This window comes from Lutra lutra, chromosome 1 (assembly GCF_902655055.1).
Source record: "Lutra lutra chromosome 1, mLutLut1.2, whole genome shotgun sequence".
NCBI classification, from domain to species: domain Eukaryota; kingdom Metazoa; phylum Chordata; class Mammalia; order Carnivora; family Mustelidae; genus Lutra; species Lutra lutra.
Genome location: NC_062278.1, coordinates 103,722,467 through 104,010,824, shown reverse-complemented (window position 1 = coordinate 104,010,824; position 288,358 = coordinate 103,722,467). Strand labels below are relative to the sequence as shown.

Here is a 288,358-nt window from a genome sequence, read left to right as displayed (position 1 = left end):
TCTGGAAGTTTATTATAAAGAACCAATTAAGAATGCATGGAAAGAGGGACACCTGAGTGGTGCAGTTGGTTAAGCATCCAACCCTGCTCAGGTCCTGATGCAGGGGTCATGAGATCAAGCCCCAAGTGGGGCTCTGCACTGAGTGCAGAGCCTGCTTAGGATTCTCTCCCTCTGTCCCTCCCTGCCGGCTCATGCTCTCTAAAAAAGAAGAAAGAAGAATGCACGGAAAAATTTAATTATGATATTAGAAGCAATACGGATGTCCAAAAATAGGGGATTATTAAATAAGTTTTACTTAATTAAATATTATTTATTTATTTATTTATTTATTTATTATTATTTATAAATTTATTTATTATTTATTATTAATTAAATTTAATAATTTCCCACATCCAAGGGAAAGAAGGAGACTGGACACTTAGAACAGATAGGTTAAACGAAAGTCAGTTTGCAATGTACCAAAGCTGAGTCCTGCTGAGACTGGTTTGCTTTTATTTATTTATTTTTAATTCCTTTTGAAAAATCTGGTACAACTTTTATTTGATGCAGCCTTAGGCTACTTACTTTTTTTTTTTAAAGATTTTATTTATTTATTTGACAGAGATCACAAGTAGGCAGAGAAGCAGGCAGAGAGAGATAGGAGGAAACAGACTCTGCTGAGCAGAGAGCCTGATGCGGGGCTCGATCCCAGGACCCTGGGATCATGACCTGAGCCGAAGGCAGAGGCTTTAACCCACTGAGCCACCCAGGCGCCCCTAGGCTACTTACTTTATTTAACCTTTTGGGGCCTCAGTTTTCTTATTTAAGAGAGAATAGTCAAATCTACACTGCAACGTTATTGTAAGAAATAAATAGGATTAAATAGACAAAGTGTTTAATTAGTGTTTGCTATGTATTGGACTCAATAAGGGGTAGCTACTTCTAATTCATTAAAAAAGAAATGTGAAAAACAGTAACACTGCATCACAAGAAGTTGGATATTTGAGGAGAATAATAATTCCTCCACCTTAAGTCAACCATTTTATCTTTTTTGTTTCACTTTTAGGAATTTTTCACATTTGCAATTATGGTGGACATATACTTACTTTTTAGACATTATTTTTAAAACTTTTCAACTTGGAAGTAATAATAAAGCTGTATAATAAAATAGTACAAGGAACACTCACATACTCTTCACTCAGATTATCTGTAATCCTTATGCTTCATTTGCTTGAATTTGTTGTCATTCCTGTGTGTATATAAGGGTGTATATGTGAGTGAAATACACACACGTACATACACACACATATAGATACATAGATACACAATATATTGCATTAGTCCACAAGGGCTGCCAGAACAAAGTACACAGACTGGGGGACTGAAACAACAAAAAATTATTTTCTCACAACTCAGAAGGCCAGCAGTCTATATTCGAGGTGCCAGCAGGTTTGGATTCTCCCGAGGTCTCCCTCCTTGGCGTGAGGATGACCATCATTTCCCTGCATCTTCCCATGATCCTTCCTCTGTATATGTGTGTGTTCTAATCTGCTTCTCTTAGAAGACCAGTCATGTTGGGTTAGGGCTTACCCAATGACCTCGTTTTAACTGAATTACCTCTTTAAAGACCCTACCTTCAATATAGTCATAGTCTGAGGTATTGGGAGTTAGGACTTCAACATATGAATTGTGGGGGAAACACAGTTCAGCCCATAACACACACACAGATCTAAAGCTATATAGATACACATACATAATACATTTACGCATGTGACACACACATACATAATACATGTATGTGTATGTATATTCATATCATGTATATATACAGTTTCCTATTGATATGCATAGACACATATGTATCTATGTATATACACACATTGATAAATATAAATGATATTTTTTCTGAACCATTTGAGATAAGTCACACACATACCACACATATCACCTTCACCCTAAATATTTCTTTCTACCTTTAAATATGTCTATTTCCTAAGAATGGGGATAGTCTCTCATACAACCACAGAGTGTTATCGACTTCTTATATTCACCCTGTTGTAATAATTTCACCTGATCCACCTTTCGTACTACGATTTTGCCAGTTGATCTGACGATATCCTTTATAACATTTCCTCTTGCTGAAGTACAGTGCGGTATCAAGCATTGCATTTACTTGCATGTCTCTCCATCTGCTTTTTATTTTTTTAATTTTTTTAAGATTTTATTTATTTATTTGACAGAGAGAGATCACAAGTAGACGGAGAGGCAGGCAGAGAGAGAGAGAGAGAGAGAGGCAAGCAGGCTCCCTGCTGAGCAGAGAGCCCGATGCGGGACTCGATCCCAGGACCCTGAGATCATGACCTGAGCCGAAGGCAGCGGCTTAACCCACTGAGCCACCCAGGCACCCACTCCATCTGCTTTTTATGTGCAAGATTTCCACAGCCTTACCTTGTGTTTTATGACATTCATATTTTTAATAAATACACTTCAGGGTTTTCTTTAAATGAAATACTTTATCATTCTTGTTAGGCTGATATTTCCTTACAATTAGATTGAATTACACTGAGATTACACATTTGTGGGTGGCATACTGCTTGGGTCATGTTCCTCGCAGGGTACATCCCTATGTCCCTCAGATCTGATGTTAACTTTTGTGTATGTGATGTCAATTTTGCTCCTCAGGTCAAGGTGTTGCCTGACTTCTCCACTGCATAATTACTGTTTAGCAGGCAGTTACTCTTCCATCTTGTTGTTTTCACTTAGCATTATAGAAGATTGAAAAGAGCGGCGTCTGAGTGGCTCAGTCACTTAAGTCACTGAGCTTAAGCTCAGTCACTAAGCTTAAGCATCGTTAAGCTTCTGCCTTTGGCTCAAGTCATGATCCCCAGGTCCTGGAAGCCCGCTTCTGGCTCCCTGCTCAGTGGGAAGCCTGCTTCTCCCACTCCCCTGCTTGTATTCCCTCTCTCGCTGTGTCTCTCTCTCTCTCTGTCAAATAAATAAAATTTTTAAATCTTTTAAAAAATTGAAAAGAGGGTGCCTGGGTGGCTCAGTGGGTTGAGCCGCTGCCTTCGGCTCAGGTCATGATCTCAGGGTCCTGGGATCGAGTCCCGCATAGGGTTCTCTGCTCAGCAGAGATCCTGCTTCCCTCTCTCTCTCTGCCTGCCTCTCTATCTACTTGTGATCTCTCTCTGTCAAATAAATAAATAAAATCTTTTAAAAAAAATTGAAAAGAAAAAAAAACATCAAAGATTGGCAGAGACTCTACTTTCCCTTCAACATCCATTCTCCAAAATTTTTAGCTGGTTATAATCATGTGACTTGAAACTAGTTATAATCACATGACTAAGTACTGTCCAGCAATGTGGGAACAGAAGTGACACGTGATTTCCAAGCATATGTTTTAGAGGGAAAGAACATTTCTGTTACACTTTTCTATTTCCCTCTTCCCATTGGCTGGGATTTAATCATGAGAGCTAAGGCTAGATTAGTCATCTTGGACTGTGCAATGGAAGCCGCATGTGTAGAACAGTAGAGCAACAAGTTAGAAGGAGCCTAGAATCCTGGGAATTTCATGGAGGAGAGCCACCATACCAGTTGACACTTCTACAAAGAGAGAGAAGTAAACTTCCACTGCATTTGTGATATATTTGGGGGTTTTCTAACAGCTTCAGTACCTGTAACTTAACTAACATAGGTGTTTCCCCTCATTGCCACAGTTTTTACAATTGTTAATTGCTTCATAATATTCCATCATAATATATATAATATATATATTACTTCATATTTCATCAAGTGATGTGTTAATAAATTAACAACTGTTCTATTAAGTACTTATTGCTTATGTTTTTCCACTATTATATATATAACTATATTCTACTATATTATATATATAGCATTATATATAATCTAGCATTACATATGATCTTACATTATATATACTATATATATATCTAGCTATATATAGTGCTATATAACATAGCACTATATATAAAATATATAGCATTATATATAATCTAGCATTGTTATAATTAGGAGTTATATATGTTATATATGTATGTTATATATGTCATATATAATTAGGAGTTTAGTGTATATAACTTTTTCATTTTTGTGGATTATTTCCTTAAGATAAATTCCTAAATATGTGATTAGGCTAGAATTAGAAAAGAGATCACGGCTCTAGGTAGATTTTGTTCAAATGCTTTCCAAAAAGAAATTCTGTGGTTGGATTCTGATGTGCAGTACTGAACAACTTATGCTTCTAGATAATTAACTGAATGTGATGCTAAGTGATATGCTTTAGCAATTAATATATAACTTAAAAAAATAAAAATGTGAATTAAGGTTAATTATAATTGATATGTTAGAGGATATTTATTTACATATTTTTCAATGTCAATAGTAGTGCCATCTTAATAAAATATGTAAAAATTTATAAAATGTGGGCATATGTAGAACTACCATACAATCTAGCAATTCCACTTCTAGGTATTTATTAAAAAAAAAGTGAAAACACTAATTTGAAAAGATATATGCATTACTATGTTCATCACAGCATCATTTACAATAGCCAAAATATGAAAGCAACCTAAATGTCCATCCATGATGAATGGATAAAGCAGATGTGACACTTATATATAATGAAATATTACTCAGCCATTAAAAAAAAGGATGAATTCTTGCCATTTGGGACAATACAGACAGACCTGGATGGTATTGTGCTAAATGAAATAAGTCAGACGGAAAAAGAGAAGTACCATGACTTCACTTTTGTGTGGAATCTAAAAAACAAAACAGAAACTGACTCATAGATACAGAAAACAAAGTGATGGAAGAGGAAAGGGTGCTGGGTGGTGGTGGTGGACGAAATAGGTGAAAGGGATTAAAAAATACTAATTTACAGTTGTAATAAGACACAGGATTATAATGTACAGCATAGGGAATAGTCAATAATACTGCAACCACTTTAAATGGTGTCAGATGATAATGAGACTTATTGCAGTGACCATTTCATAATGTATATAAATATTGAATTACTGTTATACACCTGTAACTAGTACAATATTGCATGCCAATTATTCTTCAATAAAAAATGAGAAAATACAAAACCACTATGATGTGGGCATATACATAGAGGATATAATTCATCACTTCATAACTAAGTTATTGCTTTTTCAATTCTCTATTTGATTATATCAAGGAAAGCCTCCATTTGGTACTGGCATGTTTTTAACAACACTAATTTTCTTCTTAAATTCTCCATTTTCAACAAAAAGAGAGCCAGGCCTTAGGCCCACAGCTTTGGGTGGGCAACAGAATCTAGGGGGAAGAGAATAGTTATATCTGCGATTACTTCTTAATTATGACAAGGGGCTGATTTCCTATTCATCATCACGATGTAACATTTCTTTTTTCAACTTAAAGTTTAAAAAGGTCAATTTAAAGAGAATATTAAGTATATACCATACCTGGAAGCAAAATAGAAAGTTAAAATCAAGGACTGAAACTTGAAAAATAGTGACATAAGGAAAGAGACTGAACCTAGGAATTTACTACAAACTCTTTTTTGATCTCCAGCAGAGTGTATTTGTTTCCTTTTTTCTTTTTTAAGATTTTATTTATTATTTATTTGACAGACAGAGATCACAAGTAGGCAGAGAGGCAGGCACAGAGAGAGGAAGGGAAGCAGGCTCGCTGCTGAGCAGAGAGCCGGATGCGGGACTCGATGCAGGGCTTGATCCCAGAACCCTGGGATTATGACCTGAGCCAAAGGCAGGGGCTTAACCCACTGAGCCACCCAGGCGCCCCGAGTGTATTTGTTTTTAATGAGGATAGTCTGGCTAACTTAATAGAATTTAGGCTTTTTCCATGGTTTGAAAGTAGTGTCAAAAACATTACCCATTGGCTCTAGTCTACTTGTAACTCTACCAGTCTTTGAAATGAAGCGGAGACAATATGGAGTGTTTAGTAATTTTTTTGAAATTTCCATCTATAGTTGGCAAAGAGAAGTCTTCATCACCTATTATTTACTAGTGTAGTAGGCACTTTACATACGTTGTCCCAGTAATCTTTACAACACTACTGGGATACGAAGATCATCATTTCTTTTAGAGATAGGGCTCAAAGCAGTGATGGCAATTTCCCAATATAAGATAGAAAGGAAGATTAAAGTTTCTAGTGTAGTGTCTGGCACATTAGCAGATACCAAGTAGACGGTAATCATCATTACTATCCTAGCAATTAGCAAGCTCAGGATTTAGTCTGAGGTCTGCTGAATTCCAGCAAGCCCATGCCTTTTTATAACACCATGCTGGGCTCTGTAGAATCCCAGAAGAAAAAAAAAATAAAGATAACTCAAAACAATGTTAAATCCATGTACCATCCACTCACCAGATCTTCACTCAGTGTCTAGTACAGTCCAGTTGCTATGAAATGAGCATATAATCATTCCATGTTGCCTTAAGCTAGCTTGGGATCTCACAGGATCCTATAGTGTCATTCTTCCTGTCAAACCCAATGCATGTAACTTCTGCTTTAACATCTACCATTTATTCTAAAGATAAAACTTTTTGGAGGAAATATGTCTACTGTGATGACCTCTTTATCCCTTGCCTGTATCATACTAATATATAATAAGCTTAAATATTTGAATTACAAAAGAATTACATAAAAAAATATATATATGTATATATATATGTATACACACACACACACACACACACACACACACACACATTAAAATTTCCCTTCAAGGGGCGCCTGGGTGGCTCAGTGGGTTAAGCCACTGCCTTCGGCTCAGGTCATGATCCTAGGTCCTGGGTTCGAGCCCCATATCGGGCTTTCTGCTCAGCAGGCAGCCTGCTTCCTCCTCTCTCTCTGCCTGCCTCTCTGCTTACTTGTGATTTCTCTCTGTCAAATAAATAAATAAAATCTTTAAAAAAAAAAAATTTCCCTTCAAGAAACACTTTCAAACGTAAAAAGAAATTCATATGATCCCAGCTATGTTAAAAGTAGGAAGACTGAAAGGAATTTCTCAAATTTCTTTATGGATGGTGGTATTAACAGTATTTGCCATACTTTCGATATTTCTATGTTCTGTTTTCTTACATCTATATTAGTAGAAAGGAGAAAATAAAGAAAAACCTAATAATGCCATAAAATAACCTGTAAACTCTTAAAAGTGTTAACATAAATGTACATAGATGTAGCATCATCTACAATTACCATTCTCAAGACCTATCTGCTTCCATTCTCCTTACCGCTCATGTAAACAGAGATTCATGTAACAGACGCTTAGGGACAGCATGCCCTTCCCTCAAATCCTTTGTTAGAATTATGAGGTGGTAATTAGATTGCATGGGGAAACTTCCGAATGAAATCCGGAAGTAGTTGGGTGAGGCAGCCCTCTTCTGGGGAAATAAGAAAATGCACCTACTCCAAAGGATCTCGACTGACTGACTGTCACGAAGTGCCTCCAGGGCATGAGGAAACCGAAATATATTTCCTGAAAACAATGGATTTTTTAAGCTAAAGGTCATTGTGAAAGTTGAAGTGCAAATATTTATTTCTGTAAATATTGATTACGTGTTTAAAATCTCTGAACTTCAATTTCTTATCCATAAAACATAAGTAATAGTACCTCATAAGATAACTCTGAAATTACTGTGAAAAAATACGATCATTTAACACAGTGCTCAGGAAGGCAGACAGGAAACGCTTAATAAATGATAGCCATTGTTTTAGCTGTTACTCACATTTTATAATCTTTGCAGTAATCATTTTACCTTGTGCAGCTTTTCCAGTATTTACAAAAAAAGGAATCTAGGAATCTTAAGAGATTGCATCTAAGAAAACAGGTGCAAGTCTGTATGCATTTAAAAAGCATAATATACTGGGACACCTGGGTGGCTCAGTTGGTTAAGCAGCTGCCTTCGGCTCAGGTCATGATCCCAGCGTCCTGGGATCGAGTCCCACATCGGGCTCCTTGCTTGGCGGGGAGCCTGCTTCTCCCTCTGCCTCTGCCTGCCATTCTGTCTGCCTGTGCTCGCTCGCTCTCCTCTCTCTCTGACAAATAAATAAAAAAAATCTTTAAAAAAAAAAAAAGCATAATATACTACACTACATCTGAAACTAATATAACATTGTATGTCTATTATACTTCAGTAAAAATCACTTTAGTGACAGACAAAAGTTTTAAGGCAGAAAGCATGAAAATAGTTAACTGAGATTTGTACACTGAAAAATTGTTTATTAAGATGTTAATGTTTTATATAGTTAGTTCAGTAATTATATAATTTAAAATTCTGAATCACCTCTGGATAATCTAGACATGTATGTAAACTACTGTATTTCCTGATATTTAACATCATTAGACTTCTCTAACTTTCAATTATCAGACAAAATATTAAACTTTCAAAGTCACATCCTTAGGAGTTCATAAATTCCTATTTGCCCCAGTTTTTTAAATATATGATAAACCTTAAAGGAGGAAGCCAAAATCCACAAATCAAGTCTTATTCTGCCTTTCACAATGTATATCAAATCAACACAATGTACACTTTAAATATCTTCATTTTGTCAATTATGCCTCAATAAAGCTAAAAAAAAAAATGAAATCCCACACAAAAGTCTTAATCTGCACCAATGCTGAGAAATAGTGCAATGAAAGATATTTTATTCATCATGTGAGCAAAAATACAGAATATATTTACTGATTAATTTTCCCCTAAAGAGAATATACTTTGTATGTAGAGAAGTAAATGGTTAATTGTCGGGAGTTGCTTTTGGAGAATAATCTATCAGTACTTTATCAACAGTCGGATACTGATACCAGGGACCATCACCTCTCGCACGCATTAACCTTCGCACTTCCAGCTCCTGTAACCTGTAACAAACAGGATAGCAATATTGTGAGTCCAGTATTTCCAACTGCAAAGTTATCTCCATAAAGAATAACCACTAGAGAGTCTTTTGCTTTTATGTAAAGTATTATCTAAAGAATTTATGTATTCATGTACCTCAAAAGATCCATGTGTATGCATATATCTGATATGCACCTATGAGCAAAATTTGGGACTTATTTTTGACTTTCATTATCTTGCTTAGGTAGTTAGCCAACAAATCCTGTTTTTAATCTCCAGAACACCACCTGAGTTGATAATCTATTCTCTCCTCTTGTCCGTGCTCTTTATCTGGACAGATCACTTTTACATAAATAATGGTAATGTGTTTCCTGTCTTCCTGCCTTTTAGAAAACCTCTTGGAGACCACATACTCCTGAAATAGTCCCTCTCTAAAGTAAACCATAAGAGACTCTTAACTATAGAGAACAAAAAGGGTTGCAGGAGGCGGAGGTGAGTGGGGGATGGGCTAAATGGGTGATGGGTACTAAGGAGTGCACTTGTGTTGAGCACTAGGTGTTGTATCTAAGTGATGAATCACTAAATCCTACTCCTGAAACCAATATTACACTATATGTTAACTAGAATTTAGATAAAACTTCAAAAATAAATTTAAAAATGAAAGTCTCTTCTCCATCAAACCTTTTCCCTTCCATTTTTACAGATTATATATTAAATTTTTCATATGGCTGAAAATTTATCACAGTTAAATAATTCACTTTATTAACCTTAACCAGCTCACTAACCCTATCTCCTGTCTATGAGAAATTACAAACCTTTGTGATTGTTATCTAAGAGAGTACACATCTTTCTTTTTTCCTTTTTTTTTTTTTTTTAGGATTATGTATCTTCATATTATCCTTTTTCTTTTCTATTCTTTAGAATGTAATTATCCAAGGGGCACCTGGGTGGCACAGCCATTAAGCAGCTGCCTTCATCTCAGGTCATGATCCCAGGGTCCTGGGATTGAGCCCCGAGTCTGGCTCCCTCCTCGGTGGGAAGCCTACTTCTCCATCTCCATCTCCCCCTGCTTGTGTTCCCACTCTTGCTGTCTCTCTCTTTGCTAAATAAATAAATAATTAATCTTTTAAAAAATCAGAATGTAATTATCCAAAATCAAATATTAAAATACTCATCAAAAGGACTGGTTAAATGACTAATGTTTCCCCCTTGTAAGAGACTACTAGGCACCTGTTAAAAAGAATGAGGAAAACCTATATATAGTAAATATAGATGCTACATATATGGTTAAATTAAAAATGCAGGGTCTATAGTAGCAACATTCACAATAGCCAAACTGTGGGAAGAGCAGAAATGCCCTTCAACAGACCAATGGATAAATAAGATGGGGCACAGATTGCATGGATCACTACACCAAACAATAAATCATGGAACACTACACCAAAACTAATGATGTACTGTATGGTGACTAACATAATAAAAAAAAATGCAAGGTATAAATTGAGGATGTGTAGCATCTTCTCATTTCATTAAAAAATAGAAAGTAATCATCTGTGACTATGTAGATGTACACATGCAGAGAGTTTAAAAAACCTGGAGGGTCATAATTAATAGTTATCTCTAGGGAGAGCCATTATGGGAGAAAGTCCCTTTCTATTTTGTATCTTTCTTTTATGCTTAAGTTTTCCAAATACCTAAATACACTTTTTAAAAAATGTAGGTACTAAAAAAAAAAAAAAAATGTAGGTACTCTCATTCCATCCTCACAATGGCATCTTTTCTTTGGGGATAGAAGGCAGGGTTTTGTTTTTGTTTTTACTTTGTTTTGTCTGGAAATTTTATCTAAGGGATTCTGGGACTTTTTTTTTTTTTTTTTTTTTTAAGATTTTATATATTTGACAGAGAGCTCACAAGTAGGCAGAAAGGCAGGCAGAGAGAGAGAGGAGGAAGCAGACTCCCTGCAGGGCAGAGAGCCCGATTCGGGGCTCTATGCCAGTACCCTGGGACCATGATCTGAGCTGAAGGCAGAGTCTCAATCCACTGAACCACCCAGGTGCCCCTAAAACATTATTTTTTAAAAAAAGATTTTATTTGGGGCACCTGGGTGGCTCAGTGGGTTAAAGCCTCTGCCTTCAGCTCGGGTCATGGTCCCAGGGTACTGGGATCGAGTCCCGCATCGGGGCTCTCTGCTCAGCAGGGAGCCTGCTTCCCTTCCTCTCTCTCTGCCTGCCTCTCTGCCTACTTGTGATCTCTGTCTGTCAAATAAATAAATAAAATCTTAAAAAAAAAATTTAAAACATATAACATTTGGCTTATCAGTGCCACTGCTAGGAATTTATATTTCAGATACACTAAATAAATATGCAGAAATCTACGTATGAGGATATTCACCATAGCACTATGTATATTATCAAAAAACTTGGAAAAACCTAAGTACCAACAACACGGGACTGGTCAAAAAAATTAAGGCACATCCATCCAGCGAAATATATGACCAGCCATTGAAACGAATGGGGTATATACTATTATAGAAAGATCACCAAGATATATTTAAGAGAAATGAAGACAGGATGCAGAACAGTGTTTATAAGAGGATTCTATTTGTGTTAATATATTTTTATTTTTTAATTTAAATTCAATTAGCCAACGTACAGTACATCATTACTTTCAGATGTAGTGTTCAATAATTCATCAGTTGCATATAACACCCAAGCCTCATCAAATCACATGCCCTCCTTAATGCACATCACCCAATTACCCCATCCTCCCACCCACCTCCCCTCCAGCAGCCCCCAGTTTGTTCCCTATAGTTAAGTGTCTCTCATGGTTCTTCTCCCTCTCTGATGACTTCCCATTCAGTTTTCCCTCCCTTCACTTATGGTTCTCTGCACTGTTTCTTATATTCCATATATGAGTGAAACTGTGTGATAATTGACTTTCTCTGATTGACTTATTTCCCTCAGCATAATACCCTCCAGTTCCACCCATATTGATAAATGATAAGTATTAGTATTAATACTTATAAATAAAAATACTAGTGTATTTTTAATGCACAGGTTTTTTTTAGCAACAGATGAAAGAAATAACTAAATAGTAGTCACTTTCAAATATGAGACTAGGTAGAAGAGGAAAGGAAACTGAGGGATGGGGCAGAGGGAGGGGAGGGCTGTCGTGCACTTAAAAGTGGGATATTTTTAAAAAGAATTTCTTTTATTCTGACAGATATTATCAACTAATAGTCTCTCAGTCTCCAATTTATAAACTCCACTCCAAACAAGCTATTCCCTATCTTTATCTTTTACATGGAGCATCCTGTGCTGATCTAGTTTATTAAATTTTTTCTCATGGCTTGCAACAGTAAAAAAGGATTTTCTTCCTTGCTCCCTTTCCTTCCTTCCTTCCTTCCTTATTTATTTATTTATTTATTTACCGTAAATCAGACTTCTCAGCTTCAACCTGAAGGATAGCCATTGTTTTTTCATAATTCTTTTCAGGACTATCAAAGAAAGTTCGGGCAATCCATCTTGATATAGGATGCTACAAGAGAAAATTTGTTTATTATTGTGAACAGTACTTTGCTCTTCTAGTTTCCTATTCTTTAAAATGGCCATCTCAGTTAAACCGATAATACTTACTAAATGCCAACTACTTCATATGTACTTTAAATAATTTTAATCCATTACATGGATACTATTTTTGTCCCCATTTTATAGACAAGCAACTTGCACAATGTTATACAGTTACTAAGTGCCAGCATCTAGACTCAAACCAGGTCTAACTCCAAAACCTGTGCTTTTGCCATTGTACTACACGGAGTACCTTAAGTGGCAGATTTAGGAACCAAACCCAGAGTTTGGTGATCAAAAACTGAAGCTCCTTCTCTCAGCACTCCTTCTCTCTGTATGGCCTGCCTTAAGTTGCGATAATGATACATTTCTTTTCTGAAATACAGTTCATTCAGATAATAAAACACTATAGTATCTAATCAAGGCCATCTCACTACAATACTTATAAAGACAAGTAACAGACTTAACTTCAGGTTTTAGTAGCAGTGATAGCATAGTAAAATGCCTAACAGTATGGGCTGTCGGGCCATGCCTACCTAGGTTCCAATACTGGCCCTACTTCTTGGACAGGTCACTTATCCTCTTTTAAGCCTCAATCTCTTCATCTCTGAATTGGGAATAATAATAGCACAATTCACATGGAATCAGAGAGTATTTGCAAAATACTACCATAGTGCCTGCTACACAGCTGATGCTCAATAAAGAACAGCTAGCATTAGCACAGGTAACATCTTTCCTCGGGCATTGAACTGAGGATAAATGCTGTTACTCTGCTAGATACGAACACACTACAGAGTCATTCTTTAAAAAAAAAAAAACCATGAAGATTAAAGTAATAAAACAGAAAATTACCAAAAGAAGTTGCTTGTAAAAAGTTAGGACAAAATGCATCATCTACTTGTTATCGAAAACTGAATATAAAACAGTATTGTAATTGCTAAATTAAGACATTAATCAGTGCACCGACAAGATACCCAACAGAAAATAACTTTCAATGGCCCATACCCACCTTGAAATATTCCCAGTGTTCTGGGATGTAGCCTTCTGGAATCTCTGCTAACTCAGCTTCACCTAATAAGAGAAAACAGTGATGTCCAATTTTAGCATCAGGAGTTTATAATATTAATTCTTCCCCATTTAAGTAAGAAACCAACTTCTTGTGATTTTAAAGGAACTTCTGTTTGTACCAATGAAGATTAAAACACAGCTGACCCTTGAACAACATGAGTTTGAATGGCATGGGTCTACTTACACATGGAGTTTTCTACTGTATAGTACTGTAAATGTATTTTCTCTTCCTTAAGATTTTCTTAGTAACATTTGTTCTCTAGCTTACTTTATTTTTTCATTTAATTTTATTTATCTGAGAGATAGAACATACGCATAGGTGGGGAGGGGCAGAGAAAGAGGGAGAAGGAGAGAAGCAGACTCTCTGCTGGGGAGTGGCCGAGCCTGATGTGGGGCTGGATCTTACAACCATGAAATCATGACCTGATCTGAAACCAAGAGGTGGACACTTAACCAACTGAGCCACCTAGGCACCCCTCTCTAACTTACTTTATTAATAAGAATACACTATATAATTAAAAAAACATTCAAAGTATGTGTTAATCCACTTTTTTTTTAAAAGATTTTATTTATTTATTTGACAGATAGAGATCACAAGTAGGCAGAGAGGCAGGCAGAGAGAGAGAGAGAGGAAGAGAAGCAGGCCTCCTGCTGAGCAGAGAGCCTGACGTGGGGCTCGATCCCAGGACCCTGGGATCATGACCCGAGAGGAAAGCAGTGGCTTTAACCCACTGAGTCACCCAGGCGCCCCTGTGTTAATCCACTCTTTATGTTATTGATAAGGCTTCTGGTCAACAAGAGGCTATTAGTAAAATTTTGCGGGGAGTCAAAAATTACATGTGATTTTTGACTGAGCAGGGGGTTGACACCCCAACACTATTCAAGGATCAAGGAGCAACTGTATTTTAATCACTTTAATGTGGTTGAAAATCATTTCATTCATTAGATATTTTTAGATGTCTTCTATGTGTAAGGCATTGCCTATAGACGTTATGTAAGAGTTTCAAACTTTGTTTTTATATAGTATAACAAAATATAATAAAGAACACATTCCTTTTGGTTTTTCCTATCACTGCCAGACAAAGCATTTTAGAATTCAAGATGTTAGAAGTACTTTGGGCAGAATTTCCCATGGAAACCTAATGTTAGCTGTCTTTCACAGTTTCATTCTTTTTTATTTAGAAGATTATAATTTTATGTGTTCCAAGAAGGATAAAAAAAATTCTTCCATCACTCAGCCTCTCTTCCACCTCTCTTTCTATTTTCCTTATTCAGATTTGTCCAAGCTGGTTTGGAGAAATGAGGAGGAGGAAAACAAGGCTTTCTGAAGCCTTCTGTAGCCTCTACAGAGTTGATGACCTTAAAGGTTTTTGGAGGGAAAAAAAAATTTTAAAAAAACATTGCATACTATTGCAGATTGTTATTTGGTTACTGTAAAATAAAATCTCATGCCTATGTTTATTATTTAAATAATTTTTCTCAGGGCACCTGGGTGGCTCAGTTAGTTAAGCATCTGCCTTTGGCTCAGGTCATGATGCCAGGGTCCTGGGATCAAGTCCTGCATCAGGCTCCCTGTTCAGCAGTGCCTGCCATGCCCCCGTTTGTGTTCCCTCTCGGTCAAATAAATAAATAAAATCTTAAAAAAAAAGATTAAAAAACAAATAACTTTCTTTATAATATCCATAACTTCTGTTATTAATGTAGAGGTCTTAAAATTTTACCAATTCAGTCAGAGAGGTACTTACCAATGAATATATTCACCAGAGTTATGCCAATGGCTACTGGAATCCCAGTCAACAAAATGTAGAATTTCTGTTGAGATTAAAAAATGGTTTTCAAATAACCATTTTCTAACTCTCTTTCCCCACTCTCAAACTGTCTACCACTTTTTAATTCCTTACATTTCCTATAAAATAAACTGGCCAAATTGGAGATGTGGTACCAAATTACTTCTGAGATTTTCTTTCACTCTAACTTCTAGATGCCTATGTTTGGCACTAAAAATGAAAGAAAAAAGTAAGGATGAATTAATTATATAATACCATATCTAAGTGGTTTTTCATTTTTTGGTTGACACAATGTAATAATAGTTGAGAAGTTTTTGTAGTAAGATGAAAATGGTAAAAACATCTGAGTGACTTCAACCACTACAGAGTTTGAGTTGGTGATGACAAGAAATGTGGGAGCTCAACCATGAGGATGAAGAGGGACATTAAGCACAAAGGGCAAGCAAGAGGTCTAGAGGGCAGCCATTGCTCAAACGGTCACAGCTGAAGGAAGTGTGGCAGAGTCCAGAAACTCTTCCATCTTCCAAGACTCTACTTTTCCTTATAGAACCTTGATATACAAATATACAGCCAGTAGCCCACTTGATCCTCTGAAATCAATGTTCCTGAACAATACAGAAATAAAAAATTATAACCCAAAATAATGGAGTTATTTATTTAAAGAAGTCTTTCAATGAGTTCCCTGGTAATTTAAAGAATATTTAAGTAATACAGATAACTATCCCCAAGCAAATACATTTTCAAAGTCCTATAATTTATAGATTTTGGTGTGTGTGTGTGTGTGTGTGTGGGTGTGCATGTGCAAGGGAACACAGATTATATTTCAAAACCCCACAATCTTAAGAATAAGGGAATGGCTCGAATTTTACCTCTAATGCATATGAGTCCTTTTTATAAAGAAGTAAAGGTTCACTAATTTAAAAAGAAATTCAGGAACAAATCAGACATTACTCAAAATCTCAGTATCAATTGAGAAAAGAAATATGAATTTACAAAATAATATCTTTTTAAAATGAAAGATGTTCTCTAAATAGACAAAAAAAAAACCACATTCCTATTTGTATGTAAAGAGTTTAGTTCAGCAAAATTTTTAACTCACCATTAACCTCAAAAAACGCTTGTCATAGAATGCAGATGGTTTGATGATAAATAGTCTTTTCCCATGGTCTCCACTATGTCGCACAGGAGCTGGAAATATTAAACTACCCTGTTATATGCAAGGCTCAAGTTATACTGTTATATTCTGAGATCAAAGCAGGTTATAAGAAAATATACACGCATAAATGTTTAATGTGAATTAAGATAAAAATACATATTTTTATTTGAGTACTAAAGGCAGAGTAGATATCTTTAAACAGAGACTGGTATACTGTTGTAAACTATAGTTCTCTCCATTTTTCAACATTAAAGAAATATCTAAATCATGTTTGAATTTGTTTCCATTGCAGGCAAGAAGGTCAGATACTCTCGGCAGGCTACTTATCTTTGTTTACCTCTACAATAAATATTTGCTACAGTTATTAAGTAAACAAACTTAAATTGTGTCATTTCACATGATAAGGCAATATACATTAGGAGCTCACAGCAAACTAGATAGAAAAACATTTATTTAACATATCTCCAGCAGGAATTTGAACTTGTTCAAAAGTAAACACTCTAACATACCTCTATAAAATCATTTGGTAATACGTTTCTGATAGTGAGTATCATCCTCTTCATATTCTCACTCAGATGGTATGTAATCAATTCTCACTGGAGATAAACTGAGGCAAAATTTCACTCTTGATCTTTTTTCTACATGATTTCCCTTTCTTGGATGTCTGGAAGGACCACTGCAAACACTGTAAGCCCTTTCTGCTGAAAGCAGGAAAGGATCTTACTGTTACCGGGAAACTGAAGTTACGGTTTCTGCTGAGTGTAACTGTATTCAAGGAAATTTCACGTGAGAGTCACTGTGGGATAAAAACTACTTCCCATTAAAGGAATTTCAGTCATCACAGAGCTCATAAAGATTTGTATCCTTTGTTTAAGCTTAAATGTCTGGAATGCCCTCCGCTCTCCTGAAATCTATTCTTTAGGCCCAGATGACATTTTATCCTCCAAGAAACCAACCCTCTTTCCAAGCATGTGAGATCTCCACCTTTCAACTGCTGTATATTCTAGTGATATTCATACTTGTTTTCACTGTTCCCACTGAAACATAAACGTCCCACTGAAATATAAATGTCTTGAAGTTAAGAATACAGGAACTGTATTCTTAATTTTGGCATCACCTACAGCAGCTTGTAATGAATTTAGAAGGTTAATTCATAAAAGAATTAGAAGCTGGCATGAATTTACTGGGTACAATTCATACTATTAAGGCTTCTAAAATAACAAGAGAATGTGACAAAGTAATTATGTATTTCAGAAAACAATTTGAAAGATACAATGGAATTCTCTATGGACAGGTGGGGAAAAAAGGGCTGGATAACAGTATAAACCACTCATTAATTAAATAAATATCTAAGTGCCTACTATGTAGAGGTCCTATGCTAGGCCTACAGTCTCAAAGGGATATAGATCCTGCTGGGAGAAACAAATAAACATAATTAGACATCTGTAAGGACAAAACAGAGAAGAAACAGGATGCAATGTCAGAGAAAAAACAGGCCCAGGAGTTCCTATTTACACAGGATGGTGAGGATGGGAGAGTAGGAAGAAGGTGCATTATAAGCTGAGCGAAATAGCAATTTAGGTGAATTTGTAAGGGGTAACTGATTGATTGATTACACCCAAAGGTGCTGGTTACTTAATTCAGTAACCTGCCAAAAGGCTCTCTCCACAGCCCTGAAAGGTCAAGACTTCTATACATGGCCTGGATGAGGTGAAAATGACATTCCTGATGACACAAAGCTACTACTACCAGAGTGACTACTACAGTGATGATGAAGTGGGATCCCAAAAGTCTTCATATTCATTTTTTAAAAATTTTATTAACATATAATGTATTATTTGCTTCCAGACTACAGGTCTGTGAATCATCAGTCTTACACAATTCACAACACTCACCATAGCACATATCGTCCTCAATTTCCATAACCTAGCCACCCCAACCCTCCCACCTCCCACCCCCCACCCCCTGCAATCCTCAGTTTATTTCCTGAGATTAAGAGTGTCTTATGGTGTCTCCCTCCCCAGTCCCATCTTGCTTCTTCATACACATTTACAAAAGGCTGATTCTAAAAGGATTAAATAGAGTTAAGTGGAAGTTCCTGACTGCATCCTCTGAAAGCTGCTCACAGGTTTAAGAAGAATCACATTGGTGTGATGTGGTTACCAAGAATGCCAAAGACAGTTCAATCTTAATCTTATGTACTAGAAGCATAGGGTCAAAATAGGAGAAGCACCCACCCCCATCTCCTAACCACACCTGCTGAAGTGGATCCATCCCAGAGCACACTGTTTTAGAGAAATAATCTGGAGGACACTCCAATTTTAGCAACCAGGATGGCAAACAACCTGGAAACTGATACAGTGAACCTTAAAGAACTGAAACTGATTGGCCTACAAAAAAGAAGTCTGGGTAGAAACCAGATAAATGTCTTTAAATAGCTAAAGGGCAAAAAAAAAAAAAAAAAAAAGGCAAGCTAAAGGGCTGTCCCATGACAAAGGGCTTATACTAGTCTGTCTTGGCCTGAAAGGAAGAACCAGGATCAATGTGTGAAAGAAAAATTTTCAGCTTAATACAAGGAACAAATTTCTAACAATTTTACTGGTTCAAAATAAAATTGGAGTATATCTCCAGTTCCCCTTTATGGAGTTATTCAATATCAACAATGGGAGGTAACAAGGATACTCTGGGGGTTGGCCTAGAGGATTTCTAAGGTCCTTTTCCTCAAAGAATCTGAACATATGGCCTATCTTAGAACAAAAGGGCATACCATTGGACTTTATCAGTCTGAATGATTCCCTTCCAACTCCAAGAACTCTTTTTTTGAACTTACTTTCCTCTTTTCCGAAAGGTTTTCCCCAGGCTCTTTGAATAGTTATCTCCACACCTCATGCTTCAGGGTCAAGATCAAATGTAACCTCCTCGAAGAGGTCTTCTCTGGCTACCCTATTTAAAGCTGGCCTCCCACTATCCTCCTTAACATCATTTGGTTAGTTCCCTTAGAACAATACACACTAGGCCTGATTTTTTTTTCCCCAAGGCCTGATTTTTTTTTAAGCCTGATTATTTTGCTGAAGTCCATTAGGTGAAGGACTAGATTATTCAGTACTTTATCTCTAGTACCTTTAGCGTCTGCAACATGGAAGGTGCCCCATAAATATTGTTGAATTTACATTTCTTAAGTAAATTAAATGTTAGTCAGGATCCCTCCTTGCCTTCTGAAAGTACTCAGAAGAGATAGTGTCCTCCCAATTTTCCTTTTCAATCTGGCAGACAGGCAGACAGAAAGACACATACACAAACATACATACTCCACAGAAAGTGAGATGGATGACACTCTGCACGTTTTAAGGACAACTGATTATGAAAAACACTATTCATAGATATGGAAAATGTAACAAAAAACTATGGGAGAATGCTTGGTCTGATTGCATTCTAGCAATATTAATGCAGTTAGGAAAGTGAATTGCTTGCTTTCTTTACATATAATTACCCTAATGTTAAACAATAATTATTTTTGTCATTAAATGTGATAAATAACTATTATTATTATTAGCTGTTCTAAAGTATACTTCATAGCACTAAACTCTTTTCAAATATTTTAAACTTTCATGATTTGTTGTTGATGTAGTAAGGCCATCTGCTTACAATCTAAAAATATTAGGGTGAACATTGCTTACAACCAGGTGACTGCCAGGATTTCTGGAACTCGATTCTCCTTCCACCAAAATACACATCTTCTACCATTCTCTAAAGCCTGAAATTTCTCAACTAGGTTTTCATTTAGCTTTATGAAACTAATTTAGCTTTATGAAACTAATTTTTTTTTTTAAAGATTTTATTTATTTGACAGACGGAGATCACAAGTAGGCAGAGAAGCAGGTAGAGAGAGAGGAGGAAGCAGGCTCCATGCTGAGCAGAGCCCGACGCAGGGCTTGATCCCAGGACCCTGGGATCATGACCTGAGCCAAAGGCAGAGGCTTTAACCCACTGAGCCACCCAGGCGCCCCTCAATAACTAATTTTTTTAAATGCAAATAACCTCAGGAAAGTTATGTTTTTGACAACTGTGGTATTTGTGAGTTAACAAATAAGATAAGGTAGATTTTGTGTCTTCATGACAACAATAGAAAATTGGCCATTTTCTTTTTCTCATTCTCAGACTATTCCCAGTTAATGACTCCACCAACTCAATTACCCAGGATAAAAATCTCACTCATCTTCCTTGCACCTACTCCACGTTCATCAGCTGACAAGGCCTCTTGATTCTAAGATTCAAATTTTGTATTTCTTTCCATGCCGTCTTCACCTCACTCACTGGCTAAAGTAATCAACACCCCCTTAGAAGTCAACCAATATTCAGAAGCATCTTCGCAAAACACTACTGATGTTGCTCTCCTGCTAAAACATTCTCTCTCTGTAGCCTACAAAAGAGTTAAGATACTTTGGTTTCATATTCAGTGCTTCCACTCCTCCAATTTAACCCCCAACTTCCCGTTGTTAAGCCTTTTCTCTCAACACTTACCTATCCCGAGAGTCCCACATTCAGATCTATCAGAAAATACATCCTTGGGGCACCTGGGTGGCTCGTGGGTTGGGCCTCTGCCTTCAGCCCAGGTCATGATCTCGATGTCCTGGGACTGAGCCCCACACTGGGCTCTCTGCTTAGCGGGGAGCCTCCTTCCCCCTCTCTGCCTGCCTCTCTGCTTACTTGTGATCTCTCTCTTTGTGTCAAACAAATAAAATCTTAAAAAAAAAAAAAGAAAGAAAATACTTCCTCTACTTTTCTGCCAATTGCATTTTTAAAACTATCCAGAATCTAGTTAAAATGTCTCACCTTTTATGTCTGAATTAACTCCATACTCTTTTGTTTATATAATCATTTAAATACTCTTCTCAGTTTTTTTAAACCATAATATGCACACATCAGTCTTCAAGTTAAAGCTCCTGCAGCTGAGGGAAGAACTTAAGCTTATTTCTCGAATCCTTTGATATAAGACAATAAATAATTTAATAAAATAGAATACTTGCATCTCCTTACCTCCTGATTAAGGTTTTCAATGACAGTGAATGAAGATGTACCAGATGTTTAAGAAAGGGGTGGCCACAGGGCTCTGTAGAAGGCTAATGCTTCTAAATCCAGGTGCTGTAGATTTTCCCACTCACTCTCACAACTTTTCTTATGAGGTAGGTTAAAAATCACCCTCTTTTTTTTTTTTTAAGCAGTTCTTATGGTAAAATAAGTACCTTTCAAAACGACACTCTAAAAAGATGCAAACTTTTGCAGAAACGTATAAATTCTTGTCAGTTATAAATTCTTGTCAGTAGGAAAGAGTTTAGATTTATTTTATTTCTCTTGTCAATAGAATATAAGCATAGTTGTAATAAACATCCTCTTTTTTTTTAAAGATGAAGAAACGTAGGCTCCAAGTAATTGCCTTCCACTTGGCTTCCAAGATATGATGACCCCAAACCACATAGCTACTAAACTCTGAAGGCAGGATTTGAACATAGGCAGTCTAGCTCCAGGCAAAACAAAACAAGGCAAGGTTCTCTTCACTGCTGGATCTTACAGTCTCATAGGAGCAGACCTAAGCAGTAATAGATTAAAACCTTTTATTCCATGGTGAGAGATGAGACCACCTGCAAAATACCTTGGAAAGCAGGTATAAGGCTGCAACACAGTAACTCTAGCATAGCTATTAGATCCTTTCCTGCTCCCAGGTGTAGATTATAGATCCTTCCAGAATTCCATGAATGGGGAATAATGTATAAAGAGGATTTGGGAATGAGATTTTACCTGAGTTTATCTCCAGCAAGGCATGATTAAATACTATCCCCAGCAAGTATTTGAAGAGGATATTTGTAATCAGAAATGGCTTACAAACAGGATTTATCAAAAAATGTTTGCACATGGAGTTTTTTAACAGGTTCAAATTTCTGCTGGAAATTTATTCAATACCACTGGTTCTTCCCATCATTTTTGCAACAAGTCTCTCTATAATGCTTCATCATGTGAAGTGACATAACTCAAATTAAACTGGAAGAAGAAAAAGGGTAAACAGATATTTTGAGGGTGGAGACCTTTTTGGCTTCACTTCCTCTCTACCTGCTTGTATTGCATAGAGCAGATAGCTTATGGTATTTTTTTTACCAAGAGCATTAAATGAATTAATACATTTAAAATCTTAGGATGGTATATGGCACATAGATGTTCAATAAATGTTAGCTACTGTTACTATTATTAAATTTGATGCAGTACTGCATTATTTTTGTAATAACGAAATCACAGTTCCTTCATTAGTAAAATGGGGATAATAACATTATACGTACTTTGCAGAGTCTTTGAAAGAATTAGATTGAATACAAGGCATCTGAGGCTTTGCTATTACGATTATTCATTCTCCTATAAGTCAATACACAGTCTCCAAGAAGCTCCAACTAGCCTTACCATGACCTTCCTGGGCCTAGCGACTTTTCCTGCATGAGCCCCTTCCTTTCTAAGAAGTTATTATTTTATGACTCTGTTGATATCAAACGAATATAATCCAGGCTAGATTCATTACCACATATCATTTACATTAACCCTAAAAACATAGTTTTTTTTTTCCCTTTGGTTTTAAAAGAAATATAAATTAAAACATTCTCATGGACCCTAAAAATATCGTGAAGGTACTGTGTCTACTTAAATGAGTGAGCCCTGAGCCTCTCCACCTCGGTTATCTATTACTTAGCATCGGTGGACTCCTGGGCAACGTGACTTCCAATTTTGTGGAAATAGTACGTGGTGTGAGTGGAATATACAAAGAATCTGGTGCCTGAGAAACATAGGTCTCAGCTCTATGCCCTTTTAACCCCTACTTCATCCGCAAATTAGCACCAAGTGGAATGGCTGAGAGGCAAAGAGCTTCACAAATGCTAACTAACAACTGAAACGCGAACGCTCTAATTACTTCAGGAAAACCCTTGTCTTCTCACAAAGACCACGCTCCGTCTCTTCTCTCAAGCCTCAGGCCCTCAATTTCTCCCAGATCTCACCAAGGTCACCCGGGAAGAGTTCTCCATCTCTCACCCCACATCCCCTGAGCGCGCTTTCTCCCAAAGCTAGCACCCACCGACAGTCTTCGGAAAGCCACGGGTGAGGAAGCCCCCGAATCCGAGCCGAGTACCAAGCGGGCGGCCGGAGAGAGCAGCCACTGCAGTGACCGAAACCCGCCGCAATAAGCTCATGGCCGCCATGGCTACTACGGGCAGTTGACAAACTGGGGGGAGTAACGGGAGCCGAAAGAGCCAATTTACGAACCAGGACGAAGGCGGAAGGTGACCATGTTGAGTGAGGGCAAAGCCTATTTCTGTTTTCTCCATCCGGTCGGCGTAAAACACCGGAAGTGACGTCATGGGAAAACGCAGTGCGCTTGCGTCTGTGGAAATATGGCTGCGGCCAGTTTCGGTGTTCTTTGCCGGAACGTCTTAACTAGCCTGAAGGTTTCCAGGTCGCTTGTAAGTCCTCAGGCTCTAGCTAGCACAGGGTAAGTGATGTGAGGAGTAGGCTTGTTCTCCTCTCCGGTATTAGATCTTGTTTGGCCGCCGAGATGTTGAAAACCGCTGAGAGGTCGTGCGGATGGATGAGACCGAAAACATTAGCGTGAGGAGGGAATGACCTTAGAAAAGTCTCCCACCTCCGACATTTCCGTTCCTTTCTCAAACATTTTGTTGTCATTTACTGAAGACCACGCAGTCCATGGGGTCTGTGGATACCCAGTATTTGTTGAATTAAACCTAAAGGTGCAGGCGCATCCCGTTTGGCTGGGTGAGTTGCACTGAAGAGTTTTTGGTTATGGAACGGAGCCAGGTTTGGATGGATGAAAAAGAAGGGGGCCTTTGTAATTCCATAATCTATCATAAAGAGACTGTTTAATAATGTTCAGTGGATAAATGAAACTCAGATGAACGGAAAGTAGCCCTGCAGGTGTGAAAAAGGAACATCCTACATATGTTCATTATTTCTGGCAAGAGTTTGTTTTCTAGACAGACGAACTAGAGTTTATGGTGTATGGTTTCCTCATTTATTTTGGCTTTTATGTGTAATGAGTTGAATTTTATACATAGTTGGGTATGTCGGATTTTTTAAAATTATTTTATTTATTTATTTTAAGTAGGCTCCAGACCCTATGGTGATAGGACAATAATGAGTGTCTGTTATGTGCTACAATATTATTGCTTACGCTTTCCTTAGAGATAATATTTTTTTTTTCATTTCGTAGAGGCTCAAAGGTTGTAACTTGATAAAGGTAACGATCAATTGTCTCTTCCTCATCATCCTTTTTTCTTCAAAATAAACTAAGATTTTTATTAATGAATACCTGTTCATTTGCAGACACTTTGGAAAATAAGACAAAGTGTTTTGAAGAAAGTAATAATTTTTGCCACTCATACATAAAGATTTCCGTCCATTCTTTTTAATTTTGCATATATACACATACAATGTGTATATACACATACACATGTAATTTTAGAATAAGGCCAAAATCGTATTTACATATATGCAGTTTTGTGCTTTATTCTTGTTTCCCCAACTTTTTATTTTTAAAAATTTCAAACCGACAGAAAAGTTGTAAGAATAGACAAAAAATAACCATATGCTCTTCATCTTTATTAAGCAATCCTTAGCAATTTTGTCACATTTTCTATGTCTCTGTATATCCATGCCTTTATAATTTTTTTTGAGCTATTTGAGGCATGTCAGAATTGCAAACATCATGACACTTCAGCATATATCTCCTAAGAACAAGAGCACTATCTTAACTACATACAGTACTACAGTGATCACGCTGGATAATGTAGTATCAATATACTACAATTACTGTTCTTTTATCTAGCATACAGTCCAAATTGAAATCTTGTCAATATCTTGCTAATTTCTTTTTCTTTCTTTCTTAATTTTTTTATTCAGGGTCCAATCAGCAATCACTGATGGCATTAGTTGTTATGTCTCCTTCGTTATCTTTAATCCAGAACATTTTTTATAAAATCAGCCTTTTTAGATTATCCCTCCATTTGAATTTGTCTGATTGCATCCTTGGTTTAGATACAGGTTAACTTTTTTGGGAAGGAATACAACACTTGTGATGTAATTTGCTATTGTGTTTTCAGTGATTTCACCAGGTTATTAAATATTCTTTAAAAATATGATTTTTAGGGACATCTGGGTGCCTCAGTCAGTTAAGTATCTGCCATCAGCTCAGGTCTTGATCCCGGGGTTTTGGGATTGATTCCGTTGGGCTCCTTGCTCAGTGAGGAGCCTGCTTCTCCCTCTGCCTACCGTTCCCCCTGCATGTGCTCTGTGTGTGTGTGTGTGTCTCTCTCTCTGACAAATAAATCTTAAAAAAAAAAAATGATTCTTAAATTACTTCACAATAATGTCATAGACATGAACAGTAATTGAGGCACTTAGGTGGCTCAGTCTGTTGAGTGTCCCAACTCTTGATTTCTGCTCAGGTCATGATCTTAGGGTTGTGGGATTGAGCTGCCTCTCCCCACACGCAGGCTCCACACTTAGTATGGAGTCATCTTGAGATTCTCTCTCCCTCTGCCTCTCCCCCTGCACAATTACATATGTGCATGCACACACTCTCTCTCTCAAATAAATAAATTAAAAAAAAAAAAAAACCCAAACGCACAATTTTTTAACCATTTCCTGGTTGCATACCTGCATTATTATCTACTTTTGGATATCACATATAATGCTTTAATAGACATTTTTACTTATCAGTTTCCAGCTATAGTATTTTTAGTTGATATTTCTAGATGAGGAATTATTGGATTGAAGGGGGAAGCATGGAAGCTTGTGATATATGTTGCAAAATTAACCTTCAGAATGTCTTTATCTGCTCATAGAACTACTATCAGTTTATGAAAGGCCTAAAAATGTTACTTTGAAATATAATTGTATCAGTCGGGGGGGGCTGACTGTCTTAGTCTTTAGAGCATGAGTTTAAGCCCCATGTTGGAGCCTATTTAAAAAATAAAAAATACGGGGCACCAGGGTGGCTCAGTTGTTAAGCGTCTGCCTTCGGCTCAGGTCATGATCCCAGGGTCCTGGGATTGAGCCCCACATCGGGCTCCCTGCTTGGTGGGAAGTCTGCTTCTCCCTCTCCCACTCTCCCTGCTTGTGCCCCTCTCTTGCTGTCTCTCTGTCCAATGAATAAATAAAATCTTTATAAAAAACAAAAATACAGGGATGCCTGGGTGGCTCAGTTGGTTAAGCAGCTGCCTTCGGCTCAGGTCATGATCCCAGCGTCCTGGGATCGAGTCCCACATCGGGCTCCTTGCTCATCGGGGAGCCTGCTTCTCCCTCTGCCTCTGCCTGCCATTCTGTCTGCCTGTGCTTGCTCTCTCTCCCTCTCTCTCTCTGACAAATAAATAAATAAAATCTTTAAAAAAACAAAACAAAAAAAAACAAAAATAGTTTTATCAGTATATTACCTCCAAATCATGTGAATATATTAACCTGTGAAATTAAAGGGTAGCAACATCTGTAATGCAGTGTTAAAAATAATTTCTAAAACATTTTATGTTTTTTGTGCAGAAACATGAGTGATTTTCTTAAAATTACAGGTGAGGAAATGATTCCAGTTAGTGCTTATAAAATCCAAATGTTGTAAAACTTTAATCACTGTTTATATATGTTCAGTTGCAGGTTTTCTCTTAGTCTTTTGTCTAAGAACATACCAAATATCACATCTTTTCACCAGTGTAGATTACTTCATACCACATTGTCAAGGAAAGGACTGGAAGAATTTTTTGATGACCCAAAGAATTGGGGGGAAGAAAAAGTGAAATCTGGTAAGATATTTGGGTTGATCAATGTTAAATATATTTATTGAACCCTTTATTATTTTGGGATTATTCATGCACCTTGGAAATCATTTAGGTGTTTCGTTTTTTTTTTTTCCTTTGGGAATGTCAAAGAAAATTAAAAGGATAATGTAATATAGAGTTAATTGTTGATTGGCAGGTGGCAAGAGGTTTAGAAGAGCAATATGTTGAAATTATTAACTGAGGGGCACCTGGGTGTCTCAGTTTCTTGAGCATCCAACTCCCAATTTTTGCTCAAATTATGATCTCAGGGTCAAGAGAGTGAGCCCCATGTCCAGGCTTCCTGCTCTTCAGCTGGGACTGTCTTTAGATTCTCTTCTCCCTTTGCCCGTCCCTTCACTTGCATGCACACATGTGTTCTCTCTCTAAACAAATAAATAAAATATTTAAAAAAGAAAAATTGTTAATTGAAGTGAGATAAGGTTTGTTTTAGATTTTATTTTTTAGAGATAGTTGCATATTAATTTATGATGACATAAGATATTTTGGCATTAAGTTTTGGAAATATATTCTTTATTAATACAACATTTTTTAAATGTTATTGCCAGTCACATTACTAATATTTTCATGCGTTACCTAATTTAATGCCAATTTAATCCTAATTATGTTTTACATATAATGTGATAAAACTATTATATTTTATAGATTAGCAAATAGGTTTAGAGAGGTTAAGTAATTTGCCACAGGGCACATAGCTAGAAAATTATTTCATGTTGTGAATTTCATAATTTTAATAGGAGCTTCATGGACCTGTCAGCAGTTAAGGAATAAAAGTAATGAAGATTTACATAAACTTTGGTAAGTATACTGAGTACATTAATATGTAGGTGTTCAAGGAGTGCCGGAGTGGCTCAGTAGAGCATGTAACTCTTGATCTTGGGGTTTTAAGTTCAAGCCCCACATTGGGTATAGAGATTACTTAAAATCTTAGGAAATATATATGTGTAAGTGTTTGAAGCAGTTAAAGTATAACAGTGAGGTATAAACATTATATATTTGATGTAAGAAATACAGTAACGTAATTTGTCTTATAATACTATGGATGATGTATAAAATCATTATAGATTTTATAAATATGACAGGTTAAGTTACATTAAGACAAATGTAATAGTGTTCTTAAGTATTTGGGGATTTAGAAATTTTACTGTTACTTCTACTAATCATACTAGCATATTTATACTAACAATTTTAGTAAACTAATGAAATAGAGTTTGTTACATTTAGGCCTTCCTCCTTTTTATTACCTTATGCATGGTCTTTAATCTTTAGCTTATTTACTCTGGGGAGTATGTTGGAGAGTGCATTTAATTGGGAATTTAGCTAGATACTTCTGGCAGATTTTCCTGATGAATTAGAGAGGGTTGAGAGAATTTAAGATAGAGTTGCATTTTTAATGGATTATTTACTTATTTACATATTTGTATTTATTTTTATTAAGGAGCAATTGACATAACATTGTATTAGTTTCAGGGGTACAACTTAGTGATTTGAGACTTGTATGCATTGTAAAATGATCACCTTAAGTACAGTTCAAATATGTCACTGCACATAGAAATTTTTTTTTCCTTGTGATGAGAACTTTCAAGATCTGCTTTCCTAGGTATTTTCAAATGTACAGTACAATATTAACTAATCACTATGCTGTACATTACATCCCCTTGACTTACTCATTTTATAACTGGAAATTTGTACTTTTTCACTCCTCTCACCCATTTCACTATTAACCTTAAAAATAGTTATTTTACCAGCAAAATGGGTTTATTCAGGAATAATGGAATTGAAGTTAAGGATAAGCAAGCTATCAGAGAAATTACTGCCTATGCTCTCTTGAATTAAAACCATAGGCCAGTCTAACAAAGGAATATTATTTTATGGAGAAAGTTGGGCCAGGTCGTTTTGAGTGAAAGTCCATTGGAGAAAAGCAAAGAGTTCAGGGTGATGGTTTCTCATTGGCTGAGCTGCTGACATGGTCAGTTTCTTATAGGAGATGGCAGTGTATGTCTTTCCCTGTTGGAGTCTGTAATTGATTCTTTCCTGTTGAAGATTCTTCTATTAGGGATCTGTAATTGACATTTTTTCTTATAATTGACATGGCATGTTATGGCTCCCTGTTTCAGCAACCCCTTCCATCATCTCCAGTCCACTTTAGTTAGGTTTCCTTTTATTAATTCACACTTTCCGCCTTTTGGTCAAGATCTTTCCTTGAAAGCAGTGGTGTTCAAGACTCAGTTTTTCTATATTTAGTGGTATTGTCCTTCAATGCCAGAAAGGATCTTTCCTGGTTGTCATGTCCTACCTTGGAGGGAAAGTGCCTAACAGTTGGGAACGTCAAAAGGCCACTTTTGAGTAACAAGGAAGGTTAAGAGAGAATTCTCTGGCAGTTCCCATCTAAAGTTTATACTTCTCAAGGCCTAACTATTAGAGATCATCTCCTTATTAGGTGCATCATTTTTTTAAAATTTAAATTTCAGTGTAATTAAAGTGTTATATTAGTTTCAGTTGTACGATATAGTGATTGAACAATTCTATATATTACATAGTGCTTGTCACTGTAAGTGTACTCTTAATCTCCTTCACCTATTTCCCTATCCCCCACCTCCCTTCTGGGAACCATCAGTTTGTTCTGTATAGTTAAGACTTTTTTTGTTTGTCTCTTTTTTCTTTACTTTGTTTTGTTTCTTAAGTTCCACGTATGAATGAAATCATATGGTATTTGTCTTTCTCAGACTTATTTCACACTTAGCATTATATTCTCTAGATCCATCCTCATTGCAAATGGCAAGATTTCATTCTTTTTTTTTAATTTTTTTATTTTTTTTTTTTCTTTAAAGATTTTATTTATTTATTTGACAGATAGAGATCACAGGCAGGCAGAGAGGCAGGCAGAGAGAGAGAGAGAGAGAGAGGAGGAAGCAGGCTCCCCGCTGAGCAGAGAGCCCGATGCAGGGCTCGATCCCAGGACCCTGGGATCATGACCTGAGCCGAAGGCAGAGGCTTTAACCCACTGAGCCACCCAGGCGCCCCGATTTCATTCTTTTTTATAGCTGAGTAATGTCTATTGTACATATATATACACCACATTTTCTTTATTCATCTATCAGTGGATAGTTGGGGTGCTTCCATACTTCGGCTGTTGTAAATAATGCCTCAGTAAACATATAGGTGCATATATCTTTTTTGATTTGTTTCAGTGGGTTTTGGTTAAATACCCAGTAGTGAAATTACTGGATCATATAGTAATTCTAGTTTTAATTTTTTGAGGAACCTTCATGCTGTTTTCCACGGTGGCTGCACCAGATTGTATCCCCATGAACATTAGACAAGAGTTCCTTTTTCTCCATATCCTTGTTGGTACTTACTTCTTGTGGTTTTTATTTTAGCCATTCTCACAGGTATGAAATGCTATCTCATTGTGGTTTTGATCTGCATTTCCCTGATGATGAGTGATGTTGAGCATCTTTTCATGTATCTGTTGGCCATCTGTGTGTGTTCTGTGGGGAAATGTCTGTTCATGTCTTCTGTCCATTTTTAAATTTGATTATTTGTGGTTTTTTGGTGTTGAGTTCTATAAATAATTTGTGTATTCTAGATACTAAACACTTTATCGGGTATATCATTTGCAAATATCCTCTCCCATTCTCTGTGTTGTCTTTTTGTTTTTTTTTTGATTATTCCCTTTGCCGTGCAGAAGCTTTGTATTTGAATCGTCCCAATACTTTATTTATTTATTTTTTAAAAAGTAGACCACACCCAATGTGGAGCCCATCATGGGGCTTGAACTCACGACCCTGAGATTAAGACCTGAGCTGAGATCAAGAGTCAGATATTTAAAAAAAAAAGAGGCAGATATTTAACTGACTGAGCCACCCAGGCACCCCCCAATGGTTTATTTTTGCTTTTGTATCCCTTGCCTGGGGAGACCAATCTAGAAAAATGTTGGAATGGTTGATATCAGAGGAAATTATTGCCTATGCGCTCTTGAAGGATTTTTTTGGTTTCAGGTCTCACATTTAGGTCTTTAATCCACTTTGAATTTATTTTTATGTATGGTATAAGAAAGTGGTCCAATTTCATTCTTTTGCTTGTGGCTGTCTGGTTTTCCCAACACCATTTGTTGAAGAGACTGTCTTTTTCCCATTGTATAATCTTGCCTCCTTTCTTGAAGATTAACTGACCACATAATTGTGGTTTGTTTTTTTTTTTTAAGGTTTTTTGTATTTATTTGAGAGAGAGATAGTGAAAGAGCAGGTATGTGAGGCAGAGAGGAGCAGAGTGGGAGGGAGAGGGCGGGATAAAGAATCTTAAGCAGACTCCCTACTGAGCACAGAGCAGAACCCTGAGATCAGGACCTGAACCGAACCAAGAGTTAGAGGCTTAACTGACTGAGCCACCCAGGTGCCCTTCCTGTGTTTATTTTTGAGCTCTCTGTTCTGTTGCATTGATCTAGGTGCCTGTTTTTGTGCCAGTACCATACTCTTTTTTTTTTTTTTTTAAGATTTTATTTATTTATTTGACAGAGAGAAATCACAAGTAGGCAGAGAGGCAGGCAGAGAGAGAGGAGGAAGCAGGCTCCCTGCTGAGCAGAAAGCCCGATGCGGGGCTTGAACCCAGGACCTGGGATCATGACCTGAGCCAAAGGCAGCGGCTTAACCCACTGAGCCACCCAGGCGCCCCAACCAGTACCATACTCTTTTGATTACTACAGCTTTGTAGTATAACTTGAAGCCTGGAATTCTGATACCTCTGGTTTTGTTCTTTTTCAAGATTGCTTTGGGTGTTCAGGGTCTTTTGTGGTTCCATGCAAATTTTAGGATTGCTTATTTCTAGTGCTGTGAACTATTGGTATTTTGATAGGGATTGTGTTAAATCTGTAGATTGCTTTGGGTGGTATGGCCAGTTGAGCAGTATTTGTTCTCCAAATCCCATGAGCGTGGAATATCTTTCTCTATGTTGTCTTCAACTTCTTTCATTGGTGTTTTATGGTTTTCATAATACATATCTTTCACCTCCCGGGTTAAGTTTATTCCTAAGTACCTTATTATTTTTGGTGCAATTGTAAATGGGATTGTTTTCTTAATTTCTTTTTCTCCTGCTTCATTATTAGCATACAGAAATGCAGCAGATTTCTGTAGATTGATTTTGTATCCTGTGACCTTACTAAATTCATTTATTCTAGTAGTTTTTTGGTAGAGTTTAGGGTTTTCTACATATAGTATGTCATCTGCAACTAGTGAAAGTTTTATTTCTTCCTTACCAATTTGGATGCCTTTTATTTCTTTTTGTTTTCTCCTGTGGCTAGGACTTACTGTACTGTGTTGAATAAAAGTGGTGACAGTGGACATCCTCTTCTTATTTATGACCTTAGGGGAAAAGCTCTCAGTTTTCCCCCATTAAGTATGATGTTTGCTGTGGATTTTTCATAGATGGTCTTTATTATGTTGAGGTATATCCTCTAAATCCACTTTGTTGAGGGTTTTTATCATAAACAAATGCTGTATTTGTCAAATGATTTTTCTGCAGCTGTTGAAATGATCATATGGTTTTTATCTTCTCTCTTGTTGATGTGATGTATCATGTTGATTGATTTGCGAACATTGAGCGACCCTCTCATCCCAGTAATAAATCCCACTTGATTATGGTGAATTATTTTTTTAATGTATTGTTGGATTCTTCTTGCTAATATTTCATTGAGGATTTTTGCATGTATATTCAGCAGAATATTGGCCTGGAGTTCTCTTTTTTTGTAGTCTTTATCTGGTTTTGCTATGAGGATAATTCTGGCATCATAGAATGAATTTGGAAGCTTTCCTTTCTCTTCTATAAAAGAATAAGTATTATTCTATAAAAGAATTATTTTATAATAATAGAATAAGTATTCTATGAAAGAATTCTTTTTCTATATTCTTTTTTAAAATTTTTATTTATTTATTTATTTATTTATTTATTTTTAAATAGAAATCATATTGACTTATGAGTTTGTTTGGTTTTTTTTCCAAGATTTTTATTTATTTATTTGACAGGCAGAGATCACAAGTAGGTAGAGAGGCAGGCAGAGAGAGAGGAGGAAGCAGGCTCCCTGCGGGGCAGGGAGCCTGACGTGGGGCTCGATCCCAGGACCCTAAGACCATGACCTGAGCTGAAGGCAGAGGCTTTAACCCACTGAGCCACCCAGGCGCCCCTTAAATTTTTATTTATTTTGACAGAGATCACAAGTAGGCAGAGAGGCAGGCAGAGAGAGAGGGAGAAGCAGGCTCCCTGCTGAGCAAAGAGCCCGATGTGGGGCTCAATCCCAGGACCTGAGATCATGACCTGAGCCGAAGGCAGAGGCTTAACCCACTGAGCCACCCAGGTGCCCCTTTTTCTATATTCTTATTCTGTAAAAGAATAAGTATTATTCTATAAAAGAATAAGTATCAACTCTTCTTTAAAAGATAGAATTCTTGGGGCACCTTAGTGGCCCAGTCAGTTAAGCATCTGTCTCGATTCCAGCTCAGGTCATGAGATCAAACCCCATATCAGGCTTCTCACTCAACAGAGCGTCTACTTGAGATTCTCTTTCTCTCCCTCTGCACCTCCCACCTGCGTACATGCGTGTGGTGTCTCTCTCAAATAAATAAGTAAATCTTTTAAAAAATAAGTAAATAAAAAAAAAAAAAAGGTAGAATTCCCCTGTGAAGTGCTCTGGTCCTGGACTTTTGTTTTTTGGAAATTTTTTATTATTGCTTCAGTTTCTTTGCTGGTAATCAGTCTGTTCAAATTTCCTATTTCTTCCTGATACCGTTTTGGGAGGTTATATGTTTCTAGGAATTTATCTATTTCTTCTAGGTTGTTCAGTTTGTTGACATATAATTTTTCATAATCTCTGATAGTCCTAGTCCCTTCTTTGTCATCAGGTGTTATTTATGATTTTGTTTGGGTTCTATCTTTTTTTTTTTTTTTTAAATGAGTCTAGCTAAAGGTATATTTGCTGATCTTTTCAAAGAATTAGCTTCTGGTTTCATTGATCTGTTCTCTCTTTTGTTTTAATTTCTATTTCATTTATCTCTGCTCTAATCTTTATTATTTCCTTTCTCCTGCTGGTTTTGGGTTTTGTTTGTTGTTCGTTTTTTGCTTCTTTAGGTGTAAGGTTAGATTGTTTATTTGAGATTTTTTTCTTGCTTCTTAATATAGGTCTGTATTGCTGTAAATTTCCTTCTTAGAAATGCTTTTGCTGCATCCCAAAGATTTTGGACCTGCTGTTTTCATTTTCATTTGTCTTCATGTATTTTTTTAATTTCCTCTTTGATTTCTTGGTTGACCCATTTCAGTTTTTAGTAGCATGTTATTTTAACCTCCATGTATTTGTGGGTTTTTTTCCAGATTTTTCTTGTAGTTGACTTCTGGTTTCATGGCATTTGTGGTCCGAAAAGATGCATAATATGACTTTGATTTTTAAAAATTTGTTAAGACTTCTTTTGTGGACTCATGTGATCTGCTCTAGAGAATGTTCTGTGTGCACTTGAAAAAAGAATGTGTATTCTACCATTTTAGTATGGAATGTTCTGAATATATCTGTTAGATCCATTTGGTCCAATGTGTCATTCAAAGCCACTCTTTCCTTGTTGATTTTCTGTTTGGATGATCTCTCCATTGATGGAAGTGGGGTATTAAAGTTCTCTGCTAGTATCGTATCAGTTCCTTCTTTTATGTTAGTAGCTGCTTTATATGTTTAGGTGCTCCCTTTTTGAGTGCGTGAGTAATCACAATTGTTATGTCTTCTTGTTGGATTGTTCCTTTTGTGATTATATAGTGTCTTTCCTTGTCTCCTGTTCTAGACTTAAATGTTTTAAAGTCTATTTTGTCCAATATAAGTATTGCTGCCCATTTTCCTTTTGTTCCATTCGCATACTTTTCCATCCCTCCACTTTCAGTCTGCATGTGCCTTTAGGTCTGAAACGAGTTTCATGTAGGCAACAGATAGATAGGTCTTGCTTTTTTATCCATTCCAGAACCCTTTGTCTTTTAATTGCAGTGTTTACTCCATCTACATTTGAAGTAGTTATTGATAGCTAGCCATTTTATCACTGTTTTATGATTGTTTTTGTCCTCTGTTCCTTTTTTCTCTTGCTCTCTTACAGTTTGCTGGCTTTCTTTCGGGATATATTTGGATTCCTTTCTTGTTATTTTTTATATATTGATTATTGGTTTTTGATTTGTGATTTACTCTTAGGTTTATATATAACCTCTTGTGCATATAGCAATCTAATTAGGTTGATGGTCACTTAAGTTTGGAACCCATCCTAAAAGCACTACATTTTTACTCCTCTGCTTCTCGTGTTTTATGTATATTGTGTCATACTTTACATCCTTCTATTCTGTGAATTTCTTAACTGATTTTTGTAGATATACTTACTGCTTTTGGGCTTCTTACTTTTATTCCTGCTTATGGTCTTTCTACTCAGAGTCCCCTTTAACATTTCTTATAAGGCTATTTTAGTGATGAATTCCTTTAACTTTTGTTTGGGAAATTCTTTATCTCTTCTTCTATTCTGAATAACTTTGCTGGATGATACAATATTGTTAGTTGCAGGTTTTTTTTCTTTCAGCACTTAAAATATATCATGCACTCTCTCTGACCTGCAAATTTTCTGCTGAAATCAGCTAATAGCCTTATGGGGTTTCCCTTGTATGTAATTGTTTTCTTTAGCTTCTTTTAAAATTCTTTCTTGATCACTATCTTTTGCCATTTTAATTACTGTGTGTCTTGGTGTGGACCTCCTTAAGTTGATTTTATTGGGTGCTCTCTGTGCCTCCTGGATCTGAGTTTCTGTTTACTTTCCCATGTTCAGGAAGTTTTCAGCTATTATTTCTTCAGATAAATTTTCTGACCCCTTTACTCTGTCTTCCCCTTCTAGGATCCCTGTAATACGAATATTATTATGCTTGATGGTGCTTCTGAGTTCCCTAAGTCTATTTTCATTTTTTTCCCCCCCTCTCACATTCAGCATGATTGCTTTCCATTAGTCTGTCCTCCCGGTCACTGATCTGTTTTTCTGTTTCCTATAGTCTACTATTTATTCTCTCTAGGGTATTTTTAATTTCAGTTATTGAGTTGTTCATCTCTGATTAGTTCTTTTTTATACTGAGGTCCTCCATTTTTTTCTCAAGTCCAATGATTATCTTTATGACCATTATTTTAAATTCTCTATCAGGGCACCTGAGTGGCTCCATTGTTTAAGAGTCTGCCTTCAGCTCAGGTCGTCATCCCAGGGTCCTGGGATCAAGCCCTGCATCAGCCTCTCTGCTCAGCAGGAAGCCTGCCTCTGCCTCTCCCTCTGCTTGTATTTCTTCTTTCACCATCTCTCTCTTTCTGTGTCAAGTAAATAAATAAAATCTTTAAAATAAGTAAATAAAATAAATTCTCTATCAAGAAGATTACTTAACATCTGTTTTGTTTGGGTCTCTTGCTGTGATTTTTATCCTTTTCTTTCATCCTTGCCCCTCCAGCATAGGTCCCAAGATTAAGAAACAAATCTCCCTCCTGTACACCCTAGGATTCTTTCCGACTGGTGCTGTTTTGTATCTCAGTGGAACTGTTTGTTGTACTGTCTCTTTAAGAATGGGGACTCCATTTCCTCTCTTGGACCCAAGCCTGCTGCTTTTTGAAGTTTAAAGTGTTAAACCCCAGTGATTGTAAGAATTTGAGAAATTAAGCCCCTCTGCTTTTCAAAAGCAGATGTTACATGGATTCATCTTCCCAGTGCGGGTCTTCCATGCTTGGGGTGCCTGGCACAGGATGCAAGAGTATGCAAGCCTCGTCTGGGCATGTTGAGAAAGCTGTCTCATCGCATATCTGCTTCAGTTCCAGGAAATTCATACCTTCAGGTCACTGGATTTTGTGCAGGTCCAGTCAGGGTTTTGTGCTTTCCCTAGATGTGTCATGTGAATGCAGGATCCTGTTCCTTGGAGTTCGGTGGCACAAGGTTGAAGAGAGTCTTTCTGGAGGTGTCTTTTTCAATAGATGAAATCTTTAGGTTACAAAATATGATGCTTAAGGTTGCCGTCTCCAGGGAGTGCACTGTGAAAAGCATTTTTTTAAAGATTTTATTTATTTATTTGACAGAGAGAGAGACAACACAAGCAGCAGAGACAGACAGAGAGAGGGAACACAAGCAGGGAGAGTCGGAGAGGGAGAAGCAGGCTGAACAGGGATCCCGACGCAGGGCTCAATCCCAGGACCCTGGGATCATGACCTGAGCCAAAGATAGACACTTAACCGCCTGAACCATCTAGGTGCCCCTCCATTACTATGTCTTCAGTGGCCTTAATTAAAGGGATGGTGGCAGGAGTGGCTCTGAGACAAGGGGAATCCCCATGCCACAGGGTCTAGCTGTTAGCTGTAATACCCTGTAGGTTGTTGATGGTCCCCATGTTTTGGCGTGAGTACTCCCAGGGGCATTCCCTTCTCTTTTACAAAGAGGAGAAAAGAAAGTTGATGATTAGGATGTCCAAGGGCAGGGTACATAACTAGGCTTTTTTAAAGTTCCAAAGGTTACGTTTTCCTGACCTTCCCAAATAATAAAGTCAAATTTGTCATCTTTTAGTAAAGCATATAGAGTTTGAGTCTTAAGAGAGAATTTTGGGATGCCATTTCCAACAGTAGCCAGCAAGTCCAAGAAAGCCTCATAGTAGATGCTTAGTTTTAGGTTTGGGGAAGTTCAGGATGTCTTAAAGTCTGCCTGGATCCAAAAGTCCTTGTTCTAAGATCAGGTGCCCTAAGTATCAAACCTAAGTTTGAGCAAACTGCAGTTTATTTTGGAGAGCTTATGTCCCTTTAAGGCCAAAAGTTGCAACAGTTAGTTGTTTTCGTCCTGTGAAGAGTTTTGAGAAAGGGAGCAAAGAGGGAAATCATCTACATATTATAACAACATAGATCTTACAGAAAACTATATGATCTAAATCAGTTTTTAAGGTTTGTGAGAGTAAGAAGGACTCTCTGTAGGCCTGGGGCATTTCTGGCCTGGTATATTTCCCATTCTTCCCAAGTGAAAGCAAAAAGATTAACTGTCCTTATCAGCTAGAATACTAAATATGTACTGCAGAGGTCAGTTACAGTGGACAATCTGCTTTCAGTGGAAATGAATGTCAGTAGCAGATGGGGGGCGGGGAGCCCTTAGGAACAAGGTGCCAAGGGATAACAATGTTATTTATTGCTTGGGCTAACCTCCATCCTTGGCCATTGGGTTTTCTTACAGGTAAAATAAGGGTATTACAGGGACTAGTGTAGGGATTAATGCACCCGAGAGCCTGGTTATCTTTTATTATGGGCTTCTTTATTTACAGGCTATTCGTTAATTCCAGGGACAGATTTTGAGGGATCTGTTTGAATCTTGATGGGAGATGCACTGTGGATTCTGCCAATAACAGTTGAAGATCTTACTCATAAAGAGGATGGTAGGGGTGCCTGGGTGGCTAAGTGGGTTAAAGCCTCTGTCTTCGGCTCAGGTCATGATCCCGGGGTCCTGGGATCGAGCCCCACATCGGGCTCTCTGCTCAGCGGGGAGCCTGCTTCCTTTCCTCTCTCTGCCTGCCTCTCTGCCTACTTGTGATCTCTGTCTGTCAAATAAATAAATAAAATCTTAAAAAAAAAAAAAAGGATGGTAGCTGATCCAGTAGGGACAAATGATCAGTGTCCACAGACTCAGCTATAGTGCTGTCAGAGATGGAGCAAATAATAGATGTCAGAGGGCCATTTAATTTACCTAGTTGGCAATTTTGATTACTACCTTCAAATTCCAGAATTATTTCCCTGTTTTGGAAGAAAGGAATTCTGGTATGGTATTTTTCTAAGAAATATTGGCCCAGTGGGGGCATAGGAACTAAGGAGAAGATTGTTTCTTCTCCTAGACAAATGGGGATCGGTTCAGAGATAGGAACCTGTTAAGGTGTATTAGCCATCCCTACTATTTGAGCTGTTTTAGCTCTGAGGCGGAGACTGCTTTATAGCGGTGGGGTTGAGCACCTAGAGTGTAGCTCTCACATCAGTAGAGACAGATTCATTCCCAATCTGGAGAATGGTTTCTCTGAGCTGATTAAGAGGATTGGGAAAGCTGTTGTTCCTCAGAGCTCTGTCATTGGGAATTAGGAAGACATTGGAAAGGCCGGCTAGGGGGCTGAAGGCTCCTGGAGCATTTCAGTTGGTTATGGTCTTTTTTGTTGTTATTGTTGTTGTTGTTTTTAAATGTCCTGGCTCTTTGCAATAATGAAAGTAGGAGGGTTTTTGTTTTGTTTAGGGCCCTTATTTGCAGGAGTTGAAAAGTAAGAATTTTAGTGGTCTTATGGGTGTTTCCTCCAAGGATGCAAATAAGGTTACTTACCAGATTAACTAAATCTGAATAGTTTCCCTTTCCATCCTCGTCCTTGTAACTAAACCAGAAGTATCTTGGTTCATTCCATTAGTACATATATTGTTAAATGTTACTCAAGTGGATTCAGTATATTAAAGGAAGACCAAATTGTCTTTAAATTTGCTTTAATTTAGAAATTATAAATTAGAAATAATAAATTACTATTATAATTGACTCCAAATTGTCTCAAAGAAAATTTAAAGACAATTTGGAGTTGGTTATAATAGTAATTTAATGACAAATTCACCAAAATTTTGCATATAATTCATTCATTTCATTCATTCTAGTCAAGGGGCTTAGAAAAAAGTACCATATTGCTTGGTGGAGAGTTCCAGTGAGGGTTCTAGCATCTTGCCAAAAGTTAGGGATCTGTTTCTCTAAATACTTTTAGGATGTTTCCATCAAGTTTCATCTAGTGTTTGGTCTACCCCTCAGCAACAAGGATATAGACTAATTATCAATCTGAGACACCAGGTTGATGAGTTTGAATAACTGTGCTGAATTCTTCAGCAGATCTCTTGGTGTCCTCAGTCACTTTAGGGAGCTCTTTAACTATGGCCGCAATTCAGCCTTAGTTCAGTGACCATATAGATAGGTAGGGTTTATTTAGACCCTCAGAAGACTTAATTTTAAAGGGGCAGGTTTTAATAGGTTCAGGAAAGGAAAGAACAGAGTAGGAAAGGTTTAGAGGAAAAGGGAAGTTTGGTGAGAATCAGCATGGGGGAGCAGGGGGTGTGGAGGGTGAGGCAGTGCAAAAGGGAAGGAGGGTGATGGCACCGGATGTGCGGCCTGAACACAGGTGGCTGCTGTGCATCCTGAGACAAAGATAGGAGGGGAAAAGACCTTATAAGCCTTTTTGTCTTTTTAATTGTTTGCCTGTTAGTCTAGAAATTATATTTTGCAGAGAGGCAGTTTTAGATTCCTAATAATGTGTGGCAGTTTCTAAATACCAGTCAATCCCATTCCATCTTGGTGGTTTTAGAGCCTTGGCTGTCCAGTTCAGTTTTGAAAGAAGTAAGTTTAGGCAGATTGAAAGATCTCCCAAACGGCCACTGAAATCCCAGTTTATAGTTGTTGGATATCTCGGGGGCCTGGAACTTGCTATTGGTCTGTAAAGTGGGGGACAGTTTTCGGGGACTGGAAGCCTTAAATCTGTACAATCTGGCTCTACTGGGAGTGTCAAAGTGGTGGAGAAGTGGTGTTAGAAAAGTCAACACGTATTTGGCCTCAGGATGGAAAAAACCTTTCATTTGGCATCAGAAGTGTTATGTATAGAACAGCACAGCTTCATTATAGAGCAATTAGTTGTATGAAAGCACTGTTACTTAGGTTATTGGTAAAGGGCTAGGCAGGGCTGTTAGTGTTCATCTTGGCTAAAACCAAACAATTTCTCTTCTGCAAAATCATCATCTTCCACAGCTTAAGATACCCCAATGCCTTTGTGTTGTTTTCAGTGCCCTCCACATTTACTACCTTTCCTTTCTTCCAGCTGTAAATCTCAAACAGATTTATTCATAAAACCTACACCCACACTTCAGCTCTGCCACTTCAGTACGTTTGGTCATATTTGCTCTGCTTTCCTTTCTAGCCTAACAAATCCCATCTCTCTGAGGCTTTTCTTATCATCCTAGTGAGAAGAGATGTGTCCCCTCTCTCTCACTTAATTCTTTTGGTATTTGTCTATACCACTTAATATACACATTACATTCCAATTTCTGAGGCAGCATAGTAGAATGAAAACAAAAAGAATTAATGCACACAAGGAGTCCAGAATTTGAATCTTGAATTAGCTGTGTGCCCAGAATAGCTTACTTCTGTCAGCCTTACTTTTTTCTTTCAGAAAGTGTTAATAGTACCAACTCAAAGGGTTGTTGTGAGAATTAAATGAGGTAATATATGTAAAATGCTTAGCGCATTGCCTGTCATATAATAGGCACCAAATGTTATCTTTCATCTTTTCTTTCTACTTGGAATATAAGGAATTTTTCTTATGCTTTTTTATAAACTCTCTTGGTACTTAATACAGTTTATGGCGGAAAATTTATTAAACAAATGAATGAGTAAGAATCAATTACAGCTTTGTTTAAAGGATAATTTTTTTTTTTTAAGATTTTACTGATTTGACAGAGAGAGATCACAAGTAGACAGACAGAGAGAAGGGGGGAAGAAGGCTCCCTGCTGAGCAGAAAGTCCAATGCAGGACTTGATCCCAGGATCCTGAGATCATGACTTGAGCCAAAGGCAGAGGCTTAACCCACTGAGCCACCTAGGTGCCCCTAAAGGATAATTATCTGTAATGATACTCTATAAATCAGCATTTCTAAAGGACTTTTGAATACAGATCATCAGTTTTGATGTCAAAAATTACAATCTTAGGGGCACCCAGGTGGCTCAGTTAGTTTAACATCCAGCTCTTGGTTTCGCATCAGGTCATGATCTCATGGCTCCTGGGATCAAGCCCCAGGAGGTACTCTGCACGCAGCAGGAGTCTGCTTGAGATTCTCTTCCTCTGCCCCTCCCCCTATTCTCTCACTCTCCCTGTGTCTCTCTAAAATAAATCTTTTAAAAAATTTACAACCTTAATGTAACCATAGACTAGCATCACAAGCTTTGTATTCTTTGCTATAGGTATGTCCTACTGAAAGAAAGAAACATGCTCTTAACTCTAGAACAGGAGGCCAAGCGGCAGAAATTGCCAATGCCAAGTCCGGAGCGGTTAGAAAAGGTAACATTTATGGGAGGCTGAAGACTCTTGGGTGGGATAAAAGCCAAAAGATATAAGTGTATGGTTCTTATTTTTCTTGGCAAGTGGATTTCTTTTTTTTAATTTGTTTGATCTTTAGTAAATGTACAGAGCTGTGCAACCTTCACTATTTTAGAATATCTCCATCACCCCAGAGTGAAGTGTCATGCCTATCTGTAGTTACTCCCCATTCCCACCTGCAAACCTCATTAGATAAGTGGACATGTGTTTTTATTTCTCTTGGGTAGATACCTAGGAGTGAAATTGCTGGGTTGTATGGTAAATCTATGTTTAATGTTTTAAGAAACGGTCCAGCTGTTCTCTAAAGTAGCTGCGCCATTTTACATTTCTAATTCCAATTTAACTACTTCCTTATGAACGAGGTCAAAGTTTTAATACTTTTTTTAAATTGTGGTAAACAGATACCATAGCACTTACCTTTTTAGTCATTTTTAAATGTATAGTCCAGTGGTGTTAAGAATATTCACATTGTGGGGCACCTGGGTGGCTCAGTGGGTTGAAGCCTCAGCCTTCAGCTCAGGTCATGATCCCAGGGTCCTGGGATCGAGCCCCACATCGGGCTCTCTGCTCAACAGAGAGCTGTTTCCTCCTTTCTCTCTCTCTGCCTGCCTCTCTGCCTACTTGTGATCTCTGTCAAATTTAAAAAAAAAAAAAGAATATTCACATTGTTGTGAAAAGGTCAACTATTGTTCAAATTAGGTTTTCTTCATTAAAAAAAAAAATTCCCAGGGCGCCTGGGTTGCTCAGCCAATTGAGCAACGGACTCTTGATCTCAACTCAGGTCTTGATCTCAAAGTTGTGAGTTCAAGCCCCACAATGGGCTTCATGCTGGGCATGGAGTCTGCTTTAAAAAAAAAAAAAAAAAAAATGCCCTGGGTTCATTATTTCCACTCCGAGGGGTAATCATTATACATATATCCCATTTATCCATCAGAATTTTTCTCTGCCTGTAGAAGTGTGCCTATTTTTATTTACATTAGATAATTCCTCTAATTTGGTTATACTGTATAAACTTTTCTGACATTGGCATTTTCCCCTTACCTAGTATATGCTGGCTATCTTTTCCTATCAGTATATGCAGATCTGCCTTTTCTTTTTCGTGGCTGTACACATGTAAGCTGGTTCTTCCATGTGGAAGTTTTTTGTTTTATCTAGTTAGATCTCTCAGGGTTTTTTGCCTGGATTGCTTGCAAGTCAGCTCTTTGTTGATGTGTCTGTGCCAGAGTAGATAGTCAGTGAGAACAGAGCTACCAAGGAAAATTTTTTTTAAACCTCAAATGTATGTGACATACTACCAAGGAAAATTTATCAAGAAAAATATTTAAAAAGAATTATTCTCAATTTAAGATATAAACTGAAGATTTGGAAGTATGTGTAAGGACACTCTTGGCTTGGAATAGTTAAACTAGAAAGAAAGTTCTTTGAGGTTGGCTTGTTTTAAATAAGATGTATCTAATTGATACTTCCGATTTTCCTTCTTATCTGGTGGCATGAACATGAGTAGTCAGATGTTAACTCTGTGGACTGGGTAACCATTTAACTTTCTTCGTGAGCTAACATTCGATTTCAGTTAGGCGCCTCAGAAGAAACCTTGCATGGAGGAACTCTAATGTAGTCGGTTCACAGCCAGGCTTACTAAGTTCCTAAGGGCTGCACAGCTTCGTATTAGGCTCTAACCAGTCTGGTTTCTTCACTCTTCTAAGTTTGGGTGTCTTCGAAATAGGATTCACCGTTCACATCCATCTTTTATTTCTCAGAGATTTTGTAGAAATTCATATAGTTAAGAGGAAGTACATGTGGATTCAGCTGCTCAGTGTGGCTTTGATTGAAGAAGGGAGAATAGAAGCACTGAGTGTGAGCTGAGTGTATGGATTATGAGGTAGTCTATCTAAATTTGTGACTTTCATATCTCTTTTGGGTCCCGCAGCTACCTGGAAGACCTTTTTTTTTTTTTTAAGAGTGCACGCACCTGTTCATGTTAGGGAAGGGCACAGAGAAAGAGGAAGAGAGAATATTAAGTAGGCTCCATACCCAGCATGGAGCCCAGTGTGGAGCTCAGTCTTATGATCATGAGATCATGACCTGAGCCAAAGTCAAGAGTCAGACACTTAACCAACGGAGCCAGTCAGATGTCCCTAGAAGATTATAATCTAATCTGTCATCTCTTCACCCCCACACACACACCCCCATTTTTGAGAGCTCTTTTAAGAAACAAATGTTTATATGCAATATTTCTATTTGTTATGATGGCTCACAGATAATACATAGAACCAGCTAAAAATGCCTCTCTGGTATTTAGAGCTATGAAAAAATTCAGCTTGTCATTATAGTCCCCAAATATGAATATTTATTTATAAAGATATATGTATTGCCTTACCAGTATATTATCATATGCATTGTAAAACTCAATAGAAATGTTAAAAGAAAAAGATAAAAATAGAGGTTCTAATAGGATCTTCTTGCTTCATAATGGATCTTCTAGGATCAGGGTAGACTGATATTCTGTTCTTGTAATAGTAGCAGCTGCCAATTAGGTCAAAACATCAGTGTCTGTGTTGGGCACACTGATTAGTTGAGGCCAAAACATGGGTTTTAATATTAAAAAGTAGTAAACTGTTATCACTTAATAGTTCATTGAGTTTTGAAATAACAGGAGTCAGATGGGGTCTCTGTAAGGAATCTCTACAAGTGTAGCCCACTCCAAACAAAACTAATACCTACATATATATATGGAAATCTAAGTAGATCTTCATTTAAATGAAACTAAACTTTTGGGGCACTTAGGTGGCTTAGTCAGTTGAGCATCTGGCTCTTGGTTTCAGCTCAGGTCATGATCTCAAGGGTTGTGAGATCAATCCCCGAGTCAAGCTCATCCTCAGTGGTAGTCAAGAATCTCTCCCTCTGCCTCTCCTCCAACTTGTATGCACTCGAAGGTTCTCTCAAATAAATGAATCTTTTAAAAAATCAGTGAAACTAAACTTTTTTAAAAATTACAAAAAGTGATATTATAAACACTCATGTATGCCTACCTGTGCCAAAAAGACTCTTAGGAAATATTTGACAGAATGTTTGGGTTTTTTTTTTTTTTCCTTAAAGATTTTATTTATTTACTCGAGAGAGAGAGAGCACAAGCAGGGGGAGAAGCAGGGCTCCTGCTGAGCAGAGAGCCCATTGTGGGGGTTGATCCTGGGATCCTGAGATCATGACCTGAGCTGAAGGCAGACGCTTAACTGATTGAGCTGCCCAGGTGCCCCCAGAATGGTTCTTTGACAAAAATACTCATTAAGATTTTCTGTAGCATTGGGGCGCCTGGGTGGCTCAGTGGGTTAAAGCCTCTGCCTTCGGCTCGGGTCATGATACCAGGGTCCTGGGATTGAGCCCCGCATCGGGCTCTCTGCTCGGCAGATAGCCTGCTTCCCTCTCTCTCTCTCTCTGCCTGCCTCTCTGCCTACTTGTGATCTCTGTCTGTGAAATAAAGAAATAAATAATCTTAAAAAAAAAAAAAAAGATTTTCTGTAGCATTGTCTTTGTATGTTCTCTCTTCTTTTTTTGGCGGGGGCGGGGGGGAGTAATTTGTTGTAGGTGATTGTTCAAATTCTGTCTTCTTATTCTCTTACCAGGTAGTAGATTCCATGGATGCATTAGATAAGGTTGTCCAGGAAAGAGAAGATGCCCTAAGACTTCTTCAGACTGGTCAAGAAAAAGGCAGACCTGGTGCTTGGAGAAGAGACATCTTTGGAAGAATCATCTGGTACATAGTTTCCACTGTGGTTTTTCTAAGATGAGAGTGGCAGTCTCATGCCTTATTCTCCTGTCCAGTATCTTTTATAAAAACTCTCACCATATGAAATATATTATAGATGTATCTAATGTAAACAGAGGTCCCCAGGCCCCTTTGGGGCCCCAGAATATGAATGAAGGTAGCATTATCTGGTAGGCCAAGCACCTCATTCTCATGATTCAGTTATTTGTAGGTTCTTTTTAACAGTAGTTCCTAATCTTATGTCAATCATATGACTTTTTGAGAATTTAATTAAAGTTACAGATCCTTTCCCTAGCAAAATGTACGTGTGCACATACAATTTCAAAGGGTTGTAAATACGAATACCATGAAGCTAATTTTAGGACACATACCTGCCCATTAAGAACCTGAGATTTTTGGGACGCCTGGGTGGCTCGGTTGGACGACTGCCTTCGGCTCAGGTCATGATCCTGGAGTCCTGGGATCGAGTCCCACATCGGGCTCCCAGCTCCATGGGAAGTCTGCTTCTCCCTCTGACCTTCTCCTCGCTCATGCTCTCTCTCACTGTCTCTCTCTCAAATAAATAAATAAAAATCTTAAAAAAAAAAAAGAACCTGAGATTTTAAAAATTCTAAAAACAAACAAAAACAAAAAGAAGTTCTTAAGGAATGAAACATTGAAACCATTTCATATGAAACCATTTCAGTGTTTGCTCACATTGCCATCAGGATAAGCCCTAGTCCAAATTATGAAATAATTTATTTTCATTACATCTTTCCACCTTTTGTCCCTCTAGTTGCCAAAGTTATGTCAGACCTTGGGAGAGGATATGATAATAAACATTCAAACTGTATAAATAATTGAGAAGACGACCCAGTGTAGTCTGTCTCTTCCAGGGCTTTATTGACATTTGGACTGAGCTGCTAAAAGAAAGCATACTTAGTAGAATTTTAAACATCAGTCAACAAAATGAAGAAGGCATTGTGTGTGGTTGGAGACTTTCCCGGTACTCTTAAAATTAAATAAAATAATAATGCTTACTCAGTAGATAGGATCTTTTAATGGAGTTTGCAGTAATGGGGCTGCTTGTAGCCAAATGTAGGGGAGTAGCAGTATGTCTAACTGTGTAATCCAATACAGGAAAGAGAGAAATTACCAAAAGTAGAAACTTTATTTTTTACTAATATTATTTGGATTAATCCAGTTGAGATCAATTAGGAAAGGGTGAGGATAAAGGAGAGAATCTCTGTTGATACTAGAATTAAATGAGTGCTCATCTCCAGATTTTTTTTAAATTTTGCTTTTCATCTTTTCCAGAGCTAAACAAAGTAGTGAACAAAGCAATTATATCATCTTTCTGATGTAACTTATTAATTCAAACATTATAATTCCTGTGCCTTCTCCCTAATTTTCTGTTGCATGTTAAAATAGTTAAGATAGCCTTTTAAATGCAGAGCTCCTTCTTTTTTTTTTTTTTTTTTTAAGATTTTATTTATTTATTTGACAGAGAGAAATCACAAGTAAGCAGAGAGGCAGGCAGAGAGAGAGGAGGAAGCAGGCTCCCTGCTGAGCAGAAAGCCCGATGCGGGGCTCGAACCCAGGACCTGGGATCATGACCTGAGCCGAAGGCAGCGGCCCAACCCACTGAGCCACCCAGGCGCCCCGCAGAGCTCCTTCTTAAAAACATTTCATCTAAGGTTTTTTCTTCTGTCAAAAAGAACATGTGGCGGGGCGCCTGGGTGGCTCAGTGGGTTAAGCCTCTGCCTTCGGTTCAGGTCATGATCCCAGGGTTCTGGGATTGAGCCCCACATCAGGCTCTCTGCTCCACAGGGAGCCTGCTTCCCCCTCTCTCTGCCTGCCTCTCTGCCTACTTGTGATCTCTGTCAAATAAATAGATAAAAATCTTAAAAAAAAAAAAAAGAACATGTGGCATATTGTATTAATTATATTAACATTGCAGTGGGGAGCAGCAGAGGGAAAGAGAATCCTAAGCAGGCTCTGGGCTGAGCATGGAACCCAGTGCAGGGCTTAATCTCATGACCCTCAGATCATGATCTGAGGTGAAATAGTCGGATGTTAACCAACTGAGCCACGCAGGTGCCCTGTAAAATCTTTTAAAAGCCAGTTACATCTCATTTTATTGAAAACATATTTAGCTCAAAGATGGCTAAAACTGTTCATAAAAAGTGAAAAATATATTAAATATTTTCTGTTAAGGCAGTATCTTTTTGTTTTCTTGGCAGGCACAAATTCAAGCAGTGGCCTATACCTTGGTACCTAAATAAAAGATACAATAGGAAACGATTCTTTGCAATGCCCTATGTGGAACGTTTTGTCAGGTGAGCACAAATACCTTTAATAATGAATATTTAGAGGACACAAGTTAACTTTTATAGAAGTAGTATATGCACAGTGTGGGGGAAAAAAATAGAAGAAAAAATAGAAGAATCGGGTAGAAAAGATGAAATTAAAGTCATCCATAATCTTACCATCCAGCAATAGCTGCTTTTGACATTCTAGTGTGTATCCTTTCAAAAATTTGTATTGCCTTTCTATTCATCAGTCTGTATGTAAGTACATGGTTAAATCCCTCTCTAGTGTGAAAAGAAAGTCCAAATACTTCAACTGCATAACTTATGAGTTCATGTTATTGCATGAAAAGGGGCGGGGGTGTCTTTTGTTAGGTTAATGGTGTAACTTTTGGAGAGCACCTAATGACGGGGACTGGTTGTTGTAGGAGCCAACTTTGAATAGGTGGTTGAAACTTTCAGTCCCACTCTCTGATTTCTGGAGAGGGGAAAGGGGCTGGTGGTGAATCAGTTGCCAGTGGCCAGTGATTTAATCAGCTTGTGCCTATGTAATGAATCCTACATAAAAACTGAAGAGGCCAGGGTTCAGGGAGCTTCCCCGTTGGTGAGCAGCACCTGGAGACTGGAGGAGAGTGGGACACCCCACTCTTTGCCCTGTGCACCTCTTCTGTCTGGTTGCTCCTGAGTTTATATCCTTTTATAATAAATCAGTAATGTAGTGAGTAAAGGGGTTTCCTGAATTCTGTGGGCAACTCCAGCTAATTAATCAAACCTAAGGAGGGTTATAGCCTGTCAGAAGTACAGATAAGAACCTGGACTTTAACTGGCATCTGAAGTTCAAGGAGGAAGTTGTGGGAACTTCCAGTCTGTAGCAGATTCTTGAGCACAGATGATAGTCTCTGATGCAATTTCCATGTAGGTAGTATCAGAAGTAAGTTGAAGTCTCAGACATTCTGCTGGTGTCTGAGAATTGCTTGGTAAGAGGGTGCTGTTGGGGGGACCATCACGAGTGGAATTAGGTCCAGAACCCTTTTATATAGTATGTCCATTCTGCATCGGCATTAAGCAGCACTTTTCTTTTTTATCATCAGTGCTCTAGATGCAGTCAATCCTTGATTTAATTCTTCCTGCAGAAGGTCTCCAGAATCTGTCCTTTGTACTCCATCTCTACCCTAGTGCATTCCCCCTTCATCAAAATGAATTATTGAACTTCTTCCTCACTCCAGTCCATTCAAATACAGCTTCCTGGCTCATTTTCCTCAAACCTTTTATCACACCAGTGCTGTTCTGAAATCTGCAGGAGCTTCGTGTCTACAGAACAAATCCAACTCCTTCCCACCCAGTGTTTCCACAACTTAGTGTTACTGCATATCCTTCATAAAACTCAGACCCTTCTCCTTATTTCCTGAACAGTCTTGCTTATTTTCCTTTTGTTGCTTCTTTATCTACATGTCTGCAATCTCTCCACCATTCACATTTTAAGGCCCAGGTCAGATGCTAAGCAACTGAAGAAATTCAACTGCACTATTGTTTTTTTTTTCCTCCATAGCTTCTCAAAACCTAAAGTGCCATTTGGTTCTTCTGTCCCTTAGTCATGTAAGGTGAAGCTATAATTGACTTCTAAAATAACATATGAGAATTTATAAATCCAGTGTCACTCTTACAGGCTTTATACATGTTATAATTATTGTTTTTGAACCTTTTTTAGCCTTACCTTCAGAGCACGAAGCATAATTGTTCTGTTCTTAAGAATAGCAAACCTTTATTCTTTCATATGGGTTTATGGATTTTTTTCTTTAATGGCTAAAATTTAGTTGGAGCAAAGACTGATGAATAGAATGGGTAATCTGGTTTCAGCTTTGCTTAGTCTTTATACTGAATTTGCAAAACACCTTATATTTTTAAACATCTATACCTATTTTGTTCTTCACCCAGATAGAACTCTCATCTCAAATTTCTATGACCTCTCCCACAGCACTGGCATATTAAGTTATTCACTACATATCTCTTAATTCTTGTTATATTTTATATAAACTTATGCCTAGTGACCAATAAAATATCCTGGAAAATATCAACTTAAATACAGTAAAGGGTTGGCATCCATGTATTTATCATTTGTAATTTTGATTCATAAGTGACCCTAGAGAGCACAGTAATTTAGCTGAGGCACAAATGCTTCATGCTCCAGGATGCTAATGGGTATCCACAAACTCACATAGAGAATGGTAAGTCTAACTAGCACCCAAGTAGCATCTCCTCGTATAAGTTTGATTCTCTCCATTATAGGGAAAATGATATGGTAGACTGAGTGCTATTTGGAATCAGGGAATTCCTAGAAGCCTCATGATAGATCTCAGGTACAAAAATCTGTTTAATAAAACTAGTGCTTTTAAAATAAACTATAAAAGGTAGTCCAGTCTGTTACAGGCTCACAAGATCTATTCATTCTTTTCAGATAGGAAATAGAAGAATTGCTGTAGGGTAACAGATGGTTTTGATTTCAAGTTTATCTTTGACTTGTGTCAGTTTACAGTGATTATTCAAGTTTTATAGTTTATATGACATACCTAAGATGGAGGCTGGCATGATTGAGGCTTTTAAGTAACTGATTTGGACATACCTTGATAGTATTGAATAACAGGGGAGTAGTTTTATATAAATTGTTATGCTTTTATATTCTAGATTGAGACTTGAGAAACAAGCCCGGATTGAAGCAAGAAAGAAAAGCTTAGAGAAAAAGAAAGAAAAATTTCTTCAGAAAAAGTTTCCACATCTTTCTGAAGCCCAGAAGTCAAGTCTTGTCTAAATGTCTGAATTCTTAAGTTGGCATTTTGTTTTCCTTTGATAAGTCTATATACAAACGTAAATGTGTATTACGTAATTTTACAAAGAAATTGTGTTTTTAATCAAATAAATGTCAGCTCTTTCAAGGGTTAACGTGGCATGCTAACTCTGGAAGTGGTCATGCTTCTGCCAAAACTTTTTTAAAAATCAGGTATAAAGTTCAGACACCCACTTTAGAAATTCTGACATCTAAGCAGAGTTTAATTAACATCACCTGTACCTTAAGGTGGGAAAGTGATGTCAACTGCTATAGCAAAGGCAAGTAAGGTCATTTTGGAATTCAGGTAACATTTTTACTGTTATGTTAATAGCATATGAAGGGGGTGTGAATATTACTGTTAATGAAGAGTACTTTCACTCAGAATCATGACAAATACATTTAGTCCTTAAAGTAGTTGTCATAACAACAATAATCCAAAAAAGTATTTCTGGAATGGCTAATAATTTTTATTTAATTTTGCAAGCCTAAGGTAAAAAGCATAGGCAATAAGTTTTACTAGTCAATAAAAACCAATTCTACTAATCACTGGTAATTAACATACTAAACAGTTGGAAAGCATTTTACTGAAAGCAAAATATTTAGAGAAAATAGACATTTATACAAAATTATAAAATGCTTGTAATAAGAATAAGTGCATTTCAAGGAAAGCACAAACTTATCTTAATTTATAGAGCCAGTTAAAGCCTTAAAAAATTTAAGTGGAAATTGAAATATGCAAAAATGTATAAACATTCTACAAAAGATGGTCATTCTTTTCCTGAGTATACTAAAGCTATGAAACTTAAGGTGACAACAGGAAGGTAGAGCTCTGGGAACTCTTTTCAAGGGCATTTCCTTTCTACACACTGTTTCCCTCCTTCTTCATATTCTTGTTTGGAAATCCACATCTGTTGAAAAGTACCCTGTAAAATGGAAAGAAAGGTTACACATTGTGCCTTTTTTTTAGAAAATACTTTTTTTTTTTTAAGATTGTATTTATTTATTTGACAGAGAGACACAGTCAGAGAGGGAACACAAGCAGGGGGAGTGTGAGAAGGAGAAGTAGGCTTCCTGCTGAGCAGGGAGCCTGACATGGGCTCTATCCCAGGACCCTGGGATTATGACCTGAGCCGAAGGCAGATGCTTAACAACTGAGCCACCCAGGAGCCTCTAGAAGATACTTTTTAAATATCTTTTCACAACTCTTAATCTTTAAAGAACCTCTAAGCCCCTCCCCCAAGTAGTTTTCCATTACTCCCCTATTACAGCCCTCCTCCAGAACACCCAAAGACACTATTTAGAATGAATATTAAGTCTTCCTATTCACATTTGTCATGAGGCTTTAGAAAATGGCTGTGACAGGAAGACTAGAGGTTTAGCTATGATGGCTTGCTGCCAACCTATGACAACAATAGAAACTGTTGCTGAAGCCTTGATCCCAGTACAGAATTGAAGAGCTATCCTAGCATTTCACTAATGGTAGCATTTAGATCTTCAAAGTGCTCATCCATCAGGACTAGGATAAAGTTTTGCAAGTACACACATGATAGTACACAGGCACTACAGAAGGAGGAAAGGAGGAAAATAACCCAAGGAGAAAGCCTATGCTACATTAGTAAAAAAAAAAAAAAACATGTTAGTAGGACAAATTCATTCCTTAAGACTGACTCTATTCAAGTGGATTCATACATGGTATTCCATTTTGATCTAAGATTTTTTTTTTTTCTTTTAAACTGAGACACAGCAAGAAAGGGAACACAGCAGGAGGAGTTGGAGAGGGAGAAGCAGGCTTCCCACTGAGCAGAGAGCCCAATGCGGAGCTCAATCCCAGGACTCCAGGATCATGACTTGGGCCAAAGGCAGAAGCTTAATGACTGAGCCACCCACGTGCCCCAATCTAAGATCTATTAAAAGACTGCGAATAGAACAAATACATAAGTAGACACTTACTACCTTTAAAATGTCAGTATTAAGTACTTCATGACATTTACTTTGGCAGCTCTGAGGTGAAAGGGAAGTTCTGAGTCTAGGGTTGCAGAAAGTACAAGGACTTTTTCTCTTGATTCAAAGTAATCACCTGTCTAAGCAAATCCCAGCACCATGACTTCACATCTCCCCCAAGAGCCAACTCCTGATTTCCTCCACTTCAGCAAGAGGTGATGATTTAATTTTAAGTGCTACAGAGAAGTCTTGACCAGTGCCAGTGGGAGTATGAGAAGAGGCTTAAGTTAGTAAATTCCCACCTTTGTTTGAGAAGGGAAATTGAAATTAGCTGACAAATAGCCACTGATAAGGCACTGAAGCATTTTGTTAAATTAGAACATGTGAAACTGGTATTATTAGGTCCTCTACTCATTCATTTGATAGTTATAAAATACAAAGATAAAGGATGCACTAGAATTATTTTTAGTGTTTTTACTAAATTTACTATATTCACTGGTACATTTAAGTTAAATCATTCAATAAGACTATTTTTCAAAGTAGTTTAATTACTAACCAAAGATGCTAGAATTGAGCCACCAATCCATGAACTAAACCTCCGTTCTACTGTTGTATTATTTGCAATCAATTTCAACCGCATACTCTAAAACAGAGGGAAAAATAAATATTAGTATAATCAAAACAGATGACTCCACTCAGAAAATTCAGTTTTGATGACTGCCTAATGACTCTTTAAAACACCAATTATACATGATTATTTTTGCAACACCTAGACTAATAGTATGCATGGGCTGAATTATTATATAAAGTACTTTGACTAAACTACTCTTATTGTGGCTTTTAATGTATAGTATTTAATAATAAATTATATAAACCTTGGAAACTGCATATAAAAAGTATAGCATTTAAAATTTATATTCTCGAATAGCAAACACATATTAAATACTCACCTATAAATCATGTACTATGCTAAGTGCTTCATAAATTTTATTTCTTCCAACACCAAATCTAATTATCATCCCAACCTACTACCACCCTTTCTATAATCCTCCTCAACTTGCTTGCTACTACTTTTTTAGGCCTTCACACTGTCCCTCCTACCTAAGGTAACTCCACACCTCCGCCCCCGCAACTTCCAAACCAAAATGCAAACATCAGATTTCAGGTTAAATTTTCAGTATATGTGCTGCCAAAGCGAGCACTCAGGCTGTTTTTAATTCATACTGATTTCCTCCAAATCAGTGTTTATTTTTGAAATCTTAATAAACACAGTTTATGGCTCATTATTGTCCCTATCTCCCTATATTCAGAGTTTTCCTCTACCTAGGACTTTGTTTCTGGGGATAGTTCTCAAATTGTTGATACTTCCCTATTATTTTATATGAACACATAGCTTGAGTCTTTCTCACCGTGAATAAGTATGTATGTTTTGGGAGTAGAGTATGTACTACAGAAGAGGGTGGGTGCTGGGAGTAGGAGGGATGAACATGCATTTTTTTACGTGAGGAACTGGTTGATATTTATTGCAATGAATTTTTTTTTTCCTGTTGTTGCACTGATTTTTAATTGCCTCCTAAATGACAAGGATAATACCTAACTGCTCTTGACCAGACCTTGGAGAGCCCAGGTCTACATATTCATTATTTTGGGACTTCGTATAACATCTAATGATTAGTACTATAGTTAAGGTCTTTTCCAGATCAGACTATATGTTCAAGAATGTAGTAAATACAAGTCAGGTGTCAATCCTATGCCTGTATCAATATTTAAATAACAATATAACAAATGAAATAACAATTCTAAAAATGTGCCGTAAGTAAAATGTTCCTTTATATGAGAAACAAATAAGATTACCAAATATACAAATTCTATAGATACAATTAGGGCCTATGTAACCCTTAATAAGTTTTTTTTAATGAAATAACTAGTACAGAGTAACATACAAAAACTACTTGAGAAAGTTTTAAAATCTAAAATTAGGACTACTACTCTGTTATCAATGTGTACCAGACCTTCTCCCCAAACTTTGTTCTTCTAATCCTTTTAAAATCCTTTTTAAAGTTGTCACAATGTACCCAGTGATCTTTTTAAAACAAACACAGGAGCTCTGTAGTCCTCTGCTGGATTTTATCCCAGAAGTTCACTACTTAATAAGCAACAAGACCTGGTACCTATCTGTGTGGGTGGAATTGTGTCCCCCAAAGAGAGATGTTGAAGTAGAATTCTAACCTCTGGTACCTGTGAATGTTATCTAATTTAGAAATAGGTTCTTTGCAAGTGTAACTAGGATGCAAATTAAGATAAGGTCATATTAGAACAGAGTGGGCCCTTAATCCAACAGGACAAGAGTTTGTTTTTTTTTTTAATTAATTTTTTATAAACATATATTTTTATCCCCAGGGGTACAGGTCTGTGAATCACCAGGTTTACACACTTCACAGCACTCACCATAGCACATACCCTCCCCAGTGTCCATAATCCCACCCCCCTCCCCCCATCAATCATGCTTAGCGAAATAAGTCAATCGGAGAAAGACAACTATCATATGATCTCCCTGATATGAGGGATAGGAGATGCAACATGGGGGGTTAAGGGGGTAGGAGGACAAGAGTTTTTATAATGAAGAGAACAGACCCATAAGAGAGGATTGCTCTATGACAATGGAGACAGACTGAAGTGTTGGAGCTGCAACCAGTGATCCCCAAAGGATTCCTGACAAACCGTCAGATGCTAAGAAGAAGGAAAAGAAGAATTCTCTTCTGTACATTTCAGAGAGAGCAGGGCCTGCTGATATGTTGATTTGAGCTTCCAGAAGAGAGAAGAAATTCCTGTTGTGATAAGCCACCAAGTTTAGTTTGTGGTACTTTGTTATGGCAGCTCAAGGAAATTAATATACCATCCATCTTCCCAGCCACATCACTCTTCCCACTTCTGCACAGACTAAGCCAACTATGTTGAAATACTGGAATATGCCATCTTCCCTTCAATAGTTTGCACATCACATTCCCTCAACCTAGACGTCCTTCCATAAATTACCAACCAGATGAACTCCATTCAGTTTATTCATAAGGGACTTAAGTGCCTGCTCTACAGTGTTCCCCAGAGTGCCTGGTTCATGACCTACTAAAACCTCTTAGCATGTTACAGTCTTTATGCATGTCTACTCCTGCTAGCAGACTGAGCCCTTAGAGGGTAGGAACTATAGTTTATATCCCCAGTGCCTAGCAGACTATAGATATTTAAATGTGGAATCAATGAATAAAAGATTCAAGTACAAGAGTCATCTAGGAAAAGATTTCACCTATGAAAATTTCATTAACAAGGGCTATTAACCTTTTTTAGGTAATACTATATTAGGCACACACAAAAATATCAATCTACTACTGAAAAACCTTATCTATAAGATTACAGCAGTGCTGAGGACACACATGACTGAAGAATACCACTAAAGAACAAACAAAACTTACTGGTGGAGTTTTCTGAGAGAGCTCTCTATTCAACCTGTCAGTAAAGCTCTGTATTAGCGTGTTTCCTCCTGCCACTATAACACTTCCATAGAGACCCTAGGATAAAAAAAATAAATTAGTTCCAAATGTTTCCAACAGTTTGTTTTTTTAAAGATTTTATTTATTTTATTTAAGAGAGAGAGCACAGAGGGAGAGGGAGAAGCAGGCTCCCCGCTGAGCGAGAGCCCAACATGGGGCTCAATCCCAGGACCCTGGGATCACGACCTGAGCCTAAGGCAGATGCTTAACTGACTGAGCCACCCAGATGCCCCCTTTTTCAACAGTTTTAAATACAACTACAACTAAAACTGCATCATCCTCTACAATTTTCCCTTTCTTTTTAAATTTTTTTACTTCTATATACACCTAGTACCTTAATCCAGTGGTTCTCAATCCTCACTGCACATTCAGTTCATTTAGGAATTTATAAAACACAAGGCCAGAAGCAATTAAATAAAAATCTGGGGATGGGGCACAGGCAAAGGTTTTGTTAGTTTGCTTAGAACTCCAGATGACTTTGGGGGCGCTTGGGTGGCTAAGTCAGTTGAGTGTCCAACTCTTAGTTTTGGCTCCTGTCATGACCTCATGGCTTATGGGATCAAATCCTTCATCGGGGGCTCTACACTCAGTGGGAAGTCTGCTCGAAGATTCTCTCCCACTGCCCCTGCTCCCACTCGTGTGCTCCCGCTCTCTCAAAAAAAAAGAAAAAAAGATCCAGATGATTTAATGTGCATTTAAAGTTTAAGAACCACTAACTTCAAGCAATTATTCTAAAACTAAAACCCAAACATAATTTTTTGGCAGAAAGCTGCCAGTATTTAAAGGTTTATTTTATACCTTCATCTTAGAATGCTCAACTAGAAGTTACAGTATTTAAAATTAAACAATAAAGATTTAATGATTATGATGGACAATGCATAATCATAACATCCCTGGCCAAAATGACTGCTACCTTTCTCTTGCAGGGGTATTGCATGAGAACCACATGGGGAACTTTTTCAAAATCGACATGCTGATTCCTCCCTCAAATAAAAACAAGTCCCTACTTACATGGAGTATACTTACCTCTAATTTGCCTGTATGTACCAGAAAGCTAAATGTCAGCCTGCCTTTTTTTTTTGAAGTTTTCATTTGAATTCCATTAGTTTACATACATGTCAGCCTGTATGCTTTTTTAGTGGCTAAATTCTTACTTTAAAAATTCATTCCAAATATCTAAATCATCTAACTTTTAAAAGATAAAATGGAATATAGAAGAATTATGTCCTCTGTAATCAACATTAACTAAGGGAGGTTTCTCACTAAAAACAAAAAGTTATCACACTCTTATAGTAAGTACAATTCAACTCAATTGCCTTCTCCTAAAGTGGCCTTGAGTTTGTGCTAAAAAATTCCATTCTTACATCACTTTTGTCCTAGAAGCAGCAAATGCCTGCTACATGGATAGCTGAAATAAAGAATGTTTTTCATAGCCACCCAAAAGTCTCTTTTGAGCATGTTTTTTATACATCCCTAGCTATCAGCACTATGATCTAAGCAAATGAGTTAACTCAAACAATTTTTAAGGCAGTAATCTAGGGGTTTTGTGTTTTGTTTTGAAGATTTTATTTATTTATTTGAGAGGGAGAGCACATGAGCGAGCATGAGCAGGGGGTGGGGCAAGGCAGAAGGAGCAGCAGACTCCTGCTAAGCTGAAGGCAGCTATGTAACTGACTGAGCCACCCAGGCACTCCTGAATCTAGGATTTAAATAAGATATAATCAATCTCATAATTAGTATATATATAATATGTAGTTATTATTTAAAACTTGGCAAAGCACAAAAAATATGAAGGTTCATTCTAAACTAAACTCCATGTAAAAGTTATATACTTTAAACCCATACCTTCCTGAACAATAAAAGTAGCAAAATTATGTAAGAAAAATCACCAATAATATATATTTTGGTTTGTCACATTTTAGGAAATCTCTAGAAGAGCAATGTCCAAAAGAACTTTCAAGGGGCACTTGGCTGGCTCAGTCGGTAGAACAAAGGAACTTTCAGTGATGACAGGAACATTCCCTATCTGCACTGTCAAACGTAGCCATTAGCTATATTTACAATGTGGCTAATGCAACTAAAAAACGGAATTTTAAATTTTTACTTATTTTAATTTAAATTGTCACATGTGGCTGGTAGCTTCCACACTGGACACCACAGCTCTAGAGTTTTGCATTTTTCCTTTTCTAGTATTTCACAATTTTACATATTCTAAAATGGATTTCAAAGTCAATGGCCAATGTTGACAACTTAAATACTGAACTAGGGGGTACTTCCTTAACCTAAAAAATACTTTTATACCATAAGCAGAAGGCTGACACTTACTGGTCTGATATCAATATCACACATTCCAACACTTGTAGTGACAACGTGACTGACTCCCAACATTGTATTTCCTGATAAGCCCTACAATAAAACAAAAATGAGTAGTCAACAGAAGAACTTCAAACAACGCACCCAAAAATATCTAGTCAGTCTTATTTAGGTTTTATAATTAAACAAGATCTTCACGTATATGGGACAAGCCAAGCTAATTATGAAAAAAGCTTTCATACCTTTACATTGGAAGGGTCAAATAATCCTTCAGGAATCTTTAACCGTTCTGCTCCAAAGTCACAATTGTACCCATTGGGGAATTCATAATGAACAGTTGGCATCTGTGCAGCTACTCTGAAAACATAGTAAACAACATTAAACAAAAGAAAAAAAAAATCCTGCCCAAAATTATAAACTAAGAAATTATCAACTTCTAAGAACGTAGAGTGAGTATAAAATTTCTTTTATAATGTTAGTCAGTGTTTCTTAATATAACTTTTTACCTTTAGACCAGTTATGCATATTCTGCAATTCTTTAACTAAACAAATCAATTTCTTTCCTCATTTATGAAGTATTCAGTGTTTAGAAGATTAAGATGAAGGTTTTAATGAGCTATTATAAATCTTGTAGATAAGAAAACATACTGTTCATCGTAAGTTGAATCTGATACTTGAAGTACTGAAGCTTGAAAGTCCTGGATAACACACTATGGATTAAAAAAAAAAAAAAGTTTTTAAGAAACAAGGTTATGGAGATTTGTCTCTGCAATTTATACTTTTGTAATATTGTATTTAAAATACTTTTCTTAATGAAACCAGACCATGATCCTAGATGGCAAAGTCATTTCAGGGGTATAAGTCTATCCAGCAAAGATTCAAGAGTATCAAGAAACCCAATTCTAGGGGCGCCTGGGTGGCTCAGTGGGTTAAAGCCTCTGCCTTCGGCTCAGGTCATGATCCCACCAGAGTCCTGGGATCGAGCCCCGCATAGGGCTCTCTGCTCAGCAGGGAGCCTGCTTCCTCCTCTCTCTCTGCCTACTTGTGATCTGTCTGTCAAATAAATAAAATCTTTAAAAAAAAAAAAAGAAACCCAATTCTAAACATTTGCATTATAAACTATATAACTATATATATAAGCTATATATAGTTATATATATATATAACTATATAGTTAATATACAAACTATATTATACCACATTTAAATTAACAATAATTTAAAAAAATTAATAATTATGGAAAAATTATGAAATAAAAACAATTAGGAACCTGTTCTGCATAACAAAACTGGTTTCAGAACACTGTTTTTTCCTTAAAAATAAGCCTAGACTTAGAAGCAAGATTTCGTTATCTGAATAAGTACACATGTGCCCATATGTGGCATCTTATATAATTTCTAATGACTGCACATAGTACAAAAACATTTTAAAATTTTGCTACAAAATACATACAACCTCTAGGCTGCTAAGGAAAAATCTAGTATCTATGCAAAATTGTTAATCATCTCCACAATTTTCCCTTCTACTGAACACCCACAGAAATCTTTATCGTTAGGTACAAAAAATATCAGAGACGAGACATCCCTGGCATAGTAAATTATTACTTTCATATCCTTTTATGTTAGGAATGAATATACGTCTGTGGTATGAGAGGTTTTACTAACCTCTTTTCCTTTAAGTTATATGTTCAGAGAGGGGTTTTTGGTAAAGAGAATTTTACTGGCTCCTTACTAGAATAATGACACATTTTTTTAATATGGCTGACTGATGTTAAATAAGAGAACATTACTGAGCCATACTCAGTTCTCTACAGACTGAAACAATTATCTTAGATTAAAAAAAGGTACAGAATAGCATAATATTTGTTTTTACTCCAAAACCAAAGTTCCTTTCAGGTCTTAATGTAATCCAAATGAATACAGTAGTTTGTTGAGATAATTTGTTTGACAAATGTGAAAAGCACCCCTTCCCTCTCAAAATAAGCTATTATTTTTGTTTGTAAAATACCATTAAAACTATAAAGTGCTCAGGGTGCCTGGGTGGTTCAGTCAGTTAAGCATCCAACTTCGGCTCAGGTCATGATCCCAGGGTCCTGGGAGTGAGCCCCGCATTGGGCCCTGCACTCATCAGGGAGCCTGCTTCTCCCTCTCCCTCTGCCCCTACCCCCACTCATGCTGTCTCTCTCTCAAATAAAATCTTGAAAAAATATAAAATATTTTTCTAAATAGTTAATATATACAAACTGCTCAAAAACTATTCTATCAAAAACTTATAGCCTACAAAAGTTTTAAAAAGAGAATAAGGGTACTTACATTACACATATAATTGTGCCAAGACCTTGTAACCTGTGGCAACTTCTCTTTTCTTTTCCAGTTTGCTGGAGATCCTTCACGAACAGCTTCCTGAGTACCAAGAACATGTGCTAGAGTTCATTCACAACATAGGAGGTAGGGAGTTAGAGATAAATTCCAAAGAGAAAATTCAAGCATCCCTTACTTTTGATGCAATCATATACGGAGGAATCAGTTCTATATTCATTTCTTGGAAGAGTTCTCTGCATTGCATAGTAATGAAGTCTCCAGCAAGAGGGGATTTCACAATGCCTATGAAAACAGATTAAACAAGGCTAAGACAGTAGTAAATCCAAGCTCCTTGGGACAAATTCTTCTGTGTATTTATATATGAATAATTTTTTCAAGTAGAATTAACTGAATCAACCCTTTAAGCATGAATGAAGCCATGCATCAGTTTTAAATACATATTATAAAGATTTTTTAAAAACTCTTAACAAAGACACATTTTTTGGACACTGATATGACTTGATAGTCCAACTCACTGCTCTGTTATCCACGTCTTCATGACAGCTAACATCATCTCAGCATACCCACATTAAATCCACTTACCCTGCTGAAGAACATAGCCATCGTGAACTGGAATTGCAGTGGTATGAGTGGCTCCACTGTCCAAAATAAGCCCAGTAGAACGACCATTAGCAAATCTAGTTTAAAGCATTAAGGAAAAGAAAATATCAAGGCTCCTAAGATATGTTTAATTGTAAATGCTTATTGTAAAGGGAAAGTTTTATTAAGGCATTCTTAAACATGTATATTAGCTTAAAATGTGTTGAAGTTAATCCAGGGATGAAAACTAGTGTCAAATATCTGGCTTAAAGAGAAATGACATCAGGCAGGACTTCCAAAATGATGGTGAGAGGAAGCCAGGGAAACCTTTATCCCAGAGAGACACCTATTGAACAGGTCAAAATTAGCACAACCATTCAAAGTCTCTGGAGACAGATGAAAGGAGTTATATTTAACAAAATCTACAGAAATTCAGTAAAACGGTAGGAGGCTTTGGCATTTGAGCTAGGAACTAAAACTGTTCTCCACACAGGTTAAAGAAAAACCATTGTAGCAGTGTGGCAGCTGAGTGGCAGTTCCCACAACTCAATGGGAAAGCTATTCCAGGTGGATTCAACAGCCAACAAATATTGGCAGATCCCATCTTCCACAGCTCTGTGCTGCAGAGGGCCTGTGTCACATCAACCTCGTACACCAACATGTAGGAGCAGGGCCATTCACTTGGTCATCAAATATTTACTGAGCACCTATTATATGCCTAGTGTTAAGTCTGGTACTGAGTAAGGAACCATAGTTAGTCTGGTCCTGGCATTCCCAAGCCCAGAAGGCACAAGAAGGTGCTCCGAAACGGACTCTGCCCTGAATATCCTGTTTAGTAGAGATCAGTAATGCTGTGAAAAGAACAGCTTGGGGTGCACTTGGGGTATAATGGAGAGACCACCTAACCAACCCTGGGGAAATCCAAATGTAAGCTAGCAAGGAAAACACAGGGAAGATATAGGAATATGTGGAAAAGGCAAGCGGCAAGAGGAAACGGTGAGGCCAGGGTGCAAAGTAGTTCAGCAGAGCCTGCAAGAATGTGGAAGATGATTCTAGCTTAAAGCAGCGTGGCAATTAAAGATTATTAGAGGGGCAGTGAGAAGAGTGGGCAAGGTAAGAGGAAGGGTTGCAGTAATCCCAGAAATAGCTTGCACCAAAAGCAATGGCAGTGGAGAAAGAGCAATCAATGGATCTGAGAGGTCGCGGGGAAGAAAAAACAAAGGTCTTGATGACTAACTAAATTTGAAGGGTTAGAGAGAAAGATTTTGGGATGCCTGGGTGGCTCAGTCAGTTAAGCGGATGTTTTTGACTCCGGTCATGATCCCAGCGTCCAGGGATGGAGTCCCGCATCTGGGTCCTTGCTCAGGGGGGAGCCCGCTTCTCCCTCTGTCTGCTCTGCCTGATGCTCCCCATGTTTGTGTTCTCTCTCTTGACGAATAATAAATAAAATCTTAAAAAAAAAAAAAAAAAGAGAGAGAAAGAGAGAGAAAGAGAAAGATTTCCAGTTTGGACAACTGGGAGTAAGAAGATATAAAAAAAGAGAAGGAATAAATTTGAGGGGAGAGAAGATTAATTCAGTTCTGGACAGAATTTAAAGTGCTTCAACAGATAATTAATACAAAAAGTTCTAGTAGGGCAGGTGGATGTCGGCCTGGGGCTCACAAGAAAGATCTGGGATACAAAACAGATAAGTATTTGGAACTTGTTAGTGTAGAACTGGTATCTGAAGTCAAGGAAATGGATAATTTAAACCAGAAAGAGCATGTCAAGAGAAATGAAGGGCCAAGGGCAAAAAACCAAGGAATGCGTAAGAATGATCAGAATCAATGAGGATCAATGGCCAGAAAGACAGGTTGGTGATTTATCTTTGCTAATTCTGGTACTCTATTGACCTCTGGTCAACTATATACACAAACATTAATTTGATGCTCTGTTAGTAGAAAACAACAGATGCAGTAATACCAAACTAAAAAGTGGCATAAAGGTACATGGATCTTCCTATAAATAACAAAATCTGGACAAATTATCTTAAATGACCATTTTAAGATACTGGAAAGTGTTTAAATGCAGTCAAAATTCAGCCAAAATTTATTCTCATAAAACTGCAACTGGAAGGGGTAAGAAGTTGAAGTTTGTAGCTTCCTTGCCTGAAAGTGTTCCCCAGCTCCATAGCTACAACTGGGAAAGCAATGATGGAAAACTGCAAGTTTACCACCTTGAATGAACAGAGAAAGGAGTTCAGGGCCAGAAGAAAAGCTGGACAGGTAAGGTAGAAACCCTAGAAGTCAGAGAATTACAGAAGGGATCAAACCCAAAATCAGAGTATAAAACATACCCACATCTCTGACTCACTGCTAAACTCTTCAGGGGCAGAACTTCAGTGGGCCCAACAAAAACAGAGAGAACAAAAGAGTAATCCACTCTTCAAAGAGCAGCACCTAGGAGTTCTGTGATTTTCCTACATTTTTAGCTAATTGCATTCTCCAACAGTGTGCAACTTGGACAGAAGGCCCTCTTTACTAGCTTGAGGTGTCAAGAGGGCAGAGCCTGAGGTTGGCAGATATGAGAATCCAGCTATCAATTAAATCAGATAAAATAATGTTACCCTTCTAATATTTTTGTTTTGGAAAATATATTTTTTCTTAAAATGTTATTTATGTTAACCTAAATGGGTCTTTTTGGGTCATTTTTAAGTTAATAAATAAATGCTAAAACAATTTTCAGTTGTGGTGCCTGGGTGGCTCAGTCAGTTGAGCATCTGACTCTTGGTTTTTGCTAAGGTCATGATCTGGGGTTCATAAGATAGAGCCCCACACACATCAGGCTCGGAGCTCAGCTGGCAATTTGCTTTTCCCACTCCCCCTGCCACTCCCCCACCTCACACATATGCTCATTCTCACAAATAAAAATGTTTTAAAAAACAGAACAATTCTTAGTTTTTTTCTTTTTCTTTTAATCTAACACCTATTTTTTTTTTAAGATTTTTATTTATTTATTTGACAGACAGAGATCACAAGTAGGCAGAGAGGCAGGGGCGGGGGGTGCAGGGAGCTCGATCCCAGGACCCTGGGATCATGATCTGAGCCGAAGGCAGAGGCTTTAACCCACTGAGCCACCCAGGAGCCGCAGAAAAATTCTTAGTTTTAATTTCTCACAGTAATCCTGACATACAACCCACATAAACAAAATCTTTATAGTTCTCAGAAATTCTTTAAAGTGTAAAGGAGTCCTAAAGCCATACATAATCTTTGAGGTCAAAACAATTTTTAGAATAATACTAAGATGTTATTTGCCCTTTTCACTGTCATTCTCTCATGAGTGTATATGTGACTTTTCCAGAGACCACGTCATGTATGACAGAGAACAGACTGAACGCAAAAGACAGATATGAGAATCCAACATCTGTTATTAAGCCTGATATTAAAGAGATTTGAAAAGATGTAAAATAATTCCACTCTTCTCAATTTTTTTGGTTTTAGAAATCAGTTGATTTTCATTAAAATATTTTATATTATGACTTATTACTAATTTACTTGGACTAAGAAATCTAATTTTTTTGGTTTCTATTTTAATTTCCAATATGGTAAACACCACCAAATACAATCTACCACTAAGTAAAAGTTCTGGATGTAAAAGGTTGAGATCCACTGGCTGGAAGAACATAGTAAAAGGACACCAATCATCTAAATCCAGAAATGTAGGAAATTCTACATGACAATCTACTTCCTTAACAGACAAATTACAAGGGAAAAAAAGGGTCAGGGGAGTAGAACCTACAGATTAAAAGAGACCTAAGAGACATACCAAAGAAATACAATGTATGACCTTGTTCAGGTCCTGACTTATATACACCACACTGTTTTGTTTTGATTTTTAAAGATTTTATTGATTTATTTGACAGAGAGAGAGAACACAAGTAGGTAGAGAAGCAGGCAGGAGGGGTGGGAAGCAGGATCCCTGCTGAGCAGAGAGCCCGATGCGGGGCTCGATCCCAGGACCCTGAGGTCATGACCTGAGCCGAAGGCAGAGGTTTTAACCCACTGAGCCACCCAGGTGCCCCTACATTATACTGTTTTTTTAAAAAGTTGTGATTACTTCCTTTTTTTGTCTTAAGACACAGGGTAAAATCTTTTAGAGACACATGCTAAAGTTTCTATGGATAAAATTATATCAAATCTGGGATTTACTTCAAAATCATAGTGCGAGGGGGAGAGGGAAGGGTTTTAACTACTATAAGTTAGCTATGTTTTGAAAATTGAACTGTGCGATAGGCACATGGAGGTTCAATATGACATTCTATATTCTTCTGTATTAGAAATTTTGCATAATAAAAAGTTAAAAAATATACAATGCCTGATTCTGTTTACATACTCCTTGCAAGGAAGCAGCCAAACAGACCTAAGTTCAAATTCAGTAAAGCCACTTTCAAACTATGGACTTGAACTAGTTTGCTTACTTCGGCCACATTCCTGAGAGAGTTATTATGAGTATTAAGTGAGATAATGCACACAGTGCTAGCTAGCATTCTCTATGTTCTACTCAAAAACCTGCAATGGTACACTAGAGTCTCAAGTTCAAATTTTTAAAATCTGACAGGCAAGGTATGTACAGTTTGACCCAAACCTATTTCCACAACTCCTTCTGAAGTCTAACAGAAATTCAACTATAAACTAAGTCACTGGAAAGAACACTTAGACTTCCTCCCTCCACACTTTTGCTAAAATCATCTCCAAAACACACCATTACAGACAACGTTAGATTACCACAGTGATTCTCATATATATGTAAAATTTACTTGAATATTACAGCAATCCAGGGAGGTATACAGCATAAGTGAGTAAAAAGTAAAGCTAGGTTTTAAGTACTTAATTCAAAATCACACAGTCTGTAAGCATGTCAACTTAAACCCTAAATACAGGGCTCCTTCCCCCACATCATACAAATAAATTCTATTTTCTTTATAAAGATTTTTTTTTTAAAGATTTTTATTTATTTATTTGACAGAGAGGGAGCACAAGCAGGCAGAGCAGCAGGCAGACTCCCCACAGAGCAGGAAGCTTGACTTAAGGCTCAATCCCAGGACCCCGAGGTCAGAACCTGAGCTGAAGGCAGATACTTAACTGACTGAGCCACCCAGGAACCCCTTCAAATATCTTCATAAAGATTTGTCAGGCTATTATTTTCCTCTGATAAACTTCCACCATTATTATGCAAAAAATTCAAATTAATATGTACTTCTTCATGACTTTTGCCAGTTATTTTGAAGTACTTTTTTTTTTTTTTTAGATTTTATTTATTTGTAAGAGAGCAAGAGCACATGTGCACAAAGAGGGGGAGTGGCAGGCAGCTCAGGGAGCTGCTGAGCAAGGAACCTACCCAGGGACTCGATCCCAGGATCCTGCCATCATGACCCAAGCTGAAGGCAGACACTTTACCAACTGAGCCACCCAGGCATCCCTTAAAATACTATATAAATCTATTACTTACCTTTTCTATTACTTAGCAACAAGTATATTACTTAGTAACAAGAATATTACTTAGTAACAAGAATATTACATTACAAATTCTTTGAGATAAGGACATAATATTTCCTGGTCTGTCTCTTAACATGTCTACAATAAATATTTGGTGATTTTTTTTAAATTGATGATTAAATCTTAATCATAAGTGAACTTACAGCTAATTTCCACTTTTCTATGGTAATGGAAGAAGAGAAAGAAAATGGCAATCTTTTTAAACTTGTTTAATCCAACTGGCTTAAACACTACCCTCTATTCACATTCCCCTTCTAAAAACAAATGTTTTAAAAACCTTGATAACAAGTAGGATTTGAGCATTTCTTTCTTATTTCCCTCTAATAACTTCTGTCATATCTATTCCAATAAGAAATACTAAAAGACAGCCAAAAATTAAGGAGAGAGGAAAAAAACCCAAACTTTTGAACAAGCAAGAACTGGCTCATGTCTTCCTGCTGGGGGCATTCTCTTTAAGGGCACCACATTTACTTTGAAAGAAAAGCTGAGTATTACTCTTTAAAGGATACGCTGTCAAAACTGCAGTTTTGCAAAGGAAGAATGCAGGGATATTGTAGTGTTCAAACATTAATTCTGTCAGTTTCTCTCTCTTTGCTCTAGTATTCCACTTGAGAAGAAAAAGAAATGCAAGTTATTTACTGTTTAAAAACTAAAAAGTTGATTTCAAGATTCAATGTAGCACTATATTAACAAAGATATAAATATTAAAAATAAAATAGAGTACCACAGAAAATAATCCTCATAAGAATATATATTTTTTTGTTTATAAATAAATTTAGTAAAAATAAATTAAAATTTACCATTTAATAAAAAGTAAAATTGTTCCTATGAATTCTACAAGTTATACAGACTTTTCAAAGTACAAGAAAAACATGATTCTTATAAAGTATTATTAAATCTTAAGAGTGAATCTAGTAATTTTAAACCACCAAATCTTCCTACTTAGAGCTGGTACTCCTAAACGAAACTAGGTTAAAAACAGTAACAAAATGTTGATAATTTATGATTGTTAGCTAGCCTGGTAGGCTCTTTGGACTCTGTACCAAATTTATTTCACAAGAGACTTCAGTCTGGTAATTTCCAGCCCTAGTTCCACATTGGACTTCTCACTTGGAGAGCAGAGTATACAAGCAGATACACCCTGCCTCTGGGGCACAGGGGTAACTCATAAACCCAAAGGGAAGTAGCCCAAGGAAATCAAATGTTAAATAAATCCCTGGAAAATAAGGAGGGCACAGACTGCATGGAGCACTGGGTATTATATGCAAACAATGAATCATGGAACACTACATCAAAAACTAATGATGTACTGTACGGTGACCAACACAGCACAATAAAAACAACAACAACAAAAATCCCTGGTGGGGAGGGGGGACCAAACCCCATTTAGTGTGCTTTGTTATTGTTCTTTGAATATTTTACTTATTGAAATAATAAAAATTATAATAGTATGTAAAAATTAATCCCCTTTCCCTAATTTTCAAAATTCAAAATACGAACTTCTATGTCTCTTTAAAGAAAAAGAAAACATTCTTCAAATGAGTTTAAAAAACAACAACTACAGAAACTCACAAAACAAAGTCTGTCTTACCGGTGCTTCTGACATGAGAACAGGATGCAAGCTGGCTTCTGATTTGACATGCATTTTGTAGGTATGATCCAAAATAGCCTGGAAACTATCCCAGTCTTCAACTACAATATAAGATTAACACCCTGAAAACAATGCTTAGTTGAAGATGAATACAGAATCTTTTAAGAGACTGTTTCTACAGTTTAGCATTAACAACAGAACCTACTTATTTCATAGATTTACTTCATAATATAGTACTTTAGTGCTCACTTTGGCAGCTCATAGACTAAAATTAGAACCACAATACAGTATTTATATAGACATAATCTTTGTTTTCTATGAATATGGAAACTCTGTTTCCTTCAGCCCCCACAGTATCACAATCTGTAGACCTGTCCCAAATGTAATTAGTGTATCTAATAGACCTAAAATACCAAAAAAAATATTATTCAGTAAGTACTTACTAGAGGCATAGTATGCAATTTAAATGGTAAGAGAACATACAAAAGAATGGTATGATCTAGATCTGATATTCAAAAAGCTTACAATCTACTTGAAAAAACATTAAAAGATACAAAAAAAGAACCCTCAGGGAATTTAATATGCCTTAACTTGGCTTTTACCTAAACGTTCCATCAAAACTACTTGCATAAGTCACTAATGACCTTCTAACGGACAATTCCAGAGGAAACTTCCCATTTGTACTATCACTTGACCTCTTTTAACATTATCTGACACTACTGACTGCTCAACGGTTTAAAAACTTGTTTTGCCACTGTCCAAAGAAGAATGTCATGACTTGTATAACATACTCCCACAGGTGTAGGAGGACTTTGTTTGTTTTGGTAAATGAACTTTGTTAGTCACTCTAACTTTTCTCTTCCCTTCTTAGTGTAAATCTCAATGTCATAGCTGAGAACAACGAGAATTAATCACTTCCATGCTTCCAGAACTTGTTCTTCCCTTGGCCTTCTGCTGAATATTAATTCTCCTACATCCCTAACTATTCCTCCTTCAGGAGCACCTTTTCTTCTCTTCTGTTAAATACAGAACAAACTCTGACAAGGAACCCCATCTTCAATCCGTGTCTCAAATTTCACATTCTTTCTGGCTAATATAATGCAACTCCATGTCTTAACATTTTCCTCACCCACTTGCTCTAACAGCACCTATATTCAAATACTTTGAACGCAATAACAAACTCATTTACACTCTGTACATAAAAACACCTGTTTGCAAGGCTGACCCCAGCTGGTATCTGGGAACTTGACTGACAACCAGTTCCCTACACTGATATAAAATTTCCCCTAAATAATAAGAGTAGTTCACTGTGCCTAAACTGTTTGTACAATGTGGTTTATGCTGAACACCTTCTTTCCCTCTGGGAGCCTTGGATTTTAGTACATGCAAGGCGCAGGGTCTCTATGTGACCACCACAGTAAAAATCGTCTCCAATGAGCTCCTCTGGTAGACAACACACATGTTACATCTCATCACTAGAGGAATTAAGTACATCCTGCCTGACTCCACTGTGAGAAGACTTGAGAAGTTTGCACTGGTTTCCTCTGGACTTCACTTGATGTCCTTTTTTCCTATCTATTTTGCTTTGTATCCTCTCAGTGTAATAAATCTTAGCCATGAATACAACTATATGCTGAGTCCTGTGAGTCCTTCTCTTGAATAACTGAACCTAAAAGTGATCTCATGTAATATACTTGTCTGTTAAGACCGTAAAACTTGCTCCTTCCCATTCTATCCTACTTCAACGAATGGTACCCAATCACCCCAATCAAAAATCGAAGAAACTTTTTCAACTCATCTCTTTTTACCTCTTTGATATCTCTCAAAGCCACCTCAGGATCTCCACCATCAGTGATAAAATTTCAACCCTCTTCACTTTTCATCTGAATTCTCGCCTCCCTACCTGATCCTCCTGTTTCTATTAACACCTTCCAATCTAGCCTACATACTGCTTTTAGAATCTCTCCAGCTGGCAGGTATGAATATTTCACACCTCTGTTTAAACTCCTTTGGGGTTACCATTCAGAGCTGCCAGCTTAATACACCCTTGGCATGGTTTACAAGCCTTTTTATTACTGCTCCATGCTCACCTTTCCTGCAACTGGTCCTAATGCATCCACTGTTACAGCTATACTTAATTGATGATCTTTCTAAACAGGTAGGCTTCTTCCACAGCCCCACCTCTTCACATATGCCAGCCTTCCAGTCAGGCTAATCTTTATTTATTGATCAAGATCCAATACAAAAGTTACCTCCTTTATGAAAACCATCACTGACCCCCAATGACAGAGTTAAATATCCCTCCTTTCTAATCCCACTGCTTATCAAACATAACTATACAAATATGCAAATATTTGTATATTTATTGTATATTTATATCTATCTACCCTACGAGTCTCTTAAGGAAGAGGAACATGCTCGATGCCTCTTTGTATTCTTAGTGCCTGGAACATCACTTTGTGGAATAAAAATAATAAAATACCCGATAGTCAACTTACAAGTTTTATGTCTAAAACACAGCATGTATATTCTATAAATCAAATCCACAGAAGCAAATATCGTACCCATCCCATTTTTTAGTGGTGAAATGGCCTCCGTATTCTCCCTGGGAACACGCAGGGCATTAGTATCTATATAATAGGTGGGGCCACCCTGTTTGCCTTTATCGCCGTCGATTTCCATCAGTGTGCTTCCATCATCTCTTTCTACCACCATACCAATAGCTGTGGGGAAATCCACCTGGAAGAGTCAAGAACATGATAATACAAGTTTTACCTGCTTTTATCAAGTAGTCATTTTTTTTCCAACTAAAGTCTTTTACTGTAATTGAATCAGAATTTCTGCATGAATTTAATTCTACATAAATGGCCTTTTCATATCCAATTAACTAATACTACACTTACTTTGGGACAGTCTTCACCAGCATAACCAGCTCTCACAGTGTAGGATCCAATATCAAAAACAAGAGCTCCAACTTCATCTGAAAAGATGAAAGGATAATTAACATTAACAACCTACAGGTATCATATGAAAATTAAGAGCACTTAATGTGCTTAAAATGAGAAAGCATATGAAACCTCTATTACAAATTAAAGCAGATATTACATTCATATTATTACTAGCTTGAACCTAGTTTCAAATACATCTTAAAGATTCATTTAGTTAAAATATAACAAGTCATAATTGTATCAGTATAAGTTCAATCAGCAATAAGACAGTACACTAAAATTGGGTAATTTGCAAGACCTTACTTCTCAAAAGGGCTATTTACAAAGATGTGGGGATAATACAGGAAAACCAAAAGGGATAGTATGGTACCCTAGCACTAATAATACCACCCTTAGAACTGAAGAAACATGGAGAAGAACTGTTACCAGAACCCAGACAGAGTTGTGTTTGGAGGGCTACCTGACAAGGAGCTGTGACTTCAGCTGAGGGATGCAGTGAGCCATGGCTAACCCTGAGGGGATGGAACCAGGCTAATAAATATGCCAACCTCTCTCTCCCCCAACTCTCCATCCGCTCACGTGATCTCACAGTTTATCACCCAAACTGGGCCACTTCTGAGTGCGAAAAGGGCTCCCTATTAATAGTTCTACCAGAACAAGAGGCACAGAGTAGGAAATATGGTTACCCTATCATGGGTCAAACCAGAGGTTAAGAGACCCACTGAGGCAGTCTACGAAGATCAGCCTTTCCAGGCACAAAGAGGATGTAAATGGGTGGAAAGTAGATCTGGAGGGGCAAAGGGAAGATATGCAGTATACTTAGGTACCATTTTTTCAGATATTAAGGGAAATTATATCCCATGCAATTAGAGAAGAAACTTATCAAAACTCCAAGAAAAAGAGGGACTCCGAAGAATAAGAGTTTAAGATGTAATTGTACAGACCAAGTAAAAATCATCAAAATGATGTTATCAAAGTTCGCACATTTCAAAGATTTTTAATAAAGTTTAATGCTGAGGAAGAAAGCTGGTAATTTTTTTTTCACATTCGTATTCAGAGAATAGCCTTTAATTATACTTTAAAATATTTCACCCAAAACAGCATGCCTCCAAAAACAAAACACTTGGGTTTTCCAGACACTAATTGTTCAAGTAAGAATTTTTTTCAATCCTTAAAAAGAATAAAGAACTATTATTTACCTCCATTAAATTGGCAAAATCCACCTGATAAGATCAAGTGTTGTCAAAGATGTAGGCAAAGAAGAGCTCCTACACATTTGCTTATAAAAGCCGTAAACTGGTAAGACCACAACGTACAATTCAGTCATATGCATTAAAGTTTAAAATGTGCATACACATTACACTTTTATCTTCTCTAGAGAAACTCTCGCACACATACCAAAAGGAGACACATTTTAGAATGTTTACTAGCTATGTGACCTTGGGTGATTTCTAACTTCTCTGCCTCAATTTCCTCATATGTAAATGTGCATAATAATAGTTCCTATCTCACAGGATGCTCGAATAATTAAACATGTTAAATGCTATAATGCATGTAATCACCTGGAACAGTACTTGTACATAATAATCACAGCAGGTGGTAGCTACTATTACCATTATCATCATCACTCTGCTCGTCACAGGAAAAAAATAGAAATAATCTAATAGTCTCTCAGTATGGAGACAGATAAACTATAATTTATTCACACCATGAAATATTATACAGCAGGTAAAATGAATGGTCTAGATCTACATGTATTAATATGGATAAATCTCCAAAAAATGATTAGTTTGAAGAGCTAGTTAATACACACATACACACACACACACACACACGTTATGATACTATTTAATTCATTATGGACACACAAACTGAGTAAAAGCATGAAATCTGTATGGGGTCTGGGAATGTTGCCTACAACTTCAGTTCTGCGGCTTCTTCTATGGAGGGAGAGGAGGGGACTCTGTATCAATAACATTCTACTTCTTAAAATATTTCAGGCAAATACAGTAAAATACTACATCTATTTATCACACATAAACTTACACATTTTTAGTATGTCCGAAGTACTTAAAATTAAGTTTTAAAGAAAAATCAGTGGTTATACAGATATTCGTAGTTTAGAGATGGTGTCCTTATAGAATAATGATCTCATTTTTATTCAAATAAACTGAAGAGCTACTTATTTTTACTTCTAATTTGAAAGGAAGTTTCTGCACTTACTACATTTCACGAAATAATTATCCATTCTCTATAAAACCCTCTGATCCAAATAATTTTGTCTGAAAGTAGGGGTGCATTTGTTATCACCATAGCTGTACATTCAGGAACAAAGAGTAAAGTTACCCAATGAATATGAATTAATAAACGTTAACACTGACTAATCAGAATACTGGCTAAAGAAATATCCTAACTAAACAAATGGATTACCTTTCTCAAGGATCAATCTTTTGTACTACGCCAGGGCTCTTAACCTTTTCTGTATCATGGACCTCTTTCACAAAGCTCTGGGCTGAACTGTTTCCCCCTAAAATTCCTATGTTGAAGTCTTAACTCCTATTATCTTAGAACATGACTCTATTTAGAGATCAAGGTCTTAATTTAAAGAGGCAATTAAATTAAAATGAGATAGTTAGAATGGCCCCTAACCCACTATGACTGGTGTTTTGGCATGAAGAGGACAATTGGATACAGATACGCAGAGGAAGGACCATGTGAAGACACAGGGAGAAGAGAGTGCTGATAAGCCAAGGAGAAAGACCTCCAAAGAAAACGACTCTGCCAAATTTGATACCAAATTTCTTGCTTCCAGAATAGAGAGAAAATTAATTTCTGTTATTTAAGCCACACAGTCTGTGGTACTTTGTTACAGCAGCCCTAGCAAACAAATACAGACACATCAGGACACTTATGACTCCCTTCTTATAATGTTTTAAAATAGATCACAGGGGCACTTGGGTGGCTCAGTGGGTTAAAGCCTCTGCCTTCGGCTCAGGTCATGATCTCAGGGGCCTGGGACTGAACCCCGCGTCAGGCTCTCTGCTCAGCAGGGAGCCTGCTTTCCTTCCTCTCTCTGCCTGCCTCTCTGCCTACTTGTGATCTCTCTCTGTCAAATAAATAAATAAAATCTTTAAAAATAAATAAATAAATAAAATAAAATTCCATCTCAAATCTCTCAAGCCCTCACCTTCATCTATATCCATATCTCAAACTTTTTAAAAAATGTTACAAATAAGATTTTTTGTTACCATTAAATGTCCAATTTTTAAACAGATTCTTGGACTGGTGGCTCATATCCAACCAACTTCATCAGGGGCACCTGCATGGTGCAGAGGGTTAAGCACCAGGCTCTTGGTTTCTGCTCAGGTTGTGGTGGAGTCCCCAAGCCCCCTATGCCGCCCATGCTCCATGCTGAGTGCAAAGTCTGCTTAAGACTCTCTCTGCCCTACCCTACACCACTCCCCCCTGCAAAGCGCACACACTCTCAAATAAATAAATCTTTAAAAAATAAACAGTAAAAATAAATGCAAGTTTGTCATTCTGTAGATCAGCAAGGCTCACTTCAAAAACATGATACTTAGGCCTTCAGATGCGATTTTGGCTCCATTAAGTTCTCTTGCCTAGTGTTTTTCCCGTACTTCTTAACACTGAACACAGGTGGTACTTTCACATAATACCAATTTTTCTTAGAAAACAGATCAACTGCTTTCTTCTCGGGTCCCCTTCTAGACCCTTTACTAAGGCACTTGTTCTTACCAACTGCCGTGGTGCTACTCAGAGAACCAAAAGGTCGCATCTCAAACTTCTTAGTGTACAACATCAATTCCTCCTGATGTCCCACTGGTACCTCAAATTCAACATATCTGAAACACTGTCTTCTGTTCCCCATCCTACCTAACCTAGTCTCAGCCATGCTATCATAATTTGTGGCCTAGTCAGCAGAGGCAAAACACTGATAACTGTGAATGTCTTCACATTTTTCATACCCCTCAACAAGTTTTGCAAAACATTTCTGCTAAATATTTCTCAATTACCTTCTTCTTTACTATCATTGCCACTGTCTTGGGTCAAGCTCTTCTTTTAAAAAATTTGAGAGTGCAAGTGCACAGGAGACAGACGGACACACACACACACACACACACACGTAGGGGAGGGACAGAGAGAGAGGGAGAGAATCTCAAGCAGACTCCCTGAGAGCGAAGAGTCCAAGGTGGGGCTTGATAGAACGATCCCAGGATCATGACCTGAGCAGAAACCAAGAGTTGGATGCTCAACCAACTAAGCCACCCAGGAGCCCCCTGAATCAAACTTTATCTCAACAGGGAATTATTATGATTCCCTATAAGTACTGTTTCCCATCTCTTCACCGTCTCCATCCCCAATCAATCTGCTGCACCGTTATCTTTCAAAATTGTAACTCTGAACATATGGGTACATAAATCCTTCAATGAAAAGAGCATCACTCAGTGGTTTCCCATCATCTACAAAATAAAATTCAAATCATTCCACTGAGTTCATATTCAAGGCTTAGCAAAATCTGACAGTAGTCTTATATCCCACCTCACATACTAGCATTACCACCATTGCACTCACTAAGCTACCTTTGCATATGTGGTCCTTCTCTACTCTTCTTCTACCATCCCCATAACCTCTCTTATGAAGTTCTCTGACTTCCCCACACTGAGTTAATAACTTTCTTGTCTGTTCTACCTTTGTAACTTCTACATATTGTCATTACTGAACACACTATGTTGAATTAGTTACCCTTTCTCATCATGTCACCCAATTCTCATCATATGGTATAAATGATAAAATGCACCATTATTTCATGCATCACAAAGAAAAAAAAAAAGCGTGCTGCCAATTAAACTCTGCCAAACCATCAAGAAATGTTCCATGTTGGGGCACCTGTGTGGCTCAGTGGATTAAGCCGCTGCCTTCGGCTCAGGTCATGATCCCAGGTCCTGGGTTCGAGCCCCACATCGGGCTTTCTGCTCAGCAGGGAGCCTGCTTCCTCCTCTCTCTCTGCCTGCCTCTCTGCCTACTTGTGATTTCTCTCTGTCAAATAAATAAATAAAATCTTTAAAAAAAAAAAAAAAAAAGAAATGTTCCATGTTAATTAGACTGGAATTAAAATTTTTTAAATTTTAAATATGTAAAGTAGAAAAACCCACAAAAGGAGAGAGAAATATTCCAACTTCAGCTCTTTAAAATTGGGGGGGGGGGATATACAACTAAAAACAGATAAAATATGGTGTCTATTTATTTGACTGACTCATCTATAAGGCTAAGTGTCTTGGTAGAGGCTATACCTGCCTGGCACATAATTAGCACTCAAAAACTGTTTTTTTAATGAAATGAAAAAATCTAACAAATCTATTATGCTCCTGTCCTAATTAGATGGCAAACTATTTTTGGGTGGGGGGGGCAAACTAGACAGAGTAGAATTTTTTTTTTTTTAAGATTTTATTTATTTGACAGAGAGAGATCACAAGCGGGCAGAGAGGCAAGCAGAGAGAGAGAGAGAGGAGGAAGCAGGCTCCCTGCAGAGCAGAGAGCCCGATGCAGGACTCGATCCCAGGACCCCGAGATCACGACCCGAGCTGAAGGCAGAGGCCTAACCACTGAGCCACCCAGGTGCCCTGACAGAGTAGAATTTTAATCTGAGTGACGCTCCTGATTCTTGGAATTTTGCATCTGCCTATTTTCCTTTTTCAAAGGATGGGAAATAGATCTATTTCCTGTATCTTGTTTTGTTAAAAAACTAAGTGCCAACAAACCCAAAATAGGAGAATGGCAAAGGGAGATAGGGGACTTAAACCATAACCATGCAGGTCTGGATATTTAAAAACCGGGATACAATTTCTAACAGAAAAAAATCCACTGGATCCCTTTGCTTCAAAAAACACTGTTTTCACTTCTCTGAGGATACTGATGTTTTTCCACAGAGTAAATGGCTTTCATATTTAGAAGTGTGGTGATTTTTCTGGGAAAACATGAATCAATGGTGGCAATTTTCTAACCTGGTCTTAAAACATTCCAATATAATACTGAAGGCAAACGACTTTGGAAGAAAGCATTTTATTTTTTGTTTCTGTTTGGAAAAGGATGCCCCAACTCATGGGGATGATGGTCTTGAGAAATTTTTAAGATTAGAGATTTGGGGGTGAGAGGGTACAGGAATGATGAAACACAATTTATCAAGTGGACTGCTTATTTTTATAATGCGAGTTTGAAGAAAAGAAGAACCATGAAAAATGGTCACAGGAGCAATGAGTAGGCCCAGAAATCAGTTAAAAAGTATGGAAATCTGCATTTCCATATTTTTTCCAAAGTATGAATTATGCATTATACCCAAGCTAAAGATCAATGTCAGATCTAGTCAGAAATCATTATTAGAATAAGATAGCTGTAAATTTTATTATTTAAACTGCTAAGATCTTTTAAATAAGCAAGCAAGTTAAAAATACAGACTATTTGGGGGCCTGGGTGGCTCAGTTGGTTAAGCCTCTGCCTTCAGCTCAAGTCATGATCTCAGGGTCCTAGGATCAAGACCCGCATCAGGTTCCCTGCTCAGCGGGGAGCCTACTTCTCCCTCTCTCTCTGCCTGCCTCTCTGCCTACCTGTGATTTCTCTATCGAATAAATGAATAAAATATTTTTTAAAAAATACAGGTTACTAAGTTAATTACACAAAACCTGGGTGGGAGGTTTGGTTTCTTTTCACAGTACACCCTTCGGAAATGGTGACCTACTACAAATACCAGCCATACCCGGGTAACTGAAACACAAAATCATACACTTATTTTTGTGAGTTTGAAGTATTTTATATATGAAATAGGCTTTAAGACATATTCCTCTCCATAAGCCAATAAGACAGAGGACGTTTATTCTGAAGACCTAAAACATACATGAATATGCTGTGGCTATATAACTGAAAAATGACCTATGGAGAAACAACCAAAAAAATTTTTTTAAATAGGAAAGGGTTTTTTTGAAATGCCTTTTTCTTCATCCCAGAGATTCCTGTTCACCACTTATTCGGAAGTTATGTAGCTCTGGGCCAGTTACTTTATCTTTTCCATACCTTATTTTCTTATTCCATTATATGAGAATAGCAGTATCATTTCCTAGGGCTACTGCAGATTGAGTTAATGCACATATTAAACGCAACACATGAAAAGTCTCTGGAAGAGCTCTTAGTACAAAGTATGCACTCAAAAAACGTTTGCTACTAGCATTTATTGGTATCCATTTTTACCTCAGTCAAATTAAACAATGCCTTCTAAGGAAAAACTCATGAACAGCTTCTAGGTCTTTGGATCAGTGAACCTAAAGGTCAAAACAAAGTTAACAGCCTCCAAGAGGCAAAGGCATAAACACCCAGTTTTTTTGGTCAGGATGGCATCTTCAGATGGGAAAGAAGTAAATCATGAAGACCCATCAGGCTTTCTCCAAAGCAAAAATGGGAAACTACTGACTCACATTTGAGAAATCAAAACCAAGAACATAAACGGGGAAGAAAAGGATGAGGATCAGCATACTACCGCAAAGAAACTCAAGCTACATTTCAAAAACTACTAAGAACTTTGAAAACCTCATTTCTATCCCTTACCTGTAAAACGCCATCCTCTTCAGAAACAATAACCTTAATAGACACAATAACAAAAGCAACGCTCTAGATTTGTCTTGTTTTCTAAACTCCTCAAACACAGCAAAACCCAGAATCCTATACATCAGTGCTTCCTACCCATCTAGCAAGAATGAAAGCTCTGATTCAGTGCATTTCAAGTGGGGCTCGAGATGCTGCATTTCTAAAACGCTTGCAGGTGACGCGGACACTGCTGATCGATCCATGGACCACACTTGGTGTAGCAAGTGTATCGTTATCTCACTTAACCTTCACAACCAACCCCACTGGGTAGGAATTACCATTCCCAGAATGAGGAGCCTCAAGTTGGGAAAGGCTGAAGAACTCGCCGAACGTCAAAGGGCTCCAAAAATGGTGAGACTGAAAGTACAAGCCAGGTCTGTGTAACTCCCAGGCCCGTGCTTATCTTTCCACTACACCACAGCCGACCCAAGGACATCTTTACAGGTTACAGGTGTTCCCACGAGTAACTCCGGAGAACCCACAGTCAGCAAACAGGCAGAAGTTACTGAAAGGTGTGAGGCAGTAGAGCACGCAACGAGAAGAGGCTGCGTCCTGAGTGGCCGCCACTCCTCCAATCAGTGGTACCTCTCGCAGCTCGCGCTACCCTCCACAGGACGATGCGGAAACCCTCCGTCCACGCTTACACACTGCTGGGACCTCCCAAGTTTAAACGCGCGCGCGCGCCCCGAAGTAACCGAGTTATGGAGACGCCGGGGAAGATGCGACTCTACGCCCGGCCTCTCAAGCCGGGGCTCCGGGCCCGACCCCTCAGGATGGGAGTGCCCGCCCAGGCGGAGACCGGCACGCACCCCCAAAACCCTGCTCCTACGGGGGCCGAGGCTGGAAGGAACCGCAGGAGGCGGCGACTCCCGGCGCCCGAGGCTCTAGCCGAGCCGGGTGGGCTCCGGGGGCGGGCAGAGCACGGGGCGGGGATGGGGCGGAGAGGCTGGGGTCCTGCGCGGGGGAGACCGGAAGGGGCCGCCGGGGAGAGGAGGGCTGGGGGCTGCGGTTAGAAATCCCACACGCTAAAAAGGCGCGCTCTCTCGTCCGGCCGCACTCACTCACCTCCCCCGTACACCCCGCCGCTCATGGCTGTTGTCCGCGCGACTCCTACGCTAAAGGCTACCGGGCGAAGTGACTGCGACGGCCGCGAGTGCGGGTCCTGAGAAGCACTAGCCCCCTACCCCCTTAACTTCCACCGCCACCCCCCTCAGGCAACAAAGCGGCGTCCACACACCCCGCAGCTCAGTCACACTTGCTGTCTGGTCTTATCGGCCAATCATGAGAGGCCCGGATACCCTTTAGCCAGTCAGAACGAGTCTCTGCTGCATCCCTGCCGCTGCATAGCCAGTTTAGCCAATCGGAGGTAGCCAGGGAGGCGGGGAAAAGGGAAAGCGACGGAAGGAGGGTAGGAGTTGGGTTGCGGAACCGGCCGCAGGCTGGCGGCGTGGGAGGCGGTGGGGGGAGGCTGGGGCGGAGCTTCCCGGGTGGGCGGGAGAGTAAGCCCGAGGGAGCCGGAGAGGGAGGAGCCAGACAGGAGGGAAGTGTCGGGGTGGGTCCAGGGGTGTGGCTGGTCGCTGAATACCGGAGGGAGTCTGGTAACCTAAAGTAAACCTCTGGAAAACAGTCTAGAAATAGAAAGTGTCTCCACGCAGCAATTCCTAATTGGACTGTGGAGAATGCAGAATTTTTTTTTTCCCCAGGAAATGTACTTTCAGCTAACCTTTATGTTAAAAAACTTAAAATATTATGCTCAACTCTAGGGTAGGGAATAGTAAATCAGACAAACCAATAGGATCCCGCAATTTTTGAAATGGTTATTAATAATTAAAAGAAGAGGGGCGCCTGGGTGGCTCAGTCATTGAGTGTCTGCCTTCGACTCAGGTCATGATCCCAGGGTTCTGGGATGGAGTCCGGCATTGGGCTCCCTGCTCGGTGGGAAGACGGCTTCTTCCTCTCCCACTCTGTTCCCTCTCTCTCTGTGTCTCTCTGTCAAAAAAAATAAATAAAATCTTTTTTAAAAAATAATTAAAAGAAGAAAGAGATGATATACTATACACTTACCCAACTAAATTTAGGTAGCACTTTAAAAATTATTTTTAGAGGTATCAGCAATTTCTTTTATCTTGTGAGACAAGTATGAAACAATCCTCATCCAAGCAAGTACCTAACACTAAATACATACTCAGTCCGTCTACTGTTCTTACTCTCCTATTTTTACCAGACCAGTCCAGGTCACTATCATCTTTCCCCTGAATTACTGGAATAACTTAATTGCCTTGCCTGTTGGCCACATTGTAAGCAGCTCAACCTATAAAAACGCCCAAATGGGGTCATGTTACTCCAACTCAAACCCTTAAGAAGGATTGTATATTCTTGTAGTTGAAAGCAGTTCTTCGGTTGGTTTGTCTGGAGTCTAGACATAGAGGCTGCTCTTAACCTTAGGAACAATGGAATAAAGCCTGGTAAGTCTTAGTGCCAGCAGCGGGCAGAAAGTGATAGTAGGGTGAGGAACAACGCTAGTGAGGAACTTTCCCATTCACTTCACAGTATAATCTCAGTATATCTGATCATTTAGGAAACACCCATTAACCCAAAGAGGTAATGCAGAGGTCTACAAATCATTGCCCATGGCCACAACTAACCTACTTTCTGTTTTCCTGTAGCCTGTGAGGGAAGAAAGATTATTCCACTTTTAAATGGTTTTTTGGAGGGGCACTTCGGTGGCATAGTTAAGTGTCTGACTCTTGTTTAGGCTCAGGTCCTGATCTCCGGGTCAGGAAATGGAACCCTGCCTGGGGCTCTGCTCTGAGTGCTGAGTTGGCTGGAGTTTCTCTCTCCCTTTCCCTCTGCCCCTCAGGCTTGTGCGCGCATGCTCTCTCTCTCTAAAACAAATAAATCTTATAAAATAAACACTTAAAAAAAAAAAAGAAATTATTTGTTTGTCAGAGAAAGAGAGAGCACAAGCAGGGGGAGCATTAGGCAAAGGGAGAAGCAGGCTCCCCACTGAGCCTGGAGCCCGATACAGAACTTGATTCCAGGACTCTGGATTGTGACCTGAGCGGAAGGCAGATCCTTAACTGATGAGCCAAACAAGTGTCCCTAAGATATTTATTTTAGAGAGAGAGAGTGGGCACTTGCAAGTAAGGTTGGGGTGGGGGAAGGGGCAGAGGGAGAGAATTTTAAACAGACCCCAAGCAGGCTCCATCTGAGGACCCTGAGATCAGGACCTGAGTGGAAACCAAGAGTCTGACCTTCAACCAACTGAGCCACCCAGGCGCCCCCACTTTTAAATGGTTTTTTAAAATATTTTTATGAATAATATTTTGTGACATGTGAAAATTATATGAAATTTGCATTTCAATGACCATAAACTAAGCTTTACTAGAACATAGCCTGGCTTATTGGTTATTCACTTATGGCTGCTTTTGCTCTGTAGAGCCAAGTTGAGTAGTTATGACAGAGACTGTGTGACACTAAGCTGGAGAGCATGTTTACTATTAGACCCCTTGTAGAGTTACCAACCCCTAAGATAGTTCATTTAACACATCTAGCACAGTGCACTAAATACTCTATGTTAACTGTTGTCCCATCGTTATAGCTCTCACTATATAGATACATATCAAATCCTAAACCACATTTCCATTTCCACTCTGTGGTTTTATGTTGTGTTTGACTAGTAAAGCTGATGAGCTATAAAATATGTGATACTTTGGTAATAATTAAACATTGAAGCAATACTATTTGTGTTCGTAATACAGTAATTCATTTAAATCTGTTCACAATTTAAAAGCATAAGAATTTATATATACCAGCTTAAGTAGATTATATGTATTGCTATCTCTCTTCAATGCTATCTCCAATCTCTTCCATACATGTAGAGTTGGGTTGAAAAAGTAATATATTTGTCCTACTATTTCACAGTTCGTCAAAAAACAGAACAGTTCATGGGACGCCTGGATGGCTCAGTTGGTTAAGCAGCTGCCTTCGGCTCAGGTCATGATCCCAGCGTCCTGGGATCGAGTCCCACATCGGGCTCCTTGCTCATCGGGGAGCCTGCTTCTCCCTCTACCTCTGCCTGCCATTCTGTCTGCCTGTGCTTGCTCTCTCTCCCTCTCTCTCTCTGACAAATAAATAAATAAAATCTTAAAAAAAAAAAACTCTAAAAAAAACACAAAAAAACAGAACAGTTCAGTAAGGTGAATAAGAACCATACTTCTAGCCTTCAGGGAGGCCTGAGATACTGTGAATGTCTCCACCCATAAAGAACACAGTGGAGTGCAGGGGATCGTCAGTATAACAACACATAGAAGACAGCTTGAGAAAATACTGGAAAGTTATTCTTGGCTGTTTTCGTTTAAAATAAGGGTTTTGCTTCATTTGATAATTTGAAAAGATATTATAAAACAGATCATTCATTCATAATTTTAGGTCAGCTTATTCTCTTGATATATCACTGGACATGTTACTTTATATGATAATAAACCATCGTAATGAACTTCAGATGAACTGAACTTCAGAGTTATTTGATATGTCTTAACTAATGCATGTTAATGCAGATAAAAGTATACACTTAAGTCTTTCATAATTTTAATTTTTTTAAAGATTTTATTTATTTATTTTACAGAGAGATCACAAGTAGGCAGAGAGGCAGGCAGAGAGAGCAAGGGAGAAGCAGGCTCCCTGCTGAGCAGAGAGCATGATGTGGGGCTCGATCCCAGGACCCTGAGATCATGATCTGAGCCGAAGGCAGAGGCCCAACCCACTGAGCCACCCAGGCACCCCAAGTCTTTCATAATTTTAATCAGCAAAATTGTTACAGGGCACTAAGATTGTTGGCCTTAATGTATTGAATTGTCAGAGGAAGAGACTGTTGAAAGAGGAAACCTATTTAGTATCCCAAGAGAACAATGTCAGGGAACTGCGCATCCTCAGTAATAATGACATTGTTTCCTTTGTGGCAAGACTTACACTGTGGCAGCTTGTCTTCCATTCTTCATAATTAGGAAAATTGGTAGAAAATTTATTAAAAGAAAAACACTGACCCTGCAGAATCTACTTTGTAAAATATAAAATATGTGAGGGTTTTGGTTTTGCTTTTGGTTTTGGTTATTTTGGTGTTAATATTTCTCCTCTGTAGACTAACATGTTTTCCCTTAAGTCTTGATTCAGCCTACATTAACATTACTGATAGCTAGTCGGGTTAAAAAAAAAACAACAAAAACAACAGCAACTCAAGGTTATTGTCTGTTTGCCAGTTCTCAAGGGCATAACATACCCAAGCAATCAATGCTTGCAATTTTCCCGCCTAAGCCAGCTTTCTCCTCCTGTCTATCAACCTAAAAATAAAAGATATTGAATTAACATATATGTAAACTTATTGAGCCCTTAGTAGATGCTCAGTGGTTGCCTCTGAATCCAGATCAATAAAAATAAATGCCCTTTCAGAAATCTTTTGTCATCTCCAAGCTGCAAGAATTTTCTGCGTAGCCGCTGCAATACTTGGTTTTTCCTCACTGGGTCGCTGGTCTTCCATTCTTGTAATGCTGCACCGGCCGGCAAGAGATGCCGCACCTCTCTTCCGTATTCACCAGCTCTGTCAGATTTCAGATGATGGAATCACAGCAGGTGTTACAAAATATTATCCATCTTGTTCTGTCTCAGGCTTTATCAGTCTCAGAGTTGAAAAAAGGTTGCAACTTACTAATGTAAGTTAGGAAACACATTCAGGAGATTATCATTTGTTAAAAAGAAGGACACAACAAATCCTGTACATTTAGAATTACTTTGTTTCATGCAGCAAAATACGTGATATTAGCAATTACCAAAAACTAATTTCAATGTAAGCAGTTTTGTGGAGATATGTTTGTGAATAAGGAGTCATTGTAAGTACCAGTCTGTTCAGTGAAATTCCAAAAAAATATAAGCACTACTGGGATAAAGAATAAATATCTGGAGTTTTTCACCAATAGAAATATGATTGATCAGATTTATACGTCTGTTTGCCATTAGAGTAATAAGAGCTCTGCTAACCATTCAAATAATACGACATAGAGAGGCAAATGAAAAATACGTGGTTATAGCTGGTACCTTTATAACAGGCAAATAGATTTGTCATAGTATTAACAATGTGATCCTGAAAAGACAAATAAGGAAAGAAGAGAAGATGAAAGTGCTAGATGTTCTGTGGATTTTATGTCTTTGTTGCTTTTTTCATAATCTCTTTAAAAATCTTTTTGCTCATTTGATAGTGCTCTTTTCAGAAATCACAGCACAAGCAAATACTGTCAACATTTAATCAACCAGTGCTATGAAGTGGCACCATGCCACCTGGGGTCACTTCAGGGTCAATGCTGGGCTTCCCACTGATCTAGGTCAATGCCAGTGCCACGTTATGGGACTTTTACACACCCCACATAGCAACACTGAACCGAGTCCAAGGTTCTTATTCAGTATTGCTTCCTTAAAACCCTTGAAACTGTTCTTTGGAATACGAAGTTCATCGGCCATATAATAATGACTACAAATTACTGACCTCCTAATAAATGCTGTCATAGGAAATGCCACTTTATATGTAGTATTTTCTAGGTAATCCACACAACATTCCTGTGAGGCTTTTTTCACAAGAGGCCTAGAGATTGCAGCAAATTGCCCAATATCACACAGCTATTGAAAGAGTCAGAATTTTAGGATGCCTGGGTGGCTCAGTCGGTTAAGCGGCTGCCTTTGGCTCAGGTCATGATCCTAGGGTCCTGGGAGCCTGCTTCTCCCTCTGCCTCTGTCTGCCTGTGCTCTCTCTCTCCCTCTAACAAATAAATAAATAAAATCTTAAGGAAAAAAAAAAAAGGAAGAAAGAGTCAGAATTTGAAACTAGGGCTTTCTGACCCCAGCAAACCTGCTGTTCCTATTTTCCAAGATACCTTTCCTTTCTACTTCCTCTATACCTCTCATAAATTTTATCTTTTTTTTTTAAGATTTATTTATTTATTTATTTATTTGAGAGAGAGAGAGTACATAGGGGAGGGGCAGAGGGAAAGGAAGAGAGAGAAAGAAAGAACCTGAAGCAGATTCTGCATTGAGCAGGGAACCTGACACAGGGCTAGATCTCACAGCCCATGAGATCCTGACCTGAGCCAAAACCAAGAGTCTGACGTTTAACCAACTAAGACATCCAGGTGCCCCACTTCTTGTAAACTTTAAAAACAAAAACTACACACACACACACACACACACACACACACACACACATTTTTTTAAATCAAAAGGTACAAAAAGACATACAGAAATTCTCCTCTACCTGTGTCCCCAGCTGCCCCATTCTCCTCTTCAGCTCTTCAGAGATGTTCTATGCTTCTATGAGTAATTATGTAGATATATCACTCCCCCCCCTCGCAACTTTCCTGATATAAATGGTAACTCTCACTATGGTAAGTGAGTTTTAAAAAGCATTCTCTTTGGAAACTAATTTTAAGATGTTTACTTTTGAGCATTTTTATTTAAAATATCTTAGCAGCTAGTTTATACACACAGCTAGAAACTGAAATAATACAGAAGGGTGAAAAAAGCAAAGTGCCTGGGTGGCTCAGTCAAGAGTCTACCTTCAGCTCAGGTCATGATCTCAGGGTTCTGGGATTGAGCCCTGTGTTGAGCTCCCTGCTTGGGGGGGAGTCTGCTTCTCCCTCTCCCTCTGCCCCATCCCATGCTCGCTTGCTCTCCCTCTTTCTCAAATAAAATCTTAAAAAAAAAAAAAAAGAGTGAAGAAAGCAAGTTTCCCTCCCTCCACTCCTTGAAATTCTATGGTTTCTCCACCGAGATTCACCCACTCTTACCAGTTTCCTTTTTAACCTTCCAGAGATAGTTTTTTCCAGTGAAGACATACATGTGCATCCTTTCTCCTACCTTTTTGTTTATTTACACTAAGCAGTAGCATACTGAACATGCTGTTTTGCACCTGACTTTTTTCACTCAACCATGTTATCTTGGAGATCATTCCATGTCAGTATGTGTAATTCTGTCTTACTCATTTTAACATCAGACAGAATTCCATTATATGTATATACCATAATTTACTTTACCAATTCTCTGTATGCAGATATTAAGTTGTTTCTAGTCTTTTGCTGGTATAAAGAATGTTGCGATTACTATTCTCTTCTGTATGTATATGGGAGCGAGTTCTTATGCAGGATGAATTCCCAGAAGTGGAATTGCTGGATCACAGGTTATATGCATTTCTTTCACTGGTCATTGCCAAATTACTCAGAGGTTGTACAATTTACATTCATCCCTTAACATGTTCGGGAGTATACTTTTTCCTTCAAATCTCACCGGCATAGAACTGTATCAAACTTCTGTCAAGATGGAGTTTTTATATAAGATGTTTCATTCATTCATTAGCTGTTTAGGCAGAGCCCCTGATTATACTAACTGATTATACCAATGGCATACCAGAATCAGGAATACATTTTGCAGGCTCTAGCCTCTGGATGACAAAAGCAAGCTGAATCTTTGATCACCTAATTTACTGAACACCCAGTGCCTCTAGAGCAGGCACTGAGAATACAAGGAGAAAGGAGCTGTGGTTCCACTCAAGGCCTGTAATAGCTCTCACATCCTATGAAAATGGCTGCGAACACATTCCAATTGCTACTTGGAGAATGGATTCCAAATGTTTACTTAGGCTTCGGCTTCCACCAAAGCTTGCAAAGATGTGGGTGGTGGTTGTGCAATCCTTTCATTTAAAGTCTTTTATCTCCACCCTGGCATATGAATAAGACAGTCTTAAAGAAAAGGGAAAGCACTCGGCACACCCAGCCGGTGGTCCTCCCGTTGTAATTGCAGGAGGCACTCCGGCTCTAGCCAGGGAACAGTTTCTAAATGTTTGTTTTGTTGGTAGGTATGAGAAGGTATTTCTTTTGTTCTGGTTCTTTGACAGGTAGGGGGAGATCCAGGTTTTTTAAAAGAAGTGTATCAGAAACGGAGGAATCATTAATTACAAAACCATCAGTCTTTAATGATAATTCAAATAACTGCCATCTTCCAGCGCTACCTAAACAGACTCTAAGAAAACCTGTATTTAAAATTACCATTATGTTTGTTGATTTCTGATAAAAATGTCAAAAGTGCCCATATCCAGAGGGAAAAAACCAAACATTGAAGAATTTGAGCATGAAACTGGGTCATAATTAGCCTATGTACATAATCAGTACAATGAGATGTGATTCTGAGTCCAGCCTCTCCTTCCCACCCTCCCTTTACCTCATATAGCTAATATGGAATCACATTATGCTACTCTAAGATTACTCACTTTATCAACTGTCAGACTTTGATAAATTCACACAGGGATTAATAAGCCCCCTGATTTTACTCCTTTTACTCCTTTACCATCTGTGGTGCACCAAATCCGGGAATACATTTTCAGGGCTCTAGACTCTGAATGACAAAAGCAAGCAGAATAATTCACAAGCTAAACCTTTGATCATTTCATATCGTTCTGTCAGCTCTTAGAAGCATCAAAGTCATTCCCACTGTGTCAACTGGGCTAAAGTAAGAAACAGAGAGATAGCAATGCTCTGGGAAACTTTTTAGTGTCTATCCCCTGGAACATCTGAACAAAGAGATTAGGAAGGATTTTATCCCTTCGGAAAGGTTCCTGAGTAACATTTGACAGTAACCTTTGTGAATGCAATTGCTAGTTTTTCCCAAGAAGCCTTGTTAAAAAAACTTTACCTAAATTGCTCTACTTCACATCATTATCACTATGATCATAATCACAGCTGTTAACTAATATTTATTGAACTGTGGTTATTGCAAACTGCTGACTCTGAGGATACAATAGGAATAAGGCAAAGAAAATCAGGAAAAAATACACTTTGACAAACATATAATGCAGATAAGGATTGAAAGAGAACACAGAAATGAAAACGGTTATATATAACTAGTAGAGTCATGTGTACATTTTTTAATGTTTAGTTTTGTATCATAAATTTGTTTAACCATTATTATTTTTAAAAAATCATTTAAATTTTTACACTAGGAAAATAATTTTACAATCCTAAATTGGGATATCATTCTCCAAGTTAAAATTGGTACATTATTATTTTAGGCTTTTTTCCTTTGCTTGAACTATCTCTTTATCAACATAAGGATATAAATATAATTTTAGGGATGCCTGGGTGGCTCAGTTGGTTAAGCGGCTGCCTTCAGCTCAGGTCGTGATCCCAGCATCCTGGGATGGAGTCCCACATCGGGCTCCTTGCTCTGCAGGGAGCCTGCTTCTCCCTCTGCCTCTGCCTGCCATTCTGTCTGCCTGTGCTTGCTCTCTCTCTCTCTCTCTGATAAATAAATAAATAAATCTATCTATCTTTAAAAAAAAATAAATATAATTTTATATATTGTTGGGCTGGCAGAAAGAAAGGGCTACTGAAGATGGCGAAAGTTCTCGCCACAAAACCTGAGCTCAGACAGGAGAACAAAGACCTAAGCAGGAATCTGAAAACCCCCCACCGGGGGCTCCCGTGGACCAATGGGACCCTAACAAGCGGGAATCTGAGACCCCCGCCCCGGGCTCCAGTGGACCAATGGGACCCCGACGAGCAGGCGAAATATCCAAATAAGGGAAACTTGCCAAAAGACCCCTGAACTCCCCTCGAGGCCCCTTAAAAACCCCCTTCTCCCTGCCTTGAGCGCGACTTCCGCCACTCTGCTTTCCAGAGTCTCGAAACCTCGCCCAAGGGTGCCCACCTCCTCCCGGGGTTACTTTCCTGGCTCCCCTTCTCCTGAGCCCTGAAACTTCACCGGAGAGTGCCTTTAATAAATCTTGCCTTGCACCCACTTTGCCTGGTGTTGTGTTTATCTCGCCAGAAAAACTTTACATATATAACTATAATACTTTAATATATAATCATATAGTCACACATAATTTTATTAATATAATTTGATGTATAATATATTTAATAAAATAACATACTATGTAAGTACACATTCTGTTCTAAATTACGCATTTTTTGCTTAATATAATTTAAACAGGTTTCCATAGTATTATATACAGATTTATCTAGTTTTTATAAAAATTATTATTTAGAACAGGAATCAGCAAACTATAACCTGTGGGTAAGCTGCATATTTTTGTGAATAAAGTTTTATTGGAACATCTTATGGTTTTTTGTTTCTTGATTGTCTATGATGGGTTTTGTGCTACAATTGCAGAATTGAGTAGTTGTAAAAGGGACTTCATGGCCCACAAGCCTAAAATATTTATTATCCGGCATTTTAAGAAAAAGAAAGCCTTCAAATTTCACTGTCAGGATATTTCATAGTTTCAGCAATTGTCTTTTGATCAACGTTTCAGTCATGTCTGATTTTCTGCAGTTATAAATATTCATATAGATTAAACGATAGTTTTATCTTGAGTTATAAATATTTTGTGTGCTTATGTCTTTGCGTCTTTGTGAATATTGACATATAGAACTTTAAACTTTCTTATATTGACATTGATATGACTACATCAGTCTTTTCTTTTATGATTTTTGCCTTTAGTATCTAGCACAGAAAGGTGGGTCATTCACTTTTGTTAAAATATCCAACCCAGAGCTACTAGGGGCTAGCAGGTTTTGTGGGGTTTTTTGTTTGTTTGCTTGTTTGTTTCAGAATATCTAACCCTCAGCTGTATTCCTCAATACTTGGATAAGTCTGCTTACCCTCTTTCCATTGACATCAGGAAAACCGCTCAAAACCAAAGCAAGGCAAAGCCACTGCCAACCAATAGCTCAGTGGTCCTGTCCTGGTTGTGCTCCCAGCTGGTGACTGAGTTGATCTTCCCAGGCTCTGGCTGAACTCCTTTCTTTATCTTCCTGCTAACTCCGAGTTCTGACTGGCACACCCGACTTGGGGCCCACCTGGCCTGGCTTTCCCCCTGGACCTCCCTGTGACTCTACCTGTGCCCCTGATTAGCCAGACACAGCTGAATTCTCCGAGTGCTAACCTCTAGGACTCCATACTTGCCCATGCCTTCCAAACCTGTCTCACACCCTTACCTGCAACTTTTTAACTCTGCTAGCCTTATTTGTTGTGTGGTCACCAGCCTGGAAAGGTGAACAGAATCATTGCCCAATTAAACTGCTCTTCAGATAGTTCTCAGTGCATGGAGTTTGTATATATGCATATTTATTACTCAAGAAAAAAAAAATCCATCATGTAAGAAAAATCCAATTAGCCCTCTGGAGTACCACCTCTCAGGTACTTGAATGAAATCCCAGCGAGCCTCAATACCATCCAAGAAAAGATCTGGGAGCACCGGGGAAAGAGGTGAGAAGGACACATCTATATTAATAAAATTAACTCTTAAAATTTGCTGTTTTTCTTTAAATAATCTCTATACCCAATGTGGGGCTCAAACTCATCACCCCAAGACCCAGAGTCACATGCTCTACTGACTCAGCTAGTCAGGAACACCTACAATTAGCTATTTTTTAATGATTCAGAAGACCTAGAGGTTGACACTACAGTATAACAATTTATAGGACAAAGTGGAATCTTCCTTAAATTTTTAAAAAATACTCTTTCTTGAAGTTTATGAGAATTTACCATCACAAGTTTTATTGGTGCTAAGAATTCATTTCCTGGGGCACCTGGGTGGCTCAGTGAGTTAAAGCCTCTACCTTCAGCTCAGGTCATGATCCCAAGGTCTTGGGATCGAGCCCTGCATAGGGCTCTCTGCTCACTGGGAGCCTGTTTCCCTTTCTCTCTCTCTCTCTGCCTGCCTCGCTGCCTACCTGTGATCTCTGTCTGTCAAATAAATAAAATCTTTTTTAAAAAATGAAGTTAATATTAAAAAAAAGAATTCATTTCCTCATAACTGTACAGAATTACCTTACAAAACATAAATGCATGGAATAACTCTGTTGTTGTTGTTTTTAGGATAGCTATTTCTATTAAAGATTTTATTTATTTATTTGACAGACAGAGATCACAAGCAGGCAGAGAGACATGCAGAGAGAAAAGGAAGCAGGCCCCCTGCTGAGCAGAGAGCCCGATTCAGGGCTTGATCCCAGGACCCCGAGATCATGACCTGAGCTGAAGGCAGAGGCTTTAACCCACTGAGCCACCCAGGCACCCCTAGAATAGCTATTTCTAAAATGCAATATTTATTTTCTTTTAAATTCTTTTTCATCATTTACAACTCTCTTTCACTGAATCTTTCCAGGAGGAATTTCCAATTCTCTTCGCAAACTAACAAACATAACTTCAAAACATCCTGGAATTTGTGTAGAAGCATAGAGCGATTGCATTTTTTCCTGAGAAAATTTAGCTATTACTTCTATTGGATTTTTTTTTTTTTAAGATTTATTTACTTACTTGAGAGAGAGAGAGAGCGAGTGGGAGGAGGGGCAGAGAGAGAGAGAGAGAGAGAATCTCAAGCAGACTCTCTGATGAGTGTGGAGCCTGACCTAGGGCTCAATCTTACAACCCTGAGATCATGATCAGAGCCGAAATCAAGAGCCAGATGTTCAACCAAGTGAGCCACCCAGGCACCCCTACTTCTATTGAATTTTAAAGATGAGGAATAGCAAATAACAATTCCTCATTATTTTCCCACCTAACTCCAGCCATTCTTTTCTTGCCTTTTCCTAACATTGTGAAGTCAAAGTCTGGATTCTCTTCAATAATCTCATTAGATATCGTATTAATTTTCTATTACTACTATAACAAAGTATCACAAAATTAGTAGCTTAAAACAGCACATTTTTTTTTCTCTTACATTTCTGAAGGTCAGAAGTCCAAAATCAGGTCTTAGGGGGAACAGATCAAGGTGCCTATAGGTCTGTGTTTGTTCTGGAGGTTCAAGGGCAGAATCCATTCCTTGTCTAGAGGTTGCCTGCATCCCTTGGTTCATGGTTCCACATCACTGTGCTCTGTTTCTCTCAACATAGCTCCTTTTCTAACTCTAACCCCCCTGCGTATCTTGAAAGGACTCTTGTGTTCACCCAGGTAAACCAGGATAATGTCCCAATCTTAACCTTAATCACATCTGCAAAGTCTGTTTTGCCACGAAAGTTAATACATTCCCAGACTTTAAGGATTAAGTCACGGACATCTTTGGGAGGACCATTATTCTATCCACTACGGATGGCGTTCTAATCTAGTCATCCACTTGATCTGCTTTATAATTTTGTCTAGATTAACACACTAACAGAAAAACACCATTAATATTCTCTGCCTTAAAACTAAAGTATAGGGGTGCCTGGGTGACTCACTTGGTTAACTGTCCAGCTCATAATTTCAGCTCAGGTCAGGATCTCATGGGTCAGGGGATCAAGCAAGCCCTGTGCTGGGCTCTGTGCTCAGCGGGAAGTCTGCTTGAGAATCTCTCCCTCTACCCCTTCCCCCACTCTCTCTCTCTCTAAGATAAATAACTTAAAAAAAAAAAAAAACTAAGGTATAAAGACAACAGCTATTCCCATGAAAAGAGAGAAAATCAGAGATTAGGGCAAACTAATCTTACAGAAGATTAGTTTCTTCCATAACCTCCTGTAGTGATCTATTTCCATAATTATATAACCACATATCCTCTCTGCTAGTCCCCTGCTTTCATATGTTGGCTCTGTTCATTCTCATATCTCCCATGCCTGGCCTTTAAATAGGATCTCCTTTTGGACAGTAGGAACTCCCTGTTCTAGGGTCAACAAGCTTCCCTACATCCTTGAACACAGTTTCTCTTAAATATAGTTCATGTCTCATCATGATTAAACATTGGTTTTCCCTGGGCACCTGGTGGCACAGTAGGTCAAGTATACGACTCTTGATTTCTGCTCAGGTCGATCTTAGGGTTGTGGGATCAAGCCACCCTCCACCTCTGGGCTGCACAATGGACGTGGAGCCTGCCCAAGATTCTCTTTCTCTCTCCTTCTGCCCCTCCCCACCAGACACACACACACACACACACACACACACACACACACTCATTCATTCTCTCTCTCTCTCTTTCTTTCTAAAATAAATAAAAAAAATCTAGGGTACCTGTGTGGCTTAGAGGGTTAAGCTTCTGCCTTGGGCTCCAGTCATGGTCTCAGGGTCCTGGGATCCAGCCCCACATTGGGCTCTCTGCTCAGCGGGGAGCCTGCTTCCCCCTCTCTATGCCTGCCTCTCTGCCTACTTGTGATCTCTCTGTGTGTGTGTCCAATAAATAAATGAAATCTTTTAAATAAATAAGTAAATAAATAAATCTTTTTTAAAAATTTACTGAAGAATAAAAATATTTTTCAACTCTTCCCTTGTGTGTTAATCCCTGGGACAATGTTCTGACCCTGTAGACCTCCATGGGTTCTAACCTATCTCCTTTATTTATTTTTTAAGTTTATTTTTATTTTTTGTTAGTAAACTCTATACCGAGGATGGTGCCTGAGATCAAGAGTTGCATGTTCGTCCAACTAAGCGAGCCAGGTATTCCTCCCACTTTTTAAAAGTTTATTAATTTTTTTTGGTAATAATTGACCTCTCTCCTTTAAAACTTCAATCCAAGGCTGGGCCTTTATCTGTGACCAACTTTCCTGGCACTGAAAACCTCTTTTGTATTGCTTCAACTCTCTGAATGTTACCTGTGTCTAGATCCCGGCACTGCGTTCACCCTGTGGCTGACCATTCACTGGGAACCTGAATTATATAGGTTCACATAGTGCCTGACTACTGTATTCTGCCAGCTTGACTGGACATTCTTCCAGTACCAACAGCTGGATTTCTATCCCTGGCACCTGTCCACAAAAGTAGTCTGGCCCAGCTTCAGTTTAGTCTAGCTCACCAAGCTGCAGTGAACTTCTCTGTGACCAGCTATGAAATGAGATACAGTAATATCTCACTCCCCTAGCTTTCGACCACTCTCTCACCCTTTTCAAACTAGATCTTCCATCTCCCTTTGTTCTCCAGTCCCTTAATATCTACTGGGCTGCACAGATGCTCTCCTTCTTCCTTGCATCACTCCAGAACATTCCAACCACTTTAGATTCTCTTATGTCTTGGTTTCTTTGCCATATTCTCTCTGCCAATATTCCAAACTTGGTGGGTCCCCAGGGTAATCATTCAGACCATTTATAAAATTTTCAGTTCTCTTCCTTCCAGGTACCTGGTAGGATCATACTTCTCCATTCCCCTACTTTGGCCAATGAAATGTGAGTAATTTTTTTTTAATTTTATTATTTATTTGACAGACAGAGATCACAAATAGGCAAAGAGGCAGGCAGAGAGAGAGAGGGATAAGCAGGCTCCCTGCTGAGCAGAGAGCCCAATGTGGGGCTCGATCCCAGGGCCCTGGTATCATGACCTGAGCTGAAGGCAGAGGTTTAACCCCCTGGGCCACCCAGGTGCCCCAAAATGTGAGTAATTTTGAGGACTCATACATCCAGGTAGAAACTTTAAGAGATAATGCTTCCTTTGTCATGTTCTCTTTCCTTTTGCCTATGTGACAAATAACACTCTCTGAAGTGGGGAAAGTGGCCCCAGACTGACCTACAGTGGATGTAACAACAGGAGAAATAAATGTTTGTTTTTTGAAGCCTTTGAGATTATAGGTTTGTTGTTGTAGCATAACCTAACATATCCTGAAAGAAACTGGCCCTACTATTTATTTTCTCTACTGCTGTTCTCAGTCTGTAATGGACCTGGTTGTTTTGCCTGACTGGCATTCCTCTGAAAACCCACCCCTTCCCCACTTTGGGTCCATGTGACTCACGGTTTTAGGAGTGAATTTATGATTAAGATTCAGGCAATCAAACTGTCCCAGCCCCTAAGCCCCCGTGACTGGTCCAGCATGGGGCACCTTATCCAAACTGGGCCAATTATAGTCTATACCAGGATTTGGCTGGAAAAATTGGGAAAGGAGGGCTCTTTTTGTGTGGGCTTACTAAAACAGGTAGACTATGTTCTTGGGGCTGCCCTTGGCTATCTAGGAAAGCAGAGCCAAACAACAGAGAGAAACATACTTTTGATGACAATTGTTTGAGGCCCTGGATTCAGCTGTCTTAAGAATCTCTAGACATTCTTCGGGCTTTGCTGTTATTTAAGCCAATCGATTATCTTTAGACTCTAATCTAGTTTGAGCTGGGATTTCCATCAATTACTACTAAAAAAGCACTGACTAACATAGCTTGAAGTGTTAATGGAAATATAACAAAACTGCAGAATTTTTCCTTCCACTTTTATGCTATTGAGTATCTACTGAATTCTCACTGGGCTCAGCAGTCTTTTGTTCAGCTTTATTTACTTCCTATTACATTCCTCATGGTGCTTATTTACCAAACACTTTCTATTTTCCTTAATTCCTTTCTTGGTCTCCAAGATGAGCTGGCCTTTCACTCCTCTGAAATCAATTTCATCTGTCTTGACCACCTCCACTTTAACCCCATTCCTACATATTTTCATTTATCCATCTCTTTCTAAAGATACCCACATCCCTCATTCCTCCTGGTGGCTTCTGTGTCGTGGCTCTCCTCTCCTACCTCTGACCTCTCCCGTGCCTTCACTTCCTTGTACTGCAGCCTGGGAACGGTTATTCATAGCCTCTACCTTTCTTTTCTCACAGTACACATCCCTGATACCTTTGACTGTATCTGCCAAATAGCTCTCAAATCTGCATATTCCAGTCTTGGCCTGCTAGACGTTGGCATTCACACATCCCAGTTGGGAATGTTCTTCAAACCTGACATGTTCAAAAGTGAACTTATTCTGCTTTCCCAAAACTCAAGCTCTGAGTTATTCCCAGCCATCCCAGTGACTGCCTGGTACCCTCAGACCCAGTGAGTTGCTATGTCCTGTCCGTATCGCCTTACAGCGCCTCTCTAAACTATACCCTCCTTAAAGACAAACACAGCTACTAGTTCTGACTTTTATTACCTGGTTTTCCCTTCCAGGATCAGACTTCAAAGGGCCAGAAACAAAATGATGTAGAAAAAGACACATTAAAGTAAGTTTTAGGTTGCTTCTTCTTGTCCAGGTGCCTACATCAGTTCAGGACTCTCAGTTGAATGCCTGCTAGAGATCTCTTGTAATTCATGAATTGGGTCTCAGTATTTCCTATCCCTGATGATATTCTTGGCACACTTGGAATTAGCACATCTCATGCTCAGTGAACATTGCTGCAAAATTCTTTTGTCATCCTCAGGGCTCCACTGAAAATGTCCAACATGCTATTGTGAAAGGTTTCCAGAACTCATGCAACATCACTTTTCTTAGAGCATTTCTTAGAGCATTCTCCCAGCCTTGTCCCAGACTCTGATCTTCTTGTTCCACTACCATCCTCTTGTATCAGAGCCTAAAAATATGCAACATTATATAAGCCTCAAATATAAAGACATAAACCTGGAAGAATCAGCCCCAACAGCAGTAATCTACCCAGCATCCCTCCTGCCTTCTTTTTAGCTCACTCTCTTCAGAAGATGCTTCCAGTTCCTTTCCTGAAGGGCAGCAAGGATCACATCACCCCCTTTAAAAAGTTTAGTTGCTCACACTAACTACAGAATCCAACCCAAATTCATTTGCCTGGTGTCTTAGACCCATTTGAGCTGTTAGCGCAAAATGCCATCAACGGGGCAGCTTATAAACAACAGAGAGTCTGGGAAGTTTAAGATCAATAGGGTCAGTTTCTTCTGAGGCTTCTCTCCTTGGTTTGTAGATAGCCATCTTCTACCTCTGTGTTCACATGGTCTGTCCTCTGTGTGTATACGTGTCTGGGTCCAAACTTCCTCTTCTTGTAAGGACATGAATCATTGGATCAGGGCTCACCTTCAAGACCTCATTTTCATCTAATTATCTCTTTGATGAGTACTTACCAATATGCTAGTCTTTGAAAGGTAGATTTCACTTGAATAGGCAAAAATAGGGGATGCTGTAAGGATGTCATCTTGTGAGCAAAGCCCAGGGGCAAGGAAACTTCAGGGAATGCCGTGTGGCCAGTTTGGCTGACTGGAGAACCTGGTCATGGATGGATAGGCTGTGCTATGGATTATATTGGGTCCCCCCCAAACTTATATGCTGAAGTCCTAATCCATGGTTCCTCAGAATATAACTGTAGTTGGAGATAAGTTCTTTTTTTATTTTATTTATTTATTTGAGAGAGAGAGAGAATGCCTGTGCAATGAGGAGGAGCTGAGGGAGAGGGAGACGCAGACTCCCCGTTGAGCAGGGAGGCAGGTAACCTGGCGCAGGGCTGGGTCACAGGACCCTGGGATCGTGACCTGTGCCCAAGGCAGATGCTTAACAACTGAGTCACCCAGGTGCCCTGGAGATAAGTTCTTTAAAGCGGTAATCCGCAGACAGCCCCTCCTCTGCTATCCTACCTACCCCTCCCTTGCAGTGTATTCAGTAAACTTCTATCCCCTTAAAAAAAATAACTAACTAAATAAGGATGTACTTAAATTAAAGCGAGGTTTTTAAGGTGGGCCGCCATCCTAATCCTAGCTATCTTTCATGAAGTCTTTGCAGACACTGGATTAGTTAATACTGAACAATTGCTACTAAAGAAAATACAGGGTTACGTTCTCGTGAGCCTCTGGTCACAACATTTTCGTCAATCAATTAATATATAATCTTGTTTTTATGTGTGTTTCTGTTTAAAGGTGTTTTATTTAATATATATAGTTGATTCATTAACATTGACCTCAGAGCCAACAGCGCTATAACACGTGCCTGAATGAAGATCATGGAACGCACAGGTCTGTTTCTGTAGAGCACATGGCAGCCTTCTCGTGCTTGAGAACACCAGGTAGCACCTCACCGCTACGCTTGGGGGTCATGTTAAATGGCAAAGTCACCAAGAGAAATCACAAAAATGCAAAACCGTGGCCCAAAATAGACCTAAAGACTCCTTGTTTACAACATGGTCTGAAGCCAGAAGGCAAAGTATCACCGTGTTTAAACTTGGCTGGGAACATGCCTGTCAGGTGACTCAGATTGTTCATTGCACCGCACAGGTTCACAAATGCCTCCAAAAGGGCTGTGAGTATTCATTCGGGGATTACAAACAAATCCTTGCAAGCAGATGAATTTGCACATATGGGATCTGTAAATATTGAGGATCAACTGTGCTAACTAATTTCATTTTATAGGTAAAGAAACTAAGACTCAAAGCCGTGGAAAACTTACACAAAGTTACAGTTGGCACCGCCAGGATTCAAATTCCATTTTGTAGAAGAGGGAGATGTTTTTCACCTCTCCTGAGTCAGGATAGGATGAAGAGACTTGAAGAAATAGTCAAGCACATTAACACGGAGGCAGCAAATAGCTAAAAGCCTTTATCAAAACTTGCCAATTACCGGAAGCACGCTTTCTGGGAATGGCAAGATATTAGTGGTGAGCAGTTTCATACTTTAAACAAGAGGATGGTTGTTAAAAGTACAGTGTTATACCCGAGTTTTCACATCTGAGAGACCACCAAGGAGCCAACACCAATGCAATCACACAGAGTTTAGTCAACAAGCTTAAGCTTGGGCCCAAGGATACCTGACACAGCGGAGTAGGGACTTGGACCCCGAGCTTAGTTAAGTCAGGTGTATTTATGGGTTCCTGTTACTAAAGCAGGGTGGGGGTTTCTGTAACCAAAGCAGGGTGGGTCTTCCTGTTACTGAAGCAAGGTGGGGGTTTCTGGAACTAAAGTAAAGTTGGGGAAAGTTCAGCCCTTGGGCACAGGGGTCTGAGATGGCTGTCGGAGCTAAGATGGCTGTACTTATGCTAAGGCTAAACCTGAGGTGGGATGGCCTTAATTTTTTTTGCCTCCACATACAGTACTAATATATTTGTGTGATGGCCCTAGAGCCCAACGTCTACAGAAGTTATGTTGTCATCTTCTCAATACAATTCTGCTTAAAAAAATAAAAGAAGGGGCGCCTGGGTGGCTCAGTGGGTTAAGCCGCTGCCTTCGGCTCGGGTCATGAGTTCGGGGTCCTGGGATCGAGTCCCGCATCGGGCTCTCTGCTCAGCGGGGAGCCTGCTTCCCTTCCTCTCTCTCTGCCTGCCTCTCTGCCTACTTGTGATCTCTCTCTGTCAAATAAATAAATAAAATCTTAAAAAAAAAATAAAAAAAATAAAAGAACATTCACACCAAGGCATTATGGGATATATAAAAGCATAATTGGGGCCATATTATAATAGAGCAATTCAAGGAATTCATTGTCAAGTCTATAAAGGAGGTTTCATGCACCAAAAACTTACCATATCACAATAAGCCATTTTTTTAAAAAAAGCATTTATTTGTAAAAAATAAAAAAAAATCTGTTGAGGGACGCCTGGGTGGCTCGGTCTGTTAAGCAACTGCCTTCAGCTTGGGTCATGATCCCAGGGTGCTGAAATCGAGTCCCACATCAGGCTCCTTGCTCAGCTGGGAACCTGCTTCTCCCTCTGCCTGCTGCTCCCTCTGCTTGAGCACTCTCTCTGACAAATAAATAAATAAAATCTTAAAAAAAAAAATCTGTCACGTTGCCGCCATGTACTGAATGTTAGGTTAGGTACTAACATCAGTGGTCCATATGAAACCGCTTCTATTTTGGCCATATTCACAGCATAGTACCTGAGATACATGTAGAATAATTGTGTGTACCCTTGTGTGTGAACTCCTTGGCAGCTCCTATCCACTTCCCTCTCCCTCTGCACTTAAAGCATCTATAGATTTGTGCAGCTGAGAGCCTCCCAGGAAAACTCAAACCACCTCCCTTAGGGCTGAGATACATACAACAAATGGGTTGATCTGGGGATATCAGAAGTCAAAGTACAAAGCAATTTCAAGATACCGGAGAGGCAAAAAAGAGTCAGGAATGATAAGTGAAGGCAACAAGAGATTCTGGGAGTCCCAGGAAAACGGTGCCTTGGGCCTCTTCAGAAGGACTCTTTCTTGAACCTGTCTTCACTGAGCCACCACATGTTACTGATTTTCTTCCCCTGTCAATGACCTCCCCCTTGTGGAACTCACCTCCTCTTTCCAGCCCCTATGTAAGAGTCAGTCCTCAAGTCTCTTTTCTATCTCTTCTTACTCCCTAAGTGATCTCATCCAATCTCTGATTTTAAATTCAGTCAAGGCACCGACAGGAAACAGATGGGACACTCAAATTAAGGTAATTCAAGCAGGGTCCACTAAAGGACTGTTTATAAAAGTGTAAGGATGGGGTACCTGGTGGCTCATTTGGCTAAACCTCTGCCTTCTGCTCAGGTCACGATCCCAGGGTCCTGGGAGTGAGCCCTGCCTCCAGCTCCCTGCTCAGCGGGCTGCATCTCTTGCAGCCCATCTGCCTCCCACCCCGCCCCTGGCCCTGTGCTCTCTGCTCTCTCTAGTTCTCTCAATCTGTATCTCAAATAAATAAAAATTTTTTAGAAAGTGTAAAGATATCATTACTTTGAAGCTAGTGAGGGGAGGAGCTGTCCCAACCATAGTCCTGCAGGGGTGAAGGGAGGGAGTACTTACTGCATGGGAGAGAGACAGTTGTGTGACCTGCCTGACAGGTCATGTATTTTCATGGAGGGACTCAGGCAATTGAGGGAAAAGTGCAGGGAGGGTGCTGGGAGAATGAACTACCCCATCTTACTCTCCTCCCTTCTGATCTGAATCCAGCCCAAACCAGAAGTTTGGAGTCTATCCACCTAATCCATACTGGTTAGTCAGTATGGAGACAGAAAGAAGGATGGACAGGCAAGGAGAGAGAATTTGGAAGGCCTATAAAGATATCCAGCACACTGTTATATTGTAAACCCCAAGTTTGTAAGCTCTGATCCTAACTTTTCGAGCTGAGTCACAGTAGCCTACTTGGACATCTCCACCACCTGAACTTTAACTTAATTTTTCCCTGCTGCAGCCTGGTCCCCTCCTAACAGGTTCCTTTCCCACTCCCCTCCAGTTTTACCACCATTCACTCGGTTGCTCAGGCCCCAACCTAGCTTTCATCCCTGAATCGTTTATTTCTCTTACAGCCAGTCCATGAGCAAGTTCTGTCAGCTCTACTTTGAACAAGTGTCCAGAATCTGGATAACTCTCATTACCTCCACAGCTACCATCACAGATCGTGCCTGTCTCTTGCCTGTATGACTCCAATAGACTGCTAATTGTTTTCCTCACCCCCCTCCTACCCCTACTAGGGTCTATTCTACTTTTGGCCCCAGGAGGTCTCCACAGTCAGTGTCCAACCTGGTACCCTGTTTACATTTCCTCCCAGCAGCTATCTCAACTTAAATGCCTGTTACATGTTTATTCCTTTATCTCTTTCTCATTTTCTCTGTTCAAGTGTAGGCTTCATGAAGGCAGGGGTCTTCTTTACTACTGAGTCATCCCCTAAGTTGAATAGGGTATTTCTTGTTTTGTTTTATGATTTTACTTATTTACTTGTCAGAGAGAGAGATCGAGTGCGCATTTGTGCACCAGCTGGGAGGGGCAGGCAGAGGGAAAAGTGGGCTTCCTGCTCCCCAACACAGGACCTGATCCCAGGACCTTGGGATCATGACCTGAGTGGAAGGCAGACACTTAACCAACTGAGCCACCCAGGCATCCCAAATAGGCTGTTTTTTGAATGAAAAAAAATGGATAATGCTTCTGTGGAAGATGTTGTGAAGAGAATGAGAAGACACACTGCAGACTGGGAGAAATTTTTTGTAAAAGACAAATTTGATTAAAAAAAAACTCTATTATCCAAAATATACATAGAATCTTTAAATTCCAATAATAAGAGGGATGCCTGGGTGGCTCAGTGGGTTAGGCCTCTGCCTTCAGCTCAGGTCATGATATCAGGGTCCTGGGATCAAGCCCAGATCTGGCTCTCTGCTCAGCAGGGAGCCTGCTCCCCCATCCCTCCACCTGCCTCTCTGCCTACTTGTGATCTCCGGCTGTCAAATAAATAAATAAATAAATAAATCTTTTTTAAAAAAGAGAGAAAAAAAGAAAAAAGAAACACAAACAACTTGATTTTTAAAAAATGGGCAAAAGTCCTGAGCAGCCCATATCACCAAAGAAGGTATACAGACATTTACCCCATTCTCCATCACGGCACAGGATCAGGTTGAAAAAAGAGAACCCCATGTGGGAACCCTGCATGCCACAATGTCTGTGTTGAGAGAGTGGAGACAGACTGATCCTGGCAGCCATAGCGCTAGAGCAGTGGTAGAGCCCTGTGTTCTCCAAAGCTAGATATACCATCAGACGCTTGGGGATCAGGACAAATGAAAAGATTGCACAGTCCGTGGGGCCAATGTGGAAGAAATTCCAAAGGAAAGTCTAAAGGCATGAGTGTATGAGTCAAGAAAAATAACTTCTCAGATGCTAGAAACTTTGGTTTTGGGATCCAAGAACACATTGATCTCGGAATCAAGTGTGCCGTAAGCTTTGGTATCCATGGCCTGGACCCCTACGTGGTGCTGAGTAGGCCAGGTTTCATCACCACAGACAACAAGCGCAGGGATGAAACAGAATTAGCAAAGAAGAGGCTCTGTGTTGATTCCAGTAGAAGTATGAGGGGATCATCCTTCTTGGCAAATAAATGCCTATTCCTATCCAAAAGGCCCATGACATTTTTTCAAAGAAAAAAAAAAAGATATACAGATGGCAAACAAGCATATGAAGAGATGCTGAACATCATATGTCATTAGGGAATTACAAATTAAAACAAGATATCATGGGGCATCTTGATGGCTCAGTCAGCTAAAGAGTTAAACTGTTGGTTTCGGTTCAGGTCATGATCTCAGAATTGTGAGATCCAGCCCTGTGTCAGGCTCTGCATTTGGCGGAGTGTCTGCTCGAGATTCTCTCTCCCTCCCCTCCTGTCCCTCCCCTCCCTCTAAAATAAAAAAACATCAACAACAACAAAATAAGAAATTACTACATACTCATCAGAATGGCCAAACTCCAAAACACAGCCAACAGCAAATGTTGAGAGGGCTATGGAGCAAAAGGGACTCTCACGGCTGCTGGTAAGAATGCAAAATGGTGCAGCCACTTTGGGAGACAATTTCATTGTTTCTAACAAAACTGAGTATATACTTACCATATGACCCAGCCATTGTGCTCTTTCAAATTCACCCAAATGAGTTGAAACTTAAGTCTACACAAAACTTGCACACAGATGTTTATAGCAGTTTTAGTCATAATTGTCAAAACCTGGAAGTAACCAAAATGTCCTTCAGTAGGTAAATGCATAAATCAACTGTGGTACGTTTAGACAATGGAATTTACTCAGCACTAAGAAGAAATGAGCTATCAAGCCATGAAAAAATATAGAAGAATCTTAAATGCATATTGCTAAGTGAAAAAAGCCAATTTGAAAAGATAACATCCTGTATGATCCCAGCTGTATGACTTTCTGGCTATGGTTAAACTATGGAGATAATGAAAGGATTGGTGGTTGCCAGGGGTGGGAGGGAGGGACGAATAGGTAGGACATAGAAGATTTTTAGGTTAGTGAAACTATTTTGTACAATACTGTAATGGTGGGTATGTGCCAATAGACATTTGTCAACACTCAAGAGAATGTACAACACCAAGTGTGAACCTTCATGTAAACTATGGACTTTAGGTCAAAATGGACTTAGGTCATAATGTGGGTTCAATGATGGCAATAAATTTATCCTTCCAGTTTGTGATATTGTGGGGGTGACTATGCATATGTTGGAGGAGGAGGTATATGGGAATTCTCCGTACTTTCTGCTCCATTTTGCTGAGAACCTAAAACTGCTCTAAAAATAAAGTCTAATCATGCCTGGGTGGCTGAGTTGGTTAAGCCTCTGCCTTTGACTCAGGTCACAATCTCAGGGTCCTGGGACTGATCCCTATATCAGGCTCCCTGCTCAGCTGGAGCCTGCTTGTCCCTCTGCCTCTCTCTCAACTTATGCTCTCTCTCTCTCTCTCTCTCTCATTCTCTCTCCCTCTCAAATAAATAAATAAAATCTTAAGAAAAATAAAAATAAAATCTATTTAAGAAAATAAGAAGAGTGTGTATAGAGATCCCGAAGAAAGTAATCAGTACCATGAAAAATCCTGGTTTGGTACTCTTGTAAGAATGCACTACATAGTGGGAACCTGGAAGGGGGAGATGGGAACGTACTGTTTCTGCAGCTCCAAATAAAAAACTCATAGTCCAGCTTGGGTTAAAACCTCCTTCATGACTTACTCAGGGGCATGGCCTGCAAGAAAAGCTGTCAGATTCACTTACTAGGGCCTGGGCTGATCAATCAGTGGACACCAGTGGGGCCATCCCCAAAGGCTGAAATCCTGATACATCCTTATATATTTGTTATATAACCACTGCTGGAATCCCCTAGTACCTGTCTGCTGCCCATTACCTTGGCCCATGCCACACCCCCTGAATCTCCCCTTTTCGTCCAGCTACTAAAAGAAAAACTCTACAACCTGCTATGGCTGCTCTACAATTTGATCAACTGGGCTACCTCTTAGCAGTTGTTAAGTATTTTGATCAAGGCCAGCTTCATGAGTGTACAACATGTGCAATTTGGTTTAATGCCCGATTGTCACCATCTTGAAATTTTTTTTTTAAGATTTATTTATTTATTTATTCGAGAGAAAATGGAGGGGAGAGGCAGAGGGAGAGGGAGAGAGAGTTTTAAGCAGACAGTGCAGAGTGCAGAGCTGGACACAGGGCTAGATCTCACAACCTTGAGATCACAATGTGAGCCAAAACCAAGAGTCAGATGCTCAACCGACTGTGCCACCCAGGCACCCCACCATCTTGGAATTCTTAATATTGAACAAGAGTCTTGCATTTTCATTTTCACTGGGCCTCGAGAATTATGCAGCCTGTTTTGATTATGCCTTTGTCCCTGGAAATGGGGCATTATGATTACATGGTTGGAGTAGGGGGAAAGCTAGAACAGAGCAGAAGTAAATGCTGGACACACTACTATTAAATGTCACTGAACATGTACACTTACAATTTGAGGGATAAATGAAGTCCTTGGGACAGTGCAAGGGAGGAGACTCTTAGAAGTAATAAGCTCTTAGGGTGCCTGGGTGCTATAGTCAGTTAAGCAACTGACTCTTGGTCTTGGCTCAGGTCCTGATCTCAGGGTTGATCTCAGGACCATGATCTCAGAGGCGTGAGATCAAGCTCCACATCCCGCTCAGCATGGAGTCTACTTGGAGCTCCCTCTCCCTCCCCCTCTGCTCCTCACCTCCTTGCTTGCGGGCTAAATAAATAAATCAATCTCTAAAAAAGAAGAAGTTAAAAGAAGAAGAAGAAGAAGAAGAAGAAGAAGAAGAAGAAGAAGAAGAAGAAGAAGAAGAAGAAGAAGAAGAAGAAGAAGAAGAAGAAGAAGAAGAAGTAATAAGCCCTGAAAGAAAGCTCTAAAAAATACTTTCAGAAATAGGGAGGATGGTTGGGCTGGGATTGAATGGGAAGAGGCATATGGGAACTGAATCGGTTGATAGTGGTGTTTTACGTCTTGGCAGAAATTTATATGCATTTTTTATTTTTTTATATGCATTTTTTAAAACTCAGCAAATGTACATTTAAAATTTGTGCATTTCATAGTTTGTAAATGTTAAATCAAAAGAAATATTGAACTATAGTTAATGATATGTATGATGAACTATTTAGGAAGTATACTCATGCCTGCAATTTTGATGTTTATATCAAAAAACAGATGGCTTAAGGTAGGACAAAAGGACCACTATATGGATGGATGGATGGATGGATGGATGGATGGATGGATGGATGGATAGAGAGTAGATGAATATGTATGTAATAGGGCCAGTAGAGTAGAATGGTAATGGCTCTGGGTGATGAATGTACAGGTGTCCACTGTAAAATTCTTTCAACTTCCTATGTTTGAAATTTTTCATATTAAAATACTGGGGAAAAATACTTTCAGAAGAAATGGGCAGCTACCATTTGTTTTTGAGACTTGCTAGGCCCCCACTTTTTTATGGATTTGACAGCTACTGTGAGACACAACACCCAAGTGAGTAACTGAATTGTATTTTGCTTAAATTAAAAACTGAAAGATGCTCTTTTCAGATCTCACAATCTTAATAAGTTTATGAAGAATGTTTGTAAATGGAAGATTGCTTGTGCTCCTCTTTTTTTTTTTTAAAGATTTTATTTATTTATTTGACAGAGAGAAATCACAAGTAAGCAGAGAGGCAGGCAGAGAGAGAGGAGGAAGCAGGCTCCCTGCTGAGCAGAAAGCCCGATGTGGGGCTCGAACCCAGGACCTGGGATCATGACCTGAGCCGAAGGCAGCGGCTTAACCCACTGAGCCACCCAGGCGCCCCACTTGTGCTCCTCTTAAAGCCATTTAGTGCCTATATGAGCCTAAGAATTCGAAGTCCTCAGAATTATCTCTAATGTATGGAGTGTATGCTCTCAGCAGTGTTTTTCCTCTTTTCTTGACGTCAGTTGCCGTTTGTAAGGGTTGCCAAGGTAATGACCAGACACAGCTAAAGACAAGCCTACAAGAAAGGACAGCATACTTATTTTTTCCCTTTTAGCAACAAATATATTTAAATTCATAACACATTCAGTTTGATGAAATTCTATTTCACAGAGAACCAAACTTCACAGTACGGAAAAGAACTCTCCCCTCCCTTTAATTGCAGCTCTGCCTTAAAAGACAGGATTTGTTCAAAAACTGCACATAGACATTTATATATGCCACAGGTTTTTTTTTTCCCCCCTGGGAAAAAATGTGAGGTGTGGTTGTATTTCATAAAATCATCTTGGTAAAGTCAATAGAAAAATCTAGTTTGGCTCAAAGGCAGGCATGCGAAAATCTGGCATCTATTCAAAAAAGGAATATTTCATGTACCTTGTAAAGCGGTTGATTTTTTAAAATGTCTTAAGAAATAATACTTGAGGTTATCTATCCACATGTTTAATTAATATGTTTCAAATGCGATAGACCTGTCACATCACGCTAATTCTAAGTTTTCTATCCATACAAGTGTAAGTTTTACAACTTTATACATTAACAAATACGTTTTCATTTTGTGGTAGCAATAAGTAAATCATTCTGGGTTGAGGAGAAACCCCATCATAGTTAAACTGAATTTCATTCTGTTTTGAAAAGCACTCAATCTAATATTAGAAAATCAAGCTCTCCCCTGCGCTTCAATATTCTATTTCTGTTGGTGGCTCTTTCATTTCAAAATAAGTTCTTACTGTTGTATACTCTTAAGTATGTATGTTTTGGTGTCATTGAAATTCATTTATTTACATTTCAGATGAAATTAAGAAACTGAGCAAAAGTTGTTTTCTAAGGAAATCCTTTGCAAAATGCTGAAGTCGTTTTATGTCTGAGCAAATACTGAAAACATGTTTATATTAGATACAGGGACTTTTTGTTCTTGAGCATGCTTGCCTTGAGGATGCCAACCATAGAGGATCAGAAATATATCTTGTCATCAAACACCCTTAGATTCTCTTAAAAGCCCATTGTGAATTTGATGATCAAATATATTTACCTCTTTGGGGAGACACATTCTATTTTCAGCCTGAACCACTTCTTGAGCAGAAGATACCATAAACTTGTACCAAGTGTGTCAGATTGTAGCATACTTCTTTTCAAGCTTCAAATCGTGTGCCCTTTTGGTATGGAGTCTGATGGAAAATTCTGTCTCCATTCACATGGTGCACTCCTTTCCCCACTTCAAGGGCCTGAGTCATACCACTTTCCTGAGTCTCCACCACAGGCCCATGACTCCACCCAGTCCACACCCCTGGAGGTCGTTCTCTCGCCTTTGGTCATTTTGGAATTTCTGCTTTGGAACTTCCCCAGCTCTGTTATGTTCTCCTTGAAAGCAAACACCATTTCATGGAGTGTGCAAATGGATTTCAGTTTGATTCTCTCTCTCTCCTTTTTTTAAAGATTTTATTTATTTATTTGACGCAGAGAGAGAGATCACAAGCAGGCAGAGATGGGGGGAAGCAGGTTCCCTGCTGAGCAGATATCCCGATGCGGTGCCCCTTCAGTTTGATTCTTAAAAACAAATGAGTGCCTAGGGGCATCTGGGTGGCTCAGTGGGTTAAAGCCTCTGCCTTCAGCTAAGGTCATGGTCTCAGGGTCCTGGGATCGAGCCCCGCATCGGGCATCTCTCTCTCTCTGCCTGCCGCTCTGCCTACTTGTGATCTCTGTCTGTCAAATAAATAAATAAAATCTTTTAAAAAACAACAACAACAAATGAGTGGATAAATAAATGTTGAATGGTTAATGTCTTCATGGAGTGGGGACTGCTGGTGTGGGAAATGGGGAAGGAGGAGGAAAAAATACATTTCAAAATATCCACTGGGTTGTGTTAGTGTTCTCAAATTCTCTGAACCTTTGTTTTGCTTGAATTTTTTTGGTCAAGATTTTATTTACTTATTTGAAAGATTTTATTTATTTATTTATTTATTTGAGAGAGACAGGGAGAGAGAATGCACACAAGCAGAGGGGAGGGCAGAGGGAGAGGCAGACTCCATACTGAGCAGGAGCCCTATGCGGGATTTGATCCCAGGACCCTTAGATCATGACCAGAGCTAAAGGCAGATGCTTAATGACTGAGCCACCCAGGTATCCCTTATTTACTTATTTGAGAGAGAGAGAGAGGGAGAGAGAGAGAATGCAAGTGTTTGAGTAGGAGGGAGGGACAGAGAGGGTGATGGAGACACAGACTCCCCAGGGAGGCTGATGAGAGACTTGATCCCAGGACCCTGGGATCATGACCTGAGGGGAAGGCACATGCTTAACAGACTGAGCCACCCAGGCATCCTGTTTTGCTTGAATTTTAAGGGTAAGAAACATCCATAAGTGAATCCCTTATGGTCACATCTGTGACAGTTAATTGGTCAATGACTATCAATGGAGCCCTGCTTTGGCACCTGGCACCACCCTGGGATATTATAGTATTTGTGCCTTCCTGGGATTTCCCCAAGTATTAAGCTTCAGAGTCCATGCAAAGAGAACCTGTATGACTCTGATGCCTACACAATCCTCCCCTCCCTAAGTTCCCATCCCTCACACATTCTTTCTGGCTTTGAGCTTTGGGTTCTTCATTCTAGCTCTTCTGGCAGCGAACCTGCTCAGACCACCCGTTTTGCTCCACGGACACCAGCGCTGCACCTCCACAACCCAGTTGCCTGGTTTGCTCCATTCTGGCAGGCTTTCCTACTCAGAGAGCCTTTCCCCACATGCCCCAGACCTCCTGCTTTTCCCTCTGCTCCTCACCCTGCTCATGCTCTCTCTCTTGCTCTCTCTCTCTCAAATAAATAAATAAAATCTTTTAAAAAAGAGTAGAGTGGGAGCTGCTGAGCAGAACTCAGAGCATGAATACTAGAGGCAATGGAGTTGAGAGCTGTGTGAACTAGGGCAATTTACTTAACAATTCTGAATCTGTTTTCTCATCAGTAAAATAGAGGTGATAGTGTTAACTTCCTTGGGTTACTGGAGGGATTAAATAAGATAATATACAGAAAGAACCTTTTACATAATGTGCTTTTAAAAAAATGGTAGCCTTTTTTTTTTTTTTTTAAAGATTTTATTTATTTGTGAGAGAGAGAGAGAGCACACAAGCAGGGGGAGTGGCAGGCAGAGGGAGAAGCAGGCTCCGGACTGAGCAGGACTCAGGACATAGCAGGACTATGGAGGAATCAGTTCCAGGACCCTGGAATCATGACTTGAGCCCAAGGCAGATGCTTAACCAACTGAGCCACCGAAGATGGTAGCCATTATTATTTTGAGATTATTTCTGAATTACTGTGTGTAATACTTGTGTGGAAGCCTGAGCCTAGGTTTAAAAACAGAACAGGGCGCCTGGGTGGCTCAGTGGGTTGGGCCTCTGCTTCAGCTCAGGTCATGGTCTTGGGAGTCCTGGGATCAAGGCCCGCATCAGGCTCTCTGCTCGGCGGGGAGCCTGCTTCCCCCATCTCTCTGCCTGCCTCTCTGCTACTTGTGACCTCTCTCTCTCTCTGTGAAATAAATAAATAAGATCTTTAAAACAAAACAAAACAGAACAACAATAAGGAAATGAATCCCTTTGGCCCACAGAAGTTTAAAATGAAAATGAAGAAATGGCCCATAGCAACTCTGTCTTAAGCTTCTCATTTTTATGCATACTCATTCAGCAACAAGTACGAAATGCTTTCTATTTGCTAGGCGTTGTGCTGGCAGTAGATAGGTGAGTAGATGTCCCTCTCCTCCAGGGACTAGCAATCTAGCCAAAAAGAGAAACATGTAAATAACCATTTAGTGATATGTGACAAATACTGAAAGGGTCATATTGCTGTGAGAAACCCTTGACTCTGCCTAGAAAGGTCTGGAAAGACCAAATCCCTGTTTTCAGTTCCCTGTAGAAGCAGTGTGGTGAAAAGAAGAAAACTTTTTACATTGTTGATCTAACCAGGGTTGAAAAATGGTGGTTTACGGCCCATCTTAGGACCACAAATTTGTTTTTGTGTTGGTCCATACAGGTTTTTGGTTTGTGTTTTTCAGATTTATTAATTTATTTATAGAGAGACAGTGTGCATGCCTGTGGTGGGGAGGGGCAGAGGGAGAGGGAGAATCCCGAGTAGACTCCCCATTGAGCAAGGAGCCCAGTGCAGGCCCCCTCTCAAGACCCTGAGATCATGACCTGAGCAGAAATCGAAAGTTGGATGCTTAACTGACTGAGCTCCCCAGGCACCCTGGTCCATACGAGGTTTTAAAAATCAAGATTGGGGCACCTGGGTGGCTCAGTGGGTTAAAGCCTCTGCCTTCGGCTCAGGTCATGGTCCCAGGGTCCTGGGATCGAGGACCGCATCGGGCTCTCTGCTTGGCAGGGAGCCTGCTTCCTCCTCTCTCTCTGACTGCCTCACTACCTACTTGTGATCTCTCTCTCTGTCAAATAAATAAATAAAATCTTTAAAAAAAATAAAAATAAAAATCAAGATTGTCTCACGTAAAAGTCCAGAACTATGGATTTTCTGAAAATTTACAAGATCTGGAAATTCTGGACCCAAATCAACTGGATCTTGACTAGTTGCTTTCAGTTTGCTTTATAACCAAACCACTAGACCCCTCTGTTTGACCTACTCAGCCTCTGTAGGCATTTGAGATTTCAGCCTTTCAACCAGGCACACTTGGACCAGAATCCCACTTTCACCACTGACTAACTGTATTGCAGTCAGCAGTTGACTGAATATTACCTGTCCCTTAAATGGGATCTATACCACCACCTTTTCCTCTTACAGAAAGTGGTTTCTAGAAGGGCATGTATTTGAACAGCATTTTTCAATGTGGGCAGCAAACACTGTTTGTCTGTATCACCAATAACAGTGCTTCTAAAAATTTACCGGCACTTAAGTCACCCAGGGACTCTGTAAACTGCTCTAAGTCTTCGAGCTGTGTCACCTAGCACAATCCAGTACACTAGTCACTAATCATGTGTGACTCTCAATTTAAATTAATTAAAATTTAGTTCCTCAGTCACACTAGTCACATTTCCAGTCCTTCATAGCCATATGTGGCTTGTGGCAACTTGACTGGACACTGCAACTATAAGAATATTTTCAACACCATGGAAAGTTCTATTAGGTACTGCTGTAGACAACCTTGTCTAATGAGTCCACCTGAGATCACCTGATTACCTCAGGGATGTAATTTTGTTTGATCTGTTATGTTTTATTAATTAGGGCTCCAAGTCTTTAAAAATAGATGTTAGTGGAGAACAAACTGATGGTCGCCAGAGGGGAGTGGGGTGGGGTATGAGCAAAATGGGTGAGGGGGTGTGGGAGATACAGGCTTCCAGTTATAAGATGAGTAAATCCCAGAGATAAAAGGTACAACATGGGAAATACAGTGAATAGTTTTGAAACAGGGTTGTATGGTGACAGATGGTAGCCACACTTGTGAGCCCAGCATAACATACAGACTTGTTAAATCACTATGCTGTACACTTGAAACTAATGTAACATTATGTACCAACTATATTTTGGAAAAACCCTCAAGAAAGTAGATAATGTCTAGAAGATTGTTACATTGCAACTTATTTTTGTCCTATAGAGATAAAAATGATTTATGTCCCATAGAAAATAACCCTGGATGTTTGGTTTTATTGCTCTGTGGAACATTAGTCAGTTTTCTATTCCATATCTTTTGCAATCTTGTCCGGCATCCTTTTTTTCCACTGGTGAGACATGAACACACACACACACACACACAATCTTATATCCTCTCCTTTGAAACAGCTGGTTCTCTCATAAATGAGGTAAGTAAATCTTCCACATTATACGTTTGTATAGAGATCACGTAAAAATCTGTACTTTGACAGGGTCAAGCTTTAAATTTATAACCTCGGGCAAATTATTTAACCTACAAAGCCTCAGTTTGCTCATTTATAAAATGAGGAATAATTTCGAAAACAGGCACATTCCTCATTGGGCTCTTGAGACATAAATGGGATAACAAATATGAGACAATACAGTTCTCCGCATGTAAAAATGGCTAAATAAATGTTAGGTATTATGACTATTACTTAAGACGGCTTTATCAACATTATTTCTAGATGTCTAGGCATCTCAGTTCCTACTCTCATGTAGTTCCATTCAGATGCTGGAAGTTCCAAATGTATTCTGGTCACAATGCCTGTATCTCCCGACTTTGGCTTCACTCCATGCGCAGTCAGCACCTTTTCATCCTTTTTGCAGCCATGGGAGTAGTTTTCTGGCCTATATCTGGTTCCAAATTGTGCAAGAAAGTCTTCCAGGCTGAGAACAACTAAAAATCCGGTGCCCTGCTCTGTTCTCCCTCCGCCTTCTCTACTCCTTCCTGCCAGCAGAAGTCACTGACTCCCCGCTTCCTGCCTCACACTATGAACACTTCTTCCAGCTGCTGCCTGCATTCACTCAAGGTTTAACTATTTAATTGCTAAACGACCCTTTCTCCAGAGCAATGCACACATAACAGTCTTACACTCTATGTTAGGGAATTGTTCACAGAACTTCCCTCCCCTTTCCCTTAAACCTACTTGTGGATTCTACCATGACCATTTGTACCAGTCCTATATAAAAGTAAATTTTGTGGTTAATTCTGGGAATGATGCCAAAAATAATTTTCCTATAGCTCAGTTTATTGAGGATCTTCAATGTGTGTAACACTGTAATTTATCTATCCTGTAAGGGACTATGCAACAAGGAAAAGAGAAGATTTTTGTTCTCTATTTTTCAAAGTTTATGCAAGCAGATGAAGAAAACTCAATCTAGAGTATAACTTGACAGGGTCTTGGCCCAGAAGCAGAGTTCAGATTTGCAATAAAAATAATAAAGACAGTGTTGAGTTAGAGAATAAAATAGAGATGTCCAGGAAAGATCAGCAGACAGCTCAGACAGAGCTTTAAAGAGTGGCCCTCCAGGGACCAAAGGGTAGCTCTCAGCTTTGTAGGGTCAAGAAACTCCATTTTTGGTTCAGATATTAGAATCTTATGAGAAAATTTGCTCAGATATCTGCAAATTTTAGTGTAGTATGTTTTCTCTTCGGTGATAATGGAGTGGAGAGAGGTAAGGAAAGCTCGAGTTTAGTTTGAAGCCAAATACAACCTGCCCTTGACTCACACAGCACCTGGTGTTAACAGTCAGTTTCATCACAGAACTTATATTCTACTTACATTTTGAGTTGCATCTGAAAATAAACAAATTGTCCTCAATGCATTGTCAAATGGCAATACTTCCTATTAGAATGTTAACATATGGATCGATATCGAGGTATTACATCAATTCCAGTTTATCAACCTCAGTTCATAGCTATAAAACCCCTGGGGGCAGCTTACTTAGCCTTCCTGTGCTTGGTTTCCTCCTCTGTGAAATGGGCATAAAAATAGTAACTACTTGATGTGATTGTTTGAGGGTAAATGAATCAATACATGAGGAGCACTTAGAGTGGTGTCTGCTACATTGTAAGTACTCGGTGTTAATGATGTTACTGTTGTATTAATTTTATTGTTATTATGTTTATTATTAGGTCATTTTACCTGAAATCACTCAGTGTGACTTCTGAATATTTATATGGAAGTTAGATACTCTTATATGATCCTGGGTGGCTCTTCGGGGAAACTGCTTCTCCCTCTCCCTCTGCCTCTCCCTCTGCTTGTGCTCTCTCTCTCTCTGTCAAATACATAAATAAAATCTAAAATTAAAAAAAAAAAGAAGCATACTGTAAATATGAATGGAGGTGTTCAATATCAGGTTATCATACTAAGTAACAGCAATGGAGTTGCTGTTTAAATGCAGAAGCAAAGCTTGAAGGGGTAAGAACAATTCCATTATTTTAAGATAGGACTATTCTGAAGTCCATTCTTTAGTAAGAACCAAGAAATATTTGGGGTGCCTGGGTGGTGCAGTTGGTTAAGCATCTGCCTTAGGCTCAGGTCATCCCCCAGGGTCCAAGGATTGAGCAGCACGTAGGGCTCCTGCTCAGCAGGGAGTCTGCTTCTCCTCTTTCCCTCTGCTCGTCCCCCTGTTCAGGCGCACGCATTCTCTCTCTCTCTCAAATAAATAAAATCTTGAAGGAAAAAAAAAAGAACCAAGAAATGCCCTAAACCAAATGTTAAACTCTATGTCTTCGTCTGCTAGGACTGTCTCAACAAAATACCACAGACTGGGGAGCTTCAACAACAGAAACTTTATTTTTTTTTTTCCACAGTTCTGAAGCGTGGAAGTCAAAGACCAAGACGCTGGCAGCGCCGTTTCTGGTGAGACCGCTTGCTGGCTTACAGATGGCCACCCCTTTGCTGCTTCCTCATCTGACCTTTTCCCAGAGCACACACACTCCGTGTCTCTTTACCTGACTCCAGTCCTATTGGATTAGGACCCCACCCTCATGACCTCAGTTAGCCTTAATTACGTCCTTAAAGGTCCTATCTCCAAACATTGTCTCACTAGGTTAGAGCTTCAACATATGAATGGGAGGAGAGGGGTTTCACAATTCCCTCTGGCAACACTCTGCCTTGGGCCCTTACTTTGAAACTTTAAAGGTCTCCTCACTGGCTTCAGAGATGATCCAACCTAAATGATGATGCCTGAGGTTTGCTTCCCACCCTGCTTCCCCATAAGCTCCTTCAATGTTTTAAGCTAAATGCTTCAGGTTTTGCTTGAGGCATATTCCTTTTTGTCTGTATTTGTGTAGCTCCCAGCATCTGAGTGCCAGTCTCCATCTTGGTCCACGTCATACCTACATCTCACAACTCAGCCTAGATGCAGCTTCTGCCTGGAAGCCTGTCCCCGTCCTCCCTGAGGGAATTCTCTTTTCTCAGCTGAGCTTGCAAAGCAGGGGTTCTCTCTTTCATAATTTTACATATTCTCCATTTTCTCTCAGTCCATGGCTCAGCGCCTCTGAGTTCCGTGGAGGCCAGATAGTTCTTATTCATCTACCATCATCCTTTTCCAGTACAGAGCCTATTCTACATAGATCCTACCCAAAAAACATGTTGAATTTAAAATGTTGGTTTCATGCCAGTGACAACCAGGAAGGGGTTGACAGAGCATGAAGGATCAGGAAGGAAAACACCAAACTTGAGCTGTGGTTATCCATAAGAGAGTGGAATTTCAGATGTCCTCAAACTTTTTTAAAAGAGGTAGTGGGAAGAACAGACTGATGCTGGGAAACATAGCTATACACCTAAAGTGCATTGTCTCATGGCCAAAGTAAGTGAAGAAGGAGGACTTTGGCGGCAACTGCACAGGTATGGACATTTGCAGAATTGTCCTTCCTAAGAAATAATTCATAAGATTTGCAGAATCATTTGATTACTTAAAATATGTGCATGTAGAGCTGATGACAAATGCCTTATACCTACTTTATATGGTATTGAAAAAATAATTAAGTATGTATTAATGCAATCCATTTTAAATATATATATAATTTTTTATTTTTATTTTATTTTTTAGTTATTTTATTTTTATTTTTTACCACAAATTGAGCCTGCAACTTGCCATTTCTTATTTTTCTCTTCTGGTCTTCACCATCCAATTCTGGTCTTCTCCAGAATGCCAAGAGAAAAAAAAGAGTTGTATTTTTTTTTTTAAGAATTTATTTATTTATTTGAGAGAGAGAGAGAGAGAGAGTGTGTGTGTGTGTGTGTGTATGTGTGTTTAGGGATTGGGGGAGTAGAGGGAGAGGGAAAAGCTGACTCCCTGCTAAGCAGGGAGCCTGACACAGGGCTCCATCCCAGGAGTCTGGGATCAAGACCTGAGTCCAAGTCAGACACAACCAACGGAGCCACACAGGCTCCCTGAAAACAGAGATTGTTTTTGCAATTAAAAAGAATAAAGTCTTTTCAGTGATAAATGGAGATGATACATTTTAGTAAAGTAAACAGTAATATGTTTGGGGAAGAAAAGAAAGTAAAATATATTTCAGAACATACCTTCAGGCTCTTATGCATACCTTTAGGATTACCTACACAAAGCTGAATTACATACACACATAGATATTTATGCTCATTATACATAACAATGCATATGTACGGAACTTAGAACGATGGTTGGTTACTTTTACTCTGCTTTGAACACAACACAGAAATGAGTCCAGAGAAAACATAAAGTGTGCTTTCCCAGAGTCCAGTCCTGCGATCAGACACAGTGAATGCTGTCCTCTGGGAGAGAAGCAAGCCATTTAAATTCAGAGGACAGATCCTCAACACTGGCAAGCTATTTTTAGCTCAAGCTGTAGCTTAATTTGGAATCCAACCAGTTGAGGTCTTGCCTTTTCCTTGGATTGATTTTTTTTTTTTTAATGGCAGGAGATATCTATACATATGGAAGAGAAGTTCTCCAAAAGTAGCATTCTAAATGTTCTTGAAGAATATGTATTCTAAAACTGGTTTAAAAAATGTTCACATTAGACCTTTGAAAGTTTTTGTTTATTCATATATTGTTGTTGTTTTTAAATTCATGGTGTATGGCCTTAGAGAAAAAGAAAAAGGCTCTTAATTGGTTTACTCTACCACAGTTCTGGGGGGTGTGCCAACCTGCCCAGCTACCTTGATAGAGGGGAAACACTGCCTTGATGCCAGGTGTCTGGCCTAGGAGACCTGACCAAAATAAAGATGTGGGGGAGGAGTTTACTGGCTTCTAGGAGACTGTGCTGCTCGTGCTCAGAAGGACGTTGCTGGGCTTAACAGGCAGCCAGACTCTGTCAGCCATGATGACTTGGCCACTGTAAGAATTCCTGCTCCTGGGGCGCCTGGGTGGCTCAGTGGGTTGAGCCTCTGCCTTCGGCTCAGGTCATGATCTCAGGGTCCTGGGATCGAGTCCCGCATCGGGCTCTCTGCTCGGCGGGGAGCCTGCTTCCCTCTCTCTCTCTCTCTGCCTGCCTCTCCGTCTAGTTGTGATCTCTCTCTGTCAAATAAATAAATAAAATCTTTAAAAAAAAAAAAAAAGAATTCCTGCTCCTGACTGGCTGTCAGAGTAGTCCAAATTCAAGTTCTAATTAATTAAAATTAAACTAAATTAAAAATTAATTTCCTCCATCATGCTAGCCACATTTCAAGGGCACAGCAGCCCCATATGGCCAGTGGGCTATCGGATTGAACAGTGTGGAGCCTTTCCATCATGACAGAAAATTCTATTGGATAGCACTGGTCCGATGACAGAGTAACATTAATCAATTTTGGGAAAAACACTGGATAGGGAATCAAGAGACCCAGAATTTGGTCCTATTCCAGCTTCTAACCAACAGGGTATGTATAATGCTTACTATGTACTGAGTATTTGAAGCCCTTTATAAATATTATTTAATCCCTATAATAACTCTGTGGGATGGTACAACGATCCCTATTTTCCAGATGAGGAGATTGAGGCACAGAGACATTAAGTTAATGTAGACACTCCTGAGCCAGTTAAGTGGTAGAGCCTGGATTGAACCCAGGCATTCTGCCTTCAGAGTCTATGGGCTTAACCCCTGCTTAATGCTGCCTTTCTGAACGTCCATGTGATTTTGAGAAATTGCTTCACCTCCCTCATCAAATAAGGAAAGCAGCGTGGCTATCTTCTAAGGTTCTCCCCACTGGCAAATTGTCTGGGATCCACTCACGCAGTTGAGTACCTCCTCTGGCTGGGGAGTATATTAGGTGCTGGATGTGCATTGGCAGACAAAGTACACATGGTCCCTGCCCTCTGAGTGAAAGAAGCAGACACGAATCCAACACATCAGTACGTGGACAACTGCAATGGGGAGCAGTGTGACACAGGCTTGGCTTGGGGGCTGAGAGTGCTTAATGAGATGTGACCAGTCAGAGGCCAGATCTGGCTCTGTTGAGCAGGTGGGATGTGAGCACTGCAGCCCACCTGCAGAGAAGGGAGTCTCACCGTGCTGTCCACTGCCACCCAATGAGGGCCAGCTCTGCCCACCATTCCCCCAGGGGGGTGTGCTCATCTGTGGTCGGGGGATGGGAGTGAGAGGGTAAGAATGGAGGCTGTGGGCAAGCAGGACCACAAAGAAACAAAATTTGCCCTCCCTCAGGGCACTTCTCTCCAGGGTTTGCCCAGATTCTTGTCTCCTGGGCAACCAGTGCATGTGCCTACGTCAGAGTTAAAAATGGAACACAGGCTAACATCTGTAATGGGGACCAAAAATAATTCGGGTTTCAGCCTATGCACAGCTCACACACAGGGGATAGTCCGAGTTTCATGCGTATGTCAGTAATGTCAGTGTGTGCAAACCGACTCAGCCACAGACAGGAAACTTCTGTTAGAGATTCACTTCAGGGCTTCTGGTTACAGGGTTTTGCTTCAGAGAGTGTACTGATTCTAAACTCCCTAAGTGGACAATGTTGTCAAAGGAAAAAAGTGAAAAAGAAAGGAGCAAATAGGAACCCCCTTCTGAAGAGACTACTTCTCTACCTCTCACTTTTCTACTGTGGGGTACCCCCCACCCTGACCACTTAGGCTTGGGCCTCAGTCGCCTTCTCTTTTGGCAAATTAATTCTATTGCATGGCAGTAACCACCTCATCGGTAGCTGACGGGAGGTCACAAGAAGTAACCTGTTCTGGCCTTGAACCTGGATCCTAGGAATAAAGATTGCCTTCTGAGAGTTAATGACCCCGCAGGGGCAGTGGCTCAGGAGAGTGAGTGATCCTACAGAGGCAGCTTAATATCGTGGTTGCAAACTCAGTACCTACGCTGTTTAGAGCACAAGAATCCTCTTCAAGTAATAGGTGCATGTCGAGTCACTTGTGCAGAGATGGATGCCTCAGATGATCCTGCCTTGACGGTATCAGCCACTGGGATTGCCCAGTTACCTCTGTTCACTCTGGCTTGTTGCTCCTCATACTACTTTTGCATAATTTGCTCTCCTAAGATCTGTCTACAGATAGAGAATGCAAATATAAATAGCCAGTTTATTTGATAGTTTTACTTCGCCTTCTAAAATATTAGTCATTCTGATTTTACAAATTAACCTCTTTTGGTTAAATCAAGTGCATTCCCCCACGACCTTATCACCTAAGACATGCTAGGTAATTAAATGACTATATGATGAATTTTATAACACACCACACACACCACACACACACACACACACGTATCTCAGGTCCTAGATCTGGAATCACTCATTTCTGCAAGGAGCCTTGGCTTCTTGAGTGGGAAATGGTATTTAAAGGCCACAATCTGTGCTGTCATTACATCTAGGCCTTTTCAGTGGTCAGAGCTGTAAAATACGTATTTCTGGAAATTAAAAAAATCACAGGCTCCTACTGATATTTCCAATTCAAATTTAACATTATAAGGGAGATATATATACTACTGTGGGAAATCTTGATTCCTAACAACATTAACATAGTTAACATTTGCTTTATCCTGAAATGTAAAAAACAGTTTCAAAATAATACTAATGTGACTGTTAACAATTAAACTATTCAATGCATGAAGTTCATGCTTTCTTTGCAGCTCTGTTTGTCCCTAGAATACATTCCACTGAGCATATATAGTAAAAATACAGTGTTAATAACTTGAAATCATTATTTTTTCTGTGCAGTTCTAGCACCAACTTGATATGGAGCTAAAAATAATGAAACATGCATTTCATTTTAAAAAACTTACTAGGGATTGCTTTTTCCATTATCTTTTGGATGTGTAAGATATTGATAAGATACAAACCCTGAGACTGTGTATCTTTGCAGTGTTTATCTTTATGATATTTCTTTTTACAATTATAAGCAGGTAGGTATCTATTTTAACCCAGTCCCCTCACATGATACTGAAGGGCGGAGCCTCACATCACTCTGGATCCTGCCACTCCATGGTGGGTCAGCGGTATCCACATGTGCCCCCATGGCGATGTGTTTGCCATGGGTCTGTACGCGTGAGAGTACTGTGGTCATATCAGAAAATGTCTTTAAGCAATCTGATTTAAAAATGGGCAAAGGACTTGAATAGATGTTCTTTTCCAAAGAAGACAGACAAATGACCAACAGGCACATGAAAAGATGCTCACCATCAGTCATCATCAAGAAAACGCACATCAAAACCCCAGTGAGATGTCACCTCACACCCGTCAGACTAGCTACTATCAAAAAGACAAGAAATAACAAGTATTGATGACGATGTGGAGAAAAGGCAAACCTCATGTACTACCCACGGGAAAGCAAAGTGGTGCAGCCACTATGGAAAACAGTATGGAGGTTTCTGAAAAAATGAAAAATAGAGCTATCATATAGTTCAGCAATTCACTTCTGGATATTTACTTGAAAATGAAAACAGATTTGAAGAGATATATGGACCCTTATGTTCATCGCAGCATTATTTACAATAGCCAAGATATGGAAGCAACTTAAGTGTCCATTGACAGGTAAACAGATTTAAAAAAAAAAAAAGGCATGGTATATATACACTGTGAAATACTGTTCAGCCATTAAAATGAATGAAATCCTGCCATTTGCAACAACATAAACGGGACTAGAGGGCATTATGTGAAGTGAAATAAGTCAGACAGGGAAAGACAAATACCATGTGATTTCACTTATATCTGGAATCTAACAAAACAAAACAAGTGAACAGAAACAGACTCATAGATACAGGAAAGAAATTGTTGGTTACCAGAGTAGGGAGAAGATGCGGGTGAGGGGCAAAATAGGTGAAGGGGAGTAATAGGTGAAAACTTCTAGTTATAAAATAAATAAGTCATGAGGATACATGAGGATATAACGTACAGCATTGGGAATACATAGTCAACAATATTGTTATAACTTTGTGTGGTGACAGATGGTGACTAGACTCATCATGGGGATCCTCTCATAATGTATAAAAATATCAAATCACAATGATGACCACCTGAAAAAAAGAGAAAATGCCCATCTTTCTCTTTTCCATTAAGATACTGTCAGTGAAAATTCAGTATGTATAAAGTCAAAGCATTGGCCCTTTCCTCAAACTAGCTCGGCCTCCACACTTCCCTGCATCTGTTCTCAGCTCCTAATCACCCATATCAAAACTGTGGTTAACCTGGACATCTCCATTCTGTTTAGTCATCATCTTCTATCAATCACCAAGACATTTGATATCCACATTTTTTGAGCATCAACCCTATGCCCTGCATGTGATGAATCAGACATACTGGTGATTCCAGGAGCTTACACTGCAGTGGGAAGACACAGAGTAACTACTGATCCCAGTATAGGAAATGCTATAATTAAAACGGCAGGAAATGGTTTGGCAGGGCAAAGGGAGTACAGAAATCTCAAACTAAGGAAGACTTCACAGAGGAGGTGATGCCTGAGCTGAGTTTTGAGAGAAAGTGGAAATGGGATTTAATCATAAGAAAGGGATGAAGATGGGAGAAAGAACATTCTGGCAGAGAGAGCTCAGAGGTAAATTAGAGTAGACATGTCCCAAGAACTACAGATTTTTTTCAAAATGTGTGGAGTGTCATAGTTTGGTGGAAGAAGAAAGATAATTAGTGACCTGATGGTGAAGATTTTTGTCCACTCACCATGTTACAGATTTTGCTGTTTTTATCTGAACTCTCAGTTTAAATTGTATGGTTATATAATCAGAATTACATTTTTAAAAAATCACCATGGACGCAGGACAGAGAATGAAAACAGAATGAAAGAGGGAAAGTCTAAGGGCAGGACTAACACAATAATTCAGGGCAGAAATGATAAGGGCCTGAACTAAGGGCAGTGGTGGAAAAGATGGTGGGAAGTAAACTAACTGGGAGACATGAAGGAGAACTGGTAAGACGTGAAGTGGATGGTGACTCTAGGACACTCTCAGACTTCTGGTTTGGCCACTTTCATGAATAGTGGCCCCATTGACTTAGAATACAACACAAGAGAAGCCACAGATTAGAGGATGGGGAAAAATCATGAGGGTATCCACCTCATTGGAGTAACACTATGAAAAACGTATTCATTTAACAAATATCTATTAAGCATCTACAACATGAAAGATACCATGTTTTCTGGGGTGTGAGCAACAGATTGTAAGATAAGGACAAAGATGTGCAGGTGTTTACTTAAAAGAGGGACAGGATTAGAGAGGGTGTCCTAAGGAAAAAGGAGACAGAAAAGAACAGAGGGATGAGTGGTATTAGGAATGAGAGTACGAGCTTGCATTTGAGAAGCGTAAAGGAAGTAACTGATCTCGAGGACCCAGACAGTGTGCTGACCTAAAATTGCTTCCATAGGAATGAATGCTGATGCCCAGGAGAGTTTCAGAGGCTGGACAGCTGGTTCCTCTCAATTCTGTTTTTATTTTTTATTTTATTTTTTTTAAAAGATTTTATTTATTTATTTGACAGAGAGAAAATCACAAGTAAGCAGAGAGGCAGGCAGAGAGAGAGGAGGAAGCAGGCTCCCTGCTGAGCAGAAAGCCCGATGCGGGGGCTCGAACCCAGGACCTGGGATCATGACCCGAGCCGAAGGCAGCGGCCTAACCCACTGAGCCACCCAGGCGCCCCTCAATTCTGTTTTTATAAAGCTTCTTGCATCTTCCTTTCCCTTCTCATTGCTGTCATCAGAGCTCAGACACTTTCCTCCTATTGCTTTACTTTGTACATTTCTCCTAATTTTTGTTTGTATTTTTCATTTTGATTGAAAGTATTTTATATCACTCCAACTCATATTTGATTGGCCAAAGCAAGCAATATGGTCAAGCCTGATGTCAGTAAGTGGTGGAGTATCACCCTCTTACATAGAGAGACAATCACTGGAAACAACAATAAAATCCAACTCAGCTCTAAATTCCAATGATACATGTATTTTGCTCATTCTTGATGTATCATCTTTATGAACTAGCTGGATTTGTGGAACAAAATTTTAAATAGCTTTTTTTTTTTTTCCACCATCTGAAAAAAATATGCCGTAATGACATCTCCTTCTCCAGCTATAGCGATTATCTGAAGGAGATCCGGAAGATTTTCTTAACACTTTGAGGTATTAGCACACAGTCTTTGTAACTTAAAAGCTCAATTTGATCAAAATAAAAACTGTGATTCTGCATTTGGTGTAAAGCTCCTTCTCTCTTCCAGAACTCTATTTTTTAAAATATTTTATTTATTTATTTGACAGAGAGAGAGACAGTGAGAGCAGGAACACAAGCAGGGGGAGTGAGAGAAGGAAATAGGCTTCCTGCAGAGGAGCAAGCCCGATGTGGGGCTCCCTGTGGGGCTCAATCCCAGGACCCTGTGATCATGACCTGAGCCGAAGGCAGATGCTTGACCAACTGAACCACCCAGGTACTCCTCTCTTCCATGACTCTTAATCAGACCCAGGTTTGGACATGTGTAATGAGAGGGTCTGCCTTTCTCTACTCGTTCTACCTCTCCCCCTAACCGTTTAGCTTGGCTGGTGTCACAATGGTATAGAATCTCTGTCCAACAGATGCAGAATTGCTGGCTGTTTCTCCCAGGGGATGTTGTGTGGGTTGTTTAAAAACTCCCTGCTGGAGCAACCAGCTGCCCTGCTCTTTGATGTGGGCAAGCATCTTCCTGCCGAACCTGAACCTGCTCCCATAGTGCTTACTTCTGCTTTACATCCCAGGACCATTCTTTCTCAGAAGGCCATCTTTTTAGACAGACAGACCTCTGGAATGAAGATGCTTTAAGACAACTCATGCTGGCCTTCTACTGCCAGTGAACTGCATGTCCACTCTGGTTCATGGCAATACTCACATTTTTGCTCCACCAAATTCTGAAGGTGCTGGCTATTCTCACTAATTCTGACAATGCCAGAGTGAAAGCCTACACTCACTGTCATCAGGGGCAGCTCTAGTTAGTCCTTGTCTTTAGATTTTTCGGGTGAAAGTCAGCATCTAGATCTTCCAAACACCTGAGGACACATGGCAAGCTCTCTGAGATGTTCTCCTACTTTTCCTTATCTCAGCAAAGGTGGGGAGGGGATGGGAAGTCTGCAAAGCACAGCACTCCAATAACTGTTTCCAAAAGTGATTCTCACCTCCAATGGTCCTCATCTCATCACTAGGCTGGAGGTGGGAGATGGACTTAGACTCACAAAGTGAATTTTACAACCTCCTAGCAGGTCTTAAACGTTAAGGCAGCACCTCCTTTGGTTTACTACTTGGGGCAATAGCCAAAGCTAAGACAAAATGATATCATATATATTCAGAAAGCATATTTTCCACCTGTCACATACTTTATGCCTAAAATGATTAGCATCAGGCCTGATGGAGAGATGGGAGAAGATGATATATAAAACTCTACCTCTTTCTCATATCTAAGGTAGCTGCATAAGGGAATTTCACCATTTTTTTTTCTTTTTTTAAGCAGAGAGAGAGAGAGGAGGAAGCAGGCTCCCTGCTGAGCAGAGAGCCCGATGCGGGGCTCGATCCCGGGACCCTGGAATCATGACCTGAGCCAAAGGCAGAGGCTTTAACCCACTGAGCCACCCAGGCGCCCCTCACCATTTTTTTTTTAAAGCAGAGATTTGTGAAACCTCAGGGAAGACTAGAAAGTTCAGAATCATGATTAATACAAATGGAAGGGATTATAATACCAGAGGGAAGCTTACCCGTTCCCATTTATCCCTGGAAACTGTGATGAAATGGAGGAAAAAAGTACACTTAGAAAGATCTGGGAATTTAGAACTCAGAACCATTCCCCAGTTTAATTCAATGTAGCTTTATCTGTTATTAGTCTTACACACAAAAGAAAGCAATTTGAAGACTTAAAGTAATATTTCAAATCTTTGCTGCTAGCAAATTAAAAACAGATTGAACACGTTTGGCTTGTGATTCATCCCACAACTGAAAGCCGTTGCCCTTTAATTTGATCTTTTGAATGCAACTATAGTAGGTTTGCATCCTTGTATTTGGATAATAAGCCAACCCACCATGAATGCTGAAGGCTGTGTCTGGGGCTGCTTGCCGGCACTACATAACTCTGAGTGCCTATGATATTATGCCTCCAACAGTGTTAATTATAAGGGTCTTAGAATAGAAACACAGAACAGAAAATCAAAGATGTTCTTACTTCACCGTTAGTAAACAAATGGCAGGCCACATATGGCAGAGGCTCTCTTTGTTGGAGGTAACACCACTGAGATATTGACCAGCTATTAAGCCCAGAACACTGTAATGAACTGTGTGGTTGACAATAGGATTTTTTCCTGACATTTTATTATAATAATTTTCAAACATACCAAAAAGTTGATAAAATTGTAACCTTTCACATATTTACCACCTAGATTCTATAATTAACATTTTATTATATTTACTTTATTAGCCAGATAGCTAGTGATCTCTTAATCTATCTATCCACCAATCCATCTTTTTTTAAAAATGCACTTCAAAATAGTTGCTGACATCAAGTCCACTTCACATCTAAATATTCAGCATGCCTATTATTATTATTATTATTTTTTAAAGATTTTATTTGTTTATTTGACAGAGAGATCACAAGTAGACAGAGAGGCAGGCAGAGAGAGAGAAAGAGAGAGAGAGAGAAGCAGGCTCCCCGCTGAGCAGAGAGCCCGATGCGGGACTCGATCCCAGGACCCTGAGATCATGACCTGAGCTGAAGGCAGCGGCTTAACCCACTGAGCCACCCAGGCGCCCCCTATTATTATTATTTTTAAAAATATTTTATTTATTTATTTGATGGACAGAGATCACGAGTAGACAAAGAGGCAGGCAGAGAGAGAGAGGGGGAAGCAGGCTCGCCGCTGAGCAGAGAGCCTGATGCAGGGCTCGATCCCAGGACCCTGAGATCATGACCCGAGCCAAAGGCAGAGGCTTTAACCCACTGAGACGCCCAGGTGTCCCAATAAATAAAACCTTTTAAAAAATTCAAATAAAATGGCTGTATTTTACTTTCAGGACTGTATATTTTATCTTATTAGAAGGTTATTGAAGTTCAGGGTTTTTTTCCAAAATCTTGACTATCAAAGACCACCAGAAGGCTAAACTATAGACTACCACCACTCACTCAATTACTTCTCTCCACTCATTAGACAAATATACCAGCCAATAGCAGGCTAGAAAACACAGTAAGAGCAATGCCATTCACAACAGCATCCAAAATGCATAAGTTTATAAGAGAAATGTGTGACATAAATAAAGGACACTGTAACTCTTGAAAGATAGAAGGCTTTAATAATACAAAAAATTTTCTTTATTCCTGAGTGGAGATATTAAACATTGTAACAATGTCAGTTCTCCCCAATTTAGTTGATGGGCTTTAGACCATTGAAAGTGAGATATCAGTGGGAATTTATATAATATAACAAAATGATTATGAAATTTATGACTGAAAAGTTTAAAATAAATAAGTAAATTTTCTTAAGGTACAAACTTCCAATTATAAAGAAAGAAAGAGAGAGAAATAAAAGAAAGAGAGAGAGAGAGGGAAAGAGGAAGGAAGGAAAGCAGGAAGGAAAAAAGGTCGGAGGGAACAAAGGAACTCAAGGGTGATGCCTATTTTTTTTTTTACCTGAGTTATTTTTGGAAATGTGGAAGACATCTCACTAAATACTCAGAGGGAGAAGGAGGGACTCAGAAGTTTGATTTTCAACTTTTGATGCTGAGTTTTAGATGCCCATTATATATCCAAGAGGAAACATAAAGCAGGAAATTGGATGTTTGGGTCTGGAGTTCAAAGAAGTGAAGGAACCCGTGTTCAGGCTAGAGTTTTTTGTTTTTTTTTTTTTAAGATTTTATTTATTTGTCAGAAAGAGAGAGAGAGAAAGCACACAAGCAGACAGAGAGGCAGGCAGAGGCAGAGAGAGAGGCAGGCTCCCTGCTGAGTGAGAAGCCCGATGTGGGACTCGATCCCAGGGCCCTGGGATCATGACCTGAGCCAAAGGCAGCAGCTTAACCCACTGAGCCACCCAGGCGTCCCTCAGGCTAGAGTTTTAAGTGCAAGATAAGATCACCTAGGGAGTAACTGTCAAGGAAGAGGAGAAGGGGTCTGAGTACCAAGAGCTTCGGAGACAAGCGCAGGTACTGTCCAGATTCCCCTTCTGTGAAGGACTTGCAGCCCCACTTTTGGGACAGTGGTCAGCAGGAAGCCTCAGTTGTTAGCTCCTTTAGCAGCTTCCTGGACTGAGAAAGCCACCTCAGCCAAGGTCCCACACTTTCTCAGGCATCCTAAATCCATGAAAGTACAACCATTTAGGTCCAATTGTAGGACAACTCTGACAAGTAATATTTGTTCTAGGCACCCCACTGGGTAGACCACAGCTTTGTGGAGTTTGCACTGAAGTTAAACTCTGTCTGCCCATTTCCGCTTTCTCTTCCCTTCTTTCATACATTTTGAACCCTATGATACATCTACATACTAAATTCAGTGTCTGCTTCTAGAGAACTAAACCTAGAACAGAAAAACAAGGGGAGACCAGATAAGAGAGACCTTGAAGCAGGAGAATAACCAAGAAAAAAGGGGGGGAGGTTAGAAGCCAAGAAAAGTTCAAATGCTTATTCCGTGAAGCCTACTGTATCCGAGATCTCTGGGTGTCCCTCAGTATCTGCTCTTCTTTACCCATTTGATAACTCCCAGCTTTCAGACGAGCACCTGGCTGTCCAAAATAGAGACAAAATTTCGCAATTTCCCTGAAAGCTAGGGGTCATGGACACATGGCTGGTTCAGGGAAACTTCCTTATTAAACAAACAAACAAATAAAAAAAAAAAAAACCAACTGGCAAAATCTTTGCCTTTCCCTGTCCCTCCCTTCCTGTTACTTGGAACAGGGGCATCTGTGATGGCTACAACTCCATTCTGGACAGGGACAACAAGGGCAGGACATGATGCCAGGACAGAAGGTAACAGTCAATCTAGAATCCAATGATGGCAGAACCTCTACCCAGCTCTGGAATGCTTCCATCCAGACTTTTATAAAAGCAAAAAATAATGATTTTTTAAAATTATTTTGAGTCTCTGTCACTCTTAGGCTAATCTAATCCTAAGTAATATGTCTCCCCAATCCTTTACCCCTTCACCCACCAGGTTGGCCACTCCATCTTTCTGGCCCTGCTGCTCTTTTTTATGCCCCTATCACAGCACTTTCTTTTCTTTTTTTTTTTTTTTCAGGATTTTATTTATTTATTTGAGAGAGAGAGAGAGCATAAGCAGGGGGGAGAGGGACAGGGTCCCCACTGAGCAGGGAGGATCAATGCAGGATTTGATCCCAGGCCCTGGGATCATGACCTGGGCTGAAGGCAGATGCTTAACCAACTGAACCACCCAGGCACCCACGCCACTTTCCATAGTGCTATTGTTATGATTTAGGTGTGTTAGTAAATGATGTGGGTTTATTGAAATCTATAAATGGATTTCAATCTATTGATTTGGTTCTTTATTCTCTTATGTATTATTGTGTATTTAATTTTCTTATCTTTTCAATTAGATTTCATAGACTGTGAACAGATGAAGCTCTTCTTATCCATCTTTGTAAAATTTCCATTTGGTTCTTCTTTTTTTTTCATTTGGTTCTTCTTTATATTTTCTATTTCTTTGCTGAGAATTTCCATCTTTCTCTTTGTTTCAAGAGTGTTTACCCTTATTTCTTAGAGCATTTTTAATAGCAACTATTTCAAATATCCTATCATAAAATACTAATTATATGTCATTTTGGTATTGGCCCTTAATGACTATCTTTTCCCACCAGAGTTAAGGCTGCTTCTTCCAGTGCTGACTAATTCTGTATTGTGTCCTGGACATTTTTTTTTTTTTTTGACATTTTTAATATTATAGGGTCGGGGGTCTTAACTGAAATCTTAGGGAGGATGTTGGTATTTTTCTTTTAGCAGTAATTGACCTGGTTGTATTCAGGCTACAAATTTTGACCACATTTCTGGGTGTGAGCCTACCTTCAGTTCAGACAAGGGAATATTGAAGGGATGAAAATTGGAAAGTCGCTGCCAGTTCAGTGGTTCTTCAAATTCTGAAATTCTTCTCTAATCCGTCTTCTACTACCTGCTTTGTCAGAGTGCTAAAACAGCTACTGCGTTCTATCTAGATTCTGTAGTTATATTCAGTGGCTGAAACTAAGTGAATTGTGTTTATCTTACCCAGGACAGAACCTTAATAAGCCATTTAAAAAATGTATGCCCTCAATTTCTACAGAGCTTAACTAGAAGAAGTTATCATAAAAATGGTTCTGAGAATATTTCTGAGGGTCCAATAAAGTCCTTAAGATGTATCTGACACTTTATAGGGTTTTAAATGCTCTGTGCCATACGTAAATAAATACATAAATACTAAACTAGTTAATTAAGTGCTGTGTATAAAGCGGCTGGGAAATGTGGAAAAAACTTAAACCTTGGAATTAAGCAGTCCTAGATGTGAATCTACATCTTGTAGAATGGAAAATGGATTAATATGATGCCCACTGAGATGATTAATGCATATCATATATGTAAATTCCCCAGCATACATAAAATTTAAAAATGAACATTAATTCTACTTCCTTTTAGAATTGAGTATCAAAAGAAGATTGCCTGAAGAAATTTTGGTCATATGGTAAGAATTATGTAACTTGGATTTTCCTTTATTCTTTGGCTCATCACAGACTCAGAGCTAAGTGTAATAAGCAATCAGTATGTTCATTTGTGGATTAGTATATTCACCTTTGTACAACAACACAGCATTTGTTTTCCTTTTTTTAAAAAAAAATATTTTATTTATTTATTTGACAGAGAGACAGAGAGAGCTAGAACACAAGCAGGGGGAGTCGGAGAGGGAGAAGCAGGCTTCCAGCCGATGCAGGGCTTGATCCCAGGACCCTGGGATCATGACCTGAGCCGAAGGCAGATGCCCAATGACTGAGCCACCCCGGTGCCCCTATTTTCCATTTTTTAATTTCAATATCCAAATTGTATGATGTGATTTTTATGGTAAAATACTTTAAGCTTTTTAGATGTAGATAGAACATAGCAATAAAAAACTAGTTCCTTGCCTTTTATTTATTTATTTTTAAAATCTTTTTAAAAAAGATTTTATTTATTTATTTGACACACAGAGAGAGATCACAAGTAGGGAGAGAGGCAGGCAGAGAGTGTGAGAGGGAAGCAGGCTTCCCGCCGAGCAGAGAGCCCAATGCGGGACTCAATCCCAGGACCCCGAGATCATGACCTGAGCCGAAGGCAGCGGCCCAACCCACTGAGCCACCCAGGCACCCCAGTTCCTTGCCTTTTAATTAATTAATTTATTTATTTTTAAAAATTTTTAAAGATTTTATTTATTTATTTGACAGACAGAGATCACAAGTAGGCAGAGAGAGTGAGAAGGAAGCAGGCTCCCCGCTGAGCAGAGAGCCCAATGAGGTACTCGATCCCAGGACCCCGAGATCAGGACCCGAGCGGAAGGCAGCAGCTTAACCCACTGAGCCACCCAGGTGTCCCTTTGCCTTGTAATTTAAGTGGTATTACTAAATGTTTTATATCCCTGGGATGCCTGGGTGGCTCAGTCCATTAAGTGTCTGCTTTCATCTCAGGTCATGATCCCAGGGTTCTGGGATGGAGCTCTGTGTCAGGCTCCCTACTTAGCAGGGAGTCTTCTTCTCCCTCTCCCTCTGCTCCTCCCCCTGCCAGTGCTTTCTTTCTCATCCACTTTGTCTCAAATAAATAAAAATCTAATAAAAATAAAAATAAATGTTTTATATCCCTTAATTGAAAGTTTGCAGTTGTTTCCTTATAAATCACTTTGAATTAAAATATAGTTATTTTAAAGTTATGAACACTTCATCACAGAATAATCACCTTTTATATTTTATAATTAGAGCTATCATTTTAAATCTCAAAACTAGTATTGCTCCTAGATGTGACCCATTTTAAAAACATTTCATGTAAGATACTGGTAACACATGAAGAATATTTTTCTAACCAAATATGATGTGAGATGCCGTTGTATAATCTCCTTTCAAATGTTATTAGCACATTCATCACAGTTAACAGTATGCCTTTGTTAAACACTGTAGGAATTGGTTTATCATCTAAAGACATTCAGAATAAGCACATGTTGCATTAAATGACTCTTATTTAAAATGGGTTTGGTTAGATTTTGAAACAGTGAAGTGTCTCATGCTTCTAATGAAAGCGTTCTCTTTTTTCTTCAGATTTTCCTTAGAAGGAGCCATTTTTAAACAGTGTTTTCTGATTTCAGGCCCAGGGTCTCCAGCTTGATTGATGCAATATGTTTTTAGAAGAGTGGTTGATTATGTTGTGAGGCCAGATGTTTACACAGTCTTGGCTGGCTTTTAATTTTCAGGCTCACCTTTCCCAAGGCAACACAACTTCCTAATGATTGATTGAGAGCTCTTTCTGAGGGCTTAGAGTTTCCCTAGTAATTCGGTTCATGGCAGGGCAGCAGAATGCTGAGGCACCCACTTCACTGAATTTAAGGCAAAACTTTGCTTTTTAAAATGAGGTGGCCATTTAAACAGAGAAACAAAACAAAAACAGGCTCATAAATACGGAGAACAAACTGGTGGTTGTGAGAGGGAAAGGAGTGGGGGAGGGGCTGGAAGAAAGAGGTGAAGGGGGTTAAGAGGTGCAAAAGAAATGAATGGATGTATGGATAGATGGACGGATGGACAAATGGACGGATGGGTAGGCTGGCCAGCTTCCACCTGTTCAGGTCTCTTTTGGAATTAAATGTGCATGTAATTTGCCACATCAAGTAAAAAAAGGAACAAAACCTTTCCTATGTAACAGAGAATTCTTGAAATTCAGTTAGAATCCTAGGACAGCTTATTGACTTATTGCAGGAGATGTCAGGAATCTACTTCTTTCTTTTCATATTTTCTTACTCTTTGGCTGAAAAATACAAATACTCTTCAACTTTAGGCAAAGATTAATGACTGTAGCTGGGAATTGGAAAAGCTAGATTAACAGCTCCTCAAATCAGGGTGCCTGGGTGGCTCAGTGGGTTAAGCCTCTGCCTTCTGCTCGTGTCATGATCTCAGGGTCCTGGGATCGAGCCCCACCACAGGCTCTCTGCTTTGCGGGGAGCCTGCTTCCCCCTCTCTGCCTGCCTCTCTGCCTACTTTTGATCTCTCTGTCAAATAAATAAATAAAATCTTTAAAAAAATAAATAAAAAATAAAAGCTCCTCAAATTAATATCACAATTTTAAGATGGAGAACAATGCAAGATAAACAGGGAAAGTTCACAAAATAGGGAATTTATTTAGTAGATATGTGGGGTTTTTTTTAAAGATTTTATTTATTTGACAGAGAGATAGCGAGAGAGGGATCACAAGCAGGGGGAGTGGGAGACGGAGAAGCAGGTTTTTTGCTGAGCCGGGAGCTGGATGTGGGACTTGATTCCAGGACTCTGGGATCACAACATGAGCGAAGGCAGACACTTAACGACTGAGCCACCCAGGGGCCCCAATATGTAATTATTTTAAATTATTCAACAGAAGAATGGTTGAAGAATATTCACAGTTAGTAGAAAGAAGAGGGTTACAGAGGACACCTGGGTGGCTCAGTTGGTGAAGCATCTGCTTTCGATTCAGGTCATCATCTTGGGGTCCTGGGGTGGAGTCCTGCATCAGGTTCCCTGCTCCACAGTGGGGGGAGGGTCTGCTTCTCCCTCTCCTCTGTCCCTTTCCTCCACTCATGCTCTCTCTCTCTCTCTCAAATAAATAAATAAAATCTCAAAAGAAAAAAAAAAAAAGAAGAAAAAGAGGGGGTTACAGAACCCACATCCCAAACCAGCCTCACTCTGGCCTGGTGGGCCCTACCTTCACACTGGTTTTGCAGTTCCCATACCTGACATACTGCCTTCCAGAAGAGCCTTCTCACCAGCGATTCCTTTTCTTCCCTTATTTTCTTCAAGTTTCAGCTTTAACATCACTTCTTGACCTCTGGGACTAGGTTGGACGTTGTTTGCTTTAGGCACTACTAGTTGGCCGCTAAAACAATAGTGGGAGGTAGGCAGGTTAGGTAGTTATTAACCTCATTTAGAGACGAGACAAAGGAGGACACTGAGGCCCAGAGCAATTCGATGATTTACCCGAGATCACACAACTCCTAGAGTGAGTGATAAAACTTGATGAAACATCTTCTGAGGCTACTACAGCAAGTCTTTGAAATTAGCCAAATGGTTCTTCTCATTAACAATACTTCCCAAATAAGGTCCTCGAAACTTCTAAAAAGAAACAAATCTAAGGGAAGTTTTGTAAAAAAGATTTTATTTATTTATCAGAGAGAGAGAGAGATCATGAGCAGGGTGTGAAGGGGGAGGGGAGGGGTAGAGGGAGAAGCAGACTCCCTGCTGAGCAGGGAGCCCAGTGGGGCCTCAATCCCAGGACCCTAAGATCATGACTTGAGCTGAAGGCAGATGCTTAACCGACTGAGCCACCCAGGTGCCACTAAGGGGATTATTGTAGTTTAATTCAACGTTTATATTTGGGTTAGGAGCAAAATAATGATATCATAACTCTATAACTGAAATACAAGTTTCCCAAAGAGTTGGGATAAGAGGAAGGGATTTAAGAGTGAGTGAGTGAGTGAGTGAGTAACTATAGTTAATCCATTAACATTGAACTCTTGGCCAACAGCACTCCATCATGTCTGAATGAAACTTACCTAATACACACATAAGACACACCATAGCCTTCTTGCGCTAGGAACACAAGACAGCACCTCAGCATGATGCTTGAGGGCCATTTTAAACAGAGAAAGCACCAACAAAAGAGTACAAAATTGAAAAACAAAACAAAACATGGCACTAAATAGACCACAAAAGGGACACTTATGTACAACGTGAGAGCTGAAGCAATGTGAGTGTCACTTTGCTTGACCTTAGCTGGGAATGCGCACGTCAGACAACTCACATTTGTTGCTGCTCTGTGCACGTCCTCTAATGACCATGAAGGCACGGTGAGTATTGATTTTGGAAATCCAAATAAATTTTAATGAGCAGGGGAATTTGCAGATATGGAGCCTACAAATAATGAGGATTGACTTTTTAATCTAGCAGAAAGGCAAATGATTCCTATCCAATGGAACAGAACCCCATAGGTTATGATATATGGTCCTGCCAGAGTCAATTTTATACTTAAGACAGAAATCAATTAGATTACCTATATAAATCTAGTTTCTCAACTGCCCTTCGAACCGGTTTTAATATCCTACTGGTTCCCTCACTAGTTAACAAGTTAAATAGGGGAGCCTGGGTGGCTCAATCAGTTAGGTAACTGACTCTTGGTTGTGGTTCAGGTCATGATCTCATCCGTCTTTGAGACCCAGCCCCACATGCAGCTGTGTGTTCAGTGGGGGTCGCTGCTTGATTCTCTCCCTCTACCCCTCCCTCACTCACGCGTGCTCTTTCTCTAAAATAAATAAATAAATCTTTAAAAAAAAGTTAAATAGGGGCACCTGGGTGGCTCAGTGGGTTAAAGCCTCTGCCTTCGGCTCCGGTCATGGTCCCAGGGTCTTGGGATAGAGCCCCACGTCGGGCTCTCTGCTCAGCAGGGAGCCTGCTTCCTCCTCTCTCTCTCTGCCTGTCTCTCTGCCTACTTGTGATCTCTGTCTGTAAAATGAATAAATAAAATCTTAAAAAAAAAAAGTTAAACAAAATTTTTGATATGGGTTAATTTTTTAATTTATTTGAGGTTTTTTTTTTACAATTTGAAAATTGTACTATCTCCATTTCCAGAAACTAAAACACTGAGAAAATATACCCATAACTACTAAATGAGGAGATGAACTACAAGAGTACTAAGGTCCTTGCTTTCAGGTCTGAATTCTGCAATTTTAAGGGACTGAATGGCTTCCAAAAGGAACAGGTAAGGGATAATTCAGAACTATTTAAACCATATTGATTGCAGTAAGATTTGTTAAATATTTTCATTTTAGTTAACATTTTCTAACCCTACTCTTTATGAGGACACTATCAGAAAAGAAAAAAATTATCTTAAAGTCCAAATGGAAATAAGCCATCTAAATAATCTACAGAGAGTACCAAAGAGAAGTCAAACCATTGTCTGGTAAAAGGTAACACTTTTTTCAATCTTAATAATAGAGGTTATATTTAGTAGCCTTAGAAACAATTATGTATTCATCGTAGGTTTTCTGCCATTTGTGACTTTAATAATTGGTTTATCATATAAATCTACTATAGTGTCCCCCACTGAATTAATGAAGGAAAATGAAATTACGCTGATTGGTTCTTTCTTTTAGTTTTAATTGCCAGGCAGCTTAGAGTGAAATTTGAAGCTCAACTGTAACAACTATATAGTTTTTTTAAGACCTGTGCCTTTGTAAGCCTTTTCCTCTTCCTAATCTTATTAATAATTTATATAACTTACTTATAAATTGACATAAATGCATTGTAGTGTAGTATATATTCATAAATTACAAAGTTATTACTATTTATAATTTTCTCAATCCCGACTTTCTACCTACTATTTCTATGTTACGTTTTCATTTTATATATCTTTTGTTGTCAGCCAGACAATTCTGGAATTAGAAGGGAAAACATCTTCTTCTTTTTTGTGGAAGGAGGCAGAATGTACACAGGAAAATAGCAAATAAAGGAAATAAATAAAGGAAAACGTTAGATTTTCATTTGGAGAGAAAGAGAATGAGCCATTATTTTCCTGCAGGCAGAACTAGGTCTATGACTTCTTCTATATGTGGACATCATGGTTTTATTATCATGAACTGGGGGTGGCCTTGAAAGATAACTGGTTAATGGGGCACCTAGGTGGTACAGTCCGTTAAGCCTCAGCTTTTCATTTCAGGTCAGGTCATGATCTCAGGATCGTGAGACCCAGCCCTGCATCAGGCTCTTCATTCAGCATGGAACATGGAGACTGCTTATGGTTCTCTCTCTTCCTCTGCTCCTCCCTCCCACCCCAACTCACACTCTCTCTCTTGCTGAAAAAAAAAGTAAAAAAATAGGTAATTGGCTTACTAGCTCATTATCGCTAGAAAAAGAGCTTCAGAACAACGCCTTCTTATACTTCACATGATAAAAAATAGAAACCAAAAAGTCTCACCATTTTTTAGGGGGAGGAAGGTAAGATGCCTTATATCTCAAGACTAACTTCACACACTGAGGCCAGAAAAATCAAATCCCAGATTATACTTTTTATTTTTTTAAAGATTTTTATTTATTTACTTGACAGAGAGAGATCACAAGTAGGCAGAGAGGCAGGCAGAGAGAGGGGGAAGCAGGCTCCCCACTGAACAGAGAGCCCGATGCGGAGCTCGATCCCAGAACCCCAGGATCATGACCTGAGCCGAAGGCAGAGGCATTAACTCACTGAGCCACCCAGGCTCCCCTATACTTTTTTTTTTTTAAGATTTTATTTGTCAGAGAGAAAGAGCACAAGCAAGGGGAGTGGCAGGCAGAGGGAGAAGCAGGTTTCCCCATTGAGCAAGGAGCCTGATGCCAGCGTGATCCCAGGATTTGGGGATCATGATGGGAGCCCCAGGCATATGCTTAACAACTGAGCCACCCAGGTGCCCCTAAGATTTTATTTATTGATTGATTTGTCAGAGAGAGAGAGATTGATTGAGAGAGAGATGTTTAACTGACTGAGCCACTCAGGCAGAGAGAGGGATGTTTGACTGAGCCACTCAGGCATCCCGAAACGACCTTTTAAAGAAGCAACTAATGAAAGTAAGTTCATTTTATCCTATGTTGAACAAAATTAGGTTGTGATTGAAAATATGCATGAAGTCTTAGAATGAACTAAGTCTTTTTTTTTAATTAAAAGATTTTATTTATTTATTTGTCAGAGAGAGAGAGAGAGATCACAAGTAGGCAGAGAGGCAGGCAGAGACAGAGGGAGAAGCAGGTTCCCTGCCGAGCAAGGAGCCCGATGAGGGACTCGATCCCAGGACGCTGGGATTGTGACCTGAGCCGAAGGCAGCTGCTTAACCAACTGAGCCACCCAGGCGTCCCTAAATAAATAAAATCTTTAAAAAAAAAAAAAGATGGTTCATCACTTTATTAATTAAAGCATTCTTTTTTTTTTTTCCTAAAGATTTTACCTGACAGACAGAGATCACAGGCAGCAGAGAGGCAGGCAGAGAGAGGAAGGGAAGCAGGCCCCCTACTGAGCAGAGAGCCCGATGTGGGGCTCAATCCCAGGACCCTGAGATCATGACCTGAGCCGAAGGCAGAGGTTTTAACCCGCTGAGCCACCCAGGCGCCCCAATTAAAGCATTCTTTAAAAAAAGCCAACTGGGCTGCTTCTCCCTCTCACTCTGCCTGTGGGTCTGCCTACTTGTAGTCTATCTCTATCTCTCTGTCAAATAAATAAAATCTTCAAAAATAATAATAATAAAAATGCCTACTGTGTTATGATTCTCATCTCATTTCTTTAATTAGCAAGTTTAATCTTCTTAAACTTTGTCAGATCCTCATTATCAAGAATATTGGCTATCTGAAAAATTAGAGGGAACAAAGTAATAATCTTTATTTCTCAGGACTAGTTTTACAAAAACAGACCTCATGTAATTCTGCCATCTTTTACCAGAACTTTTACAACTTCAGTTTTCAGTTTGCATTGTGTTCCCATTATTTTAGCAGAAGGTTCCCATATCTAAAAATCAGGTAGAGATGACTGACCAAGTTGTAAATGCCATGGGTAAGGAAAGGCCATAGTGTTAACTATGTGGGAGTTTGAGCAGTCATTTCATTAGTGAATATTTTCATGAAATAATAAGTTTTGCTTCTTTACACTGTATCTTATCTGTGTGGACAATAAACACAAGCCCTACTGTAGTTGATGACAGTATCAAGTTGTGGGTGGGGATGCACAGCCTATGAGATAAGAGCTAAGCAGAAGACAAACTGTTTCCCAGGCTCCTCCTAGAGGAAGCAGAGACCTTGGTAATGACTTGTTGAGAATGGAGAGAAGGAAAAATAAAGACAATGAGAGTGAAAGAGAAATAGCCTATGAAAAGGTGCCCAGAGCTATGGCCCTGAAAATTGTTATTGCTGTTATGACAGGAAAACAGAATATCTGAGCTCAGCTTCAGACGTATTCAATACTTTTAAGCCACTCGTTTCCACTGGGGACACTTACGGTTCTTTTTTGAAATGAAGGGTTGGCCTGCATGATCTCTAGGATTTCTTATGGTTCTAAATTCTGTAATTCTATGACCTGGAAATATGCAATATTTCTAAGGGATGCTCTAGCACATCAGAACATTTGAGAAGGGACGCCTGGGTGGCTCAGTTGGTTGGACGACTGCCTTCGGCTCAGGTCATGATCTCGGGGTCCCGGGATCGAGTCCCACATAGGGCTCCCAGCTCCATGGGGAGTCTGCTTCTCCCTCTGACCTTCTCCTCGCTCATGCTCTCTCTCACTGTCTCTCTCTCAAATAAATAAATAAAAAATCTTAAAAAAAAAAAGAACATTTGAGAATTGTAATAATCCTGATATTTTCTATGTCAGAAGAGATTGTAGCTGAGGGTTTTTTTTTTTCTAATATGTATTCATACATTTGGCACTTAACTGTTTCTTCTACCCTTTTTTTTAAGGTTTTATTTATTTATTTGACAGAGAGAATGAGAGAGCACGCAAATAGTGGGGAGAAAAAGGGAGAAGCAGACTCCCTACCGAGCAGGGAGCCTGACACCAGGCTCAGTCCCAGGACTCTAGGATCATGACCAGAGCTGAAGACAGACACCCAACCATCTGAGCCACCCAGGTGCCCCTGTTTCTTCTTTTTTTTTTTTTTTTAAGATTTTATTTATTTATTTGAGAGAGAGAGAGTGAGAGAGAGAATGAGAGAGGAGAAGGTCAGAGGGAGAAGCAGACTCCGCATAGAGCTGGGAGCCCGATGTGGGACTTGATCCTGGGACTGCAGGATCACGACCCGAGCTGAAGGCAGTTGCTTAACCAACAGAGCCATCCAGGCAGCCCAGTTTTTTCTACTTTTAATTGAACTAATTATTTAGCCCACAGGATGCCTTTATGTGGATTAGGAAAATGCTCCTCCAGTAGCCTGACAAAAATAACAGGAATTTTTTTTTTCAACATAGGCACTCCTTCCATTGGCTAGTCAAAGACAAATTATTCCTCTCCTAGGCTCTTCACCTGAAAAGTGTGGCCCTATGGTCAATAATCTCATTTTATTTTCTCCCAAATACCTTTTCAAGATCTATGTGAAGTGAACATAAAACAATTAAGATGTCTGAATAGGTATGGGAGACAAACACAAGTGTTAGGAAATCGAGTCAGTTGGGTACTTGGATACGTGTGTTGAGAGAAGAGAGTTCCAACCATTTAAAAACAAGTGGACACCAGGGATCATGGAGAATCACTTGCTTGAGTCTAAAATTGAAGTGTATCTTTGTATCCTGTAAATTGACAGTGTCATCGTATATATGCAACTTTATTATCGTTTTAAAGATTTCTTGATTCCTAGAAACATACAAACTACCAGGAATGAATCGTGAAGAAACAGAAATTCTGTGCAGATTGATGACTAGTAAGCAGGTTGAATCAATCATCCAAAACCTCCCAACAAACAAAAGTCCAGGACCAGGTGGCTTCACTGTTGAATTTTACCAAACATTTAAAGAAGAATACAGTCTTTCTCAAACTCTTAAAAAAAAAACAAAAAAAAAAAAACCAGTTTCCTGAATTATGTAAGTATGTGAATTAAATGTTTATAATTTCTACAGCAGAAACAAGAGCTAACAATTCTTGAGTGCCCACTATGGACCAGGCAGATAAACTAAAGAACAGAAAGTTGCCCAGGGCCCACAGCTCATCAGGGACACAGCCACGATGTAAATCCCGGCAGTATAACTCCAAGCGTCTCCTTTGTACAGTGCTGATTTTACCATCTGCAATTTGGCAAGAGAAACAGATTTGGTCTTTTTGTTTCATTTTAATCTCATAATCAAGCAGATGTCATCAAAGAGCGTTATTTTTTTTTTCAGTCCTCAATGTGCTGAAACTTCAGCACATTAAAAATTAGAGAAGTTTATGTCAATCAAGAGGCTCTTTTCCGCCCTCTCTCTCCTCCCCCTTCCATGAGCTAAGAGGAGCAGAGCAATTTCCAGAACCTGGTCATTCTGTACAAAGGCAGACACCCAGCACAAATGCACTCTGGAACTGAAACTGCAACTGCAACTAAGTGGTTACATTTACAAATCCATAGGAGAGAAGAAAGGATACAGTATAGCAGGCTAAGATTTCTTTTCAAGCATGGGACTCAAAGGTCAACCATGGGTAATTAGGGAAAAAAATTATTACCCTGTTTTCAAAACAGAGAAACCAAAGGGACTGGATTTGCCTTTACAACTTAAAACACAGCTGCTCAGCATGACTCTCATTCTGTTAGAATAAAGAAATTAAATCCATCAAATAATTTGTGTTTAAAGGTTGCTTGGAGAAGAAATTGGGTTGGTTAAGGGCACAACGGAGCTCTCTGTATTATCTTTGTAATTTCCTATAAGTCTATAATTATTCCAAAATAAATTTTTTTTAACATTCCTTCAGTATGGGTAATGGACTTTTAACCTTGGAAAGAATTACTGTTACATTCTTGAATTTAGCAGAAGAATAGGGAAAGTCAGACCTTTGTCATTTTCAATGAGTATATTTGTGTCCGTCCATGGAGGGTCCCCTCTTCCAAATTGGAGGCAGCAAGTAGAAAAAATTGATAGAATGTTTGATCAAAAAATATGCTCCTTCCTTTTCCAACTCAAGACTTGAAATCAGAAGCAGTATTCAAGGAAGAAATACTATATATTTTGCTTTTATTTAAATTTTTTCCCTAATGATAGAAATAATACATGTTGAGGGGCACCTGGGTGACTCAGTCAGTTAAGCCTCTGCCTTTGGTTCAGGTCATGATCCTGGGACCCTGGGATGGGCTCCCTGCTTAGCAGGGAACCTGCTTCTTCCTCTCCCTCTGCCTGCCCCTCCCCCTGCTTGTGCGCTCTCTCACTCAAATAAATAAATAAATAGATGATCTTTAAAAAAAGAGAGAGAAATAATACATGTTCACTACAAAAATATGACAAAGAATGAAAGTCATAAATAAGTTAATTGAAATTTCTCACAATTTAAAAATGAACAATACTATTGATATTTTGATATATATCTTTTCATTTATTTCTACTTGTAAATAGTTTTTTTTTTTTAAATTTATTTGACAGAGAGCAATCACAAATAGGCAGAGAGGCAGGTGGGGTGGGGGCCGGGGAAGCAGGCTCTCCGCTGAGCAGAGAGCCGGATGTGGGGCTCAATCCCAGGACCCTGAGACCATGACCCCAGCCAAAGGCAGAGGCCCAACCCATTGATCCACCCAGGCGCCCCATAAATAGTTTTGAATACGATTTGGGTCATACTCCATTTTTATTTACTTTTGCATTTGGTATAAAATTTGGCATATTATGAACTTTTCCCAAGTCAAAAATAAGATTTTGTTGGCTGCATATTATTCTATTATTCGGCTACATCATAATCTAGTTCATCATTTCATTATTATGTTGAATATTTGAGTTATTTTAAATTTTTCACGAATATAAATAATGGCACAAAATTTTTCAGTCATCAATCTTTCTGTGCATCTTTGATTGTGTATTTTACATAAATTCTTAGAATTGGTATCATTGGGTAAAAGAGTTTTAGTGTTTTCATATTGCCAAATTCTCCTGCAAAAAGGCTATACTAACAAATACCCACCTGAACTTGAAATTCTGCAAACGATGGCCTCTCCCTTTGATTTTCTCAAAGTCTATTTGACATGTCCAAATCACAGCTTTTTCAAGAGACTAATACTGGGTCACCCTAAGGTCAGCTATACTGACTAGGAAAGAACTTTTTTTTTTTTTAAGATTTTATTTATTTATTTGACAGAGAGATAGTAGAGAGCAGGAACACAAGCAGGGGGAGTGGGAGAGGGAGAAGTAGGTTTTCAGCCAAGCAGAGAGCCTAATGTGGGGCTTCATCTCAGAACCCTGGGATCATGACCTGAGCTGAAGGCAGGTGATTAATGACTGAGCCACCCAGGCACCACAGGAACTTCTAATTCTATGCTGTCATTCCTCAGCCTCAGTATAGTGCAAGCGGAAAAGATGCCATCACTTCCAGAACATTCTTGCAACCATATTACATTAGTAAGTGGTGCCATTTCTCAAACCCATGTTAGTCCATATTATTCCTGGATGCTCAGGAATCTCAAGTAACTAAGACAGGTGAAAAGAGAGAGGAAAAAAATTATTTCCCAGTGTTAAAGATCTTAGAAACCGGGATGCCTGGGTGGCTCAGTTGGTTGGACGACTGCCTTCGGCTCAGGTCGTGATCCTGGAGTCCCGGAATCGAGTCCCGCATCGGGCTCCCGGCTCCGCGGGAGTCTGCTTCTCTCTCTGACCTTCTCCTCGCTCATGCTCTCTCTCACTGTCTCTCTCAAATAAATAAATAAAATCTTAAAAAAAAAAAAAAGATCTTAGAATCCTCATGGAAAGGACTTTATTTATCAGGGCTTCTATAACTTTAGTGTACCTAAGAAATACCTGGGATCTTTCTTTTAATTGAGGTACAGTTGACATATATTACATTAGTTTCTGGTGTACAACATAATTATTCAATATTTGTATATAGTGTGAAATGATCACCACAATAAGTCTAGTTACCATCCATCACCATATATAGAGAATTTTTTCTTGTGATGAGAACTTTTAAGATCTATTCTCTTAAAAACTTTCAAATATGCAACAGAGTATTATTGACTTTAGTTGTCATGATGTACATTATATCTGCATGATTTATTTATTTTATAACTGGAAGTTTGTGTTTTCACTCATTTCACCAACCCCCACCCCCCATCTCTGCCAATTTGCTCTATCTATGAGCTTGGTTTGTTTGTTTGTTTGTCTCTAAAGATTCTACATATAAGTAAGATTATAAAGTATTTGTCTTTCTCTTTCTGACTTATTTCACTTAGCATAAGGCCCTCAAGTTCCATTCATGCTGTTGCACATGGCAAGATCTCACTCTTTTTTATGGCTGAATAATATTCTATTTTGTATATATATATCACATCTTTCTTATCCGTTCATCTTTGATTCCACATTGGGCTCCCTGATCAGCGGGGAGCCTGCTTCTCCCTCTGCCTGTCACTCCCCCTGTTTGTGCTTGTGCACTCTCTCTTCCTCTGACAAATAAATAAATAAAATCTTAAAAAAAAAAAAAGGAAATTGTCCTTGAAAAATATGAAAAATTTCCTCTGTTTTGAAAGACAAAATAGCTAATCTTTTACCATATGCTGGATAACACTGTTTCTTTTCATTGTCTTATTATTGTCTTATTTCTGAAAGATAGTACAAAATGGACAGATTCAGGGAGAAGTGAGCTTGACTTCTATTTGATTTCCAGTGGCTTTGTTGCTTTAAATTAATACAGGCATTGCTCCCTGACTCAGTGAATGTACTATCCACTAATAAAACTCATTCAAGAAATTGGAAAATAAAGGCGCCTGGGCGCTCAGTCGGTTGTGTCTGCCTTAGGCTCAGATCATGATCTCAGGGTCTGAGATCGAGCCCCACATCAGTCTCTCTGCTCAGTGAGGAGTCTACTTCTCCCTCTCCCTCTGCTGTTCCTCCTGCTTGCGCTCTCTTGCTTGCATGCTCTCTCAAATAAATGAATAAAATCTAAAAAAAAAAAAGAAAAAGAAAAAGAAATTGGGAAAAAAACCCTATTCTTCTGCTCTTTCTTTTCTCAAACACCTTTAACTTATTTTTCTGCAAACCTCATACTTTCAGAAAAAAAACTTTCTCTTTTCATTCATTAACCTCTGTTCACTCTATTTCATCTTGATAGCTTTTTTGGTGTGTGTGTGTGTGTATACAAGTGGGATTGGTCTAGGTAGAAGGAATCTTCTTTTTACTTACAATACCTTGCAGAAGAGAGGGGAAGTGAGTCAATTACTTTTACATAGATTTTTTTAAAAAGCTCAGAAAGATATTTGTCAAAGTCACGCAACTCATAAGTGAGAGGCACTATCTGAATTTAGAGTTTTCTTTTTTTTTTTTAAGATTTTATTTATTTTTACTTGAGAGAGAGAGCACAGGCAGGGAGAACAAGAAAGGGAAAAGCAGCCTCCCCACTGAGCAAGGAGCCTAATGCAGGGTTCTATCCCAGGACCCTGGGATCATGACCTGCTCCAGAGGCAGATGCTCCACCAACTGAGCCCCCAGACCAAGAGTTTTCTAATCTCATGTATAGCTTCATGTTCTCTTAAGCATGCCATGCTTACTCTCAAATCAGAGAGATATAGAAGCACACAGATTACTACAATTTAAGCCAAAGTGAGTAGTAGTGATGTAAGTACACAAGAGGGATATAAATCAGGTCCTGAAAAGATCAGAAACAGGGAAAGATTTTTTTTCAATTGGTAGGATCAAGTGTGGCTCTGTGGGTGCGTCTCTGTGTGAGGTGAGGCACTCTAGTTGGTGAGAAAGCATGAGAAAAATGGGAAATCCCAGGACTTCTTCTCAGAAGTAGAAAGAGCCAAGTTTCAGTGGAAAATACCACGGAGATAGAAGCTGGAAAGGACAGGTTTGGGCCAGATAATGGAAGATTACACATACCAGGTGAAGCAGAAGTGTATAATTCAGCAAACAAACTGAAATTGTTGTAGATTCTTATCCAAGAAGTCACTTAAGCAGAGCTGAGCTTTAGGAAAATAAATTTAGTAGTATATTGGATGGATTGGGGCAGTAAATGTCAGAAGCTCTGGTGCCATGAAGGAGCCAAAGGTGGTTCAGACTTGGTTTATATATTAAGACTCTTCTTACACAATTACTTTTTATACAATTACACAAATAACTTCAATAAGAGGCAGAACTTAATAACTGTCATTGAAATGTGCAAAATGACATGGTAGTTGTAGGTTGAGGATGAAGAGGATCTGGAAAGCTATTACGTTTTTAGTTGGTCTAGGATAGATTTTTTGACAATCATTGTCAATGAGGATAAAAAAACAGATCTGATTTCATGGAAAACATTTCAATCAGGGACATTTGTTTATTTATTTTTAAGATATTATTTATTTATGTGACAGAGAGAGAGCACAAGTAGCAGAGAGGGAGGCAGAGAGGGGAGAAGCAGGCTCCTACTGAGCAGAGAGCTGGATGCAGGGCTTGATCCTAGGACCCTGGGATCATGACCTGAGCTGAAAGCAGAGGCTTAACTCACTGAGCCACCCAGGCACCTCACAATCAGGGACATTTAAACTTCTTTGAAATTTATATTTCAGCTCACATGTGGACCCAAACAATTAGCACACCATCCCAAACCAAGCAATTTCTTCCAAATACTAATACTCAACGTCATTTTTAAAAATTATATATTATTTAGGTATGCAAAAAAGGCAAAGTTAAGAGTTTGGTGTTTAACATAAAAAAGAACAAATCTACAGTAAGTTTTATTTTTAGAGCTACTGCTTTATCAACTAGACCAAGATGAAACAGTTACTCATTAGATGACAAGGTTCTTTTTTTCTCCTTAAAGTCATTTCTGAGTTAATACAAATCTGACTCATTGTCACCAAAGAGGAACCTTGCAGAGACGCGCGCAGCTGCCCCACAGTCAGTCTTTACAGAAGATATACTTATCTTCAAGTAAAGCTAATAATGTAAAGGCTAGTTAATTGAATTCTGGGTTTGATTATAACTAAGTCCGATTTTTTAAATTAGTAAGTTGGACCAGAATTTTCTTTGAAAAAAGGAGATTTTAAAAATGAAGGAATCAATCGTGTTACTTGAGAAGATGCAAGTTCCAAAATACTTACTCATGTGCAATGAGAAAGTCCATGAAATTCTCAGAAAGCAAGATGGAGCATTATAAATATCTGTAAAGAGCAATAATGCCACTTTGCAGAAAAGGTAGGATTAATGTCATTCTTATTCAAAGCTTTTAAGCTAGGAAATCTATCTGACAGAAGGGATAAGAGCTCAAGTTTATTTCAGTTAAAGCAAAACAGGAAGAGCAATAAGTAGCTAATCCTGATAAGGGAGGGCCAAAAAGGAGCAGCACAGAAGTTGATATTCCCAAAAGAATTTGTGAAGTCTCTGGGGTTTGGTAAGTGTTGGGGCAAGTTGGATGAGGGTGGAGTGGTTCAATTCTCCACCTGCCAGGTTTTTATTTACGTGCTACGACTGAAGAGAGAGAAAAACTTCTGAGGTATTTATTAGCAAGAGGTTTTGCCCTGATTTATCTAGAAGGAAATAGAACATTCAAAATGAAACCTAAGTGAAAGCAGTTGTGTTACTGCTTGGAGGGTAGGCTCCTAAAAGCAGGGACAGAACACAACCAAGTATCAAGCCAGGAAGTTCTGGCTCCATATGTGAGCCCCGCCATTTATTGCATGCTTGATTGGCTATAGGAGGGTCTTAGAGGCTAGGGTATTGCAGAAGGTGGGACATGTTTAGGAGATAATTTGCATAACATCTGTTTAAACCTTTTGTTCTAGATTGCACAGTTACCTGGGTAGCTTTTTCTTTTATAATTTTTTTTAAAACATATAATGTATTATTAGCCCCAGGGGCCGGGGTAGCTTTAAAGGCTGTTGGAATTGGGGCTGAGGGAGGCAAAGAAGCATGCCCAACCCCGATAACCTTTGGCAAGATTTTGCTCTCTCTGAGCCTCCTTTGCATCATGAGAATAGATATATCTCCTCATAAATCAGTTGTCAATAGTCAGTGAGGTAGATAATGTGAAATCTAGTCTCCTGTATACCCAATAAATATAAACCTAAAATATATCAAAGGGGAAATACTGTATTATGACATCTGTTCAAAGACAGTTGTTTTGATTAAGAAAGGTCTTAACCTGCCTTGTTCCTAAAGCATTTTAGACATGTTTTCTCAATATTTTGTTCCAGTGGTTGATTCCCTCCCTCCCCACAAATGTACTTTAAAAGGAGAAAAGCAGTTTTGTTTAAACCATCAATACCCTGCTAATATTCTGGCTCAAATCAAAGGGCTGGGCTTTCCCACAGAGCCCTAAAAAACAGGTGATGATATCATTCCCATTAGAACACTTAGCACAGGCTATGAGAACAGAAGCTGGCTTCTGCCCGGTAGTTTTCTCCCATGCTTGGTCCCTGAGGAGAGTGAATTGCTCCAGAAGCCCTTATCAGTCTCTATCATTAAGATAGCAAAGTGTTAGAGCAGCCCTCTTGCCCCTCCCCACATTACGTTATGAACCAAAATGACATCGAAAAGACATGTAAGCTGCGAAGGTAGCTCATATGTGACCGCAGATGAAGGAAAAGTGTAAAAACTGTTCCAAGCCTTAGAACTTGTGCCTTACTTCCACCCTAGCTTGACCACCTCACCTGTCAGGAGAAGACTCCAGTTCCTAGAAGCATTAATGTTGAATCAAGCATTTTGTTAGCCTGATTCAATTCATTCCTAAATAGCTATGAAACTTTCTTTTCTTTATTTAATTTATTTTTATTTGAATTCAATTAATTAACATATAGTATGTAAGGGCCTACTTAGCCAGAGTGACTCCATCTCGGTTAAATAGCAATTTTGTCGTTTGTACAGTAAACTTAAACTGACCCTGCCCCCCACCCCCACCCCAAGAAACTTACTTAGAAGCAAGTCTGGGAAACCAGTAAAATATGGTTGACCAGTTCCTGATAACAGAGCCTAAATACAAGGACGGGTCAGGCCAGGTAGAGACATCCAATCAGTAAAGCACACATACTATCTCCCTAACCACCAAAGAATGTAAACCCCGCCTTTTGGCCGCCAAACTAGGGCACCAATTCTGACCAGAGTGACAGGCTAGTTCAAATAGCTACTATAGGGTAAATTGTAATTCAATTGGCCACCTGCGTGTGACCTAACATGACTATGCAACTTTATCTGTGTGTTACAATCTCATTGGCCAGGCTCAATTACATGGCCTTTGCTCTATAAAAGCTAGTCTGTGGGACACCTGGGTGGCTCAGTTGGTTGGGCAGCTGCCTTCGGCTCAGGTCATGATCCCAGCGTCCTGGGATGGAGTCCCACATCGGGCTCCTTGCTTGGCAGGGAGCCTGCTTCTCCCTTTGCCTCTGCCTGCCACTCTGTCTGCCTATGCTCACTCTCGCTTCTCTCTCTATGACAAATGAATAAATAAAATCTTAAAAAAAAAAAAAAAAAGCTAGTCTGTGAGACTGGGGGGGTCGCTCTCTCCCTAAGAGACGGCCGCGGCTGGTTGGTTTGATTCTTGGTGCTGGCGCGAATTAAAGCTTTGCTTGACCTTCGCTTTGTATCAAACTTGCTCCTTTGATCACTGACCCTATCATAGTGTATTATTAGTTACAGAGGTAGAGTTCAGTGATTCATCAGTTGCTTATAATACCCAGTGTTTATTACATCATATGCCCTCCTTAATGTCTATCACCCAGTTACGGCATTCCCCACCCTTCCCTCTCCAGCAACCCTATTTGTTTCCTATGGTTAAGAGTCTCTATGTTTTATCTCCCTCTCTGATTTCATCTCATTTTATTTTTCCTCCTTCCTCTATGATCCTCTGTTTTTTTTTTTCTAAATTCCACATATGAGCGATATCATCTGATAATTGTCCTTCTCTGATTGACTTATTTTGCTTAGCATAATACCCTCTAGTTCCATCCACGTCATTGCAAATAGCAAAATTTCATTATTTTTGATGGCTGAGTAGTATTCCATAGTGTGTGTGTGTGTGTGTGTGTGTGTGTGTGTGTGTGTGTGTACACATACCACATCTTCTTTATTCACTCATCTGTTGATGGACATCTGCATTCCTTCCATAGTTTGGCTATTGTGGACATTGATCCTATTAACATTGGGGTGCACGTGCCCCTTCAAATCACTACATTTGAATCTTTGGGGTAAATACCCAGTAGTGGAATTTCTGGGTCTTAGGCAGCTCTATTTTCAACATTTTGAGGAACCTCCATGCTGTTTTCCAGAGTGGCTGCACCAGCTTGCATTCCCACCAACAGTGCAGGAGGGTTCCCCTTTCTCCACATCCTTGCCAGCATCTGTTGTTTCCTGACTTGCTAATTTAGCCATTCTGACCAGAGTGAGGTGGTATCTCACTGTGGTTTTCATTTGTATTTCCATGATGCTGAGTGATGTTGAGCATTTTCTCATGTGTCTGATGGGCATTTATATGTCTTCTTTGAGAAATGTCTATTCATGTCTTCTGCCCATTTCTCAATTGGATTATTAGTTCTTTGGGTGTTGAGTTAGTAAGTTCTTTATAGAGTTTACGTACTAGCCCTTGATCTAATATGTTATTTGCAAATATCTTCTCCCATTCTGTCAGCTGACTTTTGGTTTTGTCGACTGTTTACTTTGCTCTACAGTAGTTTTTTTGTTTTTGTTTTTAAATCTAGATGAAGCCCTAATAGTTCATTTTTGCCTCTGCTTCCCTTGCCTTTGGAGATGTGTCTAGCAAGTTGTTGAGGCTGAGGTCACAGAGGTTGCTGCCTGTGTTCTCCTCTAGGATTTTGATGGATTCCTGTCTCAAATTTAGGTCTTTCATCAATTTTGAGTCTATTTTTGTGTATGGTGTAAGGAAATGGTTCAGTTTCATTCTTCTGCATGTGGCTCCAGTTTTCCCAATAACATTTGTTGAAGAGTCTGTCTTTTTCCCACTGGATATTCTTTCTGCTTTGTTGGAGATTAGTTGACCATAGAGTTGAGGGTCCATTTCTGGGTTCTCTATTCTGTTCCATTGATCTATATGTCTATTTTAGGCCAGTACCATACTGTCTTGATGATTATAGCTTTATAATAGAGCTTGAAGTCTGGGATTTTTTTTAAAAAATATTTTATTTATTTATTTATTTGACAGAGAGAGATCACAAGCAGGCAGAGAGGCAGGCAGAGAGAGAGAGGAGGAAGCAGGCTCTCTGCTGAGCAGAGAGCCCGATGCGGGGCTCGATCCCAGGACCCCGAGATCATGACCTGAGCTGAAGGCCAGCGGCTTAACCCACTGAGCCACCCAGGCGCCCGAAGTCTGGGATTTTGATGCCACCAGTTTTGGTTTACTTTTTCAACATTCTTTTGGCTATTTGGGGTCTTTTCTGGTTCCATACAAATTTTAGGATTATTTGTTCCAGCTCTGTGAAAAAAGTTGATGGTATTTTGATAGGGATTGCATTGAATGTATAGATTACTCTAGGCAGCATAGACATTTTAACAATATTTGTTCTTCGAATCCATGGGCATGGAATGTTTTTTCATTTCCTTGTGTCTTCTTCAATTTCTTTCATGAATGTTCTATAGTTCTGAGTACAGATCCCTTGCCTCTTTGGTTAGGTTTATTCCTAGGTATCTGATGGTTTTGGGTGCCGACTCCTTAATTTCTCTTTCTTTCATCTCACTGTTAGAGTATAGAAATATAACTGATTTCTGTGCATTTATTTTATATCTTGCCACTTTGCTGAATTCCTATATGAGTTCTAGCAATTTTGAGGTGGAGTCTTTTGGGTTTTTCACATACAGTATTATGTCATCTGCAAAGAGTGAGAGTTTGACTTCCTTTTTGCCCATTCAGATGCCTTTTATTTCTTTGTGTTGTCTGATTTGCTGAGGCTAGGACTTCTAGTACTATGTTGAGCAGTAGTGGTGATGGTGGACATCACTGCTAAAGATACCTTTTCATCTGTGAACTCATTAAATACTTACAAATGAATGAATGATGCTCCCAGTGACTTATTCTCAGTGCTCTTATTCATTCCTTCATTCCTTGATCAGACATTGATGGGTCCCTACCATGTGCAGGTGCTGTGCTAAGACTATGGACACAGTGATAAGATAGGAGTCCTCCAGCAATGAGATTTTGGCCTAAAATAGTCATGCAATTGTAAACTTCTAGATCATACAAAAGAATATGTTATGCCCTAGATGCTGTAATTATTAGCATAATAATTATACAAGGAGGAAGGTATGAAAATGTAACTTGAATACATCATACACTTGACCTGAACTGAATTATCATTAACTATCATTAACTATTAACTATCATTAATAATTTCACTTGATTTCTTTAGAATTTGCATGGGCTTGTGGAAACAGGATTTGGATATTTGGTCCACTTAGAGAAGATGGCTAAGGGAGCTGGAACTCATAAATCCATTTTGGGCAGAGCAAGATCAAAGTCATCCCTTAATCTTAGAGATTTGTTCTAAAGAACCAGCTCATTAATATTTGTTTTTTTTTAAGATTTTATTTATTTATTTGATAGAGAGACAGTGAGAGAGAGCATGAGCAAGAAGAAGGTCAGAGAGAGAAGCAGACTCCCCGTAGAGCCAGGAGTCCGATGCGGGACTCGATCCCGGGACTCCAGGATCATGACCTGAGCCGAAGGCAGTCGTCCAACCAACTGAGCCACCCAGGCGTCCCTAATATTTGTTTTGAGTGATGTTTCTACCACCAAATAAAAATGTTTAAAGCAATAATTAGTTTATATATCTCCTTTTCCTTGTCTGTCTTTTTTTTTTTTTTTTTTTTTTTTTTTTTTTTTTTTACCTCCTAAGCAAAGTATGAAGTCCAGGCAAAAATGACTTGGTATCAGACCAAAGAAATGTTTCCAACAGAAAATTATTAATGTTATTAAATTATTCTTTTTCAGCTTCCATTGTTAAAGGGAAATGACATATTGTTGACAGCTATCAGAACTCTTAATGCTTTATCGGAAAGTTACTTGAAAAATTACCATATCATTAAACTCAAATCTCAAAAATGTTTCAAAAATCTCTCTCAGAGCTTCTAAGACAGACATACTATCATTACTACATACTCACTCTTCGTCTCCTAGTATTCAGACATTGGTTAAAGGGGTAATGAGTTTGGGGAAGAAAATGTCCTGAGGCAAATGCAGCATCAGGAAGAGAGATTAACCCCATATCTCAGTTTCTCTCCCCTCTCGAAGGGAGGGATACTAATAGAATCACTTGGAAAGATGTTGGTCTTTATAAGCAAAGGAGACCCATTCCCTAGCTGGATACCTGCCCAGTCCTGGATTTGCTGAGCTGTCCAGGAGGGTCCTCTAAAAAAAAGCCTGGGAGACTGTCTGAGAGAGATTGCATCGCCTTGCATAGTGGTCGTCCAGGCACAGAAGAGCCAGGACAGTCCTCTTATAATTCTTGGGTCTTGAAGGATACAAAAGGAAAAATGGAAGAGCCAGTTCTGGGAACAGCACTGAGAAAGATAAAAAGGCGAAGAACCTGCTCTCCGAAGAGCAAAAGGACTGAGTGGAGTGAAAAATAGAGCAAAGTAGTAAAAGATGGGCCTGGAGAGTTAGGCTGGAGCCAGATTAAGTAAGGCCAGGGCAAGGAAGATATATTCAATTCGGTAAATAATTGGAAACCATTGTATGTTCTTTGAGCCAAAGAGGGATCTAATCAGTGCTGTGTTTCAGGAAAATTAATTTGACAGAAATGCATGGAATGGATCTAGGCAGGAAAAGGCAGGAGATAACATGCATGTGCGATGCTGAAGAAGATTCCAAAATAAAGCACTGTTATGAGATACCACTATACACTTAGTTGAGTGGCAAAATATTTAAAAATACAAAACTGTCAATATCAAGCACCGGCAAGGACTCAAGAGCATCTGGAACTTCCATACATTGCTGGTAAGAATGAAAAATAAACCATCCACTCAGGAAAATGATTTTGCAATTTCTCATAAGGTTAAACATACACTAACCATGTAACCCAACAATCCCACTCATGGTATCTACCCTAAAGAAATGAAAACATATGTTAATATAAAAACCTGTACATGAGAAACGCCTGGGTGGCTCACCGGTTAAGCATCTGCCTTTGGCTCAGGTCATGATCTCAGGGTCCTGGGACTGAGTCCTGAATTGGGCTCCTTGCTCAGTGAGAAGTCTGCTTCTCCCTCTGCCTCTGCCTGCTGCTCCCCCTGCTTGTGCTCTCTCTTTCTCTCTCTGACAAATAAATAAATAAAATATTTAAAAATAAAAAACTAAGATAAAAGAAATAAAAACCTGTACATGAGTGTTTATGGAAACTATTCATAATTATGAATTATGAATCCTCAAGCTGGAAAGCATCCCGAATATCCTTGAGTAGGTGAACAAACTGTCAACTTTCACACCACGGAATGCTACTCAGCAACAAGAGGGAACCGACATTATGGTGAATGAAAGAGGTCAGTCTTAAAAGTTTTACTTACATAAATTCTTGAAAAAAACAAAACTATAGGGATGGAGGACAGATCTAGTGATTGCTGGAGGTTAGGGGAGGGAGGTGAGCTAGAACAGTAACAGGAACAACAACAACAGTAATGGGGTAGCATGAGGAAGTTCTTTGGGGGTGATGAAACTATTTTGTACACTGATTGTAGAGGTGGTTACATGAATCTGTACTTGTGTCTAAAATCACAGAACCATATATGAAGAGCAAGAGGTCGATTTCACAGTATGTTCATTTTAAAAATTAAAATTAAAAAAAGGAAGCAAAGTCAAACAAACAGATTAACAAGGAAAGCAAGATATTTTCCTTTGTTTGAAATATCTATTGGGTAGAGCACATTAGCATAAACAAGCAAAGTCAATGTTAAATGCAAGGAAGGAATGGAAAAGCAGATTCTTAGATTGTGAGTTTCATAGATTAATCCAAGGTTAGCAAATATGCTTGTTTGTGGCAGACTGTATCTCCCAAAATGCCTGCAACATTACATGTCAGCCTATCCTGCTACTCCTCCATCAAGATTTCTGTGTTCCTACCACTTGAATTTGAGATAGCATATACCAAGAGAGTATGGTGAAAGCTGCAGTATGTGCTTCCTAAGGCTAAGTCATAAAAATACTATGCACTTCCTCCTTGTTCCCTTAGAACACCTGCTCTTAGAATCCAGTTAGTGTATCGTGAGGACTTCCAAGTAGCCTGTGGAAAGGCTTATGTGAAGAGGAACAGAGGTCTTTGTCCACAGCCCTGGCTCACCTTCCAACCAACAGCCAGCACCAACCTGGCAACCCCATAAGAGCCGCCTTGAAAGTAAAATCAAACTAGGTGAACTGCCCAGAGCTTAAGAGGGTGTCAGCCAATCCCGCCTAAGTTGGCTCCTCATGAGCAAAGTAAATGATTGTTGTTGTTCTAATCCACTAAGTTTTGGGGTGGCATTTGACACAGCAATAGATAGCTAACAGAGTGTTTTTACTCATCAGCACCAACAGATGAGACCTTCCAGGCATTCCTGGGATGGGATGAGTTTAGAGGAAGAGAATACATGACTGCTGAGTGAGGTTGTACATTGGGCATAGTACTGAGTGCTGACATCACTGCTATTTGTCCGTCCCGTCAGATCCAGCACTCTCGCTTTATATTTGAATAAGAATAAGAATATTTGAATAAGAGACAGAGTGCAGGTGGGTTGTGATCTGCTGAAGATCACACAGATATTTCATACCAGAGCCAAAAACTCAGAACCAAGTCTTCTGATCTGCAGTTTGGTGTTCTTTTCACTCTGCCTGTCTCTTTCCAGTGACAGATTCCAGGGACCTGAGCCACAGGATATGGTGTAATAAATACATGCCAGGTGCTTCTCCTTACCCTTCTCATGCCTGTGACAGACAGACATCGTTAGTTAAGTACAGTGCTCTCCTAAGGTCACTGATGAGCATGGAGATTATAGACCCAGGTTGTCATTATAGAATCTGAGTAGAACAATGCAAGAGCTATAACTTATTTGTATCAGGAGTGTCAGAAGAATACAGCAAAGGCAATCTCAAAACATAAGCTATAAAATGGTTTAATATGGAAGTTCATTGTGCATGAGAAAAAGGAAAGTATTTAGACATAACCACTTGGGATCAAGGATGTCTGAAGTGACACATAAGCTTTTTACAGAATTGACTGAGGAATCACTTCCTACATCCTTGAGGAAATCTGTTGTAGATTCTATTAGACAATTTCCATTTTATATTTTAAAACTTATTTTGTGGGGTGCCTGGTTGGCTCAGTCAGTCGAGCATCCAACTCTTGATTTCAGCTCAGGTCATGATCTCAGGGGCATGGGATGGAGCCCCACGTTGGACTGCATTCTCAGCACGGAGTCTGCTTGGGATTCCCTCTCTCCCTTCTCCCCTGCCCCCACTCTAAAATACATAAATAAATCTTTTAAAAAAACAGCTTATTTTGTTGTTGGAAGAAAAGCTATTACTTTAGTTCTATAAAATGTATTATATAGATAAAATTTGGCCTCATCCTGAATATGATAGACTTGGAATGCATACAACACATTCAATAGAGCAGTACTGGTGTATGGTATAATGTGATGGTTCTGTTCTTCTTAATGCACTTGTCATTCAGAGCAAAGCAGGCTTAGAAAAAAAATATATGATTTCTAGGGTATAATTTAAAAGCAGAGGCTATAAAGCCAGGGCATTCCGAATTTTAGGGTATATCCCTGAGAACCAGATTCTCAGATACATTCAACACCGGACCGAGAGCAGAGCTTCTCTGAACTTGATTGTAGGAGAAAACACCCTGCAGAAGCAACTGCAACCAAACTCCCAGAAAAATAATGATCACTCTCTCCCTTTCTCTGACTCTGAGTGGGGCATGGGAGTAGAGTTAGGTATGAAGGTTATTTGAGTAAACCAAAGTGGCCAAGTTCCTTCCTTAATTCATTTGTTCAAGTACCTACTGTGGGCAAGGACTGCTGTTAAACACTACCTGGAGCACAAGGATGAAACAGGGGTTTTATCTTCAAAAGTTCTTTAGTGCAGACCCCATCCTCCTCTTTTAATAGAGTAAGATGTCAGAACAAGAGCCTAATAAGTTAGAAATCTAAGTATCAGCTAGTGGCACCCAAACATAAGAACACTGGGTTTAAGCATTAGAAGCAGGATACATCCCTACAATTGTCTACACAAATCAGCAGGCTTCAAAATATTAACCCAGCACTTTCCATCCCTCCCTCCCTCTCTCTCTCTCTTTTCGTTCTTTCTTTCCTTCTCTTCCCCGTCCCCCCCCACTTTCTTTTAACGTGGATTACATTATCATTTGCAATATTACTAATTGCTGGATCATTTAGATGCATTACTATGCTCTTAGGAAATTATTTCTGGTAATGAAATTCTTTTCATCAGTTCGACTTTCAGATTTGCAATACAGGCTTGGCCTTTAACAAGTAAGTGTTCTTTTCAGAAAAATATGCGGCAGATGTGGCAAAACAGAAATATAATATTCTTGGAAGTGGGCTAGTTTGGATAACAATTAAACTTTCATATTTGGACTTTATTCTTCTAGTAATTTCTCTCTCTGTAGCAAATTTTCATCAAGGTCGAAGTCATCATTTTGTGCAATTTATTCTTAAATCTTCAAACAAAGGTCAGTAAATTCTTGTTCTATCTTTTCAGATTTTTGTAGTAAGGAGTTGTTGATTTATATTTCCCTCATTCTTTTCTGGAATAGAATATCTCAATAATTTCAACCAGGTTTTCCCAAATACTAGCAACTTGTGATTCAACGAATAAACTTAACCCAATTACTTCTCAAAGGTCTATAACATCTGTTTAAGTTCCAGGGCACAAGGACAAGACAGAAAATATCTAAAGAAAGTGGGCTCTGAAGTCAGTCCAATATGGGTTCCATGTAAGCTCTGCCATTCCCTGTGTGACTTCAGGTAAATTAATCTCACTGTGTCTCGGTTTCCTTATTTATAAAATGGGGATAAAGTGCACATTGTAAGGTTATCATGAGAACTAAGCACAATACAAGAAAGCAGAGCGCCTGGTGTATAATCAGAGTTCCTTAAATAATAATTTCCTTCTGCTTCCTTTTTAAAATAATGGTGCTAAAGCTTGGGATTTAATCATTAAAACAATCAGTGACAGATGCAAACCATTCAAGTTTCAATCAACTTTTCTGACACTTTGGTACGTAGAATATTTGACATTTTTCCTTTCTTCTTCATGGAAAAAGCACCCCCACGTAGAATATTTGACATTTTTCCTTTCTTTTCATGGAAAATGAAAAATTGGGGGAAAAACACCTATAATCTCATCATCCTAGCACTACAACAGTTTCATTTTTGTCATGGTCTGGCTTTTAATACAAAAAGGCCACATGTTCTGCACAGTCGCAATCAGACTGTGCTTCGCATGGCATCATCTCTTTCAATGTACTAAGAGATTTATTCCAGGTGATAGTGGGAAGCTGCCGAAGAGCAAGAAATGCAAAGCTGCGGAGGTGTTCAAGTTCTCTCACATCGTTCAAACCTTTCTCCTGTACAGAAACTCCACAAAGAGCTCCTCTGCTGTGTTCGTTACCCAGGGCGGTTTCTTTAAATTGTTTGACGTCAGAGAAGGAATGCTATAGCAACAGTCTGTCAAACTGGAATTAACTCAGAAGAAAGATGGGGGTGGGGGGAGGAAAACTGCTCCCGGGCGGTACTGACTTCAGAGGAAGCAAACTGGGTAGTTGCATTCATTTTCTGACATTTTAAACATTAAAAAGAAGAAGAAAGAAAGAAAAAGAAAAGAAAAAGGAAAAGAGAAAAAAAAAACTCGGTTGAGATGCCTATGATGTTTAACTCATGCAGAGATGAGCGACACGCCAGGATCATGTGAAAGGCCTGGTTTCACCAGTAACAACTTCCAAGTATTGGTCATTTATTTATAGGCAGGCTCTGTGCAAACGGCATCTCATTTGATATGTTAGCACCTTTAGGAGGTAGGTATCATCCCTCTTTTGCCTATGACCAAGCTGAGCCCCTGAGACGTACGCAGTCACAGGACCAGCGATGGTAGAGCTGGGATTCCAACGCAATTTAGTGTGACTTTGGGCTCCAGTTTACTTTCTTAAACGTAGAATTCCAGAATGTTAAACCTAAACGGGACGGGGTCTTCTACGTCAGCCCCCCATCCTGCCCACGAGCAAACTGAGGGTTCTGCGGTGCCAGGAAGGAAACCGGCCACAACACTTGGACGCTCTGAAGTGCGCTCTTGCATCCAGGCGCCACAACGACAAGAAAACGAAACTGCCTGGGAATTAATGTTTTTCTTCTTCTTCTAGCAGGAAACGAGACAGAAAATAGGAAGCAGAAGCTGCGCGCGACGCCCGCCGCCGCCTTCGCCCCTTGTCCCCCCGCCCGGGCGACGCGCGTTCCAGGGTGCGCGCGCGCCCGCGGCGCGTCCCCATCGGGCCCGCGCGCCTCGTGCCTCGCGCCTCGCGCCTCGAGCCACGTCCCCGCCCCGGCCCCGGCGCGCCGCGGAGTTGGCTGCTGGGCGGCGCGGGCCTGGGTGTGGCAGGCGGATCTCGGTGGCGCTCGTCGCGGCGGTGCGCTTTGCTCTGCACACCGGCTCCGCGCTCGAGGAGCTGCTGAGCTCCCCGCGGACTCAGGCAGCGGCCGGTCGACGCGGACCTGAGCTCCCTCCAGGTAGGCGGCGATCGCACGCGCCGGGGCTCGTCGGAGCGCCCAGCGGGGGGATCCCGGGCTTCCCGCAGAGGGCGTGGGGCGCCTCGGGGCCGCCCCGCCGGAACCCCGCCGGGTGGTGGCGTGGGGCTGGCGGGGTCGGGCGAGCTGGGTGGCGGAGCCTGCCCGGGAGGGACGGGACGGGCGCGCCTTGGTCGCGCGTGCTCCAGCGCGGGGGCCAGCCGCTCGGCCGCCGCCTCCGGCACTTCCTGGGCTCGGACTGCTCGCTCTGGGAAGCGAGGGGGCGGCCTGTAGTCCCTCGGCCTCCACACCCCCCAGGTCGGTCCCTACGCCCCGAGGCCTCGTGGGGGTACTCAGAGCGCGAGCTGGTGGTTGCCCGGAAAATAGCGGTTACTCGGGACTCTCCAGAAGGGTTATTGGGTGGAGAGCTCTGGGAAAGCTCATAAAAGTTTTCCGCTGAGTGCTAAAAACGAGTCTAGCGGTTTCGTGTTAAATTTGTTTTGGAAATGATTGTGTCCGGTATTGGGGGTGGGTGGGTAATGGATTATGAATTCTTGTATATTCTGTACATGATAAAATGTTTTTCCTTTTCTTTCCACATTCCTTTTCTGCTTCAAAACACAAATGGTTGCCTTCTACTTTGGTATTTATTGCCATACGGTAAGGGAAGACTGAGTTTCCAGAAGTTTAAAAACAGACTTTCATTTGTTTATAGAAACGATGCTTTGTTATTTTGCATCTCTCTCTCGGTCTCTCTCTTCCCTTTTCTCCCACTCCTTCCCTTTCTCTTTTGGTAGAGGATGTGGATGCATCTTTTTCTCTTTTGGCCACTGGCAGAATAGCTCGGCGTGTAGATTAGCACCCTGCTGGGAAGTTTTCTTAAGACAATTGAGATTTAATTGTTGATCAGAACGCTGTATTTTCATTCCTTTTTAGTGTTGCAAACTGAGATTGTGACCCTGGAGTAGAGCTTCTAGAACTTACAGCACACACTGCATATTTAAGATGAAAGGAAAGTCTTTTCTACTCGTGGAGGAAAAGGACGGTTTGGATACATAAAATTGTATGCTTTGAGTTTCTTTGCCATTATACATTTTAAGACTCGTTCGTGTGGGACTTTTGGGTTATTACCGATATGTGGCTCTGAAAGTTTATTGTGTATTTCAGTATTTGGCTCAAGATCGTTTTAAGATTTTCCGTATTGCATTCTGGTTTGTAGATGGATCTGAAACCGAAATAGAAGCTTTTAAAATACTGTTTTATTGAACGTGGTTAACTGTCTTGTGTATACACATTTGCAAAATTATAAAATTGGTTAACATGGCTTGCAGTACATTCAGGTGCATGTCTGTGAGCCATAAGCATTGTTTATGAGGCTATTCTGAGTCATTGGTCTTTGTTAACTTGTAGAATTTCTTCTTTTGTAATTTTCCCCGGCTTTGTTGAGATATAATTGACACATAACATGGTATAAGTTTAAAGTATAAAACGTGATGACTTGATATTCATATACATTGAATAATGACCACAGTAAGATTAGTTAACACACTGATCACCTGTGTGTGCCAGTGGCTGTATTTAGCCAACTTTCAAGTATAGAATATACAGTGTTGTTAACAATAGTAACCATACTGTATCTTATATCCCCAGACTGTACTCTCTCATAACTGGAGGTTTGTGCTATTTGATCAACATCTCCCTAGAATTGTTTCTTTTAAGTCATTGGTGCTTTAGTATGTCAGCACATATTTTTACACTTTAAAAATAGATCTGGGACATTCTGAAAATTGAGAATTGGAACAAAGTATCGGACATTTTTCTGCCCTTACCAAGTACTGCCTGAGATGTGTGAGTTCTGGGAGTTTTTAGGGCGTATTACTAAAGTACACTTTGTTACTAATTCTTTAACTTGCTGACTGGTTTAACCTGCATTTGTTCTGGGAACTAATTATTAGACATTTGTTCTGGGCCAGGGGTGATGCTGTACGTTATTCTATTTATGTCTTACATGAACTTGGCAAAGTAGGTATTATCCAGTTCCACAGGTGAGGAAACTATGCCCCTGAATTCTTAAATGACTTGCCTGTGGTTATGTAGCTGTTCAGTCACTCAATTGGGATTCAAGGCCAGACCTCTCTGAACCTGAAGTCCACCTTCTTGCCTCTGTGCCACAGTGATTTTTTTGCCAGGACGTGAGGAATGACCCTCAGTTACTTGTTAGCACATTTGTAAACTTTCCAGGACATGCCAGAGATGTGGATTTGTTTGTCCAGTGTGATTGTTACCACGCGGCTGTGTTAATTGTACAGATCCTTGAGTCAGCCCTTCTCTTCTCACCTCTCTGTTTCTGGTTCAACGCCTGGCTCAGAGTTCAAGACCTCTTTCCTCCCAGGGCAGATTTTCTCCTGTTGACATTAATAGGTAGTGAAAACTTGATTATCCTTCCAAAATAATAATCCCATTTTAATGTGGGTTTTCTAGAGCTATACATACAACTATTTTGGAAGGTTATAAACAACATGGCAGTCTCTTTTTCAGTATGAGAATCCTCTGATACTCCTCAAATTAAACCAGAAGATATTTCTTTTGAAAAATTTATTTACTGACAGAGAGAGAGCGCAAGCGAGGAAGTGTGTGCGGAAGTGTGTGCGCGCGTGCAAGCATGGGGAGCTGTAGGTAGAGGGAGAGGGAGAAGCAAATTACCTGCTGAGCAAGGAGCCTGAGGCCATACTCTATCCCAGGAACCTGACCTGAGTGGAAGGCAGAGGCTTAACCAACTGAGCCACCCGGAAGCTCCGTGTCTCCCATCTTAAAATTCTTTTCTTGATCTACTGTTCTGCCCTGTGTCTCTGGCTCCACGTTGAGAAAGCATCATTATTTTTTTTTTAGAAAATGTAATTTTTTTTGATAGAATAAAAATAAATACAGGAGAGGATAACCAGAAACTAGTAAGTTACCTACAGGGGGTGGCTAGGAACTTAGTAGAAGGCATAGTGGAGGGAATGGCACTGCTGTGATTATATCTTTTCGTATAGTTTTGGAAACTTGTTTATGTTTTATATGTTCAAAAATAAAATTAACAAGGTTGAAATAAAAAACCTCCAAAATTGAATACAAACAGCAACAGAGGAACCAACTATGTTTCAATGAATAACATGAACTCTCTGAAGAAAAGAAAAATCCAAGTAAGTTTTTAATACAGCACTTTAACTATCTACCTTAAATCTAAAGATAGAAAGGACTGCAAAAATAAGAAATCTTGAACCCTGTGTGGTAGAGATACAGCAACTCTTGAACTACTTTGTATGTATCATAGAAATGAGCAAATGAGTAAATTCACTGATATTTTTTGAGGTAGAGTTTTTACTGTGGGAAAAGGGAAATAAAGATGAAATGGAAGAAGGCAGTGAAGCACTCTCTGGTGTTCGATTGGATTTAGAGTTACATTTTCTAGCTCTGTCTGATGGAAAGGTCTAGAAGCAATGACACCCTAGTAGCAGTAAGCACAAATAGTGCCCAGGTCTAAATGGCTGATTCCAGGGCTGGGACAGGAATAGCAGAAGATTAGCCTAGAATACAGGGTAAGGAAGTATTCCCAAAAATGGTGGTGGTACATCAAAAAGACATAGGAACTAGCTTGAACAGCCAAATCTGGGAAAATTTGAGCCTCAAAATGAATAATGATAATAATGGGTTATAACCCGTTGAATACAGTAAGAATCCACAAGTTCATTATAAATAAAGGAAAAGGAGAAAGCATTCCCAAGTAGACTGCCAATAAAAATGTAGAAGGAGTAATAGAATTAGAAAAGTGACTGGCTTGTAACCATTATGGTCTTCTTGGTTCACGCCAGCATTACTAATGGAGAAAACTGGATGGGGAGAAGGGTACTAACACAGTTTCCAGTGGTCTCTCCAGAGATTAATGACCAACAGGGAAAAGGAGTACTTCACAGTGAAGAAATCGGACAGACACCATCTCAACCAACTGATCAAAGTTAACATCACCAGTAGTGGGATAAATAGGTTCCTCTTGGGGCCCCTGGGTGGCTCAGTTGGTTAAGCATCTGCCTTCAGCTTAGGTCCTGATCCTGAGGTCATGGGATGGAGCCCCTTGTGTGCTCCCTGCTCAGCGGGAAGTCTGCTTCTTCCTCTCTCCCCTGATAGAGCTTGCTCATGCTCTCTCTCTCTCCCTCTCAACTAAATAAACAAAATCTTAAAACAGGTTCCTTTTGATGTGCTTGAACTGGGGGCATCATTACTTTTCTGTGGTTTTTCTAAAATGCATAACCAAAATCTACATAGAGGAAACAATTGAGGGACTTTAATTGAAGGCATTTGGGTGGCTCAGTCGTTAAGCATCTGCTTTCAGCTCAGGTCATGATCCCAGGGTCCTGGAATGGAGTCCCCTGTTGGGCTCCCTGCCCAGGGCGGATACTCTGCTTCTCCCTTTCTCTGCCTCTCTCCCCTGCTTGTTTGCATGCACGGGTGCATGTGCTCATGTGTTTTCTCGCTCGCTCTCTCATGCATGCTCGCTCTCTCAAATAAATAAAATCTTTTTAAAAATGCTAAAAATTAAATAAAGGAAGTTTAAGAGCTCTGACAAAGTGCAATGCATAATCCTGGATTGGATCTTGGATCAGAAAATCTAACTGACCTAATACCATTATCAGGACATTGGCAGAATTTGAGTATGTAATGAATATTAAATAATAGTATTGCATCAATGTTAAGTTTCCTGAATTTGGTCATTGTACTGTGGATGTATAAGCCAATGTCCTTGTTCTTAGAAAGATACACAGTGAATTATTAGAAGTAAATGGTCAGAATATCTTCAACTTACTCTCAAATGGACAAGCAATAATTATTAGAATGAAAAGAGAATGATAAAGCAAACGTGGCAAACATTAACAATTAGTGAACAAGTGAAAGGTCTAAGAGTATTTATTCACAGTACTGCTTTTTTCTTTTTTTATACTACTTTTTTCAACTATAAGTTTGAAATTTTAAAAAATGAAATGTTTAAAGTAAAACTTCAAAAAATAATAAAACTACTTTGTGTCCAAAAACAACAGAAATCTTGGAAAGAGTCCATGTAGGCTTATCTATTCCTCAGCTCCCCATCTCTCCTTTTCTAAACCCACTACAGAGTGTTTTATCCTTCCTGTGCTGTAAAAAAATGATTCTTCTCATGGTCACCAGTGACATCAGTCTTGCCACGTTAGGTCTCTTGGTCACCTTTAACACGGGTGGTAGAGAACTCCTTCCTGCTGAAACAGTTTTCCCTTGGCTTCTGGGACATGGACTCTGATTTTCATCCTGCTTCACTGGTGGTAGCTTCTCCTCCTCAGAAAATGGTGTTATCCTCCATCCAGTTGCTTAGGCTGACAGTAAGAGTTATCTTGAATTCTCCTGTTTCACTCATCCTGCATTTGGTCCCTCATTGTCAACTGTGATGGCTCCTAACTTACTGTCATTCCGATTTTGGCTATTTTTTATTGTTTGTACTGCCACTACCTTTGTGTCAAACCACCATCTTCCTGGGACTGGACTACAACAGTAGCTCCTAACTGATCGTTCAGCTTCCAGTCTTAGGCAGCAGAACCCATTACTGTTAGATAAAATCTGAAGTTTTTACTGTTGTCCGGAGGCCCACATGATTACGTGGTTGGTCTCCTGCCCGCCCCCTTCTAATCTCTTCTGCTTTGCTCACTACCCTCCAGTCTCACTATCCTCTCTGCTGTTAATTCAGTATCCCAGGTTAGTTTCTGCCTCAGGACCTTTGGATTTACTGTTCATTCTCCCTGGAATGCCCTTCTCCCATTTAAAGCATGGCTCATTCAATCATTTCCTTCAGGCGTTACATATTAATTTGTTTAAGAACAGCCTGCCTTGTCACTAACTTCTTGCAGGTTTTTTTTCTCCCACAGAGTCCTTACGTCTACTTGAAATTGTTTATTTATGTGCTTTATTATCTGACTCCTAGGCAGATATAGATTAAAGCTCCACGACAACAGGGCCTTTTGTTTGTTTTATTTACTGCTGAATCCCTAGAGCCTGGACTGTGTCTGGCATGTAGTTGGAACTCAGATATTTGTTGAATGAATGAATAAATGCATGAGTTAATATTTACCACCCTTTCTGCTGTATCTTGTCTAATACTGTTTCCAATGGGGAGGGCTGTCTCAGAGAATCCTATAACCGTATTGCTGTTGAAGTTTCTTGGGGATACTGCTAAAGCTTCTTGGGAAGCTAACAAGTTGGTAATTTTCCCAGCTTCATCTTCCTTTTTGTCTGCCCTCTGGTGGAGGTAATAACGATCAGCAGCCTGATGACTGTAGTATGTCACTAGGAAGAAACAAAAAGGGAGGAACCTTGACCACAAACTGGGTAATTAACTTTTAAATTACAGAGGTTAAAAAATTGTAATCTTTGGTAAGCCTCTAAATTAACCATATTAATAAAGGAAAGAATGACAAGAAAAAGGACAATAGTTAAAGAGAGATCTGGTTTAGGATGTTTAAAAAAAAAAAAAAAGACCATTTAGCTCCAGAGTGTTTTGGTTATATAAAATAATTACTGCTTAAGTATACTTCTTTCTCTGAAAATAGTTTTTTAAAGATTTTATTTATTTACCTGACAGAGCGAGCAAGCACAAGCAGGAGGAGGGGCAGAGGGAGAGGGAGAAGCAGACTCCCCACTGAGCAGGGAGCCCGAAATGGGGCTTGATCCCAGAACCCTGGGATCATGACCTGAGCTGATGGCAGACGCTAAACCGACTGAGCCACCCAGGCACCCCTCTCTTAAAATATTTTTAATATTTTTCCATTTTTAGTTCACAGATACCTTTTTCTAAACTACTGTTTCAGTTTAATCTTTTGATTTTTCCTTATCAGTTAACATATGCCAGTGGGAAAGCCAGTATCCAGACCACAACAGTTGGGTAATAGAGGCAGCACTCTTCATTATTATGCTACCTGACAGCCTTCCTACTGTCCTAGGGATGGCATAGGTATCAAAAAATTTCCTTTGGTGCAATAGTGATGAACAAAAAATACTTGTTAAGTTAACAATATATGTTCCAATCCCATTTTTTCAGTGTGCATTACAGAGAGCCTTCTACAATTGCTCAAAGCTATATTTATTTAATTTGTTTTGCAATAGCAGTTACATTAAATGATTTTAATGTGCATGTACTACTGACTTGCTAAAATAATTTAAGTTACTCTTAATGTCCATCTTTAATATTTAAGGTAGTACACAGCTTAACTTAACCCCTTCTCTAACCCAGTTTTGGCTTAGCAGGGTTGATTCCTGTGCTGATTGGTTATTACCAAGAACGCTTAGTATATACCTTGCTGGGTAAGGACATACTCCCACCAAAATGCTTACTGTACAGTTGGGACCCCAAAAGGGAGCATTTGCTCAGGGGGTGTCATTAGTGCTGGCATCTTCGCAAGTATTTAGAGCTCTGAGGTTCTCATCTTAACAGCTATGTAATATTTCAGTGTATGGATGTATCATATCTCCTCTCCTGTTGATTCATGTTTATAATTTTTTGTCATATAAACAGTTGAAGAGTGACGGTCCTTAAACATTTCATTTTTATTTATTCAAAAATACTATATTTTTAGAAGTCTTACTGTTTCTTCTTCATCTAATTTTTAAAATCATTTATATATGTATTTATTAACATATAATGTATTATTTGCATCAGGGGTACAGGACTGTGATTCCTCAGTCTTACACAATTCATAGCACTCATCATAGCACATACCCTCCCCAATGTCCCATGACCCAGCCACCCCATTCCTCCAACCCCCCCTCCCCTCCAACAACCCTCAGTTTGTTTCCTGAGATTAAGAGTCTCTTATGGTTTCCCTCCCTCTCTGGTTTCATCTTGTTTCCTTTTTCCTTCCCTTTCCCTATGATCCTCTGTCTTGTTTCTCAAATTTCTCATATCAGTGGGATCATATGATAATTGTCTTTCTCTAATTGACTTACTTCACTCAGCAAAATACCCTCTATCTAGTTCCATCCACGTTGTTGCAAATGGCAAGATTTCACTTTTTTTTTTTTTTAAAGATTTTATTTATTCATTTGACAGAGAGAGATCACAAGTAGACAGAGAGAAAGGCAGAGAGAGAGAGAGAGAGAGGGAAGCAGGCTTCTTGCTGAGCAGAGAGCCCGATGTGGGACTCGATCCCAGGACCCTGAGATCATGACCTGAGCCGAAGGCAGCGGCTTAACCCACTGAGCCACCCAGGCGCCCCCTGGATTTCACTTTTTGATGGCCGCATAATACTCCATGTGCGTGTACGCGTGCACACACACTCACCCCACATCTTCTTTATCCATCTGTTCATCATCTAACTTGTAATACATTTTTAAGTATGGAGAAATTGATAGAATCTGTACTGTGGAGGGAGAACACTACTTTGGAATAGACAAAGATGAGGACGGGGGTCCCAGTGCTCAAAGGAATATTAGTCCCTGTGCTTGTGTAGAGGGATTTTTTTTTTAAAGATTTTATTTATTTATTTATTTGACAGAGAGATCACAAGCAGGCAGAGAGGCAGGCAGAGAGAGGAGGAAGCAGGCTCCCTGCTGAGCAGAGAGCCCAATGCGGGACTCGATCCCAGGACTCTGAGATCATGACCTGAGCCGAAGGCAGCGGCTTAACCCACTGAGCCACCCAGGTGCCCCTGTGTAGAGGGATTTTTGATAGTTTCGTTAGGGTAATATGTAGCAATGGCTTGGCTCATTTTTTTCCTTCTTCAATTTTTCTGGAGTTCTGCATGTACACACTCTTACCCTGGAATTGTTTAAAGGGTGAAAATTGGGCTTTAGCTATTTAGTAATGTAAAATTAAAAACCCAATAATATACCTTAAGCTGAATGAGACTGCGTTGTCTAACTGGCTTTCAACATAGGTTATACATTGTATTTAGGATAGTTAACAAGGCTTCTAGTGACCAGGTTTTTTTAAGGAAATAATTTAAACATTTTTTTAATCTCCTAGACTTCTGTAAATTAAATTATGTACTTAGTAGAAAAATGGAGGACAACTAATTATTTAAGGATTGAAATTCATCAACAAGGGATCCTCATTATGTGCATTACTTATGAAATGGGTCTCTGGGGACGCTGTTGTGGGAGTAGGACTAAACTTTTTGAAAAACGTGGTTTTAGGGCATCTGGCTGGCTCAGTCCAAAGAACATGAGACTCTTGATCTTGGGGTCATGAGTTTGAGCCCCATGTTGGGTGTAGAGATTACTTAAATAAACATTTAAGAAAAAAAAAAAAGAAAAATGTGGTCTTCTTGTCACATGATATAAAAAGCAAAAACAATTGTTAAATTTAAAAATTTTTAAAACTTAGATATTTTCATGGTTATATGTTAATGTTTATGAGAACTAAAACTTATCAAGGAATTTCATTATTAATTATTAATGTGTGACTAGGGAAGCTTTTGGGGGAAAATATTTAAAAACACAGAAATACTCCTCTGTGACTTAGGTTATAAAAAAGGAGAGAAATGTTGCTATGTAAATTTCATCCATGGTTATGTGCTAGTTTTCAGTGAGGAAACATCTTTGTAAACTTTTTAGAGATAATGGAGACACATCCTGAAGGGCTAGTGAAGCATCAGGAATAATGTGTGTTTCCTCAGTGGTGCTGAAGAGCAGTCTTGGTGTATGTAAGAGTGAGTGCTGCTAAAACACTATTCAGGCCACCTGGGAGAGAGAAGATCCCTTGGACAGATGGCTTTGAGAACCTTAGTGGTGGGGAAGGGAGTTGAGGATGGAGTGGAATCACAGATAGCTAGAGTGGGTTATTAGCTGTTAGTCTAAACCCAAGAAAGCAATTGTGTGATATTTTGGTAATAAAGTGTGATCCTGAAGTAGCATTGGTGGAAAACTGTTCATCTCAGACCGATACCACGTGGATGCATTTGCTTTTTAATTAGTAAAACCTCTGAAGTTTTACCTTCTGCCTAGGTATTAATGGCTTTATGTTAGAAAGAATGAGATCTGTACTGGGAGAAAGACGCTGAGTGATGTACTCTATTTCTACTTAACTATTGGTAACTTTAAGATAATTTTACTTCTTTAAAAAAAAGATTTTTAACTTTTTTTTAAAGCTGTGAACACATGAAGTTGTAGCTATCTTTCCATGAATATGTCATTTGCAAGTCACATTTTGTGCCATGTAGCCAAATTAACAAATAAGCTAGATCGTGATGCCTTATAAACATTATAAACCTAGAAACATTGGATGGGCACTTAACAAACATTTGTTGGATGAAATTCTGATAGCCACTGTTATATTTTCATCCTTTAGTGGTGGGATTCATTTAAACATTTTTTAGATATAATCAAGAATAATGTGTAACATATTCTGGTAAATTTAAGGGATTGTTTTTGGTTAAAAAAAAAAAAACACAACACGAATTATTTGACTTTAAAGTGATCCAAGACTGTGTGACTTAGTGATACAGAGATGAACCATACTTGGTCCCATCAGAAAAATCCAAGAGGTAGTAATACTTGAGTGAAGTCATCTGAGAAAAGACAGTCTGAGAAAGTTACAATTTGTAATTTACATAATCGTAATTTATTTCCTAATGTCTGAGTCAGAGTCTTAGAAATACTAAAATTAGAGGCTTCTCAACTTAGAGAAAGTAGTTGTAGGACTAAGTAAAAGGAAATTCCCTGCCATTTTACATAGCTGCCAGTGAATTCATAGAACTTGTTGCTTTAAGAGGTAGTGCAGCTAAAAATATAAGCATTCTAGAAACGGTTTCAGTTTAAGGGAGATCCTTAGTATGGTAAGTGCAGTCATAGTCTCATGAAACATTCGGTTTTGGTTACATAGTATTTTAAAATATGTGCTCGGTTGCAGCCCTTCTATCCCGATAACAATAATTAGTTTTCAGAAGAAGGTAAACTTTTTTGATTGGGGTGGGTCGTTGTGAGTGCCTAGTGCAGGGTAGGAGTTAAAGACATGTTTGTTAAGTGGAGGCAGTTTGGATTGACAGGTCGGGATAGTGTTCATTTCTTATATACGTTAAGACTTGCTAAAAATAATAGGAATAATGCAGGAAGAAAAATCCTTTTGAAAGCTTTCCCAAATGTTGACTAGAAAAAAGCTAAACCTCTTCACTTTAAAGCTTCCATTTTCTCTCCAGTTCTGTAGGGAGGATACACTAAAAGAATGGAAACACATGCACTCTACATTTAGAAGAGGCACTTTGCATCTGGTTTTTATGTAGTACCTGATATTATTATAATCTTAGGTTTTGTTACTACCTTTGTCTCAAAGAGTTCTTCCCTTTTCCTTGATTTAAAGGATAATTTTATAACTTGTAATTTAAAAATTAAACCTAAAGAATTTATGATGAAACACTCAGCTTTTATAAATGGCATAGTTTAAAACACTACAGTCGTCACACGTTTTATTTATAACACACAAATGTAAAAATGTGTAGGAGTGAAACAACAAAATCCATTTACTTTAAATTCCATGAATACCTGTCCATTTTTTTTTTTACTTTAATGCATGACATTTTATTGGGCTGTGGAATTTACTACCTGAGTTTAGATTTCTGCCACGATGACAAGTCCTGTTCAAAGAGAGAGCCACTAATTCTTACCCAGAGGGTTCACCCCCAGTGGATCTGTTTATGATACCTGGATAAAGAGCTTGTTTTCTTGTTGGTTGATTTCTGTGTGGACTGATTATGTTGTGACTTGTTAAGAAAACTAAATCACCGGGCGCCTGGGTGGCTCAGTGGGTTAAGCCTCTGCCTTCGGCTCAGGTCATGATCCCAGAGTCCTGCTCAGCGGGGAGCCTGCTTCCTCCTCTCTCTCTGCCTGCCTCTCTGCCTACTGTGAACTCTCTCTGTCTGTCAAATAAATAAATAAAATCTTAAAAAAAAAAAAAAAAACTAAATCACAAAGTTCTTTTTTAAAGAAAAAAATTTAGTAAGAGCTACTTTTGGCAGTTGAGAATCTAAGTCCCTTTTTTAGTTAATTCCGGAGATACATGAAAGAGTATTGGCAGGTATTTTCTCATATGCTTTGCTACTTTAACAAAGATCAGTGCTTTTAAGCCTTAAATTAAAAACTTTTTTTCAAGTATCTCTCTTTTCAGGTGTCCTGGGTATTTCTTGATAGAAGATGGCTGGTTCCTAAGATGTCCTTTCAACTCTTGAGTTTATTTCATTCTTAGTTTCTTAAAGAGTAAAAAGCATGACCAAATACAGATTATTTTAAAGAAGGTGATGGCTGCCAAAAAATTCAAGTTTTTGCCAGATGGATTGTTTCCCTTGAGGAAGGGGAAGATAACACCTGAAATACGTCAAGAAATTGTTAATGATTTCTTTGTAAAAACATCTTAAAGTTGTGAGTGTTTGAGAAATAGGAAATTTATATGGGGAGTGTCTCTTTTTTCTCTCTTCCCATTCTGAAGGCATTCCTCAGAATAAAAATACAAAAAATTTTAACAGTTCAGATATGGGAAATAATCCTGTCCTATTTAAAAAAAAAAACCTGATAAGGATGGGAATTTTTTTTCTATAATTGTGTATTCCAACTACTATGTTTATTTTTTTTAAAGTATTTAGATGTTTTGTTTGAGCAGGAAGATAATATAAATGCCATTTATTTTTTTTAAGGAAACTTTTTTTTTTTTTAAGATTTTATTTATTTGAGTGTGAGAGAGAGACAGCACAAGCAGCAGGGAGGCGCAGAGGGAGAGGGAGAAGCCGACTCCCCGCTGAGCAGAGTGAGTCTGATGGGGGACTCTGAGATCGGGACCTGAGCCCGATGCAGACATTTAACCAGCTGAGCCCCCCCAGGAGTCCCTTAATGAATACATTCTTGAACCATCCCTCAGTCAAAAGGTTTTAGATTTGTTTCCTATGTATCCGAGTTCAGACCTGTGTTTCTCAGACTGTAGGAGGCAGCAGAAGCAGGGGGCTTGGCTGGGAAAGGGCCTAAAATGTGCTTTTCTAGCAAGTTTCTCAGTGGTACTGTTGCTGCTGGTTCCCACACTTTGGGAACCACTGATGAGGTTATTTAGTGGAATCGTGGTTAGCAACCATGCTGCTTCTTCCCTTACACACCTGAAGTGTATAACAGTAATGAATGCTTCAATCTTGGAGTCAAGGCATTGGAGTGGGGAGTTGGCAGCATACTGGGCTGGGCCGGGTACTGCTGTCCTCCCAGATAGGTGGAGTTTGAGAAAGGCCATTACATAATTGCATGTTTTCTCTCCTACCCTCTTTCCCCTTTTGACTCTCTCTTCTCTCCTTCCCACTCATTAGGGAGTCTTGGTCTTTATAATAGGGGATAGGGATAGAGTCCTCTCCTTGGTGACAGAAGTCTCCAGAGTTCCCAGGGAGGGATCTTTTGCATCTCTCAAGGAGTTACGGAGAGAACAGAGGGGTTACATGGCAGCATAACTGGGATGCTGGGGCCATGAAAAAATCTCTTTCTGGTAATAATTGTATTTTCTTTTTTGTTTAAAGTATTTTGTATTATATCTATTGATCCAGGTACAGATAATGACCTGAGCAGTGTTTCTGGTTATATAATGTCTTTGATACTTCCCTTGCTGGGCCAAATTAGCCCTCACTTAAAGTTCCAAGGACATTTTGTGAATGTGTATCTCTGATTACCCAAACAGTCCCATAGGGTATCTCCACGCTGCTGATGTCAGCGAATTGAGACTCAGAGCAGGCGAGCAGTCCTGAGATCACGCAGTAAGGACACTGTGAATGATTCAGCAAGCTATTAGGTTATATGAACTCAGGTAAGCATGGTAAGCTCCATAACCTGTAGTTTCGTCATCTGTGGGATGGGGAAGATACTAGTCCCTACCTTCTGAGGTTGATTTGAAGCTATTAAATGAGTTACTGTGGAGAATTTCGAATAGTGCATGGCACAAAAGTGCACAATGAATGCTATTTCTTGGTTGGCTGACTCCTACTAATGCCTCAGTTCTGGGCTTATCCTGACTTTGTGCCATGTAATCTTCCTCTTAGGCATTACAGGTCAATAATCTCTTATCCGGAAATTGGAGATCCAAAATGCTATGCAAATGGCAGGCTTTTTTTCATACATCACTTAGTGGCAAAACCTTACATGATTTGGACGCATTTTATATGGCAACCAGGCCTGATGTAACTTGAAACCTGCTAGTCTGTTTTTCCCCACCTACTTGTGAATGTGCTTATGTTTTGCTACAGAAATACTCCTTGATTATATGGGTGCTGCCCCAGGGTCCACACCTTTTTAAAATCTGAACACTGCCCAGATCCAAGCCACCCCTGGTGCTAGGGCTGCGTATAATGAGATTATGGACCTATGGGAGTATGCTCTTAAATGTCTGTTTTCCTACTTGACTGTGAATTCTGGGGAACTGGGCCTGTCCTATTCATGTGTAACCTCAGGTCTTTGCACATGATAGACATTTGTTAAATGTCTGGTGAAAGAAGGAACCGTGCCACAGCATACCGGTTAGATGAAGGAAACCTACTGAAGAGCAGCACCTTATTTGTTTTCTAGAACACAGACAACACAGATGGCCTGCAGTTCACAAGAGGTGGAATTTTTTACTTTGGGGGCCTTTAAGTGTTCAGTGGGATGAGAAAGTAAAAAAACCTGAATGCCTATGCTACAGTTTCAGTAGCTCTAACTTGTATTCTTCTGGCTTATCCATTCACCCCCTGCAGTCCTAGGTTTTTAGCTAACTTCTTGTGAAAGCCGCATGGGAATATCTGTACGTGGAATGCTTGGGGTAGATAGGCAAGTGTGCTTTTAAATTCCATGCTAAGAGGGGTGCCTGGGGGCTCAGTGGGTTAAGCCTCTGCCTTCAGCTCAGGTCACGATCTCATGGTCCTGGGATCAAGCCCCGTATCGGGCTCTCTGATCAGTGGGAAGCCTGCTTCTCCCTCTCTCTCTGTCTGCCTCTCTGCCTACTTGTGATCCCTCTCTCTGTCAAATAAATAAATAAAATCTTAAAAAAAAAAAGGCAAAAGTAAATTCCATGCTAAGAATGATTGTAAAAGCTTTAAATACCTAATTCATTATGGGTTTGCAGTTAGGTTTTTTAAAAATTTTTACAAAATGTGGGAATTAACAGATTGCCAAGAGAAATGTAGAACATTAGGGATTATAAAAACAAATTTGAATTTTTCTGATGAATAGACTTAGTAAGCAAACGTAGTTTTATGCCTACATTTACAACCTAAAATATTCTTTCATGCTTTGTGAACTTTCATGATCACTATGAAAATTATTAATAGCTAAGAAATATTAATATTCCTTATTGCATATAGATGAAAATGGCTCTGTTCACTCACACAGCAGTATAATTGTATAGACTACATAATGCCTTGCTTTGGTAAAGATTCTGTGGACGTTTTAAGAAGTGGAGAGAGAAGGCTGAATTACACAAGTGTTTTTTTTTAATTAGTGTGAATACAGTGGCTCATTGGTATTTTTTTTTATATGTGTAACTGGCACAGCTGAACTTTTAAAAAGATAACTGATATGCTGCTTTCTTCTCAACTTACAATGCTTTCATTATATGATAGAGTAATTTCAATTGTGTTAAATGAATCATTTATTCATGTTGAAAAAGAACTTAGTCAAGAAGTTATGGTAACTGAAAGACACTGTGCTGATATTAAACTAATTTCTGTTAAATTATTAGTTTAAAATTGCTTTCGTCTACAATTTCAGTACCACTTCAGAGATTGTGATGAACTGCTCCAATATGACCTAGATTAAAAATCACCATTGGTGAAATTTCTTGACAATTATACTGAATCCTTCTGTTGTTTTTTGTTTGTGTTTTGTTCTTGGTTGCGTTTTTATGTATAATTTCAAAAAATCTTTTAAGACTTTTTTTTAAGATTTTTATTTATTTATTTATTTGACAAACAGAGATCACAGGTAGGCAGAGGCAGGCGGGGGGTGGGGGAAGCAGGCTCCCCGCTGAGCAGAGAGCCCGATGTGGGACTCGATCCCAGGACCCTGGGATCATGACCTGAGCCGAAGACAGAGGCTTTAACCCACTGAGCCACCCAGGCGCCCCAAGACTTTATTTTTAAGTAATCTCTACACCCAACGTGGGGCTTGAACTCCTGACCCTAAGATCAAGAGTCACGTGGTCCACCCACTGAGCCAGCCAGGTATCCCTGTGGTTGTGGGGTTTTTGTTTTTGGTTTTTTGTTGTTTTTTGTAAAGGAATGTAGAGATGGCCCATCTGTATCTCGTATTCCTTTATCTTTCCCTCCTCCTAGGAGGAGTTTCTTAACTAGCTGGCTGAAGATAGATTCTGGGAAATGTAAGTATTTAACTGAATGGGGTGGGGAGAGACAGCAAAAAAACCCCAGAGAAACAATAGTGAGATACAAGGGGGATCTAGGAAGTTGGGGTCATGAAAGCCATAGTAGTAAAGGGAATGAGGAGGGGGAATATCATTAGTCAGATTTATCAGAGAGGTTTGATGAGCTGCCCTTTGAAAAGAGCAGTGTGGCAGGGTGAAGAGAGCCTCGTTCCAGACTCTCACACACAGTTGGATTCAGCCCCCCCACCCATGCCTCTAATTTTAGGCAAGTTATTTCACCTGTCTGAACCTCCATTCCCTTTTGTCTTTATTTTTACCTCATTCCACTTATTTCATGGTTCCCAATGGACTTCAGGTGTGGTAAGAGATAAACTGAGGCATATTAAACATTTAAGCTTTTTTTTTTTAGCAAAAATCTATTTGGATTGGGCATACGTAGGGGCAAGATTTCTTAGAGAAAGAAGCAAAGCAAGGAAATTATTTGATTAGCTATAGCTGTGTGGTTGCCTTATTTGGAAAGCCTAGTTGGCTGTGATTGGTTGTCCTTGGGTTTTACAAGCTTAGGTTTGGGTTTGCTTACGTAGTTTGTTAAGGTATGAGAACCACCTCAGTCTAAGGGTCTCCTTGTTCAATTTATTTTTTTTTAAAGATTTTATTTATTTATTTGAGAGAGAGAATGAGAGAGAGAGCACAAGAAGGGGAGGGTCAGAGGGAGAAGCAGACTCCCCATGGAGCAGAGAGCCTGATGCGGGACTCGATCCCAGGACTCCAGGATCATGACCTGAGCTGAAGGCAGTCACCCAACCAACTGAGCCACCCAGGCGCCCCTCCTTGTTCAATTTAGTGCAAGAATTAAATTAACTATATTTATTGTGGATCCATGGTGACTCAATTCTATATATTTGCTTGCTCATTGGTAACATAAACACCCATAAAGCAAACCCAGCTCAGGAATTCAAAAATTAACCATTACTTGCAGCTGTTGTACTTGTGTGCTTCTTCCTTGTACTGTTTCTCATTCTGTTCAAAGATACTTTGTTACATCGGTGTGCATTCTTAGCTGTTTTTGAGCTTTATAAAAAGAGTTATGCTGGTGTGTGTCTTCTGGAACTTGTTCCATCCCCCCCCCCACCCAATAATATTGTTCAGATTACTCTACATTGTCTGTACCTGTAGTTCATTTGTTTTCTTGTGGCAAAAGAATTCAGCATGAAAGAAAACACTACAATTATCCATTCTCCTGTTGGTGGGCATTGGTGTTCTAAATTTCTTGCTCTTACGAGTAGTATTATATGAATCCAACTCTTTTTTTTTTCCTTAAAAGATTTTATCTATTTTTTTGACAGAAAGATCACAAGTAGGCAGAGAGGCAGGCAGAGAGAGAGGGGGACACAGGCTCCCCGCCAAGCAGAGAGCCTGATGCAGGGCTGGATCCCAGGACCCTGAGAGCACCACCCCAGCCGAAGGCAGAGGCTTAACCCACTGAGCCACCCAGGTGGCCCTGAATCCAACTCTTGACACATAAGCACATGTACTTGAGTTTCCTTTAGGGCTTATGTACCCAGAATGGAATTGAATCTTATTTTTCTAATAAACTTTTAAAACAGTTTTATTTAAGTAATCTATATACCCCACATGGAGCTTGAACTCATGACTCCAAGATCAGGAGTGGCAGGCATGTCCTACTGAGCCAGCTGGGGGCCCCCAGAAATGGAATTGTCATATTGAAAGATGGAGGTATCATCACCTTTCTTAGGTACTGGCCAAGTTACTTTCCAATAGCTTTCCTACCAGAATGAGTTACCTTTTCCCCCAACCTTGCCAATTCTTTTTTTTCTTTCTTTTTTTCTTTTTAATTTAAGTAATCTCTACACCCAGTATAAGGCTTGAACTCATGGCCTTGAGATCAAGAATCACATGCTTTACCCCAATCACCAACCAGGTGCCCCAACCTTGTTAGTTCTTAGTTGAGATACAGTTTGATCAATCTGATTGGTATGAAATTGTTCCTTATTTGCATTGCCCTGGTTACTGAGGTTGAATGAATATCTCTTTATTCGAATATTGGCTTCCACAGTTTTTCCTGCTGTGGTTTGCTCATTCATACCTTTGCACATTTTTCAGTTAGATCATTGGTCTTTTTTATTAGTTTGGATGATTTTTTTTTTTTAAACTCTGGATGCTAATCCTTCTTTACTCAATCTGTGGTTTTGTTCCCCTCTGTCCCCCTCCCCCATAGAGGACAAACTCTTGTCATGAATACACTGTCCTTACATAACTGAAGGTGCTAGGTAGCCCTTCTGGCTGACCTTCTCTCATCTCAGTTTGTATAGAGGGATATAGAGAGATAATTTTAAGAATGATTGTTAGCCGTTGGGTTGGGGTGTGTGTGCAGCAGACCATTGGTCCCCATATGTCAAAAGCTCTAAAAAAGAAAGGAGGGGTAGCATAATTGATGCCTCTTTGCCTTCAGCTTTAGGGCTTTTCACTATGTCTGAGTCCCCAGAAGTCCTACTCTGTTCTCTGTTAGGTGTATGACCAGTGTAGATGGAAACCTTAATTTCTGCCTAGCATCGCTTCTTTTTTTGGTCATTAATTCAGGTGAAGTCTGATGATCAGTGAGAGAGTATGTTTTGGTTTACTCCCTTCATAGGTTGGGTTCTTGAGTATCTTAAATTTTAAGGAAGATTTGGAGTTCATTTATGAGGCGGTTCACCTGGCTATACCCAGTGGTGAATTTCTGTAGTGGTGGTTGACTATTTATCTTACTGGTTTTCTTTCTCCTGCCATTACTTTTCATGTTTCCCCACAACATTCACAAAGTATTATGAACTATTTTGCCATTTTCTTGTTTTTTGTTCTTATTAACTGTGGGTGTAAAGGATCTAACTACAGGAGGGCAAGTAGTTGGAGGACTTTGTTGCTCCCAGTCAAGTATGTGCCCCTGGAGGACCTCACTTCTCTGAATTGGAGCATGCTTTAGTCGAAGGTTTGAGGCAGCGACTTACTAAACTGTACCTTATACCACAAGATCATTCTCCAGGAATCCAGAGCTTTCATAGCCCTGATACGTCCACAGACTAGGTCAGTACAGGGACTGGCCACTTCATTAGATCCTCCTTTAGACCTTCAAAACATAACTTACTAGGATTTATCTTAGTTTTAAGATAAATTTATCTTGGTTTCAAGATAAATTTATCTTGGTTTCACCTGGGGGTATCTTTGTGGCTTCCTTTTGCCCTAGTCAGCTCTAGGCTTGTATGGAAGTCATTTATAATTTAGTTTGTGCTAGATGTGATCCTTATTGGTATTCTCAGCAATTGTCAGGTGGGAAGAAAAGAGCAACAGAAAGTGTGTCATCAAAATATTCTTTCTCCTTAGTGACAGAACCAATAAATTTTCCTTAAAGAGTGAAAAACAACTTCCTTTTAGCAGTAGGTCATGGAAGGTAAGGGAAGACAGCTTTAACATTTCTTTTGAGGCATCTGGAGAAAGTTTGCAGTTCTCTCTGTAGCGGAGGAAAAGTGATTTTCCCTTTACTTTTCTGAGTTCTTGGCTGAGACACCCTGCAATAAAAGATAAATGAGAAAAACAAGTTTTTGAACATGTTTGTATCCCTCACATACACATCAGAGATTTCCAGGGAGAAAAATGTGTAACTCCCTAAGGTAGCCAAGGCACCAGCTGACAGACTGTCTTCAGCTAGAGTTAGAAGAACTGGCGCCTCTGAGAGTGGTGGTGGGGTAGAGAGGGGGGGCAGTCCTGGGAGGTTATCAGGCAAGGCAAGGGTAAACAAAGGTAAGGTGTGTTGGTGCAGATTTAAATCCTGCACTCTCCATTGGTTCAGATTCTCTGGTTTAGAGTCCTTTCCTTTCTAGAACAGAAAGCAAGACACTCTGACAAGTGGAGATTTTCTTTATAAATTTAAATTTCCATTTCAGAGGATAAGGTCTCTTGTTTTTAGTCTCTCCTGTGTCTGCTGTTTCTCTGAATAATCCTATGCCACATCCTTAAGCCATCATTGGGATGGCGTATTCTGCTACCTTTCATTTGGTACAAGTGTCTCAAGGGCTCTGATTTTGCCACCAGAAACCTTTCTCAGACCCATGCCTTCTGACCGCTCCCGCATTTCCATGATGTCTACTTTAATTTAGCTGATGGCGGCTGGACAGGAGTGAAGCTTGAGAATTCAGAAGTCCCTGTGAAGAAACAGGGTCATGTATTGGCAGCTTTGTTTGAGAGTTCATAATGAAGGGTAGAAAAAGGAAGGCCCTGTGATAGTGAACTGTAGAATCAAGGCATTTTCTCTCTCTCTCTCTTTTTAAAGGTAGAGACTTGGGCATGTTTAACCCTGATACAAAGTATCCACTTGAAAGTGAAAGGTTACCCACAGATGGTGATTTGCTAGATGAAACTGAGGACTTAAAATAGCCTGAATTGTAAACACTTGAATACCCTCACCAATCTTAGCTTTACAAAGAGCGAATGAACAAAGATTAAGTGTGTTCTGTTTTATGATACCACTAAGTCTGCATGTTACCTAGAACTATTCCTGTCAAACACATTGTACTTGAATATCCGTTAACCTGTGGATCTAACTTAAAGTTTTTGGCAGTGTAGAGGATAAACAAGTTAAATGACCATAAGGAAGTAAGCGGAATGCAGGACATCGAAAAGGACAAGTGGCTCATTCTGTACAGTAAGTCAGTATTTTAGGGGGAAATAAAGCAGGCAATGGATACTTCTAGATGGAGAGATGTAGCAGACATAACCCAGTGTGTTATGTCATCTGTAATTGGATCCTAATTTGAACAAATCAGATGTAAAAAGACATTGGTGGAGTAATTAGGGAAATTTGAAAATGAACTAGGTATATTAGCTCCTGAATAATTACTGTTAATTTTGGTAGATCTATTAATGTTAATATGGTTTAATAAATAAATGTCCTGATATTTTTGGAGATGAGTGCTGACATATTTCAGAGTGGAATGTCTTGCTGTCTGTGACTGACTTTAAAATACTTTAGGAAGTGGAGACTCCTGGATGGCTCAGTTGGTTGGTCAGGTCATGATCTCAGGGTCCTGGGATTGAGCCCTGGGTTGTTGGGTTCCCTGCTTCTCCCTCTTCCCCCTGCCCCTCCCCACTGCTTGTACTCATACTCTCTGTCTCTCTCTCAAATAAATAAAATCTTTTAAAAAAATAGAAATTTCAGGGGTGCCTGGGTGGCTCAGTGGGTTAAGCCGCTGCCTTCGGCTCAGGTCGTGATCCCAGGTCCTGGGTTCGAGCCCCGCGTCGGGTTTTCTGCTCAGTGGGGAGCCTGCTTCCTCCTCTCTCTCTGCCTGCCTCTCTGCCTACTTGTGATTTCTCTCTGTCAAATAAATAAATAAAATCTTAAAAAAAATAGAAATTTCAAAAAAATGAGCAAAATCAAGAAAGAAATACAGCAGTAACATGAACAATTTGTAAATCGTATGGTATATTATGGGTGTCCATTATATGGATTTCTCTACCTTTCTCTTTGAAATTTTCCCTAAAAGACTAGAACAATGGAGTAACAATGAGAACTTGAATGTTCTAGAAGAGATTATTAAGGGAAGTATAAGATTACTGAAAAGACAGTAGATAGGATTTAAATCACAGGTGGAGGAATTGGACCAAAGGACAGAAAAGTCAGTTCCTCTATTCCGAATGGAGGGAAAGGAGAATGTGATGAGTCTGTTACGTTTGTATAGTTTTATATATCTATCTGGTGGTAGAAAATTGAAAGAGTTCATGACTGATGGCTTCTGCTTTCTCTGTGATATAGAAGGCAAGGTCATTTGTAAGAGGGTGTGAAAGGTCAGAAGCTTAAAGAGTTCAAAGGAACTGAGGTAGTTGATAGAGTGAAAGTGATGAGTAAAAAGCTATGTAGGTTGCCGGACGGTCTTGAGGGCCCAGCTGAGATGAGTGAAATGAATTTGTAGTGTAACTACCATGCCCTGTTTGGCTTTTTAAATCAATGTTTGGTGGCTTGAGTACTGGCCAAAAGAAAGTAAGTGGTTGAATTCATACAAGGTTGTGGTTTTTGTCTGTTGAGTGTGACAACGTAAAAGGGTCAGGGAAACTAGGGTTCTGGCAACTCATGTGGGTGAATTGCTGGACCTGGAGTCTAATCTGTTGAAGAAGGGGACTCGCAGAGAGAGGATGAAGGAGTTCTGGAGGAGTGCTGCACAGAGCAGTGATTGTAGTCAACCACATGGTATTGTATGCCTGAAAGTTACTAAAAGACTAGATCTTAGATGTTCTCTCTACAAAGAAGAAATGGTAATTGTGTGATGGGACAGTTAACTCTTTGTTAAGCGTATTGCGATATATAAATGTCAAATCACTTTCTGTAACTAAAACTTATACCATGACTTACACAGTGTTAGGGGTCAGTTAGATCTCCATTAAAAGATGAGAGATACCATAAACTCCTGTTGAACTCCTCTCTCTCATGAACCTTCTCCTTCAAGGGCTTCAAAGTGTCTGGGATTTTCACTACTTACAAGATAGTAAATTAGCCTGTTAACTGTTTCATAGATGCTAGCAGATGTGAGACTCCTTGGTCAGAGACCAAGGACTTTATTCCAGCACAGCAAGTAGCCTATCCTGGTGTTGGTTTTTGCTGATTCCCCCATGTTCCTCAGTTCCTATGGGGTTAACACCAGTAGTGGGCCTAGATAGATACCACATGTACATCAGATTTGTGTCGCAGCCCAGAAACACTGAGCTTGGGGAATGTACCACTTTTATTGTAAGTGGAAGCAAACCTCTTCTGTCTTGGCGGGAGACATTGTCTCATCCCTCAAGGTTGCTTGTCCAAATACATCCCTGAGAACCAGCTCCTGTGAGAGCGATTAAGGTCTTATAGTTTGGCAGGCCCAGGAAGAATGTGTAGGGATATTCAGGGCCCATGGCCTCTCCCAGAAGTAACCCAGGAGTGGAGAAGTAACCACTCCATAGAGTGGTGGTGATGAGGGAACTGCTTTCTTTTTGTCATTTCTGTTCATGGTACTCCATCCTTTTGGGCACCCAGGTTGAAAATCTCCTTCATTTGGTGCAGATCCTGGTATATCCTGAATAGCTCTTGCTGGCTGTGTTACCTGAAACTGGATTTGCCTCTTGGTGAGTGTTGAGCCAAAAGGCAGAAGCCAAAGTAAAGGAAAAGGAAAAGGAAGGGTTTACTTGTAGTAAGTAAAAGAGAACAGTGGGTTAATTTTTTTCCCCCTCCCCAAAGCAGTGTCTCGCAGAAGGACAAAATTGGGGAGCTTTTAAGCTAAGGGTGCATATGTATTCGTGAAGGAGCCTGGGCGGCAGGGAATACAGCATGGAGATGAGGTAAAAGTTGTCCTAAGGTGATGGAGTCCAGGTCAAAGTCACCAGGAACTGTAAAAGCAGAGGCCAGTGTCCTCACCTCTCTGGCTCTGGATGGATGGACTGGTATCTTGAGTGCTCAGAGGGTTTAGATCCTCACTGATAACTCAAGAGTGTGGGTCAGGTGGGTCTCCTGGCCTGATGTGGCTGGCTGTTCTCACATTCTTTCCCAAGATGTCTGGGGCCCTGAAATGACTTTTTAAGAGAGCTGGGTCTGTTGATCTTTTTTTCAGGAACCCTTTACTGTTTCTGTTTATAGCTCTGCTGTAGAGAGTCAGTTGTATGTGGGTGGCTATTGGGGTGGAAAGGCAGTAGTTGATGGGTAGGTAAGTGGCAGTTTTGAACACCCTAAAACAGATGAGACCTGTGATGGACCTCCTTTTTAGTATATCAGCAACTCAGTAAGGGCTTTACACCAGTTTTGCATGCCCAGAATTTTTTGGCACTCAGCAAATAAGGAGCATCAGAACCAGAGTTTTTAGGATTTGAGGGCCAGTGATATCTTTGGAATGGTCCAGCAAGGGTAATTAAGGTTGTGAATTTAAACAACCTGAATGCTACTTATCTCATTAGGCAGAATGGTCTTCCAGATTGGCTGTAATCTAACCAGCCTAGTACCCTCTGAGGAACATGCTAAATTGTTAAACAGAACTTCATCAAGAAATGGTTAAGCCTTATAATGATCAAAATTTGCTGGACATTTAGATAAACAGAGAGCTGTATTATAGTAGTAAATTGGACATGGATTATTAGAATGATGTCCGTTCTTCTTACTTTGTAGTTTAATACCATTCCAAGCAATCCTAATTAACTTGTTAACTTGACAAAATAAAGTTAACCCTAATAAACAGATACTTGTACTCTGGTTGAAGTGAATGAAGGATGACACCAGAAATACATTGTCTCTTACTGGAATCAGAGTCTCTCCAAGTGGGAATTTGGAGTTGGGGTAGTCATTTGGATCTCTAATTTTGACCTGAGGAAATAAAAACTGGGTCTTGTGCTTGGAGAAGCAAAGAAGTTATTTTGTAGAAAGGAGAAAACAAATAGAGAAAAACAGGACAGGTAGAGGAAAAAATACTCCCAGTTTTCAGCTTCAGTTTTTTCCCGAGGTAGTAATATTCCTGCCTTTGGGTTCTGTGATTCATCCTAAATCCTTAATTTTTTTTCCTTTATTTATTAAGCTATTTCAGGTTAATTTATTGGAGAGGTGTCTTAGGTGCTAGGGATGTAGCAAAAAAATCGAACAAAGTCCCCTTCAAGGAGCTTACATTCTACCAGGAGAAAACCAACAACAAATAAGCAAATACATGCTAGATGGTGTTGAGTCATGAGGCGGCCATATAGGGTAAGGTGGGTGCATATGGGCTGTCAGCAAAGGTCCCTCTGAGGAGATAACATTGAGCAAAAGTCAGCAAGCAATGAAAATATCAGGGGTAAGAGCGGTTCAGGCCAAGGGAAGAGCAGGTGTAAAGACACTGAAACTAGATCCTACTTAGTGTGTTCAAAGGACATCAAGAAGCCTTTGGAGTGGCTGGAGCAGAGTGAGGGGCAGCGTGATGGATCAGGTCAGAGAGGTGTGTAGGGGATTGTGTAGGGCTCTGTAGGTCAAGGTAGACTTAGGTTTTCCTCTGAATTGGAGTGGAAAACCTTGTAGGATTCAAAGGAGAAGAAAGACCTTTGTTTTAACAAAGGATGACTCAGTTGCTATATTTAGGACAGAGGAGGGCAGTAGAAGGGAGCCCAGGTGAGAGATGGTGGTGGATTAGGCCAAGGTAGGCAGAGTGGGGGTATTTGGGTTTGATCAGGTCCTAGATATTTTTCTGAAGGAAGAACTGGCAGGTTGTGCTGATGGGTTACATGTAGGGTGTGAAAGAAGTAAGGATGACTCCCCGGTGTTTGGCTTAAAGGGTTGACAGCACTGGCTTTCCATTTACTGAAAACAGGGAAGACCTGGGGGTAGAGTGGGGTTCGGCTTTGAAGTATGAACTCTGTGGTGCCTATTAGACATCTAAATGGGGATAAATAGGTATTATGGGTGTTGTCTGAAGTGTCGTAGATGATTTCTCACTGGACTGTATTCTAGTCCTGACGGTCTGTAAATTAGACTTGACTCTTCAACTCAGGATTTCTCTTATATCCTTGGATCACGTTCTCCATTGGACCCTTTCAGTGAGTAATTGAGGTCTGTATTTACCAAGTCAGTTGTTGCCGGATCTTGGAATTGCTAGCTCACTTGAATTACGGAAGGATCAAAGAGAAGTTGTGTGTCAGTAGTTTAAAAAGTAGGTTAATGTGTAAATGGAGACCTGAATCTAGCCCGCTGGGTTTTTGTTTTTGTTTTTGTTTTTGACAGTTGCTTCCACTTGCTGATTTCTGAGGCAAATAAGCAGAAGGATGAGTGAGCTGGAGCAGTTGAGGCAGGAAGCTGAACAGCTACGGAATCAGATCCAGGTAAGAGCGGAGTTTCTCGTTCTGGAATTTTGACACTTCTGTTTAGTACCAGCAATGAATAAAATGTGTTCATTATTGGATCAGTTTACAAATACCAAATGTATGAGTCTTGAAGTGGTCAGTTTGTTTTTATCATACCTCTAAAGTACTCTCTAAAAATCATTCCTAACAAATGTCTGTGTGGATTTAGGACCTCTGTGTCCCTAAGAAGTTAATACTCTAATTACTGTGGAGAGACAAACCTAATTCTTATTCACACACCTGGAATTGTAGCTTGGTTTTTGGTGTCCTGTGATGAGGCAGATATTATCACGTTGCAATACACTAGAAAAATCTGAATCTCTGAAATATTAGATAAACATGAAAAATTATTAGTGGCATAATAAACACATACCTGTCATCTTTTACTCTTGGAAATAACTCAAAACAGTGAAGAACTTAAACAAATACAAGTTCCATCTAACCAGAAAATTAAAAGACCTTTAGAACTTCATGCCAAGAATCAAACAGTAATGCATCAAGATGTGGGAAGACTGAGAGGGACAGTTTTTGCAAAAGTGGCTAGTACTCCTTCAGCAAAAACACCAGTAACCCTCTGGAACAGAGGAAACATGTTTTCTTGGACCAAGAAGATAGAGATAAAAGATGACATATCTATTTTCCTTCATGTTTAGGAAGCCTCTCGGTGAGCAGGGTAGAGGAAAGAGACTGGATTGTATTCTTGCTGTGCCTACTTACTGCAGAGAAAGCAAGGTTTGAAACAGTAGGGGATGCACAGAAGAACTTCAGAACAAAGCCAGGAGAATCCCTAATGACTCGGAACACTGCTGGTCGCCCCCCACGGCCTCCTCCCCCTGCCTGTGAACCTTCTTCCGCAGGAGATGTTTCAGAACTCATCTGATTTGATGACGGAAGAATCAGAAGAAAGAATCAAGCATAGGATCTATACACGGATATTACAAGAAAAGAGAGGAAAGGAACAGGAAGAACAAAGGATGGCTGAAGGACACTCACCAAAAAAATGTGGATACTGACTGGATTGAAATCCTGACCAACCAAATCTCCTTTCAGGAATTCAAGGACGTGGATGATTAAGATGCAAATAAGAACTCTGACTTTGATAGGTCAGGTGTCTGACAAAGCTGTCAAAGGAGGGATTTATTTTGCCTGGGATGATGAGGGAAGGCCTCACAGAATACTGTCTGAAGTAGATGTTGCCAGCACCAGAACGGATTCTCTGCCACCTCTGCTTGGTGTCACTTGCTGCAGAAGCTGGATAGGACTGACAGACTGGCTGAGTGCATGGTCCCATGAGCATGTCATTTAAAAAAATGTTCTCTGTATACACGAGCTTGGATTTTTCTTTCTTTTTTTTATTTTGGAATACATATAAATAAGATCATATGGTATTTGTCTTTGACCTTTTTCACTTAATGCTCACAGTGTCCACCCATGTTGTTGGAAATGGCGAGACCTTTTCTTTTTATGGCTGGATAATACTCTTGTGCATGTGTACGTACCACCTAGGTTTTCTAGTTTTATGGTTTTGGGTGTTAAATTCAAGTGTTTAATCCATCTTGAGTTTATTTTTGTGTCTGGAGTAAGATAGTGGTATAGTTTCATTCTTTTGCTTGTGGTTCTCCAGTTCTCCCAACACCATTTATTAAGAGACCATCTTTTCCCTGTTGTCATAAATTAATTGACCATACACACATAGGTGTATTTCTGGGTTCTCTGTTCCATTGATACATGTGTCCATTTTTTTGCTACTGTACTGTTTGATAACTGTGACTTTGTAATGTCGTTTGAAATCTGAGAGCATGATGCCTCCCATTTTGTTCTTTTGTCTCAAAATGTCTTTGGCTTCTCAGGATCTTCTGTGGTTTCATACAGAGTTTAGGAAGTAAAATGTGTATTTTTGTGGAAAATACCATTCGACTCTTGATAGGAATTGCCTTGCATCTGTAGCTTGCTTTGGGTGGTATGGATTAACAGTATTCTTTCGATCCATGAGCCATAGAACAGCTTCGCATTGATTTTGTGTCTTCAAGTTTCTTTCATCTTTGTTTTAATAGTTTTCCGTGTACAGGTCTTTCACCTCCTTGATTAAATTTATCCCTAGGTGTTTTATTATTTTTGATGCAGTTGTAAATGGGATTGTTTCTTGATTTCTTTCTGATAGTTTTTAGTGTATAGAAATGATAGATTTTTTTTTTTTTTTAGATCTTGTATATATTTTGTATGTCTTGCAGATTTACTGAATTTTTTTTTTGTAAGATTTTATTTATTTTGACAGAGAGAGAGACGGCGAGAGAGAGGGAACACAAGCAGGGGGAGTGGGAGAAGCAGGCTTTCCGCCAAGCAGGGAGCTTGATGTGGGGCTCAAACCCAGGACCCTGGGATCATGATCTGAGCCGAAAGCAGACGCTTAACGACTGAGCCACCCAGGAGTCCCCTGAATTTATTTCGTGTGTGTGTGTGGGGGGGGTCTTTAGGGTTTCCTATATATAATACCATGTCATATGCAAATAGTTTTATTTCTTCCTTTCCTGTTTGGATGCCTTTATTCCTTTTTCTTGCCTAATTGCTCTGCTGAGGACTTCCAGTAATATGTTGAATTACAGTGGGGAGAGTGGGCATCCTTGTCTTGTTACTGATGTCAGAGGAAGAGCTTTCAGCTTCTCATTGTTGAGTATGATGCTAGCTGTGGGCTTGTCATATAGAACTTTTGTTTTGTTGAGGTACAGTTCCTCTATACCCATTTTTTGGAGAGTTTTTCTCACAAACAGATGTTGAATTTTGTCGAATGCCTTTCTGTGTCTGTTGAGATGAGTGTACCATTTTTATCTTTCATTTTGTTAACGTGCTGTATCATTGATTTGTGGATGTTGAGCCATCCTTGCATCCCTGAGATAAGTCTCACTTGATTATGGTGTGATTGTTTCAGTATACTGTTAAATTTGGTTTGCTAATAATTTGTTGAGGATTTTTACATCTGTGTTGGTCAGGGGTATTGATTTGTAGTTTCTTTGTGGTGTCCTTGCCTGGGTGATTAACCAAATACATGGTCGCATGCTAATCTCATCATTCCTCTTAGCAACCCTTTAATGTAGATGGTTTTGCTTTGTTTTATAGCTGAGGAAACTGATCCTTAGTGAGATGAAATAATCTGCCAAGGCAACGTGGCCACTAAGTGCTAGCTCCAGGATTCAGGCCAGGTATATGTATGTTTTTAAAGATTTTGTTTATTTACCTGAGAGAGTGTGCGTGCATGCACAAGCTGTGGGATTGGGGTGGAGGGAGAAGGAGAAGCAGACCCACTGAGCAAGGAGCCAGATGCTAGGTTGGATCCCAGAACCTTGAGCTCATGACCTGAGCCAAAGGCAGACACTCAGCCGACTAAGCCACCCAGGTGCCTCTCAGACCAGGTATATTTTGACTCCAGAGCCTGTGTCCTCCTGGCCCTGCAGCCTGTGCTGACATCCTCTCTGCAGCCTATGTTGTCATAGGAGTCTGGTGGCTGTTCTCTGATGATGTGCTGCTCTTTCCCCCTTCATCGCCCTTTTTTCAAATGGTTTCCTTTGCCTAGGGTTATACTACCTTGGCTCCAGTTTTTCCTCCTATCGACTCCTATCTGTTGAGTCCCAGTCCTCTGAAAAGCCTCACCAGAGTCCTGTCCTTGGATTTAGTCTCCTTTCATTGGAAGGCAGGCCACATGGTGTGGTGGAAAGTGCATGGACTTCAGCTCTTCCTAATCTTGTGGCCTTGAACAAGTTTAACTTCTGTGACTCTTGATCTCTTTGCTGTAAGGTGAGAATACCAGTGCCCACTACGTAGGTTTGTGGAGATCACGTGAAATGACGTGCATAGGACTTAACAGTAAATTATAGCACTTTGGGTTTGTGTTACAGGGTTGTTACAGGGTTGACCACAGCTGGCCTTGTTTTATAGTTCCCTGTGCACATTTGCCTCTGCTGCTTGTACTCAGATGGAAAGTTCTGTGTCCTAATCATTGTTGATAGCTCACCAGCGTCCCAAACACAGTTGCATAGATGCAGGTGCTCACATTCCTCTCCCGCAATTTCAAGTGACCACTTGTATGTACGGTGCCATGTACTGTACCTCTCAGTTTAATCACGTCATGCTGTATTTAAAGGCCCTCCCTTTGTCCCCCTCACTTCTAGAATATATAATCTAACTGTATCCTTCACTGTGGTATAAACACATGACATAATAGAAAGGTATGCAATCTTATGCAGTAGGATTTATTTTAAATTTTAAAAATAAAGGAAACATTCTTCTTTTGTAATTGTTATTTGGAGTGAGAAATATGTCACTTTTGCACAAAGATGTCTTACATTTTGGTGGACAATATGGACTTCAGCCTTTAATTGGGAATCATTTTTTTTAAAGATTTTATTTATTTATTTGACAGAGATCGATCACAAGTAGGCAGAGAGGCAGGCAGAGAGAGGGGAAGCAGGCTCTCCACCAAGCAGGGAGCCTGATGCAGGGCTTGATCCCAGGACCCTGAGCTCATGACTTGAGCTGAAGGCAGAGGCTTAACCCACTGAGCCACCCAGGCGCCCCAAATTGGGAATAATTTTATATTCATTTTATAATGGATAAGTGTCCATAAGAGTAAATTCTTCGGCATGTGAATAGAATCTTTGCATGATTTGCAAGTAACTGCTAATTGTATAATGCTTATATTCCAACGTTTTAATTTTATCAATTTGCACTATTCAGTAATTATCACTTACTGTTTAATTGTACTATTAATAATACAAACCTTCCGTGAGGGCTGACATTTCTGTCTTGTCTGCTCCTATAACTGTGGGCCCAGGATAGTACCTGACACAGATTTTTTTTTTTTTAATTTGAATGACTGGGTTAAGAAAGGTGACCTAAACAAGGATAGTTCATTTTCACAAAGCTTAAAATCAGAAAACTGTTTCTAGAATTTAGTCTTTAACTCCACCACTTTTGGAACATAGATAGCTCAGGCCATTACCATCATTTCTGGAAATTCTTTTCATTGTAGGAAACTGGACTAAATTATTCTTTGCCAAATGAGATTTCTTAACCCACAATTTGACTAAGAATGAGAATCAAGTCATATGTCTGTGTAACTACTTGTGAACATCCTTACATAGAAATAGTCTAAGTGTTACAAATAGGTTGAAAGGCAGCTAAAAAAGGTCGTGTGTTCCATCTAGTCTTTGCTGCAAGCAGAGGCAGGCATTTTTCTTTTGGCTGACTGCGACACACTGCCCATTTGGGGCATTTATTCAGCTACTGTGTGCTTCCTCTTTGCACAGGAGTGCGCTGAGTACTGTAGGGAAAATGTGTTGGAGAGGATAGTACCCTGACCTTTGAGACGAAAAAAATTGTTTAGTAGGAAGAATTGTGCTTCTGATTTTCCCATGTTATATGAATCCTCTCAGTTTATTGAGAAACTTGATTTAAAACATCTTGTTGCTTATTAAATGTTACTTGTTATATCGATTCGTTTCACTGTTCTCTTCTTTTTGATAAGTGTCTTCAGTTTGTGTAAAAATTTAAGCTCTCTTTGAAAGGCTCTTCTAGAATGCTTAAACGTAAACAGCTGCTTACCTGGAAGGACCTTGCTGCTTACAGATGTGACTCCGTATGAGCCGTTTCCTACCACAGAAATTGTTTTCCTAATGTATCCTATCTTTTCCTCATTGGACCTAAAATATTCCTAATTGCATTTACACTGTACACAGATACTAAGCATTTTAAGGAAGTGCTATATATTTATAAAAATATTTCTGAAATGACCTGAGTATGCTACAGATATCCTTCCTATCACCTCAACGTCTAAATGCCAGAACAAACCAAATGGGAATTCTGAACCTTTTTGCTGAAGCTTAGTAACAAATATAACTCTGAATACTCTGGGCCTATTAAATCAACCTAGTTCATTTTTACTCATGGGGATGCAATTTAAAATCTTTTAATCGTAAACCAGAAGTATATTTGTACAGTAGAATTGAGAGTCCCTAAATGAACCCATATATCTAGGGCCGATTGATTTTTTTTCAGTGAGGATAATACGACCATTTGAGAGGGAAAAAACAATCTTTTCAACAGATGGTGCTGGGACAACTGGATACCCACATGCAACAGAATGAATTTGGACACCTACCTCATACCATTTATAAAAATTAACTGAAAATGGTACCTAAATATAAACGGTAAAAGTGTTGAAAATTTTAGGGGTGCCTCGGTGGCACTGTCAGGTAAGTGTCCAACTCTTGGTTTTGGCTGGAGTCCTGCTCTCAAGGTCCTGGGCTTGAGTCAGCTTGAGAATCTCTCTCTCTCTCACCACCCCTCCCGCTTCTCCTGTCTCTCAAATACATAAAATCTTTAGTTACAAAATTTTTACTTTTTTTAAAAACACAAGCTGTTAACCTTTGTGACCTTGGATTCAGCAGCAGTTTAATATGACATGGAAAGCCCAAGCAACACAAGAAATAGATAAATCAGACTTAAATTAAAAACTTACATAAGGACACAGTCAAAAAAATGAAAAGACAACCTACAGAATGGGAGAAAGTATTTGCCAATCATATAACTGATAAGAATCTAGTGTCCAGAATATATAAAGAGCTCCTACAACTCAACAATAATGCAGTTTAAAAAGGGGCAAAAGATTTGGACAATTCTCCAAAGATCTACAGATGGAGAGTAAGCTCATGTACAGATCGATATTCCATGTGAAGAAGATGCTCACCGTCACTAATCATTAGGGAAATGCAGATAAGAACTACAGTGAGAACCACTTCACAGCCATGAAAATGGCTATTAAAAATAATAATACAGATGACAGTGTGGGTGAGGATGTGAAGAAATCGGAAAGCTCATACTACATTCCTGGTGGGAATGTAAAATGGTACAGCTGTTGTGAAGAAAACAACTTGAAACTTGATTAAAGAGCTAATTGCAGAGTTGCACATCACTCACCACTCCTAGGTATATACCCAAGAGAACTGAAAATGTGGATGCACAACTCACAAGGGTGTTCACAGCCTCATTATTCACAAAAGCCAAAAAGTGGAAAGAAATTAAATGTCCATCAGTTAATGGATAAACAGCATGATCCTTTCAAACAGTGGAATATTAGCCATGAGAAGAAATGGAGTACTGACATTTGCTACAACATGGATGGACCCTGAAAACCTACATTAAGTGAAAGAAGCCAGACACAAAATGTCCTATTAAAAGATTGCATGTATAGAAATGTCCAGAATGGGCAAATCCATAGGAAAAAAAAAAGTAAACTAGTGATTACCAGGGAATGAGGGGATTAGGGGGTATTGGGATTTTTTTGTACCTTTGTTTCTTCTTCTAACTTTTCTTTTTTAATGGTAACTTCTGGAATTAGTGGTGGTGGTTTCACAAAGTTATGAATGTACTGACCACTGAATTTTAAATAAAGACTATGTGGTACAGTGAAAGGTGTATTTGTAAGTCTATGTTTTCAATGAAAATAGTATTTTAAGTCCTATCCAGAGATTTCCATATTTAAATGTATTATAATCTTCTTTCTTTACTTCAGGATGCTAGGAAAGCATGTAATGATGCAACGCTTATTCAGGTAAAGTTATTTTTCTCTCCATTCATTTTAGTAATTCACATGAAAGAACTTGATGTGGATGCAAATGATACTCAGATGGTTATTAGTATTTAATAAAAAAAAAAGGTGAGCTCTGTATTTAAAAATATTACAATTTGTCAGATGCTGTACACGTGCTTTTTATTTTTTTAGATTTTTAAAAAAAGATTTTATTTATTTATTTGACAGAGATCACAAGTAGGCAGAGAGTCAGGCAAGGGGGGTGAGGAAGCAGGCTCCCTGCTGAGCAGAGAGCCCTTGTACTGAGCCATCCAGGCACCCTGTACATGCGCTTTTTAAAGCACCCTTGTTTAAATAGAAGACTCTAGGGGGAAAAATATGTAGATTCGTATGTATTTCTTTAGGTAACTTCCGATTCATTTTGATATGCGCTGATTATACTTTTTTTTTTTTTTGTACATCAGCTCTTAGGAAGGTTTCATTAGTTTAATATTGTTAATTCTTATTAAGGAAATATTTTATGTGCTCTACTAGAGCTTGCTTTCTTATAAACAGTTAAAAATATCCATGTTTTACTCTTTTATCATCTACTATTTGATTTTTATCTGTGGCTTTTTTTTTCCCCCTAAAGTTGGAAGGTATGTCTATTCTTAAAAGTTAATAGTCTATGATAAATATTCTCACTGGAAGGTGCGCAAATAGAAACATTCAAAGTCCCTTTTTCTTCAACTTACTGATCCTGTAATGGCTCTGGCATTATTTAAAGCACCTTCAGTTGCTCTAAAGTTGTCTTCTGTCTTATGCCTATTATTTCTGCTTTATTGTCTGAGGTATATCTGAGTTGTAAAGAATAACATTCTTGTTGTTTTCTAAAGATCACATCAAATATGGATTCTGTGGGCCGAATACAAATGCGAACGAGACGTACGTTGAGGGGTCACCTAGCTAAGATCTATGCTATGCACTGGGGATATGATTCAAGGTTTGTACCTGCATTTTTTTTTTTTTTTTTTAAGAGATGCGGAGGGATAGCGGTAGGAGAAAGGTGGGGAGAGGAGAGAGAAAGAGAATCTCAAGCCGACTCTGCACTGAACATGGAGCTCAAGGCAGGGATCAGTTCTGGGATCATTTCCTGAGCCAAAGGTCTAACTGCCTAACCAGCTGAGTCACCCAGGTGCCCACGCCAGCTGATTTTTAAAGAATGTATTTCAGGGTGCATGGGTGGCTCAGGGAGTTAAGTGTCCAACTCTTGATCTCAGCTCAGATCTTGATTTCAGGATTGTGAGCTCAAGAAAATTGTTGCCGCTGCTACATAAATTCCTGCTAATGTTGTTTACCTATAGGGAAGGGATCCAAATGGCTTGGTGACAGGGAGGGGAAGGTGACTTTTTTCCCCCACTGGATAGCTTTTTTAAATATTTTATTTATTTATTTGACAGACAGAGATCACAAGTAGACAGAGAGGCAGGCAGAGAGAGGAAGGGAAGCAGGATCCCTGCTGAGCAGAGAGCCTGATGCTAGATCCCAGGACTCTGGGATGGTGACGGAGCCAAAGGCAGAGGCTTTAACCACTGAGCCACCCAGGTGCCCCCGGATAGCTTTTTTATATCTTTTGAATTTTATATCCTAGTGAAAATTTCCAAAGCAAAACAAAAAATTACAGTTAACTAATAGTTGTTAAGAGTTCATATTTAACCAGCAAACAAAGCTTTCTGCTGTTCAAGCCCAGCCCACTTTTCTCAGCTGTTACACCCATTTCTCACACACTCTGTGCAAGTGGAAAATTCACAGTTCCTGAAACACGTGCTGTATTTTTCTCCTTGTCAATGAACATACCCTCCTCACAGAATTTGGACTTCTACCTTTAGCTTACAGGATTCCATTTTTCAGTATGCATTCTTTTTGGCAAGACTAAACAAGACTCAACAACAGTGTTGATTTTATACCACCCCTCTGACAGTTTGCACTTACTTAACTTACTGTAAACTTGTTGTAAATACCTTCTCTCTGCCTGATGGTAGAGGCCTCAAAGGCAGGAGGCATATCCAGCATCATATCCAGAAAGGCTGCCTTGCCTTCACTGGCTCCCAGTTCAGATTTTTAGGTGGAGTGAAATACGGTTTTAGGGTTATATGTACTCTGTTGTCATTAAGCCTAAGTCAGTAAATAATGAACCAGTCAGCTATTAGCTATCAGAATCTTGAATAAGAACTAGAATGTTGTCACCATAAAAAGTTGAATCATTTTTTTTAAAAAGTTGAATTATAACCAGAGATATTTTTAGTAAAAATGTTTAAATTTAGTAAAATGTTTAAATTTTGCTAAATTCTGTGTCCTACTGAAAATTTTTGGCATGCAGAAAAAAATTTATTTTTTTAAGTTGGGAAGATAATTTTCTGGTATCCAGTTTTTAATTAGAAAAGTATTTTTTTCTTAACTATTCTCTAGTAATGCAGTGGATGACTAACTTAAGCTACTTTTTTCCTCTAAGTGTCAAATTATTTTTGTTTTTTTTTCCTCTAGGCTACTAGTCAGTGCTTCCCAAGATGGAAAATTAATTATTTGGGATAGCTATACAACAAATAAGGTAGGATATCTTAGTCATTCTCTTTAATCTTTTATTTGGGTCTGGTGTCTACCAGTGCTTTCCTTTATTCAGTTATTTCAAACTTAAATTTCCCTCAAAGATAAAATTACTCCATTTATTTTACTCTAGATCCTCTGTTTGGGCCTAATATTTGCTTTTAATAATTAAGCCCTTGTATGTTCCCAAGGACAGTGGTAGGACTATCATTCAGTGTATTTTACTTGAGTCTCCTACTTTGTATTTTAGTATTAGAAAAGGGTGTGCATTAGTTTTACACATGGATGGTTTATTTTTTTAAAGTTTTATTTATTTAAGTACACTCTGCATTCAGCGTGGGGCTCAGACTCACAACCTTGAGATCAGGAGTCCAAAGCTCTTGTGAATGAGTTAGCTAGGTGCCACTATAAATGATTTTTTTTAAATTACTCATTTCCTAATGGGCAACGACCCTGAGGTTTTTATTTCTAGTTGTGGGTAAGCCACGTTGCTACTGTGAGGGTTTTCTTGGATCCGCTGGCTTGCTCAGGAGATGCAGAAGCTTGGAAGCAAATTACGACTTTTTCCCATCTTGGCAAAACCCAATGGTCCTCCTAATGTGTCCACTGGAAGGAATCCATGATGTCAAAGGGTTGAGTGGCAGTGGAAAAGCTTCCACTCAAGAAACTTACACATATGAAATACCTTTTATATTCTGTGTATTTCTATCACTATTTTTATTAAAGATTTAAAATTACTTTTTTTTTTAAAAGATTTTATTTATTTATTTGACAGACAGAGATCACAAGTAGGCAGAGAGGAAGACAGAGAGAGGAGGAAGCAGGCTCCCTGCTGAGCAGAGAGCCCGATGTGGGGCTCAATCCCAGGACCCTGGGATCATGACCTGAGCCGAAGGCAGAGGCTTTAACCCACTGAGCCACCCAGGCACCCCTAAAAATACTGTTTTGTGAAGTAAACAATAACTTCAGCCTGATTGAGATTTTAAAGCTAGCTGAGACAGATTTATGAGTCTTTCTATATATTAGTTGGCCCATCCAGCATGTCTTTCAGCCATATTTTCCTAGAACAAGAATAGTTTTTAAAATATTTTAGGTTTAAGCAAGAGCATAATAGGATTCAACCAGTGTGTTCATTCTCTGGACCATTTAGCCTTGCTGTTCCCATATACCTTAAAGTTTGTCACCTACTTGCAAATGATTGTATTGGGTAATAAAGCATAGCAAACTATTGCCATTTTTAAAATTTGGGTGCAGAGTGTATATCCAGCTATTAGAAGGACACAGTGCCATCTCTCTCAAAGATTTATTTATTTGAGTGAAAGAGAGAGCACAGACTAGGGGGAGAGGCAGGAAGGAGAGGGAGAAGCAGACTTCCCACTGAGCAGAGCTCATAGCAGGCTCCATCCCTGGACCCCAGGGTCATGACCTGAGCCGAAGGCAAATGCTTAACCAACTGAGCCACCCAGGTGCCCCCACACTGCCATCTCTTCATAGGAGAACCATTTTATTTTTTAATTTTTTATGGAAGAACCATTTTAATTGGCTCTGATACTTGCATTGTTTAGTGTCATATTGGAGGAAATTCCTCTTTTGACTACTGTTGCCAGAACAAAAAATTTTAGTAAGTTCTTTAACATTTGCATTTAATGTTTTGAATGGATGTATTTATTAGCATTGAAACATTCTACATCCTTCTCTTAAAATAATTCTTGAAAAAGAATTAAAACACTTAAATCCAAATGAATTGGTGATATATGCTAATGTGCCTATTAGTTTTTCTGTATTATTAGTATTTTATTTTTCATTGTTCATTTAAACCATTGCATTTTTAATTTGGCTTATTTTTAGTTAGATGCATTTAATTTTTAGTCATATTTGCTTCATTGTAAATCAGTTTGAAAAATGGACTGTTTTTGTAATCTTAGTAATAGTTTCTGTGTTATATTTGTTGTACAGATGCATGCTATTCCTTTGAGATCTTCCTGGGTGATGACCTGTGCCTATGCTCCGTCCGGTAATTACGTCGCGTGTGGAGGGCTGGACAACATCTGCTCTATATATAACTTAAAAACCAGAGAGGGAAACGTGAGAGTGAGCCGGGAGTTACCGGGTCACACAGGTGAGCTGCACTAAATACTGTCTTTTCCTACCAAATAGGAGGACTCCTGAGTGAGCCAGTGAGCTAGAATGTGTGGCAAATCGTGCTCAGCTGCTGAAGGTTGAATGTTTATCAAGTGAGAGTAAAAATGACTATGAATCAGCAAAGCACTAACTTTAAAGGTCTACAAGTGATGACTGTAACCTTATTTTTCTTTCAAAAATAACACTATTTTATGACAATGACAGATCGATTGCAAAAGATTCAAACAATAAACCCCACAAATACAGGGGTGCTTGGGTGGTCAGTCATTTAAGCGTCTGACTCGTGATTTTGGCTCGGGTCATGATCTGAGGGTAGTGAGTTCAAGCCCCGTGTTGGGCTCCATGCTTGCCACGGAGCCCATTTTAAAAAAACCAAAAAACATAGTTCTCTGTTTTCTCTGCCACCATATAACAGTTATGGGATTTTGGCATCTAAGTTACGTAACTGAAATGTGTATTAGATACATAGTGAAAAATACGTCATAAACGTGAGAGTACATTGCTTGGTTTGCCAGGGTGCACACCAGAGAATGTATTTGGTTTTCAGTGTTAATAAGGAATTTATTGCCGCTCCAGGCTTCTGCCTCTCTGAATTCTTGGTAGTACTACTTGATGATGCTTTTCATAAAAATCTCTAATATCCTTTTCCTGCCATATCCATTTCCATATTCGGAAACACTGGTAAATTCTGAGCATTCAGGTGACCGTGTTCCATGAAACCGTCACTGAGGTTGTAATTTCTCACAGTGTTAGTAGAGGATTTCCCAGTGCACCAAACCCAGTCTGCCATAGATGATAGAGATTTGTGTAAAGGAATCTCTCTCTTCAGTAATCATAGTAGGCAGAAGGGAACTGTGTCCCAAGTTTGTCATTTCTGGAGTGTCTAATAGGATATGCCATCAACATAATAATTACCTGAGAATTTCCTGATAAAATTGAATTGAGTTGCAGACAGCATAGAACTGGAAGTAAAACTATAGGTTATGCCAACAAATATATGTTGCCTACGTATTGGGTTTTTAAAAATGTGTATTAGTAGTTCACGTGCTAATTGGGTTATTCAGTTTAGTTAACCTAAAAGGTGTTGCTCTCCATGCTATAGGCTACTTGTCCTGCTGCCGATTTTTAGATGACAGCCAGATCGTTACAAGTTCAGGAGACACAACTTGGTAAGTGTGGTCCACGCGAACACTGATTTGGGGATTGAGGGTGGTAGTTGGAACTAACATGAGGAAAGATCTGATAGCTGTTATTTTAATTTACATTTAATTACAGTGCTTTATGGGACATCGAAACTGCCCAACAGACCACCACTTTCACTGGGCATTCTGGAGATGTGATGAGTCTTTCCCTGAGTCCTGACATGAGGACTTTTGTTTCTGGTGCTTGTGATGCTTCTTCCAAATTGTGGGATATTCGAGATGGAATGTGCAGACAGTCTTTTACTGGACACGTGTCAGATATCAATGCTGTCAGTGTAAGTAAATAGCATTTCTAAGGAAACTGTATTGTGGATATAAACTGTTGAAATCTATAACATGGTTATAACAACAAAACCCCCAAACAGATAACTACAGATAGATTAAGCCAGATAAATATTCCATGTATATGAGCATGAACTAATCATATGTGGTTATTACTGTCCTATGTAGGTCAAATGCTAAACTGTTAAAAATGACTAGAATTTCCAAAAGTACTATGAATGCAAATGCTTTTATGTATAAGACACTCCTCATTTTGGAAGAAGATGTATTTGGGGAAAAAATTGTTTCCTGTTTATTCACATATAATAACAAAGAAACAAAGCCATTTTTGGGGGGCGCCTGGGTGGCTCAGTGAGTTAAAGCCTTTGCCTTCGGCTCAGGTCATGATCCTAGGGTCCTGGGATTGAGCCCCACATCGGGCTCTCTGCTCACTGGGGAGCCTACTTCCCTTCCTCTCTCTCTGCCTGCCTACTTGTGATCTCTGTCAAATAAATAAATAAAATCTTTTTAAAAAATGAAAGCCATTTTTTATAATTTTGTTGAACATCTAAGAAAGTAAAAATGGTAGAAGATCACTTAAAAGTAGATTGCTACAAACTGTAGATGTATACCACAGATTTTCTCGGCAACCACAAAACAACAGCAAAAACCAAAAACCAACAAAAACGTTGCTAAAAAACCAAGACATGATATTTAAAAATTCAAAAATTTTTTAAAAACTCAAAAAATGTAGAAAAAGAACAAAGAATAGGACAAAAGGCAAAGAGCAAGATGGTGAATTTAAACCTAATACTGTCAATACAATAATAATATAAAATGTAAATGGTCCAAACAATAAAGACAGAAACAGGACTCTTTTTTTTTTTTTTTGAAGATTTGAGCGAGTGAGTGAGCAAGCACAAGTAGGGGAGGGGAAGGGGAAGGTAGGAGAGAAGCAGACTCACTGCTGAGCAGCGAGCCCAATGCAGGACTCGATCCCAGGACCCACCCCTTATTATTTGGCCAGCCTGGTTAGAAGAGAATTTTAGAGCAGGTATACCTAATCTTCTCCATCTCTATCTTCTGTCACCTCTCTCGGGTTGATGGTTTTCTGTTTTCCTAATTTGTGTAGATTTTCTCAGGGATGAATGGAGTTTATTAAATGCTTTCTCTTCATCTGTTGAGAAGATCATGTGGTTTTTGTTTTTAGTCTGTTAGTGAATTCACATTGATTTTTCTTCCCCCTAATATTAACCCAACCCTTTATTTCTGGGACAAATCATACTTGGTGATCATACATAATTGTTTTTATATATTACCTTTGATTTATAAAAGTTTTTATGAAGTTTTATAGCCATATTCATAAAAGTTCTGTTTTTTCCTTTCTTCAGATTTTTTTTCTAGTTTGGTATCAGACTAATGCTGGCCTTGTAGGCAGAGTTGGGTACCATTCCCTCTGCTTTAGCTGTCCGGGACAGTTTGTGTAGAATTGGTCTTACTTCTTCCTTAAATGGTTTATTTTTTGTTTGCTTGTTTTTGTTCTTTGTTTTTGTTTCTTTTTAAAAAGATTTTATTTATTTAATAAATAAATGGAGAGAGAGAGTACAGAAGCAGGGGGAGCTGCAGGCTCCCTGTTCCCCCAGCAAGGACCCTGGGATCATGACCTGAGCTGAAGGCAGACGGACACTCAACTGACTGAGCCACACAGGCATCCCAGATGTTTGGTTTAATTTCTCTGTGAAAGCTCTCTGGGAGAGTTTTCTTTGTGAGAAGAGATTTAACGATGAATTTAATGTCTTACTTAGATATAGCCCTGTTGAGGTTATCCATTTATCCATCAAGTCCTAACCCCCACTACCTCAGGGTGTGTGACCTTATTTGAAAATAGGGTTGTTGCAGATGTGATTAGCTGAGGCATACCAGATTGGAGGTCTTTTAATCCAGGATGACCAGTGTTCTTAGAAAAAGGGGAAGGCTCCAGAGCAACAAGCAGAGAAGGTTAACAGTGTGAAGAGTCCCAGGGAAAAGACTGCCAGCCACAGCCCTTAGATACCTTTACTTTAGGCTTGCAGCCTTTAAAACTGTGAGACGTTAAATTTCTGCTGTGTAGGGGCGCCTGGGTGGCTCAGCCGGTTAAGCCTCTGCCTTTGGCTCAGGTCATGATCTCAGGGTCCTGGGATTGAGCCCCACATCGGGCTCTCTGCTCAGCGGGGAACCTGTTTCTCCCTCTTTCTCTCTCCGCCTGCCTCTCTGCCTTCTTGTGATCTCTGTCTCTCTGTCAGATAGATAAATAAAATCTTAAAAAAAAAAAAAATTTCTGCTGTGTAAACTACGCTGCTCTGAGACCCTAAATTTCTACTGTGTAAGCTACGCTGTTTGTGGTGCTTCGTTACACAGTAGTCCTAGCAAATGAATACATTTGTAGAGATTTATCTGTTTTCTTTATCTTCTCAAAGAACAATCTTTTGGTTTGAGTGATTTGCTCAATTTTTGTTTTATTTAATCGATTTTTCACTCGATTATTTATTTCTTGGCTGTGTAGTTGGGTGTCATTTTCTTTTCCTAGGCGTGTAAGGTAGAAGTTGAAACCATTGATTGGAAACTTTTTATTTTTAAAGATTTTATTTATTTATTTGTCAGAGAGGAAGAGAGAGAGAGAGAGCACACAAGCAGGCACAGAGGCAGGCAGAGGCGGAGAGAGAAGCAGTCTCCCCGCTGAACAAGAAGCCCGATGCGGAACTTGACTCGGGATCATGACCTGAGCCGAAGGCAGCAGCTTAACCCACTGAGCCACCCAGGCATCCCGGAAACTTTTTATTTTTAAATATTGAAGCTTAAAGTGGTAAATTTCTAAACATTGCTTTTGGTGTACCCCACAGATTTGGATGTTGCTGTGTTTTCATTTTCATTTAGTTAAACATTTTTTATAATTTTGATCTCTTTGACTCATGAGATTTTTAGAAGATTTCAAATGTGTGGAGATGTTCTAGATATTTTTATTTTTGTTTTTAATTGTATTATGGTCCATGAATACACTTTGTATGATTTATAGGATTCTACACTTGACATTTGTTTTATGGTCCAGAAAACGGTCTGACCCAGTCATTATTTTGCACTTGGAAAGAATCTCTGTTCTGCTGTTACTGGATGGAGAGTTCCACAGATAACAATTATCTCAAGTTGCCTAATAGAATTATTCAGGTCTTCTGTATCCTTACTGATAACTCAGTTCTTTCTGTTATTGAGAGAAAACTTTTGAAATCTCTATTTGTGTATTAGTTCATTTTTCCTTGTGATAGTTTTTGATTCAGTGAGTATTTGAAAGCATAAACCTTTAGGATTATTGTGGTCTCTTGGTTGGTTAGTTTATCATTATGAAATGTCCCTCTTTATCCCTGGTAATATTATTTACTCTGAAATTTACTCTGAAAATTTTGTGTGATGTTAATAGAACTACCCCGGCTTTCTTTTGACTAGTTTTAGCATAGGCGTATCTTCTTCCTTGCTTTTGCTTGCTGTTTATATTTTTATATCCAAAGTGATTTTCTTACAGGGCAGTAGTTGGGTCTAAAGAGTCCTATTTCGGGGTGCCTGGGTGGCTTGGTTAGTTAAGCATTGGCCTTTGGTTCAGGTCATGATCCCAGGGTCCTGGGATCGAGTCCTGCATTGGGCTCGCTGCTCAGCAGTGAGTCTGCTTCTCTCCTGCTGCCCCTTCCCCTCCCTACTTGTGCTTGCTCACTCACTTGCTCAAATCTTCAAAAAAAAAAAAAAAAAACCAAAAACAAAACAAAACAAAACCCAGAGTCCTGTTTAGCTGTCTTTATTGTTTAGACCATTTACATTTTATATGGTTATTGTATTGACATGATTAGGTTTAAATTCACCATCTTGCTCTTTGCCTTTTGTCCTGTCTATTCTTTGTTCTTTTTCTACCATTTTTGAATTTTTAAATATCGTGTCTTGGTTTTTTAGCAACATTTTTGTTGGTTTCTGGTTTTTGCTGTTGTTGTTTTGTGGTTGCCGAGAAAATTTGTGGTATACCTCTACAGTTTGTAGCAATCTACTTTTAAGTGACTTTCTACCACTTTTCATATAGATAAAAACCTTTTACCTGGATTCTCCCACTTCTCCCCCACCCTCCACAGCCTTTGTGCAGTTGTTCTACATTTTCCTTTCATAAGTCTTAAACTCTACAATACACTGATATTATTATTGCTTTCAAGTGCTGATGCTCCTTTAGGGAGATTTAAAAAGTAAAGTCTTTACGTTTATTAACATAGTTATCATTTTCTGTGATCCTCATCCTTTTGTTTATAGATTCAGATTTTCACCTGTTTTTCTTCTTTTTTTTTTTTTTTAAAGATTTTATTTATTTATTTGACAGAGAGAGATCACAAGCAGACAGAGAGGCAGGCAGAGAGAGAGAGAGAGAAGCAGGCTCCCCGCTGAGAAGAGAGCCCGATTCGGGGCTCGATCCTAGGACCCTGAGATCACGACCTGAGCCGAAGGCAGCGGCTTAACCCACTGAGCCACCCAGGCGCCCCACCTGTTTTTCTTCTTGAAGGACTTCCTTTATTGTATCTTATAATGCAAATCTGTTAATGTCCTTCAGGTTTTGTATATTCAAAACATTTTTTATTTTGCCCTCATTTTTGAAAAACACTTTCACTGTTTTTTTTTTTCTTGATATTCTGAAGATGTTATTCCACCGTCTTCTGGTTTATGTTGGTACTGATGTGAGATGTGCTGTCATGCTTATATTTGGTCTCTACACAGTGTGTCCTTTGTTTTCCTCTGCCTACTTTTAATATTTTCTGATTTTTTTCCTTATTCCTTTTTTTTTTTTGGAAAGCCCCCCCCTTTCCCTAAAGATTTTATCCATTTATTTCAGAGAGAAACCAGGTTGAGCTCAGGCATGGGAAAGGGACAGAGGGAGAGGGGGAGAGAGAATCTCAAGCACACTTGGTGCTGGGCATGGAGCCTGATGCAGGGCTTGAACCCACAACCCCAAGACCATGAGCTGAGCTAAAACCAAGAGTGAGTGGCTGAACCAGCTGAACCACCCAGGTGTCTTTTCTCTTTGTTTTTTAAGCAACTTGATTATGATGTGTCTTTGTGTAATTTTCTTCCTATTTCTTATGTCTGGGACTGTGGATTATAGTCTTCGTCAAATTTGAAATTTTCAGCCATTACCATTAAAATATATTTTTATCTCTCCTCCCCTGAGGACTCCAAATCCACATATATTAAGACACCTGAAGTGTTCCCACAGTTCACTCATACTGTGTTCATTTTATTTTTCAGTCTTGTTCCTCGCTGTACTTCACTCTGGATAGTTGCTGTTGCTACATCTTCTAGCTCACTACCCTTCTTCTGCAGTGTTTTGTCTGCCATTAAACCCAGATAGTGTCCTTTTTAATCTCGGACACCTTGTCTGTTAAGTCTGTCATCTGTTATATTTTGGGGGTTTGTGTCAGCTGAATGATTTCCCCCCCTCCTGATTATGGGTCCTGTTTCTTGCTTTTGCATGTCTGATTTTCATAAGATGTGATGCCACACATTGTAAATTTTACCATGCTGGGTGCTGGATAATTTTGTATTTATATAAATACTATTTAGCTTTGTTATAGGGCATAGTTATCTGGAAATAATTTGATCCTTTCAGGTCTTACATTTCAGTTTTGTTAGGTGGCACCAGAGCAGCACCTTATGTATGCTTCTTTGTCCCATCCTTGAGGGAAAACCTCATAAAGTTTTCATAAGGGACAGACATTATTCCTGGGCCTGGGTGAGCCTCAGCTTGTTTCTGGTTATCTTTATGGGTGTCTCCTCTACTTGAGTAGTTTCCTCACACACCTGTGATCAGTACTCAGCTGAATACTTGAGGGGCCCCTTATTATCTCCTGACTTTACTGTCTACCAAGGGTTGTCCTGTCTGGCCTGTGAACTCTAGCCTTGGACTCCCTCGATTCCCATCTCTGTCTTCTCAACTCTGGGATGCTGGTGGGCTCCATTTGGGTTCCCCTTCCGAGTACCATGACCTTAACCTTTCTCCAGGCAGGAAGTTGGGGCAGTTACGGGGCTTGCCTCATCTGTGTCATGTCTTTCAGGGACCACTCTCCTTTGTTGACTGATATCCAGTGTCATTAGAACCATGTTTCTTTCTCTCTCTCTTTTAAGATTTTATTTATTAAAAAAAAAAAAAGATTTTATTTATTTGACAGAGTACAAGCAGGGATAGCAGCAGGCAGAGGGAGAAGCAGACTCCCCACTGAGAAGCAGACTCCCCACTGTGGGGCTTGATCCCAAGAGTCCGGGATCACGACCCAAGCAGAAGTCAGATGCTTAACTGACGGAGCCACCCAGGCACCCCTAAAACCATGTTTCATGTATTTTGTCAATTTTATTTAATTCTTTTTCAGCATGGTGGTAAATGTAATCACAGTTACTCCATTTTGGCTGAAAGCAGAAGTATAGCAAAGAAATATATATATTTTTTAATGAGCTGAAGAAAGCAAACAATTTAAAGGGGCTTGCTCAGTATTTTAAAGTAATTTAAAAGGCCAACATAGACCTATCCTTTTTGAATTTAAGATATCAAAACATAAGGACAAAAAAATTCTAGAAATATTCAGAATGAACATGTAGATTACCTAGATACAAAAGATTAAAAAAAAAAAAAGTCAGGCTAGCCTCATACTTTTCCATAATAGGCCTGGAAGGCTTCTGAACAATATCCACTGAGTGTTGAGGGAGAAATATTGTAACTCAGGAATTTTAAGTTTCAGAGGCTATGCTTTATGATAGGGGAGAAAAATTCTAGTAAATACAGCATAGGATAAGAGGTTAAGACCACATATAGTAACTCAAGGCAATACATGTAAATGGTCGCCACTATTACAAGTTATGTTGTAAGTCAGACTGTATGTACAAGAGCTATATCTAAAACAAAATGGCCCAGGAAAGCTAGCAGTGAAAATAAAAGAGTGGGCAAATTATAAACTGAAAGAAATCTGGAGTAATTTTAGTATATTTCTATAATACAAAGTAAAATTGAAACGAATTGCAAGATGAGAAGTTTTATGTTAACAGGAGATGGTGTGTAGTGAAGCTATCACACTGAAATGTACACGAAGCCAAAGCCATTAGAAATGCTCGGAAAAATGAATCCAAAACACCATTGTGTAGGAGACTTTCATCTACAACTTTGAGATCCCGATACCCTAGGTAGGCAGGGAAAAAGGTAAGGATTTGAATACTCTAGTTTAAACATTGCACTTTGCACTGGACAGATGTTCTTTTTTTTTTTTTTAAAGACTTTATTTATTTACTTGACAGAGATCACAACTAGGCAGAGAGGCAGGCAGAGAGAGAGAGGAGGAAGCAGGCTCCCCACCGAGCAAAGAGGTCGATGTGGGGCTCGATCCCAGGACCCTGGGATCATGACCTGAGGCAAAGGCAGAGGCTTTAACCCACTGAGCCACCCAGGCACCCCTGGACAGATGTTCTTTTTTTTTTTTTTTTTTTAAAGATTTTATTTATTCACTTGACAGAGAGAAATCACAAGTAGGCAGAGAGGCAGGCAGAGAGAGAGGAGGAAGCAGGCTCCCCGCTGAGCAGAAAGCCCGATGTGGGGCTCGAACCCAGGACCTGGGATCATGACCTGAGCCAAAGGCAGCGGCTTAACCCACTGAGCCACCCAGGCGCCCCTGGACAGATGTTCTTAAGCATAAGAACCAACTACATAGTAGGCCACTAAAGAAATAATAAATATGAAGTGAATAGCTCAGGACTTCAGAAAAAAAGAACAGTTCACACTAGGAGAAAGAGAGGAAGGAGCTGGTAAAGAGAAAAGCAGAAATGTAGATTTGAAGTGAGAACCTCTCCCTGAACCAGTAGCTCTACACCCCCTACCCTCTTGCCCCTTCACTGTGGTCCGTCCAACCTAGCTGCAAGTCTGACATTTGGAGAGCTGTGAAAAACGTTTTCTCCCCTAAGTTTAGTGTAGACTTACCCTGTGGCAGAACCTGACTAGAACGACAAGGAGCAGCTCAGCCTCTTTACTTACCCCACTTAGTATGATGTATTTGTCACTGGACACACTGGACACTACTCTGGGCCCAGTGGAGTTCTTCTTAATACACAGCATTTTCCTCTTCTAAAATCCGAAAAACTTTAAAGTTCTGAAAAACAGCCACCCTGAGGGGTTCATATCAGCCTCTTAGGGACTGTGAACCTGTGGTCACCCATGACCCACGCTGCCTCCCTCCCTCTCTGAACTGCCCAGTCCTCCCTTTGCCTCAGTCACACTGGCCTTCTTGCCACCCCTCTAACCTCCCATCCCCCTAACCCCGCCAGCACATTTTGTATGGCAGGGACTGTCACCACTACTGACCCCCTCTCTGTGTCTCTGATCTTCCCAGCAGAAGCCCAGCTCTTCACCTCCTGCCCGGTGGTGGTGGGGGGGGGCATGCTCTCTAGTAAATACAGCTTCTCAGTAAAGCCTTCCCTGGACACCCTAAGCTTTTACCCATGTTCCTTTGCCCTTTTTCTGGCTTTTTTCCCCCCTCAGTATTTATCATGATCTAACATGCTTATTTTTTATTTGCTTTTCATGTTTATGGTCTGCTTCACAAGAATATAAGCTCTATGGAGACAAAGGTTTTTGTCAGTTTTGTTGACTTCCATAGATCTCCAGACCAGCATTTAGAACTGTGCATGATACAGTAGGTACTTAATGAATATTTGTTGAATGAACAAATATTTAGAAAATTTTATAATAGAAAACTGTTAGAAAATTTAAAAATTCAAATACTCAGAAGACTTGACTCCCTAAATCTCTGGTAAACTTAAGAAGGGTAAATATTGCAGATACATAAAATTAAGAATAGTAAAGGTTATATTGCAAACCCAAAGAAACCCAACTAAATGAACCGCCAACATCACACAGACTTTTCTTTAAATGTATCTGGCAGATTTAAAATATATTTAAGTATTTCCTGTATTCTTTTTTTTTTTTTGGACAGAGATTACAAGTAGGCAGAGAGAGGAGGAAGCAGGCTCCCTGCTGAGCAGAGAGCCCGATGTGGGGCTCAATCCCAGGACCCTGGGATCATGACCTGAGCCAAAGGCAGAGGCTTTTAACCCACTGAGCCACCCAGGTGCCCCTATTTCCTGTATTCTGAGGGCCATCCTAAGCTCCCAGCTAAAACTAGTTCATCATATTGGTAACGTGAGCTTCTATCATCCAGCCTAGGAAATGTGAAATTTTGAGTGTGAGAGAATGCGGTTACCAGTTTTGCCTGGGAGAAGGGCATAAATGGGGACAATCCTATACAAAACAGATGTCTGGTCATCCTGTATCTTGAACATAGACTGGCGTGCTGTGCCCCATACACTGAGCTGAAAGGGGTGTTCTTGATTGGGTGTTCCGCGCTAGGTGTCCTTTACTGTACTATAGCTTCTGTTTCGGTCCATGGTAGAGAACAGGTTTAACCCCATACATGCTGATAAATGTATGTAAATGGTATTGTTGGACTTCCTGCAAAAGAACAATGGAGAGTATTTTGCTGGCTGTTAGGATGGAAGAAAGTGGTCAAAATCATTAGCCTCTAAGTAGGCGGTAAGGGTTTGGTGAAGCCTTTCACTTGCTTTAAGGACCTTCTTTCTAAACTACTCTGTAGCCTGGGAGGACTAATGATTTGGATCTTTGGTAGATAGAGGAAATTATGGCTAGGGGTTCCTTATGCCTTTTGGGAACTTGAAAAGGTTCGAAAAAAGGTTTCAGAAAGGTTTGAAAAACCATCTCCACTGGGATCGGGCTTGAACCAAACTAAAAGCATTAAAATAAGAAGTACTTGCATTTCTGAGAATCTGTTACCTTGTTATCACTGCCTTCTTCCACCATCATCCTGAGCGTGGGGGGACTTAACAGTGAAAACACTGGAAGCTTGTTACTTGGATTAAGTAACAAGATGATACACCATCACCATTATTTAAATGGTTCTGAAATGTCCAGCTGGTATAGTTGGACCCAAAATGGAAATAAAAGCTGAATTAGAAAGTAAAACAAATATCATTATTTGCAGGTGATATAGTCTGGCTCTCTAGAGATCCCAGATTTCAGTGTATTTTCTAGGTGACAGAAACTATTTTAAAATCAGTAACTTTCTTACATACACCAGTAATAACCAGGCAGAAAACGGAAAGGAAGAAAATCCTATTGGGAATAGCAACAGAAATTAGGAAAGAGGCATACATTTAATGAGAAATGTGTATAATCTTTATAATAATAAAATTTTGTTGAAACTTTTTTTTTTTTTTTTTTTGGTAATTCCATATTCCCTGGATACCTGGCTAGCTTAGTCAGTGGAACATGTGACTTTTGATCTTGGGCTTGTAAGTCTAAGCCCTGTGTTTTGGGTATAGAGATTACTTAATAATTGTAGGGTCCCTGGGTGGCTTAGTTAAGCATCAGCTCTTGATTTCAGCTTGGGTCATGAGATGGAGCCCCACCTGGGGCTCCGTGCTGGGCCTGGAGCCTGCTTAGGACTCTCTCCCTCTTTCCCCCTACCAACTCTTACGTTCTCTTTTTCTAAATTAAAAAATAAAATCTTTGAAAAAGTACCATCTTCCTGAATGAAAAGACTGCATGTTATAAGCTAATCATTTATCCCTCAAACTAATTTTTAGACTTAATACAAATTTGAATCAAAACCCAAGTGGAGGGCGCCTGGGTGGCTCAGTGGGTTGGGCCGCTGCCTTCGGCTCAGGTCATGATCTCAGGGTCCTGGGATCGAGGCCCGAGTCGGGCTCTCTGCTCAGCGGGGAGCCTGCTTCCCTCTCTCTCTCTCTCTCTGCCTGCCTCTCCGTCTACTTGTGATCTCTCTCTGTCAAATAAATAAATAAAAATCTTTAAAAAAAAAAAACAAAAAACCCAAGTGGAGAGGTGGCTGGGTGGTGCACTCCGTCAAGTGTCTGAGTCTTGTTTTCAGCTCAGGTTGTGATCTCAGGGTCATGAGATGGAGCCCTGTGTCCAGGAGAGTCTGCTTGGATTCTTTCCCTCTCCCTCAAAAAAAACCCCAAGTGGATCTTTTTTTTTTTTTTTTTTTTTTGAGATGAGTCAGAGGAATATGTAGAAAAGAAACTTGATCAGATGTCTGTGAAACTATAGTATGGGGAGGGGAGGAGAAAACAGACTGATTTGAATCAGGGTACCATGAGTATTTTGCCATGCCAGATAGAAAAATTTACTGTCAACTTAGGATTTTTTCTTTTATTTATTTATTTGATGGACAGAGATCACAAGTAGGCAGAGAGGCCGGCAGAGAGAGACAGAGAAGCAGGCTCCCTGAGCAGAGAGCCCGATGCGGGACTCGAGGATCATGACCTGAGCCAAAGGTAGAGGCTTTAACCCACTGAGCCACTCAGGCACCTCTAGGGTTTTTTTAAAAAGTGTGGTACAGGTACAGGAAAGGAGAGACAAAACTAACTTTTTTGTGTACACAAGAGTTCAGTGAATTAAAGATGTAACAACAAAATCAGTAAAATGATTAAACAGTTGGGACAGTTACTTGACTATTAAGAAAATAAGTTAGATCCTTATACTGAATGCTGGTATATCAAATAAATCCTGGATAGATAAAAATTAAGATGTGAAAAATGAAATTACTTTAAAAAATTAGAAAAAGATACAATTGAACATCAGCTAATAAGCCTGAGAAAGGACTGTATTCATAAAACAATGGAAGAAATCTCAAATGGAAAGATAAATTTGGTTACATAAAAATGAAATTTTATATTTTTAAAAGAAACTATAAAGAACTATAAAATGTGTAAAAATAAAATTTGCATTCATCTTATTCCTACAAATCAGCAAGTACTAACAGCATAGTAAAAAATAGGCAAAGGTCGTGAAAAATCATTTCACAAAAATAATACAGATGTACAGATGACCAACAGATAGATGAAAAAAAAAGTCTTTGTTTTATTAAAAAAAAAAATCAGTGTTCTGCTAGGTTCTGAGAAAAGGGGATTCACAAACTAGTAATGCATAGTTTACTTCTACCTGAAGTTTATACCTAGCCTAACTAGGCTGATTTATGTTCTCTTTTGTAAAATCTTTCCTGTTTATTTTTCATGATGGGACTTTGGAAGGTTTAAGACTGCATATATAAATTCTATAAACAGTGCCATTTGATTTAAATCTTTTAATAAGCTGCATGGAGGAACAGAGCCAGTCTTTATTGCGTACTTGCTGTGTGCTGAACCACGGACCTTGAATGTTAGTTCATTCAGTCCTAACCAGCACTCTGAAACTGAGGGCCGAAAGTGTTTAAGAATTTTCAGGGCCTGACATTCCTTACCTGGAAGAAGCCAAGTTGGAGTTCAAATTTAGGTCTTATCACACTGCCTCATGTGGATTTTGTATACTTCTGGGGAATAAATGTCTGTTCCTTTGCTTTCTAGTTTTTCCCAAACGGATATGCCTTTGCCACTGGCTCTGATGATGCCACATGCCGGCTCTTTGACCTCCGTGCAGACCAGGAGTTACTGCTGTATTCTCACGACAATATCATCTGTGGGATCACTTCTGTAGCCTTCTCAAAAAGTGGGCGCCTCCTGTTAGCTGGTTATGATGACTTCAACTGTAATGTGTGGGACACGCTAAAAGGAGATCGTGCAGGTTGGTAAAGAAGTTTCAGTAGGTTTGGATTTTGTCAGGAAAAGGGAGAGGTTCCTGTCGGGTGGTTCTCCAGGCCTCCCGGATGCTATGGAGCCATGGGGAATGGCACCCTGGCAGCTCTCATTCGTGGTCCCTAGTAACATTCCCATTTTGTAAAGAGTAGTAACATCTAGTTCTAGAATGTCTTGTTAGGTAAGTTTTGCTCTGAAGATGAACAGTGAATCTGATTCAGTGTGGACTTCACTAGATTACAGTTTCTTCTAACCTGACAGGAGGCACTGTAACTGCTATGAATCCTCTTCCTTCTGGAGTGGATCTTGTCTGGGACAGGACACAGGCCCACTCTCCCCTTAGCCCCATGTTCTGACTTCTCCCCTGTGGCCTCCAGAATATTAGTGAGTGTATCAAATTCCACTGTAGACTGTCATTAATAATACCTTACACAGAGTGATTTTAAGTATTTCTTACAATCAGTATTATGCATAAGGAATCAAACAGGTACATGGCTTGTTACCAAAGCAGCAGCCCTCTGGCCCCAGCGGCTATTTCCTGTTCCCAAAGGTAGCTCCTAAGTATGTACTTCCGTATCTTTAAATAACACGCCTTTCCTGCTAGCACTCCCATTTGTGTGCATGTGTGCACTCCCATATGGTTTATTAGGAGCAGCAGGAGAGATGTTAAAGCTGAACACCAACAGAGACTGGAAGTTTTAAAACAACGATTTGAATGAATCATTCTTTTTTTTTTTTTTTTTAAACTTCTTGGCGTTCTCTGTTGAGGGCTCAGCTTTAACATTTCTCCTCCCGCTACAGCTGCATTCTTCCTGTCTTCTAATGTTTCCCGCATAGAGTGGATTTTATTTAGAACATCAGTGTTTACACAATTAGGACTTTTGTTTAAAGAGGTATAAGGCGTTTTGCCTGGATTGAATCAGTTAGTATCCATAACAGTATCAGAATGTGTTTGTTTCCCATAATTGAGCATATGCTTGAGTTAGTTTTGCTTTGCTTACAGCTGCTTGGTTTCGTTGGTCCAGCTGGATACTCTAACGGTAAAAATTGAATGGCGACTTGCAAATTGCTAATTCATTTTCCTTTCCAATGTGACTTGGAGTATTTAGTCACAGTGCTCATTTTCTGTTACTTCAACCCACGATTATACCTTTGCCTGTTGCCAAACTGCTGTGCCTGAGGGACTACAGAGGTGTTAAGGGTTAGATGAGGTTATGTTCCTGCGGTTGGGTGAACATGATTGAACATGATTTTGCTTCGTTATAGATACTGCAAACTCAGAGTTTATTTAAAAAAAAGTAATTCTTGAATTTGATATATTCCAAGTTTTCTCGTAGATCTTCACGATTCTCATTTTCTTTGGCAGTTACCTAGCTTACCCCTCGCACCCAGGCTCCCCATTTGGAGCAAGGAGCCTCCTCTGACAGCCAGGTAGCCAGAAAATTTTTGAAAAGGCAAACGTCCACTTTAGTACTGACGGTCTGCGTTATCCCGGTGTATTGCTGAGATAGGGATAGGGATGAAATAAAACCTCGTGAACAAATTTCTTGCAAACGAATAGTTCTTGAAGCTAAAGGCAAAGTCATTCCTGAGACTGCTTTTGGCAATAGTTACTCAAGATGTGGATGTAGTGAATATATAGGTATTCTAGACTTTTTGCCTTGTTGATACATTCTAATGAGTTTTAAGTGTTGTTCTCTGATTTCCCATACCATGCATACCATTTCTTTGCAACTCTTTCGTCCTCACAATTGTTTATTGATAATTGTTTCAGAAACCGGTGAACATACACTTAACCATGCACAGTACGCCCTTGGAAAATAAAGGATAAAGAAAAGATTTGCAAATTAAATATGGTGTTTTGAAAAAATTTTTTTTTTAAAAATACCCTTCTAAATCTTTTATGCACATAATTGTTTAATTCTGAGTTGGCTTTTGTTAACTTTTTATTAAACTTCTGCTTTTCAGGTGTTCTTGCTGGTCATGATAACCGTGTCAGCTGTTTAGGTGTAACAGATGATGGCATGGCTGTGGCAACAGGCTCTTGGGACAGTTTTCTTAGAATCTGGAATTAATAGTGCATACATGTTTTCTGTTCTCCGTTGCTATCTGGAGAAATCAGCGCTACAGCCTATCGCTGTGAGAAAAAAATTCTACCTATATTTGCAGGTGAAGATTTTTCTATTGAGATTGTTATATACAAAAAGATTTCAGTAAACTACAAAACAAACAAGTGGGGGGGGGAGTGGAAGGCAAGGGGTGCTTGCTGAGATTGAAAGGACCAGTGCATTAATTTGAGGAATTAAGCTAATTGAACCTTGATGAATTTTTGCTTGTACTCGAAATTCTTTATTTTCTTTGTGTAGGACAGAATGTTCACATTATAGCGGTTTATCATGTTTGTGTTTTTTAAGACTTACAATTTTAACTTTCTATACATAAGAAACATGACATTTTTGAGTTTTGTAATGGAGGAAGTAGGCATTGTAAGGATGGAAGTGATCCCATATGTATGTGTACTTACGTTTGAAGAAAGTCTCCTTGATTTCTGACCTTTTAGCTCCTGGTTGCTTAATGTTTAAGAATGCTAGCAGGCCTAGATACCTCTGAGGGCAGTCCCTGTTGAGTATCATTAGTTTCTGTGTATCCTTCTGCCATCCTGTGAATTTAAGTAAGTGCTCATTTTCAGTCCTTGGAGGGGGAGATAATCTGAAGGCCAGGGAATCAAGGTATCATTCTGAAATTTTAGACATACATAAGAAATTCTTACATAGTTAGCAGTGATTGCATAAAAAAAAAAGTTCTAAACATTTAAAAAATCTGGTTATGATCTAATGACACTTTGAGTAGCTCTCTAAAGAGCAGGGCTTTCCTAGTGATTTCATATTCTGAAACTGAATTTGTAGGTTACCCTCATTATTTCAGATTAACATTTGGGTTGTCCTTGCATCTGAAGAGTTTTGTCCAGTGTTCTCCATTGATAGACCTGTAGATGGGAAATACAATGTGGCGCATTACGTTGCTGAAAGAAGTGTTAAAATCTAACCAGTCACTAGACTTGATTAGTTACAGTTGTGTAGCAAGGTGGCTTTATGAGTTTGTGTTCAGTTTATATCAATTCAGATTTCATATTATCGTAACTTAAATTTAAAAAGGAAACATTCAAGACTTTTTGCTCTTCTGTGATTTTTCTCTTGGCACAAAAAAATGGTTTCTAAGTGATTTTGCCAAAAGGAATACTTAGATCCAAGTGACTCCACTTTAAAGCCAAAAGAAAAATTCCAGGAGCAGTCCTTAAAGGAGTCAGAGGAACATTGCTTAGTATTTTCCTAAGCAATTCCTACTTGTCAATGATATAATGTGTCTATTACTAGAATGTTCCCCTTAATTTAAACAAAGATACTTTTCCCTTATAACTAAAGCTAAATGATTGATAATAGAAGATTATTAGTCTTGATTGACGAAGTCATGGATTATTCTTACACAGAAGTGCATTACTTTTGTAATTTAGTAAACCATGTCCGTTTCAACTTAGGTTTCAACTTTTGATCACACGTAACCCTAATCTAAATGCTCCCCAAAATTTACTTGTGAATTTTCATTTTTATATTGTGAATATGCCAGTAAATGCATCAACTCTAATGAAGTCTGTTATCACTTTTAAGATCAGCTGATGATGATAAATGAAAACGGATAAAGGAAGAGTAAGATATAGGACCAAAAAAAAGACTATTTTAGATGGCAGGCATGAATGTATATTTATAAACACATAATATTTCTATGAACTTTTTTTGCAATTAATGTCTGTGGACTGTCATTTCATAAAGAATAGCTCTTTAAGGTAAGGCAAGAATATTTTAAAGGAATGTATTCATTTCCCAAAAAGGTGAGGGTTTGCCATGTAGTTCAGCAGTTCATTCCAAATTCCTGTAAGAAAGCTCTTCTGCCATGAGCAAGGTAGCCATATATATATATATATATATATGGCTATATATATATATATATATATATTATATATGAGAGCCATATATATATGTATATATGTGTGTGTATATATATATATATATATATTATATATATATATATATATATATATATAATATATGAGAGCATCTCCTCTACCTTGAAAGTTTCTCTAACAAGATACTTTTGCCAGAGGGCACAGACTATAAGAATTCCATGGTCTTAAGCATGTTGATAGAAACAGTTGAAATCTTTGTAGATAAGCTTAAAAGCAGTTCCCATAATTAAATGTGTACTAGGCAACTTAGACCCAATCACTATTGTGCTATTTATACATATGACCAAATGGTGACCTTATTTCCACATTAACTTACTAGCTAAATCTTTGCTCTCCAGTAATACAGGTTCCACTTGCTAGGTATATTTATTTACTTGCAGTTTGAGTTCAGCTGATAGTCTCAAGTGTTGTGCATAAGACTTCTAACCGGTAAGAGTAATATAGTATTTATTACTCTACAGTTTTAAAGAATTTGCATCAAGATTGTTGCATTTATCTGGTGTCTGTTTTCTTTTACCTTGTAAGAAACATTTTAACATAATATGCCTCAGCATGTTTATTTATAGATTAATCATCTCAGAAAGTTTTTTTTCCCCCCAGATCTAGCAAGAATAATTTAAGGGAAATACTAAGAGTGATGATGATTGCCATGTGGTTCAGCACATCATCCCAAAAGCTGGTAGCAAAGACCTCTCCACCTTGATGGACAGGCAGTCCTGTTTTGGCACCTGTATTAGAGGTTTAGACCGAATATCCAAGGTCTCATCCTTCCCCCCACCCCTCAGATTTTTCTAGCTTGATCCCATGGTTTCATGCACACCACACTGAGTTCATCTTCACAGATGCAAAGGTTTGGGTTTACTATTTCAATTGTAAGAGTCTAATAGGCCATTCTCATTTTAATGTAGACTCAGCTGAACTGCTACTGCATGATAGTGAACTAGTATCCTAGACATACAGATATAGGTGCTTCTGGAACACGTTCGGCAGTCTTCAAGTTAACCTGTTAAGAGAAACGGATCTTGCCTTCTCCAGGTGACAGTGACATTTTTATTGCTAAAATATACTGTGCCAGTATTATAACTGACCTTCTCCAACACTATCGAAGTCTTAGATTTAATAATTTTAACCTTTCTAAAAATGACAACATTCAGGGAAATTTATGCTTTGGTTACTGTTGAATGTTCACATTTTAAATTACAAGGCAGGTGAATACCTGTGGCTTATCTGTTGATGTTTAAACTTAGGAAACTGATCAATCAATCTTAGAAATGGGCCTATCATTTTCACAGTATTCTCTCGAGTGTCTTGAGGGTTTAAGTCAGGCTTAAAAATTTCTGCCTTTAAATCAAGTACTGTGTTCAGCTTCAAATTTCCCTTTAGCCATTGTGGAAAGCAAAATTCTAAACTGTCTTATCTCCTGTTAGAATTTTTTAAAGCACCCACAAGGTTAGACCATCTTTCTTGTGAGAAAGAGTAGCACAATGAAAAAAATTAGTATTTTAAATTAGACTGTTTGGGTGAATTATGTTTCATATTTACTAGTTTTTCCTCCTGCTCATTTTGAGTTGCCTTAAATTCTGTGGTATATCTTACAATAGGTACTCATTAAAATGGTTCATAGTTGAATGTCTAAGCTAGCAGCGTATCTTTTAAAAGTTTTAGATTGATGGTACACCTTGTATTTAGTGGATTTGTTTGCATGTTGATAAAATTTCCTCTTTTTTCTTAAATCCAATTACTGATCCTATAAAATCCTATAAAATAGTTATAATGCAGCATCATGAAAAAGCTGGTTTTGTGTTTCAACTGGTGTTAAGTGTTCCCAACAAAATCTTACATCATGTAGTATTTATTTTTTAATTGAACTTCAGTGATACTTGGTAGATATTTCAAGCCTTTTTGTTTTTTACACAATGGTGCTCTATTCTATTTGTTTTGAAAGCATCATCTGAACACTTGGACTCATGTATTCTTATCCAAAGGCATCGACATAGAAGTGGGTTTTTAAAGCTGATTAAAATGTTTTTCTTCACCTACAGTGGTTTCTACAAACTTAGAGCCAATTGACTTTGAATGTCAGTAATATGACTATGGGCAAGGTGAACTTGGTAGATTAAAGCTCTTATAAAAGCTTTTAAACCAAACTATGGACTTGTACCATGACTTAATAGTATTCTTGGATCTTTCTTGCACAATGACTCATTATTTGTACAGTAGCTCTGTGAAATGTTGCTGTGAACTGATATTGTAATCAATAAAGTGCTTTTAACCAGATTTCATGTATTACGTTTTAATTTTAAAAATCACACTAAAGGGGCACCTGGGTGGCTCAGTGGGTTAAGCCTCTGCCTTCAGCTCAGGTCATGATCCCGGGGTCCTGGGATCGAGCCCTGCATCGGGCTCTCTGCTCAGCAGAGAGCCTGCTTCCTTTCCTCTCTCTGTCAAATAAATAAAAATCTTTAAAAAAAAAATAAAATCACACTAAAGGGGCTCCTGGGTGGCTCAGTGGGTTAAAGCCTCTGCCTTCGGCTCAGGTCATGATCCCAGGATCCTGGGATCGAGCCCCGCATCGGGCTCTCTGCTCAGCAGGGAGCCTGCTTCCTCCTCTCTCTGCCTGCCTCTCCCCTTACTTGTGATCTCTGCCTGTCAAGTAAATAAATAAAATCTTAAAAAAAAAAAAAATCACACTAAAAATAGGTGCCTGGGTAGCTCAGTCAGTTAAGTGTCTGCCTTCAGCTCAGTGCATGATCCCAGGGTTCTGGGATTGAGCCCCGCTTCCAGCTCCCTGCTCCGTGAAGAGCCTGCTGCTGCTTCTGTGCCACCGCCCCGCTCTTGTGTGATCTCTCACTCTCTGAAATGAATAAATAATATCTTAATCACACTAAAAATTAAGCCTCAGAAGTAAACTCCAAGCATGGTCATGCTCGGCCCTTTTTCCTTTCCTTAACCTCCTCCTCACCCCTGTGAATGCTACCTACTGTTAAAAGGCTACAAAGTTACTGCTTTCATTTCTTTGTCCTTCAAGAATGAATTGGGGGAACTTTTTCTTGGCCAGGAGAATGAAATGAGGGAGTCTCTTTTCTTGGCCAGGTGCATGGGCCAGTCTACTACATAAAGATTAAAACCCACTGCCAGCATAAATGCTACATTTATCAACTATCAGGCAAACAAGTTTTATTTTCACCTTGCATACTTATAAAAATGTAGTTCTATAAAAAGTTTCAGGCTATACAAAGATAAATAATCCTGCAAACAGAGTAAACCAAGTATGTGCAACAACTTTGAACTACAGCTGTGAATTTACATACTTCCTGTATAATTCATGGCCTTAGTCAGAGGTGCACATATCTCTAGGCATAAAGGTTGGGTTTCATTACTTCAGTGTTCCATTTCCAACATTCATGCATTTTCACACTTGATCAGGTGGAACTACATTCAGACTGGTGATGGAGAACTTAACTGTAGCTTCACTATACCAGAACCACTATTCTGGTAGTTCCAACTTGAGCATGCATCGGGATCATCTGGAGGGCATGTGAAAACAGACTGCTGCTTCCCAAACACTACTGGATTCAGTAGGTACGGAGGGGACCCTGCAGTATGCTCTTCTCCAAAATTCACACAAGTGATAATACAGTTAATCCAGGGACCAAACTCTGACAGCCACTGTACTATTACTAAGGAGGTGATACCAAACCACTATGCTCTTCAAAATGTTCAAGTACTTTCATATAAAGATTAAGGTCTTGAACTTGTAACCTAAGTTAGTAGTACCCAGTCTTAGACATCAGTTTTTCATGTGGCAGTTGCTACATTTGTTGGTAGCTTGTACTATTTTTTGGTTATAAAACAACAAATGCTATAAAGTAGTACTTGAATTTTAATACTGCATCCTAGTATCTGATCTGCATAAAGATACATTTTGAAAGGCTTCTGTGACCTAAGTAATGTTATTTTCTCCTTAAAATATCCTGGAACGTAATGCTGCACCAAAAAGACTGAGTAGCATCCGGGAGCCTTAAAGGCACAAGAAAGGAAATACTAAGGATAAAAGAGCCTAACATGTTATCCCTCTATGGAAAAGCAGAAACCATCCCCGGCCAAATACACTGTCATGATGCATCTAACAAGCATCTAGATGCTGGTGCTTTGGTGATCCTCAAGACTACATTTTGCATAGCAAAGCCCCAGAACGCCATTTTGTATGTTTCCATATATGTTTCTATTAGTTTTTACACAGAAAGAGACACAGTACTCGAACTCATGAACATTTCATTAAGTTAGAAATTAAAATAATATAAACAGTGCCCTGGCAAATTCATACAATTAAAAAAAGTAAAAGCCATCTGGGGGGACAGTCCAGCAGTACTCCTGGCGAAAACCTTCTGAAGAATAGCATTTGTACATGACCGTAACCACCGGAAATTCAGAGCTCCCGTATCTTTGGCTATTTTTATCACTTCAAACTTTATTCCTAAAACTGAGATAGAAAGGTTTTCTTGCCATAATCATAGCTGAAGCAGAAAATACTTCTTTAGAAACTGATCAGGCAACTATTTATTCAGACCCAGGTACATTTTAAAGAGACTTTATAGTAACAAATCTTTATACTATTTTACATCCGTTTTAATGGGAAAAAAGAGGGAGTAAAAACAGTATATTAGTGGTTTACATATCTGCCAGGATGGCAAAAGTGATTGTAACTTGCATCAACAATACACTCAAGAACATTTCCACACTCCTCGATAGAGCAATACCGTTTATAAAACAACAAAAACAAATGACTATTCCCATTAAGGCGGGCATCAAAAATTAGTTTTGAGAAAAGATGAAAGGAGCATTCTCTAACTCCTGGATGCCAGGAAGCAGAGTTTTTCAGAATCAAAAACAAAGAGAGCCCTAATTAAGAACAAGGCCCCACCCCTCAGGGGTCACATAGTTGGTTCTGTTGCTTTTAACTAATTCATCATTTTTAACACAATTTAGCCTTTCTTTACCCAAAATTAAAATTAAAAATATATCACAACACTCTTCAGAAATGCAAACACCCTGAGATAGATAATTACCAGAATCTACACAAGGATTTGCTATTTAGGTACAGTTAGTATAATTCATATTTAAAGTCATTTCATAAACAACTGTCCCAATCTTCCAAGTTCCATTTTCTCCTATGATGATCACCAAAGCAATCTCTACTGTTAAGATTCTTCTTCATTGCTTGAATGTAGAAACTGCTTAGTAAAATTCTCCAGTTCATTTTCAAGTTGAACGGCTTTATTTCTAATTTAGAAAAATGAATAAAAAACCAATCTAATTATCATAAAGGCCATTGAGGAAAAAAGTGCATTCCATCCAATCTTAAGAAGAAAACCACTAGTCAGGTGTTGCTACATTTATCTGAATGCAGATTAAATTATTACCAACCTTTTAAGAGTATGTATATATGCTATTACTTTGCTGTAAACACAGAATCCAATGTCCAGAACTTGAAAAAGGTACACTGAGATAAAAACCAAAAACTTAAGAATGAAAAGCATAAGAGACAAAGGAATCCTATTACCTTACATGGGTGTTACATCCAAAGTCAGAGTCGTAACTATCTTTGAATTCCCTTTAAGTTAAGCATAAAGTGTAGAATAACTGGTTTTATGTATACATAAAGTAGCTGTCAGATGTGAAAGGACCATGGTATACCAAAAGTTTGGTTTTTTTTTAATACTAGGATTATACCTGATATAGCTAAGTACCCTAAAAAGAGGAAAATAGGAACACTGACAGAGGAACACAGATTGTGTCTCCCATTCTCATTCTATGCCAGGGCGTGCACATAATTGAATCCGTTTCTCTTTTCTCTTGGTCTTGTACTGTTGCTGGGTGCATATTGTCAAGGTCATGTACTATAGACTCCACTGCGTGCTTCTTCAGGCTTCAGCAGCCTGAGGTAAGTTTTATCTGAATTACTAACCCTAATCTAGCAACAATGGAGATTCTAAATATTATGGTATTTGTTATTTTATACTTTCCTGTTAGAAAAAGGATGAGCAGATCTTAATTATTCATACATAAGTCAGTCTGGCCAAAATCAAAAAGCTACAGTAAGTGCCAATAATATCATTTACATTTTACTCTAAACAAGATGAAACACAACTAAAAAAAACTTACCTAAGTCAAACACACACACACAAAACCTACTAAACGTAATCTTACTAAATTTGAAAGGCTGTATTTGAGATAATCTTAAATCAGGCAGAATGGAATAAATCAAATTTACTTGGCTGTATTTATATGTATAAGGAGGTTAAGGTCTAAGTGACGGCAGTCTTTTTCAGAGATGATGAAATTGGGGAGTGAGGACAATGTCACTGCACATCAGATTAAGACATCGTGGACAGACTTAACTCCAAGTGTTTTAGATGTACGTCCCAAAATTGAGCTCACAAGGACAGCCTCTATAATTTGGAGACATTGCGAGCTGCTCTTGGATAAGCAACCGTATGTAGCACATGCACTGGTAAACGGCAGCAGCTATTAATTGCTGCTTAATGATAACTTGTTAGGTGAGCCAGCTAATGGGTAAAAGGTGAAAGTTAGGAACTACCAAGAAGTAGTTTCTTCTACTACTCATCACTCATACTCCTGGTCAAGGGAAAGGCAAACTTTACTTAGGGGGAAAGGCAAACTTTCCTTTGGGGAAAGGCAAACTTTACTTAGATGCCACAAAATCCATGATAAGTCAGTATTAAACCAGAATTGCACATATTAGGATGTCTTGTTTACTTTTGTTGCTTTAAAGTTAAGTACACCCAACAGTCCCCCAATGAAAATGGAAGTTAAGGGTCTTGAATACCGAGGACTAAAAACTCGCACTTTTGGGGCACCTGGGTGGCTCTATCAGTTGAGTGTCTGGCTCTTGGTCTCTGCTCAGGTCATGAGTTCATGGGTCCTGAGACTGAGCCCTGTGTTGGGCTCTCTGCTCAGCAGAGTTTACATGAAGATTCTTTCCCTCTGCCCTGCCCCTCAACTTGTACAGGTGGTAAAAGTGTGCAAGCATGTGCCCACTCTCTAAAATAAATAAATCTTAAAAAACAAAACCAAACCTTGCACTTTTAATTACAAAACTTCTGCTCTGAATGGGGACTAGTATGGCTTAATAGTTTTAGATAAAGATCTAAAAAAATCCTTTTAATTTTTTTTTTGAACCTGAATGCAGAGAATAAATACTTTATTAACTGATTACAGTTGAAAGTCACAAACAAAAAAGGGGTATATTAAGGCAGAGCCATATATATATCTATACCTATATGTTGATACAGATATAGATAGACAAATCCAAAGACTGTTACCTCTTTACATTTTAATAACCTCTGCATTTTTCTTTTATCCATTTAGGCAGTGTGCTTTCTTTTCTTCTCAGTTAAAGAAATGAATCTCGGCCAATATTTCAAAATCATATTTTGATGACAAATTACAGGATTGTGGGTTGAGACAATGACTAGTGTATAAAATGCTATCTGATAGTTTTCTCAGCATATTCCATGTGTGGTGGTATATTTACGTTGGTGTGGAAAATCTGACAACTGATAATTTTCTCTTTTCCAGCAAAACTAACATAATTTTCCAAACGATTTTAACAGTCTTAACTAAAACAAGCTTGGACTTCCAAGTCAGTCAAATGCCCAAAAAATCCTTTTAATTTTTTAATTTAGATTTTCTTTTTCTTATTGAAATTAGGTTTCACTGAAAATGAAAAACACATGGAATAAGGAAAATAACCAAATGTAAAAAGTTTTACTATAAATTCACTAGTTATTTTACATAATTATACTCAAGTAACGAGACCAACAAATGTTCACATTATTAAGAAAAAAGATTCAAATACCTTAAGAACTTTGAATTGTTTTGTATTTTCTCCAACTGATCTATTTCTTTGGATAATCTAGCAATTTCTTCTTCCAGATGTTTTTGTGTAATATCAACTTGTTGGCACAGGCGAGCAAAAGTGGTTGCCATTTCCCTTAAAATAAAAAAAGCTTTTTTTCAGCAGTCATGAATGTCTTTTAAAATGAATGAAGCTTTAATTTAAAGCTTATACAGAAAGACTAAGTTTAAAATATACCTAAAACATAAGATATCAAAGAACACTGTTAAGAATGTTCTGAAGGAGGCTATGGCACTTGTAGCCTTAATTTCATCTGGTCTCAAGACAAATGCTCAACAGGCAGTATCGACCTCTAATGTACAGTTGTGAATATGAATAAGCTATAAAAAGGCAGAAGATAGGTGTATTTCTTCAGAAGCACAATAAGCCTTACTCATCCCTTGCCTACAGAAATAACAATTACTGAGCACAGGCAAGAAAATTTCATAAGCTTGTGACTTAGACAAAAAAATACTTTAAATCATAGCAACACTGAACCATGTTTCCATAACTAAAGGATTGTATTTAATTTGTGTGTTAGTATGGTAGCTTTGGCAAACGTTATTTTTGCAACTGGGAGCATGCCTAGTAAGTGTGTATACCTCTAGAATATGATTAACTGACTTTTCTCTGCAACTATTCTATGCATGTTCATCTTCTCATGGTTTTTTTTCCTTTCCATTTTCAACCCATCTCACCATTTATCAATATTAAGACAAATAAGAATCTTTCATTATTTTCATATTTCATTAAATCAATATTTAGCGAGTATTTTTTAACTGAGTAATATATCGAGGCTGCCTCCATTAGGATGTAAAGTCTTTTAAGAAAGAGATCAAGTTATCTCTATTTCCTACAACCACCGTTAGCATAGATATTGGCCCAGTTATTAGCACATGGTAGGCAATTAACAATTGATGATTAAATGAATGAAAAGCTTCATTTTTTTGAAAAGCTTTGTTTTTACATATGTAACCTCAGCTGATTTCTTCCGGAGGTCTAGGTACCTCCATTAGAGAAAAGATCTTCCTTAATATAAATAAAATGAAAACTCTCGTGTAAGACAAGAGCTCAGTAAATATTTGGCAAATATCCTCATCTGTGCCCTCATTGTTTCTATTCTCTGCAGCTCTGTGTTAGTACAGGCTTTGAGCTTGTGTCTGAAAGTTTAATCTCCCTTTAACTCTGGTCTCCTCGGCCTAAACCATTCAATACACCACACCACTGCAGTTATTTTTATAAAACTAAATGTCAATGACATCAACTTCCAGGACTTCCAAATATCCACGCTCCTGTCCTAGTATTAGGTTTATATTCAAATGTACCCCCCTCAAATACACATCTGCCACACTCAAATTTCTCATGTTTCTGAACACATTTTTTCCCCCCACTTACTTTCTTTTGGTTTGGGGTATTTCCCTCTGCCTACATCTTTCTATTCCACACATTCAAACTTGGTAGGCTACTCTTCCTCATTCATTTTTTTTTTTTTAAAGATTTTATGTATTTGAGAGAAAGAGATCACAAGTAGGCAGAGAGGCAGGCAGGGGAGTTGGGGAAGCAGGCTCCCCGCTGAGCAGAGAGCCCGATGCGGGGCTCAATCCTAGGACCCTGAGATCATGACCTGAGCCGAAGGCAGAGGCTCTAACCCACTAGGCCACCAGGCGCCCCGGGAAATCTTTTTTGACCCACTACTCTTCATGATTTAAGATTCTAGAGCCTCATATTATGAAGCTTACTTACCACTTACATTACTTATCACTTTTCAACTTTTATTGTAATTATCTGTTATTTCTCCCATTAAATCACAATTCTCTTCAGCTCAGAAAACAGTTTAATTCAGCTCTCAGCAGCATCCAAATACAGACTATTATGCATTGACTTAACTGCAGTTCTATATATTAGATCAATGAAACAAATTTTAAGATATATAAAAGAAACTAGTGGACCCAGTATAATAAAATTCTCTTCAGGGGCGCCTGAGTGGCTCAGTGGGTTAAAGCCTCTGCCTTCGGCTCAGGTCAGGATCCCAGGGTCCTGGGATCGAGCTCCAAATAGGGCTCTCTGCTCAGTGGGGAGCCTGCTTCCCCTCCTCTCTCTGCCTACTTGTGATCTCTGTCAAATAAATAAATAAAAATCTTAAAATAAAAAATAAAATAAAGTTCTCTTCAGTTCTAAAAGAATTATGCCTTTAAACTTGTAAATGCAGTGGGGCACTTGAGTGCACCTGAAGGCTCAGTTGGTTAAGCATCTGCCTTTGGCTCGTCATGATTCCAGGGTCCTGGGATTGAGTCCCACGTCAGGCTCCCTACTCAGTGGGGAGACTGCTTTTCCCTCTTCCTCTGCCCCTACCCCTGCTCCTGCTTATTCTCTCTCAACAACAACAAAAAATCTTAGATTGTAAATCTCGGCCGTGACAGTAAAAATACATTACACTTGCCATCATGCTTTTTTTTGTGTGTGTGTGGCATTTGGTTCCCAGATTATTTTTTTACCTTTTTTTTTTTTTTTGAAGATTTTATACGTTTGACAGAGAGAGAGAGAGAGTACACAACCAGGGGGAGAGGCAGAGGCAGAGGGAGAAGCAGGCTCGCCACTGAGCAGGGAGCCCAACAAAGGGCCTGATCCCAGGACCCTGGGATCATGATCCCAGCCAATGGCAGACGCTTAACCAACTGAGCCACCCAGGCTCCCCTTTTCTCACCTTTATTAAGATATAATATATTCACAGAGTTGTGTGACCAGGACCAAAATAAAATTTTAGAACCTTTTATCACTACTGCCCCACAAAAAAATCTCATATACATTACCAGTTATTACCCTTTGCCCCTTTCCCAACCCTTGGCAAATAATAATATGCTTTCTGTCTCTATACATTTGCCTACTCTAGCCAATTAATATAAATGGGACCATACCTTATGTGGTCTTTTGTGATTGGCTTCTTTCACTTAGTATGTTGTCAAAATTCATCTCGTCTTGGGGCGCCTGGGTGACTCGGTTAAATGTCTGCCTTCGGCTCAAGTCATGATCCCAGGGTACCAGGATCAAGCCCTGAGTGCCATCATGCATTTTTGAGCCTGTTTGATACCCTTGTTTTTTTCACCTTGGTGGTGATTACAAAATGTGTTTATACTGTAATAATTCTTTTGAGCTATATTCTTGTTTATGCATTTTTTATACATGTCATACATCAGTAATGCTTTAAAAAAAAAAGACACCTCTTTCAACTTACTGTTGTACTTGATGGCTACAGTTTGCACTGGTGAAGCTAACAATCATCTGCAGTTTTTCCGTTGCATAGTTCACAAACTGCTGTTTAAAGGCTCTCTCCTTGGCACGTGTGGTCCAGGTCAGCCTCTCATAAAGATACAAAGCTCCATACATACTTAATGAAACAGATATAAGTTTCCACCCTACAGTTTTCCAGATCTGTAGGATAAATTCACAGGTTATTTCAAGAAAGAATATCACCACTAGGGAGATTGTACATTAAGGCATTTTAACAAACTCATCAGCCCCCTACATATCATTGACTCAAATCCATATTTTTAAAAAAATGTATATTCCTTCTCTGTGAGAAAATCTGAAGCCAATGGAAATCAATCAAGATGAAAAAGGAGCTACACATAAATACCAGGCAAGAACTTTTATAACCTGCCAGACATTTGCTAAGTTGATATAATATATCTCAAGAAGACATGTGAATTTTTTTTTAGGTCAGAGATTTTATTTTATTTAAAGATTTTATTTATTTATTTGACAGACAGAGATCCCAAGGAGGCAGAGAGGCAGGTAGAGAGAGAGGAAGAAGCAGGCTCCCCGCTGAGCAGAGAGCCCGATGCGGTAATGGATCCCAGGACTCTGGGATCATGACCTAAAAGGAAGGCAGAAGCTTCAACCCACTGAGCCACCCAGGCACCCAAGGTCAGAGATTTTAAAAACCAAAACAAACCTATGTTGTTAATGATGTGAAAAAAATTTTAACAGTTAAAAAGAACTACAACTAAAAAATAATCTTGAATACTTTAAGGTGGATCCCTCTGGTATTCAGAGAAGTCTACATAAGGGACCTGAATCATTCTTGTTACTCCAAATTATAAATATCATTTATGTGCTGTGAAGTGAAAATAGGAAGCATTGTTTTAAGGACTAGCTAGTTGGTGGTATTTTTTTTTTTCCTAAAGAGGTATTTGTTAAAAATGTATACTGTGGTAATCATTTTGCAATATATATACATCAAATCATTATCTTGTATGCCTAGAACTAATACAATGTTATGTCAACTATACCTCAACTTAAAAATAAGTAAGTCTGCATTTTTAAAAACTTAAGATTAGACCTGTGAAACTTATCTTTATTCACTAATTTTAGCCAACAACTTTTCATGTCATTTTACAGATTATCCTGGAAATAAAAGTAAATATACCTTTCTTTTCATGTCTAGCAGACAGCTTTGCAAAACTCCAATTTTAATTATACTAAAAAGAACTTCTTACCACTCCTCCAACAACTATGATGCCCATAGAAGTTCTAGATGTGAGAGAAGCTAATCCTGTTATTAAGGTGACCATGAGTTCTTCCTGTGATGCACTGTCTGGAGTTGCTGGATTGGTTTGAGCAGTGGGAGTAGAGGCTAAAGATCTGGGAAGCTGATAAGGTTGGGGAAAAAGGATTATTATAATTAAACAACTACAAATGGAATAGTTACATTTATAAAGTTCTATTTTATTTCTTGTATAATTACAGTAGTAAATCTATAAAAAGAATGAGTCAAATAATGAGTTTACCATAAATATATGAAGAAAATAAAAAGTCTCAAAATTATTTTCTATGACCAATACTGAATTTTTATACTATATGATTCTACCTTTAACAGTAGGCCCTCAACTCTCAAGTGGAATTAAAACTGTATTTTAACATTCTCACACCAAAGACACAACCTTAGAAAAAAAATTTTTTTAATCACTTAAAAATTAAAATCTTCTACACTTCAAAATACACTATACAAAAATTAAAAGACAAGCCACAGACCAGAAAAACATACTCTGAAATCATGTATCTGACAAAGGACTTCCATCTAGAGAATATATAAAGAACTTCTACAATAAGAAGCCAAATAATCCAATTAAAAAATGGGTAAATGATCTGAATAGACATTTCACAAGATACACAAATGGCCAATACAAGCACATGAAAGATGTTCAAAATCATTAGTCATTAGGGAAACACAAACTGAAACTACATGAGATACCCCTTCACATCCACTAATAAAAAAGACAGACAATAACAAGTCTTGATGGAATGTTAAGAAACAGAACCTTAATATACTGCTGGTGGGAATGTAAAATGGTGTAGCTGCTTTGGAAAACAGTTTGGCAGTTCCTCAGAAAGTTAAACATGGAGTTACCGCATGGCCCAGCAATTTCATTCCTAGGTATATACTCAAGAGAAATGAAAACAGATGTCCACATAAAAATAGTACATGAGTGTTCATAGCAGCATCATTCATAATTGCCAGAAAAGTACAAACAACTTCAGTGCCCATCAACTAAATAAAATATGTGATAATCTATAATGGAATATTATTCACCTATAAAAAATGGAGTACTGGTAAATGCTACAACATTCATGTACCATCATGATGAACCTTGACAATATTCTGCTAAGTGAAAGATGCCCCAGGGATAGAAGGGCACATTTTTTATTATTCCGTTTATAGGAAATGTCCAGAAAGGGAAAAATATGACAGTTAAATAAGCTAACTAGCAATAGGGCTGGAGGTGAGAATGATCACCTGCAAATGGGCACAAGGGTACCATTTTGGGGTGATAACTTCTAAAACTGGATTGTGGTGATGGTTTTAAAACTCCACTGATTTTCTGAAAAAGTACTGAATTGATAAATTCAAAAGTTTTTTTTTCCTAAATGCTTGCATTTACTCTAGTTGAAGTCAAAACTTCAATTTTATTTGAAAACAAAAACTTTTAAGGAAAAAACTGTTTCAAAAATGAATGTGGAACAACTACAACAGTACTGAATGAAAACGCTGGAACTGCCTTTCCCTTTGCACAGTATAACTAATTCAGAAATGGCTCTATGTGATTGGTATTAGCTCATAACTATGCAAACTGAACACAACTAGTTGTATTAGAGAAATCACATAAGCAAAGTAGAAATATTTTTAAAAAAAGAGCAAGAATCTCAACTGGTAGAATCAAAGATAAGTAACTGTGTAGTAGAGCAACAACAAAATCAAAAGCTTACTCAAAAAGAAAAAGATACCTGGAAGATGGGTTCTGATAATCCTAGCAACACCCTCTGAGCATTCACTGGGCCCAAGAAACGATGGACAAGGGAAGACCAGCCCAGGGAAAAACGAAATACAATATCCTCTTGAAAATCTGAACATAACTTGTGGCAATTTAGGTCATAGCTGAGATCAAATTTCTTGCAAGGAATCAGTGTATGTAGTTTATTTTGTATACCAGTTGGAAGTAATGGCTTCAAATTTTCTAGATAAAACAAAATTATGGTATTTAAGAAACGAGTAAATAATGTTTTACATTTTATAAAACACTTCAAGGAAACTAAGTCCTTTCCCAATGAAATAAATAAACTACACATGAACTTATAGACATAAACATTACCAATAATTTCTTGCTGGGACTGAAGCATTGAAGCATTGACTTCATTGGTACACCGATCCGCCAAATTTCTTCCCATACCATCTTCTATGTGCTTATTTAACTCCTGTTAACATGGTACATGTGCCCATTATTTTTTCTCTAGAACATGTACAGATTTTGCAAAAACTTAAGTGTAGTAAATGATCTTATTTTAAGAGGATGTTTTTGGGTACTTTATATATAAGATAGTTTACATTTATTATAAGAGTGCACAGGGGATAGAAAAGTTCAATCATGTACTGATTGCCAGGAAGACATTAAAATGGCTAATCCACTAAATAAAAATGTAGAATAAAGTGAGGAAACTGAGTAACTTTTAACAATAATTTAACTTACATTTTTATATACTTTCAACACACTTGGAGTAGGATGAAACTCAGAACAAAATTCATCAACTAAAACGGAGAGTCGACAAATTTCATCTGTCATTGCACAGGAAACCTGAAAATATGAAGTTAAAAAAATTAACCAAGATTATCAACTAGTCAGTCAAATTGTAAAAAACTTAAATAAAATGTGCCTTTAGGGTAACGGTGATAACATTTTTAGGATTATCAAAAATATTTTCATTTCCAGAAATTTATTTTATTTAAAGATTTTATTTTTAAGTAATCCTACACCCAACATGGGGCTTGAACTCACAAACCCAAGATCAAGAGTGGCACACTCTACTGACTAAGCCAGTCCCTCTATTCCCAGAAACTGCAGTCATAAAGTCACCAACTCACCTTGTTTGCCACCTCTTCTGTAACTGCCCTGATTTTCTTCTTAACATCCAGTGTTAAAAGATTCATCTGGTTTCGGATAAAGTCCAGTCTATCAATTTGATCTTCCCTCTCTTCCATTGAATAAACCCTATTGTAGTAGGTAGAATAATTAATTCTCAGGAAATACTAAAGTCCCAAAGCAATTAAGCTAGGACAGTCACTTAGGTAATGAACCATCTGCTAGCATGATACAGTGGCAAAAAAACCCCCAAAACTTCCATTTCACATCTAAAATGATTCAAATAATATTTCATTTACAAAGTATTTTCTAGAGGATCGAATATAAACTACTTTGTCTGTCTGTGCATGTGGCATCCAAATCCCAAAGAATAAGGACTCTCCAAACACAGATACGAACAGTCACAATAAAAATAATGACTTTATTTAAAAAACAGGGTCAGCAAATGGCATCCTGAAAGCCAAATCCAGCCAGCTGCTAGTTTGTGCCATGCCATGACCATTCATATGCCTCATATGCCTATCATCTGTATGGCTACCTTTGCCCTAAAACTGCAGAACAGACTAGTTGCAAAAGAGAAAGTACAACTCCCAAAGCCTAAAATATCTACTATCTAGCTTTTATAGAAAATCTGTCAACCACTATAGGATATAGGAAAACAAAGACCTAAGCATTTTAAACATTATCTTCAGCTAAAAGAGTTCCCAAGACATGATTATATAAACCATTCTCAAATCATATCTTCTTTGTGCTGTGTTTAGTTTAATGTCCTGTATTTTTAAAATCAGTAATATTAAGGTCAACCGGTGGACCAAATACTCAATCTGGCTACTATGATAAAACAACTGAGCTGAGAGAGGCATAAATGACAAAATAACCTCATACAGAAACAGTGCACAGGGCCCGAGATCAGACTCTTGAGTTCTCACTCTTGTGTTTTATTTATTAGAAATTCTCTAATTTTGTATATGATGCATTCCAGAAGTGTCATAATTAGGCAATAGATTTAGGTATATTTGTTCCCAGTAAGATCAGATGCATTTAAAATTCCCAATTTAATGTCCTCTTAATCTCTGATGCTTTGTATCTTTCCCTTGATTGGCTTAAGCCCACTAACTGTTCAATTAAGGCTTAACATCCCGTATCACATCTAATACCTGTATCACATCTAATAACCTCAGCTTTGTTTCAAGTGTACCAAGTTTGTGAGAACTAGCCTTCTCCTCAGTGTTAGCAATTTCATGAATTTACTTTCATCTTTATAATGTCATAAATGGAGTAACAGTGCAGTACAATGACATATAGGGTAGTGCTTACCAAACTGACCTTCTGGCTGGCAGGTAATATCGCCTTGTTTACCAGTTGATAAAAAACCACAACTGGCATCAAAGAGAGATTTCTAGGTATCAATGTATAAACATGAAAAATGGGTCATAGGTTGAATATAAAAAGAGGTCCACCTGCTTTTTGGATTTCTTCAAAAAATTCCACTTGTTCTTCCACTGCCTTAAAGATATTTTAAAACTATGAAGCACGTCAAAATCATAACTCTTGAGAATAATGGGTTCCAGGAAATGTAAATGATGTTAAGGTTGTAGAATAAATATTTACAATTTCAAATATTCATTTAAAAACATGCAAGTAGGTTGCTGACTTAAGTGCTAAAGTATTTAAAATATAACAATTTAAAACCTTAGTCTAAGAATTTATATTGACATGAACTGACATTTTTATTTTGCAATAAAATGAATTCATACCTTTTCTCTGCTGCTGCCACGTTTACTGAATCCATTATGTTTTTCACAGTATCTAGTATCTGTTTAGCTCTGATAGTGTGCTGTTCAAACTTTGTTTTCACTGCTGACTGCGAGATACACTCCTGCGAGGGCCCAAGCCATAACACATTACTGTAATTCCATCCCAATATTTTCAGGAATTTAAACACAAAAACTTGCTGTTTGTAATGATAACCAAAACATAAGTAAGGGCAGAAAATAAATGCATGATAAAAAGAACTTAAAATAACAAAAGTTAAAAAACCTACAAGAAATCAAAAGTAAAAAGGGCATTAACAGCAAGTTCATATCTTTGTGTAATTTTACACAGTAATGTGCAATGGTTTTTTGACTATATTTTAAAAAATAAATGAATAAGCAGGGTATTGTTGTCAATGTTAAAGTTTTCTCCATTAAAATTACTAACTTTATTGGGATTGCCTTTAGTCTATTTCTAGTCTGTCTTGATTTTTCTCATGCTTACAATAGATAACCTAATGAAGTTCTTAACTGAGTTATTAATTAGAATTCCACATTTTAAGAAATGAGTTGATAGAACATAGTTATTAGAAATTAGGACTTGGATTAAAACTTGAACTTGAAAAACAGTTTAGCAACAAGCAACCGAAATAATATATTGTTTAAAAAATACCTACAGCTATTTCAAAGATAATCCTGTTATTGTCCTTGCTCTATAGTTTGTGCAAACAGGTTCAAATGATGCCCTATCTCATTTGTTTCATCTTTAAGCTAATTGTAGCTCATAAACCATTCACAGCTGTACAAATCAGGTTTCATGACGTGTTTTTTTTGTTTGTTTTTTGTTTTTAAATAGAATACGGGAGAATGCATCACATATAGTAATGGACACATTTATACTATAAAACTTGTTTCAATTTCAATACATCTAAATACTATTTGTTATCCAAAATATTTACTGTGAATTCATCATTGAAAGCTCACAAAATTATTATATTAAAACTCTTTCATTCTTACTTCATAGAAAGTTAAATTCTGCACTGACATAACATCTAAAAACAACTACAAGTGTTTACAGAAGAAGGTCATCTGGTCTTTGAACAATCGCTTGTCTGGATCACAGCAGCAATAACTACAATAGGTGTTTCGTAGGAAGTCACATTTATTCCCTGTGATGAATTTTTTTAAAAATTAGGAATATACCCCAACTTCCATGATTTCCATGAATTCATCTTCTTGAACCTCTTTTTACTGTAACCAGTATAAATTGTGTTAACTATCATTCATCACAATAAACAGCTTTCAAGCTTTAAAAAGTATTCACTTAATACCAAAGTATTTATCTTGAAATCACTAGTATGTTACATTCATTCAATACACTATTTATAACCTAGAGCCTTCACATCTCTAAAATGATTACCTATTCAGTTCATTAAGATAGAAAAAATTTTTATAATTTCTTTTGCCATTTTAGCTGTCCTCTTTGGTACTATGAGGTATGAAATAAAAACAGATTCACTTCTTTAGCTATAGGACATTGAGGGTAATTCATTTACTTAACACTTTATAAAACCTTAACTTAAACCCATGACTTTCTTTCACTGGATAGCCTAACTTCTGTTCATGGTTAAACTTATTTATACATCACTCAACATCACTAATCCTGAAAAGATTAGTTGTAGAAAGTTATGGTATTCCCGTTCTTTATGTGCCTACAGAAAAACCACCAATAAGTACATAATATTAAACAGTTAAACTGCTTATTTTTAACAACCAAAACAAAGCTCTGATTTTCTTTAAATAACTGCATCTCATAAAATGACAAATTAACCTCCATAAAAACAATAAAAGCATAAAAATATTTTGAAAAGAAAAAAAGGTTAAAAGAAATCCTATATTCCTCGATGAAGCAGATCTAGATATCAGCAATGAAGACCTAAATTTATAGGTAACAGCACAGTATTAGAGCTAGACCAGAAAGAAAATATTTTCAAAATTTATTAGGCAATATAAAAGTCATTCCTTGATTTTAAAAATATACAATAACGTCATGAATTAACAAAGAGACATAAACTACTTCTAGTTAATATAACTAACTAGTTAAAATAATAAACATAAACTCCTTCTAGTTTAGAAATGGGTATCCGACACTGATATTACCGCTGATCACAAAAATATCAAGTCAACCTGCAAAAGAAATACTCTATTCTGAGGTGTGAGAAATGTTAATTTAAATATGGGTTTTTAAAATTGCATTATTTCTCAGAACTCTCACTACACTAATAAGCTTATGAATCCCCACAGGGAACATACATAGTGAGCAGCAGCTTCCAGACTTACTTTATCAGGAACTCTAATTTTCCAAGAAGGTTAAAATACTACACCAAACCATTTTAAATCCCAATCGTATCTCAGTTAAGATAGTTTTCTTTTCTTTTTTTTTTTTTTAAAGATTTTATTTATTTATTTGACAGACAGAGATCACAAGTAGGCAGAGAGGCAGGCAGAGAGAGAGGAAGGGAAGCAGGCTCCCTGCTGAGCAGAGAGCCCGATGCGGGACTCGATCCCAGGACCCTGAGATCATGACCTGAGCCAAAGGCAGCGGCTTAACCCACTGAGCCACCCAGGCGCCCAAGATAGTTTTCTAACTTACTTTTTTTGTTCGTGTGTTTTCTAACTTTCTAATAATATCTAAAGAAGCTAGCTGGTAGTTAATTACAGTCATAGATTTGTAGATATTAATACTTACATATAATTAAGACATAAAGTGACTTTGTCAAATCCTCTTAACAGACCCCAAACACCCAATAACATGCTATTCATCACTCCCAACTTATTATTTTTAAATATTTTTTTAAAAAACTTATTTATTTATTTGAGACAGACAAAGATCACAAGTAGGCAGAGAGGCAGGAAGAGAGACAGGGGGAAGCAGGCTCCCCGCTGAGCAGAGAGGCCGTTGCGGGGCTTGATCCCAGGACCCTGAGACCATGAAATGAGCAGAAGGCAGAGGCTTAACCCACTGAGCTACCCAGGCGCCCCTATTTTTAAAGATTTTAAATTGAAAGGGCAGTGCAAGAAAAAATACTACTATACAATATACCTCTCCCATCTGTCTCCCTCTCCATACAGATATATCTATATAGAGAGATAGACATATATTTTTATAGGTATTTTTCTCCTGTTGAACAATCTGACACTTCTTTGCAGACACCACAACTTCACTACTAAATATATTAACATGTGTTCTTAGGAATGGGATCATTTTCCTATACGACCAAGAAACAATCACTGCATTCACTGGGACAGTAAATACTATTAACCTAACACACAGTCCATTTTCAGATTTCACCAGTTGTCCCAGAATGTCCTTTACAACAAATTCACTGACATTCTAGGGTAGAATTATTTTATACCTGTTTTCCATCTTATAATCAAAACTATTAAGAACAGCTAATGGCCAAATATTTGAGCAAAGGTATTTAGATTTCTAAATTATCTTTAGAATATACACTTGTTCAAATACAGGTTTAAAATAATAAGAAACATGCTGACAGAATTAACACCGATTTTGATTGATTTTAATGGATTTAATTTTCAAGCCTTATTTTAACTTGATACTCCAAATGTTCCTATGTTTTGCTCCTCAAGAACCAAATGAAACCCAGAAAGTCTATGGCAAATATCAGACCATTAAAAATGGTAAACTTGGTACAATTTTTCTTTTCACAAAAATCATTTTCTAAGACTCCAAAAAAAGTGAATTCTAAAAACAAAGAGAAAATACATATATAAGACACATTTTGTGATCACAATACAAAGAAACCAAGAAATAAATAACCAAAAGTTGGATGAAAAGAATCAAAACATCTGATTCTTAGAAAATCCTGTATTGAACAGAAAATGCCAACAACTGTAATTAAAAACTATTAAAAACAATGAAAACTAAACTGGATACTGAAACCCGTGGTATAGGTCCAAAGTTACATCACAAATTCACAGCCCTAAATTCTTCCCTAAAGAAAAAAAGCAAAAAGACAATTCCACTTAAAAAAAAGTATAAAAAAAGGAGAAACTATGTTTAAAGATTAACATAGAATTTAATGAATAAAAACCAAAAACTGCTACTTATGAATGGAAAAATTAACCAAAAGCTGGGACTAGGTCTTTGGAGGATAAAGCAGAGCAATTAAATCACTGGGAAATCCAATTAAGGTTAGACTATATACATGTGGGGGCACCTGGGTGGCTTAGGTGTTGAGCATCTGCCTTCGGCTCAAGTCATGATTCCAGGGTCCTGGGATCAAGCCCTGCATCGGGCTCCCTGCTCGGCGGGAGGCCTGCTTCTCCCTCTCCCAGTACCCCCTGCTTGTGTTCCCTCTCTCACTGTGTCTCTGTCAAATACATAAATAAAAATCTTTAAAAAAAAGGAAAAAAGAAAAAAATAGAATATATACATATGTTTATACATGTACGTATGTCTAAATAGATATGAGAAAAAATACAGAAGTTTTAAAAATGAACAATTTTATCCTACTAAATTATAAATTCTTAAAAATGCCCCAATTTATAGAAGTCTTAAATTATGAAAATTGATTTAAGAAGGAACTAACTCTGGGAAAAAAAGCTGAAAAGAGTAGTCATCAAAAAATGCTTTGGGGGGCGCCTGGGTGGCTCAGTGGGTTAAGCCGCTGCCTTCGGCTCAGGTCATGATCTCAGGGTCCTGGGATCGAGTCCCACATCGGGCTCTCTGCTCAGCAGGAAGCCTGCTTCCCTCTCTCTCTCTCTCTCTGCCTGCCTCTCCGTCTACTTGTGATCTCTCTCTGTCAAATAAATAAAATCTTTAAAAAAAAAAAAAATGCTTTGGCCACCAAGACAAGACTTTTTGCCCATCTAGTTATTTCTTTAGGTAAGTTCAAATAATTTCTAGCTGATTCTTATATTAAATCTATCATACTTTTAATTGAACAAACATTTCAAATTCTAAGGTCTGATATTCTCTATGACTTTATGTAAAGCTCTTGCACATGGTTTTTTCTATACATAATTTTTAGATTCCCAAATGAACTATTACAATAAAAAACTGCCAAATTTCTTCTAAAAACATTAAAAACAGTAATTCCTAGGTCTGCCTAATTATTGCCCTCACTTGGGGAGCTTTGAATATATACGGATTGCTAGGTCCATCCCATGACCCATGGATCGTCCTCTGGGATAATTCAGGCAGTTCTCTAAAGCACCTCATGTGATTCTCATGATCAGCCAAGGTTTGGGAACCAGTGCTCTACAGCATAGTTTTTTATTCTTCTCATTCCCACTTCTTCAAGGAGATACGCTGTCTGGGTAGCAGGAACCAATGAAAGAGGTTATAAATGCATACAAGAACAATATGATTTAGTAGGAGAAATCAGTGACAAATATCTAATACACATACAAAGAAGGAAAGAAAGGTCAATAAGTAAGACAAAGGGAGACAGAACAATAGATCCTCTCCCCAATATTTTTCCCATGGATGAAATAATTGAGAAAGGTGAGGAGAGCACTGAATCTTGAGAAAGAAAAAGGAAAGAATATAAACAATGGTCTTGGAGTGACTGAGAATTCATGCAATCTATGGTTTAGCTTGGGATGACGTATGCTAACATCCCAGGAGCTCTGACTTTAGAGACATCTTACCAAGATCTCCACTAGTGTGGACTTTCCTTCTTTACATATTCTGTCTTCATCTACTTAATAGTCTAGCTCCAACTCACCAAATTAAAGATGGGGAATAGTGACCAAAGGTTTAATTTAAAAAATTCTGCCAAGTACATTCAACATTCATGTCCTTGCTATCAAAGCCGTTACGACTTAAAGGAAGAATTACAAAAGAAGTTTTTCTTAGTTCTGAAGTCTTCATGTTCATACATGGGTGAAAAGGGGATATGTAATCTAAACAGAGCTAGATTAAAAAGGGCTAAATAAGAGCTTGGAAATTAACATCTAAAGAACTTTTTTCAGTTAAATGTAGGATGAGTTTTAATGTCTCTGAATAAAATGCCTACACCAAAATCTAAGAAAATGTCCTTCCTTCCCAATGCTGCAAATACATTAGCTATTCGTGTGCCCAGTAGTTCCTACCAGATTCCTATACTACAGAATACCCTGTATCCTAATTATTTTTGTACTCATTTGTTTAGGACATTTGATATAAAATGTGGAGAATAAGCAGGTAATGACACAGCTTAAAATGTAATAAACTTCAGTCAAATGACATTTACATTCTATATCTACAGCAGTATGGTACAAAAGAACAACATGATCTTCACTTTGCTCCATTACCCATTCCAATAGCAATTACATTTATTTAATCTTGCCTCAAATTACTGAATAAAGAGAATTTCACTCATTGCACAACACATGCAATATTAGAAAAAGTTTCCCGTTTGAATACACCATATAAGAAAAAATGAGAAATTACAATCTTTAACTCTCAATTCTTACAGATCTTGCAGGGACTTCCTTTCTTCAAACTTGTTTCACTTGCTGTAGCAGTAACTATACTAAATAACAGCAAGCAAAGGTTATTTGACAAAGATAAATAGAGGAAACAGAGGATTATGATCATTCTCCAACCAATGATAGGGTTTTGTATTAGTCAATACATACACAAAATTCCTACCTCGAAGATTTGTTCAAAATTCTGAAACTCCTGTAATCTCGCCTGGAATCCTTCAGCAAGTGCCCCACCTGTAATATTTAGGTGAAGAGTTTAAAAACTAGGATACAGCAAAGTAAGATTTATAGCATGTAATTTCTACAACTATTCTTGTATTTCAGAAGATAATCTATATTAATACGTACCACCTTCTGGCATTCCCTGTGCTTTGTGCTTTCTAGCACTAAGAACTTCCTTTGCAGAAACAAAGAAAATACGATTCTGTGCCTCTAAAGGATCCACAACTTTAAGCTCCTCCACCAAGAAATGCAGACATCTTTCCATGTGCTGTCTGCGTACCTAGAGAAAACAGGGTACCGAAGTAATTCTAACAATTAAACAAATGTAATGACTGCTACAGGCCTTTTTAAACTCCATTTATAGTGATATTATAGTAGTATCGCCCATATACTTAACAAATCCAAAAATTCTAATAAATGAAGTTTGATACTTGCTGACAGAATATTTTCTCTTAGAGTAATGATCCTTCTTTGACCACTTAAAATTCTGATGGACCACCAAATACCATGACGCCATTTCCAAACATAGTATTGACAAATACTAATACTTACTGCCATGGGAAAATGTTCTTATTTCTGTATTATTGACATACATAACTATACTACAAAAAAGAAATATGTATATACATACTTGTGAAAATTAATAGTTGGCATGAAGGCAACAACCACAAGCAGGTGGGGCATTTTTATTTCCTTCTTATGCTTGTTTTCCAAATTTTCTTACAATGAAGCTATTAATATCTTTGATATCAGAAAATAAATGCTACAAATAATTTGCTACAGTGAAGCTATTTTTATTGCAAAATCAGAACATAGTCTATTTTTCTTTCAGTGATTGTTTTTTAAAGATTTTATTTATTTATATGAGAGAGAGAGAGCATGGTGGGGGGGGTCAGAGGGAGAAGCAGACTCTCTGCTGAGCAGGGAGCTCCATAGGGGACATGGCCTGAGCTGTAGGCAGTCGCTTAACCAAGTGAGCCACCCAGGCATCCCAAATAGTCTATCTTTCTTAAAACACTGAGAATTAAATTTGGGGAGAACGCATTAGCTAGGGATTAGGGTTGCAATGTTAGGTTTAAGATTAGCACTTAGGTATTAAAATTAGGATTAAGAGGGGTGCCTGCCTGGTTCAGTCAGTACAGTATGTGACTTGATCTTGGGGTTGTGAGTTTGAGCCCCATGTGGGGTACAGAGATTACTTAAAACTTTAAAAAAAATTAAAAATTAAAGAAAAAATAAGACTAAGAGTAAAAACTAATTAGGGTATAGTACTAGCCTCTAGCATTGTGCCTAAGATAAGGGATCTAAGCTAAATAAGAATGGAAAAAAACAATCTGTGGATGATATTTCCTAAATCTCTGATGATTAAATGAGACCCCAATTTGCAAAAGTATAACCACATGAGTTAATAATAGCAGGATATATAAAGCTTCATATTAAACAAAATTATAATTCTGGGGGTAGGGGAAAGAATGAAAACACATAATCAAACATGTAAACAGTGATAGGATTGTGTAAATTTTAATTTTTTTGTAAGTAAACACAAATCATGATTAAAATCAGAAAAAGAAATTATCAGGCAAATTAAATATTATTTATAGACCACAGACCAAATTCCAGATACTCTATTCTTTTTAAAAAGAAGTTTCTAGGGACGCCTGGGTGGCTCAGTCGGTTAAGCATTTGCTTTTGGCTCAGGTTATGTTCCCAGAGTCCTGGGATGGGGTCCCATATTGGACTCCTTGCTCTGCAGGAGCCTACTCCTCCCTCTGCCTGCCACTCCTGCTGCTTGTGCTTACTCTCTCTCTCTCTCTGACAAATAAATACTATCTTAAAAAAAATAGTTTCTAAAACTACCAGCATGACTAAAATTTAAAGCAACAAAAAAATACAACTCTTGGTAAGGATATATAAATCACTTGGAACTCTTAATCTGCTTGGGAGTGTAGACTGGTACAAGCATTTTAGAAAACTCTTGGGCTGTGTTTACTGAAGCAGCATATTTTCTACCTATAATCCAGCAATTCTACTCCTAGATACACACTCACAAATTACTCATCTCTGCAGTACTGACATTTTGAGTCAGATAAATTTTTGGTTGGGAGGGTTGTTCTGTTACGGGACTTTTAACAGCTCTTAGCCTCTACCCAACAGATGCCAGTAGCACACTCCCAGAGCTCTATCAATCAAAAGTATCTTCAGACATGGCCCAATATTCCCTAGAGATCAAAACTGCCCAACCCCTCAGACTGAGAAGCACTGGAATATACCCAACAGAAATATATACCTATGTGCACCAAAGATACACATGTAAGAATATGTAGAGCAGCACTACTTATAACAGCTAAATATAGGAAGTTTACCCAAATGCCCGTCACTAGCAGAATGAATAACTCAAATGTAGATATTCAAAGGCTGAAATACTATATAGTAATGACACTGCACTTCAACTATGCACAAGAGTATGAATGCAATCACAAATGTAATGTTGAGCAGAAGAAACCTGACACAAAGCAGATACTATATGATTCCATTACATAAAGTTGAACAACCAAAAAACTAATCAAGGATGTCAGAAGTCATGTAAGTGCTCATTCTTATGAGAGAGGACAGAGACTGGAGGGGGGTGCTGGCAATGTTCTGCTTCTTGAGCTGGATCCTGACACAGATGTGTTCAATTTGTAAAATTCACTGAACTGGACACTTAGGATCTACACACTTTTTTGTTATGCTATACTTCAAAAAAAACTACAACAAAACAAAGTTTCATTATCTAAAATGATTAGATAGTACACTTCTATAACAATTTTCCTCCAAAGTAGTTTAATATTCTGGTCTCGATCACTAAGTCTTTTCTCAAGTAAAAGAACAGCTATGTAGGATGTTCTATAATGTGTACTGTTTTCTCAAGTAACAATGTACATGACTACAGCTCATAACTTAAAAGAAAAAATAACTTACGTCTTCCATATACTCTGGTTCTGACGCAGAGGCATCCCAACGATTATTCAAAATGAAAATATTAGGCTTGGAAAGTCGTTCATTTACCTTGTGAAAAAACTGCTTTTCCTAAAAAAACATCAAACACCCAAGATATGTTTACTTTTAACAGCTATTTTATATATACATTTATAGTTGGAAGTTCTTCTAATCTTAAAGTTTGAACCATTAAGACAACAGTGGATTCATACCCACTGATAAAGGATCCCAAATCACTGAATATTACACTTCTCCAAGATGAGAAAACTAAATTGTGTAAGATGGCAAGAGTGAAGATTTTCCTGCTCCTGCCATAAGTCTTTTCTGAAATTCAATTTAATAAATATCTATGTCTCTACTATTGTGCAGAGCATAACAGATACTGCTGGATATTATAGTCCACATTTTCAAAAAGCTACCTCAAATCTTTTTGAAGATTTAGAATAACAATGTAAGACCTATGCACATAATAATAAACAGAGAAAGGTATGTGCCTTAAATGCTATAAATACATACTATGCTTATTTAAAGGAAAGAGACACCACATCCAGTTGGAATTAGGAAAAGCTCCATAAAGAAGGGAGTGATGATAAAGATGTGCTTAGAAGTACTGATAATGGCTTTCTGGAAGATAAGCTGGGAGTGGAGGAAGAATTGTGGGCAAAGAATAGCATAAACAAAGACACAGAAGTCAGAATGTAATTCAATTGGGGTTATTCTAACAAAGATTTTAAGCATTTATCTGTTTCTCATATCATGAGATTATAAACAACTGTCCATGTTGTCATAGCAGCCTGTTCCATGTGATATAGATCAGGTTATACAAAAGCTAGTACCAGTGGCAAACCAGAGGTCTTGCTGGTAACACCTAGGTTATAATGGTGTTTGGCCATTTATATGCTTTTGAGGAATGACAATTTTTAAAAACCATACTATAGTTTTGGATATTAGATATCTATAAACTCTGAAGTTTATCTGGGATCAGTATGGCTCTAGACAGCCTGGATAAATAATCTAATCTATTAAATCTGACAGCGGCATATTATGGACACAGGTAAGCCAGAACCTAGAGTACACACAAGTAAAGCTGGGAAGGGTTAACAAAACTAGAAGTATGCAAAGCCTTGCCTGCCAGATGTGGGGACTAGGGGAAGGGTGTGAGATGGGAGTGTTAAACTTTATTCAAAAGACTGAAATCGGGACGCCTGGGTGGCTCAGTTGGTTAAGCAGCTGCCTTCGGCTCAGGTCATGATCCCAGCGTCCTGGGATCGAGTCCCACATCGCACTCCTTGCTTGGCGGGGAGCCTGCTTCTCCCTCTGCCTCTGCCTGCCATTCTGTCTGCCTGTGCTCGCTCTCTCTCACTCTCTCTCTGACAAATAAATAAAAAAATCTTTAAAAAAAAAAAAAAAAAAAAGACTGAAATCATCACCCTGACAATCTGGTGCCCATTCCTTCTGAAACCGGCAAATAACCACAATCAATGTCAACACCACACACATATCACACCTTGCATTTAATTAAAGATTCACTAGAAGCTAGAGCCATCAAACCCTAGATTCCCAATAGGAACACCCAAGAAGGCCAGCATCAGCTTTTCCGGTCCCATGGAAACACAAATTCCTCTGTTCACCCTTGATATTAGAGAGGTTCTTTTTAATCCATGATTTGGATTTCCCTCACTCTTCAGAAAAGACACTATCTCATTTCCTACCACTCAAACATAATAATATGATTAAACCTACCGTATTCATTAGTGTTGATTCAGAGTTTGCTACCAAAACGAAGACATCAGCATCTAAGCAAAACTTATCAATCCAGCTATCCAGCTCTGTAGTGACATCTGTACCGGGACTAATGGGAATAAGATAATATTGTATTTTTATTAAGATAATATTGTATATTTTTTTAAAAAGAAAATTTGATTATAAAAGACATTTTATAAAGCTTTTATAAATTGAAGTCTAAAGGCCAGGATTTCCACCAGTTTTCAGCACAAAGCCTAAGAGATTTACTTTTTCCACCTATAAAAAAGCACTTGTGACAAGCTGAGTCTGTGTTTTATAAACTTCCATATCTAATCTGCTGACAAAGAACTCCCAGAGCCTATTCAATTGAAAACTTAACAAATGCTTAAAAAAAAAAAAGGTTGTTTACTAAAAAGAAATAACCTTGGGCACCTGGGTGGCTCAGTCAGTTAGTCTGCCATCAGCCCAGGTCACGATCCCAGGATTCTGGGATGGAGCCCAAGCCACTGGATCCCTGCTCAGTGGGGAGCCTGCTTCTCCCTCTCCCTCTGCCCCTCCCGCCTCCTTGTGCGAAGTGGGGAGCACTCGCTCTAATAAGTAAATCTTTAAGATAAAAACAAATATCCTTCTGATTTTTGACAAAGTAAGTAACATAATCAATATTTTAATCTTTTAAATCCTTATGGTTTGGAAAGATGAAAAATAAGTGCTAAAAAAAAACCCCAAACCTCCCCGCCCAAAAAGGGCTAATATAAACCAAAATCAAAGGTGTAAGTAGCTATGTCCAGTACAGCTGAGAAAATATTTAAGTGCTCATGAGCATAAATAATAAAACACCCTCTGCTAAAACCTAAGTTTAATATACTATACTATAAAAATTATGCAACTATCTACACATTGTGACAATGTAGAAAGATGAGAGGTTGGGGTCATGGACATAGTCTGGCCATGAAATAAAGCAAAATTAAAAGCCCATCACCAAAACCAAAATGGTTTCCACACAATACTGAAATTTTAATTTAAAGAAAACAAAAGAGCATACCAAAATTTTGAAAAATCATTTAACTACATTTTTTAGTTAAGGACATTGCTTAGCAGATGTGCATTAGCATTTTACTTAGCACCAATATAGTAAAAGAATATATAATAAATGAAGACTCATCAGAAGAGTTGAAACAAAATTCCCGAAGTATTCAATTAATTCCTGAACAATAAAAAATCTATGTAAACTGTCCATTAAGTTATTCTGGGAAACTTGGGCCTTAAGCATAAATTTATTACGCCTGGGTGACTCAGTTAAGTGTTGGACTACTGGTTTCAGCTTAGATTGTGATCTCAGGGTGGTGACAGTCCTGCATTAGACACCTCGCTTCAGTGTGAAGTCTGCTTGAAATTCCCTCCCTTTGCCGCCCCCACCCCACACCCTAGACATGTGTTCTTTCAATTCTTAAAAAAAAAGAGGTATTACTAGTTAAAAAAACTTACCTAATCAGAGTTACCTACATAGTCATTTAGAATTAGGCAATCTTTAAGCCCCAGCTATTTATCCAAACTACAAGGTAGAGGGGGAAGAAAAGTGGCTATCCTTGAAATTTCATAAAATAGAATTAGACAAAGAAACTGGCACTTTATATAACCAGTAAAAAACATAAACCAACACCTTTTCTGTTTCTTAACAATCTAACAAGTCTAAACATTTAAATTTTTATGTATTATACTTTAAAACAAGCAATACTATTCTATCATAAACTTTTACAAGGAGAAAATGTAATTCATATGTAATTTTACCTGTCCACTAAAACCAGGTCATCTCTCAAGAGGGCACATTTTGCCTTTGGCCAAAATACATGTACAAGACAGCCAGCTTTCAAGTCTTTGTCCATATGAAGGGCATGAGCCAGCTGATTAACTGTCTAAAGTGGAAGGGAAAGAAATAAACAAAACTCTGCTTGTAATAAAACTCAATAAAAATGAAAAACACTATGATCTGGTACATTTATTTTTGCAAAACTTATACAAAAAGCAGAACTTTAAATAACTGGAAATAAAACTATCTCAGCAATCTTGAGAAACTGAGTTTTAGAATTACCAAGTAGGGGGAAAAAAGATACTCTTAAGAACAGTTTACTCATCCACTCTGCAAAAATAATCAGAGCTAGTAACATTTTAAATGCCCAATAAGTGAACTCTGGCAATGGAATGCTATGTAATACCCAATATTGATATTGTATGTATGAAAGCAAATCTACAATATATTAAGAGAAAAAAAAGGCAAGTCAAAAAAAATAGCACACATGAAACCATTTTGCTTACAAAATACAAAGAAACACATTTAACTCTACCATAAGAAGTTTCCACTGGCTTTAGGAAACATGTGAGTTTTGGAGTTTCTTTTTGCCCATTTGTATTTTCTGTCTCTTCTAAAACGCACTGCTCAGTAGTTAAGGGGCGAAAATAGAAGAAACATTACTAAAATAGGTTTAAAAACACCAGAGTAATAAGACCAAAACAATACAAGAGAAGCTCAAGACATATTCTTTTAATAAAGGATTTTCCTCACCAGGCGGTTATTTACTCACATAAACCTGCTTGATTGACGTCAATGACTAGGCCTTCTCTTTCCATCTGAATTCACTAAAATATTTCTATTTCTCAAGATGATTTCTGACATATGCTAATTTATTGTGTTACTTTAATACTATTCATGTATGTGTTAAACATACAATACAAAGAGCTTAATATAAAATTAATATTCAAGGAAAGGACACCAGTATACATACAAATGAAATGTGGAGGTATCAATTTTTAAAGGGAAACATCTATTTTCAAATGGGCACAACAGTCCTGATCATGGCTGAGGTGAATCTCCATAGTGACAATGTTAACTAGGTTTTATTTTTGCTTGCTTTCATAAACTTTCTAACTGAATTATAAACTTGTACTAAAATCTTGATGCCTGGTCTGTAAAATTAAGATAATAAAAGCACCTATCTGACAGAGCTGTGGTGAGGTTTGAGTTACTGCAGGTACTTAGAATATTGCCTGGTACTTAGTAAGTGTACAGTGAAATATTAGCTGTTACTATTGCATTTCTTTTACTAAATAAACTACTACAGCATGAGACTCAAAGTCTATACCTTAAAGCAGGCCTCAACTTGAGGTAAACATATTTAAATTCTGGAGTAGGGGAGAGGAGCAAAAGGGCATGAAGGAAGTGGACTGGAAGTAGAGAGAACAGACCAAGAAAGAGGAGATGATTATTTTAAAATATCAGAGTACATTTTACTGAGGATCTAAAGCCACCAGTAGTTTGAATTTGGATTTGGTAAAAATCCTGATTAAGAAGTGATTCCTTGGGGTGCCTGGGTGGCTCAGTGGGTTAAGCCGCTGCCTTCGGCTCAGGTCATGATCCCAGGTCCTGGGTTCGAGCCCCACATCGGGCTTTCTGCTCAGCAGGGAGCCTGCTTCCTCCTCTCTCTCTGCCTGCCTCTCTGCCTACTTGTGATTTCTCTCTGTCAAATAAATAAATAAAATCTTTAAAAAAAAAAAAAAAAGAAGTGATTCCTTATTGGGGATATTTTTTGTACAGGTTTTGTTTGTTTATGTCAGTTTTTAATAAACATAAATGTAGGACAAAAAAAAAAAAAAAGAAGTGATTCCTTCATTTGGATGGGTTAAAAATTTGAAAATATTTTCATAAACATCACCTCCTTTATTCCCCATAACTAATCTGAAGGGTATTACGCAGATTGAGTTACCTGAGCTAAATCAAACAGTAAACTCACAGAACAATAACTACACCAGTGAATTCAACTTAGTTTTGCAAAAACTAATATGGGATGGATTTTAAACACTGAACTTCTGAACTTAAACAGTGAACTTCAGTTCTGTTCACTGAACACTGAGCATCTAACTAAATGCAGAAGTTAGATCTCTTGGGAGAGATCTTAAGACTTAAGAGAAAGTGATAATACTGAGAGACACTTTTTTTCCCTCTTTTGGCTGAAGGAACCTAATGGCACTGGGTTCCTTAAGAAATTTATGAAAAGGGAGCCTGGGTGGCTCAGTGGGTTAAGCCTCTGCCTTCGGCTCAGATCATGATCTTAGGGTCCTGTGATAGAGCCCCACATCGGGCTCTCCGCTTGGCAGGGAGTCTGCTTCCCCCTCTTTCTCTGCCTGCCTCTCTGCTTACTTATGATCTCTCTCTCTGTCAAATAAATAAATAAAATCTTAAAAAAAAAAAAAAAGACATTTATGAAAGGTAGGGAACTGCCATTGGCCCTTATCTGAAAAAACTATTAAATCTATTCATGAATGTTCTTACTAAATACTCCAAAGATAAAATAGATTCTAAAGGCACAGACATGCATCAAAAACATTCCAGAGCCCCATTTTTTAAACAAAGTTTTCTTTCAAAAGATGAAATTAGATTTGAGATTAAATAGCAACAATACACTTCAGTAATGCTGTTTTCACTGGGAACATTATTTTTAAAATGTAACAAACTTTTAACTCTAATTTATTTTAAGGACAAGTTTTATTCTTCTAATAAGATATTCTTCTAATATGGTATGCTTTAAGATCTATTCTTCTAATGATTTAGCTCTGAAGCAAAAAAAATTTAGAGAATTCAAAATTCAAAGTGATGGCTTTAAAGCTACAAATAGAACTATTAATAGTTCTTTTATGTCCAGCAATGTAGACATCTTACAAATTAAAAAAAAAAAGTTAAGGACATTATTTCAGATACATTATGCTAATAATATTATACCTTCACACTCTTTTTTTCATCTGATCCTTCTGTCATAAGATAGGCTTTATCTCCATCAGTTCCTTCAACACTCAGGAAGCAATTGGTTGTATGGCCAATCCCACTAGGGAGGACTTTATCCCATAACATTGCATTGATAACAGAGCTCTTCCCACTGCTTGTCCTGAAGAATGATATATAAAATCATGAAAATAAAACGTTAACAGTAAAAACTTTATTCTTTCGCTGGGTCTAAGACCAACCTTTTTAGAATTCAAACTTTGATGAAATTTCATCAGATTGCATTTTTTACAAAATTGCCAACCTGATTTATACAAATATTAGGAATGTACATATCAGAAAAATAGAAGAACACAAATCCCACCTTTCTCATTTATCTATCCTTGCCTTTTTATCTTGTGACAATTTGACATCACAATCGCAAATTCTTCCCATCACAAACTGTCGTCTCAAGTCTCCATCTCCGTAAATCTGGGCTGGATCTTTTTCACTTCCAAAGATATTACCTATCTCTCCTTCTCAAATAGGACAACGGAGTCATCACCTCATCAGGAGGTCTCTTCCTTTCCATTTCCACTCCACCCTAATCTGAATTAGGGCCTATTTATGGACCTACCTCATGCTAGATTCTGTAAGGCCCATAAGGTGAAGCAGAAGTGGACCTAAATAAATAAGTAAAACAGCACCGTGGAAAAGGTTTAAAGGGCATAAACAGGGCACTTTAGAAGAGAATAACTGAGAAGACATACTTCAGACAGAGCGGTCAGAGAAGATTTCTGAGGTTGTAATACTTAGGATGAGATCTGAACAGTGAGAAAGAGTCACACATAGATAAATCAAGGCAAAGGGAATTCTAAGTATAGGAACTCACAAGTGCTTGAAAAAAAGCTCTAAGATGGGCTTAAAAGTTAGTTTAGTGAGTAAATCAATGTTTCTGTTGACACACAACACATTATATGGGCCTACTCATTTGTCTTTGCATTCCTACTGCCTAACAGAGTGCACACTACAGGAAGTTACAGGAAGTTAACAAATTATTCTTTAATGAACATGAGCTATGTCACAGATTGCTCTATCACTCGAGATAGTTAACAAATGGCACTTCCTACTCTCCCTCTGGGAATTGTGGGGCTCAGAATCCTTTTGGAAGGCACACCTGATAATTAAGAAACTTTAAAAAGTGACAAGTTACACATATCATTTATCTGTATTTCTATTCTTTGGACTGGCTAAGAAGCTAATTCTCAGAGATCAGCATCCTTAAAAAGTAAAAATACAAATGACCTTTAGAAAGCTTCGTTTTATACCAAGAACTAAAATGAACAAATGCTTTTTCATGCTTTAGCATTTAGCAAAGGGAGAAACTCTTTGTGGGGTAAAGGGGGAGGAATATCACTTGCTGAAACATAAGAAACAAGGTTGGAGATATGACTTAGAAAACCTGATTTCTGGAAACTACCCTTGAGAGAAACAATAAAGGATTACCTGCCAAAAAATGCCACTTTCATATGTCTCCGAGACAGCACCTCACCAATGACGGAAAGCTTGTTTCTATAACCCTGTATTTCTATCAGATCATCCTCAGTAGCTACTTGATCAAGTTCTGGATTCCTGTATGTTGCTACAAAATTGAAATGGTGTTAGCAAAATTGATAAAAATGATTATTAGGTTAATCATACAAAGGAATACCTAAGATATGCACACATTTTGCATATTTTGGCTTTGCTCTATATTATCATGGCCATTTGAAAAGTAAAAATGCCACAGTATCTGAATATTTGGTAAAAGGTGAATGCCTTGTTGCAACAGGTCATAAGAATCCCGCCCCTAAATTCCAAAATTATTAAAAATTACAGGGGCTATCCTCAAGCTAGAAATCTGGTGAGGGAGGAAGAATAAGGAAAAAAGTTTGACTCTACCAATCTACCAAATGTTTCCCAACTGTCACTGAAGAAGTATATAGAATCCCTCCTTTTTCATTGTACCCCTGACAGTCATGTAATCTTAAGAACCAGAAAAGATTTCAACAGTTACCTCCAAAGCAGTATTCCCCAGTAAGACATTCCTCACCAACCTGTTTGAACAGTTACACTCACTCTAAGAAAGCTTCTTTTGCTCTTTCCCCCACCACGGTCCACCCTCATCTGAGAAGATAAGATAGGTCTGAGATCTGGGCTGACAGCTGACTTGGGGGAAGAGATACGTATAATGGCTTAAATGTGGGCTGCCTGTTTTTAGTCTGGACATTCACTAGCAAGGTGATCTTGGGCAAGTTGCTTACATTTTCTGTGCCTTGGTTTCTTCATCTTTAAAATAATTGCAATTAGGGATGTGTGGGAGGCTCAGTTAAGTGTCTGCCTTTGGCTCAGGTCATGATCCCAGGGTCCCAGGATCAAGTCCCACACGGGGGTCCCTGCTTCTCCCTCTGCTGTACCCTCTCTCTGACAAATAAATAAAATCTTAAAAAAAAAAAATACAATAATTGCAATTAAAATCTGTCCCAGCGTTGATATAAAGATTAAAAGCATTAATAACATAATAAAGTGCTTACAGGTATCATACATAAAACTATTTATATCTTAGGTTATTAATACCACTTAATCTTCTTCCTTTGGAGGGCAGAAATGGGTTTCATTTGTTATGGCATTTCTCCTAGACTATAGAGCAATGCCCTGTATACGTGTTCAGTAACTAAGGGTGAAAGGACAAAGCACCTGCATATACTTTCAACCGTATTATTTTAAAAACTTAGAGAAACTAACCTTCAACAAAATAGGATCCTTCAGTAACAAACTCCAGTAATTGGTCGAAGATTGCAGTAATTGCCCTCTTAGCCAGCACAAAGTGTTTCAGTGGAGAAGCAGTTTCTGCCATTGTGTAACTGGGGGAAGAAAATTAAAGTTAGAAAAGCACAAATTAGGGGTGCCTGGGTGGCGTAGTTGGTTGTCATCTCAGGATCCTGAGATCCAGCCCCAGGTCAAGCTCCATGCTCAGGGGAGAGTCTGCTTAGGATTCTATCTATCCCTGCTTCCCCCCACAACTCCCTCCCTCTGTCTCTCTCTAAAATAAATAAATCTTTAAAAAGAAAAAATAAAAGCACAAGTTAAACTATATGATAAAGACATGCAAATTAATGACACCTTCCTACTGCATTAACTCCCCAGTGAAATAAACTAAACTGCCAAAAGACTTTTGGATAATTGTTTCCTGAGAAATGTTTTAGACAAGCTATTAAAGACATTTCAGTGGATAGTCCATTAAAATAAATAACTATTGGAAAAATTCTTGGTTGCAATTTCTACTTTTCCTTTATTTCCCTTTGGAGAAGATGAAACTAATTGTGGCAAACTGTGACTGCACGTGACTCTTAAGAACAGGGTTAGTGAGATGGAACAAGTTCGGGAACAAGAAGTTTCTCAACCTGGAGCTATAGGGTGTGGAGGTGGATACCCAGTTAGGAAACAAAATTCCAGTATCATAAAGTAACTCCGACGTTTAAAAAAAAATTAGTTCTCATCACAACAAATAAGCAGGCAACGCTTAAAGCGATCATTAACGTTACCAGCCAAAGTATCAAGAACTTCCAAGAATGGAAGTTAAAACAAATTTTCTTTTCTGGCAAGTTCTCATGAAAAAGACACCAAACAAAACCGATTACACGCTAGTCCAGTCCCGGTATGTATGCGTGTGGAACGGAGCAGAATGGCCATAAAGCCTTCCGAAGGGTCACGAAATGACTCAGTTGAAGGAGCTGCGTGGGAAAAGCGGGGTGAGGGCAACGACCCGGTTCTACCGGGTATGAACACCTACCTTCCACAGGAAAGGCCTTCCACACCGGGCGCTGGAACGCCGCCAGCAGAGCTAGGGACCGGACCTCACCACCGCCCCGCGAGCGCCAGCCCCAGACCGGGCTCCCCCGTCCCGGGCTCCAGGCTCCGGCCTCGCGAGCTCCGCCGGCCCGACCTGGCCGAGGGTCCCCGCTCGCAAATCCGCTCGCTAGCTCCGTTCCCGCAGAGCCGCGGCGGCGCCTCGTCACAGAGCACAGGCGCACGACTCTCCGCCCCCTGTCCCTGGCCGCCCGAAGGTCACCCCGAGCGAAGTGAACGGGCCAGCGTCCGAGGCAGCGAGCACTCACTCGGTCCCGGCTCCGACTTGTCACCCGGCAACCGCAAACCAGCCACAGCCCCCAGGCCTCCTCATGCTCCCGGGAGAGGCTGGGAAGAGGAGAGGAGGTGGGAGGAGTGTCAAAAGGGCGGTCACTTCCGGTTTCTTCTCCGCCCCGATTTTGTTTGGCTCCGTGGCCGGAAGTGCAGCTGCGCCGACCGCCATTTTTCCTAAGGGCAGAAGGCTGGGTTTGTTGAGGCTAGGGAATGCTACCCGAATGGTTTCCTTCCCGGGCACCCCTCCTCCCCCCACCCCGTGTACGTCTGCCTCCCATCTCTTCTCCCATCAGAGTCTCCAAAGCTCTGCCTCCTTTAGGCATGGCTAGCTTCCACTTTAGTGAGGGAGATCTCAAAAAGGAGGTGGGGTGAACTGGGATGAGGTGGGGTTAGGACTGCCAGACAAAAGGGATTTCTGCTTGCCGCAGTAGCGGCAATAAAGGAAAACCTTCTGACCGCTCCACTACCACTAATCTTTTCTGTTGTGTGACTGGCTTCCTGGGCTTGGGGTAGTTGTGTGTGTGTTGAATTACTTTAGAGGTGAGAAGAAATTGATACATTGTTGATGAGTGTTTTTCAAATTTTATACTTAAGAATCACCTGTGGATCTTGTTAAACAGCACATTCTGATTCATTGGGTCAGAGGTGAGGCCTGACAGTGTGCATTTCTGACATCCTTGGAGAGCTGCTGCTGCTAGTCTTTACATGGCTTAACAGTTGGTCTGGAGATTGCTTTCCTGGGCTAGTAAGTGAGGTGCAGTTTTGCACGTGAAGCCACCTCATCTTCCTGAGCCTCAGACACTTCGTCTATAAAACTAGAGTACTAATAAGACCTACCTTATAAGTTCTTGTGAAAATTAAATGGGTCGATAGCAGGTAAAGTGCTTATAACACTGCTGGGTATATAGTTAGAGCTGGTTAAAGAAAGATTAATGTTTTATTGGAATACATGAATATCGATTAAAAAATGAAATAAATGAGATCATTTCAGATGTGCTTCCTACCCTAAAAAAGGAAAAAATGACAATGGGATAGACTATGGGAAGAAAAATGAGAAAAACTGAGCCACACAGGGTGATCCTTTCTGGGGAGATAATATTTCCTTGATTTTTCCCAGGAAGCCAATCCTTGGAATATTGGAGGAAGAGTGGCACAAATAGTGGGAACAGGAAGTCCAAAGGCCCATAGGAAGGAGAGTGGTATGGTGGATGAAAAAGAAAAGGCCAGTATATCTAGGATGTAGGGAGGGAGAAAAAATTGTGGGAAGGTTAGAGAGGTAGGTAGCTGTAGAATCATATAGGCCAAGATTAGAAGTTTGGATTTTAAGTGCAATGGCTAGCTGTTTTAAACTTGGGGACTGATAGGACTTACATTTTAAAAGGTCACTTTGGTTGTCCTTTAGGTACTGGACTCTACCAAGATTCCACACAATGTTTATTAAAGCGCTATTCTACTGACTGGAATTAGAGGTATTTCATTTAAAAAATGGCTTTTAAGGGGCGCCTGGGTGGCTCAGTGGGTTAAAGCCTCTGCCTTCAGCTCAGGTCATGATCCCAGGGTCCTGGGATGGAGCCCCGCATCGGGCTCCCTGCTCGGCAGGGAGCCTGCTTCCTCCTCTCTCTCTCTGCCTGCCTCACTGCCTACTTGTGATCTCTATCTGTCAAAAAAAAAAAAAAATCTTTATAAAAAGAAATGGCTTTTAATATTAGTAATATACTGGAGCTGTAGGCATAATTGCAAAATAAACTGGAGTCATTTGACTTTGGTGTTCTATGCTTTTTAATCCCTTATCTAATTTTACCAATCTCCTTCCGCACCGTATACAAATGCACACATATAAACAGTATGCTATTCATTCTGCTAGGAATCCTTATATTGTACTTCTATCAAAATTTGTTTTCCAATAAACATCTATTTCAGGGCACCTGGGTGGCTGCCTTCGGTTCAGGTCCATGATCCAGGGTTCTTCGTTGGGCCTGCTTCTCCCTCTCCCTCTGCCCCTGCTCTTGAGTGCTTTCTCTTGCTTATTCTGTCTCTCAAGTAAATAAGATCATTTCAGATGTGCTTTTTTCAGATCTTTTTTAAAAAAGATCTATTTCTACGATAGATAAAGGTCTGTTTATGTAAGAAAACTTTGCATTATAATGTAAATGATGACTTGGCAGTTGCATACTTTGCTGGTCAGAGGGTTACAGTGTGTATCAGTCAGGAGTCAGAGGGCAAATTTATCGCAAAGAATTGGCTTCTGTGATTGTGAGGGCTGGCTAGGCAAATCCAAAATTTGTAGGGCAAGAGGTCAGTAAGGGCAGAATGGAAATTCAGTGGTTCTTAAAGGAGCAGAATGGAAATCTTTGGGTAGGACCTGATACTGCACCACAGGCCCCATTCCTTTTTTAGGAAAATCTCTTTTCTCCTCTTAAAGCCTTTTAACCGGTTGGATCAAGCCCACCCACATCATCCCCAAATAATTTTCTTTATATAAAGTCTACTGCTTGTAAATGTTAATCACTAATACTTTCCCAGAAACACACAGATCAGTGTTTGATTGAATAGTTGGGTATTACAGTCTACTCAAGTTGACACATAAAACTGTCTTATCACATTGTTATGGACTATTTGGGAAAATTATTCAAAATTTATAATGTGAAGGCTTTTGACCCAGCAGTCCTAGGAAAATAAACATGTGGACAGAGACTTAGCTATAAATAAATAACCAAATACTATATATTCAAAAATACAAATAAATATTTAGTAAAATATTTAAAACCATTAAAAATTATAAACAATCCAAGTGTTCCCCCAAAAGAGATGGGTTAAATAAATTGTGGTATGTGGACAGTATTAAATATGATGTAGTCATTAAAGTTTATTTTAGAAAAATATTTGACATAGATATATTCCCCAGTACATAAAAATATTTTTGTAAATCATGTCATACATACATTTTATTTCTGGATGATGATATTACATGTGTTTTTTTTTTTCCTTTGTAGTTTTCTGTTTTCACAGTTTCTATATTAAGCATGTATTTCTGTAGTGAGAAAAATATAAAGTTTTTATTTTTAATTCTTAACAAAATACATGTGCATCTATTAACAATTCTGACTGATAAGCACTATAATTAACAATGGTTTTAAGGCATTAAGCAAAAAGGAATGAAATTTTAAGGATGAATTTCAAGCATCTGGCAGCATATGGAGGGTGAAAGCATTCACCACCTTTAAGATCTATTCATATGTTCATTCAACAAATATGTATTGAAGAAGAAATCTTTTAATGTTAAAATATGGAACTTGAGGGGCGCCTGGGTGGCTCAGTGAGTTAAAGCCTCTGCCTTCGGCTCAGGTCATGATCTCTGGGTCCTGGGATCGAGCTTCGGGGAGTCTGCTTTGCCCCCTCTCTCTGCCTGCCTCACTGTCTATTTGTGACCTCTGTCTGTCAAGTGAATGGATAGAATCTTTAAAAGAAAAAAAAATGTGGAACTTGAAATCTGAAGACCTCAGTTCAAATCTAGACTATACCACTTAATAGCTATGTGAAACCCTTAATTATTCAAATCAGCTCTGAGCATAGGGAATCTCAAAGGGAACTTTTGCTTTATTTTTAAATTTTTAAAATCATGATGATGCCCCTTTGTTAATTCTACAAATAATAATTACATTGTTATAGAATTATTATATTTTAAAGTAAAAATGAACTATAAATTACATTATAACAAATGTTTTAATATGATAACTAATAAATCATTTAATCCATTTTTCTTATAATGGAATAGGCTTCATAGGCAAAAACCAGCAGTGTAAACATAAAGAAGAAAAAAAATTGGGGCGCCTGGGTGGCTCAGTTGTTAATGATCCCATGGTCCTGGGATTGAGCCCTCCTCTGGCTCCCTGCTCAGTAGGGGGTCTGCTTCTCCTTTTCCCACTCCCCCTGTTTGTGTTCCCTCTCTAGCTGTCTCTCTCTCTGTCAAATAAATAAAATCTTAAAAAAATTAAAATATAAAGACTCAAACAAATACAGATTAACAAAAACTAAAATGTAATTATTCAAAAAAACTTATAAATTTGACACACCACTGCCAAATGTGTTGAAGAATGTCAAAAACAAGGAAGACACATATGAAAGGAAAATAACTCTAGATATATACCATAAAGCCAATAAATTTGAAAACTTAAATGAAATGTAAAATTTCTGGGAAGGCATCAAATACCAAAATTATTCCAAGAAAAAAAAGAAAAGTTGATAATCACTCAAAGAACTGAAATGGCAATTTCCAATGTATGTGTGTCTTTTAAAAGCCAGGCCTGGATGATTTTAGAGGTGACTTCTTACCAAACACTTTAAAAAGAGATTAATCTTATCTGATACAGGTTTTGGCTGAGAATAGAACAAGAGAGGAAACATCCAACTTACTTACAAGAGTAGAATAACCTCGATACCACACCGGATAGGAGGTACAAGTAAGAAAAATTACATTTGTGAATGTAGAAGCAAATATTCTCCATGAACTATTAGCTAACTGAATCCAACACTGTATTTGAAAAAAGTTTTTGTCCAAACAGGGTTTTCCTGGAAATACAAAGATAATTCCACATCTGAAAATCAACCAATATAATTTATTATATTAGTAGATTAAAGAAGAAATCTCACATACTTAACAGGTGCACAAAAAGTTATTGCTTAAGTTTAATATCTATTTATAATAAAAGTTCTTAGAAAACTAAGAAACCTAATGAAGACTACCTACCAAAACCTACAGTAAACAAACTTACTGGGGAAACTTTAGGAGTCTTACATCTAAGACTAGAAACAAAAAAGGAATGCCTGCTATTGATAGCTCTGCGCATTAATAATGGCACTCATTAGTAATAACAGTAAAGTCACAAATTCTGTGATTTAAAAAAAAGCTATTAAGGACATTTAATTCCTTAAGTTTATGTCATTCAGAAGTTAGACGATTATTTATATTAAAAATTGAGCAAAGATGGCTATTAGAACTAAGAAGACTAGAACCTAAAAAGGTGTCTAAATACAAAATCAATGTTTAAAAAACCAGAAGCCGGCGCCTGGGTGGCTCAGTGGGTTAAGCCGCTGCCTTCGGCTCAGGTCATGATCTCAGAGTCCTGGGATCGAGCCCCGCATCGGGCTCTCTGCTCAGTGGGGAGCCTGCTTCCTCCTCTCTCTCTGCCTGCCTCTCTGCCTGCTTGTGATCTCTCTGTCAAATAAATAAATAAAATCTTAAAAAAAAAAAAAAACAAAAAACCAGAAGCCTTCCTATGTACCTGTAATAACCCATTAGAAAATAAACATGCTAAAGAAACCTAAACTGTGAAGAATCTAGGCATTGACTGGACAAAAACTACATATGACCCTCATTAAAAAAAAATTAAAAGAACATTAAAAAGAGACTTGAGGGGCGCCTGGGTGGCTCAGTGGGTTAAAGCCTCTGCTTTCGGCTCTGGTCATGATCCCAGGGTCCTGGGATCGAGCCCCGCATCGGGCTCTCTGCTCGGCGGGGAGCCTGCTTCCTCCTCTCTCTCTGCCTGCCTCTCTGCCTACTTGTGATCTCTGTCTGTCAAATAAATAAAAATCTTAAAAAAAAAAAAGAGACTTGAGTGTATGGAGAAATATACAATATTTACAAAAGGAAAGATTTTAATGTAAAGATGTTAATTCCCTCTAAAATGATTTAAAATTTTAATGCAGTTGTGGGGGCGCCTGGGTGGCTCAGTGGGTTAAGCCTCTGCCTTTGGCTCAGGTCATGATCCCAGGGTCCTGGGATCGAGCCCCGCATTGGGCTCTCTGCTCAGCGGGGAGCCTGCTTCCCCCCCTCTCTCTGCCTGCGTCTCTGTCTACTTGTGATCTCTGTCAAATAAATAAAATCTTATTAAAAAAAATAAAATTTTAATGCAGTTGCCACAAGACTTCAGGGGCGCCTGGGTGGCTCAGTGGGTTAATCCTCTGCCTTCGGCTCAGGTCATGATCTCGGGGTCCTGGGATCGAGTCCCGCATCGGGCTCTCTGCTCGCGGGGAGCCTGCCTCCTCCTCTTCTCTCTCTCTGCCTGCCTCTCTGCCTACTTGTGATCTGTCTGTCAAAAAAAAAAAAAAAAAACCACCAAAAAACTTGATAATGCAAATTCAAAGAATAATAATGTACTACTTTATGTCCCTCAGATTTACAGAAAATTAAAACTGTGGTATGACATTTTTGGTGAGGATGTAGAGAAATGTGATCTGCTGATGGGAATATAAACTTTAGCCAGTCTGGATAATATTTTAGAAGTATTTAATCGCACATATATTATGTGTATATGTAACCCAACACACCCACACACCCCCAAAGAAAACCAAAACAAATCCCAAACACCTCAACACATACAAAAATGTTCTGGTAGCCTTGTACATTAACTGAATTGACTTCAGAAATGTGAGAGAAGAGTTTCCTGCCTTATATGGTAAATCTCTTTGAGGACAAGAACCATAGTTTATTTATCTTCATATCCCTGAGCACACGGCTTTGTAATTGATATTCCATAGCTACTTGTCAAATTGAAGAATAGTGAAATAGAAGTTTTTAAGGAATTGCAGAGACTCCATGGTCTATTTGAGAAAAATTTAGTGATATTATGTCCACTGTACATGGTTATAGCCATACAATTTACAGTTAGCAAACAGGGTTTACAAATCACTCATATTTTGGTCCCGGACTCTGTCATTTTCTCTCTTCAGGTGTCTAGTATAACATTCTGTGAAAAAAACAAATAGGGCATATTTAAACTTTCTCTAAAGAAAAAATTTTAAAAGTGATGGGGAAAGAAGTTGTTCCATTTATTTTAGCTTAAAAAGCATTTGACTAGGGCATCTGACTCTTGGTTTCAGCTCAGGTCATGGTCTCAGGGTCATAGGTTTGAGTCCTGCTTCAGGCTCTGCACTCAGCAAGGAGTATGCTGGATATTATCTCCCTCTTCCTCTGCCTCTGCTCTTCCTCCTGCCTCGAATGCTCCAAAATAAATAAATAAAATCTTTATAAAAAAGCATTTGACTAATGGTACTAGATAACCATTCTTCTTTTTTTTTTTTTTTTTGATAACCATTCTTCTAAACTATAAACAAAGAAGCTTAGATCAGAATTTTGTACTCTCAAATTTTGGTCTTTCATGTATCACTTACCCAACTTTTCCATGTCTATGTATCATTATTTACTTCATATTTTCTCCAAATCAATCTGCTTTTTTCTTAAAAAAGTCAGTTTTGTCCTAGGTAAATATATCCACAATTCAGATTTGATGAGACAGTTAACATATAATTTATTGCCATGAAAACAAAACTTGTATCACATACAATTATTTTTATATGTTGTGCACTTTATGAGTCTGGATTAGAAGACCTCTGAGATCCTTCCCAGACAGACTGACATTCCATCATTCTAGGTTAGTTCCTCTACCTCAGTATTTTAATTATTCAGTAAAGAACACTGAATGAGTGCCATAAGGAACTTAACCATAATCTTGTGACCATAAAAAAGTATTTATTAAGATTTGTGCCATGATATCCTGCTTCTTAAAACCCAAGATAGATTCACTGAAATTTACAAATTCAGCACAGCCAACTGCTATTAGAGAGGAACATGTAAAATGTTTATAGGGTATAGAAACCAGTGATGTGGTATATGGTGTGAGGGAAGTTAAATTATTTTAACAGTTTGGAGAATAGAAGAATTAAAGAAACAAATTTACTCTCACCCTTTTAATTGGGAAAATTTTAATCTTATGAGACTTCCTGGAGATATGGGAGAGTTGTAAAGATGAAGGTAATCAACCATAGATTTTATTTGAGGAATATGTTTTAGAAACATGAATAATGGAGGTAACCCTAAATAAAATGAACAGGGGAGGCAGGAAAAGAGAATCTAATATTCTCAAACTTCAGTCAATCAAGTTTAGAACAGAATGGTGAATGGCCTTCACACAGAGAATTAAGTAAGGAAAAAAAATTACCCACCAGAAGTTACATTTGATGGGTATGATTCCAATTCCTGCTCTCAGGTTATTCTAAAGAGAAGGGTAACAAAAGTATCAGTCATTCCAAGTAAAAGTTTTTTTGGCAGTGGACACTATCTGGGTAAGGTTAAAAACTAGAAAACTTTTGAGTTTTCATTCAAAACATACTTTTCATTAAATTTCAGGGTATAAGTCATTCAGTTCAGTATTTTTAGCAAGAAAAAGACTATTCAGGTTATACTCATTTGCCTTTTTAAAACAAAAAATAACGCACTTTTAAAGGTTTTAATAACAAAAATTCATTTAAAAAGCTGTCTAAATAATCAACCTTCTTAAAATGTGGGAATAAGACTAGTAGGTAATACGATATTTCTATGTAGCAGTGTGAGAAAATTTTTTATTTTCATTTTTTAAAGGATTTTAAGTAATCTCTATACCCAAAATGGTGCTTGAACTCACAACCGTGAGATCAAGAGTCCCATGCTCTACTGAGCCAGACAGCTGCCCCCCAAAATTGTTTCTTTTTAGAATAAAGAAATTACTTTTCACAAATAAGATTTATGTGGGTTTGGGTAGTTACCAGTTTAACACCAGGATTACGAAAAAGAATGAACTTAAGGAGGTTGTGATGACTGATGCTTTAATACAGTAAGTCTTTATCCAGAAATTATTTTCAAAGACTAGTATGAAGTAGGCTTCAAAGAACACTGTCTTGGGATGCCTGGTGGCTCAGTGGGTTAAGGCCTCTGCCTTTGGCCTGGGTCATGATCCCAGGCTCCTGGGATGGAGCCCTGTATCGGGCTCTCTGCTCGGTAGGGAGCGGGCTTCTTCCTCTTTCTCTGCCTGCCTCTCTGCCTACTTGTGATCTCTGTCAAATAAATAAAATCTTAAAAAAAAAAAAAAAAAGAACGCGGTCTTAAAATTTTTAAAATTACAAATTGAATGCATAACTTCATATAAATATGTAAATTACATGACAACTTCTAGCTTTGTGAATTTATATTTTACAACATGAATGTATACATTTCTTTCTCTTAGATTTGAAAGTTGTCTTAAAAGATTTTTTTATGGAAAGCTAAACCAATATAAGGAATATATGTAAATCCATAACCTCAATGCCTTGAATGAAAATTCTTGTAGATACTCTGTCTTCAGTCACCAGAACTGAAAGTTATAGGCAAAGGAATATATATCCCCAAATTTGATCTTAATTTATAGGAATCAGACTGTTTTTGCTTCCTTTTTTTAATTTAAAGATTTTATTTATTTATTTGTGAGAGAGAGAATGAGAGTGAGAGAGCACGAGAGTGGAGAGGTCAAAGGGAGAGCAGACTCCCTGTGAGCAGAGAGCCCAATGCGGGACTTGATCCCAGGACTCCAAGATCACGACCTTAGCCAAAGGGAGTTGCTTAACCAACTGAGCCACACAGGCACCCCAGGAATCAGACTGTGTTAATTATAGGGTAAACCTGAGTAACCAAATTTGCTTTTCCTTGGGATGTTTGGTCTTAACTATTTGTTTTCACGTAAATTCTTAACAAATATTGATTTTTTGGTAAACCAATCTGATTCCCAAGAGGGTTGGGGCCATTTGATTTTTATTAACTTTCTCAAGTTTGTATAAGTCATAGTGCTTTTAGGCATTAAAATCCACTAAAAATGAATCACAGTAGTTTGGGAAACATTAAACTTCTTACAAAAGGTAGTAATACTGACAAAACAAGCAAAAGTAAGGTTAATGGTAAAGTGCCAGAAACTAAGTGATACAGTGCTTTGCAAATTAGATTTAAAAATTAGGAATAGTGTTATTCTAAGCACACACACACACAAACCTTACATATACTACACCTACCAGTAACTCAGCAATCACCTAACAACACGCTATGGACCCTGTGAAACGGAGAAACCGGTTAGTATGTGATGACACACATTCATGAAATCTAAGAGAGTTGATTTAAAATGGTAAAACTGGCAAATTTACGAGCAGGAAAAGAGGCTTTTGAATAGTGCACAATCACTTTCAAATTTTGGGAGTAGAGGGGAAATTTGGAATTTCATAAGTAATAACTCATTACAAGGTGAAGATAAAAAAAGCAAGAAAAAAAAATAGCCCATTGCTACTGCCAAGAATTCTTGCTGCCAAGAATCCTATTGTAGTGTAAATAAACATCACTATCAATTATGTATTCTCAGACTTGAACTGTGCTTTAAATCACAAGAGAGTTCAGTGGAAATGTTTGTTTTTTTTGGGGGGGGGAAAACCCAGAAGTAGTTAGAAAAAAATCTCTTTATAGTTAGGATTGTTTTTCTGAAGAAGTTCTTTAACCTAAAAATACAAACCAGCTGTCATTTACTTATTTGAAAGTGGAGTCAAAGCAAAAAGTTTTTATTGGACAAACTGTCAGTGGGATGTGTCCTCAAGATGCAGATTCAGTAAAAAGTACAAAATTACATGGGTCTAAATTTGGATTAATATCTCTTGAGGTTTCATTACAATTACTTTGATTACTAATGTGATCAAATGTAAAGTAATAAAATACAAAATTGAAAAAAACCCACTAAGGCATTATTTATTTAAAGTCTGTTTCCTAAAAATAAAATTCTTTTTTTTTTTTTTTTTTTTTTTTAAAGATTTTATTTATTCATTTAACAGACAGAGATCACAAGTAGGCAGAGAGGCAGGCAGAGAGAGAGGAGGAAGCAGGCTCCCTGGTGAGCAGAGAGCCCGATGTGGGGCTCGATCCCAGGACCCTGGGACCATGACCTGAGCCGAAGGCAGCGGCTTTAACCCACTGAGCCACCCAGGCGCCCCTAAAAATAAAATTCTTGAAGGTGGATGTATATTAAAAAGGCATGAAAAAAAGAATTACCAAGAAGGCAGCCAAACAGCTATGTTAAGTAGTCATGAAAAACACCCCAAGGACAAAGCTTGGATTTTAATGTAACATGGTATAATGGAAACATTAGACTGGAGGCCAAATAACTTGGATTCCACTCCTGTCTCCTATAACTGGTTTTGTGACCTTGGCCTATTTCAACAAGAAACTTAAGAGAACTAGAGGGTTTAGACCAGATGTTTTCTAAGGTTCTCTTCCAGTTTAAATACTCTGATATTAAGTCTTAGAAACATTTCTATCAGGTAGCCCACCTGGAATGTTCAAATCAGATGAGTTTCTAAGAATATAATTATGCATATATGACAATAGTAGAGCTAAAAATGATTATTTTTGAAAAAACTTGTTGCTGCCACCATTCTCAAAATAGACTAAATTTCCATGGTTCTTGTAGTGGGAAAACCATAGGTCATAAATGGATCTCTTCAACTGTATCAATATTCCTGAACAATACTGTTTGTTAGCAGGAGTTCATTGGAGTTCAATGATAGACAAAATCATATCTTTGCATATTGCTATTTAAGAAGCTGCTATTGAATTGTGGTTTTGTCTCTTTTTCCCATCCCTCAATTCAAATGTTGAAGTCCTGAGCTCCAGTACCTCAAAATATGACCTTATTTGGGGATTGGATCTTTAGTAGATTAAAAGAAGGTCATTAAGGTTAGCTCTAATCCAGTGACCTTATAAAAAAGGGGAGTTTGAGAAATAGACTTGCATACGAGAAGAACACCATGTGAATGAAGATGGCCATCTACAAGCCAAGAAGAAAGCCAGAACCCCTCATCTTCCAGATCTTCGTAATTCCAGATTAATACTTCAGTGGGTTTTCTCAGTCAATAAATGATTTATCATCAGCAGTTTGAGCTTACTTCTCTGTTACATAACTGAAAATGAATTGTGAAAATGTTGAGCTATTAAATGTTACTTTTTATTGTCTAACCCCTTACCAGTTCCTCCTCAGTCCCATTTTAAAATCATTTAACTCATAGATAGGGGCTAAAATAGAATGAGAATTAAAAAAAAAAAGACCATCAACAAAACTGGATCTTCCCTTCCTACTGTAACACTTGCTTCCTAGTGTTGTTAAAAAAGAATAATACAGATGGAGAGTCCACTGAGTCTTGGGAGATAATTCCTAATGGGGATTATCTGGGAGGGTTTGGGTTCTTATAAATGGAAATATCAGTGGACTTAATTGTATGGTACATTGTATTTAAGTTCTGATAACGCAGTACTTTGATGACTTCAAAGATGAAAAACTGAGTTTGTCCTGAGTTTAAAAAAGTTAATAGCACCCATGGTTACAAAAGGAAAAGTGTAGTCTAGTTTCTTTAGTACATCTGTTTCTCATCAATTCATGAAATCAGAGGTTCTGTAAGAAACAAGATGACAGACACCAAGAGTAGTTTAAACTATCATGCACTGAAAATAACACATTTAGGATACCATTATATACTGAAAAATGTAGCAATGCCAAGAAAATTGGACAATTAAAAAACTTACTTGTTAAAAGCAATTCTCATAAGTTATGTTTAAAATCATCCATTTTAACATCTCCAAAAAAGTCAAATTTATTATTTTACATTAACATTATGACAGGATAATCAAGTCGTCTCGTGGACTGGAAGGTGACTTATTAATTCCCTTTCATTTCCAAACCTCATCAAGCAGTCACTACATTTATGAGGTAAATCAGCTGAATGCTTGAAATCTAGATGAATTTTAAGATCTTCAATTTGTCCTGTTGAATATTCACAGTATTGACATAAATAAATCCCTTCAGATAAATGTGAATTTAAATGTTTGCAATATTCTAGCATACTTGAAAAGCCTTTCCCACAGTCATCACAAACATGAGGAAAAATTTTAGTATGTTCAATAGCAACATGCCTGTTAACATTTGTATGAAGTCTACTCCTAAAACCACATACTTGACACACAAAGAAGTTTTTACATTTGTCAAAGGTAATTTTGCTTAAGAGGCTGTACTGTCCATGTTCTCCATTGTTATACTTATCACTCAACTCAATTAATTTACATGCATGTTCATTTACCACATGGCTATGCAAGTCTTCTGGATCATTTGTTTCATGTTCACAAAACTGACACAAGTACTGTTCATCACAGCTGTGCTCCTGGAAATGTAGGTAGAGTTCACTGCTTGAGGAGAACTGTACATCGCACTGCTCACACCAATAGAGGTGGTCACTAAAATGGGTGTCTGCAATGTGCTGGCTGAGGTTCTCAAAAATCACTGTTTTATAATCACAGTATTTACAAATGTAGGGATCCTCTTCATGCAGTTTGGCATGTTCGATCAAAAGCATGTTGGTAGAGAAACTTTCCTTGCATACTCGACACACATTTGAATCAGTACGCTTATGCTTCAGGATCATATGCTGCTTTAAATCAGAAAAATATTTGCTGTTGAACTCACAAAGTTCACACTTATAGAGACCGCTGCTATTGGCTCTCAGTAAAGGCCACTTCTGTTGGGCAGTCACATTCAGAGCTTGGCTCTTGTCAAGAATTTTGCAAAGTTTAGATGGTGGCTCCTCATCAGTTTGGTCTTGAAGACTTTCTGAGGAATTGTTTTCTGTCTCTATATCATAATCTTCAGAAATTGCATGTACTTCTGCAGCAATTGGAACATCTTCAGCAGTGTGAACTTCTATAGGATTTTCCTCTTGAGTCTGTTGGTTGACTGACTCAGGTGAGTCACACTCATCATCACAAATTTCAATATCAGCAGATTTTTCTGAAAAATATAACACATCTATTATCATCACTAAATAAGACCTAATGAATAAATAATTGGCAAAATTTTTTTCATTCATCTATATAAAATGAGCAAATGCTATCAACTGGTTTCCCTAACCTGTAGAAAAGGCAGTGTGGTCTAGAATTCGAAGTACAGGACTGGGAACCAGGTAGTTTTGATTTCTATTTCTGGCCTTGATTCCATCTGTAAATTTTGGCAAGTCATTTGATGTCTCTGTATCAGAATCATCATCTGTAAAAAGAGATTTGGAAAAATACTTATTATATATATCAAAGCATTAAATATTAATTACTTTTAAACAAAGCACTAAATGTTTTAAATAAAATTTTGAACTCCAACAGGAACTAAAGGACTTAGATTTAGCCAGGAAAAGAGATGTTATCCAACAGACACACAAAATAATCTGTCCAAACAAGCAACTGCTTTTGCATCTGTGCCCCATTTGGACTAGAATATACTTATTAAAGTTACTTAGGAATTTTCAGTTTAAATTACTGAGTTTGAGTAAGCCTTTATTCCCTCAGTCCAGACCCCGTGTTTCAAAGTTAGCATGGGGAAACTGAAGTACAAGTCAGTAGAAAAAACTAGGCTTCAATATTATGTCACTGTTGTTCTTAAAGACTTTATTTTTAGGAGTTCTCAGAAAAAATTTGAGAATACAGAGGATTCCCATATATCCTGCATTCAGTTTCTCCATTCTCTTACATTACATTTCAATTTCTCCATGCTCTTAATATGATACATTTGTTACAATTAATAACCAATACCAGCAAGGTGGTATTAACTAAAGTCTACACTTAAGCAGATTTTCTTAATTTTTTCCTAATGTTCTTTTTCCATTTCAAGAACCTAAGATTTCACATTACATTTAGCTGTCATCTCTCTCTAGGATACTGTTAGCTGTGGCAGTTTCTTAGACTTTCCTTGTTTTTGATGACCATGACAGTTTTGGGGAGTAGAGATCAGGTATTTTGTAGGATGCCCCATGATTAGACTGGGATTATGGGTTATTAGAGGTAGACCAGAGAGGCAAGCTGCCTTTTTAATCACATCATATCAAGGGTACATAGTACTTAGATGATTTGTTACTGTAGATGTTGACTGTGATCACCTGGTTGAAGTAGTATTGATCAGGTTTCTCTGCTGTACTCTTTTTTTTTTTTTTAAGATTTTATTTATTTATTTGACAGAGAGCACAAGTAGGCAGAGAGGCAGGCAGAGAGAGAGAGGGGGAAGCAGGCTCCCCGCTGAGCAGAGAGCCTGATGTGGGGGTTGATCCCAGGACCCTGAGACCACGACCCAAGATGAAGGCTCTCCAGAGAGTACTCTCCATACACTATGTTTTGGAACGAAGTCCCTGTATGCAGTCCTCATTTAAGGAGTGGAATGTTATTTTCCACCTCCTTGAGGGAGGAGAGTCCACATAAATAATTTGGAATTCTTCTATACAGTTTCTAATTTATTCATTCAATTACGTCTGTATGGACTCAGGAATATTTATTTTATATTTTGGGGTTCTAATTTTTTTTTTTTTTTCCCTCAAACTGTTTCAGCTTTGGCTACTGGGAGCTCTTTAGTTGGCTCCTGTGTTCCTCTGACTACCTGGATCATGTGCGTGTGTTAAGTACTTCCTTATTTTCTGGCACTACAAAATGCTCCAGGCTCATCTTATGTATTTCCCACCTTAGAACTAAATCAGCCATTTCTCCAAGTGCTAGTTCTTTTTATTGGAGAATGGTTTTAAAAACCAAATCTGGGCTCACTCCCACTGGGGTGTCATATCTTTTAGGCCCTCTCAACTAACAGAGTAAACATGTTTGTACAGTGCTCCATATACACAGACATAACTATAATTATCTCTGTATGTAACCATCTGTGTCTCTATTAAGCCAAACATGAGTTCATACAAATATCTCCAACTCCTTATGCTTTTTAAAAAATTGTATTTCTGTGCCTCTGGTAGGAGCTCAAGGAAATTGGCAGTTTTGATGGTTGCAAAGAAGAGAGCAAATGCAAATTTTTATCATTTACTCAATGCTATTTTAAAGACTCAACAAAAGATGTTAAGACTGAAAAACACTGAATGCTTCACCCTCCATTCCTTCCTTTCCATTAGCCCTTTAGACTACAGCTGAGTGGAAGAACTGTGTATAACACTATTCCTAACCTTTCATCATAAATGCTCCCAGCTCTGGGTCAGTCTTGATTTTCCACCAATTCCTTGCCACTAAAATGGACTTAGGAGAATGCACTTTTTATTTACAGGTCTGAAATAATGTTAAAAATTAAAAATTCATACTTGCTTTCTTACAAAAAAACCCTATTTCCCTACATTTAAACAAACTGAATACGTGCCCATTTAGAAGTCATAACTTTTACCCACATTTTCAAGTAAGAAATAAAATATATAAAAGCAACTTAAAGGATATTTTAGAAAATATTAGATATACCTTTGCTGTCAAAGTATTTCAAGTCCGGTTGTCTCATAGAACAAACACTATAACAATGATCAGAAAAAATTCCATTGAATCCATCTGCAATTCTGCTTATTCCAGAGGAATCTGAACATAAGAGGAAAATTTTAAAAATTTCAAGTAAACAATTAAACATGTAAAGCCATCACTTTATCCACCATATATAAATTTTCATATTTGTAATAAAGTATATTTCCTTCAATTCTGAAAGCGTCTATATTTCGGATCTGATAGTGACACTGAGCTTTGCAAGAACCACCAATTACATGATTTACAATATAACACTTGAAGTACACAAAGATAGATCTGCCTTACTGTCGGAATTCCACACATTATAAATATGTGATAAATATATTAACCTCAAAAAACATTGAATTAACACTGAATTAACTACCAAGAAGATCTGCCATGTAATGAAAAGGAAGTAAGGCATACGAGAAATGGTCTGAGGACCAATGAGGGCTTCTGAATAGTCATTTTAAGTCTTGTTGGGAGGGGCTAAGAGGCAGTAAACCAGGCTTAATTTCCTCAGATATGAAGAATGAATGTGTAGCTTGGGTGGGCTAACAGGTATGCTAGAGACTATCTCAAATATAGATATGTGAGATTAGTTACAGGTGGCAACAAAGACCTCTATTTTTTTTGCACCAACATATACTTTATTATTTAGTTAAACTTATTTAAATTCAATTAATTAACATACAGTATATTATTAGTTTCATTAGTTTCAGAGGTAGAGTTCAGGGATTCATCAGTTCGATACAACACCCAGTGCTCATTCATCCCATGCCCTCCTTAATATCCATCACCCAGTTACCCGCTCCCCTTCCCCCCTCCCCTCCAGCAACCCTGTTTGTTTCCTATGATTGAGTGTCTCTTATGGTTTGTCTCCTCTCTGCTTTCATCTTCTTTTATTTTTCCCTCCTTTCCCCTATGCCCCTTTGTTTTGTTTCTTAAATTCTGCATAAGTCAAATCAAAGACCTCTCTCTCTCTCTCTTTTTTTTTAAAGACCTCTCTTCTTAAGACCTCACTTATTGCCAAGATAGTAGAGCCAACCTCAACCAAAGGACCTAAAATAACACAATCAAAATAAAGTTCACATTTTTGAAAATAATGTATAGGATAAAAAATTTATCCCCAACAATCCAAATACCTTCCACCAAGGTTAATGTACCTTAAGAATAAGCTTGGGAATCACACAAGCAAATCTCAATTTATGCTGTATAAGCATGCAACCTTGGATATCTAATTTTAAATATCTATCAACTACTCAGTTGTATATATTAAATAATGTCTGTAAACTTCTGATGTGCGCCTAGCACGTGGGACAATGAGGAATATATATTCAAAGAACTTAAAGGTTTCTCTTACCTAAAAATTGACTCAGATATTTAACTGTTATCTGATCATTTATGAGAAAATGGGTAAGAATACAATTGCACGGGACTCAATCCAGGGCCCAACTTTAAAATAATCCACTGACCTGAGTAACGAGAAGGGTGTAATGTCTTCCTTTTTCTTTTTTTAGGATATTCATTCATATCTTTGCAATCTAAAAATAGAAAAATTTAACAAAAATGTCACAAATAAAGAATATTAATATTTTATAAAAATTCCTCCTAACTAAAGAACTTGCTGGGAATAAGAAGTATGTGCGCCACTTGAAAATCTACTTTGTAAGAGAAGTGTTAAACAATGCTTCCATTTATATTTTGGATTTACTTTTCTGATCAAGTTTAAAGGCAGGACACCAATACTGTTTTGTTTTTTTCTTGGTGAGGTTGAGAAGTCCATTTCAAATGTTGATGTAATTTTAAGAACAGGATAATTACAATAAACCATGCTCTTAAGTTATTTTTATTTAAAAAAATCATTATAGTACCCTATTAAGAATAAGACAGGTACATTTCTTACAATTGGGAATATTTTGATATAGTTTTCAAGCTAACGGTGGATATACGCCCTTGAAAAGTCTGTTTTGATCCCCTGATTTCCAGAAAATATACTCATCACATAGAAGCTCAGAATATGATTTTTAAGAAAAAATTCTTTTCTTACTTATAAGGTCACATTCAACATTCTATTTAGAACAAAACAGATAGCAACTTTTGTTTAATCATTAAATGATTAAATTCCAATGGACTGTCATAAAATTGACTAAATGGTTTTTATCACATTCCACTTACTTGGTATAATTCTTAACACTGTAGTGAGGAGAAATGAACTACAGGGAAATTTTCACAGATGGCAAAAAATACCTGTAGGAAAAAACACAAAGGAAGTCACATTAGCAAAAATGTATTTCACTTCTGAGACTCAAGAATACTATGGCACCAGGTCTCTAATTAACTGGAAAGTTATGTGGAATTAATTCAAGTATAAATAATCTTTTGAACATATTGTATTAAGCACTAAAAACTGATAAATATGTGAGTATATTCATGTGTCATATTTCTTTGAAACAAATTTACCTACTAAAACTATAGCTATATTTTAACACCAAAATAGGAATATAAATCTGGTTATTCAGCCATAATGAAAGCAAACCAAATCAGACTTTGAACTGTTTAAGTCCTTATAGATTATTTAACAATACAAGGACAATAACCATTTACTGAACACCAATCACGAGTGCCAGGCTGCTTTATCTTATTTAATCCTATAATATGAAAAATATACAACACTCCCTCAAAATTGATTATATATCAATTGATGTATTGATTGATGTATCAATTGATGAGGAAACTGAGGCATAGTAAAATTAAGTCCAGGAAATTCTTTATAAGTGGTAGCACTGGAATCTGAGTAAGGATCTAATTTTAAAGCACATGCTTTGGAAATAGGGAGATACAAATAGGGAGTTACAATTCAGGTAACAGATTAATGTCAGAATCAGAATCAACTCTTCTATTTCAGGTTAGTGTTCTTTCACTGTAGAAGTGGGCATGTAAGGAATGTCAGAAAAAGAAACGGACATTTTCTCTGCCAGCTTTACATGCTTCCTTTCTTATCATCAAAGTGATATACATAGCAGGTAAACTTGATACTATTACTGAGACCATCTTGTTTCTAATAGTAAGGTACCTGAGGTGCACACACTATTTTTGCTGCTTCACTAGGTTCTGGGTACATTAATTAGCTTTATAATTAATGTGATCATACATTAATAAGACAGTGCTTTTTAGTTTATTGAGCATTTTCCTCTTATTTTATTTGATCTTCACAATCCTGTGAGGTACACAGAAGGGTTACCACCAAACTCACTCCAATTTTACTGATGAGGAAACATTCAGTGAAAGTCAACTAAGTGGCAGAACCAGAGCTGAAAAATCATGTCTTCTGACTCTTGAGTTTTGAACAACTAACTGTGTAAGTAATTTTTGTTGCTAATCACTATTACCAGCAAGTTACATCTTCCAGTTCTTAGTCACCAACAGGAAGAAGGGAAGCGAATCACCCAAAGAAACTGAAAACAGATTTATAGAAATAGTATCTCTATATAAAATGGCTTACCTAATACAAATAGCATTCCTTGAACCCTTCCCAATCAAGTACATTCAAAAATTTCTCATTACGCCAAAGCTAAAACCTCAAGACTTATTCCTAATACCTCTTCTGTACACTTGCAGAATTTATACAGCCCAGGGCATTAAACTTCATATTTTAAATGTTCTAAAACTGTCAGGGAGAACAATGAAAACTATCTGGCCCAACATTAAAGTAGCTTCTTGCTATTTCAGAACACACTTTAAATTCTTTCCAATTTGAAGAATGAAAAAGCAAGGAAAGGAAACCAAGCATGGCATTAAAATTAATGTTTCAAGGTGGCCTGCATTCAGGCTGTCCCGTGAGAGGAATAGGATCACCTTGATCAGGAAAGGTCTGACTCCCACCCTTCCAGCATGATGCTAAGATGCCTACTCAAGACCAGAAATGCTAACATCTTTCATTTCAGCAAATATTCTTTTTTTAAAAAAAATTTTTATTTATTTATTTGAGAGAGAGACAGTGAGAGAGAGCATGAGCAAGGAGAAGGTCAGAGGGAGAAGCAGACTCCCCATGGAGCTGGGAGCCCGAGGCGGGACTCCATCCCTGAGCCGAAGGCAGTCGTCCAACCAACTGAGCCACCCAGGCATCCCGATTTCAGCAAATATTCTTATGTGCTTTTTGTATACATAACTGCCCTGATGAAGAAGTTTGGTTTTTTACTCAAAGATGTCTTATCAACCTCCTCACTAAGTCTTCCTCTCATGGGGAAGATTTTGAGTCACCTTCTCATTCACTCTTCCCCATTTAACAAACAACCCATGTAATACATGTCACAGCAGGTTATAAGTTAATTTAAATTAATTAAATCACTTTGAATCTATTCACCCAGAAAAAACATTGTTAACATTTTGGTATACAGACATCTAGACATTTTCCTATGCTAAAGTATACATATATATGTTTTACATTTACAAAAATGATACCATGCCACATGAAACATTGATTTTTTTTTAAAAAGCAACTTGCAAAATACCTATCAGCATCTCTCCACCTGTCATTTTTTTCAAGAATGTCTGTACAAAATGCCATATAACACGCAATCAGTACCTATATCAAACATCGACATCGAAGGCCTTTCATCTAATATAAATAAAAATTAGGCAAGTATTCACAATCTAAAGCTCTATTTTTACAAGGTTTTAAAAGCAAGTTTTTTTCATCCTCCGTTCAGAATAAGTACATATTCTCCAGATTTTAAAAGAACTGAAACACAAAAATGTTTCAGTAGAGTTTTTAAACTAGAACCCACGGTACGTCCAACTTGAGTTATCAGTCTTTGCCCAAATTTTTACCTCTTCGCAAAGAGGTAACTGAAATTATTTCAAATTACTCGCGTCCTAGGTTGTACTGAAAAAGAAAACCAAAAGGGGTGTAGGAGCACCCTAAGTGGGGGCGGGGGGCAGGCCACTGGCCGGAGATGAGAGCGCCAGGCTGCTTTCGACCGCGGAGGCTTGCGGGCGAACAAGGGATTCGGAGCCAGAGTCCCGAAGCCGTTCCGCAACGCGGGGGACCAGCCTGGCACCGACCGGCTCCGGGAGCCCAGGCGCCACCGGACACGCGGGTCAGAGGGGCCGCGCAGGAGACCCCCGGACCTAGCCGCCTCCACGCCCGCGCCACGCCCAGTAGGGCCAGGCGACCAGCGGGGACTCCTAAACCCCGACCGCAAAAGCGCCATAAAGAAAACAGCAGCAGGGGGCCGAGCGTCCTCCGCGGGGGGTGGAACTGCCTCCGGGATGGGGGAGGGGTCGCCATCCCGTCTTAAAACGGAGGCAGGGTTTCATTTAAAAAGACGTCGTGGGGTCTTCCTTGTCCTCTCCTGTGGGAGGCTGCGTTCGCACGCCGCCGGCCCGCTCTTCCTCACACTCACCAGGACTCCGGGGCCCGCCCAGGCGCAGCTCCGAGGCGGCGGCGGTAGCCGAAGCGCCCGAGTGCGGGCGGAGCGGCCGCGCGGCCCTGCCGGCGGGCGGCGCCGCTGTGGCCCTCGCGCTCTCGGGCGCTCCCCCGGGCCAGCCCTTCTCTCTCCCGCGCGCCTCACGCCTTGCCCGCCAGGCGCCAAGCCCCAGGCCCCAGCTCTGCGGCCGCACTCACCACCTCGCTCCGCGCCTGCGCCGCGCACCTCAGAGGCCCGCCGACTGGGCGGGGAGGTGACGAGGTGAGAGTGGGGGGGCAGGGGCTCGGGCGGCGCGGCCACGCCGCACACCAGACCTGGGAGGGACCACCGGCCTTTAGCCCCGGGGGTGGCCCGGCAGCCCGCGCCCCCTGCCGGCACTTCTGTGCCGCCGCAGGGTTCTTCCGGGCTGGGTACCGCCCCTCCGGAGCCTAGCGGGTGATTCCACTCCCTAGAATTGCTCCCCGCAAGGCCGCCGAGGGAACTTCCCTGCCACGGACTCCCGAGTCTTTCCTTCCGCCTCCAGAGAAGTGGGAGAAGCGCGGCGAGCTAGCGGCCCCTTTCCCACCAGGCTCCTCCAGGGGGCGTGCGAGAGCGGTTTTGCACGAGTTAGGCAAGGCAAATGGCATTTCAGCCCCCAGAGCGGCAGTTCTTGCTGGGGACGCAAAGGGCGACGGCCTTGCCAAGGTTGCACCGAGTCCCCACGAAAGAACTATGCAGGGGTAGGAGGCTGAGAATTTTGAAGATCGCGGTCGTTATTAGGCTTCAGGACGATTCCTTGATTCAAGAAATCCCCGTGGAATGAATGTAAAATTTTAGAGGATTGGATTAGATTATTTAATTCCTTTTCGGATTTAGAGCTCCCAGGAGCAGACGTGGAAAGGATTAAATTGAACAAGCATAAATAAACCTGTGAACACGGTTTCAAAAATGAACATCTCTGTACAAGGGGGGGCCGGTCATATGTTTAATTTTTGATAATAAATTGAAGTTGTCGGTCCCAATTTACAAATTAGAAAAGCGAGGGTCTAAAGGCTAGGTCTGATTCATTTTTGCAACCTCAGCACCCGGGTTTCAAATAATTGTTAAGTAGATGAATGGGACCCGTATTATACGCGCTCAAGGTCACTCGGAGAGTTAGGGCTGCAATCCATGTCTTTTCATCCACATCCACTGTGCTTTTTCTGATTACCACATGCTACCCTACCAACCAAACGCTGGAGAATAATCATCCCAGACCTTACTCCCATTCCTTCACCTTTATTGCAGAAGATGAAGCCATATTTTAAAGAGACACCCGGTTTCCGATGCTCACTTTTTAGGACCTCGACTACTGTGTGTGTGTGTGTGTGTGTGTACTCAACCCAAATAAGTGAATGTTTACGAATGCTGGCTGGCATGGCCTGGATAAAGCACGAAGAGATTTAGTGGTATCTTTTAATCCTCATATAGTTCGTACCGCTACCGAGTAGGGAATGGACACGTGTTTGCTGGACTTACGTAAACAGTATTCTCGTTCTGTCCTCTCGGCTGGTTGGGCTGTTTCCCCCACAAGGGGGTGGTATGGGACCATTTTAAGTTACTGTTTTGCTCATGCGTTGCCTTGTGCCAAACAAAATCTTTACATTCTAGGCTGAAGATTTATTTCAAAACATTCTGTAGTGAGAGCAAACAACACTACCAGCCCCCCAGCACATTACTTAAACAAACAAACAAACAAACCCACACTATTTTCCCTTACCCAGAGAAATAAATACGAAGAGCATCACAATGTTGACTTGTCCTTTAGCATAATCACAAGTCAGAGGCTACTTGATGTTTTTTTTTTTTTTATTAGCTGGAGTAAGTTTTCTAGTTTCATTTTTGCGTCCCCCCCTTTCCTTTCCTTCCTCTTAATGGAGGGTGGTGGCTGCGAGGATGAAACCCTCAAATCTCAAGAGAATACCGAGTTATAGGGTTTGTTATCTTCTAATACAATTTTGACAGGAGGGGTATTAAATCCTCCTTATTTCTCCCAACTTTTTATCATATTTGTAGTATAGCTCAGTTTTTTTCCTGATTAGAAAAGGGATACATCTTTATCACTTAATGGAAACAACAGCAAAGTATGAATAGCAAAAGAAAAAGTTACCATAATCCTACAACCCAGAGATAATCAATGGTAACATTTTGCTCAGGGGCTGTACATTATTATTATTTTTAAAAATCTATATCCATTTAGAATTGGTTTTAAAAATTTGGATAGTATTATGTTATTCTGCAGCAGCCCCCCCCTTTAATATAGCCTGAATATACTTCATGCTGTTAATGTTAATGGCACTGTGGAATTCCACCATAAATAACCAACTATATAGTTACATAGTGGATGATTAAGTTGTTTCTATCTTTTAAAAAATGCTTTGCTAATTTGGTAAACAAAACATAGTATTCCATCTTAATTTGTATTTGTTTTTTGTGAACTTAAATATTTTCTGTGTTTACTGGCCATTTGTATTTCTCTTGAGAATTTTCAGTTTATGTCTTTTGTCCATTTTTCTATGGGCTGTTTATCTCTTTAAAGAAAGTTAACATTTTTAGCTTTTTACCCGAGATATATGTTGCATATATTTCTTTCAAGTTTGTTGTTTGCTTTTTAATTTTGTTAATGGTATGAATGTTTTAAGTTGTTGTGAAATTAATCTTTTCTTCTACCCAGTATCTGGTTGTATTTTTTCACTTCAACTTTTTAGCTTATCTGTAGTTTATTTTGGGCTGTGAAATGAACAGAATTCATTCTCTTTATGTCATAATCCTTTTTTTCTCATTTCTCTCCATCTTGTATAATAGCCTGAAATTAAATTTGTTAAGGATAGCTTCATCTGATGCTCAATTAACTTCTTTTTTTTTTCCCCAAGATTTTATTTGTTGATTTGAGACCAAGAGAGTGAGTGAGAGAGCCTGATAGGGGAGGAGGTCAGAGGGAGAAGCAGACTTCCTGTGGAGCTGGGAGTCCAGTGCAGGACTGGATCCTGGGACTCTGGGATCATGACCTGAGCTGAAGGCAGTCGCTTAACCAACTGAGCCACCCAGGCGTCCCAGATGCTCAATTAACTTCTTTTTTTTTTTTTTTTTAAAGATTTTATTTATTTATTTGACAGAGAGAGATCACAAGTAGACAAAGAGGCAGGTGGAGAGGGAGAGAGGGAAGCAGGCTCCCTGCTGAGCAAAGAGCCCGATACGGGACTCGATCCCAGGACCCTGAGATCATGACCTGAGCCGAAGGCAGCGGCTTAACCCACTGAGCCACCCAGGCGCCCATCAATTAACTTCTTAAGGCCCGAGTTTTCAAACTTTAACTGCATCAGAATCACCAGCAGTACTTGTCAAACTATGGATTTCTGTGCAATAGCCCTAGTTTCTACCTGGATAAATCTGAGCTGGAGGTGAGTGACGCTGATGTTGTTGGCCTAGGATCACTGTTTGAAAGTCACTATCCTAAGGCTTTCCCCACCCAGACCTACACTAGCCAAATAGCACTTCTCACTATTCCACAGATAGCCTGTAGCTCTTTTTCACTTGTGAGTTTCAGCATATTTTTTTCCCACCTGCAGTGTTTTTACATTGTTTCTGTCTGTAAGATCAAGCTCATAATTTATCTCTTCTGTGAAATCTTTGATTATCCCCAGCAGAGATCTCTGATCACTCTTCAGAGACTTCACAGTATTTGGTACATTGGTCCACTTATTACCAGAGATGCATTTACTGTGAAAGAAACAAAGCTTAAGCTTCAAGTCTCCTCAATTTCATGAACCTCTTCTGAGATGAGATATTTATAATTTGATATTCTTTTTTTAAATTTTTAAATTTTTTATTTTTTATAAACATATAATATATTTTTATCCCCAGGGGTACAGGTCTGTGAATCGCCAGGTTTACACACTTCACAGCACTCACCATAGCACATACCCTCCCCAATGTCCATAACCCCACCTCCCCAAACCCCTCCCCCCAGCAACCTGCAGTTTGTTTTGTGAGATTAAGAGTCACTTATGGTTTGTCTCCCTCCCAATCCCATCTTGTTTCATTAAATCTTCTCCTACCCCCTTAACCCCCCATATTGCATCTCCACTCCCTCATACTAGGGAGATCATATGGTAGTTGTCTTTCTCCGATTGACTTATTTTGCTAAGCATGATACCCTCTAGTTCCATCCATGTCGTAGCAAATGGCAAGATTTCATTTCTTTTGATGGCTGCATAGTATTCCATTGTGTATATATACCACATCTTCTTTATCCATTCGTCTGTTGATGGACATCTAGGTTCTTTCCATAGTTTGGCTATTGTAGACATTGCTGCTATAAACATTTGGGTGCACGTGCCCCTTCAGATCACTACGTTTGTATCTTTAGGGTAAATACCCAGTAGTGCAATGGCTGGGTCATAGGGTAGCTCTATTTTCAACATTTTGAGGAATCTCCATGCTGTTTTCCAGAGTGGTTGCACCAGCTTGCATTCCCACCAACGGTGTAGGAGGGTTCCCCTTTCTCCGCATCCTCGCCAGCATCTGTCATTTCCTGACTTGTTAATTTTAGCCATTCTGACTGGTGTGAGGTGATATCTCATTGTGGTTTTGATTTGTATTTCCCTGATGCCGAGTGATATGGAACACTTTTTCATGTGTCTGTTGGCCATCTGGATGTCTTCTTTGCAGAAATGTCTGTTCATGTCTTCTGCCCATTTCTTGATTGGATTATTTGTTCTTTGGATGTTGAGTTTGCTAAGTTCTTTATAGATTTTGGACACTAGCCCTTTATCTGATATGTCATTTGCAAATATCTTCTCCCATTCTGTCAGTTGTCTTTTGGTTTTGTTAACTGTTTCCTTTGCTGTGCAAAAGCTTTTGATCTTGATGAAATCCCAATAGTTCATTTTTGCCCTTGCTTCCATTGCCTTTGGCAATGTTCCTAGGAAGATGTTGCTGCGGCTGAGGTCGAAGAGGTTGCTGCCTGTGTTCTCCTCAAGGATTTTGATGGATTCCTTTCTCACATTGAGGTCCTTCATCCATTTTGAGTCTATTTTCGTGTGTGGAAATGGTCCAGTTTCATTTTTCTGCATGTGGCTGTCCAATTTTCCCAACACCATTTATTGAAGAGGCTGTCTGTTTTCCATTGGACATTCTTTCCTGCTTTGTCGAAGATTAGTTGACCATAGAGTTGAGGGTCTATTTCTGGGCTCTCTGTTCTGTTCCATTGATCTATGTGTCTGTTTTTGTGCCAGTACCATGCTGTCTTGATGATGACAGCTTTGTAATAGAGCTTGAAGTCTGGAATTGTAATGCCACCAACCTTGGCTTTCTTTTTCAATATTCCTTTGGCTATTCAAGGTCTTTTCCAGTTCCATATAAATTTTAGGATTCTTTGTTCCATTTCTTTGAAAAAAAAAATGGATGGTATTTTGATAGGAATTGCATTAAATGTGTAGATTGCTTTAGGTAGCATAGACATTTTCACAATATTTATTCTTCCAATCCAGGAGCATGGAACATTTTTCCATTTCCTTGTGTCTTCCTCAATTTCTTTCACGAGTACTTTATAGTTTTCTGTGTATAGATTCTTAGTCTCTTTGGTTAGGTTTATTCCTAGGTATCTTATAGTTTTGGGTGCAATTGTAAATGGGATGGACTCCTTAATTTCTCTTTCTTCTGTCTTGTTGTTGGTGTAGAGAAATGCAACTGATTTCTGTGCATTGATTTTATATCGTGACACTTAACTGAATTCCTGTACAAGTTCTAGCAGTTTTGGAGTGGAGTCTTTTGGGTTTTCCACATATAGTATCATATCATCTGTGAAGAGTGATAGTTTGACTTCTTCTTTGCCGATATGGATGCCTTTAATTTCCTTTTGTTGTCTGATTGCTGAGGCTAGGACTTCTAGTACTATGTTGAATAGCAGTGGTGATAACGGACATCCCTGCCGTGTTCCTGACCTTAGCGGAAAAGCTTTCAGTTTTTCTCCATTGAGAATGATATTTGCGGTGGGTTTTTCATAGATGGCTTTGATGATATTGAGGTATGTGCCCTCTATCCCTACACTTTGAAGAGTTTTGATGAGGAAGGGATGTTGTACTTTGTCAAATGCTTTTTCAGCATCTATTGAGAGTATCATATGGTTCTTGTTCTTTCTTTTATTAATGTGTTGTATCACATTGATTGATTTGCGGATGTTGAACCAACCTTGCAGCCCTGGAATAAATCCCACTTGGTCGTGGTGAATAATCCTTTTAATGTACTGTTGAATCCTATTGGCTAGTATTTTGGTGAGAATTTTTGCATCTGTGTTCATCAAGGATATTGGTCTGTAGTTCTCTTTTTTGATGGGATCCTTGTCCGGTTTTGGGATCAAGGTGATGCTGGCCTCATAAAATGAGTTTGGAAATTTTCCTTCCATTTCTATTTTTTGGAACAGTTTCAGGAGAATAGGAATTAGTTCTTCTTTAAATGTTTGGTAGAATTCCCCCGGGAAGCCTCCTGGCCCTGGGCTTTTGTTTGTTTGGAGATTTTTGATGACTGTTTCAATCTCCTTACTGGTTATGGGTCTGTTCAGGCTTTCTATTTCTTCCTGGTTCAGTTGTGGTAGTTTATATGTCTCTAGGAATGCATCCATTTCTTCCAGATTGTCAAATTTGTTGGCGTAGAGTTGCTCATAGTAAGTTCTTATAATTCTCTGTATTTCTTTGGTGTTAGTTGTGATCTCTCCTCTTTCATTCATGATTTTATTTATTTGGGTCCTTTCTCTTTTCTTTTTGATAAGTCTGGCCAGGGGTTTATCAATCTTATTAATTCTTTCAAAGAACCAGCTCCTAGTTTCGTTGATTTGTTCTATTGTTTTTTTTGGTTTCTATTTCATTGATTTCTGCTCTGATCTTTATGATTTCTCTTCTCCTGCTGGGTTTAGGGTTTCTTTGTTGTTCTTTCTCCAGCTCCTTTAGGTGTAGGGTTAGGTTGTGTACCTGAGACCTTTCTTGTTTCTTGAGAAAGGCTTGTACCGCTATATATTTTCCTCTCAGGACTGCCTTTGTTGTGTCCCACAGATTCTGAACCGTTGTGTTTTCATTATCATTTGTTTCCATGAATTTTTTCAATTCTTCTTTAATTTCCTGGTTGACCCATTCATTCTTTAGAAGGATGCTGTTCAGTCTCCATGTATTTGGGTTCTTTCCAAATTTCCTCTTGTGATTGAGTTCTAGCTTCAGAGCATTGTGGTCTGAAAACATGCAGGGAATGATTCAAATCTTTTGATAACGGTTGAGACCTGATTTAGGACCAAGAATGTGATCTATTCTGGAGAATGTTCCATGTGCACTAGAGAAGAATGTGTATTCTGTTGCTTTGGATGGAATATTCTGAATATATCTGTGATGTCCATCTGGTCCAGTGTGTTATTTAAGGTCTTTATTTCCTTGTTGATCTTTTGCTTGGATGATCTGTCCATTTCAGTGAGGGGAGTGTTAAAGTCCCCTACTATTATTGTATTATTGTCGATGTGTTTCTTTGATTTTGTTATTAATTGGTTTATATAGTTGGCTGCTCCCATGTTAGGGGCATAGATATTTAAAATTGTTAGATCTTCTTGTTGGACAGATCCTTTGAGTATGATATAGTGTCCTTCCTCATCTCTCATTATAGTCTTTGGCTTAAAATCTAATTGATCTGATATAAGGATTGCCACTCCTGCATTCTTCTGATGTCCATTAGCATGGTAAATTCTTTTCCACCCCCTCACTTTAAATCTGGAGGTGTCTTCGGGTTTAAGATGAGTTTCTTGTAGGCAACATATAGATGGGTTTTGTTTTTTTATCCATTCTGATACCCTGTGTCTTTTGATTGGGGCATTTAGCCCATTAACATTCAGGGTAACTATTGAGAGATATGAATTTAGTGCCATTGTATTGCCTGTAAGGTGACTGCTATTGTATATTGTCTCTGTTTCTTTCTGATCTACTACTTTTAGGCTCTCTCTTTGCTTAGAGGACCCCTTTCAATATTTCCTGTAGAGCTGGTTTGGTGTTTGCAAATTCTTTCACTTTTTGTTTGTCCTGGAAGCTTTTAATCTCTCCTTCTATTTTCAATGATAGCCTAGCTGGATATAATATTCTTGGCTGCATGTTTTTCTCGTTTAGTGTTCTGAATATATCATGCCAGCTCTTTCTGGCCTGCCAGGTCTCTGTGGATAAGTCTGCTGCTGATCTAATATTTTTACCATTGCATGTTACAGACTTCTTTTCCCGGGCTGCTCTCAGGATTTTCTCTTTGTCACTAAGACTTGTAAATTTTACTATTAGGTGACGGGGTGTGGACCTATTCTTATTGATTTTGAGGGGGTTCTCTGAACCTCCTGGATTTTGATGCTTGTTCCCTTTGCCATATTGGGGAAATTCTCTCCAATAATTCTCTCCAATATACATTCTGCTCTCCTCTCTGTTTCCTCTTCTTCTGGAATCCCAATTATTCTTATGTTGTTTTATCTTATGGTGTCACTTATCTCTCGAATTCTCCCCTTGTGGTCCAGTAGCTCTTTGTCCCTCTTTTGCTCAGCTTCTTTATTCTCTGTCATTTGGTCTTCTATATCGCTAATTCTTTTTTCTGCCTCATTTATCCTAGCAGTGAGAGCCTCCATTTTTGATTGCACCTCATTAATAGCTTTTTTGATTTCAACTTGGTTAGATTTTAGTTCTTTATTTCTCCAGAAAGGGCTTTTATCTCTCCGGAGAGGGTTTCTCTAATATCTTCCATGCCTTTTTCGAGCCCGGCTAGAACCTTGAGAACCGTCATTCTGAACTCTATATCTGACATATTACCAATGTCTGTATTGATTAGGTCCCTAGCCTTCGGTACTGCCTCTTGTTCTTTTTTTTTGTGGTGAATTTTTCCACCTTGTCATTTTGTCCAGATAAGAGTATATGAAGGAGCAAGTAAAATACTAAAAGGGTGGCATCAACCCCAGGAAAATATGCTTTAACCAAATCAGAAGAGATCCCAAATCTTGAGGGGGGAGAAAGGGGATAAAAAGAGGGTCAGAAAGAAAAAAAAAAAAAGAAAGAAAAGAAACAATTAAAAAAAGAAAACGAATAAAGAAAAAATATAAAAAAGAAAAAAATATATATATTAGATAAACTAGTTAAAAAATGTTAAAAAAGAAAAGGGTAAAAGTTAAAAAAAATGGCAGAAGAAGAGAAAAAAAATTGAAAAAGAGAAAAAAATTAAATTAACTGCAAGGCTAAAGAATCATGGGGAGAAAGCCATGAGTTCCGTGCTTTGCTTTCTCCTCCTCTGGAATTCCGCCGCTCTCCTTGGTATTGAAACTGCACTCCTTGGTAGGTGAACTTGGTCCTGGCTGGGTTTCTTGCTGATCTTCTGGGGGAGGGGCCTGTTGTAGTGATTCTCAAGTGTCTTTGCCCCCGGCGGAATTGCACCGCCCTTACCAGGGGCCGGGCTGAGTAATCCGCTTGGGTTTGCTTTCGGGAGCTTTTGTTCCCTGAGCGCTTTCCGTAGAGTTCCGGAGGATGGGAATGAAGATGGTGGCCTCCCAGTGTCCGGCCTGGAGGAGCCGAGAGCCCGGGGTCCCACTCTTCAGTGCGCCCTCAGAGAACAGCGCCCAATTACTCCTGTCACCCTGGCCTCCGGCCGCGCTCCGAGCTGACCGACCCTGCGACCGGTTCAAGGTAACCCCGAGATGAGAGCTCACTCCTCAGCTCTGTCTCTGTAGCCGGCTTCCCCCTTCTAATACCTGTAAGCTCTGTGACCTTCAGACACCCCCGATCTTTCTGTGACCCTGTGGGACTTGAGGCCACGCTGACCTTGCGTGGGCTTCACCCCGGTTAAGCCTCTGGAGCGATGTCCCTCAGGGACATCGGAGGAACAGACTTTTAAAAGTCCTGATTTTGTGCACCATTGCTCTGCCGCTTGCTGGGAGCCGCCCCCTCCCCCCGCAGTCTATCTTCCCGTCGCTTTGGATTCACTTCTCTGCCAGTCCTACCTTTCAGAAAGTGGTTGATTTTCTGTTTCTAGAATTGCTGTTCTTCTTCTTTTCGATCTCCCATTGGATTTGTAGGTGTTTGCAATCTTTAGATAAGGTATCTAGCTGATCTCCTGCTACCTGAAATAGTCTCAGCCTGCTACTTCTCTGCCATCTTGACTCCTCCCCCTTATAATTTGATATTCTTGTATAATTTTGTACTTAAGTAAAATTTTGTATTTATAATTTTATGTTCTTTTTCTTAACAATTTAATTCCCCCCAGTTTGAATAAGCTTTCCTCCTCACAAGAATTGTCTTCTCCTATTTATCATTTTGTTTTTTTACAGACTTTGAGTTGCAGTTTTATTATATTCAAGTCTGCTCCATCTCCCTGCTTAGCAGTGTCTTATATAGACTCTCATTAATTTTTTTAAAGATTTTGTTTATTTGACAGAGAGAGACAGAGAGAGACACAGTGAGAGCACAAGCAGGGGGAGTGGGAGAGGGAGAAGCAGGCTTCCTGCGGAGCAGGGAGCCCGATGTGTGGCTTGATCCCAGGACCCTGGGATCATGACCTGAGCCGAAGGCAGATGCTTAATGACTGAGCCACCCAGGCCCACCAACTCTCATTAATTTTTAAAGTAAAATATTCATTGCAGTGGTGCCTAGGTGATGCATTCAGTTAAGTGACCAACTCTCGGTTTTGGCTCACATTGTAGATCTCAGGGTCATGAGATTGAGCCCCTCAATGGGCTCAGTGCTCAACCTGGAGTCTGCTTGAGACTCTTTCTCCTTCTCGCTGAACTTCTCCCTGCCCCCTCAAAAAAAAAAAAATCACTGTGCACGGGAAGGGGACAAAAAAATAAAATATTTGCTTCATATATACCTTCGGCCCAGCACTATACTGGGGTACTGGGAATACAGTGTGATTAAGATAGATATAGCCCTTGCCCTGCTGTACCTTATAATAAAGTGGGGAAAATTGGCAATTCAACAGCATTAGAATGTGATGGCTAACCTTATATAAAGTAAGTTAAGAGTGTTATGGGAACACATGGCAGGTGACTTACCTTGGTCTAAGGAGGATGGGACATGTAAAAAGGTATTCAGCTTGTTGAATTAATTGGTAAACACTGTCCTGGCCACTAGCTTGCTAATACTAGTGCTGACCTGACTGACTGACATACTCCTGACTCAGACATGAGGCAGCTACATGCCATAGTGTTAAGTCAGGGACTTTACATCCCCAACAGAGACACCTGGACTCCATAATTATGAGCCACTCAGACAGCAGAGGTCCTCCAAGGAGCCAGTTCAGTGCTTCCAAAACCAGCAAGTCTAGATCTAGCCAGCTAGTCAAACACTGATTCCTTAAAATGGAACAGAGAGAGTCTTTTGGCTTTAAAAGACTTACTCTATTTTCCCTTCCTTGACCCTTATCCCCAAGAGTCTATCTAGACTCTCTTCTGGATCAGGTTCTCTGCTTGGCTATCAAACTTTTTCACTCAATGCTGAATTTTTAAAATTTTTTTCCTTTAACCAAATAAGTGAATGAATGAATAAAATCTGCCTAGACTTCCTTATTAGAATATTACTAATAATTTCTACATGACACTTTTTATTTTCTAGAGTACTGACTTTATTTACAGCATTTGGGAATGAAGGTCAAGTGCTGTATCCGTGTGATAGATTTATACTTAGACATATATACCTGCAAAGATCTGAAGGCTGAGCCATGTCAAGGGAGACTGAGATTAAAAGATGATGAAAACAAAGCATTTCCTCAGTAAATGGTTATATTTGTTATCTCTAGGAAGAAAATGAATTGATTGTTTAGGTTTGTGGCAGGTGTTACTACTGTTGCACAATATCCAATTTCTGGTGCTCTCTGCTTTCAGGCATACAGAATATTACACTCCCTGTCCTGTTTGAAATCAGGTAGAGTCACATGACTTGTGTTGGCCGTGAAGATGTCCGTAAAGTATTATGTGTGACTTCTATGTCAAGGCATTTCATTTCCAGCTCTTGCTTCTCTAGCCTTCCCTTCCTCTGCATGGAGAGGTATCAGCATCCATAGATCTGACACGAACAAGAAACATA

The 288,358-nt window shown here is 38.8% G+C and overlaps 6 protein-coding genes and 1 long non-coding RNA gene across 16 annotated transcripts; 3 read left to right on the top strand and 4 right to left on the bottom strand.

Annotated features, from left to right (window-relative positions):
• Positions 1-8,607: 8,607 nt before the first annotated feature.
• NDUFB5 (NADH:ubiquinone oxidoreductase subunit B5) lies at positions 8,608-23,754 on the bottom strand. Its single transcript, XM_047731104.1, has 6 exons — positions 23,529-23,754; positions 16,361-16,449; positions 15,220-15,286; positions 13,416-13,477; positions 12,271-12,377; positions 8,608-8,863 (listed from the first exon to the last, which is right to left on the bottom strand). Exons 1-6 carry the CDS (start codon positions 23,650-23,652, stop codon positions 8,743-8,745), a joined length of 570 nt encoding a protein of 189 aa, XP_047587060.1. The 5' UTR covers positions 23,653-23,754; the 3' UTR covers positions 8,608-8,742.
• Positions 23,755-23,793: 39 nt separating this feature from the next.
• MRPL47 (mitochondrial ribosomal protein L47) lies at positions 23,794-51,442 on the top strand. Of its 5 annotated transcripts, none has more exons than XM_047731064.1 (7): positions 23,794-23,942; positions 27,107-27,258; positions 28,029-28,089; positions 42,306-42,402; positions 46,062-46,192; positions 48,427-48,522; positions 51,175-51,442. In XM_047731064.1, exons 1-7 carry the CDS (start codon positions 23,845-23,847, stop codon positions 51,296-51,298), a joined length of 759 nt encoding a protein of 252 aa, XP_047587020.1. In that variant the 5' UTR covers positions 23,794-23,844; the 3' UTR covers positions 51,299-51,442. The 5 variants fall into 5 exon arrangements, with proteins under 5 accessions (XP_047587020.1, XP_047587050.1, XP_047587026.1 ...); XM_047731094.1 differs by having other exon boundaries at positions 23,808-23,942; positions 27,168-27,258; XM_047731070.1 differs by having other exon boundaries at positions 23,812-23,942; positions 27,173-27,258.
• Positions 51,443-51,761: 319 nt separating this feature from the next.
• Positions 51,762-80,991, bottom strand: ACTL6A (actin like 6A). Its single transcript, XM_047731050.1, has 14 exons — positions 80,807-80,991; positions 72,044-72,120; positions 71,705-71,879; positions 69,141-69,241; positions 68,059-68,156; positions 62,019-62,113; positions 61,612-61,718; positions 61,428-61,517; positions 59,764-59,825; positions 59,358-59,472; positions 59,128-59,208; positions 56,725-56,820; positions 53,814-53,900; positions 51,762-52,239 (listed from the first exon to the last, which is right to left on the bottom strand). The coding sequence occupies exons 1-14, from the start codon at positions 80,829-80,831 to the stop codon at positions 52,159-52,161; spliced, it is 1,290 nt and encodes a 429-aa protein (XP_047587006.1). The 5' UTR covers positions 80,832-80,991; the 3' UTR covers positions 51,762-52,158.
• A 32,870-nt stretch (positions 80,992-113,861) lies between these two features.
• On the top strand, positions 113,862-117,380 carry LOC125081892 (uncharacterized). The gene is made up of 3 exons (XR_007121818.1): positions 113,862-113,927; positions 116,357-116,405; positions 117,286-117,380. It is a non-coding gene; the product is annotated as an uncharacterized LOC125081892 (long non-coding RNA).
• A 42,901-nt stretch (positions 117,381-160,281) lies between these two features.
• GNB4 (G protein subunit beta 4) lies at positions 160,282-219,491 on the top strand. Of its 2 annotated transcripts, none has more exons than XM_047731029.1 (11): positions 160,282-160,497; positions 186,609-186,706; positions 194,292-194,330; positions 195,185-195,291; positions 196,833-196,896; positions 198,849-199,011; positions 200,137-200,203; positions 200,310-200,511; positions 212,966-213,182; positions 215,162-217,150; positions 217,302-219,491. In XM_047731029.1, exons 2-10 carry the CDS (start codon positions 186,650-186,652, stop codon positions 215,266-215,268), a joined length of 1,023 nt encoding a protein of 340 aa, XP_047586985.1. In that variant the 5' UTR covers positions 160,282-160,497; positions 186,609-186,649; the 3' UTR covers positions 215,269-217,150; positions 217,302-219,491. The 2 variants fall into 2 exon arrangements, with proteins under 2 accessions (XP_047586985.1, XP_047586992.1); XM_047731036.1 differs by lacking the exon at positions 160,282-160,497 and adding an exon at positions 160,680-160,883.
• A 1,981-nt stretch (positions 219,492-221,472) lies between these two features.
• On the bottom strand, positions 221,473-254,778 carry MFN1 (mitofusin 1). 4 transcript variants are annotated; one of them, XM_047730977.1, is made up of 19 exons: positions 254,651-254,778; positions 253,278-253,396; positions 252,000-252,135; positions 250,515-250,677; positions 247,532-247,656; positions 245,741-245,849; positions 243,980-244,087; positions 241,145-241,298; positions 240,963-241,030; positions 234,305-234,426; positions 232,550-232,676; positions 232,158-232,262; positions 231,783-231,885; positions 231,418-231,647; positions 230,454-230,576; positions 229,632-229,784; positions 228,368-228,564; positions 225,097-225,231; positions 221,473-222,497 (listed from the first exon to the last, which is right to left on the bottom strand). In XM_047730977.1, the coding sequence occupies exons 2-19, from the start codon at positions 253,387-253,389 to the stop codon at positions 222,416-222,418; spliced, it is 2,352 nt and encodes a 783-aa protein (XP_047586933.1). In that variant the 5' UTR covers positions 253,390-253,396; positions 254,651-254,778; the 3' UTR covers positions 221,473-222,415. The 4 variants fall into 4 exon arrangements, with proteins under 4 accessions (XP_047586933.1, XP_047586942.1, XP_047586949.1 ...); XM_047730986.1 differs by lacking the exon at positions 254,651-254,778 and adding an exon at positions 254,326-254,644; XM_047730993.1 differs by lacking the exon at positions 230,454-230,576.
• An 11,361-nt stretch (positions 254,779-266,139) lies between these two features.
• Positions 266,140-276,720, bottom strand: ZNF639 (zinc finger protein 639). 2 transcript variants are annotated; one of them, XM_047731019.1, is made up of 6 exons: positions 276,464-276,720; positions 273,013-273,084; positions 272,310-272,378; positions 270,802-270,912; positions 268,448-268,582; positions 266,140-268,327 (listed from the first exon to the last, which is right to left on the bottom strand). In XM_047731019.1, exons 3-6 carry the CDS (start codon positions 272,365-272,367, stop codon positions 267,174-267,176), a joined length of 1,458 nt encoding a protein of 485 aa, XP_047586975.1. In that variant the 5' UTR covers positions 272,368-272,378; positions 273,013-273,084; positions 276,464-276,720; the 3' UTR covers positions 266,140-267,173. The 2 variants fall into 2 exon arrangements, with proteins under 2 accessions (XP_047586975.1, XP_047586966.1); XM_047731010.1 differs by lacking the exon at positions 276,464-276,720 and adding an exon at positions 276,243-276,457.
• Between the last annotated feature and the right edge of the window lie 11,638 nt (positions 276,721-288,358).

Excerpts from the sequence above, each read along its gene's own strand:
- NDUFB5 (XM_047731104.1), bottom strand. The coding sequence starts at position 23,652 with ATGGCGGCCATGAGCTTATTGCGGCGGGTTTCGGTCACTGCAGTGGCT. Across the intron at positions 15,287-16,360 it reads AGCGTTTTTTGAGGTTAATG|AAATTCTACATTTTGTTGAC; the intron begins GTGAGTTAAAAA and ends TAATCTCAACAG. Across the intron at positions 13,478-15,219 it reads TCTGGTGAATATATTCATTG|GTGAAGCTGAGTTAGCAGAG; the intron begins GTAAGTACCTCT and ends TTCTCTTATTAG.
- MRPL47 (XM_047731064.1), top strand. The coding sequence starts at position 23,845 with ATGGCTGCGGCCAGTTTCGGTGTTCTTTGCCGGAACGTCTTAACTAGC. Across the intron at positions 23,943-27,106 it reads CAGGCTCTAGCTAGCACAGG|TTGCAGGTTTTCTCTTAGTC; the intron begins GTAAGTGATGTG and ends ATATATGTTCAG. Across the intron at positions 27,259-28,028 it reads GGAAGAAAAAGTGAAATCTG|GAGCTTCATGGACCTGTCAG; the intron begins GTAAGATATTTG and ends TAATTTTAATAG.
- ACTL6A (XM_047731050.1), bottom strand. The coding sequence starts at position 80,831 with ATGAGCGGCGGGGTGTACGGGGGAG. Across the intron at positions 72,121-80,806 it reads CGGCGGGGTGTACGGGGGAG|ATGAAGTTGGAGCTCTTGTT; the intron begins GTGAGTGAGTGC and ends TCATCTTTTCAG. Across the intron at positions 59,209-59,357 it reads TTGACCCTTCCAATGTAAAG|GGCTTATCAGGAAATACAAT; the intron begins GTATGAAAGCTT and ends GTTTTATTGTAG.
- GNB4 (XM_047731029.1), top strand. The coding sequence starts at position 186,650 with ATGAGTGAGCTGGAGCAGTTGAGGCAGGAAGCTGAACAGCTACGGAAT. Across the intron at positions 186,707-194,291 it reads AGCTACGGAATCAGATCCAG|GATGCTAGGAAAGCATGTAA; the intron begins GTAAGAGCGGAG and ends TCTTTACTTCAG. Across the intron at positions 213,183-215,161 it reads GCTAAAAGGAGATCGTGCAG|GTGTTCTTGCTGGTCATGAT; the intron begins GTTGGTAAAGAA and ends TCTGCTTTTCAG.
- MFN1 (XM_047730977.1), bottom strand. The coding sequence starts at position 253,389 with ATGGCAGAAACTGCTTCTCCACTGAAACACTTTGTGCTGGCTAAGAGG. Across the intron at positions 245,850-247,531 it reads GACCTGGTTTTAGTGGACAG|TCCCGGTACAGATGTCACTA; the intron begins GTAAAATTACAT and ends TATTCCCATTAG. Across the intron at positions 244,088-245,740 it reads AATCAACACTAATGAATACG|GAAAAGCAGTTTTTTCACAA; the intron begins GTAGGTTTAATC and ends ATGTTTTTTTAG.
- ZNF639 (XM_047731019.1), bottom strand. The coding sequence starts at position 272,367 with ATGAATGAATATCCTAAAAAAAGAAAAAGGAAGACATTACACCCTTCT. Across the intron at positions 270,913-272,309 it reads ACACCCTTCTCGTTACTCAG|ATTCCTCTGGAATAAGCAGA; the intron begins GTCAGTGGATTA and ends TCTTATGTTCAG. Across the intron at positions 268,583-270,801 it reads GAAATACTTTGACAGCAAAG|ATGATGATTCTGATACAGAG; the intron begins GTATATCTAATA and ends CTCTTTTTACAG.